The sequence below is a fragment of the Cervus elaphus genome, chromosome 3 (genome assembly GCF_910594005.1).
Source record: "Cervus elaphus chromosome 3, mCerEla1.1, whole genome shotgun sequence".
Lineage (NCBI taxonomy): Eukaryota > Metazoa > Chordata > Mammalia > Artiodactyla > Cervidae > Cervus > Cervus elaphus.
In genome coordinates this window covers 10266856-10510648 of record NC_057817.1, presented here as the reverse complement: position 1 = coordinate 10510648, position 243793 = coordinate 10266856, and the positions used below count along the sequence as shown (strand labels likewise).

At 39.9% G+C, this 243793-nt stretch overlaps 3 protein-coding genes and 2 long non-coding RNA genes across 6 annotated transcripts in view; 1 reads left to right on the top strand and 4 right to left on the bottom strand.

The window, feature by feature from the left end:
- Positions 1–373: 373 nt before the first annotated feature.
- LOC122679526 lies at positions 374–12825 on the bottom strand. Its single transcript, XR_006336430.1, has 3 exons — positions 12710–12825; positions 11865–11867; positions 374–412 (listed from the first exon to the last, which is right to left on the bottom strand). It is a non-coding gene; the product is annotated as an uncharacterized LOC122679526 (long non-coding RNA).
- Positions 12826–24276: 11451 nt separating this feature from the next.
- Positions 24277–33828, bottom strand: LOC122679503. Its single transcript, XR_006336420.1, has 3 exons — positions 33553–33828; positions 33212–33275; positions 24277–25937 (listed from the first exon to the last, which is right to left on the bottom strand). It is a non-coding gene; the product is annotated as an uncharacterized LOC122679503 (long non-coding RNA).
- A 902-nt stretch (positions 33829–34730) lies between these two features.
- Positions 34731–151598, top strand: PAWR (pro-apoptotic WT1 regulator). The gene is made up of 6 exons (XM_043880242.1): positions 34731–35385; positions 112133–112264; positions 124325–124359; positions 141929–142076; positions 144449–144553; positions 146737–151598. The coding sequence occupies exons 1-6, from the start codon at positions 34864–34866 to the stop codon at positions 146821–146823; spliced, it is 1029 nt and encodes a 342-aa protein (XP_043736177.1). The 5' UTR covers positions 34731–34863; the 3' UTR covers positions 146824–151598.
- On the bottom strand, positions 58452–59220 carry LOC122679496 (peptidyl-prolyl cis-trans isomerase-like 3). Its single transcript, XM_043880251.1, has one exon. The coding sequence runs from the start codon at positions 59163–59165 to the stop codon at positions 58680–58682; it is 486 nt and encodes a 161-aa protein (XP_043736186.1). The 5' UTR covers positions 59166–59220; the 3' UTR covers positions 58452–58679.
- Positions 151599–231647: 80049 nt separating the features above from the next.
- The window catches only part of SYT1 (synaptotagmin 1), a 586821-nt gene continuing 574675 nt past the window's right edge, over positions 231648–243793 (bottom strand). For both annotated transcript variants that reach the window (XM_043880212.1, XM_043880222.1), the window contains exons 10-11: positions 241463–241596; positions 231648–234722 (exon numbers count right to left, since the gene is read on the bottom strand). In XM_043880212.1, coding sequence (XP_043736147.1) covers positions 234516–234722; positions 241463–241596 — 341 coding nt within the window. In that variant the 3' untranslated portion in view covers positions 231648–234515. The remainder of the gene's footprint in view (positions 234723–241462; positions 241597–243793) is intronic.

Genomic DNA, 243793 nt, shown 5'->3' with positions numbered 1-243793 from the left:
TTATGGTCAGTTCAGTTCAGTCGCTCAATCTTGTCTGACTCTTGCGACCCCATGGACTGCAGCATGCCAAGCTTCCGTGTCCATCACCAAATCCTGGAGCTTACTCAAACTCATGTCCATCAAGTCAGTGATGCCATCCAACCATCTCATCCTCTGTCGTCCCCTTCTCCTCCCACCTTCAGTCCTTCCCAGCATCAGGGTCTTTTGCAATAAGTCAGCTCTCTGCATCAGGTGGCCAAAGTATTGGAGTTTCAGCTTCAGCATCAGTCCTTCCAATGAATATTCAGGACTGATTTCCTTTGGGATGGACTGGTTGGATCTCCTTGCAGTCCAAGGGACTCTCAAGAGTCTTCTCCAACACCACAGTTCAAAGGCATCAATTCTTCAGCACTCAGCTTTCTTTATAGTCCAACTCTCACATGCATACATGACTACTGGAAAATCCATAGCTTTGACCAGACGAACCTTTGTTGGCAAAGTAATATCTCTGCTTTTTAATATGCTGTCTAGGTTGGTCATAATCCAAGGAGCAAGCATCTTTTAATTTCATGGCTGCAGTCACCATCTGCAGTGATTTTGGAGCCCAAAGAAATAGTCTATCACTGTTTCCACTGTTTCCCTATCTGCCATGAAGTGATGGGACTAGTTGCCATGATCTTAGTTTTCTGAATGTTGTGCTTTAAGCCAACTTTTTCACTCTCCTCTTTCACTTTCATCAAGAGGCTCTCTAGTTCTTCTTCACTTTCTGCCATAAGGGTGCTGTCATCTGCATATCTGAGGTTATTGATATTTCTCCAAGCAATCTTGATTCCAGCTTGTGCTTCCTCCAGCCCAGCATTTCTCATGATGTACTCTGCATATAAGTTAAATAAGCAGGGTGACAATATACAGCTTTGACATACTCCTTTCCCTATTCGGAACCAGTCTGTTGTTCCATGTCCAGTTCTAACTGTTGTTTCTTGACCTGCATACATATTTCTCAGGGGGCAGTTAAGGTGGTCTAGTATTCCCATCTCTTTCAGAATTTTCCACAGTTTCTTGTGATCCACACAGTCAAAAGCTTTGGCATAGTCAATAAAGCAAAAGTAGATATTTTTCTAGAACTCTCTTGCTTTTTTGATGATCCAGCAGATGTTGGCAGTTTGATCTCTGGTTCCTCTGCCTTTTCTAAGTCAAGCTTGAACATCTGGAATTTCGCAGTTCATGTACTGTTAAAGCCTGGTTTGGGAGATTTTGAGCATTACTTTGCTAGGATGTGAGATAAGTGCAATTGTACAGTAGTTTGAACATTCTTTGGCATTGCCTTTCTTCAGGATTGGAATGAAAACTGTCCTTTTCCAGTCCTGTGACCACTGCTGAGTTTCCCAAATTTGCTGGCATATTAAATGCAGCACTTTCACAGCATCAGCTTTTAGGATTTGAAATCCTAAAGTGGAATTTTAGAATTTGGAATTCCATTACCTCCACTAGTTTTGTTGGCAGTGATGCTTCCTAAGGCCCACTTGACTTCACACTCCAGGATGTCTGGCTCTAGGTGAGTGATTCCACCATCGTGGTTATCTGGGTCATGAAGATATTTTTTGTATAGTTTTTCTGTGTGTTCTTGCCACCTCTTCTTAATAGCTTCTGCTTCTGTTAGGTCCATACCATTTCTTTCCTTAATTGAGCCCATCTTTGCATGAAATGATATAATGGTCATCTGAGTTAAATTAGCCCATTCCAGTCCATTTTAATTCACTGATTCCTAAAATGTCGTTGTTCATTCTTGCCATCTCCTGTCTGACCACTGCCAGTTTGCCTTGATTCATGGATCTAACACACCAGGTTCCCATGCAGTATTGTTCTTTATAGCATCGGACTTTACTTCCATCACCAGTCACATCCACAACTGGGTGTTGTTCTTACTTTGGTCTGTCTCTTCATTCTTCCTGGGGTTATTTCTTCACCGATACCCAGTAGCATACTGGGCACCTGCTGACTGGGGAGTTCACCTTTAAGGGTCCTGTCTTTTTGCCTTTTCATACTGTCCATGGGGTTCTCAAGGCAAGAATTCTGAGGTGGTTTGCCATTCCCTTTGCCTTCCCTTTATTATGGTAGCCCATGTAAACTGAGAGAGTAGGATTCGGACTCCAAACTCTGTCTGCTTATAGGGGGCAACAATCGAAACTCTACTCAGCATTTTCTAGCTGTTGCTTTCCTGGACTTTTTTGAGACTATGTTATGTGCAACTCAGAGGTCATCCAAGAATTTGTAAGAAGTTTGTGCACCGATTTTGATAGTCCCATCTTAACGGCTTTAATTTCTAAAATTTTCCCCCTGAATTTCCAACTGGTCTGGCAGCCCCAAATGCTGTCCTCAGATACCTCAAGCCAATAAGGCTGCAGCTAAATTTCTAGTTACTCTCTACTCATTGGGGAATGTCCTTCGGGGTCAATCTGTTGAAACGTGGATGTCACCAAGAGTAGTTCCCTTTTCTCCAGGGCTAAGTCCCCTCCAGTTTGTAACTGCTTTTGGTCATTCCAGTTCTTTTATATATTTTGTCCAAAGCCCATAATTATTGGGGCTTCCCTAGGGATCCAGTGGCTAAGACTCCAAGCTCCCAGTGCAGGGGGCTGAGTTCCATTCCCTGATCACAGAACTAGCTCCCACATGTGGAAATTAAGACCTGACTCAACCAAATAAATAATTTTTTAAGTTCAAAATTATTAGCTGTAGGAAAGCTTCACCCAATATAAGCTACTCTGTCATGACTAGAAACAAAATCTTTATTACTTTTATAATTTAAAACTAAAAAAGGCTTGGGAAAAAAAATGTCTTGAACAAGTGGACCAAAATACATTTTATTTTAGGGAGTAGCTGTAAAAGTAATATTTTTCCTTCTGTTTTCAAATTTTTCTGTAATATGATATTTTTAATTAAACTTATTAAAAATAAAATTTTCATGGAGTGAGAAGCATCCCAGGTAGTAGGCAGTATATAAACTAAAGTAAAAGGTGTGTTTATGTGAAGAACATGAGTCATTCTTTGGTCAGCTGTTGGGTGGGGATGGATTGGTTTTCCAAGGGTGTACTGGAGAAGCTTAAAGAAACCAGGAAACTCTACCCTATTCAAAGGCAATTAGCCTCAATTCATTGTTAAATGCCTGAGTTATAAACCTGTTGGATTACCTTATATAGTAGAAGAATAACTGAACTGAATCTGCCATAGAAAACCTATTTTGTTTAAAATGTCCAAATTAATATTATTTAAAATAATGAATGGGGCTTCTCTGGTGGTTCAGTGATAAAGAATCTGTCAGTGCAGGAAACACAGGAAATGTGAGTTTGATCCCTGGGTTTGGAAGATCCCCTGGAGAAGGAAATGGCAACCCACTCTAGTATTTTTGCCTGGGAAATCTCATGGACAGGGGAGCTTGATGGGCTCCAGTCCATGGGGTTGCAGAAGAGTCTGACATAATTTAGGGGCTGCACAACAACAACAAAATAATGAATAAAGTATACATATATAACTAATATGTATACATTTGGATACACATCAGCAAGGGATATGGAAAATGGAGAAAGTAATTTGTAGAGTGATAAATTTGGGGATGATGATTGTTAAAGGAGTGGATCTTACTGTTCCCACCATGACATACTTAATGGGTGACTTTCACATTCAGGGAATTCCTCGCTGGTGGCCCCTGGCCTGGATAAAACACACTGATGATCATCGGAAATTTCCTTTCAGTCTTCAGTAGGATACTGCCCCTCCTCTTCTCTCCCACTCTGGATAGTGTATTAGAATTCAAGTAACTGAGAACATTATTTTCAAAGAAACTCTGATTCTACTCTAACTTATTAAATAGAAAACATTAATTTATCATTTAATAGATATTTACTGAATGCCTGCCACATGCAATATACCAGTTCTATTTCAACTATTACTGAAAATTATTGATTACACAAATCATGACTGGTTTAGATAAGGCATCTCTGTAAGGCAACAGAGAGACTGAGAGAAACTCTGTTTTAAATAATTTAAGATTCCTGGTGACTCAGACGGTAAAGAATCTGCCTGCAAAAAAAAGAATCTGCCTGCAATGCAGGAAACCCAGGTTCAATCCCTGGGTCGGGAAGATCCCCTGGCAACGGGAATGGCCACCCACTCCAGTATCTTGCCTGGAGAATTCCATGGACAGAACAGCCTCATGGGGTTGCAGAGTCAGACACAACTGAGCAACTAATGCTTTCACATTCACTTTCAATCTCTGCTCAAGCCCTTTCCCCCTATTTTAATAGCACATTTCGTTTGCATCACTTTCTCTTGGCTCTTAGTAGTAACCTTCCTGCCTGGTATAACCTGTGCTTCAATCTTAGTTATGGCATGCAGGATTTTTTCTTGCAGTATGTGGGATCTAGTTCCCTGATCAGGGATTGAACCCATGACCCCTGCATGGTAGCACAGAACCTTAGCCACTGGACTACCAGAGAAGTCCCCAGGCTCATGCTTTAAAGGAGCTAATGTGATACATGTGTTCACTGGAAGGACTGATGCTGAAGTTGGAGCTCCAGTACTTTTGCCACCTAATGCAAAGAGCTGACTCACTGGAAAAGACTGAGGAAAAGATGTATTGGAAAATGCTAGGCAAGATTGAGGGCAGAAGGAGAAGGGGACGAAGGAGGTTGAGATGGTTGGATGTCCACTGACTCAGTGGACATGAGGTTGAGCAAACTCCAAGAGATAGTGAAGGACAGGGAAGCCTGGTGTGCTGCAGTTCATGGGGTCGCAAAGAGTTGCCACGACTTAGCAACTGAACAACAATATAGAAATGAACTCGTTGACAGGATTTCTAGGGGAAAGAAATCGAACGAATCCTTAACTTTCTTCATTATCTCTTCCCACCATGCTTGTATTTGTATCATGAATGTGTGTTTCTTTGTCATCAGGAAGGTAGAAGTGTCTATAGTGTGTCCCCGTGAGGCAGCCTCCTCCCTAATTCAGCAGAGGAAACAATGTGACTGGCATCAAGCGCTGTGCCAGGTTTAATTCTTTGATCCTACTTTGATTTACCCTCTTTACACTCCATCCATGAAAACAAAGTTGCATTCTTAGAACAGGCTTTGGACTTTGCAGGCCTTTGCCCACCGCGTACCTTGTTTCCTAGGCAGCTGTCTCAACGCAGCTAAAATACACCCTTCTCAGGAAGCCTGGTGTCCTTTGGGTTCTCATGGCACCACCTTCTGCCTCTGCCGCAGTAGTTACAATTGACCATGAGTACATCAGTTCCTTCCACCAGACCACAAGTCAGTAACACATTTTTGTCTAAGGCCCTGAAATGAGTCATTCCTTCCCTTTACAGTTGTACAAGTTGAATCCATTCTAGAGGCTATTTTAAGCACGAAAGAACAATGTGTATGATATGCTAGGAGATAAAACCAGCTCAGTGACATAGAGGAAAAAAAGGTATTATTATAACAAAAAGAAGATATTCATTATTATAACAAAAAAGAGATTCATTATTTTAACAAAAGTATTATAGTAATATCTGTTTAGTGAAGCATTTTGTCACTGATGAGATTTAATAAAAAGAAAGATGTAGTGAACACTGTGGAATCACAGAGTTGGGACTGGTCTTTTGGTCAGTCTCTCCTAATCAGGCAAAAGAATCCTTGGGCAAATAGGCTGGGATGTTAGGGAGGTGTAAGTGAAGAGCAAGGGAGATGGGTGCTGGCAGCTTACATCGCAGGTGTGAAAGGCCCTCCCTGTCCTCATGCCTTCAGAGCCTCTGAGCACACGCCCGTGGGCCGCACTGTGTAGCTCACCGCATCTTCCCTTTCCGGATCTGGGGACTGGGACGTTGAAGCCCCGCTCCTCACTTGCACAGATACCTCTTGCCCTGAGATAGAAGCAAGGAGGCTAAGAGGCGAACTTAACCACGCTGATGGCAAGTTCAGTAAGTGCTCAGATTGAGGAAATGCACTCCTGTGTGTCTCCTGCAGCCCTGGCTAGAATGCGTACACAAGGAACAACACTGCACACCACACCTCCCCGTGTTGTCAGACACACCCTGCACTGAGAGGACAGATGAACGACTGAGTGACCAATCAACCAGAATGATATTAGATGCAAATAAAGAGACAGTCCAATGAATCTGAGAAAGCAAAGAACAATGGTGAAGGACTTTCATGTTTTAAATCAGAGAAAACAGACATATTCAGTGACTTAATAACAGAAATATTAAGCAAGATTTCAAATGACAAAGCTATATAAGTAGTCGTACTTAGGTACTATTTCTTACATATAACTAGTACTCAAAGTTTTAAAAAGTTTATTTAAATTTTATACTTCCAGCTTTTTTCAAAAAGGGTTGAACTTGTCCTTTATCAATGTGCCAACCATCTTTTTCCTTTTGCTTCATTCATTAGTAAACTACTGCGTTAAGACTGGATGCCTATAGGCACAACTTGTTAACGTGATGAGCGTGTATGAGTTTTAAATTGTTGAGGAGCCCTCCTATAGACACCGCATCTCAGTAGTGACATTTTACCAGTCATGGCATGTTTATGTTTTGGATTTTGAACAGTAATAACATTCGAAGGGGTAGTGAGTCTTAAATAGAATCCTTTAAGTTTATAGTCTGTGTTTATTTATACATCTTTGGAAATGTTAGTAAGAGCAAGAGTATTTTCTCAAATCTTAGTACCATAATCTCTTTGGATGCCACTGGCTTTTCACGTTTGGTTGATTGAACTCTCAGTCTGCCACTTTGCAGGCAGATTCTTTACCATCTGAGCCACCAAGGAATTCCATTTGGTTGATACTAATCCTAAAAAGGGACTTCCCAGGTGGCACTAGTTGTAAAAAAAAAAAACCCACCTGCCAATGCAAGAGACTTAAGAGCCTCGGGTTCTGCTTTGATCCCTGGGTCGGGAAGCTCCCCTGGAGGAGGGCATGTCAACTCACTCCAGTATTCTTGCTTGGAGAATCCCCATGGACAGAGGAGCCTGGCAGGCTACAGTCCATAGCGTCGCAAAGAGTTGGACACAACTGAAGCAACTTAAGCACGCTCGCATTCCTAAAAGTAGAAATACTCTTTGTAGCCTACATACTTATTATTCCCTTGTTCTTTGAAAAGTTTCATGTGGGCTCTAAAGTAAAAAAATTGTGACCTCAAGTTAAAAGGGAACAAGTGAATTTCGCTATCTTGTAATTACTAGAAGATTTAAAAATATGTATCCCTAGGCACAAAACCTACTTGTTATAATTATGTGTAATAGTAGATTCTTAGGGCATTAAGAATTTTATGTGAGACTTATTAAAAACAGCTCGTGACTTCTTTGCCAGTTCAAGTCTGTGCTGCCAGTGAAACCAAAAGACCATGGGAAAGAATGCTTTGCTGACTGCTTTACTAAATATTGTCTGGTATGTTTAGTCCCAAAGAAAAAAGAAATTAACATTTCTTAATCACCCACTGTATGCCAAACATTATAAGCACCTTAATGTGTGTGTGTGTGTGTGTATGATTTAATCCTCTTAACCATAAGAGGCTGTATGATTCCCACTTTACAGAAGAAGAAAGTGAAGTCGTGAGCTCACGGCATAAGCAACAAAGCCAGGATCTGACCAGTATCTGACTCTATGTCCATTCCATTTCCTGTGACTTCAGGAAGTCTGCGTAAAAGACCTCATGTACTTTCCTTTCAAAATCTATTTTGTTCCTGCATGTCTTCAACATTCAGTCTGAACTGTCTTTACTGCAAAAATTACTTGACATGACTAATGAGTACTACCCATAAACTTCATCTCTGATCCAAGCCCTTGGAAAGGGGCTACATTTACATGTTTTCTTAATCTCTTTTTAAATTGGTGTTGTTAAAATGTACCTCCACTCAATAGTTAAAAACATTCAATTACTAAAATAAATCGGAAACAACAGCATACATTGTCCAGGTTGAAATTTTTGTTCAGCTTTGCACAGGTTGAAATTTTTAAGTGAGCATGTAACTAAGTTTTCTAAAGTTCTCCTGTAGTTAAACTTTTTTCAGCATTTTCTCAGGACTTTTTCACTTTTGCCCATTATGGTACCTCACCTCAGTTCCTTAACTGTTTTTCTCTTCTTTTTCTATCACTGGTTCCATTTTTCTCAATGTCTGCTTTTGCATCCTGCTCTTCTTGAATTTATTCAGATTCCCTCCACCGGCTGGTTAACAATTTCCCTTATACTTGTCTACCAAGTATACTTGCCTACCAAGTATCTTTTGCGTACTTGCGTATTTAGTCATCATTGTCATAATTGTTCTGAAAATAGCTTTGGTAAGTGGGCCGGCCCAGAGGATCAGCAATTTTAAAGTTAATAACACCTTTAGCAAACAAATTATTTTATGATTCACTCCTTCCATGACCCTTCATAAAAGAAGGAAAATTGTTATATGGTGAGAATATAGAAGTGATTAAGCATTTTAAGTTTTCAGTAGTTGTTGCAAGGGATTGGTTTGCTCAAATAATTGCTTTGATGTTAGGAAAGAATTATATCTCTTAAAGTATAAGTTTTCATTGAAAGAAATATAGGCACATTAGAAAACTTAAAAGAGTTAAAACCTTTCTAATAGATTGTGCACTTAATTCTAATTGCAATCCTTATGTCTTTAACATGGTCATAAGTTTTTTTTACACAGAGTAATTAATATTTGATTTAGTAAAAGGTCTGAATTGCCGATTTTGTAAAAAAAAAAAAAAAAAGAATGTTAGTACTTTTAAACCTGGCTGTTAGTTTTGCAGGAAATACTAAGGATCTGTACTAAGTAAAGATTCACTATTCTTAAAAATTAGCTCTAATTAACAAATAGTCTGGGTTTGAAAATAAATAATTTGCTCTGTAAAGAAGAAAGTTTTTAATTAGCAGAAATAAACTTTATAGCTAAACCAAAAATGTCTCTTATTTTATATGTAGAAAAGCGTTTTCACCTAAAACATCATAGAGGTAAAGTGGCTGAGGTAGCTGGCAATGACTTTTAGTACATTAATTAAAATAGCATTAACAAAAGTGGGGACATAAAATGTCTTCTGAAGTATTAGTAATATCTATCTCTTGAACCACTAGGTGGCACCAACAAGCTTTTTCCAAATATGTACACTAGCTGAAGTCTGACACTCCTTGAATTCCACCCACCTAGAAACAATATCCAGTAGTACCATTACCAGCATGTCTATGAATTCAACCCGTCTGTTTAAAGAAAGTTGTATAAAGTTACCTCTCTAGACAACAATAAATGTTACTACTTTAGCAAATTGATTACCTGCTTAAGCTATTTACACCATGATTGGGGGGCGGGGGGGGGCAGTGCTGGACTAAGGGTCCACAGTCCTCGTTCTATTCTCAGCTCCACCACCATCCATCTTAATGTCCTGAATAAGTCACTAAACCTCCAAATCTCTCTGGTTACCAGTCTTCTAGTCCATAAAATGAAAGATTAGGACTAGAAGAATTGTTTTTGAAATGCCTTAAGTAAGAAACACTTCTACAAGATCCTTCAGAATTCTAATATGGAAAATAAATGAAAACAAGCTTGAGTGGGGAGGGAACAGGGGTGGAATGGTTAGGAGAAAGTTCTATAAGAAGCACTTTCTACTCCGCTCCTCAAAGTTTTCCATAATGCCCAACCTGCCGTCCCTATGGTCCAGAAAAAAGATACTTTGGATACCAATGACTTAAAAAATTACTAATATCCCTCCTGTTCTAGAAGCTGATTCCAGGTATGCAGCTCTGTGAAAATTCTTAAAATTTTTTTCTCTTTATTTGCCACTTCAGGATATAGGGCTTCCCCTGTGGCTCAGCTGGTAAAGAGTCCACCTGCAATGTGGGAGACTGGGGTTCCATCCCTGGGTTCGGAAGACCCCCTGGAGAAGGGAAAGGCTACCCACTCCAGTATTCTGGCCTGGAGAATTCCATGGACTGTATAGTCCATGGGGTTGTAAAGACCTGAGAGACTTTTACTTCACCTCACTTCAGGATATAGTGCAGATATCATTTCTTCCATTTTACAGATGAGTAAACTAAAGCTGAGTAATGTCTTCTTAAAAATCACCTACACATAGGACCAGAATCCAGGACTTCTGATCCTTTTTTTTTTTTAATTAAATTTTTTACTTTCAGAAAATTACATATTCACATGCAGTTCTAAAAAACAACGTAGAAATTCTATGTACCATTTACCCAGTTTTCCCCAATAGTAATATTTTATACAATTATAGTACCATTTCACAACCAGGATACTGATATTAATAAAGTTAAGATACAGATCAATTACAACAACACAAGAATCCCTCAATTGAGTAACATGGAAACTTACATTACCATATGTAAAATAGCCAATGGAAATTTTCCACTGACTCAAGGAACTCAAACTGGGGCTCTGTAACAACCTAGAGGGGTGGGATGGGGAGGAAGGTGGGAGGGAGGCTCAAGAGGGGAGGGACATATGTATACCTATGGGTGATTGATGTTAATGCTTAACAGAAACTAACACAATTCCGAAAAGCAATTATCCTTCAATTAAAAAAATTAAAAAAAGAATCCCTGTGTTGTGCTACACACACTTCCCTCCTATGCCTACCCCCTACTTAGCACCCGGGACTACAATTTTATCAACTCAAAAATGATATATAGATGGAATCGTATAGTATATAAACTTTTATGGCTTACATTTACTCTCTTCATACGTCTCTGGAGATTTATCTAGATTGTTCACGTATCAAGAGTTCATAAGTTTTTATTGCTGAAGAGTACTCCATGATGAGTGTACCAGCAACGTATAACTGTTGACCCACTGAAGGACATCTAGGTGGTTTTCAGTTCTGGGCTCTTATAAATAAAGCTGCTATGAGCGTTTGTATACAGGTTTTGTGAGAACATAAGTTTTTATTTCTCTGGGATAAATGCCCAAAAGCACAATTATTGGGCCGTTATGTAGTTGCATGTTTATTTTTTAAAGAAATTGCTAAACTATTTTCCAGAGAATGTGCCATTCTACATTTCTATCAGCAATGTAGGAATGATCCAGTTTTCCCCTGTCCTCACCAGGATTTTCACTACTACTTTTTATTTCAGCCTTTCTGATAGATATTGTAGTAATTTATTACTGTATTCTTAATTCATATTTCCCTACTGGTGCTAATTTTGTTAAACATCTTTTCGTGTGCTTATTTACTATTATTATTTTCATTGAAATGTTGCTATGTCTTTTGCTGATTTTCTAACTGGATATTTTTTAACTGTTAAGTTTTGAGAATTCTTTATGTCTTTTAAACACTAGTCTTTGTCTTTCCATCCTCTTAACAAGATCTTTTGTACAGTAAGTTTTAAAGTTTTGATGAAGTTCATCAGTTTTTCCTTTGATAGATCAGGGTTTTGGTGTCAAGTCTAAGAATGCTTTGTTTCTAGATCTCAAAGATTTTCTCTTATGTTTTTGTCTAAAATTTTTATTTATTTTTTAATTGAAGGATAATTGCTTTACAGAATTATGTTGGTTTCTTGCCTAATATTTTACATTTATGTCCATGATCCAGTTTGATTTAACTTTTTGGGTAAGATCTGAGATTAGGTTGAAATTCTTTTTAAATGAATATCCAGTTGCTCTAGCACCATTTTTTTAAAAGGCTACCTTTCTTCCATTGAATAAGACTTGTACCTTTGTCAAAAATCTGTTGTACGTATTTATGTGGGTCTTTTTCTGGGCTCTCTAATCCATCCCACTGATCTATGTATCTAACTTTCCATCAATACCAGACTGTCTTGATTAAAGAAGCTATATGATAAATCTTGAAATTGAAAATATTGATTCCTCTCACTTCAATCTTTTCCAAAATTGTCTTAACTATTTTACTTCCTTTGTCTTTCTATATGCATTTTAGAGTCATTTTGTTTATATCTACAAAAATCTTACTGGAATTTGGATAACAGTTACATTAACTTTGTTTGTTTTTTTTTTTTAGTTCTACCACTTTATTGCTACCAACCCATCTCCCTCCAGCCTCGTGCACACATGCTCAGTCATTTAGCCCCACGGACTGCAGCCCGCCAGGCTCCTCTGTCCATGGGCTTTTCCAGGCAAGGATACTGGAGTGGTTGCCATTTCCTTCTCCATACATTAACTTTGTTATGTCAAATCAGGGAGTATTGTCATCTTTACCATGTTGATTCTTCCAACCCACAAAAACAGTATATTTCTCCATTTATTTAGATCTTTATTCCTATTTTCACTGGTGTTCATAGAAAACCTAACATGTTTTGTGATATTTACACCTAAGTATTTCATTTTTTTGAGTTATTGTTGTTGTTCAGTTGCTAAGTCATATGCAATTCTTTGCGACCCCATGGGCTGCAGCACACCAGGCTTCCCTGCCCTTCACTATCTCCCAGAGTTTGCTCAAACTCATGTCCATTGAGTCAATGATGCCATCTCATCTTCTGTCACCCCTTTCTCTTCTTGCCCTCAATATTTCCCAGCACTAGGGTCTTTTTCAGTGAGTCAGCTCTTCGTATCAGGTGGTCAAAGTATTGGAGCTTCAGCTTCAGCATAAGTCCTTCCAATGAATATTCAGGGTTGGTTTCCTTTAGGATTGACTGGCTTGATTTCCTTGATGTCTAAGGGACTCTCAAGTCTTCTCCAGCACCACAGTTCAAAAGCATCGATTCTTCAGTGCTCAGCCTCCCCCTTTATGGTTGAACTCACATCTGTATATGCCTCCTGGAAAAACCATAGCTTTGACTAGACGGATCTTTGTTGGCAAAGGGCTGTCTGCTTCTTAATATGCTGTCTAGGTTTGTCATAGCTTTTCTTCCAAGGAGTGAGCATCTTTTAATTTTGTGGCTGCAGTCACCACCCACAGTGATTTTGGAGCCCAAGAAAATAAAGTCTGTTTCTGTTTCTGTTTTTTCCCCTTCTATTTGCCATGGAGTGATTGTAGGGTTATTGTAGCATAATATTATATTTTAATGTTAGTGTCCACATGTTAATTGCTGGTATATAGAAACAGAATCAGCTTTAATATGCTTACTTTGTATTATGTGACCTTGATGAACTCACTGATTTTAAGTTTTTTGTAGATTCTCTAGGATTTCCTATAGACAATTATGTCATTTGCAAATAGAAACAGTTTTATCTCTGCCTTTCTGATCAGTATGCCTTTTATTTCCTTTTCTTGCTATACTGCACTGGCTAGAACCTTCTAGAGCTATGTTGAAGAACAGTGGTGAGAGCAGACATCCTTTCCTTATTCCTGATCTTAGGAGGAAAGCATTATCACTCACCATCAATTTCTGTTTTCTCTTTCCTGTCTTTCTATGGGTTACTTAAACATTTTTTTAAGAATTCCGTTTTTAGCTATGGGTCTTTTTTAATCAAAGAATTTTAAAATTCTTTTTTTAAATTCTTTACCACTAAGCCACGAGGGAGGCCCCCAGTCCAGGATGCATGAGGCAGAAAGAAAACTCAGGGAATTTATCACCATGTCTTTCCTTAGGTTCCAAATTCCTAGCTGGCCTGCCTTCTTTTCTCCACCTTTCAGAGTCTCTTTATGTTTGTTTTACAGAGAATGTGTGGACTGTTTAAGTATACTTAGTGAGAGAAGTAGGGAAAAGTATATCTCCTCCCTCTTGCCAGAAGTAGAAGTCTATCTTATGATCTTTTTATCTAATGCTTTGAGGCAATAATCTCTACCCTGCCATGGAAAATAATAATAGAGGTATCGTAAGTGTGCAATTAGTGTCAAATGCAGAAGAGATTGTTATAACTTAAGGATACCTCATGAATCAAGAAGGACTTGACTTCCCATCCTAATAAGTAAATGCTATTCCTACAATTTTTGAAACATTATCTAATGAAGAGCTCAAAAATGATTTATTGTGCCTTTAGTTTTTACCATGTGCCAGGCACTCTGTTGGTTGTCTTATATGCGATTAATACTCTCAATAATCAAGTGCAGTAAGAATTATTATAGCTATCTATTTTACAGTTAAGGAAAGTGAGACTTAAAGACTTGAAGTAAATAAGCCAGGTCTTGCATTTAAACTGGGCCTGTCTGAAACCAAATACTGAACTTTAACCACCCTGTCATACTGACTCATTCCTTTGAAAGTCAAAACAAATGCCTGTAGAAGGGACCTTCAGGCACCATCTGTCTAGTTCAAACCAAAGCTAAACTGTTGCAGACTGATAGATATTGAAAAATATATGAGTACACAGTCATATTGGAAGCACCAAGTTCAAAGTAAGGTGTGGAGATACAAAACAAGAAATGAACAGAAATGTTTAATATAAAAGTGACGATTTTACTCCTGACTCTGTCACTGGCTTTTGTGTTCCTGTTTCTCTGTGCAAAGATGATGTGGGGAAAACAGGCCCTGTTCTTTAATTGAGTGTGATGTAAGATGTCCTAGCACCATGAATCACAAAACAATGAAATATTTTATGTGGCTTTAAAGCTTTTGAGCCTCAGGGGAAAATACATTCCTGGCCAATGAAGTCTTACGAAATTGTGTATCAATTCTATCTTTTCAAGTTCTATAAAAGTACTTTTTCTATAACCGTTAGTGTTGTCCTTTACATTAATCAAATACATCTCAATGGTATCATCTTTCAGTCCATTCTTTTTCTCTTTGCACAGATGTATTCTGATTAGTGTCTTTCTAAACAAATGCCTCTCACAACAACTTGAAGATTCAGTCTGAGCTGATCTTTTCTCATTTATGTTCTATCAGCTTGTCTCCAAATCTTCTGAGTTGATTTTAGCAAATATGCTTGCTTTTTCTTTCCCACCTTTTAAATTACATCACTTTTAGGAACATTCTGTTTGGAAGAACATTTCCTTAGAATTGAAGCTTATGAATGGCAGCACCACTAGTCAGAGCTAAATGGAGATTTAAGGAAGGTCCCTCCAGATGGATGGCACCACTCTCGCTAGGCTCTGTCAGTCCTGTTGTTGCCTCCTTGCCTCCTCTATTGTAATAAACAACCAAATATACTTTGTCTGGGCTTCCCTGGGGGCTCAGTGGTAAAGAATCCTCCTGCAAATGCAGGAGATGTGGGTTCCATCCCTGGGTTGGGACGGTTCCCTCGAGAAGGAAATAGCAACTACTCCAGCATTCTTGCCTGGGAAATCCCATGAACAGAGGAGCCTGGCAGGCTACAGTCCATGGGGTCGCAAAGAGTCGAAGCTGAACCTGACTGAGTGACTACGCAACATCAACAACAGCAAGCCTTTGTTTACCGGGAGACCTGAGAAAATTTTTGTTTCATTGTATTTTTTTTCACGTTTTGTCATATAGAACTCTACAACTAGACACTGTAATTTTTACGATATATTAAACAGTATTTTTAGTGTTTCTATGTGGTACTCATTTTGAAATTACAACATTGTTTACGCATACAAATTATATGAAACTGAATGCATCCACAGAATTTATATTTTTAAAAATTCTAGCTCACTTTTTAAAAAATTAACCAATGACTATTACAGAATATTCAAGGATAACTTTGTAAAATAAATTACATTTTAACCTTTTTTTTTGAATTGGTTAATTTTAGGAAACTGTAATAATACATGCAGGTCAGTGATACATTCAGGTCAATGTAGTTAATTATTAATAGTAATAGCTAAATTGATTAAGTGCTTCATGAGTTTTCCTTTGAGGATTTTACATAAATAATTTCATTTACTTTTCACAACCACCATATGAATTAGATACATCTTTTGCTCATTTTTCAGTTGAAAAAGATGATACTTAAATAAATTCCAGCAAAGACAAATCCAGATGTTTGACCCCAAAGCCTGATCTTCTCTAGTAAATACACAAAGATACTTAGGAACTCCAAATTCTTATTTGTTCTCACAGAAATGAATGCTAACATTATGGTTTCCTTTCTGGTTGATAGAAATAACATCAGGCATGTAGTAAAAAATTGGTTGCTATGAAAGCACATTTCTAAGCTCATTACACTTTTATTTTATTTAATCTACTCAAAACACCAATGAGGTATAATTATTTTCCCCTTTTACAGGCAAAGAAACTAAGGCAGAAGACAAGACCACACAGTAAGTGGCATATACAGAATTCAATTAAATGAAATCTGACTTTGAAACTCGTATCTTAACAATATGCTATTCAGCCCCTGACGGTTCTAATACAGAAGGGCCATCTTCATTTTGTGAAGTCCTTCAAAGCATTAACATGGCATGTACATATCTTTTATTTTAGAAATACTTGCCCTCAATTTTCCTTTTTGCTGTTAGGTTGAACCATATGAAATTGGTGATATTCAACTATTTACAAAATGGCCAAGTATCCCATACTTTCTCAATATAACTCTTTCCCCTCCCTTGACTTCTTGATAGCCTATACTGTGTCTTAGTATTCAGACTTTTAACTCTGTAGACCATACAAGTAGAATAAGAAATTTGGGACTTGCTTCCCTGTGGTACAGGCCTATTTCTTTCTGACTTTCTACCTTTTGAACACGGCTTTGTACATTTATTGTGATAATTATATTATACCCATCATGATGTTAGTGGTTTAGAAACTAATATCAGTTTTGGAGAAGGACTGGAGAAGGAAATGGGACCTGACTGCAGTATTCTTGGAAAATCCCGTGGACAAAGGAGCTGATTTGGGCTCCAGTCCATGGGATTGCAAAGAGCTGGACACAACTGAGCACCCACGCATGCACCACTCGTACTGTTAGTGGTTTAAAAAATAACGAGCATGTTTTTCCTTGTTATTTGTCTGGGTTTGAAAGATAAAAATAAAGTTGGGAAAAAATTTCAAAGTAAGAGTCTCCTTCCAACACTTTTCAATCAACATGAGCTAAGTACCCACACTTAGTACACATAGGTGCTGGCACTCTATGAGGCACTAGGGTGTAGAAAAAATAAAACATGGGGGAAAAATAATCAACTTGGCCTACAAGAATGTAAAGGAGGGCTTATATATTTAACTCTCAAGTTTTCTTTGGAATTTTCTGGTTTCCAACATCTGTGCTTAGGTGAGAGTTACATATACATAAAAATCTGCCAGGAGCAATTGATCTCTTCCTTTATTGCTACTAACATTGCAAATTACCAATGATGATTTTTTTGTGTGTGAAACTGTGGTTGAGAGTTAAAATAATTTGGTTGTAAATCTGGATTCCTTTTCTTGAGTATGGAGGTGGCTGTCCATAAGGCACTTCAAGTTCTGTGATTGGTTCGTCAGGCGGTTAACAATCCTCCCACCAACGCACAGGACATTGGTTCAACCCTTGGTCCGGGAACATCCCACATGCCGCCGAGAAGCTAAGCTGGGGCGCCACGGCTACCGAGCCCACAGTCTAGAGCCCATGTTCTGCAAGAAGAGGAGCCCGAGAGCAGAGGTGAAGGCCTGGGGCAGCCTTCAATAAACAAACGTTCTTAAAAGTTTGAAAAATGAAGTGAGGCTTCTGAGGAGCCAGATAGACACACACACACAAGGTTCTGTGGTCCTCCAGGTTACTTGGCCTCATAAACACGGGTTCAGGGGACCCTGTAGACACAAGCGGTCCCAAGGTTCCATGGGACCCTGGGACCCTAGACAATACCAGTGGGCTTCACAGTGCAGGCGGAGGAGGGACCATGCCTTCCCTTTCACCTGATCCCCTCTTCTGAGCTAGAGTGATGGATGTTTCATACATTCGCATCTCATGTTACTTTTACTTAAATTTTATGATTATTTTATTTGGGGCTGTGCTGGGCCTTCATTGCTGTGTGGGCTCTCCTCTAGTTGTGGTGTGCGGCTTCTCCTTGCAGTGGCTTCTCTCGCTGCAGAACAGGCTCTATGGCTCACGCGCTTCAGTCGTTGTGGCCCCCAGGCTTAGGAGCACAGGCTCCAGGAATTGGGGCACACAGGCTTAGCTGCTCCATGTGAGATCTTCCAGGACCAGGGATTGAACCCATGTCTCTGGCATCCACTGCAGTGGCAGGCGGATTCTTTACCACTGAGCCACCAGGCAAGCCCTCTTGTTATTTATTAAGGGTGGCTCTTTTTCAGTTGTGTATCATTTACTTATTCATTTGGCAAATATTTGCTAAGAGCCTGCTTGTGTGCCAGGACCAGTACTATGTTTTGAGGACGTAAAATGACTGGAATATGGTTGTTGACCTTGAGGGGCTCACAGTCCCAAAGTACAAATAATTATAAAATAGGATGAAGGCTAAAGCAAGGGACTGGGAGCCAACTGCTACAGAGGAATAAGCACCTAGATCCTCTGAGAATGGGCATCCAAGTCGGAGGAGGTGACATCTGAACTAATTTATGAAGAATAAGTAGGTGTTTTCAAGACAGAAACGGGAGCAGAGGAGCTACTACAGGAGAGAATGAAATTTTTATATGCTCCTTTTGTTTTTATGTATCTGAACCTACTTTAAAAGGAGTCAGAGACGAGATTCCATAGTGTGTTAGGTTATGCTAAGATTGAACTTTATCCTGAAGCAAACTAGAAAACAATGAAGGATTTTAATCTAACAGTATAATCATCAGATATATATTTCGGAATTTATGTTCAACCTTAATGATTAAGGAAGTCATTCAGGCTAGAATAGGTAAGTTTCTAAAATGGAAAACAGGGCAAGAATTTAAGAGACTTGGGAAGTGGAAACTCTAGCTGTTCTAGAAAATAGATGGACACAATTCTATCTGTAGAAAGAAGTCAACATGATCTGCTTCTATGATGTCATAACCAGTCTCCATACTTCTGTAATTCTTCTATAGTGTATTTGCCACGTATCCACAGATCATTTAAAACTGAAATTTCATGTCATTTCCCTGCTCAAAACTCGGCAGTATTTCCCATCACCCTTAGAATAAAATCTGACTTTAACTCAGCTTACCAGGTCCTGTTTGATCAGGGCTGCTTAGCTAGTGACCTGATCTCTTTCTTCTCTTACTCGCCTGAAGTCAGATCTGCCCTTACACTGTACCCTACAACAACATCCATTATTTTCCCACCTCAGGACCTGTCCTTTTTGTTCTCTCTGCCTGGACTGTCCATCCTCCAGATTGCATAGTTTTCTCCCCTCAGTCAAGTCTTTGTCAACTGTCACTGATCCAGTTAGGTGTTGCCTAAACACCTGACCTAAAATAGTCAATGGCCTTTGCTGACCCCATCTTTCCCTTCAGCCTGCACTTATTAATACTACAGCCTGAAATTATAGATTAAATTGTTGATCTCAGTAAAATTGTACAGTAACAAAAGAAGGACTTAATCAGATTCTAAGATCCTTGCCTCAGCAGAATAAATCAGAAGTTGGGCCTCAAGAATCAAAAAAGTTCAGGCTTTCTTCTCCAAAGTGTGCCCTACAAACTCAGCATCTGTGAGTTTGTTAGAAATGCAGGATCTCAGACCAACCTACCCAATTAGAATCTGCACTTTTAACAAGATCCCTAAGTGATTAAAATCTGAGAGGCACTGATCTATAGCATTATTTTTCAAACTGCAGAGTTACAAGTTACAACTAGCAATATTTTAAATGACCAGAGCAGAAGGACAGGGGACAGGTTAGATTAAGAACAAAAAATAGGAGAGTATAAAACATCTAGATCAACTAAGTGTCATCTTAAGAAACTATGTGACATTAACAAACCAAAACAGTTTCTAGATGGGGAGAGTTCGGGTTAACATTTACTAAGAAGGCAAGAAGAATTGAACTTTGTACTTCAAAAGGAGGTTTTGGTTTTATGAGGTGCTGGTCGTATAAGCTGTTTATTTTTATTTCATCAAAGCCTGCAGGTGTTTGCATTCCAATTTGCCATTGATAAAGCCTTACCGGGTAGCTTCTTTTTAAAAAATTAATTTTAAAAGGGGTTATGAATTAATTCTGTGGGAAAATGAAAATTATAAATATTAGTTTTCCTTTGAGATGATATGTCAAACTTTCAAAAGTTAAGGATGATCCATAATATTACAATCTGTTGTATATATTGTTTCTAAGCATTCCCTAAAATATTAAAATTCAGCTAATTTGTGTAAATTGCAAAAGCAGAAACTGTGATGCTTGATGAGTAGTATATTGTATTAGAATTCTTTTTGAGGTATGTTATATGCATAGTAAACTATTATTCAGAAAAAAGCTATATACTTGCATGCATAATTTCACAATGTAAAATATATTTATTACTATAGATTGTGGTCAAAATGCTTAGAAGCTGCTGATCCACAGGTTAGGGAGGAACCTGAGGCAAGACTAAATCCATGCTGGAAAGTGATACTATATTGTGACAATTCAATCAATCAGACCTTCTAAAGAGAGTTTGGAGAATGAAACCAAAGTGGTTGTTTTGACAAATCTTTTTCAGGCTATTAAAATTGTCCTAGTTTCATCTTATCACATGTAGAGCAGTGCTTAAATTATTCAACTCTTTCCTCCCACCACTGCAAACTTGAAAAAAATCAAAGAGACTAAAACCTCTTAAAGTCAGCAATTTGGGGCTTTAGAAATGTCCTTACCTCAACATGCATGCTGTTAATGAATAACAGATTTAGAGGGTTACAGTGCCTTTTGGGTATTTTAAAAGGAAAATGAAAAATAGAATAGCAAAAGATAGAATTAATTTTAGCCATAATAATTGATAAAGACTCAGTACAAATCCAATTGTTAGTAATCCATAAATATAGTTTTATAGTAATATGACATTTTGAAACTATTCATCATTAGCTTTTTGAAAAGCTAATGCATATTTAGGCTAACTAAAGCCTTTGTTTTGTTCCATAGACATTGCAACATATTGCTAATCTAAAACCACACAAGGTGCACTAACTAACACATATTCAACAGATCTTTTTAAACATCTGTTGTATTTAAGGCATCGTAGAAAATAGAGGTGAAAGCCTTTGCACAATCTCAAGGCAGTTTTTCTAGACAGGAAAAGTTGAGTGTTGATATAAGACAAGCAGGGGCAAAATTTCTGTACATTTGGGGAAAAAAATAGCCTCTAAATTAAGGCCAAGTTTTGACTAATTAGAGGTTAATGAGTTACTATACTACCAGGTTATTTGGATCTCATACTCCCTATTCTTTTGTTTGGCAATTTCTTTCTCTTCTGGTATATCCCTTAAAGAGTGAGCAATTTCAGAGCAAGACTCTGAAACTTCAATCAGTTACATTTTCCTCCAGGACATTTTGCTTCTGGATAGAGCCTGTAATCCTTGAAGAGATTCATTTCATACAGTCCTGTATGTATAAAATTGTTAGAATAGTGTTGGGGTAACAAAAAAAGCGTGAAACAAAGAGTGATCAGTGACCACACTGCCTATGGTAGGTACTCCATAAAGACTTGTCAAATGAATGAATAAAAGAATAAATAAAAGTGGAAAAATCTCCAAAATCTATTTTAAAGCCAAGAAAGCAAGATGCAGTAGTAGTTTATTCTTTAGTATTAGTTTATACACACACACACACACACACACACGCATTTGTGTATGTGTGCTGAGTCACTCAGTCATGTCTGACTTTTTGCAACCCCATGGACTGTAGCCCGTCAGGTTCCTCTGTTCATGGAATTCTCCAGGCAGGAATACTGGAGTGGGTAGCCATTCCCTTCTCTAGAGGGTCTTCCAGACCCAGGGATCGAACCTGGGTCTCCTGCATTGCAGGCGGATTCTTTACCATCTGAGCCACTAGGGAAGCCCGTTTGTGTATATACATGTGCATACACTCATCTCTGCAGAGATGTTCTGGAAGGAGATGCAGGAAGCTGTTACCAGAGGTAGTCCCTGTGAGCAGAAGGCAGAACTTTGTGGCTGGCCATGGTAAGTCAAAGGGAACTTGATTTGTCACACATTGCCTTTACAGTTTTTGGATATTACCTCACACATGTATTATGTAGTAAAAAAAAAAAAAGTTTACTTTTAAAAATTGCTGATTTAAAGAACCTCCTGAGGAGAAAGCAGATGCTTCTGAAGGTAACAGAATTAACAGGCAGAGGCTCAAGAAGCAAACAGAGAGAGGTGAGAATTCCAGAGGGAAAGTGGGAAAGGCCTCCTGTGCCTCTGGCCCTGCAGATTCAAGCAGCCCAGCCCTGGGCCTGTGTCCCCTCTAGCCCACATTTGTCTCCACTCCCGACCTTCCGGGAGCAGCCCCTTCTCCATTCCTTGGAGGCACTGACATTTCTGTACCTTTGCATAGTGGTCCCATCTACTGGAGTGCACAATTCCTCTCTTGTCTACTTAAAAAATTTCCCATTCAGTCTTGTTGAAGCCATTTTTCCTCAGTCTGTGCTTGCACAACTTGGCTGTTTTTAATTTTAAAATTTTTATCTGAGTGTAGTTGATTTCCAATGTTGTGTTAGTTTCTGCTGTAGAGCAAAGTGACACATAGACACATATCCACTCTTCTAGAGTCTTTTCTCATACAGGCTTCCCTGGGGGCTCAGGTGGTAAAGAATCCGCCTGCAAGGCAGGAGGCCCAGGTTCAGTCTGTGGGTCGGGAAGATCCCCTGGAGAAGCGAATGGCTACCCACTCCAGTATTCTTGCCTGGAGAATCCCATGGACAGAAGAGCCTAGTGGGCTGCAGTCCATGGGGTCGAAAAGAGTCGGACAGGACTCAGTGACTACCAATATAGGTTATTACAGAGTATTGAGTAGAGTTCCCTGTGTATACAGTAGGTCTGTATTAGTTTCATTTGTTTCATTTTTAAGTTTATTTGGCTAGACCAGGTCCTAGTTGCAGCATGTGTGATCTAGTTCCCTCAAAGTGAAAGAGTTTGTTGCTCAGTCATGTCCGATTCTTCATCATCCAAGAATAATGAAGTAGCCATTCCCTTCTCCAAGGGATCTTCCAGACCCAGGGATCGAACCTGGGTCTCCTGCATTGGGAACATAGAGTCTTAACCACTGGACCACCAGGGAAGTCCCAGTAGGTTATTATTAGTTTTATAACAACCCATTCTTATTTCTATTTAGAACTAAACATCATCATTTTGTTCACAAGTCTTTTTTATTCGGTCTTTTTTGGGATCTCTTTTTGTTTACATGTGTTTCCACACCTGCAGGCTGCTGGAAGGCAGGAGGAGTCATTTGCCTGTGTCCTCTATTACTTAGACAGTAACTTGTATGGAACAAGCCTGATGCATAGTAGGTATAACCTTCAAATATTCACTGCGTGAATGACTGAATATAATCTCCTTCATACAGCTTATATACTGACATTAAAATTAGGAGGAAAAAAAAAAATTAGGAGGAGCAGTTTCTACTGGAAGATCTGTTGAGTGGCCTTAGAAAATACAATGAGTACACTAAAGTTATAGTAGAATGCCCACCAATAAAATTGCCTTAGGGGAATTGAGCTTTTTAAAAAAGTCATTAAATGGATTCTGCAATGATATGCAAATTCACCTGAAAGAGGTCTGACCAATAAAACAGGACCGTAACCAGATTAAAGTCATTAGCATATGCAAAGGAAGAATGTGTCCCTCAGACGCAGGGTTAGCAGCCCCCTTAGCAAACAAGAGTAGGAATGCAAAGGTCCTGTGGAGAGTCATTCTGTTGTCTTCAGTCTGGCAGGACTCTCCCCATTTGTGGAGATAAATGTCTCAGGCTCTCTTAGCAGAGGCCAGTAAACACCCGGATTCCTCTCATTAACCCCTCCTGTTCATTTTTCCATACTTATCAAGTAAGCTTCCAGGCCGGCTTTCACTCCCATGTAGGTCTGCCTTCTTGAATACACACTGTTCACAGTGACCTTAACATTCCTGGATTTCTGACCTTCACATTTTTCATTATAAATTGAGTTATTTGGCTCTTAGAAAATGTAGTCCAGGCAAGTGAGCTACGTTAATGTGACTGTGTGTCCCTGAGACATTGATAAGCTCTTTAAATGCTGGCAAAATCAGGGTTCTAAATCTGCAAAGCTGGAGGATCAAAGGCTATGGCACAAACATCAAGGAATACGTCCCCACCCCAAACTGTGCCCACCTCCCAAGTATAGCTCTGGGAGACAGGCAAATGACTTCCAGGGCAACCTCAGGACAGCCAGCCTGCCAGTGCGCCGTCTGACAAATATTCGTACAGAGAGTACCCGCTGTTTGCCAGGCCCACGGATGCAAGGACAGGGAGGAGAGGGGCTGTGCAGGGGCCCCCACACGTTACGTGGTTTGTCTGGTCCACTTGTTCTCAGCCCTAAAATTTACTGAGTATGAAGCCCTCACATTTTAATAAAATCAAAAGAAATCTTTCATAGGAAAATGTCCAGACACCAAGCTGGTCAAGTTGTTTATTTTATTGAAATTTAATTCCTTTGACATATAAGGATGGACTGTGGAATCAGACAGATCCATGCTGAATATTTGGTTTTATTATGTATTTGCTGTGTGGCACTGGTAAGTTACTTAATCTCTGATGCCTCAATTCTCTGATCTGTGAAAGGGATGTAATATTTAATATTGAAAGGGTTAGACACTGTATATGAATTAATAGCCTGGTGCTTAGCTTGTAGTAAGCAATAAATAACTGCTATAAGTATTATAATGCAAAATGTTATCTTTATTAATTTAAGTTAAACCTAGACATCTGCAAAATAAAAGGCAATCTTAGCTTTACTCAATAGTAAATTCCAGTGAAAGGCTCCTTTGATCTGAATAAGAAGTCATGTTATGTCATCTATGTCATCCATTTAATTTCTATTTCTTTTAATGGCAAAAAGCTCTGAAAATAGTGGCTTAATATAGGTTAAAGTACATACTCCAAGACTATTTAAATTCATGTCTCCTCGTCACCACTGTGAATCAATGGAACCATCTTGGGTGAGGTATACATTATTGAAGCTTTCTGTGAGCCAAAAAGGATGATGAATTCATGTTTTAATTTTAAAGTGATCTAAGCACAAGTAATGTTCAAAAGAATTTTATGGTATTTTGGGGTATTGAAGATTTCTACTTGCAGAGACACTAACAAGACTTTGAGCTTCAAACCACAGGAAGTCCTTCCTCTTCAATGGAAAGTTTACACTGTTGTTTGCTTTCTGTCCTCACTTCCTCACATGACAGCTGAGCTGTAAAAGCTGATGGGGTTTCTTTTAGCAGCATCCATAATGCCCCATGTAGGACCTCGGATCAAAAGATTTATTTAGTGTCATGGTCAAACACACCTATGATATAACAAAACTAGGAATGCACACCTCTCAGTTAAGTTGTTTTTCTCTCTTCTTCTCTATCTCTATTGAGCACATCTACAACTTATGCATGAAGTTCAATCACATACTTTACAATTTGTTTTTTGGAAAGTCAGTGGACTAAGTGTAATAGAGAAGAGTTTCCTCTTCTGATCTCTTTTCTAGTTAAAATTTCTTGAAAAGGCTGCTATCAGGACCAGCAAAGTCTCATTTAGGAACTGGGGGCACAGCCCAATTCCTGCTGATGCTGAGAGCAATGACTCATGCTAGTGCATGGAGTGTCCTGAGCGAAGAAGACCAACCAGGAGTGTCAGTGAGTTCAGGTGCTCCATCTGTACCCAGAAACCAAAATATTCCAGTCACATAACGTTTTCCAGGACAAAGACATTTTTTCACCATTTGGAAAATGACAAGGGTTTGCCAAGTCTCCAAAAGGGGGTCAGAAAAACTGGAATACTTGTTCACTGGCACCAGTGTATGAAAAAAAAGAACAATAATGGAAGATCTGGTTAAAATGAGAGGCATCAGTGGTTTCATCTGGTTGTTTGCCTGTTGAAGGTAAGTGGTTTAAGAATCAGTTGAAGAATCTGTTTCCAGATTTAGATCCATGATTTATTAGATCTTTATTTCCAGATAAGGATCCATGATTCTGAAGGGAAACATGACTTTTGACACTGGCATGACTTCGGTTTTCTTCCTTTGCCTCAAGCCATAGACCATTTCAAATATTTCTAGGGTGCACGGCTTCATTAAAGTTGCTAGAATTTGATGTCTTCTTTTGCTTGGCAAAAAAAGGGGACATTTTAAGTTCATCCTAAGACATGTCAGGCGACATGTCAGGCAAGTTCAATTTTGTTAAAGTTTCAGACTTTTAAAACCACAACTTGTTGCATGAAACTATTTATACTATACAAATTCAAGCATTTTTTCCTTTAAAAATTACTTTAAATTCCAGCATATTTCAAATGTACAAAAGTCCAGAAAATGATATAACAAATAATCTAGGTAGCCCCTACACGGAGATTTAACAAATGTTAATGCACATTTTTCTTAGATCTGTTTCCTTTTTAAAGAAATAAAACATAAGTAACACTAACATTATAGCTCCTATACCTTTTCCTTCCATCGGTGTCAGAAGTATTAATAACTAATAAGCTGAATATTTGCATTTATATTACAAAAGTATGCATCTGTCAACAGTATTGTACTATTGTACCTTTTGGAAATTTATGTGACTAGTGTCATGCTTTATGTATCCGTCTTCTTCTTTTCTGCACTTCACTGCTTGGGGGATCTTAGCTTCCTGACCAGGCACTGGGCAGTGAAAGTGGAATCCTAACCACTGGACCCACTGGACTGCCAGGGAATTCCCTACATATCCATTTGAAACTCGTTTGAGATGATGTTTCTGAAATGATATAAATGTTCCACTGTACTACTAAACTATAATTTATATATCCACTCTCCTGCTAACTACAAGTAACTTTTCCATTTTCTCACTATTTAATTAGTGCTGCAGTGAACACGTATGTCCACGTGTCCCTCTGCTCATGTCTTAGTTTCTATAGGGTACATTCCTAAGAGTGCAACTGCTAGGTTGTCAGGAAATCACATTTTCATCTTGACCAGGTGAGACAGGAAACGCTGTGTTCCTTTCTTTGAACACATCTGACTCCAAATGTGTGCAGGGGTTTCCCACACTAACCAGTTCTCCCACTCTCTGGACACCAACTGGATGCCCTGCAATTCAGGTATAACACTAACTGGCCAGTTTGCACAGAACCCACGGGTTAATGGCTCAGTCCCACAAGAGTGCAACAGGGAAAGAAGATAGCTCTTCCAAGACTTTTGACTGTGAACGTGGACAGAGAGAAAGGACATTGACCAGATTAGATTCTAGAGTCACTGAAATATTTTTCTTTAAGAGGGACAGTAGGAAAAACAATGACCCCCAAGAATTCCAGACCCTAATCCCCAGAACTTGTGAATATATTAAAAAATTATATGGCAAAAAGAGATTCAATGTAAGATGGAGTTAAGATTGCTAGTCAATTGATTTTAAAATAGATTATCCAGGTGGTCCCAATATAGTCTCAAGGATCCTTACAGGTGGAAGAGGGAGGCAGAAGAGAGTCATAGGGAGATTTGACAATGGAAGCAACGCACAGAGAGAAGGGTCATTGCTTGCTTTGAAGACGACCAAGCGCCAAGGAATGTGGGCGGCCTCTAGAGGCTGGAAGGGGCAAGGAAATGGATTCTTCCAGAGAGCGTCCAGAAAGGAATGCAGCCCTGCCGGTTCCTTCATTTTAACTCAGTAAGACCCATTCCCTGTAAGACATCCACAGAACTGTAAGATGGTAAAATCATGTTGTTGAAGATGTCAAGTCTGAGGAGGCTTGTTAGAGCAGTAAGTAGAAAACAAATACAGAGGAGATTAATATAGAGTGCATCTGTATGTTGAAGGGAATTACTTAAAAGAAGAAATTATGCATGAGAGGAGAGTTTAATTGTAGGAGTGAAGCCCTCCAAAGGGGAAAGAGACAGATGGCAGGACTGCCTTTGAAAGGAGCTGAGAACGTCATCTAAAAGTAAGGCGGCACGCAGTAGATCCAGATGGTGGGTAGAGGTGTCTTAGCAAGATGAGAAGCCACACTCAGGTAGATCCTACTGAGTGGGAAGGCAAGTTCATCAACGGAGAGCCAAGGGTGGGATAAGGAGATTTTGGAGGCTTAAGGGACTGATGTTAACTTCTCATTCTGCAGCACAGGAGAACAAACTTACAAGACTATAGGATTGCCAGACAATATGTGCTGCCTGGTCGCCCGGTTGAGGCTACGATCATGCAATGCTTCCCAGGTGGCCCAGTGGTAAAGAATCCACCTGCCATTGCAGGAGACGTGGATTCGATCCGTGGGTCGGGAAGATCCCTTGGAGTAGGAAATGGCAACCCACTCCAGTTTTCTTGCCTGGAGAATCCCATGGACAGAGGAGCCTGGAGGATCATGGTCCACAGGATTGCAAAAGAGTCGGACACCGCTTAGTGACTGAGCAGCACGCATAGGAAGGATGCCACGGTATTCTTAATTAACCTTATTTTGGGTGAGCAGCTGTAGGCACAGAAGAGGTGAATAATGACCAGCTTTAAAATCTAAGCTGAAAAATAAAATTAAATAAAAGAAATAAAATCTAAGCTGAGTAAGGAAGTTAGGACAAGAAAAAGGCATGTCAGATAATGAAAAACTGGCAGGATCAGTAGATTATAAATTGGCTGGAGTGGGGTACCCGAGTAAGTGTACTAAAGGGGTAGGAAGAATGGTTGAAAAATGGATGTTTAAACTGACAATTTGGAGGCGATGACATAACTGTGGGAATGGCTAGCCACAGAAGGGCAAAGAGAAAGTGATATCAGAAGTGAGGAGCTCAAGCATCTGAGAGGCCCGGATACTGGATAATCTCTGTACACGTTATCACTAAGAGCTGACAGAAGTAGGAGAAACAGATAGTCAGCCAGGAGCAGAGGTCCTTAGTAAGTCAGAGTGACTGGGAAGTTGGTTGGTGAAAGCAGCAAGGAGGTTGCTCTTTGTAGGAGGCGGCAAGTATGATGGCATTAAATTCAGTCTGTGGGAAATAGCTCTAATCATCAGAAGTGTAAAATTAGCAGAAGATTCTGCTTTCACTGACATCCAGTCAAAACAGAAGTTTTCTTCTATCAGTTATATATTCCATAATTCAAGGTGTAAAATGAAACATTATTTTATTTCTTGATGCAAATAGTACAAAGAGAATTTATCAGAGGTCCAGCGTTTATGGTGCACAAATCTATGTATTTGTGTACTACAAACAGAGGATACATGTATGAAGCCAGATATTTTATGCATCAACTCATAATAATAAAATCAATCATAAAAATGCAGATAAACAGGATTATAGAAATATGTCAAAGAGTAAACTAGTGAATAATTTAGGTTGTTTTTCTGGATTTTTGTGATGTTTATGGCACTTTTCAATTTGTTAAAAATTTATAATTTTAAAAATTGTTCATTCTAAACATTTATTTTTTTAATCTATTTTTTCTTAAAGAAGGTGCCCTAAGTTTTATAAGCTTCAGACACAACAAAACCTAAATCTTCCCCAAATAGGCCACAAATCTTGCCTAACGTTTAACAGCAGTCGATGGAAAAAGGGAATATTTTCTAGCTATAAAACACATAGTTTTACTACGGTTAAAAAAGTAACAAAGGAAAATTCAACTATTCTTAGTATTAATGTCAGACATTTTTTCCTGGGAACATTATGTCATGTAATTTTCATAAACAGCCTCCAGAAAACAGTACATTTCATAGAGTTCTTCCCAATACTGTCACTCAATAGGGACTTAAGATGTACTTCAATCAGGGTGAGAATAAGAGGCAGAGGTCTCTACTTGTCTAGCCTGATCACAGATCAGATGTGAAAGTATCTAGAAATCTGCAAAATGGATACATTAGACCTCCTGTTAAACATAACAGACTGAACACACTTATCGCTACTACTCCCTCAAGTAACTTCACTAAAATGAAAGTAAAGTGATAAACCAGTAACAACCAAGAAGATGGGAAATGAGAGCAAAATTTTGGAAGATGGAAGATGAAAAACAGACATTAGCAGAGAAGAAAAAGGTGAATTCTAACCACCTTCAAGAGACAAAGTCAGCAAGAAGGATTCCTTTATGTCCTAAAGAAGAAAGCTCAGAAATTAGAGGCAGCAGCATATACTTCAGAAAGGGAAGAAAGAATGGGAATGAAAAAAAAAAGAATTGGCTAAAAATCTACATAAAGGACAATTAGATTCTCGAGTCCTCGCTCTAAGGCCTAATAACAAGGAGGCTGTCTCTCCTGATTGCTGTCTCTCCTGATATTGGTAGAGGATTGGGAAGTTCATGCACTGGAGCTGTCGGAATTACAAATGTACTGAACTTGAACACAACAGGCATTCAAGCATAGGGACTGAGTGAAATCTGCATATTAAGTTTTTTTTTTTTTTTTTTTGCATATTAAGTTTTGAGATTCCCCCAGTCCCTTCTCTTTACTTGGCACTTGAAACAGTTGACAACTAGCATCACAGACAGAAACAGTTTCTTTCTGGGAAGCTGATGTGGCCAGGAGAAAACCCCATAGATGCTGACAATTGACACATGCCTCCACAAAACACCTGGGTCCAAATACCAGCTCCCTAAATTGGGACCATCAGTCAACAAATTCTGCCTTTTGAGAGAAGAGCATCCAGTCAACTTTTCAATGCTTCAGTCTAAAATATGAATGAACAGGGACTTTCCTGGCGGTCCAGTGGTTAAGACTCTGCCCTTCCACTGCAGGGGGCACAGGTTTGATCCCTGGTCAGGGAACTAAGGTCTTGCAGGCCACACAGAGTGGCCAGTAAATAAATAAATAAAATATGAATGAATAGCAGACTGATAAGGTAAAAACAGGAAAATGAAAAATGAAGACTGAAATAATCAAGAGTATGAAAGGGAACATATAGATAAGAGACGCAGTGTAGGACCAGCAGAAGAAAAGTTAAAGGAATTTCCTTAGAAAGAGAAGATAATGAATGTGACACAAGAACAGGGAAATATGGAAGAACACAGAGAGACTAAGAAACAGATCACAGAAAAAATGGTGACAGAAACAGAAAATTCGATAGAAAGTCTGGCAAATAAGAGACGAAATATCCCTGAAAACAGAATAATATGCCAAACAGACAGAAACTAGAAAAGACAAATAGTTACTAGGGAACACTTAGAAATTCAACTATTTAGTAGGGGTTCCAGAAAGAGAATAGAGGAAATGGAAGTGAAGGATTACCAAAGACAATTTCCCAGCTGAAGGCCAGAGGGCAGATTTAGAGGGCCCACTGAGTGCCTAACATATAATGAAAAAAGGTAAACCATGGCAAACCTTTAAGATAATTAAGAAGATGGGTTAGAAGTTCCAAAACTTTGAGAGAGAAAGACAAAGAAATCTGAGTGCCACTGGTCTTCTGGCAACTATAACTCTGGAAACTAGAAGACAATATAGTGATGCCCTCAAAATTATAAAGGAAAATGATTTCCAACCTAGAATTCTAAGCCCCGCCAAACTATTAACCAAGTGTGAAGACAAAAGAAAACCAGTTTTCAACATACACAGTCTCCAAGAATGTGCAATCTGACCTCCAGAGTATACTGAAGGAGTACTCAACTAAAATAAAGGAAAAGAGGACAATATGGAATTCAGGAAACAAGGAGTCTGTATAGGAAATGATTCCCAGGATGTTAGGCAAGTAGAATCCCAGGATAAGCACAGAGCAATGAGCCTTAAAAATCAGTCCAGAGTAGAGTAGGGGGTGGAGAGCTCCAGGAGAGATCCCTCCAAGAAAAGGAGAACCGACAGATCATCTGACATGATTAACTGCATTGAGAGGAAGAAAGTTTGGGGGAAAATTGGGACTGACATATAGAAACTGAACTTGACAAAGTCACAGCTGGGGGTGGAGGCAACTCCTGGTAGGTATCTAGAGGACAGAAGTCAAGGATGCTGCTAAACATCCTGCAATGGATAGGACGACACCCCCAAAGAATTATCCAGTTCCAAATGTCCACAGTGCTGCAGTTGAGAAAACAGGCCTGGAGTCTTTGGGGATTATTTCATCAGAACGCTTGTACAGAAAGATTGATGACATGCAAGCGTGGCAATTTAGAACTGACTCAGCTAAGTATTTGGATGCAATGATGGAAGCAGTCTGGCTGTGAAATATATCTTTGGGAATATTGAGAATGGTAAGGTAAAGACAAAAGATATAATAAACGATAATAATACACAGTGCTTTGCACCTCAATAATTGCTTTCATCCATGATTGCTAGGACACTTTATAGGCTAATAATAACTACTCTGGTACTCACATACTACCTTTTATCTAAGGATCTCAGGCACTTTCACAGCACACTCACAATGTAGGAAGTATTATTATCCCCATTTTGTATGTAAGTAAACAGAGGTACAAAAGTTAAGCAACTTTCCCGAAGTCACACGTCAGTAGCAACCAACATTCCTGACTCAGCACTTGTTAATACTAAGAGAACTGGTCTAAGAGATGCAGTGATAAATTATGTGGCAGAGTGTTATCCTAGGTCATTCAGGATCTATTGTTTTCAAGTTCATAATGTGTATTTAGTATCTTATCTTTTTGGTCTGTATCTCCCCTCACCTTTAGAAACCCAGGCCTCTATTCAATATCCTATTAATAAAAGAGATTTTAAAAAATCCTATTAATAAAAGAGATTACACTTATGGAGTGTTATCCTTGACCAAGCAATGTTCAATTCTTAACTTATATGTTATTACTGGCTTTATAGTAAAGAAAGCTGAGTTTCAGAGAATTTAAAGAACATGCCCAGGATTGCTCAGCGGTTTATATGTTTGAATTCACGTACATTATATCCTCTTTCCATTATATCCTGCAGTCCCTCCAAGAGAAAATCCTCTGGGAAGTTACAAAGCATATTAACATGAACCTGTTTAATGCCCAAACCTCCTCCCTCCTACCCTCCTGCCCTTAAAACTCAGAAAACAGCGCAATGAATCATTAATTGAGGAGTTTCAAGTGGCGCACCCAGGTTGGTACCAGCCAGGCTCAGCCTTTTAAACCGATTCCCGAGGAAGGCCTTTAATTTTTTCAAGGGTTTTCCAGAACTCAATCCGGGTTATCCACATGTTCACTCCCAGCAGACAGACCAAAGAGGAGAACTGGGTGACTTTCCCCTCTGACAAATAAATAGCATGTGAATCACTGTGTCCTGTCCTTATTCCTGGGCAGGCCCACGCTGAGGGCTCACCCACCATGTGCCACCTGGGCAAAACAGGTAGTACTAAGTAGGAAGAAAGATTTACGTTAGGTAAGAATGTGACTCAGTGCTCGCCTACTTTTTACAAAATGGTGACCGGGCATTTGTACACTTGACAGTGATGTGCCCTGGCATTACTCTGATACCCTGAAGTCTGCCTCCTCAGGTCCCTGACGGGGGCAGTTCAGCCTACCTTGATCCCGAAATCTTAGATGATCTTAATCTGAAGATAAGATTTATCGTATGGCACGTTAATCCTATGGAAGAAGAATAGAGACAATCACCGCCCCAGCTCATATCAAATCAGCCTCAAAGCAGCTTTAGGACTTTGGGAGAAAGCTTTGCGGCTACATTCACTATCTGTGAAGAGGAGGTGTAGAGGCAGAGTTAAGAGGAAACTCCAATTTGATTGGGATCGCCGATACAATATATTTTAAAATGAGTTTAACATTTTGTTCCTGCAAGCCTAAGATAATAGTAAAGCCTTGATAATACACTGACAATTGAAGCCCCTCCTTTCAGCGACACTCTCACCTGAGACCACAGACATAGAAGGAGGGGGGAGCTGGGTTTCAGTTCTTCCTACTCTCCTCCTGCCACCCTAGTGCATCTGAAAAGGACGCAGCGACGAGGAAAAGAGAAGCGAGAGTCTTCTCCCATCCTGGCTAGTCAGGCCCTAAATCATCACCAGTTGATTGCCTTTTCCCCTTCAGCCAGCAGCATTGGAGACTTTTCCCTGGAAGAGTATGTCTTGTACTTAAAAGGAAGAGTGGTGGGAGACAGGAGAGGCGGAGAAGAGGAGCGGGCAGAAGGGCGTGCGGGGCCTTTCGCGCTCCAGAGTCGGAGGCGCCGGGAGGCCGGACGCCGCGCGGCTGCGCGCCCAGGAATGCGCGGTCGCCGCGGCGTCCGCGGGGCTGGCGGCGGCGGGCCGGACCCGGCGCCGCGCACCTGAGCGCCGGGGGGCGGGGCGTCGGCGGGCACAGCCCCCCGCCGCGCGCCGCGCCCCTCGCGCGCCGCCTCGGTCCTTTCCGCCCGCGCTTCGGCGTCGCTCGGCTCCGCTCCTTCCCCTCCCTCCCCTCCCTCCCCTCCCCCCTTCCCTCCCTCCCAGCCCGGGAGAACGGCGGGCTCCGGACGGCGAGTTGGCCGTGGCTTCTCGCGCGCGGCCGCTTCGGCTCACCTGGGCGCCCGCTCCCAGCCCTGCTCCTCGTCCCCCCCAAGTCCTCTCAGGTAAGGGGCCTCCGGGGCAGTGCGCGCTCTCCACACCAGCCTGTGCCCCTGGACTCGGTTGGACGGCTGGGTCGGGACCCGTCCCGCCTCCTCCGCGAGTCGGTCAGGGGGCTCGGCGCCTCGCCCCGCGACGGTCAGGGTGTCGGCGGTGGGCAGCCCAGAGCGGAGCGAGGGCTGGAGATGCGACGGGCCGACAGGTGGCGGGTCTGGCTCGGGTCCCCCGCGACCGCCGGGGACGGGGACCCTGCCTCTCTCCTCCCCTCCAGGGGCGGCGACCGTGCGGGCCCAGCCGTGTAGGTGCGTCGGAGAAACTCGGCGGGGTGGCGACTCGGCGACTCCTCGCCTGCGGGGCTGAGTAGGGGCGCTCTCGGGAGGAGGGCCCTGAGGGGCGCTGCCCCGGGGCAGACCCTCGAGCCGGGCGAGGACCTCACGCTTCCCTTCCCCGCCCCCTTTTGTGTTTCCCCTGCAGACCAGCCGGTCCCGGCGGGAGGCGCGGCCGCCCCAGCGCCCCGGGGGTCGTCCCCTCGCCTCCTCCGGGCGGCGGGAAGGAAGAGGCGGCGGCGGCCGGAGTCGGGGCGGGCGGCCTGAGGTGAGAGCCTGGCCGGCCCCGCTGGGAATATGGCGACCGGTGGCTACCGGACCGGCGGCGGCAGCACCACAGACTTCCTGGAGGAGTGGAAGGCGAAGCGCGAGAAGATGCGCGCCAAGCAGAATCCCGCGGGCCCGGCCGCCCCCGCCGGGGGCACCGGCGACGCGGCTGGGAAGCTCCCGCCGGGGGCCCTGGGCACCTCGGCCGCCGCCGCGGCAGCCAACGAGCTCAACAACAACCTCCCGGGCGGCGGCGCCGCCGCCGCCGCACCTGCCGCCCCCGGCCCCGGGGGCGTGAACTGCGCCGTGGGCCCTGCGCCGCTGAGCCGCGCCGCCCCCGCCCCGCGGCGGCCGGAGGACGAGTCCCCCCCAAGCGCCGCCGCCACTTCGGGGGCAGCGCCCGCCCGGGGCGGCGAGGAGGAGCGGGACTGCGCCCCGGAGAAGGGCAAGAGCTCGGGCCCCAGCGCCAGGAAAGGCAAGGGACAGATCGAGAAGAGGAAGCTGCGGGAGAAGCGGCGATCCACCGGCGTGGTCAACATCCCCGCCGCAGAGGTGAGCCGGTCGGGGCCGCGGCCGGACCCTGGAGGGCTGCCGCCTCCAGGTCTCATCTCTCTGGGACCCAGAGCTTTCCCCCTCGAGCCTGCACTTCTTAGCCTTTCTCAGAGTAGGCAGGCGGGGGGGTGATGGAGTTTTACTCTCAACAAACGCTTCCTGGGAAGTTCCCCAACCCAGAGTCGGACACGTGCTTTTCAGGCTTCCTGGCTAAGATCTCAGACACCAGAGCCTTCTTTTCACTGGTGGAAAGATTCCATGGGGCTTCAGAACTTGCCTACCTCGTTTCTGCTTGATCAGTTAGAAAAATTGGTGAATGGTGATGACGACGTACTCTAGTTTCCCAGGTGTCGGTCTTAAGTTATCGGATCGTTTATCTCTTCTTCCCTTTTAGCAGTGTTTATTAGCACCTGTAAAGAAAACTTGGCCTTAGCACTACCCAGACAGCTTTATCTTTCAGTGAACCCAAGAAGTATATCCGCGCGCAAACACACACACACACACACACACACACACACACACACACACACACACACACACACACACACACACACACACACACACACACACACACACACACACACACACACACACACACACACACACACACTTTTTTCCTGAGTGGTATTCTGGACAATAGGAACGCTGTAGCAACCCACAGTTCTTTTGCTCTCTCCTTGTGTTGAAGTATTTGACCCTATGTATTCTGGAAAACATTTGTGGTAGGTTTGGGAATTTTTTTTCGGGGGGGAGTGGTGGTTGATTTTTTCTCTTTTTTGGTATTTTTGAGCAGTCTCAAAAACATTTCTGTGGGCAGCAGCAGCACCTTCCTATTAGATTGCCTGGTGAAACTTTTTTACTTATGGTATAACAGCACTTCTCTCTACTCAACAAAACAATCGTCAACAAGTTTTTAGTTGCTTTAATAGTAACTCACCGGCTTGGGGAAGTGATAAGACAATCATGTTTCACCCGAAGTAGTTGCATCTTTTGCTTATTGGCTATAAGGTTTTAACCTTTTTTTTTTTTTCCCCCCTCCTGGCCTTCTAATGTATTCAACTTTGACACACAGTAAGTAAATAGTAAGAATTCACCAACTTTAATTGTGGTTCAGATAAAAACATCTGCAATAAGTTAGGGTGTGTACCAAACATACCAAATTTTTGAGTCGTAATATGATTTCCATACCTAGAAAATCAGTTTGTCTTTGAAGGGTATATTTTTATGCATGTTTCAGGAAGATTTTTATCAGCCAGCAAAACTGTCCTTTGTGGTTTGCTACTTGCACAAAAGATCTGTTATTCATTAAATTGCTTTAAAAGGAATTCATGAGAGTGGTAATCAAATTTCTAGGGTTTTTTTTAAGTTAAAAATATGAAGATTAAGGGGAAACTGAAGAGAAGGCTTTGGAAAAGTTACATTCCTCAGCGTTATTTTTAAATATAGCTGATGGTCCAAATAAAATAATTTGTCATTTCCAATCTTTTCCTCATTGTTCATTTGACAGGGGTCTTATTTTGGGAGATCTCTTGGCAGATGTTAAGCTTCATTTTTTTGTCTAGCTGCTTGTGCTAAAATTGTTCTTTCTCAATACCTTTTTGTGTTTGTTTTTTTAACAAGGGTAATGTTTACTGGGAGAAATAAGTATGGTGTATCTTGTGAGGTCCTAAGAAACATCCTATGTTAATAGACATGTTTTGGGTAAGGGAATACAGTGCTGAGAATGTAGATGACTCCCCGTTACAATTGAGTCTGATACTCTGGAATGTTTTTCGTTTGGGTGTTGGCAACTCCTAAATTTAATCTTCCTTAAAAACAAACAACCCAGGGTACCATTTTTTTGTCTGTGGAATTTGAACCTTTTTTATTGAATAGGGAATTGAGTACTGCTTTCTTTTTGTGGTAACTATGGCTTTATCTGTTTCATGCTGTAGGACCCAACAAAACATGGTAATGTTTTACCACAGTATCTAATTAACAGGCATATTTCTTGAGTTCCTCCTCCCCATATTTTCAGTTTTTAAAAAAATAAAGTCTTTCAGATTATGTTAATCATGTACCATTCATTTCTATTAGTAGTTTCAACATTGTAAATGCCAGTTGCTGTGGAGTTTCTTGTATAATACAGTTTAACACTACTATTTTAAAAAGTCATATAATTTATGAAATTTTCAGGCATAAAATATAAAAGTATTATAAAATATAAAAAGATCATCAGTCAATATTCAAAAGTAGACTTATATATATATATATCCACACACACACATATATATATGTATATAGTGTTGCATGACTAATCTCTTATTTTCAGGCATTATTCCCAACCAAGTTTATATTAGTAGTTTAGCATGTAACTTGTATGCAAAGAGTCTGTTTTAATGTTCGATAAACATTAAATTTCTTCAAAATATTTATTAAGCATCTGTGTAAAACATTTGTTGTGACTTTCATTAACTTATTTTACTGATTTCAGAGTAACTATAAAATTATCACAAAAGAACCTGACAGCAGATAAAGATGATACAAGCAACTGGAGGATAGCTTTAGTAAGGAAGCAGTTCAGAATCCTAACGTGTAGGTGGTGGGATAACTGCATGCGATGGCTATAATAAATGCAAATATACAGATGCTCATTCCTGAGATAAACTTTAGTTGCTCTTGTTTACTAAGTAAGAGTTTTTTTTTTAAAAACTTTTTCCTAAATTTTTACCTTTTCTTTTTTTTTTTGAGTACTAGCCCGAATTGGATAACTTGAATGTAACATACTTCCTGCTGATATTTTTTATACATTTATTAGATCCGCCACATGTTTATTACATGTCTCTGTTCAAGGCACTATCATAAGCACTCTGGAGAAAACAAGAATAAGGCAGTGTATATTTTCAAGTAGCAAAACTGTAATCTAGGAAGAAGGCATAATTACATGAAACTTAAGTACGTACTGAGTTAACAGTTTAAAAGCCATCTTAACACAGCATGTAACTAATTGTTAATTAAAATTGTTGTATGTTTAAAGGAAAGAGATGATGTTTATACATGTATTCACACATAAAATGCATATATACCTGTTTATATAGTAGTTTAAATGTCAAAGTGCAGTGGTTCTTAGCTGTGGCATCATATCAACACTATGTGAGGAAATTAAAAAATGCTTCCCCTTTGCTGATTATTTGACTTCTCCCTTCTTGACCTCTTACATTTAATGGGTCTGGGATGGATCCCAGGTATTAATATTTTGATAAGCTCCCCATGTGAGTCAGGATTTAGAATTATTGGGTTGCATTCTAGGGATGCAGAAATGAATAGGACACAGGCCTTGCCCACAGAGGGGTTCTTAAGTAATACAGGGAACTGTATTAAGTAGTACAGTGTTAAGTACGGATTCTTTCCTGAGAAGGGTACCTACCTCAAGAGGGTTAGTTGGGGAAGGCTTCCTCGACATTTATACCTACGTTTTCAGAGTGCTTGTGAGGTTATTGCCATTGGGTAGGTGTGCATGAATGGATTAACAGGTGGTTTTCATAGAAAATACAATCTTTCAATAGATAGAGACCTAGTGCTAAGTCGCTTTCAATCGTGAAAACTCTTTGCGACTCCGTGGACTGTGGCCCACCAGGCTCACCTGTCCATGGGATTCTCCAGGCAAGAATACTGGAGTGGGTTGCCATTTTCTTCTCCAGGTGATTTTCCCTATGCAGGGATTGAACCCGAGTCTCTTACCTCTCCTGCATTGGCACGCAGGTTCTTTACGGCTTCCGCCACCTGGGAAGTCTCAGATAGAGGTCAAGTGACACTAAAGTTTGGATTTAAATATAAAAGTTAAAATTTATTGAAACTTAACTGTTTTCATTGTGGTCGGCTAAAGTGTTTTACGTTTTGTCTTAATTAATGCTCACAACAATCCCCAATGGTAGTTATAGTTAGTTTTTATCCCCATTTCCAGAGGAGAAAATGGAGGCTTAGAGAGTTTAAATGACTCAAGATCACATGGGAAGTGAATAAACTGTAGAGTAGTATTTTAAACGTTTTTGAGTTTTTGTGTATGTGTGTGTCTAGGGAAAAAGGAGTTTTTAAGAGTTAATCAATCTTGCATTATTTAGCTTATTTCTTTAGATCTTTTTCAATAACTTTTTGTTAGAGGTTGATCTTAAATGATTTAAACATAAATGGGGAAAACAATGAAAGTATGAAATGGAGAAGAAATTAAGGTCAAATTTGTAGGCTCAAGAGTTTGTTTCTAACCCTGTAGTCTGTAGTTTGCTTAGCAAAATTTTGAACACTGAATCATCAGCAAAATACAAGTCTGCTTTTGGCTAGCAGTCAGAAAGTGTGGATCTTTGATTTTTCTTAAGTAATACCTTGTTTTTCAGTCAAGATGGGGTTATAATACCTACTCCATAGTTTGAAGGAACATTTGATACATAGAAACTCTTCTAAGTGAACACAATTTAAGTCGCAATTATTCAGCATATTTATTGACCATTATATAGGACAAGTTCCACTTTAAGTCTTGTAAATCCAGGTAGCTTAAGAAATGCCTTTTGGTATGCCCATTATATTCTAGACTGTCTACCTTTCAATGTGATGAGTCAGGGAAAGGACTAATAGTGATTCAGAGTTGGAGAAAATTGGACTAGTGAATAGAGTAGATACAGCGTAAATACTGAGATTTCTTAATAAGATTTTAGTCCAAGTCTTTCTAAATGTTTGAACTCATTGATAAATCGAAATTTTAATATTATCAGAATTTTTAGTGAGTTTTCTAAGCTGAGAGACCTTTTTCCATAAAAATAATAATTATGTAATTAAAGCAGATGATGCATATGGTATGTTTATTAAGCACCCAGGCACTGATATAAGTGCCTTACATATACTGGTGCTTTTAATTCTTACTACATCCTATGGGAAAATGGGATAGAAAGGGCCGGTTACTTGCCTGAGGGAAAAAGCAGAGGTAATCTGTCTTCAAAGCCTGGTTCTTAAGAACCATTTTATTATATTTCAGTGTGTTGTATAAGTATATACCCAGTTTAAGAAATACAAAGATTATTTTATAAGAAGCTAATAAATTACTGTAGAATTTGAAAATGACCATGTTAAAAAAGACATATGAAGTGGGACTTTATTGGAAAAATTCAAGAGCAAATAAATACATAAACAGTGGCATTAAAATTCTTATTTAAAATTTTTGTCAAGCTAGTGGCCTTACAAATGCTCTTCATTATCTCTACACTGGTTTACAGTGCATGTGATATGGGTCAGAAAATAATTATGCTCTTTAATAGTAATGCTGATATCTTAGAAGTTTAAAATTACTGGAAATATTAAAGAGTTTGAAATTTTCCAACACTTGTTTTCTTTTCAAAAAGTGAGGTATAATTTACATATCATAAAATTCACCTTTTTAAAGTGTGCATCAGTGGTTTTAGTGTGTTCCCAAAGTTGTGCTCTAAGTGCTTTTACATTTTCATCTTAATTTTTTTATTATGTTCATAGAACCTGTGGTATTTGTGGTAAATTTTAGCTCCCTACTCAGTAAAGTGCAACAGTATTCAAACCAGGAGAAGCCATTAAATTAATATACTATCTGCTTTCCCTGTATTTCACAGAGAAAATGAAATGGTAGAATCTTCTGTTTTTAGTTTCTTAAAACTTAGACCTCTACTACCACTTGTTTTTACTAGAATTTAGTATAAGAGGTACGTAATTTAACTGAAGGTAGTATTTTCAACTTGTTTAAAATTTTACATATCTTTCATGGAGATCTGCAAAGCTCTGCCATCTAAACATTTGGGAACTTTGATTCAGAGTAAACATGGAGTTTTAGGCGATTAAACTTAGTCACTTATTACTTAAGTCAGGGTCCCAAAAGATGTGGCTGTGGGTGGGAGTATCTGTACCATTATCACCTATGTTATTTATTTAAAATGCAGATTTCTGGGATCTACCTCAGGGAAGAGTTACCTGAGACTTCATTTTAACACATGCTCACGTGATTCTTGTACATACTGAAGTTCAAGAAGAACTGACTTAAATGCCCTATACTGGCTTACTGATCTGTGAAATGAAATTGATAGTGATTATTTTATTAATTCATTTAGTAGTCCTGTGAGATAATTCTGAAAATGTTTAAGAATGATTTAATGATAAGTTATAGTTATTATATAGGTATAATACATTGATAACTGGTTATTGATGTCTAATGGAAATTTCTTACTGGGATGTTAAACATTCTTACTTTTTCCACTTAATTAAGAACTTTATAGATATTTTAACAGATGCAACTTGAGATACTTGGAAATTCAAAGTATCTTAAACATTTATGTTACATCATATATTTAGTACAAAATGTTGTGTCTGCCTGGCTTCTTGAAGAAGCCTCGCCTACAGAAAAAACCTCTAATACTTAATGTGTAATTTGAACTTTACGTTCACTCATTTTTCTTTTTTATATTCTTTAAGGGAAAGTGTATGTTTGTAAATGTTTAATAATTAGTTCAAACCCTTGAAACAGGTTTTGTCCATCTTATTAAAATATTCTCAAGTGAAGTCTTTCCCTTTTGTTTACTACTCTTACTTATTTGACCTGTTGGCATCCGTAACTAGCCAGTTGGTTCTTAGCATATTCGCTTATTGCTGAGGCGCTTTCAGTGTAAGTCACGTGTGTTTTTGTTTATAGCTGCTTGCAGACTGGTGTTAAAGGTGAGCATCAGCCATGTGTTACGTTCTACTAGGTTACTCACAAATATACCCAGCTCTGGGTCAGAATGAAGTCAGAAGAACATTTAGCTTTTGAAAACAGTAAAATTATTTACTTAAAGGGTAAAAACATCTCTAGTGAGTTAGAAACTTAGCATGTGAATTGGTTAATAAACTTTTATTCCGTGATAGTCTTCAGACATTTCCTTCACCAGAGTTGTATAGGTTACAGTGTTTTTCAATAATAGTTTTATTTATTTTATAAGTTGAATTTAAAGGAAAAGGGCTGTTGTATTCTGAAAGTACATATTTTTTAGAGTTTTGCTGAAATGAGCAGGTAGGAGAGGACTTCTGTTGTAGATTACAGTTATGTGACAGCTAAATTGTGTTTGCAGACTTCTTTTTTTTTAAACTGTAAGAGACTGACTAAATAAGATAAATAAGAATAATAAAATGTCAGTTTGAAATACAGTTGAAAACAAGTTTTGTAATAAAATTAACTTTAAAAGATACCTTTTAATATTCAACTAATCTGTGGGCATATAAGTGAACCACTTATTTATTTGAGAAATTTTCAGGTTGTATAAAGTATGAAATGATTTTTCTATTTCTTTTGGAATTCTTTGCAGTATATTTTTAGTAGTATTTAAAAAGAATGGAAATCTGAGTTATGAAGAGCAAAATTAACATTCAGAAGATGGTGCTTGAGGAATATGATTAAAAAATATTTTAGCTGACATAGTCAGAGAAGCTGCATTAAGTCTTGAATTCTTGAAAGACTTCTTGATATTCTGTAATGCAAGCAAAAGTTGATCCAAACCAAATTTGTATAAACTTATTTTTTTTTCTCCTGCTGGTAAAAACTGTGTTAAAAAAGTAATGTGTTCATTGTAGTTCTCCTGTGTAAATACAAAAAAAGATAGTGAAACCTATCTTCTCTTATCTTATACATATTAATTGTTTCTAATCTTTTGTCTCCATAAAAAATGGAGCCGCACTATACAGATTTGTATATATTTAGTCTTTGTATATTTTGTATATTTAGTCTTTGCGACTCCATGAATCGCAGCATTCGAGGCCTCCCTGTCCATCACTGACTCCCGGAGTTTACTCAAACTCATGTCCATCGAGTCAGTGATGCCATTCGTCCATCTCATCCTCTGTTGTCCCCTTCTCCTCCTGCCCCCAATCCCTATATTTAGTCTTTCATTATGAGTATTTTTATGGTGTTTCTCTTCAAAAATAAGGATGGATTTTTTAAAAAATTGTGGTAATGACCCACCTGTTGAGAAACCTGTATGTAGGTCAGGAAGCAACAGTTAGAACTGGACATGGAACAACAGACTGGTTCCAAATAGGAAAAGGAGTACGTCAAAGCTGTATATTGTCACCCTGCTTATTTAACTTATATGCAGAGTACATCATGAGAAACACCGGGCTGGAAGAAGCACAAGCTGCAATCAAGATTGCCAGGAGAAATATCAATCACCTCAGATAATGCAGATGACACCACCCTTATGGCAGAGAGTGAAGAAGAACTAAAGAGCCTCTTGATGAAAGTGAAAGAGGAGAGTGAAAGTTGGCTTTAAACTCAACATTCAGAAAACTAAGATCATGGCATCTGGTCCCATCACTTCATGGGAAATAGATGGGGAAACAGTGTCACACTTTATTTTTTTGGGCTCCAAAATCACTGCAGATGGTGATTGCAGCCATGAAATTAAAAGACACTTACTCCTTGGAAGGAAAGTTATGACCAACCTAGATAGCATATTAAAAAGCAGAGACATTTCTTTGCCAACAAAGGTCCGCCTGGTCAAGGCTATGGTTTTTCCAGTAGTCATGTATGGGTGTGAGAGTTGGACTGTGAAGAAAGCTGAGTGCCGAAAAAATTGATGCTTTTGAACTGTGATGTTGGAGAAGACTCTTGAGAGTCCCTTGGACTGCAAGGAGATCCAACCAGTCCATTCTAAAGGAGATCAGTCCTGGGTGTTCATTGGAAGGACTGATGCTGAAGCTGAAACTCCAGTACTTTGGCCACCTCGCGGGAAGAGTTGACTCATTGGAAAAGACCCTGATGCTGGGAGGGACTGGGGGCAGGAGGAGAAGGGGACAACAGAGGATGAGATGGACGAATGGCATCACTGACTCGATGGACATGAGTTTGAGTAAACTCCGGGAGTTGGTGATGGACAGGGAGGCCTCGCATGCTGCGATTCATGGAGTTGCAAAGAGTCGGACACGACTGAGCGACTGAACTGAACCATACATAAGATCTTAAATCATTTTTAATCAGTGCTATTAACTATTAAATACATTCAGATTGTTGTGCAGAATTTACCACTAGCTATCCCCGTAACTCTTTCATTGTATAAAGAGTTATTCATTGTATACTTGTTAAACAATAACTCTCCATTCTACCCTCTCTCCAGCCTCAGACAACCACCAATATACTTCTGCCTTTAGGAATGAATATGTTTGTGTTATTTGATATTAAAATATTTAAGCATTGCTTTATTGGGAAAATACCCTACTGTTAAACAGCTATTTATTTCTTTTCATATATTGTGTCTCCTGAACCATTCAAGAAAAGTGTTTGGGTCATTCAAAGCATCTTATAGGTATGGGCACCTTTAGATAATTGTGAAAGATGCTCAGAGGTTTTTTTTTAATCTCCTCTATTGCCTTTGATTTTGGTGGGAAATTGAGTGGAACTGTAGTAATTACAAGCGCGTGTAAGCTGTAACTCAGCCTTTAAGTTCATAAAATTCAACATGGTATGCAGAAATCATGATTAAAGACCACAGGGTATATGGAAAGATGGAGTTTAGGGGAATAACATTCAAAAACTGTCAGTGACATGTGAAAAGACAGAAACCTTGTAAGGACTAGTGCAATTTTATACATGTTAAATGGTTAAGAAATATAAAAGTACTTGAATTAATATGACACGACTTTGTAAACACGCTGAAGTTTGCTTACAGAAGTGGGTCTCAAAAGGGTTGCGATTTGTGAAGTGATGGAAGAAGGGTCATCTGAAGCTGGATTGAAAGTGTAACACCAGATTCGGATGAGTGTGGCTCATAACACATGCAGTGAACTTAGCTGCGTGGTAAAAGTTTGTGGTGTGTGTATTTTGTGAGTTTCTTTGCAGCTGAGTTGTGTTTTCTCTGCCTGCCTGGTGTTTCTTGCAGTTGCACAGAAGCAGATTTGAAATTTGGGTTATGCTCAACTTGCTCCGTAACATATTAGTTGCTTAGGAGCAAATTGAATTTTTCTAAGCAAGTATGTGGGATGTGTGTGTGCGCAAATTGAATTTTCTAAGCAAGTGTCACAGTATGTGGGTGTGTGGGTGTGTATGCCCATAAATGTACATCATCTGTGTGTCTGTCTATATCTATATGCGTGTGTGTGTGTATGTGAGCTCAGTGTCTGACTCTTTGCAACCCCATGGACTGTAGCCTGCCAGGCTCCTCTGTCCATGGAACTTTCTAGGTAAGACTACTGGAGTGGATCGCTATTTCCTCCTTCAAGAGATCTTCTTGACCCAGGGATCAAACCCATGTCTCTTGCATCTCCTGCATTGGCAGGCAGTTTCTTTACCACTGCACCACTTGGGAAGTGCGTATCTTCTATGCATAACCATGAATCCGATAATCTAATATGTAAAGTCCAAGTAATGAGGTAGAGAAAGATCTAGAACTGAAAATGCTTGTTTAAGAGTTTATACTGATACTGATTGCTAGGACAGAGATAGTAGAAAAGGAAAACAGTGGATGGATTTTAGAGGTTTTTTATTGGCATTTGAAAATTACATAACTGGGTGTTTTGAACTGGAAAAGTCTTTAGAGATCATCTGTTCCATACAAAAAAGTATTAATTGGTATTCCCAGACTACTAAAACTGAAGTTGTCTGTCAGCCTCAGTCTTAACTCCAGCTGAGTGTTGCTGTCTCCTACCTGCCCTTCAGCTCTATCCTGATTACTATTCAGAATCTTGCTGATTTTATTCCTTCTTAAATACTCAACCTCTCTCTCTCATCTTGCCATTAAGGAATGTTCCCTTAATTCTCCTTCACCTTCAGCTTACTTTTCCTTCCTTAATTGCTTAACTTAAAGGCATTGTTTTCACCTGCCAACTCCCATTTAACTGCTCAGTCTCACTACTTTTTAAAAATCCGTTTTGCCAGGTTTGCTTGTAGTCTCATAATTGCGAAACGTGACCACTTCTTTTCTATTTTCATGCACCTGACCTTTCTTTAGCATTTGCCATTGTCACTCCTTTCCCTTGGGGGCTGCAGCACTTTTGGTAGATTCTTTTTCAGTTGGTTTACTTAAAAACATTGGCCAGCCTTCTCTGTGCCTGAGGCACAGCGCTAGCTGATACAGTGAGTCACGTTATCCATTATCACCTGTCTTTAAGGAACTTCTCTCAGGGATTAAAAAAAATACTGTCTTAGTTTAGGCAGCTATCACAAGAGTATCATAGACTGGGTGGTTTATAGACAACAGAAGATTACTTCTCACAGTTGTGGAGGCTGTGAGTCCAAAATCAAGACTGCAGTAGAATCTGTGTTTGGTGAGAGCCTGCTTTCTAGTTCACTTGTCCTCAACGGTGGAAGGGAATGAGAGAGCTCTGGGGTCTCTTTTATCAGAACACTAATCCCATCCATGAGGACTCTAGCCTTGTGACCTAATCGCCTCCCCAAGGCCCCATCTTCTAAAATCACATTGGAGTTGATGATCCCCACCCACATAGGGATGTTGGGGAAGTATACTCACTCAGTCCGTAGCAGATAATTATAAATTTGATGTTATAAAAACTATGATGGAGAAAACAACAAACTACTGAACTAGCTCAGAAAAGGGAGCCACCAGGTATATGGTATTAAGCCCTGTGACTTAACTAATAAAGACTTCCCAAGTGCAGAGGGGACACACTAACATTCTGGATAAAGGATGGCCCAGAACCAGGAGAAAATAGCGTTATATTGTGTGCGAACTGTGTGCCCAACACTGTGCTGGGGGCTTTCTATGCATTATTTCCTCATCTTCGCATTGGCTCACAACATAGATTTTTTAAAAAGAAAAAAAATTTTTTTTCCTCATTTTACGAAATGAGGAAGTTCAGCCTCAGAGAAGTTGTGACTTGCCCAAAGGTTACACTGCAAACTTGGATGTGACGCCACGTTGGTTTAGGTGCCCGTGCTCACGCGTTGGTTGTCATTGCTGGAAAGAGGGAGGGATATGTTCTAATTGAGGAGATTTTGATGTGCAGCGAATTCACGGTGGGAAGTGAATGGAGAACACTCAGTAAGAATGATATGGACCAATTGTGATAGATCTGAATGTCACGCCAGGGAATTCAGACTTTATTCTGCTATTCTTTGTTAGTATTGTTGGCTGGGCATTTCCTTCCTTTGTCCATATCTATTTATACAATAAGTCTGACAGCTTCTGGAATAAGTTTTGCCTGCCTAATTTGCAGTTATTAAGGGAGTTTTCTTGTTCAGAGACAGGTACCTATTCAAGCATGGTAAACAATATAAAATCCTATAAAAATAATATGCATATAATAGAATAATTAAATCCATATTTTCACATGGGTTTAAAAAAATGAGAGGATAGGCTCTAAGCAAAGTTATACCAAGTGACTCTTTATTACAAAAATAATTCTGTACTGAAAATAGATTTGGGGATGCCTTTGGGGAACAGGATGAAGTGAAGATGGATGCTCTGGTGACATTAAATTGTCGGAGTCTGTTCTGAGTGTAATTATAGGACGTTCATAGCTTAATACTGTCCCTTGGTTTAGATTTTTCCTTGCATTTCTTGTAAAAGCAGGTGTTAATTTCCATTCCCAGATTCTTTTTTAGTTCATCTTGGGATATAGATGCTTGGAATACAGGTGCTAAAGGATGGGTATCACTTTGTCTCTTTACTGCTTATTATTCTCTCAGCTCTACAGATGTTCCCTTTCTCCCTTCCTTCTGCCTTCTCTTACTTTGAGGAAGTGCTTCTCTAAATCACATTTTAGGAGTATTTATATTTGATAATTTAAAGATAATATCTTTTTATTGTATACAATTTGAAATTAAACAGCCAAAACAGGATTGTGCAAAGCATCAGCTATAGATTACTATTATCAATTTGACATATATTCTTTCATTTTTATTTTATTTTATTTTTTCATTTTTTTAAATTTTTATTATTTGGGATTATACACTATATACATTTTTACAACTGTTCTTTAAACTTGATATCATAAATATTATTATTCCCTTTTAAGCTTTTTTTTGAAAGCAAAGATGTTAACTGCTGCATATTTTTTGGTTTTATAAATATAATTTCCACTGTCCAATGATAGCTATTTATAGTTTTAATATACAATTCCTGAGGATATTTTTGGACATACACCTAAAATAGACATCGAAATCCAGAAATTTAGTCATTGTACAATATTATAACCTTTTTCTTATCAATATATTTTTTCTTCTTTTTAATTTAATTTATTTTTGGCTGTGCTGGATCTTTGTTGCTGTGGAGGTTTCTCTCTAGTTGTGTTGAGTACAGGCTACTCTTCATATGGTGTGCCGGCTTCTCACCGCGGTTGCTTCTCCTGTTGCAGAGCATGGGCTCTGGGCACCGAGGCTTTAGTAGGTGTGGCACGTGGGCTCTGGAGCACAGGCTCCGTAGTTGTGGTCCACTGGGCTTAGTTGCTCCGAAGCCTCTCTTAGATCATCTTTATATGTCAGTGAATGTGTAACTGTGTTGTGATTCTTAGTGGCTGCAGAATATTTCATAATTTAATGTTCTAGTAAAGCTGCAACACATTTCACTTCCTTGTTAGTACAGATTGTTAGACACTGAACTTGGCCTTTGGGCATTTGTGTTGCTATATCTGTTCTGTTCTTAGCATTGCTAGGATTTGGACAAACTCTTAATTCTGTTTTTTTTCTTGAGAATTTGAAATCTAATATGGAGGAATAAGGTTATATGAGATAATTTTGAAACATTTAAAAAGTGTATAATAAGGTGTTGAATATTGTGCCATCCTGTTAGTATAGAGAAGTGAGAGTTCCCAAAGAGGACTGAATAGTCCAGGAAATTTCATCGGGGGTGTATGAGGTTTGCATTGATCTTGAAGGACTGATTAGAAATGGGCAGATGAAAAGGAGAATCATGTTTCAGACTGAGAGAGGTCAGAGTGGGCTGTGGCAGGAAGGTGGGAATTAGCAGCCCTTGGGATAGAGGCTTTGTTTGTTTGTTTATCGGCTATGCCATGCAGCTTGCAGTATCTTAGTTCTCCAGCCAGCATTAGAACCCAGGACCCGGCAGCAAGAGCACTGAGTTCTAACCATTGGACTACCAGGGAATTCCTGGGATAAAGGGTTTATGTTGGAAAATGTGTCTCAGCTTTCAAACACACAGCAGAAGGGTACAGATACTACAGTTGGTGCTTGGGTGTCACCTTCACAGCTCTACTCTGCAGATCCTCTGAAGCACTGAAGTTTGTTCATAGTAATACTTCTTTTTAAATTACAGGCATACTTCAGATTTTGTTCTAGTTCACCATAATAAACATTGCAGTGAAGCAAATCACATGAATTTTTTGGTTTCTTAGTGCATGTAAAAGTTGTGAGTACACTATAGGAATACTATAGTTTCTTACCATTGTATCTTTAAAAATGTACATACCATACTGTTCAGTCTTTGTTATGCAGCTTTTATATATATAGATAGATAGTTGAATGTGTAATATCGTGTATCTACCATTGCAGTATCATGGGGAATAGTTTACTGCCCTAAAAAACTTCCCTATGCTTCACCTCCTCCTCTTCCCTGGCAACCACTGATCTACCCACTTTCCCTATAGTTTTGCCTAATCTAAATGTCCTAAGATTGGAATCCTGTTATACAGCCTTTTCAGACTGGCTTCTTTGATTTTAGCAACATGCATTTAAGGTTCTAACATTTCATTTTTTAAAATCATAATAATTATATTAATGAACCTAGTCGCCTAAGTTACCTCACGATGATCTGGGATAGTAACCTTCAAAGAGTCTATCTACCCTCAGATGCCAAACAGTTGTTACCAGTACAGAGTTACAGCATAAACAAGGTGATGAATCAATGTTAATCAGACGAACAGTTTTTCAGAAAGAATATGCTAAAGCTCTAGTGGGAATTCCAAAAGAGGAGCGCTAAAAATATTTTGGTTAATGATGGTGTTTTCATAAAATGCGTGCAACTTCATAAGTTGTATATAAAGCCTTGAGAAGGTCCTATTGCTTATTTTTTTTTTCCTATTGCTTATTTGATCGTGTCAATTAGAATATGTTTGTTAAAATATTAATCACATTGCTTTTGCTTTCTAGTCCACATTTGTAACTTTTTATGTGGTTTTTCACCAAATATCTAAACCTGTATTTTCACAGTCTGTCAAAATCTTTGACTTTCCAAAGATCCTCAGAAAGGGATGCTCATTTTTCTTACTTATTCAATGAAGTGTCAGAAGGGTAAACAGTCTAGAGCTTAAGTGCTTCTTTCTGCCTGACTTGATTTCTAGATGACAATATATTTGAATTAAGAAAGTTACTTCCAAAAAAAGAAAGTTACTTCCACCTTCAGTATATAGAATTGAAGACCATGTTAATTCCAGCACTAGTTGGAATCAAGATTGCTGAGAGAGATATCAGTAACCTCAAATATGCAGGTAACACCACTCTTGCAGAAAGGGAAGAGGAGTTAAAGAACCTCATGATGAAGGTGAAAGAGGAGAGTGAAAAGCTGGCTTAAAACTCAACATTCAGAAAACTAAGATCATGGCATCCAGTCCCATCACTTCATGGCAAATAGATGGGGAAAAAATGGAAATAGAGACTTTATTTATTGGGCTCCAAAATCACTGCAGACGGTGACTGCAGCCATGAAATTAAAAGGCACTTGCTCCTTGGAAGATAAAGCTTTGACCAACTTAGACAGCATATTAAAAAGCAGAGACATCACTTTGCCGACACAAGTCCATCTAGTCAAAGCTATGGTTTTTCCAGTAATCATGTGTGGATATGAGAGTTAGACCATAAAGAACGCTGAGCATCGAAGAATTGATGCTTTTGAACTGTGGTGTTGGAGAAGACTCTTAAGATTCTTGGACTGCAAAGAGATCCAACCAGTCAATCCTAAAGGAAATGAACCGTGAATATTCACTGGAAAGGCTGATGTGAAGCTGAAGCTCCAATACTTTGGCCATCTGATGCAAAGAACTGACTCATTTGAAAAGACTCTAATGCTGGCAAAGCTTGAAGGCAGAGGAGAAGGAAACAACAGAGGATGAGATGGTTGGATGGCATCACCAACTCAATGGACATGAGTTTGAGCAAATTCTGGGAGACGGTGAAGGACACGGAGGCCTGGCGTGCTGCAGTCCATGGGGTTGCAGAGTCGGACACGACTGAGAGATTGAACAACAAGGCCTGTGTTTCCAGCTTATGAAATGTATCCAACATTCTTCTCCCAGAGAAGAGATTCAGTCTTGAGTTTGGTGGAATATTTTAGGTGGTAAAATGATTAGAGAAAGGGACTTTAATTACATCCCTCAAATTTTCATTTTGTTGAATCCAAGATTAAAAGGACTTCCCTGATGGTGCAGTGGATAAGAATCTGCCTGCCAGTTCAGGGGACGCGGGTCTGATCCCTGGTTGGGGAAAGTTCTCCGTGTCATAGAGCGGTTAAGCTTGTGCACCACGGCTGCTGAGCCCACATGCCGCACTGCTGCAGTGAGGGGCCCTTCACCGGGACAGAGGGGCCTGCCGCTGCAGTGAGGGGCCCTTCACCGGGACAGAGGGGCCTGCCGCTGCAGTGAGGGGCCCTTCACCGGGACAGAGGGGCCTGCCGCTGCAGTGAGGGGCCCTTCACCGGGACAGAGGGGCCTGCCGCTGCAGTGAGGGGCCCTTCACCGGGACAGAGGGGCCTGCCGCTGCAGTGAGGGGCCCTTCACCGCGACAGAGGGGCCTGCCACTGCAGTGAGGGCCCAGTGCCGCAGCAGCAACAGCAAGTTAGCAAAGAGAATAGCAGAGCAGAAAGAAAGCAGCTTTCAGCTATACCTGGTTCTGAAATAAGTATTTGAATGTGGTGTTTTCCTTTTTAAACCTTACCTTTCATTGATATGCCATTTATTTTAATGTCCTCAACTCTTAGCTCATTGCTTCCTAATGAATAATTAAGACTTTATTGAGAATGAGGTAGATATTTCTGAATAAATGATTTCATTTATAAATTATACTTCCTCCTGGATTCTTCCTCTAAAAATCACAAAATCTTGAAGTTGACTTGAAATTGGAGTTCAGTTGGTGATAGCCCTTTTTTATTGTGAACTACAGTAGGTAATGCTACCCATTCCAGTGAATAGTTGAGGATAACAAATACTAGAAAATACCTGCCAAGAAATTTGTGGGCATAAGAGTCAGTTACAGTAATTGCTGTTATTTTGCAATTTTGTAAATTATTCCCTTTGCATCATTTGTGTCTCAGGAAACCTTTTTTTTTTAATGTCAAGTGGAATTTTTTAGAATGAAACTGCGTTAAAGATATTTTTAGCATTTTATAACCCACTAATTTTTCTATGAAGAGTTTCATTGTTACTGATTGGAATTTTTTGTTCAGGAAAAAAAAATTTGTAGTAGTATCACATAAGATGGGCATGATAATGATAAAATATTTTGCCCATTTAGTTTTATCAAAATAAAACAAATCTAGGGACAGATTTGATAGTTTCATTTGTTGTTGTTTTTCAATAGTCTATTTTTAAGAGCGGTCTTAGGGTCACAATAAACTTGAGTGTGAATTGTGGAGATTGCCCACATATCTCCTCCCCCTCCATGTGCAGAGCTTTCCCCATTATCAACATTCCCTACCAGAGCAATATATTTGTAAGAGCTGATGAACCTACACAGACACCCTAAGTCCATGGTTTACATCCTGGTTCACTCTTGGTGTTGTAAGTTCTGTGGGTTTGGACAAGTGTATAAAGATATATATCTACCGACATAGTACTGTACAGAGTAGTTCCACTGCCCTAAAAATCATCTGTGCTCTGCCCATGCAGATCTGCTCCTAACCCCTGGCAAACACTGATCTTACTCCTGTCTCCATAGTTTGCCTTTTAGTACATCATATAGTAGGTAGTCTTTTCATATTGGCTTCTTTTGCTTAGTAATATGCATTTAAGTTTCTTCCATATCTTTTCATGACTTGATAGCCTATATCTTTTTTAGCACTGAATCATAGTCCATTGTCTGGTTTATTTATCCATTCATCTACTGAAAGATATCTTGGTTGCTTCCGCGTTTTGGCAGTTATGAATAAAGCTGTTATAAACATCCATGTACAGGGTTTTGTGTGGACATAGTTTTCAGCTTCTTTGGATAAATACCAAGAAGCATGATCGATAAATTATATGGTAAGACTATGTTTAGCTTTTTAAGAAACTGTCAAACGTTTATCTTTAACAGTGGCTGTATTATTTCCATCAGCAATGAATAAGTTTCTGTTGCTCTGTATCTTCAACAGCATTTGGGGTTGTTACTGTTCCTGATTTTGGCCATTCTAATACATACGTGATGGTACCTTGTTTTAATTTACATTTCCCTGATGACTCATAATGTGGAGCATCTTTTTATATGCTTGTTTGCCATCTGTGTATCTTTCTGATGAAGTGTCTGTTAACAGGTCTTTGGCCCATTTTTTTTTTTTTTTTCCGCCCATTTTTAAATTGACTTGTTTATTTTGCTGAGCTTTAGAGTTCTTTGTATATTTAGGATAACAGTCCTTTTTCAGACTTGTCTTTTTTTGGCCATGCCACATGGCATGCAAGGCATGCGGGATCTTAGTTCCCTACCAGAGATGGAACCTGTGCTCCCTTCAGTGGAAGCATGGAAGTCTTAACCACTAGACTGCCAGGGAAGTCCTAAGATGTGTCTTTTCTGTTTTCTCTCAAATTGTGATTTGTCTTCTTGTCCTCTTGACAGTGTCTTTTGCAGAGCAGAAAGTTTTAATTTTAATGTCTAGTTCATCAATTATTTCTCTTCATAGATTGTACCTCTGGTGTTGTATCTAAAACATCATCGCCAGGGACTTCCTGGTGGTTCAGTGGTTAAGAATCTGTGCTTCCACTACAGGGGACCCAGGTTTGATCCCTGGTCGGGAAGCTAAGATCGCATGTGCCTGTGGTCAACTAAGCCCAGTTGCCACGGCTAGAGAAGGCCCCACCCACTGCAACTAGAGAGAAAAAGCCCAAGCACTGCAATTAAGATCCACTGCAGCCAAAAATAATTTTAAAAATTAAATTAAAAAAACAGATCATTGCCAGACCCAAGGTCATCTAGATTTTCTTCTATGTGAGTTGTCTTCTATGTGCTTTATAATTTTAAGCTTTGCGTTTAGATTTGTGATCCATTTTGAGTTAATTTTTATGAATGGTATAGGTCTGAATCTTGATTCTTTCTTTTGCACGTGGATGTCCAGTTGTTCCAGACCATTTAATCTTAACTCCTTTGTCAGTTAACTGTATTTATGCGGATCTGTTTCTGGGCTCTCTGTTTCATTTCTCCTGTTGGCCTGTTCTTTCACCAGTGCCACAGTGTCTTGATTATTATCGCTTTATACTGAGTCTTGAAGTTGTATTGTGTCAGTTCTCCAGCTTTGATCTTCTTCAATATTGTGTTGACTACTCTGGGTCTTTGGCCTCTCTATATAAACTTGAGAATCAGTTTGTCAATACCTATGAAAATCACTTGCTGGCCTTTTGATTGTGCTCTCGGTGAATCCATAGATCAGGTTGGAAAGAACTGAAATCTTGACAGTGTTGGATTTTTCTGACCGTGAACACAGAATGTCTGTATTTAGTTCTTCTGGTATCGTTTCATCAGAATCGTTTTCCTCATATAGCTGTTGCACGTATTTCATTAAATTTACCTAAATATTTCATTTTAGGGAGAGCTAATGTAAATATATTTTGTTTTTAATTTCAAATTCCACTTGTTCATTGCTGGTATATAGGAAAATTATTGATTTTGAAAATAATAAGCATATATTCTGCAGCCTTGCTGTAATTGATCATTAGTTCTAGAGATTTTTTGACGATTCTTTCATCTTTCAGTTTTTATACATAGGTGATCATGTCATCTGTGAACAGTATTATTTCTTCCTTCCCAATCTGTATACATTTCACTTCCTTTTCTTACTACATTAACTGGGATGATAGTTTCATTTTTTTAAGTTTAAATTACCTGATTGCCTGGTAATCTTTGAGAATAGTTTTAAAAATAGTAAGATCTCTTTGTAATTTATTAACTTTCCATGCATCTTTCTTTTAGACTTTGGTTACATACTATCAAATATGGAAGCTTTTAAAAAGTTGTTGTTAAAACTGTTTACTTTGTTAAAATAGGGGAAAATAATAACAAATTTGCTTTAGTGCAAAGAATGAAGCAGTATGATTAACAACTTTTATTTCTTTCTTGTTTAAAACAAACACCTATCTTTAGCTTTTTATGCATCTGTGGGTTAAAAATACTGGCATTCTTTTTTTAGAAAGGTAATCCATTAAAAGCAAAGAATAACTGGTATTTAAGGAATAAGTTATACAAAATGTAGTCCACTGGAGAAAGGAATGACAAATCACTTCAGTATTCTTGCCTTGAGAACCCCATGAACAGTGTGAAAAGGCAAAAAGATAGGACACTGAAAGATGAACTCACCAGGTCGGTAGATGCCCAATATGCTACTGGAGGTCAGGTCAGTGGAGAAATAATTCTAGAAAAACATGAAGAGATGGAGCCAAAGCAAAAACAACACCCAGTTGTGGATGTGACTGGTGATAATGCAGGGTCTGATGCTGTAAAGAGCAATACTGCATAGGAACCTGGAATGTTAGGTCCATGAATCAAGGCAAATTGGAAGTGGCCAAACAGTAGATGGCAAGAGTGAATGTTGACATTTTAGGAATCAAAGAACTAAAATGGACTGGAATGGGTGAACTTAACTCAGATGACCATTATATCTACTTCTGTGGGCAAGAATCCCTTAGAAGAAATGGAGTAGCCATCATAGTCAACAAAAGAGTCTGAAATGCAGTACTTGGATGCAATCTCAAAAATGACGGAATGATCTCTGTTGATTTACAAGGCAAGCCATTCAATATCATGGTAATCCAAGTCTGTGCCCCTACCAGTAATGCTGAAGAAGCTGAAGTTGAACGGTTCTATGAAGACCTACAAGACCTTTTAGAACTCGCACCCAAAAAAGATATCCTTTTCATTAGAGGGGACTGGAATGCAAAAGTAGGAAGTCAAGAAACACCTGGAGTAACAGGAAAATTTGGCCTTGGAGTACAGAAGTAGGGCAAAGGCTAATAGTTTTGCCAAGAGAACACACTGGTCATAGCAAACACCCTCTTCCAACAACAAAAGAGAAGACTCTACACATGGACATCACCAGATGGTCAACACTGAAATCAGATTGATTATATTCTTTGCAGCCGAAGATGGAGAAGCTCTATACAGTCAGCAAAAACAAGACTGGGAGCTGACTGTGACTCAGATCATGAACTCCTTATTGCCAGATTCAGACTTAAATTGAAGAAAGTGGGGAAAAGCACTAGACCATTCAGGTATGACCTAAATAAAATCCCTTAATGATTATACAGTGGAAATGAGAAATAGATTTAAGGGACTAGATGTGATAGAGAGCCTTATAAACTATGGACGGAGGTTTGAGACATTGTACAGGAGACAAGGATCAAGCCATCCCCAAGAAAAAGAAATGCAAAAAGGCAAAATGGCTGTCTGAGGAGGCCTTACAAATACCTGTGAACAGAAGAGAAGCGAAAAGCAAAGGAGAAAAGGAAAGATATACCGATTTGAATGCAGAGTTCCAAAGAATAGCAAGGAGAGATAAGAAAGCCTTCTTTCAGTCAAGAAAACAGCAGGTCAGGAAAACAATAGAGTGGGAAAGACTAGAGATCTCTTCAAGAAAATTAGAGATACCAAGGGAACATTTCATGCAAAGATGGGCTCAATAAAGAACAAAAATGGTATGGACCTAACCGAAGCAGAAGGTATTAAGAAGGCATGGCAAGAACATACAGAAGAACTGTACAAAAAAGATCTTCACGACCCAGATAATCACGATGGTGTGATCACTCACCTAGAGCCAGACATCCTGGAATGTGAAGTCAAGTGGGCCTTAGGAAACATCACTACTAACAAAGCTAGTGGATGTGATGGAATTCCAGTTGAGCTATTCCAAATCCTAAAAGATGATGCTGTGAAAGTGCTGCACTCAATATGCCAGCAAATTTGGAAAACTCAGCAGTGACCACAGGACTGGAAAAGGTCAGTTTTCATTCCAGTCCCAAAGAAAGGCAATGCCAAAGAATGCTGAAACTATCGCACAGTTGCACTCATCTCACACGCTAGTAAAGTAATGCTCAAAATTCTCCAAGCCAGGCTTCAGCAATACATGAACCATGAACTTCCAGATGTTCAAGATGGTTTTAGAAAAGGCAGAGGAACCAGAAATCAAGTTGCCAACATCCGCTGGATCATCGAAAAAGCAAGAGAGTTCCAGAAAAACATCTATTTCTGCTTTATTGACTATGCCAAAGCCTTTGACTGTGTAGATCACAGTAAACTGTGGTGGGAAATTCTGAAAGAGATGGGAATACCAGACCACCTGACCTGCCTCTTGAGAAACCTGTATGCGGGTCAGGAAGCAACAGTTAGAACTGGACATGGAACAACAGACTGGTTCCAAATAGGAAAAGGAGTACATCAAGGCTGTATATTGTCACCCTGCTTATTTAACTTATATGCAGAGTACATGATGAGAAACGCTGGGCTGGCGGAAGCACAAGCTGGAATCAAGATTGCTGGGAGAAATATCAATCACACTCAGATATGCAGATGACACCACTCTTATGGCAGAAAGTGTACAAGAACTAAAGCGCCTCTTGATGAAAGTGAAAGAGGAGAGTGAAAAAGTTGGCTTAAAGCTCAGCCTTCAGAAAACTAAGATCATGGCTTCTGGTCCCATCACTTCATGGCAAATAGATGGAGAAACAGTGACTGACTTTATTTTTTTGAGCTCCCAAGTCACTGCAGATGGTGACTGCAGCAATGAAATTAAAAGATGCTTACTCCTTGGAAGGAAAGTTAAGACCAACCTAGATAGCATATTAAAAAACAGAGACATTACTTTGTCAACAAAGGTCCATCTAGTCAAGGCTATGGTTTTTCCAGTGGTCATGTATGGATGTGAGAGTTGGACTATAAAGAAAGCTGAGCACCGAAGAATTGATGCTTTTTTTTTAAACAGGTTTTTTTTTTTTTTAATTAAAGAAATGCATTAGATAATAGTCATAGAATATGCTCTAAAAATAGGACTAAACACTGCTTGGCCCCTCTTGGTACCAGCACCTCACAGAAGATCTTAGTTGTAAACAAGCTGCAATCTTTGACATAATTAAAACTGAGTGAACCATAATAGGTGTGTTCCTTGAATAGTTTGCCAAGTATTTGTCCAGGTCTATTATAGCTAATGAGCAAATGGGTTGGCATGAATAGTTACGTCCTTAATGTGTACATCGTTAAGAGGTCGATATGTCTTCTCATTTACGGGTAATTTCTCCAGTTCATCTAGAGTCTCCAGACCATTTATCACCTTGCCAAATACTGTGTATTTCATGTCCAGATGTGGCTGCTTCCCATAGGTGATGAAAAACTGAGAGCCATTAGTATTTGGGCCATTATTAGCCGTAGATACAACACCTCTAACATTGTGCTTAAGATATTCACTATATTCGTCTCCAAACTTCTTGCCCCAGATACTGTTACCTCCCCTTCCGGTACCTGTTGGATCTCCTGTTTGAACCATGAAACCCTTGATATTTCTATGAAATATGCAGCCATTGTAGTAATTACTGGCACAAAGAGCCAAGAAATTTTCACATGTTTTGGGTGTCCTTTCACAGAAGACTTCTATTTTAATATCACCTACATCTGTATGCAATGTCACCGACATTTTCTTTCTTGATGGTTTCAGGAAGCACTGTTCCTTTCTCAGAGTTTATTGAGAGAAGTTCAAAAACAAGCCTTTAACCACTTCGATTAGCACAGTTGTTGTTAAAACAGCAAAGATGCAATCGTAGGTGCCCCCACGGGTCTGTAGATTCAAAATGCCACCGGAAGTTGAGCAAGAGACCCATTAGAGAGAACGCCCCTTGCCTGTTTGCCCCTTGCCCCCATCCCTGTCTGTAACCCAAATGAGAAGAACTAGGGAGAGAATGTATGATTTGTTCCCCACCAGGAACACTTCTGACCTTGAAAGGGGGCTCTTTCAATAATTACACTAGGACAAGAAGCGTTAATTCTGGACAACCTCTAGAATTGCCTTGGGCTCGAACGTAAAATGGCAGAGTTGATGCTTTTGAACTGTGGTGTTGGAGAAGACTTTTGAGAGTCCCTTGGACTGCAAGGAGATCAACCAGTCCATCTTCAAGGAGATCAGTCCTGAGTGTTCACTGGAAGGACTGATGCTGAAGCTGAAACTCCAATACTTTGACCACCTGATGCGAAGAACTGACTCATTTCAAAAGACCCTGATGCTGGGAAAGATTGAAGGCAGGAGGAGAAAGAGACAACAGAGGATGAGGTGGTTGGATGGCATCACTGACTCAATGGAGATGAGTTTGAGTAAACTCTGGGAGTTGGCGATGGACAGGAAAGCCTGACATGCTGCAGCCCATGGCGTCACAAAGAGTCGGACACGACTGAGCGCCTGAACTGAAGTTATTCAACAGTTTCATTGTAGTTTTCCATTTATTACCTAATTTTTTTTTTAAAGAGCATTTGAGAGTTCAAGTAACAATAGATTATCAAGATAATTGTTAGAGTTGCTTCTTTTGGAGGGCTTGCAAATGAAGCCTAATTTGGGGTGATTATTGGATGGGGAGATGCTATTTAAATATGTTCCTTAGTTCTATGGTTATGATGACTGTATTTCTCAAACCAATAATAACGATATATGACCTGATGACAAGGCAAAGTATTTGAAACCTGGATGATACTGGAAGAATAGACATGACCCTAGGCTATGGTATGGCTTACTCTTGTCATGTGGAGAAAGTTTTGAGGTTTGTGTGATTCATAAATCTATTCTGCAAGTTACTTAAAATTCTGTTAAAATCAGTGCAGGAAACCCTCAGTGTAATATTACTGGTCTTATATCCTTGATCTTTATGTAGCCTCCATTGGATGGGGAATCTTATATATAGCTCAAGCCAATAACTTTTAGGACTAGTCTTTCAGCACCTCTAGGACTGAAGACTTTGAGAGCAAAATGTAAAGGAGACTCATCAAAGTCCATATCTGAAATAGAAAAGGACAGGAGTGAATTTTTAGCGTGCGCCCATTCCTTCCATTCTATGGCTCGGTTTGACCTTTTCTTCATTTCAGGGCCTTGGCCATAGCACACAATTAGAAACATGTGTGTGTAAGCATGTTGGTGTTTGTCTGTGAGACAGTATCCTTCTAGTGAGAAGTCCCTGCGTGCTGTCCTGATCCTTCTCTTTTCATTTGTCCTGTCTATAACCTTCGTTCTTACCAGGTGTTGTTTTGTTTTTGCGTTTTGTTTGATACTCTTGGAGGTGAAGAGTTCAGAAATAAGATGCTGGAATAACCAAAGACATAATGTTCAGGATTACAGGCAGCTTAATGGGAAGAAATACTGGTTATAAGTATGTACCCTGTGTGTAAATATAATACCCAGGTCAATAATTTTCAACTTTGGGCAATCTTATTTCATCTATTTCCCCAAGTTCCCATTATTTTGAGGCAATTGTAGAATCATGCCATTTCATTGTAAACAGTATAAATTTATAAAGATAAGAGTTCTTTAATAATAACCACAATACCACTATTATGTATAAATAATAATTCCTTAGTATCAAATATCCAGTGTTCAGATTTCCATGATTATCTCATGCATGTTTTTTACATTTTGCCCAAATAAGATCTGTAGTTCAATGCAATTGGTTGTTGTGCCTCTTAAATTTCTTTTAATCTTCACATTCTTCCTCTTTTATTCTTTTGCAGTTTATTGTTTGATTAAAGCTGATTGTCCTGTGCTGACTGCATCCACATGGTGGTGTTTAATACAATCCTCTTAATTTGTATTTCCTGTAAACACGTAGATTTTGATTTCAACTAGATGTTTGATCAGATTCATGTTCAGTATTATTTTCTCAAGAATACTTAATAGGTAGTACTTTGTATTCCCAGGAGGATTAAAACCCTGGTCAACTCTTTTTCTGTGATGTTAGCAGGTATTGATGAATTCCCTAGATCATCTGTTCCCCAAGCTTTTTAGTTTCAGGATACCTTTATATTCTTTGTTGTTGTTCAGTCATTCAGTTGTGTCCGACTCTTTGCGACCCCATGGACTGCAGCCAGGCTTCCCTGTCCTTCACTGTCTCCTGGAGCTTGCTCAAACTCATGTCCATTGAGTCAGTGATGCCATCCAACCATATCATCCTCTGTTGCCCCTTTGTACTCCTGGCCTCAATCTTTCCCAGCATCAGGGTCTTTTCCAGTGAGTTGACTCTTTGCTCAGGTGGCCAAAGTATTTATCGGAGCTTCAGATTTAGTATCAATCCTTTCAGTGAATATTCAGGGTTGGTTTCCTTTAGAATTGACTGGTTGGATCTCCTTGATGTCCTCGGGGCTTTCAAGAGTCTTGTCCAACACAACAGTTCAAAAGCATCAATTCTTTGATGGTCAACTTTCTTTATAGTCCAACTCTCACATCCATACACGACTACTGCAAAAGCCACAGCTTTGATGAGACGGACCTTTGTGGGCAAGTTATGTCTCTGCTTTTTAATACACTGTCTAGGTTTGTCACAGCTTTTTTTCCAAGGTGCAAGTGTCTTTTAATTTCATGGCTGCAGTCATCATCCACAGTGATTTTGGAACCCAAGAAAATAAAGTCTCTCACTGTTTCCATTTTTTCCCCTTGTATTTGACTTGAAGTGATGGGATTGTATGCCATGATCTTCATTTTTGGAATGTGAAGTTTTAAGCCAGCTTTTTCACTGAATTTTTATATTCTTAAAAATTATTAAAAACCCTAAGGACATTCGTTTATTGTAAATGTTATTATATCTATTGGTGTTTACCTTATTAGGAAAAAAGCTAAAAAAAATTAGAAATGTCTGTTACTTCTTTAAAAATAACAATAATAAACTCACTGTATGTTTAAATAAACATTTTTCTGAAAACTATTTTCCGAAACAGAAACTTAGTGAGAAGAATGGTCTTATTTTACATATTTGTAAATCTCTTTATTGTCTGGCTTAAAAGAAGACAGCTGGATTCTCATATCTGCTTTATTCTTTAGTCTGTCATGATATTACTTATCATTTAATCTCTAGAAACTTCATGTACACTCATGAGAGTGTGTGTGTGTGTGTGGGGGGGGATGAGTAACATCTTAGTATCATTGTAATAATACTTAGTATCATTGTAATAATATAGTCTAAAGCTGTCATTTTTCTAGTAGTCATGTATGGATGTGAGAGTTGAACCATAAAGAAGGCTGAGTGCCGAAGAGTTAATGTTTTCGAATTGTGGTTCTGGAGAAGACTGGAGAGGCCTCTGTCTGCAATGAGATCAAATCAGTCAATCCTAAAGGAGATCAGCACTGAATATTCATTGGAAGGACTGATGCTGAACCTACACTACTTCGGCCACTTAATGTGAAGAGCTGACTCATTGGAAAGACTCTGATGTTGACAAAGATTGAAGGCAAAAGGAGAAGAGGTCGGCAGAGGACGAGATGGTTAGAGAGCATCACTGACTCAGTGGACGTGAGTTTGAGCCAACTCTGGGAAATTGTGAAAAACAGGGAAGCCTGGCATGCTCTAGTCCATGGGGTCACAAAGAGTGGGACACACCTTAACAACTGAACAACAACAACAGTTATTGTAGAATATTTTTGATTCTGCAGATTCTCTGAAAGGGTTTTGGGGACCCACAGGGGTTCCTTGGACCTTGTTTTGGTGTCTGCTAATTTATCTTCATTTTATTATGGAGTTGCAAAATGGTGATACTCTAATTCTTATTACCTTGGAATTTATTAGTTGGAGTGTTTTATAAAGAATGCCTTTCTTTTATCAACTATTTATTAATAATTACCTTGAGATGTGGTTTGTACAAATAAGGTAGGCTCAATGCGTGGTTCTTTCCCTTTAGAGAGATGGAAGCTTTATTGCATTTGTTTCACCATGTAAGAGAAAGGACCATGAAGCCCCTCTTTGTACTAATTGAAGCCATTGCTTACAGTTAGAATCTTCTAGAAGGAAAGGGTAGCCCTCTGCTAATACATTTGAGTTGCCTTCTTAAATTATTAAGGTGTAGTTTGTATCTTACAGGTTTCTTATTTAGTAGTACATCATATAACATTGTAATCTTTTTAAGAAACTACTAGAAGAAGCTAAAAAGGATTGAAGGCTTCCAGGGTATCTGATGCTTTTAGAAATTGGTGAAGATTAACAAGATAATGTCTGTGAATTGTTTAAAGCTCTTGTATATTGTGAAATATATTACTGTTAACTCCATAGAAGGAAGAATATAGGCTTTATTATGGGATATTAAGTTTTGCTGCAGTTTGATTTTAGAAAACTGAGCTTTCTAATCTAATTCCAGAATTGCTTCCCCAATTTGAGCACTCTTGAAGCAACACTGGGAGTTGTAAGCTGTCATAAATGATAAAATCCAGAAACTGAAACTTGGAATGGAATGAAGTTTGGAGAGAGAAAATATGTGTCAGAGCAGTATAAGCAATAGATTAATTAGGCATAATAAAACTTAATTTCTTAATTCATCTTCCCCACAAATGAAAGGGGAAAGTCATCTTAATTTCTTACTTGTGTATACTTGAGATGAAATGTAGTCAGTTTTCCTGTACTTAACAATTTTTATTTTAGTTGACTTTTGGAATTTTTATGATACAATAGAAATATGCTGAGATGAGTTTATTGAGCCAACCATCTATAGATCTTAAAATATTTGGCAGTTTAAATAGCTATTTAATGTGGACTGGAAGTGAGAACGACGTGAGTTGAAGGATATAAGTTGAAACAAACAGAATAATCTGTCAGCAAAATAAATCTTTTCTAGTAGACTTAATCTCTTGTTGTTTTTGGACCTGGTAAAAATTATTTTAGAGATTAGAATTTAATAGCATAGTTATGGTTAGATGGTATCTGTTTTAGTTTTATTTGTAGACTATAAGAAAAATTTTAAAATATTTATATATTTTGATGACTATACTACCCAAAGCAATCTGTAGATTCAATGCAATCCCTATCAAGCTACCAACGGTATTTTTCACAGAACTAGAACAAATAATTTCACAGTTTGTATGGAAAAACAAAAAACCTCGAATAGCCAAAGCAATCTTGAGAAAGAAGAAAGGAACTGGAGGAATCAACCTGCCTGACTTCAGGCTCTACTACAAAGCCACAGTCATCAAGACAGGATGGTACTGGCACAAAGACAGAGATATAGATCAATGAAACAGAATAGAAAGCCCAGAGATAAATCCACGTACCTATGGACACCTTATCTTTGACAAAGGAGGCAAGGATATACAATGGAAAAAAGACAACCTCTTTAACAAATGGTGCTGGGAAAACTGGTCAACCACTTGTAAAAGAATGAAACTAGAACACTTTCTAACACTCAAAATGGATTAAACTCAAAATGGATTAAAGATCTAACTGTAAGACCAGAAACTATAAAGCTCTAGAGGAGAACATAGGCAAAACACTCTCTGACATAAATCACAGCAGGATCCTCTATGACCCACCTCCCAGAATAATGGAAATAAAAGCAAAAATAAACAAATGGGACCTAATTAAACTTAAAAGCTTTTGCACAACAAAGGAAACTATAAGCAAGGTGAAAAGACAGCCCTCAGATTGGGAGAAAATAATAGCAAATGAAGCAACAGACAAAGGATTAATCTCAAAAATATACAAGCAACTCCTGCAGCTCAATTCCAGAAAAATAAATGACCAAATAAAAAAATGGGCCAAAGATCTAAACAGACATTTCTCCAAAGAAGACATACAGATGGCTAACAAACACATGAAAATGTGCTCAACATCACTCATTATCAGAGAAATGCAAATCAAAACCACAACGAGGTAGCATTACACGCCAGTCAGAACGGCTTAGCTATCCAAAAGTCTACAAGCAATAAATGCTGAGGAGGGTGTGGAGAAAAGGGAACCCTCTTACGCTGTTGGTGGGAATGCAAACTAGTACAGCCACTATGCAGAACAGTGTGGAGATTCCTTAAAAACCTGGAAATAGAACTGCCATATGACCCAGCAATCCCACTCCTGGCATACACGCCAAGGAAACAAGAACTGAAAGAGACATGTGCACCCCAATGTTCATCGCAGCACTGTTTATAATAGCCAGGACATGGAAGCAACCTAGATGCCCATCAGCAGACGAATGGATAAGGAAGCTGTGGTACATATACACCATGGAATATTACTCAGCCATTAAAAAGAATTCATTTGAATCAGTTCTAATGAGATGGATGAAACTGGAGCCCATTATACAGAGTGAAGTAAGCCAGAAAGATAAACACCAATATAGTATACTACCGCATATATATGGAATTTAGAAAGATGGTAATGATAACCCTATATGCAAGACAGAAAAAGAGACACAGATGTATAGAACAGACTTTTGGACTCTATGGGAAAAGGCGAGGGTGGGATGCTCTGAGAGAATAGCATCAAAACATGTATATTATCAAGTGTGAAACTGATCGCCAGTCCAGGTTGGATGCATGAGACAAGTGCTCAGGGCTGGTGCACTGGGAAGACCCAGAGGGATGGGGTGGGGAGGGAGGTGGGAGGGGGGATCGGGATGGGGAACACATGTAAATCCATGGCTGATTCATGTCAATGTATGGCAAAAACCACTACAATATTGTAAAGTAATTAGCCTCCAAGTAATAAAAAATAAAGGGAAAAAAAAATATATATTTTGAATAATATTTGAATAATACTATTTGATAAATATTGAATAATACTTTTATTTATAGAAATTCATTGAAAGAAGTTAACATTTTTTGGGAGAATCATTTGAGTAGCCACCATCATTCCATGGAAAAATACCTGTTTGGAAAAGAAATTAAATCTTTTCATTCTTTTAATAGTTTTTTTCCCTTTATATATTGGGGGTAATATATCAAACCTCTTTATAGTTGAACCTTATAAATGTTGTTGAATTTTGGAAAAATATTTGGTGAACTTGTCCTTCCTTCCTGGAAGTTGAAGAATTTTCTAGTTTTTAACAAAGAATGAAGTGACTGGATGTTCACTACAAAGTTAAAAAAAATTTTGATAAAAGTAGTGATAGATGCATATTTACTATAGTTACACAATTATCAATATATGTTTTGTTTTCTCTTTTTTTATAAAGGAAAAGCTTTGGAACTTTACCAAAAAAAAAAAAAAATGCTTACTTTGGCTTTGAAATACTTTAGTATCACAGTTAGAACTTTGAAATGGTTTGGTATCACATTTAGGACTTTCTTCTTAATGCTGTATTTAAAAGCTTTAAATAACTTTCTGAAAAACAATATATGACCCAAAACAAGCTAATTCCATGGGTTTAAAAACATAAACAAAAATATACTTTCAGGGCATGTTCAAGTAAATACAGATTCAATATAAAAACGTGGTATGATAGTTTGTAGTAACTGATTATATAAAAGTATGACATGACCCTAAAGGGTCAACATTTAGAGAAGACTTAAGGCAGTAAAGAAACTTTTTTGGGTTTAATTTGTTAGACACACACACACACACACACACACACACATTTTTTTTTTTTAATGGAGGGAGGATTTTGTAGAGGTGTAGTGAAAGAATGGGACTTCCCTGGTGACTCAGACAGTAAAGAATCTGCCTAACACATAGTGAAAAAGAAGGATCATTCTGGTCTTCTGGGATCCTAGGTGGCACAATGATAAAGAATTCTCCTGCCAATTGCACCAGGAGGTAGAGGAGACATGGGTTCAATCCTTGAGTTGGACAGATCCCCTGGAGTTGGAAATGGCAACCTGCTCCAGTATTCTTGCCTGGAGAATCCCATGGACAGAGAAGCCTGGAGGGCTGCAGTCCATGGGGTCCAAAAGAGTCAGACGTGCCTGAGCAGCTGAGCATGCACATAGCCTTTCAAGTAATGAAAACGCACTTCAGAAAACCATTTGGGAATTAGTTACAGCCCCAGACCTTGAATTGGTAGTCTCTAGTGACTGACTATTTAAAGGACTGTTTTTAGCTTTGTATAGCTTTTTGAAAATAACCATTTATGAAAAAATAGGTAAATAATCCTGTTAAATTTCTTACTAGGTCTGGTTATTTTTAATAGGTAAGTTTTTATTTAGGATGTAAAATAAACTTCTTTATTATAAGCTGCTACTGCTGAATGTTCGTGTTCTCCCCTAAATTTTTATATTGAAGCCTAGTCCCCAGTGTGCTGGTATTTGAAGGAGGAGTCTTTGGGAGTTGATTGGGTCATGAAGATGGAGGCCTCCTGAATGGGATTAGGGCCCCTATCAAGGAGGTTCTAGTGATTTACCTTGCTCCTTGCACCACTAAGAAGAGCAAAGAGACCTTCATCTGTGAACCAGGAAGTGGCTCTCGACCGAAGAGTCTGCCAGGGCCTTGATCCTAGCCGCAAGACTGTGAGAAATAAATCTGTCTGTAAGTCATCTAGTCTATGGTATTTTGTTTATGGCAGCCCAAAGGTACTAAGATATGAACAGTTATTCTCTTTGATAATTTCATATTTGCCAATACTTAGTACTTCTCCTGGAATGTTTATTTTGCATGTGCTTTGTAGTTGGATTTATTTTTAATTTTTTAAAAAATTTTATTACACCATAAACACATAGCCTAGTTAACTGCTACATATAGTATGACTTTATTTCATTTATAAGTTGCTGTGTCAGAAGTTCACACTAGCCTGTTTAAAACAAATTTATAAAACTTTAGTTGTCAAATAATCACTAAGGGAGATTTAGTAAGTTTAGGATAGTACCCATGAATTTTCATTTTTTAAAGATTCTACCAGATAATTTTGGTGAATGTGGACCATCAACAGTACCTTTGAAAAATTCTGATTTACAGAATCTATTAATAACTTCATGTTATGTGAAATATGTTACTCAGTTTAAATCAGTTTATTTATCTTGGCTTTCAAAAATTACTTTTTAAAAGACTGCTTAGAGTTATTAAACATTTGGTATTTTGCCTGTGAAGGTAGAGTAAGGAAGTTTGTGAAAATGCTGTTTAAACAGTGATGATCACTAATCATAAAGAAATAATGAAAATGATACTGTGTTGTCATTGTAAATAAAAATACCACAACTTATATGAGGGTTTTTACTTGACAAATATTTTAGGTAAGTGCATTTAATTTATTTAACCCTAACCTTAAAAAGATAGGTGAGTGAATCTCCACTTCCCTAATGAGAAATCTGCACTTGATCAGTTTTACACAAGTAATAACTGATGTAACCAAGGTTGAAATCCATGTTTATCTCATCCTGGAATCCATCCTTCTTAATAGTTAGCATTGTTAATAGTTAACAATATTCAATGGTACTCATTAAGAATAATATGAAGAATAAATATTTAAAATTAATAATTCTTAATAATTATCATTACATTAACAAAATTTGTATATTGAGAAAATGATGAGTAGATAGGTATTTGGTAATGTGAATGTTTATGTTCCCTCTCAAATTGCTCCCTTGGTGTTGCCTTGGAACCCCAGTCACTTACTCTGAATTTACCATCTTTTTTCATATGGAATACAAGGACCTGCTAAGATTCTTTTTGGTTTCCTGCCCATTTTTCCTATCTCTCTTATGATTTTAAGTGTTGATTCCACATTTTAGCATTTATCTTCTGTCCTCTATCCTCTGGAAATAGACCTGATGGGAATGAGTGCCATTTTATGAGTTGAAGTTTGCTGATGCATAAATGGACATTACATGATTTGGTGTAAGCCGTTGTGGATTTCTTACTCTGGAATCTGTAAGAGTTGGGTTCTCCCTTTGATCTTAATGTGTGAATGATGCCTTTGTCTTGAAGAAAGGATACAGGGAAGCAAGCTGAACTGAATTCTAGTTCACTTTGATGATGTGGTAGGTCCATGAGTGATGGCCAGAAGAGGAATGTAAGAGGTTAGTGATCCCACGCTGTCTTGATTTACCCAAATGGAGGTGCAGAAGAAAGGGCTAGACACATTAGAGAGATACAGGCTAAAGACTTGAAAGATTTTTTATTTTTCTGTAGCTTTTACCTAGCTTTCCTGATCTTTGATTTGTTAGGATACATCTTAATGTAGTTATTCTAATATCACAGCCTATTTACAGGACTATTGTGAGAATCAAACGAATGTAAAGTATTATCCCTGCAAATGATTTTTATCATTGTTCCTGTCTCAGATGTCTGTATCTTTTAAGCTCTACTGTACTTATTGACTAAGATTTTTCTGTATTTCAGATAACGTTCACTGCATTTCAGCTTCTATTGAAAAGGTTGTTTTTTAGTTTGAGAATATTTTCTAGCATTTTTGCAAGTGGCAACATTTGGGTTTTCGTTTAGGATATTTTTATTTATTTTTACTTTTTATTGCTTTCCCATTTTACTTTGTAAATATGATTAACCAGGCTATAACCCTTCTATAATTCCCTGAATCCTCTCTCCTCTGAGCCCTGCTTAAAGGTATGGCCCTTTTGAATGTAGTATCTTTTTACTGAAGACACATAGGCTTTTCATAGATGCTTACTGAAATAACTTTTTATGGAGATAAGGGAAAGTGATGAAGGGAGGGAGCTTTGGTTTAATGTAACCTGATGCAAATGCGGCATTGAACTTGGTAGTTAACAAGTTTCCTAGTTCTAATAGGGCTTTAAATTTAGGTGTTACTACTACAAGAATTTGGGGGGAGTAAATAAGAAAGCTATCTTCTTATAACTAAAAGTGAAATATTACCTTAAATGTAATAAATTAACTTTGAAGTTACATGTCCATGATAAAATTTCAAATGGTACAGACAACCAGTTACTTTCTTGTGTGCCTTCCAGAGATACTGTCTACTTTTGCCAATAAATATGTATGGATATCCTAAGATTCTTTCTTTCAAGGCTGATGATGAACACTGTCATGAATTTGAAATCGTTTGTTAGTAATTTCCAGGTTAGATATATTATGGCTAAGAGTTTGAAGTATAAGTTCTTAAGGGCAGATTTTTTCCTTAGTTAAGTATATAATATAGTTACTATTTGTATTCTCCAGTTTGTATGATTTCATCTTTTTTCAAAATCCAATAAAATGCTTTTTTACAGTCTTGCTAGAAAGACCGTTCTGGATTTTAGGGGAGAGGTCTGGCCAAGAGAGAAGAGTTTGGAGGTAGTCAGTTTACAGCAGTAGTTTTTGTGTTTTAGCACACATCATCCCCTGGAGGGCTTGTTATACACACAGTGCTGGCGTCCACCCAGCGTCCAATTCAGCAGGTCTGGGTTGGGGTCCCAGAATGGCATTTCTAACTTGCTCCAAAGTGATACTGATGCTACTGTGATTCTGCACTTTGAGCATCAGTGATCTGTTCTGTTTAAACCATGTGAAAGTAGACAGATTGAGTTAGCTTGGGTGTAAAAGAGCTGAAGTTCTGAGAGCTGAGTCCCTTTAATTAATGGAGGCAAGGGGTGGGGTGAGATAGGGTGAGGTGCTGCCAGGTGAAGGAGGAAAGTTCAGGTGGTCAAGTAAATGTGGAAGAAGATCTTTTGTGTTTTATCACTCTTGAAAGTTTCAAAATACACACAGACATGGTAAAGTACTTAAGAAATTCCTAAGAAAAGAATCAGATGTTTTAAAGAATGATTCTGTATGTCTGCCTTGAGGGCAGAAAGAAAGGGTTGCAGTAGGGACTGTTTACCATTTCCTCTAGACCAAGGGAGGTTTGGCAGTTAACAAAAGCAAAGTTGTCTGAATGTATGACAAGGGACATGGTATCAGTACAAAGGGCCTAGCGGTGTTTCCTAATTGTGAAGTCAGTTTGCCTGTGCTTGAATTCAAGCCATGTTTGAGAATCATTGACTGGTCCTTGTATTTGTAATTTTTTCTTTTTTTTAATATAACGTTAGATACAATCAGTTCAGTTCAGTCACTCGGTCACGTCCGACTCTTTGTGACCGCATGGACTGCAGCATGCCAGGCCTCCCTTTCCATCACCAACTCCCGGAGTTTACTCAAACTCATGTCCATTGAGTTGGTGATGCCATCCAACCATCTCATCTTCTGTCGTCCCCTTCTCCTCCTGCCCCCAATCCCTCCCAGCATCAGGGTCTTTTCCAGTGAGTCAACTCTTCACATGAGGTGGCCAAAGTATTGGAGTTTCAGCTTCAGCATCAGTCCTTCCAGTGAATATTCAGGACTGATTTTCTTTTAGGATGGACTGGTTGGATCTCCTTTCAGTCCAAGGGCCTCTCAAGAGTCCTCTCCAACACCACAGTTCAAAAGCATCAGTTCTTCTGTGCTTAGCTTTCTTTATAGTCCAACTCTCACATCCATACGTGACTACTGGAAAAACCGTAGCCTTGACTAGACGGACTTTTGTTGGCAAAGTAATGTCTCTGCTTTTTAATATGCTGTCTAGGTTGGTTAAAACTTTGCTTCTAAGAGTAAGCGTCTTTTAATTTCATGGCTGCAGTCACCATCTGCAGTGATTTTGGAGCCCCCAAAAATAAAGTCTGCCACTGTTAGACACAATAGGTACTCAATACATTATAACTTGCACCAGATAATCTATTTTTGGTTCTGGTTTGTTGATATACCACAGAATATTTTAATTTTGCTAGTATAGAGATTTATACTTTTTGTATTGATTTATTGAATTACTCATCCCCTTTTTGCATTAAGTTTTGCAGTTTTACTCTGATACAGAATAAAAGGAGCGGGAAGAAATAAAGCCCTTCTCTTTTAATAGCTTTAGCAGAATAGGTAAACATGAATGTTAGGTATTTGTAGCCTTCAGGTCAGAGAATCTCTTGTTGGTATCACCATACACTGTTTCCCTGTCTAGAATCACTACCACAGGTGGCTACTGAGCTCCTGAAATGTGACTAGTTGAGATGTGCTGAGAGTTTAAAAGACACACTGGATTTTGAAGACTGAAAAAATGTTAATATTAAATTATTAAACATTATTAAAATATTGAACATATATAATGCTTTATATGAATTATAGAAATAATTTTGAGCTATTGGGTCAAATAAAATATATCAAAATTAATTTTATCTGTTTTACTTTTTTAAATGTGGCTACTTAGAAAATTTAATACTACATGTGTCTTACATTTTGTTTCCATTTGACAGCATCAATATGGGAAGAGGAGGAACACAGTGGAAACATGCAACTTTTATTACTTTGGCATTTGTCAGTGGATGAAAGGGAAAGGAGGCGATAACTAGATAGTGAATTTTACGAAAAGATGAACACATATCTGTTATCTTTAAATTGCTTGGCAATAGCAATTAGTATGTGTATTCAAAAGATGTAGTGGTAGAGACTCTTCTATAAATTTTTTGTTTTCTTTTTTTAATAAGCATTAATTATATAAATGACTTTGGAGAGAGAAAACAGCTGTTTATTAATGTGCCCTTTCCTCAAAGAGGTGAGCCATAGTTTTTAAAAAACTAAGTAGACATTTATACTAATTTACATAGATAAGGCTTGACAGTTTGAAGAAAATGAACATATATTATCTGATTTGATCATGTTGACCTCATTTTTGGTAATTGTAGAAACAGATTTAATGTTAATGCCACTAATAGGTTTATTATACAAACCAGTGGTACTCAAACTGCCACCAAGCAACTCTTGAGTAGGAGAGGACATAGTTTATATCCCAGGTGGTCCGAATTGTACTAGTATAGTTGCCCAGTTCTTTGAGGTCTTCTGTACTATTCAGCAGGATCCCCCTGTGCCTCATTGGTAAAGAATCCGCCTGGCAGTGCAGGAGATGACATGTTTGATCTTTGGGTTGGGACGATCACCTCGAGAAGGAAATGGTAACCCACTCCAGTATTCTTGCCAGGAAAATGCCATGGACAGAGGAGCCTGGCAGGCTGCAGTCCGTGGGGTGACAGGTAGACGCGACAGGGGGAGTGAGCAGGCGTGCATGTGCTGTTCAGCCCCTCCCGCCCGGTCTCTGAGCACAGCGAGCCCTTCCGGGGTAGGTCACGTACGCGCCGTGCCTCTGTGTGCATGGCGGGCATTTCCATGGAGAGTCCATGTGCGCCCCAGTCTCTGAGCGCACTGAGCCCTTCCGGGGTAGGTCACGGACGCGCCATGCCTCTGTGTGCATGGCGGGCATGTCCAGGGAGAGTCAGCAGTACAGCTGTGAGGAGAGTAGAGCTGTATCGGATCAAGTATTCCTTGAAGACCTCTTTTATGAGTTCTGGATATAATATAGGAGAAGATGATGCCTCTGCTTTTTTTTTTTACAGTATTGGAACTATTCTTAATTGGAGGTTAATTCTGTTACACAATGTCTCCCTCTATCCCATCACATATACAAAATTTTTTCCTAAAAATGAGAAGACTAAATACTCTGTTTATAAACTGCAATTTTTAAAAACAAAATTTTAGTTAACACTTTTAGTATAGGTAAAATAACCAAATTCACCAAGTACCTAGCTAGATACAGTAATCACAAATCTGAGGACTTAATCTCTTTTAACTTCAATTTGCTCTCTTATAAAATGGGACTAATTCATCTTGGTGTTGATATATGGGTCAGTAGTCATAATAGCATTGATGATAATGACAGTAGAAGCTACTAGGTTTTATTACTAGACACTCTTCCAAGCCTTGGGTGATTGATATTATTACTCCTATTTTATAAATGAAGAAATTGGCTTTATTTGAAATTCAGATTCATGCACTGTTGTGTTCCTTGAATTTACACATTAATGCCCTTGACCACCATGTTATTTAGCACACAGTTAATGATGTTGTTGGGCTTCCCGACATACTCCTGATAGCTTACAGAATGGTGTCAGATTCGTGATCTTGGAAGAAGATTTAGCTTCCTGACCAGGGACCAGGCTTGGTCACTCAAGAGCTTTTGTGTAGCAGAGTTCTATTAAAGTAAGAAAAGGGACAGAGGAAGCTTCTGACATAGACATCAGAAGGGGGCAGAGAGTGCCCCCTCACTAGTCTTATCAAGGCCTTACACACTTTTACCAGACCCACTCCCACAACGTAAGTCTTAAGATAATGGGATTAGAACTAACAATAGAAAGATCTTACCAGACCCATGGGCTTCCCTGGTGGCTCAAGTGGTGAAGAATCTGCCTGCAATGCAGGAGACCCTGGTTCGATTCCTGGATCAGGAAGATCCGATGGAGAATGGATAGGCTCCCCACTCCAGTATTCTTGAGTTTCCCTTGTGGCTCAGCTGGTATAGAATTTGCTTGCAAAGTGGGAGACCTGGGTTCAATCCCTGGGTTGGGATGATCCCCTGGAGAAGGGAATGGCTACCCACCCCAGTATTCTGGCCTAGAGAATTCCATGGACTGTATAGTCCATGGGGTCACAAAGACTCGGATGCAACTGAGCAACTTTCACTTTAACTATTGTTGTTTGGTCACTAAATTGTCTCTCACTCTGAAACTCCAAAGACTGTAGCCTTCCAGCATACAGAGTACTCATTAAATGGCAATAGGTTAATAAATAAGCACAAAACAAAATGGCTATAACAAAAAACACTGACGGAATAGAAAGAGTGACCGTCAAGCCAGAGGTTAAAAGGCCAAAATATTTGCTCAAGAGAGGTGGAGAAGAGCATGGTAACACACTCCAGTACTCTTGCCTGGAGAATCCCATGGACACAGGAGCCTGGTAGGCTGTAGTCCATGGGGGTGCAAAGAGTCGGACACGACTACAGCGACTTAGCACTCAGGCACACATTCTACTAGGAGATAATGTAGGAAAAACAGAGATTTGAGCCTGGGGATCCATTTGACTCTAAAGGCAAATGATTTCATTACTTGTAGCTTAGTTATGTTGTTCTTTAGTCAGTAAGTCGTGTCCTACTCTTTTGTGACCCCATTAACTGTAGCCTACCAGGCTTCTCTCTCCATGGGATTTCCCAGGAAGAATACTGGGCTAAGTTGTCATCTCCTTCTCCAGAAGATATTCCTGACCCAGCAATTAAGCCCTTGTCTCCTTCATTGGCAGACAGATTATTTACTGAGCCACCTGGGAAGTCCCTAGTTATCTCTAAAATGTGGAAAATAGTTATCTGGGGTGGTTGTGTAAATGTAACTTTTAAGTGTTACTCTCTGACTCATAGATACTTAGTGAGTTTTAGTGATGATGATTAAGATCATAGATATCTAATGGTAGTATATCCATAATGAATTCTCTTCTCCTCTTGAATTTATCACTCTTGCTCTTTAAAAATATCTTTATAATGATGCAACATATTCATTGATTTTTCTTCTTTTACTTCTAACTTTTTTGCTTTTTTGCATTTGTCGAATTTCTATGGCTTGTACTCTCCCTATGAAATTAGATTGATGTCCAGTTATTGCCGTTCTCATTAAGACTTGGGCAGTTCTTTTTGCAAATACTTGTACATTTATATTGTGCTTTTGTTTTCTATGTCTTTATACTTGTATTTCTCTTTTAATCGCCTCTCACCCCATTCACACTACATTCTGTGTTTTTCACAATGGTCTTTAGTCAGTAAACAGTATTTGGAGACTTATTATATATTCAGTATTGTGCTAGGTGATAGAGATACAGTGATGGGTTTAATAGAGTTTTTCCCTGCTTTCCAGGCAACAAGTATTAAGTGATCATGAGTGGGATGAGTGTCACAAAAGGCTAAGAATAAGGCAGTGCATCTTTTTTTTTTTTTTGGCAGTGCATCTTAAAGTGTGGTTTTGGGTCTAACATTATCATCACCTGGGATCTTGTGAAAAATGCAGATTCTTGGGTTTCTCTCCAGACCTGCTGTCTTAGCGAGCTCTCCAGGTAATGCTGGTGGGTGGTAGAGCTCAAAGACTTTGATGCACGCTGTTAGGAAACTGTGTGACACAGCGGAGCATTCCCATCTTCTGAGGTGGTGAGGGTGGTGGTTGTTGTGTGTGCATATGAACGTTATCCCCATGAAGTGTTTTAGCTCTGTTTGCTTTCCTTCCCTCACTTTTCTTTGCGTTTCTCAGCCCCAGCGCTCCTGCTGCTCGTTTTTGTCTGTTATCTTGAGTGGTCCTGTGGTGCTTTCGTGTCTGCTTTCATTCCTGGTTTCTAGCATGGTCAGTTGATCAGGAAAGAACCAGATTCCCGTCAATGCCACACTGAAGTTTACTCTTGGAAAAAAGATTTTATCTGTGCTGTCTTCTGTTTCCTTCATTCATTTCCTCTGACACTCCTGACTAGGGTAAACCAGTCAGAGGCTGCTCATCACAGCTGACTGCGGAACTCCGAGTACTTGTGTTTATAACCCACCTTGTCTGTTGGAGAAGGGAGTGGCAACCCACTCCAATATTCTTGCCTGGAGAATCCCATGGGCAGAGGAGCCTGGTGGGCTACAGTCCATGGGGTCACAAAGAGTTGGACATAACTGAAGCGACTTAGCACCAGGTCTGTGGTAGATTTGCTTTTAATGACTAGCTGCTGCTGCTGCTGCTAAGTCACGTCAGTTGTGTCCGACTCTGCGCGACCCCATAGACGGCAACCCACCAGGCAGTCCTCCATCCATGGGGTTTTCCAGGCAAGAGTACTGGAGTGGGTTGCCACTGCCTTCTCCGAATGGCTAGCTATGTCTCCTAAACTGTTATCGTGGGCCTGGCACTAAACATAATGAGTACTATATTGTCTTCAGCTTTGTTTTTAAACTTTATTTGTTGCATCCATGTCTAATAAAATAGTTGACTAGAAGGAGTGAATCTTGGGACTTTGTAGTCCATTGGCTAAGACTCGGTGTTTCCAGTGTAGGGGGGTCCAAGTTTGATCCCATCAGGAAACTAGATCCCACATGCCACAACTAAGACCTTGTGCAGCCAAATAAATGAAATAAATGAGTATTTAATAATAACATGTGTATGCTCAGTTGTGTCTGACTCTTTGAGACTGTGGACTCTAGCCTACCAGTCTCTCCTCTGTCCATGGAATTCTCCAGGCGAAAATACTGGAGTGAGTAGCCATTCCCTTCTCTAGGGGACCTTCCTGACCCAGGCATTGAACCTATGTCTTGTGCATTGGCACATTAGCAGGTGGATTCTTTACCATTGAGCCACTTGGGAAGCACAATAATAATAATATGTCCCTCCCCCCTCCCCGCCACCATGCACGCCAAAAGAAGAGTGAAGCTTTTGTTTCCAGGCCCACCCCTCGCACCTCCACCTCTCATCTCTCATATAATTTGTAAAACTGCTTCTGGGGAGTATGTAGTCTTTTAAACTCAAATATTCTCTTTTGTTAAATATCGGGGGAAAAAATGAAAATAGGATGAGCCACTGACACCTTACTAAAAATCACAGATAATAATTTTTTAGAACTTCTCATGTTTTGTCTGTATCATTGATAAGTTTTTAATGAATGTCTGGTCTCAAGTTACTATAGCTTATTTCCTTTCTCTTAAATTATATAAGAATATAATTGATGTTATGAATGATTACAGATAGAATGGTCGTATTTTTAAAGTCAGATTTACTGTGAAATTTTTTAACATTTTAGTTTTTTTTAGAATTAGTTGGTCTGGACAATATTGTGAGCTCACGGGCTTTCTCCAGACATTTATTACTATTATGACATGGAGATGAAGCTCCTAAGATGACGTAGAGAGCAAGGCAGGTGTTTTTTGTTTGTTTGTTTTAAATTAAGTCTTTATGGAATTTGTTGCAGTATTGCTTCTGTTGTTAATGTCCTGGTTTCTTGGCCATGGGGCGTATGGGATCTTAGCCCCCCAACCAGGGATCGAACCTGCACCCTCTGCATTGGAAGGCGAAGTGTTAACCACTGGGCCAGCAGAGAAGTCCCAGGGCCAGTGTTTGAAATGTTAGGAGCAAATAAAGCGGGACTTCCTTGGTGGTCCAGTGGCTAAGACTTCATCTCCCAATGCAGGGTGGCCCGGGTTTGATCCCTAGTCAGGGAACTAGATCCCACATGCCCCAACTAAGACATGGCACAGCCAAATAAATAAATAAATAATAAAAAAATAAACAGGCAAATAAAGCTTGCTTCTGTTTGTGAATAATAAGCAGAATTTGGCCTTCTACATTGACCTATTTTACTGAGTATCTAAAATGCTCCTGCTGCAAAGTTTTAGAGATTTTTACCTCGAGCTTAGATTTTTGTAAGTATGTTAATAGTCAAGAGACTTAACAGATTGAATTTAATAAATATTCCAAAATGAAACAAAAACAGTTAAACAATTCTATCTGTGTAAACATTTTAAAGAAGCAATTAAAACATGACTACTTACTGGTATTATTTACTTTGAAGGATGACTAGTTTAGTCTCTTGGAATTTTAATGTTAGATATATAAATCTGCATTTGTTTGGAAGGTAGTTCATTTAATTTAATTTACTAAATTAAATTCTTATGTGTACTGATGTGCATCTGTATATAAACATAAATTTTTATTCTAACATGAGGCAAAAAAATCTTACTCTGCTTGGTTGACTTATAGGGTGAACATAAATAACCCTATTACTCATCAAAAAAGAAAAACTGGAAGAATTTCAAGTATTTAGTTGCCTATTAAATTTAGATGGGAAGATAGACCTTTAAGTTGGACTTCCTCTCATGCTTAATGAGTATATGCATTAATAACTCTTAGCTTGAATCTGAATTAATTTCCTTTAAAGACTCAAGGACAGTTAATTACTGTTGTTTATGTTAAATATAGCATATTAGTTAGGAGGGTGCCAAGGCCAGATGAAAAATAATCTACTAGCATCTGAGATTCATGATTTTTCTTAACTGTATTAACCTTAAATACATTTTTTTACTGTCTTTCTAGTTAAAGAAGCATATTATTTGATCAAGGATGACTGCCTTGGTGTTCTTTCTCCTACCTGTGAGGTACACCAGGCCTACCTCATAATCTTCTTCTCTTTTGTACATTGAACTTTTTTGAGGATTTATCTTACATTTGATGTTATAGATTGCTCTTTCCTTGAAAGACTCCCTGAGAGAAACTTTTTTCTTTGCTTCAGTTATGACTCATTCTCCAAATTTCTCCTCTAATTCTTTGAACACACTCCATAATTTCTTTGCTTTATTACGTATTAAATGTTGGTATTCTTTGTGGTCTCCTAGGCCTTCTGAATCTGTATCTAATTGCTCAGCAATCTCAACCACTCCTGTAGCTCTAGTTTCTGTATGTATGTTGATAATTTAATTTCTTTGTGGAGATAGATTGACATATAATAAACTGCATAAATTTGAAATGTACCATTTGATAAGTTTTGGCATGTATACACTCATGAAACCATTATAACAACCAAGATATTGAACACATCCATCACCCCCAAAAGTTTACCCAAGATCCTTTGTAATTTCTCCCCCATCCAAGTAAACCACTGATCTGCTTTCTGTTAAAATAGATTACTTGGCATTTTCTAGAATTTTATATAAATGTAATCATACAGGGTATACTCTTTAAAATCTGGCTTTGAGACTTCCCTGGTGGTCTGCTGGCAAAGACTATGTGCTCCCAGTGCAAAGGACTCAGGTTCTAATCCTGGTCAGGGAGCTAGACCCTACATGCTGCAACTAGGAGTTCACATTACTGAGTATCCTGCATGCTGCAACTAAGACCTGGCTCAGCCAAATAAATAAATATTAAAGAAAAGATCTGGCTTCATTTAGCATAGTTGTTTGGCTTGTATTAGTTTCCCACTAATCCTTTCAGATGGATTAGCCTTGGGGGTGCATCCTCATGTGCGTGCACTGGTCAGTGTTGTTTAGTTGCTGAATTGTGTCTGTGGACTCTTTTGCAACCTCATGGACTGTAGCCTGCCAGGCTCCTCTGTTCATGGGATTCTCCACACAAGAACACTGGAGTGGGTTGCCATTTCCTTCTCCAGGGGATCTTCCCAATCCAGGCCTCTAACCTGAATTTCCTGCATTGGCAGGTGGGTTCTTTACACTGAAGCACCAGGGAAGCCTCAATGCCTAGCTTAAATCTAGAGAGGAGACCCTTTCAGGTCCCTTGAGATTTTTGTGCCGCTCTTTTCTGTTCAGAACTCTGCTCTGCCTACTCCAGCTACTTTGGCCTTTCTGGACTCCCACATCCACTTCTTCAGTTTAGGGAGATTATGGGTCTCTGCCCAGGTTCTTTCTCACTGTGCTGTACTCTGGAAACTCTCTCTAAGAAGTAATTACAGAGTCACCCTTAGTTTTCCTTCTCTCAGTATGCATTATTGTGTGCTTGTAGTTACTGTCTGAAAACCGTTGTTTCATGCATTTTATCTATGTTGTTGTCTCAGGCAGACGGGTGAATCTGGTCCTTGTTTCTCCAACTTGGCCAGAGTGGATGTCATTTTTGTTAATTGATGAATCTGTATATCCAGTGCCTCTTTTCCTCTCGAGCTTTATACTTGTGTGTCAGTCTGCCTACTAAACATTTCTGCGTTTTTTTCCCTAAAAATACATAGTCTTCTCTGCTAAACCTTGTTGTTCTTGTGTTCCTTAACTTGTGAATAAATAGTACAGCCATCTACCTAGCTTTTCCAGTTTACTGATACTAATATTCTGAATTACATGAATATCTTCCATATTTCCGTGCCCCACCTCCATGTCACATCCATTCATTTACCGCATGTTGTCAACTCTAGTTCGTGGACGGTGCTCAGGTTCATCTACTTCTCTCGTATCCTAAGGACTACTGTACTGTTTCATGCCACTGATACCACTCACTTGGATCACGGTAGTAGCTCCTAATTAATTTATCTGCCCCAGTCTATTCTCCATCTTGTCAGAGCTAGATTTCAAAACACAAATAAATTCATACAATTTTCCTGTTGGAAAAGGATTAGGAAGTCCAAAATTTTTAGTTAGTTCAACACTTTCTCCAGTATCAGAGCTATGTTCAGATTTTGAGTTGCTTTCATACTTCCATTCTGAAGTTTTAAAATATTTGGAAAGTAGTAATACGAAATGAGGTGCAGGGCTTTTGGATGTCAGGCTTTCCGGATCCCTCAGATTTAATCTTACGTGCAAATCACCTGAAACTTTTGTAAAAATGCAGATTTTGTTGAAAGGGAGGGTGAGGTGGGGTGGGGTGCAGCCTGAGATTGTACTTTTTAGCAAGAGTAAATGCATTAGAAAACTAACTGTGATGTTAAGAAATTTTAATGAAAACAAACTTGTACTTCCTTTTATTTCCTTGATTTTTTTCCTGGCTCAGTGCAACTGCAATACTTCACACGCTGAAACTGTTGCAGATTCCTCCACTGTTACTGAGAAGAAAAGAAAGGGCATTTAAATATTGCAGTCCCCAGAACCCAAGTGATAATTCCCTCTCCCAAGGGGTGGTAAAGCAACACCAGAATTAGGCTTTTTGAGGAGCTTTCCATCTTAAGAGTCTTCCTTGGTTGATAGATTTATGGAAAGGAGGAACACATTTTACACAGAGGAACAAGAGGGCTATCTTTTGAGCCATTGTCTTAGAATTATTGCAAAGTTTTGTCTGTTATATTTGACCATAGCCTCTCTTTTTAATATATTGATTATAGGTACTACCTTATTGCTGGTATTCTTGTTATTTTTGGCCATAGTACAACTATTTTGGATTGGCTAGTCCAAGTGTTCCCCCTTGGGGAAGCACACACGTTCTTTGCTGATACTTCAGTGAAATAGTATTTGTAATTAAGATAAAATTTAAATGTAGTCACATTTAACTAAACATATTATTTATACAAATGGAGGGTGCTGCGATTGTGGATAGACTTTCATCCATTATTCTAATCCCTATTTTTCGCCAATAAGGGCATTATTTCCCCGAGTCATAGTACTGGAATATTTCACTGTGATCACAAGCGTCTCCTCGGTTTTCCCTGTCTCTGCTCTTCAAGGACTGTCCGTTTATTTCTGCTAACCTTGTTCTCTCAGGTTTGCAGCAGCTCTTCCACTGCCGTCTGACTACTTAAACTAAGCTGGCGTGACAATTTGACGCTTCCGGAAAGAGTACATACTATTCACTTAGTACTTCTAGAGGACTTACTTGCATTTCTGTGATTTGCCATGCTACGTGTAAGGATCCTTTGGAACAACTTGAGTTTTTAGGCCTAAACTAAAAATTACGAATTAAATTAAGTTGCCTGTTGTCTACAATGAAAATAATTTGTCAAGCTAGCAGTTTAAAAAGTAAACTAGAATTTGAAATTGATGAAATATAGGTGTTTTTTTTTTAATAAATACTGATATGTTCACATGAAAAGTGTTTAAGGAGATTGAAATTGCATCAATTAAAAAAATTATCCTACTTTGTGGTAGAGAACTCTTGTAAGTAGATCAATTTAGAATTTTAAGTGTACAGTTGAAACAGGATTTCCTGCATTTGGAATATTTAATTTAGTCCCATTTTTGCTTAAAGTAGAAATGTGATTTCAAATACTGTGTTGTTGTAGACAGATAACACAATAATGTGTAGAAAATTATCAAAGGATCATTTTAATTGAAATTCTTTGTTATTTTGTGTCTTTGCTAATGATGGAGAAAATAAATTGTGAAAACTCACGATAGAACCTGTTCAGTTCCTCAGAAAAGAAACTCTTTGTCAAATCCTAAATCCAATTCTTTGCTTTTAAGCCAGGTTTCCGTCCCTCACAAACTAATTTAAATCCTCCCAGGAATGCACAGTGTCCCTGCCAAAGGTTTTCTCATGGTGATTGATGAAAAGATTTGCTGCATTCTTTGTAAATACATTTTAGGGACAGGTTAACATAGAGCTTGGAAAATGAAGTAAGTGCACGATGGTCCATATTTTTGTCTTTTTTTATGATTGAACTCTTTCCAAAGGGCTGTTGAAAAGACATTCCCTACAGAATCACAAATCTGAAGTTTTTTTATATAAACAATTAAGAGTGATTCTTTTTGAAAGCCTTTCTTTAATCAGCTCAAATACTCGTATTTGTCAGGTTGTGGTCTGCATTACAAGGTATATTTAGCCAATGAGCATCTCTGTGTTGCTTGGTGTATTAAATACTTAAATAACACTAATGTTCTTCAGAGTTTTTCAGGGTCTTTGCAGATGTGTTTTTATTGCTTTATTGCAAACTATTTTTATCTTTCCTTTTCCTTTTTTTATGGTGGTAAAATACATTATACGTAACATAAACTTTGCCATGTTAACTATCTTAAAATGTGCAGTTCAGTGCATTAAGTATATTTACATTGTCAAACAGCCACTTTTTTATTCATCTTCCCAAACTGAAACTGCATCAAACAGTAACTCCGTATTTTTCCTGCCTGGCTGCCTCCTGCTCCTAACAGCCACCATTCTTTCTCTCCGTGAATCTGAGTACTTGAGGTACCTCACAGAAGTAGATTCATATCTACATATTTGTTCATTACTGGCTTATTTCATTTAGCATAGTGTCTTCAAAGTTTCATCTGTGTTGTAGCATGTGTCAGAATTTCCTTATCAAGGGTGAATAATATTCCACTATACATGTATACGATTTTTTGTTTATCCATTCATGGATCAAATGACACTGAATTGCTTCCTTTTCTTTCATTTTGTGCTGAATTTATTATAGCACAAATTCAAGATACTGATTGTATCAGTCACTTCTAGTGTTTTACAAAAGTGGTTCAGAAATCCACTATAGAAGGGGATCAAGGGATCTAAGCTTCGGGACTGACTCTTCCATGATTTTTCTCCTTGTCACTTGAGGCTTTGTTTCCTGAGTCCAGCCTGGATATGAGAATAGTCTGATGATCCAGCCAGATCTACACTGCAGTACCGTAAGAGACAACTGTGCTCAAAGACTGAGCTGAGATAGGAAAGCCTGAGGGCTGGGATCCAGGATTCAGGCCTGGAAGGGAAAGCTGCAAATGCAAATTATATATGTGCCACGATTTCTGTCACCAGTTCTCTTTTGGTTGTCACTTGCCTTTCTTTGAAATTGTACGTGTTTACATTACAATTACTTACTATTTGTATTTCCCGAATTGCCTGTTCGTGTTTATGGTATATATTCTGTTCATTGCTTAGCAAAAAATCTAAGTGTGAAGAAAGAAAATGACTTTAAACTACAGAAATGTAATAATTTGCTTTATTTTAAAATTTGTATTTATTTCTTGTGATTATGCTTTATTCATTTCTCAGACATCTGGTTTTCTCTGTCCAAGATCATTTACTCTAATATCCAAGTTTCCTAGATTTATTGGTTGCAGATTCATAGCTATAAAATGTATTTGTATTGAATTGTTTCTTCCCATGCCATACTAGCCTCATTCACACTGCTGTCCTGTAATACAGTGATGGGGTGCTATGACGTTAAAGTTTGATTTGGGTCTCACAAGCTATTCTTCTCTGAGAGCACTGGTGAGATATTGTAACTTGCAAGTTGAATGTTTGCATAATCAAAATGGAAAGCATGGAGTATGAAAATCATCTTTTTGTAATCCCAAACCAGAGAACTAACATCTAAGTCTGTTGACTAGTTTAGTTAAATCTTGACTCAGGGTGTGGACTTAGTTCGAAGCACAGTAAAAAAGGAGCAGAATTTGATTATGTTTAAAGTATTAGTTCAACTTTGGGTTTTATGTGAAGGGGTAATTCAGATAATATGATCTCCCGTTGCTCTATGTAACAAGGAGATTTTAAAAGTTAAATTGTGATTGGCTTCCAGTTAGGGAAGAATGCTCATCTAGAGCCAGTGGTATTTACCAACTGCGCCTGTGAAAACATTCCTTTTACCCTCAGATGCTCACTCAGCTTCCTGTTATCCAAGTGACATTATTATAGCCTTTAGTAGTCAGAAGAATTAAAAGCACATTTTAAAAGCATGAATAGCAGAATCTCCCTTCAGTTTTACAGAATTACTGCTTTTTTTTATGATAATGCAAATATCAGAGGATTTCTAAAAACATAGAGAGTTTAACTGCTAAACTATCTGTGACACTTTAAAGACACAGATCATAGAATTACAAAGTATGTGTCAGTTGTTTTTGTTGTTTGATTGAGCTGCTCAGTAACTTCTGACTTCTTTTAATTGAAAGTGTGACCATTTGAGAAGTTTTGGCCGTTTTTTGCTATGTCTTTTCATTGGCTGAATTAGCAATGTAATTAAGTCCTCAGCTATAATAAGATGGGAACTTACCTGGTGGCTCAGATGGTAAAGTGTCTGCCTACAATATGGGAGACCTGGGTTCAATCCCTGGGTCGGGAAGATCCTCTGGAGAAAGAAATGGCAACCCACTCCAGTGCTCTTGCCTGGAAAATGCCATGGACGGAGGAGCCTGGTAGTCTACAATCCATGGGGTCGCAAAGAGTTGGACATGACTGAGCGACTAAACTTATGATAAGATAACATTTGAATATACTTTATCAAATCAAAGTTTTTTATCTGGGTAGGTACAGTACCTCTGTGGAGTACAAAATGGAGTAAATTTAATTTATTGGCCATTTGTTTACCTACTAGTCTTTAGTCATTTACTTTCTGGATTTTTATGCAGATTTCCAAAGGTTAGGAGTGTAGGAATGTAGAAAATTTTAGTACTGGGAATGTAATTGTGAAACTTAGTGGATTAATAAATAATTTTTTCCCCTTATATCACACTTTTTCCCATTCAGCTACCCTTCTTTCCTCCAGCTGGATCCTTAAGTAAATTACTTCTGAGTCTGCCTGCAATGCGGGATATGTGGGTTCGATTCCTGGTTCGGGAAGATCCCCTGGAGAAGGGAGAGGCTACCTACTCCAGTATACTTGCTTGGAGAATTCCATGGACAGAGGAGCCTGCTGGACTACAGCCCATGGGGTCACAAAGAGGTAGACAGGACTGAGTGACTAGCACTTTCTGAGTCTTAGAATTTTAATTTGTAAAAGGGAGCTGTGTAAAGACTTCGCCTGTTGCCTGGCTAACTCAGTGCCTAGTATGTAATAGAAGCTCAATAAATGATAGTTTCAGTGGGGGAAGGAATGGATGGGATGAAGTGAGAGAGTAACATTGAAGTATATACATTGCCAGGTGTAAAATAGCTAGCTAGTGGGGAATTGCCGTGTAACACAGGTAGCTCACCCTGGTACCCTGTGACCTCCTAGATGGGTGTGATTGGTGATTGGGAGGAGGCTCCAGAGGGAGGAGATAGATGTATGCTTATGGCTTATTCACATTTATGGCAGAAACCAACACAACACTGTTAAACAATTACCCTTCAGTTAAAATTTTTTTAAAAATGGTAGTTACTATTAATTAAATTTATAGTTCTCCTCTTTTCTAACTTATCTAAAGTGTGAAAGTTACTCAGTCATGTCCGACTCTTTGTAACCCCGTGGACCCCTGCCAGGCTGCTCTGTCTTTGGAATTCTCCAGGCCAGAATATTGGAGTGGGTAGCCGTTCCCTTCTCCAGGGGTTCTTCCCAATCCAGGGATTGAACCCAGGTCTCCCACATTGCAGGCAGACTTCTTTATCATCTGAGCCACCACGGAAGCCCCTACCTTATGGAAGTGCTTTCTTATTCATCTAATCTGTTTTCCAGTTTTTAGAACTTTAAGCTACTATAGCTCAAAGAATGCTTTTTATCTAGTGTTGTATCTTGGGAAAATGTGTCTGAAAAAGCATCACTTTGTTTTTAACCTATGTCATGTCAGTGTACTTCCAGAAAACTTTTGCTTTGCTTCCTAAAGTGTATCTATTAAAAATATTCTTAGAATCAGAATTGATGGAATCTTTGGAGTTTGAAGTAATTTTCGTTTACCTGGCCTTAACTTTACCATTCAGTTTAGTCATTGTCTCTGCTGTAGTGTGCCTCAAAGTTTAGACATTTACATAACATCTGCTGTTTCTGCGAAGTGGTTAATAGTTACTTAATAGTTTTTAAACTTAGCCTTAGATGAGCAGCAATAGTTTTGAAGCTATAGGTTCTGTAAACTAGCTATATTATTTCTAATGTATATTAAAATAATTATAATTTTGTGACTGTTTAAAATTGTATTGAATTACCTTTTATTAATTGCCTAAAGTTTCCCTGACAAGATGATCATCTAGCCTCTGAATATAATTACCTTTCTTTCTTGTGTCTCTCCCTTTCTATGTAAACTTGAACATCATAAATCTTTTTTTAGTAGTGAAATACGGCTTTTTGGTGAGCAGTGTTGGTCTCTCGGTCGTGTCTGATTCTCTGCGGCCCCCTGGCCCACCAGGCCCCCTGCCCGTGGGATTCTCCAGGCGCGACTGCTGGAGGGGTTGGCATTCCCTCTCCAGGGGAGCTTCCGCAGCGACGGAACCTGCGTCTGCTGCGTTGCAGGCGGGTTCTTCACTTCCTGAGCCACCAGGAAGACAGGAACCATTATAAATACTGCAGACAGCTGTCTGATAAGCCTCAGAGTATGGGGAATATTTAATATACTTTTTCCACTTCAGTATTTTAAGATATCCACTTGGGGAAGGAGACGGGAAATACTGCTCTTTGATATGTAGATTTTTACTGGTTTCAGCAGGATCCCTGCCTCACCTCCACCCTTGACTATTACTAATATTTCAGAGTCAGGTCCTTCTTTGGTTCAGTGTTGTTTAGTTCAGTTGCTTAGTCGTGTCCAACTCTTTGCGACCCCATGGACTGCAGCACACCAGGCTTCACTGTCCATCAGCAACTCCTGGAGCCTGCTCAGACTCACGTCCATCGTGTTGGTGATGCCATCCAACCATCTCATCCTCTGTCATCCCCTTCTCCTCCCACCTTCAATCTTTCCCAACATTAGGGTCTTTTCCAGTGAGCCAGTTCTTTGCATCAGGTGGCCAAAGTATTGGAGTTTCAGCTTCAGCAGTAGTCCTTTCAATGAATATTCAGGACTGATTTCCTTTAGGATGGACTGGTTGGATCTCCTTGCTGTCCGAGGGACTCTCAAGAGTCTTCAATACCACAGTTCAAAAGCGCTAATTCTTTGGTGCTTAGCTTTCTTTATAGTCCAGCTCTCACCTGACTACTGGAAAAACCATAGCTTTGACTAGATGGACCTTTGTTGGCAAAGTAATATCTCTGCTTTTTAATATGCGGTCTAGATTGGGCATAACTTTTCTTCCAAGGAGCAAGCATCTTTTAATTTCATGGCTGCAGTCACCATCTGCAGTGATTTTGGAGCCCAAAGAAATAGTCTATCACTGTTTCCACTGTTTCCCCATCTATTTGCCATGAAGTGATGGGACCAGATGCCATGATCTTAGTTTTCTGAATGTTGAGTTTTAAGCCAAGTTTTTCACTATCCTCTTTCACTTTCATCAAGAGGCTCTTTAGTTCTTCACTTCTGCTGTAAGGGTGGTGTCATCTGCATATCTGAGGTTATTAATATTTCTCCCGGCAATCTTGATTCCAGGTTGTGCTTCCTCCAGCCCAGCGTTTCTCTGCATATAAGTTAAATAAGCAGGGTGACAACATACAGCCTTGACGTGCTTCTTTTCCTATTTGGAACCAGTCTGTTGTTCCATGTCCAGTTGCTTCCTGACCTGCATACAGGTTTCTCAAGAGTCAGGTCAGGTGGTCTTGTATTCCATCTCTTTTAAGAATTTTCCACAGTTTGCTGTGATCCACACAGTCAAAGGCTTTGGCGTAGTCAGTGAAGCAGAAGTAAATATTTTTCTGGGACTCTCTTGCTTTTGCGATGATCCAGCAGATGTTGGCAATTTCATCTCTGGTTCCTCTGCCTTTTCTAAACCCAGCTTGAATATCTGGAAGTTCACGGTTCACATACTGTTGAAGCCTGGCTTGGAGAATTTTGAGTGTTTGTAGAGTAAACCTTTTCCATGGGAATAGGATAGTTGTCTGAAGAGGACAGGGAGTGGAGTGCCCTAACTCCCTCTTATACAGACTTCTCACCATTCCCCCTGGTTTTCACCAGTCCTCTCCCTTGCCTTTAGAGACGTTTGAACTTTCAGTTCCTAAATCTTTTCCCCAATTTCTTGGTATAATTTTTCCTCCCTTTTCTGGTTGAAATGTAGGTTTCAGCTTTCTCTGCTGTGAAATAAGCAGTTCATCTGCTTTTAAAAGCCAAAATTTAGCTGTCATCTCTCTCTTGTCTCAATTTTTGTTGATAGGTGCTAATTTGTTTTTAAACATTTCTCCATTGTCATTTTAGTGGAAGGGAGCTGAGATTAAATATGTATTTCCCAACTATCAACAGAATCTGAATTCCATGAGGAGAGAATTATTTGTCTTGTTTTTGTTTGCTCCATTGCTATTGGCATGTATATGTTTGAGAGAATGATGGATCCATTTGTTTGTATAATAAGTAACATGTTATGAAGTGCTTAATGAGCATAATTTCATTTGAATATTCTTCAGTGTGGTTATAAAAACAAATGACCCTACTTATGGTTGAAAATGTGGGTACTTTGGAGGAAGTGGAACTTGCTTAAAGTTAGTGGTAGCAGATCTTGACTGCTACCCCTTGTTCTTAATTGAGATCCTGAGCTTGGTACAACTGAAAAGCCTTTTGAATTGCTATAACCAGATCAACATTGGGCTTTGTGGGCCTTGAAATTGTACAGAGGAACACTATTGTTGGGATAATGAGTATATTGTTAATTCAGAATATGGTTCTGAAAGTATTATACTTTGGAGAACTTTTGTATAATATTGACATTGTCAATGTTATATTTATTGTTACCACGACCCATGTGAATTTGTTGAAGAAACTGAGTCTTTATCATAAGAACACTATGTAGTTGTTTTCCCAATTGTGGAAAAAAGAAGATGAATTTGTGGCAGCCCAAATGAAGACTTAGCAGTATTTTATCCGAGAGATAGCTGCAGAGGGACTAAACTCTTTAGAGAAGAACTGGACTTCAGTTGAGCAACAGGGAGGGATGGAGAATGTTCTTTAAAAAGGTGAGGACTACTTCAGACATTTGTAGAGAGAGTTCTTAGAGCCTACGTGGTAGCACTTATATACGGTCTTTTGAGGATAATATAGTCACTTAATGTTTCATTAATTTTATTGATAGTCCCCACAGAGAATGTCATCAACTTTGGCCTTTTTTAGGTTTACGTATTATTATATAGGGGGAAATACTTAGGCTACACATACAACCTAGTTCTCTGTGATAATCTAAGGAGGCACCGACTGAGGTCTGCAGCAGATTGTGTCATTGATGATATGTACCCTATTTTAGATTTGTAGGAAAAAAGAAATACCCCCAATTGCAGGGACTTAAAGGAAAGAAAGGATTCCACAATCTTTTAAAGGGTTTTAAGGTTGTTAGAAAGAAGCAACATAAGGCAGGAGGGAGATTTCTAGGTTTTATCCATACAACCCTCTGCTCCCTCTCTTCTTCCCAAATACATAAAACAAGAGGCAAGTTTAAAAAAAAAAGGTTTAGTGACAGTCCCGGTGGCATTTCATTTTTCCTGAAGAAGGTTCCCAAATTTTCTCAGTTCACCACGCCCCTCTGTGCCAGTAATTCCTTCAAAGAAATACCAAATTACACCATTTATTAATAGTTAGTAGTTAGGTCTAAACAGCTTAAGTATTTATGTTCTAACGACTAAATAATGAATATGAATTCCTTTACTTTCTTCTTTGAAGAAAGTTTTTTTTTTTCACTTCAGCCGTGCCACACTGCATGTGGAATCTTAGGTCCCTGACTCGGGATCAAACCCATGGCCCCTCCAGTGGAAGCACAGAGTCCTAAGCACTGGACTCCCAAGGACTTACCCCAAGAAATACTGTAATTTTATTCTTAAGTAGCTAAAAGTTTTTTCTAATGGGATGTGTACACCTTATATTAATACTAGACAACTTCTTAAAACTTAGAATGAAATGAGATGGGAACTTCTCTCATTTCATTTTACACTTATTTTTTGTTTTGGCCATTATTTTCTTCTTTCCCTTTAAAAAATTTTTATTTAGTTACAGAGGCTTAGTTTTGCAAGATAATGAGTATGTATAAAGGAATGCAGTAGGATCTAATTTGAAACTGAACTCCTTTGAGCTAGTGGCTCATGCAGTGTTGCATAGATGGCAAAAAAATAATAAATTTGTTTCCCTTGGAGGAGCTTGTGGGTTTACTGTATCTTAGTGTGCTGTTTGGGGACCATCATCCTTATTTAAGAATTATTAGAGATAGAATGTGTAGACTCAAATTTATTTAAAATCTAACTTTGAATTTGAAACCTGGTTTCAATTTAGACTTCACATAAGTTGTCTTTACTTTAGGTTTCTAGTCTTTAAAGGGAAAATATATTTATAGTCAAAGTAACAAATATACAAAACTTTCTCTCTGCTCACAGACTTTAAAAGTTAATCATTGTTGTAAGTAAAAGTTGTTTTTTTAAACTTTCTGGAAAAGGGCAATATTGAAATACTGGTTGTTTGATAAAGGGAGTAGGAAAGCAGCTAAGGCAAGGGGAAATGGAATCTTTGTTATCTCGCGTCCTATTTAAATCTTTCATGTAAGTCATTTGGTCAACAGTAAATGCGTTCTGAACACTGAAGGAAGGTATGTAAATGAATACTTCATGCTTGTAATTGTTAGGCATATAATTTGATCTGAACTATGTAATGGGAAAGGCATATTATTATCATTCCTTAAAAGACTTTGAAAGTAGGCTACACAAGAGCATTTTTCAGTAAATGTCAGAATTAAGACAAAATGAACTTATCATTTACTATAGACATTTTGTTTTCTGTCTCATTATAAAAGTCTGGTTCATTTCTTCTGACATAATGAGTTCAAGAACTTTGGATCCTTTTAAAATAAACTGAAACTCAATGATATGGGATTTTGGCAATTTAAACCAATCTTAAATTTCAGTTATAAAGAAAAGAAACCACATAATCATATTTGTACTGAAGGAATGCTCTCCTTTCTAAATAATAAGTAACTATTGTTTGTCAACGTTCATTGATTCAGATATGTGAGATTAAGCGTTCTTATCTTAATATTTGTTTTTATACTAAATGGTCTGTATTTATAAAGAAGACATGGACACAAATCAAATAGTAGACCAAAAATGGTCCACCTTAGTTTATGTATCTGTTAGTCAGTCCAGTAGCATTGACAATATTTCTCATATGGTTAAGTTCCCAATGAAACATTTAAATATTGCTTTCTTTCTGATATTCCTAGACAGTTGAAAATATTACATAGCTCTAGCTTCTTTTCACATGTTTTAAAATAATGGTATATTATAGTTTGGTGAAATTTTCTTTCTCAGTGGCACATAAAAATAATGGTATTAGAACCGGCAGTCACTTAATGGCAAATAGATGGCATCACTGCCTCAATGGATGTGAGTTTAAGCAAGCTCCAGGAGTTCGTGAAGGACAGGGAAGCCTTGCATGCTGCAGTCCATGGGGTCACAAAGAGTTGGGCACACTGATCAGAACCGACATGGAGCAACAGACTGGTTCAAAATTGAGCAAGGAGCATGTCAAGGCTGTGTATTGTCAGCCTCCTTATTTAACTTCTGTGCTGCGTACCTCAGGCGAAATACCGGACTGGATGAAGTACAGGCTGGAATCAAGATTGCTGGGAGAAATATCAATAACCTCAGATATGCAGATGACACCACTTGATGACAGAAAGTGAAGAGGAACTAAAGAGCCTCTTAATGAAGGTGAAACAAGAGAGAGAAAAAGCTGCCTTAAAACTCAACATTCAAAAAACTAAGATCACAGGATTTGGTCCCATCACTTCATGGCCAATAAATGGGGAAACGGTGGAAACAGTGACAGGCTTTATTTTCTTGGGCTCCAAAATCATTGTGGATGGTGACCGCAGCCATGAAATTAGAAGACACTTGCTCTTGGAAGAAAAGCTATGACAAACCTAGAGAGCATATTAAAAAACAGAGACGTCACTTTGCTGACAAAGGTCCGTATAGTCAGAGCTATGGTTTTTCCCAGTAGTCATATATAGATGTGAGAGTTGGACCAGAAAGAAGGCCGAGTGCTGAAGAATTGATGCTTTTGAACTGTGGTGTTGGAGAAGACTCTTGAGAGTCCCTGCAAGGAGATCAAACCAGTCTATCCTAAAGGAAATCAGTCTTGAATTTTCATTGGAAGAAATGATGCTGAAGCTGAAGCTCCAATACTTTGGCCACCTGATGTGAAGAGCTAACTCATTGGAAAAGACCCTGCTGCTGGGAAAGATTGAGGCAGGAGGCAAAGCTGGCACCAGAGGATGTGGTGGTGGCGTGGCATCACTGACTCGATGGACGTGAGTTGGAGCAAGCTCTGGGAAGTAGGAGAGCCTGGCGGGCTGCAGCCCGTAGGGTCCCCAAAGTCGAACACAACTGACTGAACAGCAGCAGCAGTGTTTTCAGTCAGTGGCATCTTTAGTTTCAGTGAGATGTTTTTCTGATCATCTGCCCCCCCACCCCCCACCCTAGATTCACCCGATAGCATCTCAGATAAATGAATGTTTATGATTCCTGAAAATGCTCAGGAAAGAGTTGTTACTTATATTCCCTTGGTAAATCATTAGACATTCTTAATCCTATTAGTATACATTGTATAAAACACTTGCTGTATTTGAGATGCTTTTTTATAACAGTGAAAGTAAAGAACAAGCTCAGTCACACAGAATAGTAAATATGGCCTAGTGATTAAGAACCTAGGTTCTACAGCCAAGTTGTCTGTGTTTAAGTAGCAGTTCCTTCACTTGTTAGGTGTGTGACTTGAGGCAAATTGCTTGTGAGTGTATGTGTGCTCAGTCATGTCCAATTCTTTGTGACTCTGGACTGCAGCCTGCCAGGCTCCTCTGCAAGTTGCTTAACTGCTTCCAAATTTGTAAAATAAGGATGATAATAGTTTCTGTCTTATAGGGTTGTCGTGTAGATTAAAAGAGTTATGCTCTGAAAAATACTTCGAACAGCGCCTGGCAATATAGTTGCTATATAAATGTAGTGTTCTTGTCATTTTTTTTTTGAGTTAACACGAATGGTGTTCTCTCTAAAAACATTTTAAAAAATAACAGTTAACTAACTTTGTATAATCAGTATACTTGAGAATTAAGGACACAAATAGAGTTTGTTACCTAATGAAAATTAAAGCAAAGTGAACCTGTTTGTCTAATACGGTAGTTAGACAAAATTTAGTTTAAGTGTTTAGTTCTCTTTTTATTGATACTTTCTTTATCTAGCCACTGCCAATACAGTTGAATTATTTCCCCTAACTTCAGACTCTTAGATGCATGTACACATATACTCACAATTTCTCATCCAAGATTCCTTCCCATCGAACCATTCCAGGTTTGAGTTTCTGTAAGCTGCATTGTTATACTCCCAACTGCTCAGTTCTCTCCTAGTTCCTGTATCTTCGTCACACCCAAGATATGTGTATCCAAAGTGTAAAAGAGCTTGAGAAGTTGGAGTCTGCTGGTCATACGGATTGAGTTGCTTACTTGGCTCATATTATGATTGGAAGCCTGGGGTAAAGGAGAGCGGTACAGCAGCTAGGACTGAGTCCTTGAGTTTTGGGGCCAGGGGATGAGAGAGACATGAAGGATTTAGGGCCAAGGGAGTGCTAAGGAAAGACCCTTTGTGGGTGAGGAGCATGCTACGCTCAAGTAGATTAGTGAGTTTACTTGTGAAGTGGCTCATTCATTTATTAGTATTCAAGTACCTGTAGTATGCCAACCTCTGTATTAAGTGCTGACTTAGAGTCAAGATCAGTTTTAGTTTTTTTACATAGACAAAACTTTGTATTTTTCTGTGAGAGAAACTGTTCTTAAAAATGGAAGTGTATATTAGTATGAATGATTTATATGATAAAATTAGATTGCTTTCAGATTGACTATTTGGGGGATGAAAGGATATGCGTAGGGGACAAGGAAATTTAAACAGAAATGTAAAGCTTCTTGATGGGGCTAGACAAATGCTCCTGAAGGAGAGAGAGGACTGAAAATGAGCTTTATAGACACCACATCAAAAAGCTATGTCATCTCTGTAGGACCTGTACAGAGCTTTAGCTGTGCATGTGGACCCTGTAGCAAAACTATGCCTCTCCACATATTCTTTAGGATCCCTTTTCCTATAACCTTTCCTTATTTAGTTACTTTTTACTAGTACTGACCATTGGTGAAAATTCTGGCCAAAGGAAGCAGAGAAGCTGTTTGGTGGTTTTGTTTCTATAAGCAGAAAAGAGGATTCCAGGATAACTGCTCATTTTCAGAGGATTTGGTGCTATCATTCTTTTTTGTTCAAATATGTATACAAATTATTCTTCATTGTGTTTTCCCAAATATTTCTGAATTCTCATAAAAGCACATTTCATTGGGGAGATATCATGTGTTAGATTGCCTTCTGTCCTATTAAATATAATCTTTTCTCTCCCTGCCGCCCAAAACTTCAACAGGTGGCTTGACTATAGGAGATTCTGGGTGTTTTTATAAATACCCATACTCACAAAAGCTAGTAAGATAACTTATTTTAAAAGTTTCAGGGCTTATGCCTACAGTCCTTTTAGACGTGTTTTAGTTTTGGATCCTCTGAATTTATTAATCACTAGTTTTCATTCTTCAAGAGGAGGAATTTGAAGCTGAGAATGATCCATATTCATTATTAAGAGGAAAGTATTGCTTGTAAATTGCTGAAGAAATGAGTCTTTACTGCATTTACATAGTGTTTCTTTTGGTATTCTGTATACAGCGAGTTTTTGAAAATCCTGTTTCTCTTTAGAATCTATAATGAAATTGACTGTGATTATCAGAAGTTATTTCAATGTGATTACAGATTTTCAAAATGTGTTTTTAAGCAGAAGGAATGTTTTTGAATAAAAGTGAATAAATATGCTCTTAAAATTGTTGAAAAATTTTATAGGACAGTTTTCTTGTTGTTTAGTAGCTAAGTTGAGTCCAACTCTTATGTGACCCTATGGACTGTAGCCCACCTCCTCTGTCCATAGGATTTCGCAGGCAAGAATACTGGTGTGGTTTGCCATTTCCTTCTCCAGAGGATCTTCCCAACCCAGGGATCAAACTCGCATGTCCTGCTTTGATAGGTAGTTTCTTTACCACTGGGCCATCAGGGAAGCCATAGGACAGTCTTTGGAAAGATTGTTGGGGAATTTGCAAGTATATTCATTATGTTCCCATTTTATAGGTGTTACTGACAAGAAGCTGAAAGATCCAGAAATAATACCTGGATGAGGTCTCTGCAGTTTGGAAACCTTGAGACCTAATTAAGTAGGTAGAATTTGCAACATAAAAGGCACCAGTGCTGTATATATATAGTGTATATAATCAAGAACTAGAATGAGTTAAAAATTAAAGAATTGAGAATTTATAATCTGATGTTTTACATTTGAAATATTAGACAAGGTTTCATTTGGTAAATACAAAGCACCTACCATACTTGTGGTTGGATTAACACAGAAGAGAAGGGAGAAAGCAATCCCAGTTGAAACAGCATTGAGCAGAGGCGTCTGTCCTAGTACGTACCTGTGAGGATTAAATGCAATAACCCAAGTAAGGTGTTAAAACAGTGCCTAGCGTGTTGTGAGTGTCTGATGAAAGCTCGCTGGCACTGTTAGCTTGTTCACTTGTGCATCTGCGTGCTCTTTGCCGGGAGCTGTTGTAATGACAATCAAACGTTTACTAAGTTGTAGTGTTGCTTTGTGCATCACTAGGTTTTAGCTTTTTGTATACCTGTTTCCTTTAATCCTTAAAATATATGGGACATAATTCTTGTCATCCCCATTTTAAGATTAAAAAAAACTGAAGCATAGAGTAATTAAGTATATTATTGCCCAAAAATCTAGGAAGTTGAAGAATAATGATCGTATGACTAGCACGCATCATTGGATGTAGCTGAGGAAAGGTTGTGAATACTGGATTGCTTAAACTAGATAATGTGTTCAGTCGCTCAGTCGTGTCCGACATTTTGCAACCCCTCCGTTTGTAGCCCGCCAGACTCCTCTGTCCGTGGTATTTCCCAAGCAAGAATACTGGAATGGCTTGCCATTTCGTCCTCCAGGGTATTTTCCCAACTTAGGGATCGAGCCCGGGTCTGTTGCATCTCTGCATTGGCAGGTGAATTCTTTACTACTGAGCCATCTGGGAATCCCAGTACAGAAATACGGAACCTCTAATAAGCTGTACTGTATTTTTCAGAGTGTATTAAACGGGTGTGCTGTGTGCTGTCGTATCCAGCTCTTTGCAACCCCATGGATTGTACTGCATCCCAGGCTCCTCTGCCCTCAGAATTTTCCAGGCAAGACTATTGGAGCAGGTTGCCATTTCCTACTCCAGGGATTGAACCCATGTCTTTTGCATTGGCAGGTGGATTCTTTACCACTGACACCACCTGGGAAGCCCATGTTAAACAAGCCATGTTCATAAATATGCCACCTGGATCTTTAGCTAATTCCATTTAGACTGAGTATCTCCATCTTTCTACCCTTTGCTAAAACTTGTTTATACACAGCCAATTTACTGCCTAGCTTGGGTTTCAGAATTAAAGTGATTTTTAATAAAAAAAAAAGAGAGAGAGAAATTATGGCATTGACATGAGTGACATTACTTTTAAAATATAAGCATCAATTAAATGTTCAAACTGTGAAAATGTTAGTCGCTTAGTCATTGTCTGATTCTTTGGGACCCCGTGGACTGTAGCCCGCCAGGCTCCTCTGTCCATGGGATTCTCCAGGCAAGAATAGGGGAGTGGGTTGCCATCCCCTTCTCTAGGGGATCTTCCCGACCCAGGGATCGAACTCGGGTCTCCTGCGTTGCAGGCAGATTCTTTACCATCTGAGCCACCAGGATACTCTAAATGTTCAAAGGTATCTCTAAAATAAAAAAACAAAAAAGAAATGTTTAAAGGTTTCACTATTTTTATTTTCATTTAAACTAAGTATGTTGTAAGCTGAAAATCTTATACAATGTGTATATCTAGTGAAAGCTAAATATAGGTATTTTGGGTTGTTTGTTTTCTTTGATTACTCATTGCTTCTCTGGGAATATAATCAATAGCTTTTGAACTACTGAGCTTTAAGAGTGTGATGTTTGTTTTTCCAACCTCAGCACTAAACTTACTAAGAACCATCGTTGATACTTTTAAGATAGAATATATTTTACATATTTGTCTCTCTTTTTTTTTTTTTTGTAGTTCCTTTTGAAGATAGTCTCTCTCCTTATTCTAGTGCCTAGCTTGTTTTCCCTAGCATTGTTTGTGTGACTCATGTTGAGGAATTTTTGTATTGTAAATACAAAAGCCTAGTACTTGGAACTACTAAGCATTAAAACAAATACAGTTATGTTGAGACTTGGGTTGTAGATAATAAAAGAAAGTGTGTAGTATAAAGATTATGGAAAGAATTTACACCTAAAAGTAGTATGATTCTGGAGTCTTTCTTACTAAGTTTGGTAACTTAAAAAAAAAGTTCAGTGGGAGAAAGTCAGATGTTGATAAAAGATGATATTAACAAAGTTGTTATGTTCAAGTATAATTGCACAAATAATAGCCTGTTGGATAAGACTTGCTTCTGAGTTACCTGTTTGAACAGTTAAAGGATATGCGGAGACCCTCCTTACTCATTCCAAAAATTAGACAACTTCCTGAAAGTATTTATGAATTAAGTTTCTATATAAAATTAGACTTGCAGCAGTGATGAGCTTTAAACTAGTAACAGCTGATAATACAGATTGATGCTGTTTTTGACGTCTTAGGGTTTTCCTTCTGAGCGGGACCCTCAGTACTTGTCTGGAGATCCTTTACATGTTTTTAACTCAGTTTCATATTTCCTACAAATACGCATTTTAAACCTTGAAGCCTATACCCCCCTACCTTGTCCTAAACTTTTACCCATGTTTGTCAGCAGATAAGCACAGTTACTTCTCAGAGAAGCTAGAGAACCCTCTGTCGGAACTGTTTCAGTTTTTGTTTGCCGGTATTGTCTGACTTATCTGCATTTGAGCCATCTTGAGAGGCTCCCTTGCAGTTTTACTAGAAAAGGTTTGGCCTTTGACTTCTCCCTTTGTCCCTCCTTTCCTCTTACATTTGCCACAAACATTTTAAGTGCTCAGCACCAAACTTCTCGTCATTTCTTCTCTTTCTAGGTTATCTGTGTGCCAGGATGATACCATGAACTAGGAATCTAGGAGCTGTATTGTTGCTGCTGCTCACTGCTTTTCAGTTCCAGTTCATTCAGATTCCACTGCTGTTTGCTATGTCTGTCCAGTGTTCTTATCTACTTCCATTTCCTCCATTCTAACTCATTGCACAACCCTGTAATGCTCCCATTTTATAAGATCACATGGCTAATTAATGTTGTCTGGTTTTCTCCAAATGATTTATACCTTAATTCACATGTATTGAAATAATTATTCTATCAGGAGAATTTGTTGTCTGAGAATGGCCAGTTTTCAAAATGAATACTGTTGAAGGGAAACTGCTAGAGACAGTGTGTGTGTGTTAGTTGCTCTGTCGTGTCCGACTCTTTGCGACCCCAGGGACTGTAGTCTGCCAGGCTCCCCTGTCCATGGGGTTTCCCAGGCAAGAATACTGGAGTGGGTTGCCATTTCCTTCTCTTGGGGATCTTCCCGACCCAGGGATCGAACCTGGGTCTCCAGCATTGTAGATTCTTTACTGTCTGAGCCACCAGGGAAACCCTTAATCCTATTAATTTTTAATGATAAAAATAATGTGATTTGGGCATTAACATAAATAGATCAGTAGAACATAATAGAAAGCTAAAACATAGCCGTATATAAAAATACAAAGTTGCCATTTTGAATTGGCGGTGCGGAGTTAGGGATTGCTTAGAGCCCCAGAGGGTGAACCTGGAGCTGTTACTCATACAGCCTCCTGCCAGTGCTGCAGCTGTGGGTTGTCCATGTCTGTGACTAGAACACTTGCTTATTAAAAAAAAAAAATTATTAGAATCCAGACTCACTCACTATACAAGAAATTAAATATGAGATGAAAAAGTTTAAAAAATGAGATGGTAAAAATTAAAATATGTGTTTATTAGGTCTTTAAAGTGGGGAAAAACATTTTATTAAGATAAAACCACAGGAAGAAAATCCCAGAAGGGAAACTTAAACAATTAAAAGGTGAGCTAGAACAATAAATTGACAGTATGCTAGACAAGGGTTATCATCTTATTATATGAAGAGCTTTTGGAAATACTAAAGACATGAATAAACCAGTATAAAAATTGAGAGAGGGTATCAGTAAAAAAAAAAAAAAGAAAGTGAAAATATGTAAAGAACTACATAAAGCCAGTAAAAAGAGAACAGAAGTCCATCCTGCTAACTAGGATTCAGTGAAACCATTGTTTTACCCAATACATTCGGCGAGAGTTAAAACAGTCATAACAACACTGTGTTCAGTTGTGTCCGACTCTTTGTGACTCCATGGACTGTAGTCTGCCAGGCTCCTCTGTCCGTGGAATTTTCCAGGCAAGAATACTGAAGTGGGTTGCCATTTTCTACTCCAGTGGGTCTTCCTGACCCAGGGATCAAACCCTTGTCTCTAGCATCTCCAGCATTGGCAGGGGATTCTTTACCACTGGGCCACCTGGGAAGGCCAGTGAGACAACCTTAACGTTCTTGCAGGAAAATTTGGCAGCATGTTTAAAGAGTTATAAAAGTTAGAGATGGGCACAAAAATTTATTTGAAAGGCTATTTAGCTTATATATTCCCACAACATAGATCTGATTAAATAAATCACGCTGTGTTCTTAATCTAATACCATCCTATGCAACTACTGACATTTTTGTGACAATGAAGAGGCGGCTTCCCAGGTGGCTCTAGGGGTGACTGTCCCGCTGCCAGCTCAGGAGACGCCGGTTCGATCCCCGGGTCAGGAAGATCCCTTGGAGGAGGCCACGGCAGCTCACTCCAGTATTCTTCCTGGGAAAATTCCTTGGACAGAGGAGCCTGGCAGGCTATGGTCTGTGGGGTTGCAGAGTTGGACATCGATATGACTAAATCTCAAAACAAGATGCCTACAATTATATGGACTTAAAAAAGGAAAAGTTCTAGTAGGGTGATCTGTATCAAAGTGATGATGGTGGTTTATTTTAAAATAAAAGGTGATTTTTAATTTCTTCTTTTCTCATTTAAAAAGTTTTCTTGTACATTAATTTTGTAATTAGGCAAAAAATCTCTTCTGTTTAAAAAGTAACTATAGTTTTTAAGCTGTTAGGATTATTTGTTGAGTTTGCTGAAAATGAGAGTGCTGCCTCTCTAATCATGAATGTTGTTGCTCTTCAGAGACCTTGACACTGCTGAGCCCTGAGATCTGATGGGATCCCAGCAGGAGGTAGTATGGTTGAATTGTCCTTGGCTGAGTCGTGTCTAATAGTATCAGTGTAGAATTTGTGGGTGGGGAAGGTACTTTAAAATTGTGGAAAATGAAATTCTGTTTTCATTTTCCGTTTTTTACAGTGTTATATTTTCAGGTTCTTTATAATTAAGATTGCTGTTTTTAGTCTAAGGTCTAACCTTGGTGCAAATTCAGCTTTTAAATTCATGAACTCAAAGTACTTACGTTGTATGTTACCAAGTTGTTAGACAGCGTAACTGATTCAGTGTGATAGATGAAATTGGTTGCTAGTTTACAACGTTAATCAGGAGGTTTAATGATTAGTCTTGAAAATTCATACATTTTAATTTACCCCACTTAGTTCCCAAACTTTTTCTAGCTTAAGGCTGTGTGTGTGTGGGTCTCTACGTGGGCACATACTTATTTGTAGAAGTTTAAAATCATTGTATTACAGATACATGGGACCTTTTTCAGCTACCTAATGTAAGAACCACAGTCATTTATTTTGCTTAGTTGTTTTTACATAAGAATGCTTATATTAATTTGATCTTATTTCAGTATTCTTTTTGCTGTGCTGTTAAGTTTCTTTTGTTTAACCATTTCTTGACTCAGGAGCAGAGTGGGAAGGCTAGGAAAAGCTAGGCAGAGGCTGAGTGATGACAGAGTAGTATATGCTAGATAAAGGACTAATGAAGGATGGAAAAAAGTACATTACCAAGAGGGAGGCAGATAAAGCAACAGTGGTGCTGATAGGATTGGCATGGTCTCTCTGAAGAAAATGAGTGGAATCTATCTTTAAACTCTCCTAATATCTTTCATGGACATAGTAACTTTCATTTTGGGGAGCACATGCACTTATAAACCAAATTCATGGTTTATAATTGTGTGATCCCAAATACAGAATTTTCCCCCTCCCCTGGAGCTGTATAGTTATTTCTTTTTTCTAAAAGCTTTGCTTAGATTGCTTAATTGATTTTCTTTAAAATGCAAAGGGGACATCAGCATGCTTTTAGAGCCACATTTGTATGATTTATTGGTACATTGATATAATTAAGCTTACTTGGGTATTTAGTTCTGTTGTAATTATGTGTCTCATTCTGATTCATATGATGAAAATGTACTGCTGTTCCCTAGTGTTAGCATCTTATAGAGAAGTAATTATAATGTGCAAAAATATTCTGAAAAACTAAAACACCTGTAGAATTTGTATGGATTCCTTATATTAAGATCAGATGTGCATAGGTCACAGAGACTGAGGCATTTGGAAAGAAAAATAAGATACTATGTTTTGGGGGAGGGATTCTGAAAATTAAGGGAACTAATATTTTTAAATGGATTTTATGAACTAATGTTTGGAGGTGAATGAATTGTTTGATTCATTTGTAAGACTCCTCACTTATGAAAGGGAACAAATGAGGAAAAGGAATGTGAAGCAGTCTCTAGGTGTTTCAAAAACTAGATAGTAGACCACACAATTTATTCTAATTATGAAAGTGTCAAAACCTGGCTTAGGCATTTATTATATTAAAAATTAGTTTAAATGATTTTTAATGCATATGAAATTTTTAAAAATTGTACTTTTTTTAGTTGAATGTGCATAGTTTCAGAAAAATAATAGCTCTGAGTGATGATTGTTGTGCGTAGGTATACCTTTACTGTCCAAGAATTCTAACTGATGTAAGTAAAATGCTCTGTTGACTATATCTCTTCTCCATATATGCAAGCACGCCGAGTCGCTTCAGTCATGTCAGACACTTGCGACCGAATGGACTGTAACCCACTAGGCTCCTCTGTCCCTGGGATTCTCCAGGCAAGAATACTGGAGTAGGTTGCCATTCCCTCCAGGAGATCCTGCTGACCCAGGGTTCAAACCTGCATCTCTTCTGTCTTCTCCATTGGTCAGCAGGTTCTTTACCATTAGTGTCACCTGGGAAGCCCCTCTCCGTATATTAGAAGCACTTAAAAAGGATACTGTGAAGAAAGAAAAAATAAGTTAATACATATTGTGTTTAAAGTAGGCATATGATATGTTGGTTGCTTTTTTCTGGATTCCTGAATTCTGTGGGAGTCTCCTTTTAAAAATTGGTAGTGAAAAGCTATCATGAAATGGGTCCTCTTTAGTTAATTTGGTCTTTGAACTTACTAAATGTTTGATATCTTAAAAACCTTTTTTTGGACTGATAAAAGTGTGCTTTATTACTGAGTCAAATACCACAAATAGCTTTGCTGCCAGTGACATTTTCCAAAATGTTGAGCAACTTAAATAATATTATTAACAAAAACGAAATCTTATTCTCTGCTTTTAAAGGTTAGTTATCTTCTTGGAAAAAAAATCCCTATGTATTTTAAAATCCTGAAATATCCACCCCCAACACCCTCTTCCCACCCCCATAAAATGTGTCTTCAGTTCAGGTCAGTTTAGTTGCTCAGTCATGTCCGACTCTTTGCGACCCCATGAACTGCAGCACACCAGGCCTCCCTGTCCATCACCAACTCCTGGAGTCCACCCAAACCCATCTCCATTGAGTCGGTGATGCCATCCAACCATGTCATCCTCTGTCATCCCCTTCTCCTCCTGCCTTCAGTCTTTCCCAACATCAGGGTCTTTTCAAATGAGTCAGTTATTTGCATCAGATGGTCAAAGTATTGGAGCTTCAGCTTCAACATCAGTCCTTCCAATGAACAAACCCAGGACTGATTTCCTTTAAGATGGACAGGTTGGATCTCCTTGCAGTCCAAGGGACTCTCAAGAGTCTTCTCCAACACCACAGTTCAAAAACATCAATTCTTTGCCACTCAGCTTTCATTATAATCCAACTCTCACATCCATACATGACTACTGGAGAAACCATAGCCTTGACTAGATGGACCTTTGTTGACAAAGTAATGTCTCTGCTTTCTAATATGCAGTCTAGATTGGTCATAAGTTTGCTTCCAAGGAGTAAGCGTCCTTTAATTTCACGGCTGCAATCACCATCGCAGTGATTTTGGAGCCCAGAAAAATAAAGTCATCCACTGTTTCCACTATTTGCCCATCTATTTGCCATGAAGTGATGGGACCAGATGCCATGATCTTAGTTTTCTGAATGTGGAGCTTTAAGCCAACTTTTTCACTCTCCTCTTTCACTTTCATCAAGAGGCTCTTTAGTTCCTCTTCACTTTCTCCCATAAGGGTGGTGTCATCTGCATATCTGAGGTGATTGATATTTCTCCTGGCAATCTTGATTCCAGCTTGTGCTTTCTCCAGCCCAGCGTTTCTCATGATGTATCTGCATATAAGTTAAATAAGCAGGGTGACAATATACAGCCTTAACGTACTCCTTTTCCTATTTCGAACCAGTATGCTGTTCCATGTCCAGTTCTAACTGTTGATTCCTGACCTACATATAGGTTTACCAGGAGGCAGGTCAGGTGGTCTGGTATTCCCATCTCTTTTAAGAATTTTTTTTTTTTTCTTTTAAGAATTTTCCACAGTTTCTTGTGATCCACACAGTCAAAGGCTTTGGCATAGTCAATAAAGCAGAAATAGATGTTTTTTCTGGAGCTCTCTTGCTTTTTTGATGATCCAGCAGATGTTGTCAATTTGATCTCTGGTTCCTCTGACTTTTCTAAAACCAACTTGAACATCTGGAAGTTCACGGTTCATGTATTGCTGAAGCCTGGCTGGGAGAATCTAGAGCATTACTTTACTACTGCTGCTGCTGCTGCTAAGTCGCTTCAATCGTGTCCGACTGTGCGACCCCATAGACGGCCACCCACCAGGCTCTGCTGTCCGTGGGAGTCTCCAGGCAAGAACACTGGAGTGGGTTGCCAGTTGCTTCTCCAGTGCATGAAAGTGAAGGTACTTTCCTAGCATTTGAGATGAGTGCAATTGTGTGGTAGTTTAAGCATTCTTTGGCAATGCCTTTCTTTGGGATTGAAATGAAAACTGACCTCTTCCAGTCCTGTGGCCACTGCTGAGTTTTCCAAATTTGCTGACATATTGAATGCATCACTTCCACAGCATCATCTTTTAGGATTTGAAATAGCTCAGCTGGAGTTCCATCACCCCCACTAGCTTTGTTCGTATTGATATTTCCTAAGGCCCACTTGACTTCACATTCCAGGATAATCTGACTCTAGGTGAGTGATAACACCATCGTGATTATCTGGGTCATGAAGATAATTTTTGTGTAGTTCTTCTGTGTATTCTTGCCACCTCTCTCAATATCTTTGGCTTCTGTTAGGTCCATACCATTTCTGTCCTTTATTGAGCCCATCTTTTCATGAAATGTTCCCTTGGTGTATCTAATTTTCTTGAAGAGATTTCTAGTCTTTCCTGTTCTATTGTTTTCCTCTGTTGCTTTGCATTGATCACTGAGGAAGGCTTTCTTATCCCTCCTTGCTGTTTTTTGGAACTCTGCATTCAAATGGGTATATCTTTACTTTTTTCCTTTGCTTTTCTCTTCTCTTCTTTTCACAGCTATTTGTAAGGCCTCCTCAGACAGCCATTTTGCTTTTTTGCATTTCTTTTCCATTGGGCTTCCCTGGTGGCTTAGATGGTAAAGCGTCTGTCTGCAATGCTGGAGACCCAGTTTCGATCTCTGGGTCAGGAAGATCCCTTGGAGAAGGAAATGGCAACCCACTCCAGTACTCTTACCTGGAAAATCCCATGGACAGAGGAGCCTACTAGGCTACAGTCCATGGGGTCGCAAAGATTCGGACATGACTGAGCGACTTTACTTACTTACTCCATGGGGGTGGTCTTGATCCCTGTCTCCTGTGCAATGTCATGAACCTCCAACCATAGTTCATCAGGCACTCTGTCTATCAGATCTAGTCCGTTAAATCTATTTCTCATTTCCACTGTGTAATCATAAGGGATTTGATTTAGGTCATACCTGAATGGTCTAGTGGTTTTCCCCACTTTCTTCAATTTAAGTATGAATTTGGCAATAAGGAGTTCATGATCTGAGCCACAGTCTGCTCCCAGTCTTATTTTTGCTGACTGTATAGAGCTTCTCCATCTTTGGCTGCAAAGAATATAATCAGTCTGATTTCGGTGTTGACCATCTGGTGATGTCCATGTGTAGAGTCTTCTCTTGTGTTGTTGGAAGAGGGTGTTTGCTGTGACCAGTGCGTTCTCTTGGCAAAACTCTTATTAGCCTACTTCATTCTGTACTCTTAAGGCCAAATTTGCCTCTTGCTCCAGGTATTTCTTGACTTCCTACTTTTGCACTCCAGCCTCCTATAATGAAAAGGATATCTTTTTTGGGTGTGAGTTCTAAGACGTCTTGTAGGTTTTCATAGAACCGTTCAACTTCAGCTTCTTCAGCGTTACTGGTCGGGGCATCGACTTGGATTACCGTGATACTGAATGGTTTGCCTTGGAAACAAACAGAGATCATTCTGTCATTTTTGAGATCGCATCCATGTACTGCATTTCGGACTCTTTTGTTAACTATGAGGGCTACTCCATTTCGTCTAAGGAACTCCTGCCCACAGTAATAGATATAATGGTCATCTGAGTTAAATTCACCCATTCCAGTCCATCTTAGTTCGCTGATTCCTAGAATGTCAACGTTTACTCTTGCATCTCCTGTTTGACCACTTCCAATTTGCCTTGATTCATGGACCTAACATTCCAGGTTCCTATGCAATATTACTCTTTACAGCTTCGAATCTTTCTTCTATCACGAGTCACACCCACAACTGGGTGGTGTTTTTGCTTTGGCTCCATCCCTTCATTCTTATTTGTCCACTGCTCTCCAGCAGCATATTGGGCACCTACCCACCTGGGGAGTTCATCTTTCAGTGTCCTATCTTTTTGCCTTTTCATACTGTTCATGGGGTTCTCAAGGCAAGAATACTGAAGCGGTTTGCCATTCCCTTCTCCAGTGGACCACATTCTGTCAGACCTCTCCACTATGTCCCGTCTGTCTTGGGTGGCCCCACACGGCATGGCTTAGTTTCATTGAGTTAGACAAGCTGTGTTCCGTCTGATCAGATTGGCTAGTTGTCTGTGATTGTGGTTTCAGTGTATCTGCCCTTTGACGCCCTCTCTCAGCACGTGCCGTCTCACTTGGGTTTCTCTTAGCTTGGACGTGGGGCCTCTCTTCATGGCTGCTTCAGCAAAGCGCAGCCGCTGCTCCTTGCCTCGGGCTTGGGGTAGCTCCTCTCAGCTGCTCCTGCACTGTCGCACAGCTGCTGCTTCTAAAATGTGTTTAGACTCAGGTAATTTTTGGGCTCCATGATCACTGCAGATGGTGACTGCAGCCATGAAATTAAAAAACGATCCTTAGAAGAAAAATTATGACCAACCTTGACAGCATATTAAAAAACAGAGACATTACTTTGTCAACAAAGGTTCCTCTAGTCAAGGCTACGGTTTTTCCAGTAGTCATGTATGAATGTGAGAGTTGGGCGATAAAGAAGGCTGAGCAGCAAAGACTTGATGCCTTTGAACTGTGGTGTTAGAGAAGACTCTTGAGGGTCCCCTGGACTGCAAGGAGATCCAACCAGTCCATCCTAAAGGAAATCAGTCCTGAGCATTCATTGGAAGGACTGATGCTGAAGCTGAAACTCCAAAAGTTTGGCCACCTGATGTGAAGAGCTGACTCATTGGAAAAGACCCTGATGCTGGGAAAGACTGAAGGCAGGAGGAGAATGATGACAGAGGATGAGATGGCTGGATGGCATCACCGACTCAATGGACATGAGTTTGAGTAAACTCCGGGAGTTGGTGATGGACAGGGAAGTCTGGTGTGCTGCAGTCCATGCGGTCACAGGGTCAGATACGGCTGAGTTGACTGAACTGAACTGACTAAATTGTAAATAGATTTTTCTTCTGCATGACTGTTCAGTATTACAGTTTACATTTGGATGGGATGTGAGTTAGTTCTTTCTTAGAGGGACTAATTTTTCGGATGCAAGATATCCATTTCATGCTTCTGATCCATAAACAAGTAATTTTTTTAAATTATCAACATGAGCAGAAATTCCTCCACAAAATTGCCTGCTTCGTAGGATGTGATATTGACTGAATAAGAATCATTGGCCAGAGAAACAGTCAAAGAATAGGGATTCCTTTCACCAGGCCCAAAGGTATGAAAGAACTTCAAAAACAAATAGGTTCAAGGTGAGTGAAACTTACTGGAGAAAGGTCTTTTTCAAGGAGCCAACTAGATTTCATTCTGTAGCTGAGGAAAGCAAAATGTTAATCAGCAGGAATTCCAGAGGACACTAAGGAATGATTTAGAAGGGAGAGGAGGGACAAAGGATTGGGCCAGATTAAGGACTGTACCAGGCAGTATGGAAAGAAGAGTCTGTACTAGTGTTGGGTGAGACCTGGGGAAGTTTGGTCTGCTGTCAGTGACGGAAATAAACATGGAAATGAGACCTGATGGAATTCCTAGAAATCCCTTTAAAATGGAAAAACAAAGGTAGAAATCTTAACATATGCAGAACTACAGAGTAGATGAATATATTTCTGTTTTCCAGCTACAGCAATGGTTAGCTCTTAGCTACTCCATTTGTCCTGTAACTTCCAGTAACTCTGTTCTGTAAGTTGACCTAAGACCCTCACAAACAATATGAAACCAAAGTTCCACTGAAAAGTGCTCACTGATATCTTCTGTTCTTTTTCTTCGTTTGAACTCTGGGTTATGGTGCACTGAATGGATTTCATGTCTGATAAATAGGTTATACGTGGTAGTTGGAAAATTGAGTTTGTGGTTTAAGCTGCTTGGGTTGGAGTTCTGACTGCACCCCTCAACAACTTTGTGTCCTTCAGCTTCTTACTTAATTCTAATCCTCACATTCTTCTTATATAAAGTAGCACACACCTTCTGTGATTTTGGTGAAAATTACCTGTGTTTGAAATACTAGCTGCCAGTGCTTAACAGTGGTCTACATACCTAGATGATATTCAGTTATTAGTAGATGCTATTACTATTTTAAGTGACCAACCTGGAATTTGAATCTTTGTCTCTTGGATTCCAAAATCCAAATTCTTATAATTTTTAAATCTAACATAGAACGCATTTTAAAACCTCCACTAGCATTTCTTTCTTTGTGAAGTGAAAGTGTTAGTTGCTTAGTGTGTCTGACTCTTTGCGAACCCATAAACTGTAACCTGCCAGACTCTTCTATCCGTGGAATTTTCCAGGCAAGAATACTGGAGTGGGTTGCCATTTCCTTCTCCAGGGATCTTCCTGACCCAGGGATTGAACCTGTGTTTCTTGCATCGCCTGCATTGGCAGGTGGGTTCTTTACCACTAGCGCCCCCTGGGAAGCCTCTGTTGACCCCTTGGTACTATTTATTGGGGAATTTCTGTACTCCTTTCTCTTTTCTAGCATCTTTATCATAAGTTTTCATATACTTGAAATGATGAAAATTTGTTTCTAATGCTGAAATCTCTTACTCTTCTTCCCTAGTTTTATCAGATAGCACTTCCAGAGTGATGTTAACATCTGTGTTGATAGTGGACATCAGTGTCTTTTAAGTATGGCTTTGCATTTAAATTTTGTTGTTATTTTGGCCTAAAACATTTATCTGTTGGTTTGAAAAAGTCTTTTTAAAAGTCCTAAGAGAGGTTTTTCTTCTTCTCATCAGTACTAATGTCTTAAACTTTGGTACCCTTTACTAGATTTCTTTTATTGAGTCTGTTTCCTACCTCAGATATATCTTTTTTTTTTTTTTTTTTGCCCCTGCTGCATGGCTTGTGGGATCTTAGTTCCCCAACCAGGGATTGAATGTGGGCCCCAGAAGTGAAAGCACTGTCTTAACCACTGGATCGACAGGGAATTCCCGAATATATCATTTTTCATAGGACCACATTGCCTACTATGTTGTTTAACTAGTCTTTCCACTTTTGGTCCCTGTCCCTATTAGTCAGAACTCGGAATTGCTGGTACAGGTTCCTGCCCCAAATCAGTCTTGATCATGTTTTATTTATATTCCAGGGAATTGTATCAGTAGAACATCTTTCCATGTTATGTAATCAAAAGTGCAGACTTCTAAGGCTATTTATTATCTGTATTTCTTTTTTTTTTTAAATCTGTATTTCTTTGTGAACAGAGCATATGCCTTTCCATTACTCGCCCCTGTCAAGAACTTTAAAGGATCTGAGATCTTAGCCTCTCACAGGCTAACAAGTTAGTTAGCTTCCTGTGGGCTCATGGATCCTGGTAGAAGACACTAGTCTCCTGGGTCAGAGTCAGGAGCAGTTTGTTGCAGCAATAGCGGCAGCCACAATCTTATCACATTTCTTGTACTAGTTACCTAAGCCCTAGTTTCCCCAGGGTGAGGAGATGAGGGCCAGGCGACTCCTGTACACAGTTGCATTATAGGAGGGACCCTGAATGTTTTCTGGAGTCTCAGCCTACTTGTTCTTTAATTCATCCCTTCCGTTCCGTCCCCCAGCTTTCTCTCCATTACATCTCAGACAGATGCTTCTTCCACATCCCCCACGTGGCCCCTGTGTCTGAACGTGCTGCTGACTTTCCGTGTCCCTCTGTGCCGTAAGCGCCAGTGATCCTGGCTTTGCACAGCGGCTTCAGTCTTTCTCTTCTCTGTGTACAGTATGTGGATCCTGTTGTCTTTCCTGCCGTCCTGCCATAGGTGTATCTCAGAGTGCCTGCAGAGATATTATTTATTTTTTTGTCTCTTACAGAACACACAAAGGCACTGTATTGGTTAAGAATGTGTTCAGTTACATGGATTAGATGACCACCATTTCACATTGGGTGTAACGGATAGCGTTTTGTTTTTTGTTTGTGGGTTGTTCCCCGCCATGGACGAAGCCTGGAGGTAGATAATGCAGCTATTGATTCAATTTTTTAAACAGTGCTTTTTCATGCAAGCTTTTCTGTATGCGCTTCCCATCATCTGAAATTCTTTTTCCTGTATTTGCAATTCCAAATTAAACTCATTTTTTAAATTACAGGTTCTACAGAGTCTTTCGTTGAAGACTCACTCTTAAAGTGAAAATACTCATAGGTACTACTAAGGTAGAAAAAGGGCCACTATCATTGAGTTATCTGTGCACATACACACACATGCGTACACATCTTCCATTAGATTCTGCATTCTGTGTCTATGTGGTATATCTTTATTACCCTCCAAAAAGTGCTTTAAGGTACACAGTCCATTTACTTGAAGATAGAGTGATAGAGAGAAAATGAACCCTAGCTTTAAGCAAACCCTGTCACTAGTAGTCAGAGCCTCGAGAAAAGATGTTGACAGGGGTGTGAATGTGGAGATTTGGGTTTTAAGCAGATAATTTAGCTTATAGGAATTAAATGCACCTGTTGTTGAAAGGAACACTTTTATTGTGTAGTTTCTGAATGCTCCATATTTCTACTTGCTATCAAATTTGTCTCCACGTACTATTAAAACATTTTATTAATATTATATAGCAATAAAATGAAAGCTGTTCTTTCTTTCAGTGCTTAGATGAGTATGAAGATGATGAAGCTGGGCAGAAAGAGCGGAAACGAGAAGATGCGATCACACAGCAGAACACAGTACAGAACGAGGCTGTGAGCTTGTTAGACCCAGGAAGTGCTTACCTGCTACAAGTGAGTATTTAGAAATTCTAGAACGTCACTAGCTATTTTAACAATAGTTTTTTTAAGTTACTGTCAGTAATTTTTCCAATTTTAATTGCATCAGCTCCACTGAAGTACTTTAAATGAATTTAACTATGTATTTTCCTTATGTGTAAATACCTTTTGATGTAAGCAGTATTTGGTCCTTAAATCCTGATCAATGAATATTTACTGATTAACCAAGCAGGTCTAAACAGTATTCATTGTGAAAATAACCAGGAAAAGTAATTAGCTTTTTTGCTCTTAAAGAAGTAAGGTTTAGCAGACAGTTCTGTTCTCAGCTGATATTTACTTTAGAATTATATAGCAAGTAGAGTTGAATAACAAGCTTCTACTAAGTGAAATGTTTAAACATAATAAAATGCAATATGTAGTATTGTGAATTGCCAGATACATCAATGTTTCTGTGTAATTATAAAATACTTTTCAAAAGAAAATTTAGGTCAGTTTCAAATTAGCGGTTATCTTGGCTTCTTGTGGCACAGAGAATTGGAAGATGTTGGCATTGGAGTGCCTCAGTTTAAAGCAGATTGCTGTGCAGAATCATTCCATACAAACTGTCATTTGGGAATGATCTGTATATATTTAATCTTAAATTAATTTGACGATATTTTGATATGTTAAACTACCATGTTATCTTTTCAGCATTTGATATTTTTAATCCATTTTATTATGATACCACTTTAAAAGGGGTTTCCAAGCAGTACATACATCTCCCTGTTTTACTGATGAAAAAAGATGAAATATAAGCTTGTCTATTAACTTGCAGGGTTATAATAGAAGGCATTTAGCTGAAAGAGGCAACATATTTTGAAGTGGTTTGGATATGAATGCAAAATTTCTCTTTCCTCTTCTCTTTGAGGCAGATATTGAGGTGGTGAATCATAGAGTAACACAGGTTTGTCTGTTCCCCCGTATCACAGTTGCTACTACTAGGAGAAGTAGTACCCTATTACATTAAACTATCTTTATATCCTTTGTGTATCACAACAAAGTTGAAATGAAACCTGTACATATTCCAGGTGAAGAAATAGGCTTAATTTGTTAGGATAGAGACAGTATAGCATTTTGATTAAGAATCTGGACCTGGTTTCAGTTCTTGGTCATGTCACTTAACATTAGGCAGCAACTTTTGGAAAGAGTGCTGATTTATTTGTGTTGAATGAAGTCCTTACCCTTTTGGAGCTGTGGGGGGCTTAGTGTTTAGCTTATTCTCAGGTTTAAACCCAGATATGGAGACGTGTCAACTGATTTGGTCTCTTGCAGTTTAACTTCTTTCCTGTAGCTTTACTAGTCTCTTCCTAGATCTCCCCTTCATTTCTCTCATTTTTATTTATTTCATTAGCAGTTGGGATGTGACTCACTGGTGATCTTGGTTTTAAGTATCTGTTTTTCAGGCTGTGTGCTTAGGATGAAAGAGAAGCAGAGTCTCCCATGGGTTGCAGATTGCCACATTGAAGTTGGAATGGGAACAAGAACTCTTCTGTCTACATAGTTGGCCTCTCTCTGAGTTACTACCTAAACTCATATATTTTGTTGCTCTAAGATAGGATAGATTTTATTTATAATTCCAACTTCAAAAACAATAAACAGAAAGAAAATATTGGCAATCAAAAAAAATTATTATGTATTTATGGCTGCGCTGGGTCTCCATTGCTGCCTGAGGGCTTCTCTAGTGGGGGCAGGTGGAGGCTCCTCTCGAGCTGCGGTGCTCGGGCTTCTCGCTGTGGAGGCTTCTCTTGATGTAGAGCACTGGCCCAGGGCGCTCAGGTCAGTAGTTGTGAATGGACTTGGTTGTCCTGCAGCATGTGGAATCGTCCTGGACCAGAGATTGAACCCATGTGCCCTGTATTGGCAGGCAGATTCTTAACCACTGGACCACCAAGGAAGTCTTCATTGGTTGTTTTAAGGCTTTCTGTTTTTGAACAGATCAGAGAGAAAGGCTTTGTTTCTTAGCCTTATCTATGTGGTAGCACAGTGGTAAAGAATTCACCTACAGTGCAGGAGACACAAGAGACACAGCTTCCATCCCTGGGTCAGTAAGATCCTCTGGAGGAGGAAATGGCAACCCACTCTAGTGTTCTTACCTGGGAAACCCCGTGGGCAGAAGAGCCTGGCGGGCTGCAGTCCGTGGGGTTGCCAGGAGTCGGACACGACTGAGCACACAGGGCACGTGTGAATCTTAGCCATTCAGTGAAACAAGTTGTTTGAAATGAAGAATGAAATGGGAACATGGATTTGGGGTAACAGTATGCTTTATGAAAGGTTAGAGTATTTTAAGTTTCTGTTTGGCTTTTTTCAAATAATATGGAGTAGTAGTAATAAAATATGAGCCTTTAAAATTTTTTCTTTCATTTTTACCTTTGAGGTTACACATTTTAACCACATTTTTCCTTAGGTAGTCATGCCTAATCCTGTCAGTTTTTAAAGTAATATATTAAATCTCTGACTAAATAATACAGGATCAATGGAAAATGTGAAAAAAAGAAAATGTGAAAGACAGGAAAGTGCCTTTCTTTATATATTTTTGTAAACTCTTTATTAAATTTTCAACATTAGGCTTAATTAATTTAGAAGGAAACATAATGTCACATGCTAAAAAATTCAAAAAGCATAGGAAGGGATAAAATAGTAAAAAGTCTCTCTCAGCTACGTGGTTACCTTCTTTGGAGGCAACTAGTGCTTTCTTTTCCTGTACATTCTTCTCGAGGTCGTCCAGAAACAAGTTTACGTTTCTCTGTGTGTGTGTGTATAATATATATATTCCTAATTTTAGGCACACTCTTGCAGCTTGTTCTTTTCATTTAATATTGTAGAGAGGCTTCTGCGATAGTACATAAAGAGCTTCCTTATTGTCTTTTTTGAAACCACAGAATATTGTTTTATAGATGTAATTTTTCTGACAGTCTTTTGTATATGTGTGTATAAATCAGTAGGATAATTTTTCTGACTTGATGGACATTTAGTTGAAACATGTAAGTTTTTGATGCTACAAACAATGTAGTGGTAAAAAAACCTTTCAATATATAAGAAACTTATAGTCTTTTTATATGTGTGTATAAATCAGTAGGATAAAACCCCCTAGCACTGGAATTTCTGAGTGAAAAGGAATACATGTTTGTAATTTTGATGATATTGCCAAAATTCTCTTTGTAAGTGTTAGAGCATGAACATTTTTTTCATGTTGTTCAAATCTCTTTATATATTATTTTCACTGGCATAGAATTTTCTTTTTTAATGTGAGTAGTAGTTGACACAAATTTCCCATTAATAGGATTCCTCAGTGGTTAAACATTTTTACTATTATGAGTACTACTGAAATTAACATCTATATAAATTAAACTTGTTTTGAATTATTTTCTTTGGCCAGATTACCAGAGATAAACTTATTGGGTCAAAGGTCGTAATAATTAAAAATTATTTATTAGCTATCCCTCATGACTTGCAGGATCTTAGTTCCCCACCAGGGATGGAACCGGTTCTTCCTGCAGTAGAAGCACAAAATCCTAATTGCTGGACCACCAGTGAAAATGGAAGTTGCTCAGTCGTGTCTGACTCTGCAACACCATGGACTATAGTCCGTGGAATTCTCCAGGCCAGAACACTGGAGTGGGTAGCCTTTCCCTTCTCCAGGGGATCTTCCCAACCCAGGGATCAAACCCAGGTCTGTTGCATTGCAGGTGGATTCTTTACCAGCTGAGCCACAAGAGACCACCGGGGAATTCCCCATAAAATGCATGTTTAAGACTAAAAATTTCTCAACATATTGCCTAAATTACTTATGAAGAAAAGTTTATCAGTTTATATAATCAAGAGCATTTTGTGAGAGGGCATTTATGAATTTTATTTTACTTCTTTCTTTGATTCATTTATTGATTTCCCTTTAAAACATTCTCAGCCTAACTGAAAAGTTACAAGTACTGTGTAGAGAATTTTTTTTCCCCTTAAAATGTTTGAGAGTAAGTTGCTAACTTGATGCCTTATTACCCCCAGTACCTCCCTGTGTGTTTTCTACAAAGAAGATCTCCTGCATAACTGCAGCATAGCTCTTCAAAATAGAAAATTAAAATTGACATTGACACATTTTTTTACCATCTAGTTTATTCAGATATCATCAAATTTCACCAGTTGTCCCAATCATATCCTAAATTATAGCAAAAGGGTCTAGTTCAGAATCACATATTCTGTTTAGTTGCTGTATCTCCTTAGTTTCCTTTAGTTTGATACAGTCTTTCCTTAGCTTTCTTAATCTTAGCACCTTTTAAGGTTCAGTTCAGTTCAGTTGCTCAGTCATGTCCAACTCTTTGCAACCCCATGAATCGCCGCATGCCAGCCCTCCCTGTCCATCACCAACTCCCAAACTCTTGTGCATCGAGTCGGTGATGCCATCCAGCCATCTCATCCTCTATTGTCCCCTTCTCCTCCTGCCCCCAATCCCTCCCAGCATCAGGGTCTTTTCCAGTGAGTCAGCTCTTCACATGAGGTGGCCAAACTTTTGGAGTTTCAGCTTCAGCATCAGTCCTTCCAGTGAACACCCAGGACTGATCTCCTTTAGGATGGACTGGTTGGAGCTCCTTGCAGTCCAGGGGACTCTCAAGAGTTTTCTCCAACACCACACATTTCAAAAGCATCAATTTTTCGGCGCTCAGCTTTCTTCACAGTCCAACTCTTACATCCATACATGACCACTGGAAAAACCATAGCCTTGACTAGATGGACCTTTGTTGGAAAAGTAATGTCTCTGCTTTTTAATATGCTGTCTAGGTTGGTCATAACTTTCCTTCCAAGGAATAAGCATCTTTTAATTTCATGGCTGCAATCACCATCTGCAGTGATTTTGGAGCCCCCAAAAATAAAGTCTGACACTGTTTCCCCATCTATTTCCCATGAAGTGATGTGACCAGATGTCATGATCTTAGTTTTCTGAATGTTGAGCTTTAAGCCAACTTTAGTTCCTCTTCACTTTCTGCCATAAGGGTGGTGTCAACTGCCTATCTGAGGTTATTCATATTTCTCCAAGCAATCTTGATTCCAGCTTGTGCTTCTTAAGGTTATGGGTCATTTATTTTTGTCATATGACCTTCAGTTTGGGCTATCTAATATTTACTTCTGATTAGATTCATGCTGTGTGTCTTCAGGAATAGCACAGAATTGATGCTGTGTTCTTCTCAATGTGTAGCCTGTCAGGTGACACATGATTTTAATTTGTTCCAGTGCTGCTGCTGATCACTTTGGTCATGTGATTAAGGTAGTGTTTGCCAGGCTTCCCTGCTGCTTCTTAATAAGTGTTTTGTGGATAAGTTCTCTTAACCACTGAACATGTAGATATCTTTGTCTCCATCAAACTCTCTCTTGTCTGTACCCATTTGTCTGTCATCTATATATATCTGTATCAGTTCACTACTACCTATTTTATTGATGGGTTTTACCTTGTTATACTCTGTATTGGTTTGATTGCCACAAATTTGGAATCTTAAAACAACACAAATTTATCAATTTACAGTGTTTTTAAGTCGGCAGTCTCATTGGACCAGTAAAATTGTGGACCGAAATCAAAGGGTAAACTCAGGACTGCATTCCTTTTTGAATGCTATAGGAGAGAATCCATTTCCTTGCCTCTTCCAGCTCGTAATAGCTACCTGAATTCCTTGTCCCTCTTCCTTCTTCAAAGTCAAAATTGTGACTTTTCTGCTTTGCTCTATCTCCCTCTGACTTTCTGCCTCTTTCTTCCACTTTGAGTGACCATTGTGATTACAGTGGGCCCATTAGATAACCCAGTATAATCTCCCTATTTAAGGTCATTGGTTAGCAAATTTAATTTCCCTTTGCTATGTAACCTAACATGTTCGAAGGTTTTAGAGATTAAGATGTGAACGTCTTTGAGGATCGTTATTATTTTACCTTGTTGTTCAGTTGCTAAGTCATATCTGACTCCTTGCAGCCCCATCAACTGCAGCATGCCAGGCTTCCCTGTCTCACTATTTCCCTGAGTTTGCTCTACCACACCATCAGTGTTCATTTTAATATTCACATTATCCCAGATTTGGCCAGTGGGAGCCCCTTTAACCTTTTGTATCATTTGGTGCATCTCTGTCTTTCTTGGAATACTTCTTTCTTTTCTGGCATAATAATGTATTACAGACTCATCTGGAGCTTTCTTACTCCAGCCTTGAAAGCAGCTGTGTCTCTAAGGAGCCCTCATTCCTTTTATTGAAAATGATATTACGAAGCCAAGATCTGGGCTGTATTTGTGTTCATGTTGTTGAGGTGTCACCGTTCCTAGTGCCTCTCTATGTACAGACCTACTTTGTGTGTCTATATGCACATACATACGTATACATATCTGTTTGCTGCTTACTTAACCTATCTAGCTAGCTACATCTATGTAGATACTGAAACTAATTTATACCAGTATGGCCAATTATAATCTAATATCGCAAGGCTCAGTCTAGTATTTGTAACCCCTTTTTCTGACATTGGGTAACCTGTTTCACATTATTCTTAATATGTTTTCTTATTTATTCAATTCCCCCATATGTAACCTCTCTCCCATTGTCACTCCTGCACACTGATGCCCTCCTCACCGCAGGTGGGTTCCGACGTCACACACTGGCTTTACCTTGTGCATGAACACGCTTCACTTTCTTCAGGCTTGGCCATTCCCTTGTGAGGCTGCAGAGTACCCTCTTTACCCTGCTTGAGTTCTGACTCCTCATAGCAGGTCACTCCCCCTGTGGGTCCCCTGCTCACCCACTTAGCTGCTGCCGGCCCATGACAGGCTGCTTTTCCCTCGGGTCTTTCTTTGCCCTGCGCAGACTGAGCCCTCATGCTGGATTACTCCTCCCTGGGGATGCCTTATCAACCTGATTGGGTTTTGACACACCCACACCAGGCTACCACTCTGGATACTCTCTTCATCCTGTTTATTTGGGCTGTAGCGCATCCCTACAGAGAGCCTCTCCACACCCGACAAGCCTGGGGATTCTCCATGCCAGGCCGCCTCTTCCAGGGAATACCTTCTTTACCCATCTGGGCGAAACCCCCACTTTGGGCCACCCTGCTCCCTGGATGACCATCACGCCCTCCCACTGTTCGGGGCTCTCAGCGTCCCTTCCTGGGGCTCCTTTCTGACCTCCACTCAGGCCTGAGAGCCCGACTGCCCTCTCCGCGTGGCCCGCCTCCGTCATTCTGCTCAGGCTCTGATCTCTCAGGCCAGGCCACGTTCCCCTGCTGTGTGTGCATTCTGTTTGGTTTTCTTATTTTCATTTTTAACTTATTTTTATCAGTTGTACCTTACAGATACTCCATTCTTCATTCATCTTCAACTTTGTATCTTTAGTATCAGTACATTGTGTATACCAGTATAGGTATTATAATTTAGTCCTGGAAGTCAGTTAACGTGGTATACCATAGTTTTACTGAAGGCTCAAATAAATTTGAATAACTTGAGTGTTATTTTACTATATTCTACTGCGCCTGTATTTGTCTGATTTTATTTCACATTTGCTTTTATATTTGTTCATACTTTACAAGCTGTGGTCTCCCATTGCAGCTGTGAAGACAGTGTTAGTGGGGTTTCCTTACTGAGCATTGTAAGCTTGAATGAAGCAGAATGTTTAATTTAAACTTACATAAACCAATTTGCTTTGCCAACATTTTCTAAGCTCTACATAGATCTTTCTCCCTTCCTTTTGTAATATAAACCATCCCATTGCAAGGAAGATTATTTCAGGAAAAGTATATTTTGAATCAGTAGTATAATAGACTTTGGAGTTATTGAAGGTCTAATTACATCGTCTTTGAAACTTTAAAGACCAGTATAGTCTTAACATTTGTATTTTTTATAAGCAGTTTCAGTGATACTGAAAATGTTTTCTTCTCTCCTGCCCCCACGTTTAGACTAAAATTGCCAACTATTTAACAGTTATAGTAATTGTTAAGTTATCACTGTTTGCTCAGAAGTCTTTGTGGTCCTGAAATATAGAGGCTTATAGTTATTTTGTACAGAACTGTGTATTAATATGTAGAAGCATCAAGCATTTTCCTCCTCAAAATTGTAAGGGACTGTTACACTGCACTATAGGTGTTGATTGTTTTTTCCTTCTATCTAACATTTCAGTTTTGTCTTTTTGTCAGGGCATAAAGATGGCTTTAAACACCCATCTGTAAATATCAGTTTTGAATACACGTGAGAAGCAGGCTGCCACCCCTCCCAGTCTCTGCTGACACTAATGTAGTCTCTCTGATTTAAGGAACATTTGGTTGTTAAGCAATGGAATTTGGTTACCAGAGTCACTGTGAAATAACATTTAGCTACAAAATCTACAATCTAATAATAACAGTTTTCAAATCTGGCCAATAAGCAGTAAGCTTAAGAGTGTTGGTCTGCTTTAGAATCTTAACTTAAATATTAGTTATGTAGAAATAGACTTAAATCTGATTGTTTACATATCTGGGACTTGAGCATGGAGTAATTTGGTCCAGGTATGTCTGAGTTTATAATTTTATCAGTTGTACCAGACGAGTTGTACAGAAAATACTGTAAAACTTGAGATATATTTTAAGTGACTGTGTGTGCTCAGTCGCTCAGTTATGTCTGACTCTTTGCAATCCCATGGACTATAGCCCGCCAGGCTCTGCTACCCATGGAATTTTTCCAGGCAAGAATAATGGAATGGATTGCCATTTCCTACTCCAGAGGATCTTGCCGACCCAGGGATTGAACCCACATCTCCTGCATTGGCAGGCGGATTCTTTACCACTGTGCCACCTGGGAAGCGCCTTTTAAGTGACTAGTTGTTTTTTAAAAAGCTGTAAGAAATGTAAAAAATTAGTAACATACAACTTCTTATTATTAATAGTATAGTTCAGTGGAAACTTGTCTAATACTGCGTTTAAGTCATTTATAGGTAGGTCAGTGTAACAGTAGTATCATGCCACTGTAGTGTAGTGTTGCTGAAAACATCCTGCATTTCACATTTCTGTACATACTGAAATTGAAATCTAAATGTGTATTAGTCTCTAGTTCTGCCACGTTAGGGGAAATGCCTACATGAAGCCTCAGAAATACTTTTTGTTGCCAGGTTTCCATACCATTACAGTCAGTGTATCAACGACACACAAATCCGTAAATGCAGCAGAGGCTCTTACTGTTGAGCAGTTATGCTGATTTCATTGCAGTAAGAAGTAGTCTGGATAATCAAGCTGATGTCATTTTTTGAAATATTTCAGTTATAACCAAAAGCAGAGAGGTGTTTATGTTTTGGACCTTACCTTGTCATTAGCATCTTTTCTAATGCATATTTAATTTAGATGGCCATCCTTTAAGGTCTGTGCCTAAAGTTTTAGTTCATATATAATAAGATTAAGGAATAGTATGAAAGAAAACCTTGATAAAATATTAGTTGGAATACTGCTTATAAAACTTAAGGGGAAAAGTTGCATTTAAAATCATTACTTTTGAGTGTGTACACATAACTTTAGTATTTCTTTCTGCTTTATCTAAATAGCCAGGATTAAACATTTTAATCTAGTTACTATGGTTTCAAAAATAGTTTTAAAAAACTATAAAGTGTATTCTTTGTTGTTATTCACTTAGAGATATTATATTTTTATAAACAGGAGCTCTGTTTTACATGTTTGGTGTTAGAGTACAAAGATTCATCCGTCTTATCTTTAGGGTCTCGTAGATTAATGACAGGTAGATAAGGAACTGTTTAAAGTTGACTTGCTAGGCTTTTGTTACTGTCCCTGCTGTGAGATCAGTTGGTGCCCAGAAGAGGGTAAAATGTCTTTGAACCAGCTGTCGGACCAAGACTTCTCCAGGGGTGATCCTATTAAAGGACCAGGCCCACACACATGGGCACTTCTTGTATCGTATCACCTGGTTACTTTTGACAACTTTTTAATTCCAAGGTGATGCTTTTTCTGTAACTGCAGATTACCAGGAAAGTTATATAGGTTGTCAATATATATTTATTGCATACTGTTTATACTGAGGTTTTTGGGGAAAAGGAAATCAAAGGTGAGAGACCCCTGCTATCCCTTTATTGCATTACTTAAAAATGTGATAAAGTCATATTTAAATAAGTGATGTAGGCTGTTGTGGTGTGTGCTATGTGTGCTCAAGTCATGTCCAAGTCTTTGTGACTCCATGGACTGGAGCCCACTAGGCTCCTCTGTCCGTGGAATTTTCCAGGCAAGAGTACTGGAGCGGGATCCCATTTCCTTGTAGGCTGTTGTAATGGGAATTTATTGATTTTGAGAAATTAAGTCAGATTTATTAAAGTTCTGCTCATAAAATTCAGTAAAGATTTTTCCACATTCTAGGTTTTTTAAAAAAACCTTCGCTGTCAATTTTAAATTATTAACCTGTTGTAAAGGAGTTTTGCTAATTGTTTTTGTCACTTCCATCATTTAATCCCCACAACAAGCTGGTAAAGTAGACATTGTTTTTATTCCTATTTGAGAGATGAAGAAACTGAGACTGATGGAGGTTAAGTAACTTACCCACAGTCTCACAGCTGCTGGGCGGCCTGTCTGGTTGGAACTTGAATCTGAATCTTACTCGTAACTGGGTGGTTTTCCGTCTTGTTTTCCCACACTGACACATTCTTTACCGTGCCATGTAGTATTTGCTGTTTTAAGCTGGAACCTGATCATCTGAGGGGCTTCCCTCGTGGCTCGAATGGTGAAGAACCTGCCTGCAATGCAGGAGATCTGGGTTTGATCCCAGTGTCTGGAAGATGCCCTGGAGAAGGGAATGCCTGCCCACTCCAGTATTCTTGCCTGGAAAATTCCATGGACAGAGGAATCTGGCTGGCTGCAGTCCATTGGGTTGCAGAGTCAAAGACTTACTTATTTAAAAATTAAAAAAAAAAATTATAGTTGATTTGTAATCTGTTAATTAAGACTTATCATTTAATTTTGACTGTGTTAGTTGCTCAGTCGTGTCCAACTCTTTGCTACGCCATGCACTGTAGTCCGCCAGGCTCCTCCGTCAGTGGGATTTTCCAGGCAAGAATACTGGAGTGGCTTGCCATTTCCTTCTCCAGGGGATGTTCCTGACCCAGGGATTAAACCTGGGTCTCCTGCATTGCAGGCAGACTCTTTACCATCTCAGCCACCAGGGGAGCCCTAATTTTGACTATGTTATTAAAATGAAACTGACTGCCCTGTTGGTTGCAAGGCAACATGGTTTTCCCATTTCCCTGGTGGCTCAGTGGTAAAGAATCCACCTGCTAAGCAGGGGATGCAGGTTTGATCCCTGGGTGGGGGCGATTCCTTGGAGAAGGAAATGGCAACCCACTCTAGTATGCTTGGCTGGGAAATCCCATGGACAGAGGAGCCTGGTGGGCTGCAGTCCATGGGGTTGTGAAAGAGTCAGACATGACTTAGCGACTAAATAGCAACAACAACAATAGTTTTCTCACCCCAATGCTTAATATTAACTTATAACTATCTTTTTTGGGGGGAGGTCTAGCTTAGAATCAGCATAAAAATATTTTCTCACCTTTTATTTTTAGCTATTTTAAAAAATAAGCATTAATCATTATATGTCTGTGGTGAATTGTACCTTTTTTTTTTTTTTAAACTGAGAGCACATCCATGGCTGATTCATGTCAATGTATGGCAAAAAACACTACAATATTGTAAAGTAATTAGCCTCCAACTAATAAAAATAAATGAAAAAAATAAACGGAGAGCATAGAAAACACTCGAAGGGGGATATGTTGTGTTTTTTAATGCTTGACTTCCAAAAAGGTTCAGATTGGTTGATGAATGATAACCCTTTAAAAATTTTTTTCTAAGCTTTTAAAATGCTTCCAAATTAAAGATATAATTTTTAAACAGTGATTGGTTTTGTCTGAAAAATCAAATGTACAATATTGTTTAATTTGATCAGCAATGTGAATTTTTAAAAGTAATGGTAATTGTTCCAACATTCTCTATCAATTGTTTTATATAACGTGGAATTGTGTGTGCTTTTACACATACCCAAACTGATATGTTGCTATTTTTATTTTACAGGAGCCCTCTAGAACAGTTTCAGGCAGATACAAAAGGTAAGAATCCTTAAGTTATGACTAAGAACATATTGTAGACATAAGTGTAATGTCAGAAACCTTAATTGTCCTCTTAAAAAGAAATGACATTGTAGGTAGACCACAACTTATTCTCATACACTCTGCAGTCTTTGAAAACCGCACACAGCATGGATTTGTGAAGGTTTGATGAACTTAGCAAAAGAAAACTTAGAGTCATTTTCATTTGTGTATTTAAACCCTGAAAAGAAATGCCATAACAAAATGCCATTGACAGGATGGCTAAATAGAAATTTATTTTCTCACAGTTCTGGAGGCTGTAAAATCCAGAATCAGTCAGAGTGCCAGCATGGTCTGGTTCTGATGAGGGTTTTCTTCCTGACTCTCAGAGAACTGCCTACTCACTGTGTCCTCACTGATGGAGAGAGAGTGGGTAATTTGGTCAGATTCTGTGGGTGAAGGCCCTCTTGCCAGTTGCAGACTCACATAACAGCTTGTCACCGTGTCCTCACATAGTGGAAGGGGCTAGAGAGCTCTGTGGCATTAGTGTGCTTATAAAAGTGCATAAGGACTCCAACTTTGTGACCTGGGCCCCTCCCAGAGCCTGACCGCCTAGTACCCTTACATTGGACATTAGGATTTCAGCATAAGAATTTGGAGGGACACAAGCATTCAAACCACAGCAAGTCCATAGCACCACCTATTCACAATTGAATAATGCTTTTTACCAGAATTTGTGTTTAAGTGTATGTGCTCATGTATAGGAGGAAGACCAGAATTAAGTACGAGAACTTGTTTAACAGAGACGCCTGAAGTAGTAGCGTCCTTCCCTGTTGAAGCCATAAAGTTGCAAAAGATGTGGTCATCATGCTTGTGCTAATAATTATAGAATAATGGTAAATCTTATCAAGTCTTATATATAATGTCCAGGGTGCTTTATGGAGATCTCATTCAATTCTTGCAGTTATCTTATAAAGAAGGTACTGTTGGTAAAATATTTACTTTTACTTTGTAGGTGAGGGAAATGAGATAAAGAGGTAGAATCATTTCACTGTGGTTACAAAACTAGTCAGTATGAGCCCAGATTTGAACTCAGGCAACCTGATTCCAGAGCCCACCTGCCTGTGCAAGACAATCTACTTAGATTTATATGTGTAAAACCTCTGTTTTCCTCTGTTTTATGTTAAGTTTAAAATATATGGTTAAAAGTTGTGATTGTTATAGTGTGTATAAGTAAAATATTGATTAAGAAGAGCTGTAATTTTATTACTAAGTTATTTAATAGAAAAGATTTAAATATTTAGTGATAAAACAATGTTTAAGAAGGCTAAGCTAATCAACGACTGAGTAAGTAAATCTGATGTATTTGCCACTGCTGCTGCTTTTTTTTAAATTTCTGAGAAATTTTGATATAAGTATAATGAAACCTGTGGCTCCTTTAAACTTCTAACATGTAAGCGTTGTTTGGTAACTTTTACTTAGCATGACTAGTTTAAACTGGAAAGAATCTTTTTTTGTTTGCTAGCAAGCATTGCCAATCAAAAAGCTTTGATTTGGCCTGTTTGCAGGCCATGTTCTCAAACCAAAATATTTTTATCAGTTTTTGTTTTGGGAAATAAATATGAACTTCAGTAACTTACCACATTTGTTGCACTCATACACATTTAGTTCTTAAGTATTACACTTTAAATTATAATTGACACTTTTCAGATTTGCATTCTTTAGTTAGAGTCATTAGGGAAATAATTTCCTTACAAATCTTCATCAAAAGCTTTATTTACCATTTATCATTTATTTACCATTTATCATTGTGTTAAATCAGGAAGACAATTGATTTCACATGGTGTATGTTTTTATTTTTAAGCTTTTTAGACCATTATTTTACTTGTGACCTGTTCGTACACTTGTTGCTTCTTTTATTTTCATAGCCTAGAACATGTGGTTTGTTACTTTTCAACTCTCAAAGGTTTAGCCATGTTTAATACTAAAAAAACAAACATTTTTTAAAGTTACTAATCATTATTCACAAACTCATTGCAACTCAGACACAAGATAAACAAACAAAATCTAGATCTGAACTTAACAGTGCCTTATCTAGAGGAATTTGTTGTATATCAACAGTTCATTACATTCATTAATCTGTCAAGTTGCAACAAAGACTGGAGAATGTATATTTCTTGGAGAGGGTGTCTGCTGATGAATGGGGATGAAAAAAAGGAGGAATGGGCTAACGGATAGATATTTGGCATTATATGTTAGAAAATATTTTCAGTAAACCAAATAACTTATACATATGGCTAGACAAACTTAAAAAGTCATTAGAGGGTACAAGCCATCCACAAGACCAGTTGGTGTGTTCTTATAAATTATGAATTAAATATTAATTTTTTCTTACAAATATCAAGGATGCATTGAATTTGTTAAGCAGTGACTCTAGTTATGCCCTATTTTATTGAATCAACTCGTTTACCTAGAACATCTCTTAAATATTCACTGAACTCCTTTTTATAAAACATGTTTAATTGGGGCTTCCCTGGTGGTCTAGTGGTTAAGGCTTTGCGCTCCCAGTGCAGGTTCGATCCCTGATCAGGGAACTAGATCCCACATGCCACTGCTAAGAGTTTGTATGCTGCAGCTAAAGATTCCGCATGCCACAGGGGAGATTGAAGATCCCTGTGTGCTGCAGGTAAGACCCGACACAGCCAAAGAAATAAATATTTTTTTTAAAAAAATAACTATGTTTCTATAACTTTGGAAAATTATTTGGAGGTGGGGGTCATAAAGCTTCTGAAACTTAAGGTTTAGGAAGTGTGGACCAGTGGTCATGTATTTATGGGGTTTTTTCCTCCCCAATGTGTGTAATTTTCATAATAGAATGTTTACTTGGTTAAGTTTATAGTGATCTCTTTAAGATAATTTACTGTATTTAACATATCAGAAAAGACCATGTATGATAGCCCCTAATGGAAAAACTTAAATTTATCACAATGAGATAGGGTATATGCTGTAATATATTAATGTAAAGTTACAATACGGACATTAAACTGATGTAGAAAACATTACCTATAAGGATTAATAATTACAGAAAAATTATTACCTATTTATATTAGACGAGTAGAGGGAGAGCATATAACAAAGGGTATGATAATAAAACTGTCTCTTATATAAAGTGTTCTAAACTTGAACTCTGTTGACAAGCTGCTAAATTTCTATGTAAAAGAATATCATGCTTATTTGGGAGAAGAGCTATATTTTTCATCAGATTTTCAAAGGGATCTGCAATCCAAAAAGGTTATGAACTACTAATATTGATATATTGTGGAATTGTGGCTCAGCTGGTAAAGAATCCACCTGCAATACGGGAGACCTGGGTTCGATCCCTGGGTTGGAAAGATCCCCTGGAGAAGGGAAAGGCTCCCACTCTGGTAGTCTGACCTGGAGAATTCATGGACTGTGTAGTTCATGGGGTCGCAAAGAGTTGGACACGACAGAGCGACTTTCACTTTGACTTGCGTAACATCTGTTGTCTGTGGGTTATTGGGGTTACTGGAGAGATTGATCATATTATCTGTTTCCCACAGTGAATATGTATCATAATTTTAATAGAGTCTGAGAAATGATTTTTATATTTAGTTGTTGCTCTATTTATGTGTGTGTATTTAAAGGGAGAGAGAAAACCTACACAGAGGGTAGGGGCTGTTGAGGACAGGGGGACTGGAGTGGTGGAATACAATAAGTTAGTGAAACATATTGAAAATATGAAGACCAGTCTTGTACTTGTTGGTTATTTAAGAATTTTACAATTTATCCAGTACTTTTGAATATTTGATATCCTTTCTAAAAGGAGGATTTTACTCATGAGTCTTGTATTACGTCTAATTGCAAAACTTTAAAATAATCTCATGGTGCTGCCAGTCTTGTCCTCGTGATAGTTTTAGAATAACAGTGTTTTATCTCCCAACACAACACCTTCTACTCTTCCCACAGAAGATATGAAAATTCCCAGAGGGGGAAAATTTTCAGTAAATGGTGGTATTTATCCTTGATAATACTGTTTATTCTTTTTCCTTTTCTGAACATTTTGGTTAATAACTTTGTAGCTAAGGGCAGAGGAGGATTCTTTTTTTTTTTTTTTCAAGGCAGGAGTGTGCTTTATTGGGCTAAATCTTGAGTTCACAGAATCTCTTGTTTTGTCCTAAAGCAGCAGCTGCAGTAACCATGGGTGCTGGCAGAATCTGGAGAGAGGATAGCAAGGGTTCAGCCAGAATAATCCTTGGAAGTTGGGCATCCCAATCGAGTAGCAAAAACAAGGTGGGAGGAGTTGGTGAAGGAGACGATTTCCCAATGGCCACTTACATCTCCTTGGAGATATCCAGCCATTTCACCATCCTCAAAGAGCTTCAGGACATCACTGACCTTTTTGGTGGAGTACTCCATGTATTTCTGCAGCTGGGCAAAATCACTGGGGCTTATTAGGCCCCTCTCCTTGGCCGTCTTTCTTTTTTTAAGGATGAACACAAAGGCAGCTTGGTTGTGGTACTTGTGGGGCTTGGAACTTTGCTTCCAAGGGTAGTTCTTGCATGCGGAGGGCGCGCGGTCAGAGCTCAGAGGAGGATTCTTTTTGGAGTTGTATTAGTTAGAGATTTGTGTTAACATTCCTGAGTAGATCGTTGCAATCTTTTTGGAGTTAATAAAGCAACCTTTTATTCTGGGTATTGTGCACTGTACATATCTAGCCCTGAAAATTGGTCAAAACATTTCTGTTTTTAAAATAAACAGAGCTAAATTTGGCAATAAGAGCTAGTAACACAATTATTCACAATTATGACAAGTATTCTTTACAAACATAATACATAGTGGGGCTAAATCACTGATTTTTTTTTCAGTAATATTCCTTGTTTTGAATTTGTATATGATCATTTGTCTAAAGCCTAATATGAAGGATTTTTTAAATTATTAATAGGTTGAACTTTTTGAAATCTTATTTTAAGCTTATATGTACATCAAGCAAATACAAACATATTAAGGTATATCCACATGTTTAGGTTTTTATTTGTAGTTGTCAGCATTATGGTTTGTATTTGAATAATCATGTGGTTGATGCAGGTGAGTGGACTTTTTTAAGTGAAAAGAGGACTTGAAATTGATTCCAGTTCTCTTTTATATATGCTGCAACTTAGGTGATACCTTACTATTGATTTTCTTTCTACCCCTCTGCTGGTATTTCCCAGTTTTATTTGTAGTTCTTCCTTTCCTGTACTTAACTCTTTCTTTATGTGTTGGTGTTACTCAGCACTTTGTCTTACTCTTTTTGTCTGTTTATTTGTACTAGAAAATTTTTTTCACTCTGATGACTTCAGTTATTGTATATACCTATGCTGATTCCAAATCATTAGCTCCATTCCTATATAATCAACAACTTTTAAATATCTATTTTTAGATATCTTCAGTTCAGTTCAGTTCAGTCGCTCAGTCGTGTACGACTCTTTGCGACCCCATGAATCGCAGCAGGCCAGGCCTCCCTGTCCATCACCAACTCCCAGAGTGCACCCAAAGCCATGTCCATCGAGTCAGTGATGCCATCCAGCCATCTCATCCTCTGTCGTCCCCTTCTCCTCCTGCCCCCAATCCCTCCCAGCATCAGGGTCTTTTCCAACGAGTCAACTCTTCGCAGGAGGTGGCCAAAGTATTGGAGTTTCAGCTTCAATATCAGTTCTTCCAATGAACACCCAGGACTGATCTCCTTTAGGATGGACTGGTTGGATCTGTTAGAAGCATCTTAAACTCAGCATGTTCAGAAGCAAACTTGGTGAAGCTTAGATTTCAGTAGTTGGTATCAAAATCCATTCTTACTCTAGTCAGAAATCTGGACATTGCTTTTGACCCTTCTTTTTTCTTTTTCCCCTCACTACCTCACTTACATTCAATCATTTACAAAAACTTGTTGAATCTACTTACTGTATAGTTCTAGTGCCTACCCACCAATCTAGGATACCATCATCTCTTACATAGATGATTACAATACGTTACACACTGGTCTTCCTGCCTTCAGTTTTGCTTATTTCCAGTCCACTTTGTTAAAATGACTCTCTCACTTTCCCTGCTTTAATGACTTCCTGTGACCTTTACATGAGTCTAAGCTAGTTTCCAAGGCCAGGTGATACTCAAGATAATGCTGGCTGCAGGAGGAAAATATTAGATCTTCTATTTGTATTTACCTTTTAATCTAAAAGACACTAAGACATTTACACTCATCTCTTGATATGTGGGGTATTGGGTCCAGGACTACCAAGGATACCAAAATCTGTGGATGCTCAATTCCCTTATGTAAAATAATGTATTTGTGTATAATCTATGCACATCTTCCTGTATACTTTAAGTCTCTAGAATGCTTATAGTACCTAATACCATGTAAGTGCTATATGAATATAAGTTTTGCATTTTGGAAATTTCTGGAATTCCCTTACTCTGAATATTTTCCATGTGGATTGGTTCAGTTTGTAGATATAGAACCCACAGATTCATAGGACCCAATGATTCTTGGTAACTCACATGTGCTAGTTACTAATTTGTTCTATGTATCAGATGATTATTTGGTACTGGAGGTGTCCTGAAGAAAGTGTATTTTGTTTGATTACCTTCTAAATCTTATACAATACTGTAATTTGAATGGTTAAATGGATTTACAATTTATTATGTAGTTTAATACTCATAAAATCAGTGAGTCTGGTTGGGGGGAAACTTAAGGAGAATATCAAACCAAGTATATAAATGCAAAGGTGATCATGTGGGTTTTTTAGTTGGCAAGATACATAAAATCAGATCTGTTTTTACAAATTAGAAAAAATTATTTTGATGCTTTGGATTTTTAAGTGAAAAATTTAAAAACTCTGTGAGGCATCTCTTTCTGTTGTTATAGCCATTAAAAGTCAAATATGCATGCTCATCTTAGAACTGCATCTTTGAATCTTTATATTTCATGATAAGTTAAAATAAGTTCCTCAGAAGTAAAGACGCATCTTCAAATTATACTTTCATTATAAACATTATAGTCAATTTTTGTGAAAACAAAGAAAACTTACACCATAGTTAAAATGTACACTTAAAATTCTCTTTATCCCTTTATGTTCTATTTTTTGTGATACAGATAATAATATTTTAATAATATATTATAAATCATAGCATTTAATTTACATATACATTTGTATAATAAATTATATATGAATATATATGATCACATATAATATAAATCATATTGCAAAATAGTAGATAATACACATACCAGTGTGTACATAGTAAATAAATTTAGAAAGCATTAGTTGAAATTCTTCTTAAAATAGTTTTCAGTCTCCTGCTTGCTTTTCCAGTGTCATATCTTATCACTCCTATGTTTACATTTCATGCTCTAGCCGTATTGGATTTTTCTGTTTCTCAGTAGACCACATACTCTTTCATATTTGCACATTCTTATTCCTCTTTTAAGTCTGAGTTTAAACATTCTTTTAATGCTGCTCAAAGTGTGGTCCTTGAACTGTTTGTTTCTAACCCATGACAAAGTAAGAATAAAACATAAAAGTAAATATTTACAAGCCTGAATTTCATTTTTACATTGTCATCATCACACCCAAGTGCATAATAAGTGGACTCCTTTATGAACAGGATATCCACTTAATTCAAGTACTGTGGTACATATGTGTGTTTTTTTTTTAACTTTTGCTCTAACTTTTTAGAGCAAAATTGAGGAAAAGTTACACAGACTTCCCATATAAACCTATCCTCACACATGGATAGCCTCGCTCATTAATGTTCCTACAGGGAGGCACATTTGTTACAGTTGATGAACTTACACTGACACATCATAACCAAAGCCCCTAGTTTATGTGGTTCACTCTTGCTGTTGTACCTTCTGTAAATTTGGACGAATGTATAATGACGTGTCTCTGTCACTATGTAAAATGATACTATGGTATCTTCTTGTGCTCCATAGTTGTGCCTTTGCCACAGAGTGATATAACTGAAACTAAACAGTATATAGCCTTCTCAGCTTGGCTTCTTTCACTTAGTAATGTACAATTTAAATTTCCTCCATATCGTTTCATGGTTTAATAGCTTATTTCTTTTTATGTGCTGAATAATATTCTATTTTCTGGATATACCACAGTTTATTTATCCATTTACTTAGGAAAGGGCGATGTGATTGCTCTCAAGTTTGGCAGTTATGAATAAAGCTCTGTAAACATCCATGTGTAGGTTTTTGTGTAGACATATGTTTCAGCTCCTTTAGATTAACACCAAGGAGCGTGAGCCATGGTAAGAGTATGTTTAGTTTTATGAGAAACCACCAAACTGTCTCAGAAGCGGCTGTACCAGCTTACATTCCTGCCAGCAGTGAATAAGAGTTAATGTTGCTCTACGTCCTCACCAGTGCTGATCCTGATTTTAGCCACTTTAATGTGTGTGGAGCAGTATCTGATCTTAATTTGCATTTCCCTGATGACAGATGATATGGGACATCTTCTCATATGCTTATTTGCCATCTGTATATCTTATTTTCTGTGGTGTCTATTAAGTTTTTTGGCTCATTTTTCAGTCTTGTGGTTTGTTATTGTTAAATTGTAGAATTCTCTGTATATTTTGGATAATAGTTCTTTATCAGATATATTTTTGGAAATAGTTTCTTCCAGGCTGGCTTGTCTTGTTCTTTTAACATTGTCTTTCACAGAGCAGAGATTTTTAAAATTTTAATGAAGTTCAGCTATCAATCATGGCTTCCTAGGTGGCTCAGTGGTAAAGAATCTGCCTGCAGTGCAGGAGATGCAGGTTTGATCCCTGGGTCAGGAAGGTCTCCTGGAGAAGGAAGAGGCAAACCACTCCAGTATACTTGCCTTGGAAATCCAATGGATGGAGGAGCCTGATGGACTACAGTCCAAGGGGTTGCAAGAGTCAGATAGGACTTAGTGACTAAACAGCAGCAGCTATCAACCATTTTTCATGGATTGTGCCTTTGATGTTTTACCTAAGAAGTCATCAGCATACCCAGAGTCTTCTACATTTTCTCCTGTGTTAATTGTCTTCTATGAGGTTACGTATTAGCAGTTTTGCATTTTTCATTTAGGTCTTGATCTGTTTTGAGTTAACTTTTGTTACGGGTGTAAGTTCTTTGTTTCATTTTTCATTGCATGCACATGTCCAGTTGTTTTCCATTTGTTGAAAAGACAGTTTTGCTCCATTATATTGCCTGTACTCCTTGTCAGAGTTGTGTTATTGTGGGTTATTTATGTGAGTCTCTTTCTGCTTCTGTTGCTGTTCCATTGCTCTTCGTCTGTTCTTTTACCAGTACTGCACTGTCTTGATTACTGTGGCTTTAAACTAAGTCTTGAAGTTGGGTAGTGTTAGCCCTCCAACTTTGTTAATTAATATTGTTGCCTGTTCTGGATCTGGCCTCTCCATGTAAACTTTAGAATTAGTTTGTCAGTAGCCACAAAATAGCTTGTTAGGGTTTTGATTGGGCTTGCATTGAGCCGAGAGATTGGTGGGAAATCAAAGTTGGGAAGAAGTGGCATGTTACCAACATTGACTCTTCCTGTCCACTAACTGGTTTCTCCATTTACCTAGTTCTTTGGTATCTTTCATCCGTTTTTGTTGTTTTCCTCATATATATGTTATACATTTTGTTAGATTTGTACATAAGTGTCTCATTTTGTAGAGAGCTAATGTAAATGTATTGTTTTAAATTTCAAATCTCACTTGTTCATTGCTACTGTGTAGGAAAGGGATTGACTTTTGTGTATTACGCTTATATCTTGCAGCCTTGCTATGATTACTTATTAGTTTCAGGAATTTTTTTGTGTTGGTTGGTCCTTTCAAATTTTCTCCATAGATGATCTGTGAACAAAGAAAGTTTTATTTCTTCCTTCCCAGTCTGTATACCTTTTATTTCCTTTTCTTGTCTTATTGTATTACCTAGACTTCCAGTAAGATACTGAAAAGGAGTTGGTGAAAGGGGGACATTCTTGCCTTGTTCTTGATCTTAGCAGGAAAGCTTTGAGTGTCTCACCACTAGGTTTGATGTAGGTTTTTTGTGTGTTTTTTTTGGTAGATATTCTTTATCAGGTTTAGGAAATTCCATTCTGTGCTTAGTTTGTACAGTTTTTTTTTTTTTTTATCATATACAGATGTTAGATTTTGTCAAATACTTTTTCTGTGTCTGTGTTACATATGATCCTTCTCTAGCCTGTTACTGAAATAGATTACATAATTGTGTTTTTGTTTTTTTTTTTTAAACAGAACCAGCCTTGAATAAATTCCATTTGATTTTTGGTGTATAATTTTTTCTATATATTCTCAAATTCAATGTGTGAATATTTTGTTGAGGATTTTTGCATCAGTGTTCATGAGAGACCTTAATCTTTAGTTTTTAGTTTTCTTATGATATCTATCTGATTTTGGTATTAGAGTAATGCTGGCCTTATAAATTAAGATGTATTCCTTCTATTTTTACTTCTGAAAGGGATTTTACCAATTCATATAATTTCTTCCTTAGATTTTGGATGGGTTCACTATGGCCTGGTACTTTCTTTCTGTTTTGCAAAGTTATTAATTATTGATTCAATTTCTTTAATACATACCAGCCTATTGAGATTATTTGTTTCTTGTGTGAATTTTGGCCGATTGTAGCTTCCAAGCAATTGATCTGTTTCATCTATGTTATCAAATTTATGGTCAGAGTATTCCTTTATTATTATTTTAATGTCCATGCAATCTTCAGTGATATGCCCTCTTTCATTTCTGATGTTAGTAGTCTGTGTCCTCTCTTTTTCTTAGCTTGGCTAGATGCCTATTGGTTTTGTTGATATTTTTAAAGAAATAGCTTTTGGTTCATTGATTATTCTGTATTGGTTTCTTGTTTTCAGTTTCATTAATTTCTTCCCTAGTTCTTGTTATTCTTTTATTCTGCTTATTTTGGATTTAATATGCTCTTTCTTTCCCAGTTTCCTAAGGTAGGAACTTAAAAGAGTATTGATTTTAGATCTGTCTTTTCTAATACATGCGTTCAGTGGACCCATTTCTGTAAGCACTACTTTCACTGCATTCCACAGATGATAAGTGTAAGTTTTTTTTGTTTTGTTCAAAATACTTTAAAATTTCTCTTGAGATTTCTTCTTTGACGCATGTGTTATTTAGAAATGCATTGTTTAATCTCCATGTTATTCGGGAGTTTTCCAGTTATGTTTCTGTTATTAGGTCTAGTCTAATTCTATTGTGGTCTAAGACCAGGCACAATATGATTTCTATTCTTTTAAATTTGTGACGGTGGGTTTTATGACCCAGAATTTGGCTTATCTTGGTCATCTTGCAAGCTAGAAAAGAATGTATATTCTGCTATGCCTGTGTTAGTTTTATGTTAGTCATTTGTAAACCAAAATGTGTAAGAATTGAAGAAGATGTGAAGATATATTTACCTTAGAAATCTTGTGTTAAATTTAATCAGACATATTCTTGTTCCATAAAGAAAATAATTAAGAAGTAAACATAAAATAAGCGAGTAAAAGCTAAAAATCTTTTTTATTCTTTTCAACTTTTGCTTTTGTTAGTATTATCTAAATCTAGGAAGTAAATTTTACATTCTTTATTTTTAATCTTAATTTACTTATGATAAAACAAACTTTACTAGACTTTTTAAAAGAAAAGATATATCATTTTTTGAATGTGACAGAAGTAGTAAACCAAATTATGATGATGATGAAAGTAATTTCAAAGAGATACAGACCGAAAGAGTTTGTACTTGTTTTGTTGGGAAGTATTATCCCTCCTATAGTGAGTTCAGTTTTTAGCCATTATTGATAGGGAGGTGCTAAAACCACAGTGGGGTTATTTGCAGCGATGTACTGGCTGCTAAAACAATAAAACCACCAAATTTAAGTGGCATTTATATGCACGGCGTTATATTCACAACCACAAATGGCTTATTTGAAAGAAAGACTGACACTGATAACAACCTGACAGAAGCAGATCATCAGGATTTCGTTAGTGTTTTGTGAGTTTCTTTTCCAGTCTGACTTCAGGTTGCTGACATTAAAAAACTAGGTATAACAAGTGAGAGATGTTTGCCGAAAGGTACTGGATGAGTCTGTAGCAAAGTAGATAGTTAATGTAATGCTTCCCAGCTACGCCCATAATTTGTTATATTTAGGGACAGTTTAGGGATACAGTTGTTACAATATGATCAGTACCTTGATTTTGCTGACATAACAGTAATGTGAAGAAAGAAGTTACTTTTTACCTCCTTTGCTGACAAACACAGCTTGCTGTGAAGTATATAAAACTTTGAAGGGTCAAAGATGAGGTTTGCAGGAGTATGTTCTGATTATATAGAGACAGTGACAAGGAAGAAGTGCTGCAAACTTGTGCCAGAGTGTAAATCAGTGTCTGCTTCTTTCATTGACAAGAGTCTTGTTAGGTCAGCTGAACTAAACAGTGTGCTTTAGATCAACGAAATTAACAGTCACTATAAGTGTGAATTACTTAAATGCTAATACATTAAATTTGAGGTTTAAAGAAAATTAAAAGATATTAACTGTTACCTTATGCTGACATATACAGTAATTTTTAGAGGGAAACATTCTGACAAAAATGTTTGACTTTTGGGATGAACACTTCATGTTTTTACAAGCGAAAAACAGGTTTTATAAATCAACTCTACTTCAATCTTCATTCTAATCCCCAAAAAAGGTAATGCCAAAGAATGTTCAAACTACTGCACAATTGTACTCATTTCTTATGCTAGCAAAGTAATGCTCAAAATTTTCCAAGCTGGGCTTCAACAGTATGTGAACCAAGAACTTCCAGGTGATCAAGCTGGATTTAGAAAAGGCAGAGGAACCAGAGATCAAATTGCCAACATCCATTGGATCATAGAAAAAGCAAGAGAATTCCAGAAAAACATCTACTTCTGCTTCATTGACTATGCTAAAGCCTTTGACTGTGTGGATCACAACAAACTGTGGAAAATTCTTTAAAGAGCTGGGAATACCAGGCCATCTTACCTGCCTCCTGAGAAACATATATGCAGGTCAAGAAGCAACAGATATAACCAGACATGGAACAATGGACTGGTTCCAAATTGGGAAAGGAGTACGTCAAGGCTGTATATTGTCACCCTGCTTATTTAAATTATATGCAGAGTACATCATGCAAAATGCTGGGCTGGATGAAGCACAAGCTGGAATGAAGATAGATAGGAGAAATATCAATAACCTCAGAAACGCAGGTGACGCCATCCTTATGACAGAAAGTGAAGAGGAACTAAAGAGCTTCTTGATGAAGGTGAAAGAGGAGAGTGAAAAAGGTGGCCTAAAACTCAACTTTCAAAAACAAAGATCATGGCATCAGGTCCTATCAGTTCATGGCAAATAGATGGGGAAGCAATGGAAACAGTGACAGACTTTTATTTTCTTGGGCTCCAAAATTACTGCAGATGGTGACTGCAGCCATGAAATTAAAAGACACTTGCAAAAAACCTCGAATCGCCAAAGTAATCTTGAGAAAGAAGAATGGAACTGGAGGAATCAACCTGCCTGACTTCAGACTCTACTACAAAGCCACAGTCATCAAGACAGGATGGTACTGGCACAAAGACAGAAATATAGATCAATGGAACAGAATAGAAAGCCCAGAGATAAATCCACGAACCTATGGACACCTTATCTTTGACAAAGGAGGCAAGGATATACAATGGAAAAAAGACAACCTCTTCAAAAAGTGGTGCTGGGAAAACCGGTCAACCACTTGTAAAAGAATGAAACTAGAACACTTTCTGACACCATACACAAAAATAAGCTCAAAATGGATTAAAGATCTAAATGTAAGATCAGAAACTATAAAACTCCTAGAGGAGAACATAGGCAAAACACTCTCCAACATAAATCACAGCAGGATCCTCTATGACCCACCTCCCAGGATATTGGAAATAAAAGCAAAACTAAACAAATGGGACCTAATGAAACTTAAAAGCTTTTGCACTACAAAGGAAACTATAAGTAAGGTGAAAAGACAGCCCTCAGATTGGGAGAAAATAATAGCAAATGAAGAAACAGACAAAGGATTAATCTCAAAAATATACAAGCAACTCCTGCAGCTCAATTCCAGAAAAATAAATGACCCAATCAAAAAATGGGCCAAAGAACTAAACAGACATTTCTCCAAAGAAGACATACAGATGGCTAACAAACACATGAAAATGTGCTCAACATCACTCATTATCAGAGAAATGCAAATCAAAACCACAATGAGGTACTATTACACGCCAGTCAGGATGGCAGCTATCCAAAAGTCTACAAGCAATAAATGCTGGAGAGGGTGTGGAGAAAAGGGAACCCTCTTACACTCTTGGTGGGAATGCACATTAGTACAGCCGCTATGGAGAACAGTGTGGAGATTCCTTAAAAAACTGGAAATAGAACTGCCATATGACCCAGCAATCCCACTTCTGGGCATACACACTGAGGAAACCAGATCTGAAAGAGACACGTGCACCCCAATGTTCATCGCAGCACTGTTTATAATAGCCAGGACATGGAAGCAACCTAGATGCCCATCAGCAGATGAATGGATAAGGAAGCTATGGTACATATACACCATGGAATATTACTCAGCCGTTAAAAAGAATTCATTTGAATCAGTCCTAATGAGATGGATGAAACTGGAGCCCATTATACAGAGTGAAGTAAGCCAGAAAGATGAAGAACATTACAGCATACTAACACATATATATGGAATATAGAAAGATGGTAACGATAACCCTATATACAAAGCAGAAAAAGAGACACAGAAATACAGAACAGACTTTTGGACTCTGTGGGAGAAGGTGAGGGTGGGATGTTTCAAAAGAACAGCATGTATACTATCTATGGTGAAACAGATCACCAGCCCAGGTGGGATGCATGAGACAAGTGCTCGGGCCTGGTGCACTGGGAAGACCCAGAGGAATCGGGTGGAGAGGGAGGTGGGAGGTGGGATCGGGATGGGGAATACGTGTAAATCTATGGCTGATTCATATCAATGTATGACAAAACCCACTGAAATGTTGTGAAGTAATTAGCCTCCAACTAATAAAAAAAAAAAATTAATTAATTAATTAATTTAAAAAAAAAAGACACTTGCTCCTTGGAAGAAAAGCTATGACAAATTTAGACAGCATATTAAAAAGCAGAGACATCACTTTGCCAACAAAAGTCTGTCTAGTCAAAGCTATGGTTTTTCCAGTAGTCATGTATGGATGGGAGAGTTGACCCATAAAGAAGGTTGAGCACCGAAGAATTGATGTTTTTGCACTATGATGCTGGAGAAGACTCTTTGAGAGTCCCTTGGACTGCAAGGAGATCAAACCAGACAATCCTAAAGTAAATCAACCCTGAATATTCATTGGAAAGACTGATGCTGAAGCTGAAGCTCCAGTACTTTGGCCACCTGATGTGAAGAGCTGACTCATTAGAAATACCCTGATGCTGGGAAAGATTGAGGGCAGGAGGAGAAGGAGATGACAGAGGACGAGATGGTTAGATGGCATCGAGTCAGTGATGCCTCGATGGACATGAGTTTGAGCAAACTCTGGGAGTTGGAGAAGGACGGGGAAGTCTGGTGTGCTGCAGTCCATGGGATCGCAAAGAGTTGGACACAACTGACCAACTGAACAACTAGAAATATTTCAATTAAAAAAGAAACTAGTTTGATCCCCAGCCTTTTAAATATGTGTATGAGACTTATTTGTCTGATAGCATCATTCTTTTTTTTTAAAAAATGATCTTAATTAGCCTTTTGTGCAAGAAAGAAATGTCATATATTTTCAGTGTTACATAAAGACAAAAAAAAAGAAAGTTAGAAATTGGAGGGGAAATATTTTTCAAATTGTTATGGTTTGTTCTACAATACATCAGTAAGTAAGTGATGATTTTAGTATTGCACATTTGCAAAATGTTATAATCCATTACCTTACAAATTTGAATAAGATACACTTTGAATTTTATTTTCCATCAAAAGAAAACCCATGCATAGGGTGTTAATGGATCAAAATTCTATTATCTTTCATCAGAAATTGTTTCAGATTTAGCTGTAATTTTGATGGATAAATGATTGGAACTGGCTACCAGTAAAGGATTGAGGACAAACTTTGAAAAGTGTCATTTTCTGCATATTGGGTAAAAGTTAAAAATGAGTATCCTGAGCTTGCTAAAATTGCTTTAAAGTCTCTTCTCTTCTGGTCAATATACATCTGTGAAACTAATTTTTCTATTGTGAATGCTATTAAATCATAGAGGTAGTTTAGATATACTTTACCCCTTGTGATCAGCATTGTCATCAGTCCCTCCTAGAGTAGGTTGATTAGCAAGAATGATTCTAGTCTCCAAGAGTGCGCCCAGGAAGCTCTGCCTCCTGGTGTTGTCACCTTGTGCAGCCCTTCCCCACAGCCCGCACAGGGCTGATGTGATCGTGTCACTTCTGGGGTTAGGTCGCGAGAGGCTGCGGTGCTGTCCTGGCTTTGTGTCATTCTGTCCCTGGGAGCTCTGTCTGTGGTGAACAGTCTGGTAGAGGAGCCCGCATGCTGTGTAGCTGAGGCTTTTGACCAGTAGCCGGTTTGAAACTGAGGCATTTTGCCATCAGTCCTGTGAATGAGCTTACAGCCAAATTCTCCTCCAGTCCAGGCAAGCCTTCAGATGACTGTAGTCCTGACCAATAAGAGAATCTGAATTATAAACACACAGCTAATCTGCTTCCAGATTCCTGACCAACAGAAACTGTCAAATAATTGTGTTGTTTTAAGCCACTAAATTTTGGCATAATTTTTTATGCAGTAATAGATAACTAATGCAAAAAAATAAGAAGCAAGCTTATTTGTTAAAGACTTATATGCTATTAGTTCAGTGTGAATTGGTATTTAATATGAAGAATTGCTATTTCACTGATAACTTTTGGTTAAATAATTAAGAATTACAAAATGACAAAAGTTGCCAGTTGACAGCTGTTTTTTGACAATAATTGCCTATATGCATGCTTCCAATGATGATGACTCATTTTCATGTAATTCTTTTTCTTGTTTAGCCTGTTACTAAAATATAACTTTACGGGTCTGAATCTAATGCAACATTTAGGCTTACGTTTTGTGTGATGTTTTTCACTTTTATCTTTCCAGTTCATTTCTACTTGATCTTACTAAAATATTGGCCCATGATGTAATGGAATTTAAAAATAAAGGGAGACAAAAAGTAGTTCTTCACTACTTTGTACATTTCTACTAGTGTCTTCGTTAGGTCCCCTGTCATAGTTCTCAGAGTACCTTACACTTAACCTTATTTTGATGGTTGTCTTGCTTTATGGTCATTGGTTATGTTCTTGTTACACTGAAAGTTCTATGAAAGTCAGAGTCCATGTCTGTGTTTCCTGTCACACCCCCAGTACTCAAAACAATGTCTGGTACTTAGCAGCTTCTCAGTAGATATTAGTCAAAAGAATTACTTTTTTTGTATTTTTGTTATATTGAAAAACTGAATATGAGGTATCTTTTAAAAAATGTGTATCTTTTTAATTTCCATAGCACAACCACCGCCTCTGAAGAAGATGTCTCAAGTAGATTTCCCCGAACAGATAGAAGTGGATTCAGCAGGTATAACAGGGATGCAAATGCTTCAGGTAATTTGGTCTCAAGTAGCACATTGGAAAAGAAAATTGAAGATCTTGAAAAGGTATGAATTACAAATTATTTAAGACCTATAAAATTAATAAACCATTAGGATTCCTTTTTCACTTTCATAGCAGCTGAGAGAGAAAAATTGAAATCTGTAAAGAAGAGGCAGTACCAGAAAAGGGAAGAAAATGAGGGGCATAATGGGAGATACTGTTAGTGTTAATTGTACTTCGACGTGTAGTCAGACAGCAGCTTTGAGTCACTCTTAATTAGATATTTCCTAGATGCATAGTGGCTGAGCAGTTTCTGATTTCTTAGTACTGTTCTATTCAGTTCTGTTGATGTTAAAACTTTTAGAAATGGAGCCAGTTCTTGAATTGCTTAGTATTTAATGGCTCCTCTCATTCTGCCAAGGGTTATCTTTAATATTATATGTTGAAAACAGTCTTTGCCTTTGAAATGGTTAGAAGTCTATTCTAGCAGTGTGTACTACTGTGTGTTTATTATTATATAAACTATACAGTTTGTAGACTTTCCTCTACGTTCTGAGTTAGAGCCTAGAGCTGCTGTGATGCTTGCAACAATTTTAAGAGTAAACCTGTTTAAGAGTATCTTTGTGGCTCAGACAGTGAAGAATTGGCCTGCAATGAAAGAACCGTGGGTTTCATCCCTGGGTCAGGAATGTCCACCCTGGAGAAGGGAATGGCTACCCACTCCAGTGTTCTTGACTGGAGAATCCCATGGACAGAGGAGCCTGACGGGCCACAGTCCATGGAGTCGTCAAGAGTCGGACACGACTGAGCGACTAACACTTGAGAACATGTCAAATAAATATTGCCATTAATTTATTAACCATGGGTTCTCAAGTTTGTTCTGTAGACATTCAATCCCTAAAATTAATAATGGTGCTGAATTACTTTCTGATTGTTGAAAGCATATCTTGTTGAATTGAAATAATTCCTTATAAGATAAAAGTTGTTTTAAGTAGAGATTGAATTTTATTCTTTTTTATAACATTATGATTATTTTTAGTTCACGTTTGAACTTTAACACTGGTTTCTGTGAGTTTAAGTTGAGCTTAAAAAAATAAATAAATTGAACAGCTTTAAGGGATATATAGTATAATAGTCTTCAAGTCTGTGCACGCTCAGTCGCTCAGCTGTGTCTGACTCTTTGTAACTCTTTGAACTCTGGCCTGCCAGGCTCCTCCATCCTTGGGTTTGTCAGGCAAGAACGCTGCAGTGGGTTGCCATGTACTCCTCCAGGGGATCTTCCTGACCCAGGGATTGAACCTGTGTCTCCTGCACTGCAGGCAGATTCTTTACCTCTGAGACATCTGGGAAGCCTTAATAGTTTTCAAGGGGGTTCATCAAAAAAGGCTTTTAAAATTCACAAAAGTTTGGACTGAGTTGTTGGCAGAAGCTGATCAATGAGACTGTCTGACTGCTTTCCTCTGAGGTCATTAGAGAGAAGCCAAATTCTGGCTGAGACCTTTCCAGTTCAGCTTCACTTTTGCTTCTAAGATGGCTGACCTAGCTTAAAGCCCTGGATTCTAAATAAGATTTCTTTGAAAAAGGTGTTGCATTGTTTCTTTTTGTTTGTTTGTTTTGGCCTCACTGCATGGCTTGGTGGATCTTAATTTCCCCAATCAGGGATCAGACCCACAGCCCCTGCAGTTGGAACCTTAAAGTCTTAACTACTGGATGACTGGGGAAGTCGCTGCATTGTTTAAGTGGAGAAAAAGTTTAAAAGCTAATAATCATTTTCAGCTCCTTCATTTTACCCATTTGTCAATTAACTGGCAGAGCCAAAAGTAAAATGGAGGATCATTATTTTTCTGTTTTCCACAGAGCAATCTCCTTTTTTTAAACTTTGTATTTTGAACAAAAATTTTGAATTTCCTTCAGCAGGGTATTAGTCATTTAATATTAAGAGATTTTATTACTAATGGTGGTGATCAACTAAAGAGCTATAGTCATTGTGCTCAGTTGCTCAGCCATGTCTGACTATTTGCAACCCCATGGACTGTAGCCCACCAGGTTCGTCCGTCCTTGAGATTCTCCAGGCAAGAAGACTGGAGTGGGTTGCCATGCCCTCATCCAGGGGGTCTTCCCAACCCAGGTCTCCTCATTGTAGGCAGATTCTTTACCATCTGAGCCACCAAGGAAGCCCATTTGAGTATTGGTATTTGTTAAAAACTTGGGTAAACATTGATTTAATCGGAAATATATTTTACAACTCCTGTATTCCTCTCATTCCCTGGTTCTTTCTGTGGGATGGGTTCCTCCTTCCCTCCCCAGGTGACTTAAGAAAGTCACTGGAAATCTTCATATATCTAAGATACTTTACCAGATTTAGTGGATGTATACTATTTAAGATTAGAAACAACTTGTTACTTCTCAATTAATACTTTGTAATTTTATGTACCAGGAGGTGGTAAGAGAGAGGCAAGAAAACTTAAGACTTGTGAGATTAATGCAAGATAAAGAGGAAATAATCGGAAAACTCAAAGAAGAAATTGATTTGTTAAATAGAGTGAGTATTCACATATTTCATTTTAATGGTTTTGTTTTTTCCTGTCAATTGGATGAAAATACATAAATATGAAGTAATTTTATTTAATAATTGAACGGAATAGTTCATTCCTTGTTAATGCCTTAGTAATTTGTGGTAGTCAGGACTGTCATTTCATTCCACAAACTGATTTCCTCTGGCCAATTGTCAGTTGTATTTATGTTATTCTTCTGGGGATGAACCAGGGAATGGATTTATTTTGTGTTTTGTTAGAGTCTGGAGGTAAGAGGCAGCCTGGTCAGCGCCACACATAGCGCATACAACAGTACTGGCACAGAGCTGCCTCAAAGAAGAACTGAAGTTGCTCTTTCTTGCCATAAGAAACTCCGTGTGTCTCTGTTTTTGTATTGGTATTTTGACCACTTTTGCCCCCTCCAATTATACATATTCATCCCCAGTTTTAGGTTTAACCTTACTCCAAGTTATCTATTACTACCAGTCATAACACTTTTTCTCTTTCAGCCCTAGTATTTACTTCCTGCTTAGAAGTAGGTATTAATGCTAGGCCATACTTAGGTAATGGTTATGAGAAGCGATTTCATAGTTTTCCTTTTTTGAAGGCTTTACATAAGATGGAGGAAAGAAATATGTTTTAGGGGAAAAAGGAACACATTCTTAATCCAGTCTTAACTCTAATTCTAGAAGCAGAGAAACTAGAAAGCTGCATTATATGCAGACTCATTCTAATACAGCTCCGGGGCATTAATAGTAAGGTGTGCAGGAGGACGCTGAAACTCGGGGTTTAACTTGCTCAAGGTCGTGTGTAGGAATTGCATAGTTATATGCTGAGCCAGTAATTGACCTTCTAGTATTCAGTAGTCTTAATTTTAAGTAAGGTCTTTCATTCTTGTTGACTGCCTTTCATCTTGGTTCAGAACATGGGCATTCCTCTATTGGCTATAGAATGTGATTTAATAAAATCTGCAAATATGTTTGATGTCTGTGATGTATTGGCACTGTCTTAGGCACTGTGTTTATTAAAAAAGCATAAAACACCTATCTTTACAGAGTTTATAACCTAATAATGATATATGAATATTATTTTATCATTTAATGATAAATCTTAGATAGGTCTCAGTTGTAGTACTTTTAGGAATCTCATATCTTTATTAGTGTTTTTTTTGTCCCAACAGATTACTTTCCTAATATCATTTATTTAGTTTGTGAGTAAATACACATTGTGTGTTTGTACTTTTAGAACTTAATTCAAAGACAGTATACTAAATGTATCAGAATGCTGCTGTCTAATAGTATACTTAGAATTCAAATTTATTTCTCCCAAGTTTAGTATTTTGAACTGCAAGGGTAAATCTATAAATGTCTGCTTTTCCAGCCATCAGTAAATAGTCTGCCTTGATTGTGTTTCTTCATACTGAAAATTACAGTGGATTGTCTTTGTATTTATCGAGTGATTGTATTTATGGCACTAGGATTAACATAGGCAACATAGACCTGGAATCTGATAACTTTAAAGCTGGAGGGTAATTACATAGTGGCTTTTGCATTTTTGTAAACTTGAAAACCTTTCTCTTAAACAAATTATCATAGAGAAACCCTAACGTAAATTGAACCAGGTCAACTTGGTAAGCCCCAGATCTCCTTTTCTATGCCTCAGTTACGTCACCTCCCCAGATTCTCACTCCCCAACATGAACACTTGTTAAGATCACCCAAGGTGATGGGAGTCTATATAGAACTTGTGCTTGAATCCTTCTTAATGCCTAATGTGACACACGTTTGCAGTCCGAGGCCCCAGACCTCTTACTGACTGAATATGTATTTAGCCCTCAGTTTGGGGAAGGAGGGATTTGTTTTAACTAAAAACTTGTCATTTATGATTAAAAATTGGAAGGTTCACAACAAACAGTTCTGCTTTCTGACTGCTCTTTAAAACCTGAAAGATCTGACAAGAGCTGGCCTGCATCATCATGATGCTAGTGAGGAGTCTAAGAGTGCATGCTGCCTTTACCTGGGGCGCATATTCCTTCCAAAATTGTTTTCAGAAATCGTCCATGTTTCCAAACTAATTGTTTATATGAATTATCTTTGAATGTGCATTTTGAAGTGTTTTTTTTTTAATCACCTTCAGAATATTTTTAAGCATTTAAAAAGCTTTTATGTTATTTTCCTTTTTGTTTCCTAAAGGACCTAGATGACATAGAAGATGAAAATGAACAACTAAAGCAGGAGAATAAAACTCTTTTGAAGGTTGTTGGGCAGCTAACAAGGTAGAAGATTCAAGGCTCAGTGTGGAAAAATATTTTAAAACTACTGAATGTTATGGTTAATGCTAGGACAATATTCCTATGCTGTAATGCATTAAACTAACTATGTATATTTATTTCTAGAAAACAGTGGGTGTTTCTTTTCAAAATATTTCTTTTTCATTATCATTTTCAAAAAGTATCAACCTTTTACTCCGTGAATAAGTAACATCTTTTAGTTACTAAACTGGTAGGTTAGGCCTCTTTTGGTTTTGTGTGATATTCAAATAATATATGGTTTAAAGTCACAACCATCTGAATATATTGCATGTATGATAGTATGTTTTCTCCCTCAAAGAATATACTTAATCTTTGTTTACATAAATTCAGATACTTTTGGGGGAATTACCTGCAAATGCCTTATTACTGATGTGTGCAACTTTTTATATGTTAATGATATTTCATAAAGGTCTTTGTCTACTGTCACTTTTTTTCTCAGCTTATTCTAAGCAATTTAGAAGAACATAGTCACACTTTTTATAACAGTCATCTTTAAAAAGGAAAGCTTAAAAAAGTCACTTAATATCATGTACTAGTTGGCTAAATATAAAATATGAGAATACTTGAATTGTGCTATATATAGTAAATTAAAATGTACTATTTTGTATTCAGATATTGAAAAAAATTTAAATCACTTTGACTTTGGAAAAACATACAGTTGTAATTTTAATGTATAATTTCTTATGTAGGTACTGCTCTTTTTATTATTATTCCAAGGTTTATAAGTGAACATGGAGTATTTTAAAAATTGTTTATTCATCAAGCCTAGAGAGTATGTATAATCTCAGTGACTGTATAAAAAAAACAATTCATATTTTTAACTACATGTATTAGAATCAAACAAAAATACTTATCCACATTTAAAACCTTTATATTTACAGTAACAAAGCAGTGCATAAACAGAAATAGTACTGAAATACTTTGCTTAATTTCTGACTTGGCAGATAACACTGTGACACAGCTGTTCTCATGTGAGAAAATTATTCCCCTACCTCAAATTTAAGGAATCTTCCTCTTTGGATTTTTAAAAACAATTATTTTGAAGAATTATGAAAATTTTCTCTTTCATTAAATAATAATAGTATTTAGACTTGTTTTATGTTACATTTTCATGTTGAGTAAAGAAATTTTCTCCTTTAAGATACATTAAGAATGGTCTGTCTGATGTTGAATCTCTAATAGTACACCAGTTAATGTATGTAAATAGCTTGAACATAGTAAAATCCATTTTGGGTACCTACCGGCTCTTCACTGGCTAAGTCACTTCATGATTCACTGTTAGAAAATAGGGAGGGAAATTGCAGAGTAAATGGTAAATATCAGATGTTGAATTCTGAAACTCTTTCAATAGCCTGGATTGCACCCTCTCACCTGCCACACTCTCCCACTTCAGAAGTTCAGTTTTGAGTAATCATCAGTCACCTGGGTTGCTTAAAAGGACTTCCTGGGTTACCACTTCTAGGTAGGTTTAGGTTGAGACCTTGGATAGAATAAGCTCAGCATGTGGTGATTCTGATCATAATTTCGATTTGGAAACAGCACCTCGTGCCTCTTTCCTCCCATATCTTCCGTTGGAATAACTGAAATTAACATAATTTTAGCTATCAGCATTATTTCACCCTTTAGTTTATTTAATCATTAACTTGGTCTCTGGGAAACTTCTCATATGTCCATATATATATATATTTTTACCAAAAAGTTCAGTGATAGATTACCAAACTTGATATAGTTGTAGAATTACTGCGTAAGGGCATCCTTTTTGGAGACTGTTCCCAGTGTGGGAGTAGTGGTTTGCTGCCCGCTTGTCAAAGTGGCATGCCAGGCTCAGTCACTGGCTTTGGCTGTCCTCATGTCCCCTTTCTTTACCCTTGAATGTATGGCAGAAATATCAGTATTGCCTTGTTCCCCATCTGTAGTTTGGATATTGTGAAAATGGTGTCAGTATCCAGCCTTAAAATATATTAGTGTACTCATTTTCCAAATAAGAGAAGTATTTTGAATTTTCTGTTTAATCCATTGGGAAGTAAAGAAATATCTCATTTCCCTCTTTAAATTTATACCAGGTATTAATGCTTTTAAAGACAAAACCGTTTTAACATTTTTCCTTTATTTCAGTTTATCAGGAACATTTCCAACAATGATCTTTTACATAGTGGTATGTAGCACAAATGCAGGACGGAGCCTGACAACTTTGGCAAAGCAGTTCATGTGCCGTCCTCCCCTCCATGCTTAAAATGTACACTTATGTCACATACAGGTTTTACACTGAATATTGAAAAGCAAAGTAGGATCTGCTACAGTTTTCCTTTAAATTTTATAAAAAGCATTGAGATTTTTAAAAGGTTACTTAAATGTACACTATCTTAAAATACTTGACTTGTCAATAAAGTGTTAGTATTTGTGAAATTATTAGTCCCATTCAGAAATATTTCTTATATTTCCTGAAAATTTGTGGCATAATAAAGCATATCCAGAGTTCATGTGTTTATGATATTATTTTCCAAACAATAAGTTTATTTTCTTTAGGATAAATATGATTTGCTTCCTTGATTTCTGGCATATATTAACTTGGGAATTAGTAAAGTAATCTGTTTCATCTTTCTAAAATTGTTACTGATTTTGTTGCACTACAGTTACCTTTAGAGAGGAAGAGGAAGGCTTTCTGGTGTGTATTTCTAAGGGAATTTACTAAATGTTGTAAATAGCTTGTCAAACCTGCTCAAGTAGTTTAGCTTCTCATACTTGCTCAAATAGTTTATAACATAGAAAATTAGGCATCAGTAGATACCTGAAGCAGTGTATCTTTTAAAATAACTTTGTAATTCCATTAGAAAGCAGTGTATTCCTAAAGGTGAAAATCCTACCTCAATTACACATGGCTTATATTTTCTGGATTAATCTGGATTTTTATAATTAGAAAGTAAGATGCAAATTTTTAAGTCCACTTATACTTTGTGGAAAACAATGGAAGTCAATGTAGTAGAATGTCCACATGTTCAACGCTGAAAGACACAGTAGGATGGACCTTGGGTTTGATGGTTAATTGGATGTCCTAGACAATATTGATATGTATAATGATGACTATGTATATGTACATCTTATATGTATAAGATGACTCTCTTTCATATTTTTGTAATTCTTTGATCTTGACTCAGTACCGAGTAAGTTCATGCAGTATTGGCACTTATTTAATAACTACTCATAATGTTGTTAATAACCTGTTATAAGATTCAGGCATATGTTTTCATCTTGCAGCACAAAAAAAGAGAAACACACCAGCTTTTCATTGAGGAGAATTTATTAAGTGAGGAGGAACTAGCATTTGGGAATTAGAACTTTAAGATAACATGCTAAAGTCAGTGGTAAATGTTATTATATCTAAACCATTCCTAATATGTAACAATAAACTTTCTTTTGCACTGGAACTGTGCTCTCATAAATAAAGGACTTCCCATTGATTAGGATTGTAACTAGTATTACTTATCTGAGAACTAGTGACACTTTTCTTTTGTTGTTTCAATGAACTGAAGACATAGTACTAGTTAGCAAATATTTTGCTAATCAAATCCATCAACAAAGGCACTTCCCCCCATGCTGTTGGTTTTCTCATTGATGTGTACAACTTGGTCATTTGATTCTCAGTGTAGGCTTGAATCATTGCCCAAGAAAACCTGAGCCCGTGTTGTTTTTTTAGTTTACTTAGCTAGAATCTCACAGCATATTAAGGTCATATCGCCACCCCCACCCCCAAATAATTATGTTTGAATATGTGAAAAAGGTATGGTTGGGGGGCATGTTAAATTTTCATACTTACTCTTTTAGCAAATATTTATTAGTCAATTGGGTATACAATCCTAGATATTACAGAAGTTTCCAAAAAATGGACTTGGACCAGCACTTATATCTAGCAGTGTATAATCTGTGATGGTATATAAGTAGCATAAGCTGGTCTAATCTGAATAGTTCATTCAAAAGTATTCCTTTTATATTAATTATCCAGCCATTGTATTTTAGTTCTGAATAATAGGTACTGTTTAATTTGCTGCAGCATTTACTGAATGGTGGAAAGACCTGAACATACTGGGGAAGTATCTTTCCATGTTTCTTTCAGATAATTATATATTATGTAAAGAACGTTTTAATGCATTTGGAGCAGTAATGAAGTAAAAAGAATTCAATGTATGTCAGATACACCCAACTGTTGATGCTATTCAGATGTGATTTTATGTTAGTTTTTTTGTATACATTATTGATTACTGATTTGTTTTTAGGTATTTAAGTCTAATAAACAGTTCAGATATTGGCAGTCACTTTGGTAATAATGGAATATTAGTGATGATCACTTGATGGACATTTATTACATGCTTGTTTTGTTTCCCCTGATAGATGTATATTACTTCTTTTTTTTCCTGGTGAACTTGTTTCTTGAAAGTTTTGACTATGCTATTCAGGGTGTTTAATGTTATGCTTTTCTTAAGTCTAAGATGTCTGCTGTTACTAGTAAAGACCATATGAAAGCTAAAATTTACTGTTTTGTTGAAAAAATCAGCTAATTCAGGTAATCCAATTATTTGTAGAGAAACATCTGATAATTTATTGATCACTTTAGTATTGTGTAGACAACTCTCATAATTCTCATTGCATAGGTTTTTACTGGGGTAGTCAACATGATAAAGATTCACTTCTAATATGCTTTGCATGTAAAATAACAAATATTCAATAAAAAAGTAAATTTTCATTTAATTTTTAACACTGGTTAATTTTTTCTTCCTTCCTCTACCATCAGTAAAACCCTGACCTTGAGTTTTATTTTCAAAGTTAAAGGACAGTGCTAATATTCTAATTAACTTTTGTGTCTCTTACTGAAACAATATGCAATACTTTAAAATCTTTAGAATATTATTGTAGAAGGAATTGTGTTTTAAAAAACAAAAATACAGTATTAATAAATCTGAATACATTTGTGGTGGGGCTTTTTGAAATAGGAAGTGTACACATAATTGTCTTTGTGTTTTGAAGCTACACAAATAATTTCTTAATCCAAACTTGGATCTATCATCCACTAAGTCAGATGGTGGCCAAAGAATTTCAGGTCCCTTACAGTTAGAAAAGATAAGTACAGGTCTGGGAATGTAAAAATCCAGTCTGTTTTTTTCTAGTAAATGGTTTATAGAACCTTTTGCCTAATGTGTCATTCTTCATACACCTGCCCAGGCTAATCGGTCTTCTTTACTTCTAGAACTGTAGTTTAATCTCAGTAATGTCATACATGTCTAACAAGTGAACAAGCATCTTTCAGTCAGGTTGTTTAGATAATGTCTCAAGTCCTTATGTAAGAATGTACTCTATTAGCAAGTTTATTAAAAGAATTTTGCAAAGTCTCCTATCTGCACTGGAACTGGAGCCCTTTATCTTCATCAAATCCCTTTTTTTTTCCCCCCTCTCCTAGATTCACTCAGTGGGTGCACACAATTCTATGAGTAGCTTTAAACTACCTACATAATTTTTTAATCTCATTCCTCTAGTGTTTTCTTCCCACTTATATAAGAGGTCACATTTTATTCCTGGTCAGCTTCTTGGAAAGAATTATGTAATATTAGACCTTTATGTTAAAGAAATAGAACTAGTTATAATACCCTTTACAATCTCCCTCCCCCTTTTTTGGATGTCTAACCATGTAAAGCTAAAAAGAAAGCAAAATTTATCTCTTAATTCCAGACCAAATGCACAATTCAACTATCACTTTCAAAAAACTGCTGTGACTGAATAAAGATGCTTTGAGAAAGCTACTTGGTGTCAGTTAGTTGAGCGATATGAAAAAAAAATGAATATGACCCAGTTAGGTAGATTTAAATCACTGAAGAAAATTATGCCAATAATTTTCATGTTAACTGTATTCTGTGTTTAAATATGCAAAATTACTCTATAAATTATAGTCAATCCATATATGATCAGCTGCTGTGCATGTTTAGATATACTATGGGACATGAAATTTAGAGTGTTTGTATGACCATATCCAGGGAAGTATTTGTGTTTCTTTAAAATGTAAACTATTATTATTTTCTATGATTAAACAAAGGTAAATGATGTCATCCATGGACATTTTAGCTTTTGAAAGCAAATTTTTAAGAAAAATAGTAGAAAGGTGTCTGATTCTTTTATTATTCTTGTAGTGCAGAAATATAAACAAAGATATCAGTCAGAGGCATAGGAAAGTTCATTTGAAGAACCTGCAAGTCACTTTTGGTAAGAGTACATTCATCTTATACAGTGTTCAGAAAAGTGGGAAAATTATAGCCTTTTGTAGCAGATTGAAAGTTTCATGTATGAATAGTTCAGGACAGTAAACATCACTAACTTGAAGTAAAATTATCCCAGTAATTTTCACATTAACCGTATTTATTATTTGAAGTAAATTGGTTAATCAGTGAAAATTGTAATTGAATGAATGGACATTTCAGAATGCTAATTAATGATCAATAGAAGCCTAAGAGTACCTCTTGTAACTCTTTTGAGAGCAGTATATCTTTAGTTTGATTAAGCAGAGTAACTAAGTTAACAATTTGAACATAACTTTAACTCTAATTTCGTACAGGGCTTCCTGAGTGGCTCAGTGGTAAAGAATCTGCCTGCCATTGCAGGAGTCTTGGGTTCAATCCTTAGGTCAGGAAGATCCCCTGGAAAAGGAAATGGCAACCCACTCCAGTATTCTTGCCTGGAGAATTCCATGGACAGAGGAGCCCTGCAGGCTGCAGTCCATGGGATGGCAAAAGGGTCAGTCACGACCTCTAGTGCCTTAACAATTTCATGTATCATGAAAACATTCAGTAGTTAGTAACTCGGTAGCCACATATGACAGGCATTGTGTTCAGTGCTGTAAGTATTTATTTGATTCCTTAAACTTATGCAAGAAAGAGATTGGGAGATTAATTTGCTCAAGGTGACAAAGCAGTGTTTTATACCTTTTGCTATGACATACTTTTATGACATAATCACTGTCCTATTAAATATTTTCCCAGTGGTTCTCAGAGTCTGGTCCCCACACTGGTATCCTTGGCTTCACTTAGAAGCCTGTTAAAATACAATTCTTGGGCCCCGCCCAACAACAGAATGAGGTGAGGCCCAACAATCTGTTTTAACAAGCCCTTCAAATGATTCTGATGCAGGTCAAAGCTTGCAAATTTGCATTATGCATTTCTATTTTTAAGCAAAGATCTTGGTTGGTCTTTTGTCTTTGGACATTGTCTAAGCAATATAACAAGAACTTGTTTTTTAAAAAAGTGATCTTTTCAGTGTTGCTTATGTTGCAAAAGATTGTATCGGGAAAAGCCTCAGCATGGATACTGGCAGCTTGACATAAACCTATTAGTTTAGTATTATCTCTGGAACTCAAATGAATTCTTAAGTCCAAGAGTCTGTGAAATGAAATCTTTGTTTTCTGTGTTAAGGTCGATCTCTTATTGCCTGAAGCTTTTTGGTATCAGAAATGCATTTCTGTTAAACTTTAAACCTTAATAGGAGCAAATAAATGTATGTTTCATCAGAGTTATGGGTTTGTTTTTGTTTCCTTGCGTGTACAGATCCTGTGGGGTAGTCCATGGGGAGACTGAATTTTCAATTTACTCTCTGTGGACTCAGAAATTGAGTTAGCATTTTCTCCTTAATTGGCCAGTGATGGGAAATCCACAAACTTGCATCTCAATGAGTAAAGAAAATTAAAGTCTATTTGGGTTCGTTGTTTTCTTATATTAAGAGGTAGTTAAAGAATTACTTTTTTTTTTAACTTTCTAAAAGCTCTGGAGCAGGTTTTGATGACAGAATTCTTATGAAGACAGTACAGAGAATACTCGAATAACCCCACACCCGTTTCCCTCTGTTATTAATGTCTGACATTAGTGTGGTGCATTTGTGACAACTAATGAATCATATTGGTGCAGTATCATTTACTGAAGTTGATACTTGGTTCAAATAGTCTCACTTTTTCCCTAATGTCCTTTCTGTCTTCCAGGATCCACTCTACGATAGCACTTGACATTTAGCGCTCATGTCTCCTCCTTACACCCTAAATTCTGACAGTTTCTTAGACTTTCCTTGTTTTGATGACCTCAACAGTTCTGAGGATTACTGGTCAGATATTTTTCATATCTTACTACGGACATTTCAGATATACACAAAAGAAGAGAAATTACTCAATCTTATTTTATCTATGCCCCATTTTTTTCTTCTTTTTTTGCTGAGGTATTTTACAGTTAAATTTCACCTGTAAATACCTGGTATGTGTCTCTAATAGATACGGGCTTAAAAAATAACCACAGTATGATCATACCCAACGCATTTAATGCTCGTTTCTTGACATCATCTGTTTAGTTTGGATTCTCCTGGAAGGCCTGCAAGATATTTAGTGGGGAAAACACCTGTGAGGAAACACGGGGAAGGATCTAGGGAAGGTTGGGAAACCTCGGTATAGTTCAGACTGCAGCGAAGAAGAGAGGGAAGAAGGATGGTTGAGCAGGAAGTCTTCATCCACAGTGAAGTTTGAAGAAAGTTTTAGCAAGTCTTAAAAAGGCCTCCTGCCAAAGATGCCCGTTCATCAGAGCAGTCCTGCGTCTCGCAGGAGTGGGCTCGCCTTTGCGTTCCTGCGGTGCTCCTTTGTTGTCAGGGCGTAGTCCGGAGGAAGCAGGGTCTCAGCTGAACACCGCTGCAGATTCCCATCACAGCCGCTGTCAGTTCATTACCCACCCTACGGTAGGAGAGTGGAGAAGCCCATTTTCATGGCTGTCGCAGCCTGTAATACTTTATGTTCAGATTTCTGCATATACCTCAAAAAACGTTCTTTTACTGTTTATCCAAATAAAGATCCAAATGAGAGTCGTTCATTGCATTTGGTTGCTATGTCTCTTAAGTCTTTTTTAACCTCTAAATTACACACACCTCCCACTTTTGTACCATTTTTCATGTTAAAATTAGACCATTTGTCTTGTAGAATTTCCCACATTTTGGATTTGACTGATTTGTCTTTAGGATGCTGTTAAACTTGTCCCTCTATCCCCTCTGTTATCTGTAAATTGTTAATTAGATGTAGGGACTTTATTAGATTCAATATATACACCTTTTGGGCAGTAATTTTATAGGTACCGTGTACTTCCATTGAATCATATTAGAAGGTACATAATGTCTGGGTTGTCTCATTTTTAATGATGCTAAGACAGATTAACAGATTCAGATGTTACTAGATTTCTCTATTTAAAAATTTCATATCAACCTTTTATGTAATGGTTTTAGCAAACTTTGATAGGTATTGCAGTGATAATTTTCAGATTCTTTCATTCTGTTTACGTAAGTACTGAGAATTCTTTAAAAAGAAACTCTTCCATCAATTACTTGGTTTCCCTAGAATATAAGGAAGCTAAGATCACATCCTTTTCCTTTATTTACCAGTTTTACAGTAATGGACCAGAGCCCAAGCAACCTCCAAAGGTAAGTCATATATTTGTTTTATGTAGTTAAAGTGTTTAGTTCATTGCAGTCTTTTATTATGCCCAGCTTATCTCATATTTGGCCCCCTGGGGGCCCCTTCCAAGTTGGCTTCTGTGTCCTTTTGGTCATGATAGCCTCCTTGTTTTTTCCTGGCATTAGTTGTTCTAGTGTCATCTTGTGCATTTCCTTTTTAGGACCGGGAATTAAAGGCTACCTCTCTTTTGTATTAAAAATTAAAATTAAAGCCTTGATAATCATCTAAATTATCAGATGAAATAAAAACCAGAGAGCGTTTGCAGAGCTCTTAACTGTAAAAGCTGTAAGGACTTTGAAACATTTTCCAACTGGCACTTCTACTGGAAAATTTTTAAATGATGGAAAGCTCCTTGTTTCTTTGCGATTTCTCATTCATTCATTTTCTGTGCAAGTGGTAAGCAGATCTTAGATATCTTGACTTGAAAAAAATTTTAAATCTATTCATGTCTGTTAAGAACCTCAGGACACTACTATAAAAATCAAGTTTTTTTGGTAGTTAAATCCCATTAAAATGGTGTTCAAATTAGAATGCAGCACAGAAGTAATGTCAACATGTATAGGTGTTCATTGAGTTGGATGTGAAATATCAGCTTATATAATAAGGTATGCTAATAAAATCATAATAAAAATGGTACCCAAATCGTGACCCCCCCCCATTTAAATTTGGCCCACTGGGCACATCTGAACGAGGCTCAGTTCTGCAGTGCAAGCCGAGTGGGTTTCGCAGTTGCCGTGCAGCAGTCATGGTGAGGGGGAGGAGGAGTGTTGGGTGACGACTGGACGCAGGTGGTGAAGTTGCCCTGTGGCCGAGCCCCCAGGAGTCCTTCCTCTTTGGAGTAAAGCCTGGCTGCTGGCCGCAGCCACCTAGGGCACCACTTGATAATGAACACTGACAAAACCTATTCCTGCCAGTGTCTCCATCCAGAAAGAAGGACCCTCTCTTTTCTTCCAAAATACGGAAACCAGCTGTTGCCTAGAATTAATTTCTTTCTTTCTTTATGGGAGTGCTCGGTCTCCGTTGCTGCACATGAGCTTTCTCTGGTTGCAGGGAGTGGGGGCTGCTCTTGTGCATGGCCTTCTCAGTGCAGGAGTTTCTGTCGTTGCAGAGAAGTGCAGGCTTTAGAGCACAGGCTCAGTGGTGTGGCGCATGGACTTCGTTGCTTCACAGCACGTGAAATCTTCTCAGACCAGGGATTGAACCAATGTCCTCTGCATCGGTAGGCAGACTCTTTTTTTTTTTTTGGTAGGCAGACTCTTAACCACTGGACCACCAGGGAAGTTCCAGAATTCTTGTATTTTGCATCTTGCATTGGTTCACAAATATTCCTTGTATATTTGTGCTATCTCTGGTTCTGGGCACTCAGTACATCACAGTGAAGGAAAAGACAAATCCTAGCCTACACCAATTTATTTCTCTGTTGTCGCCAAGAGAATGTCGGCACGGGGTGGATGCTTCCTGAATGTCTTTTGGAACTTTCCAAAAGATGAGAATTGAAATTCACTTATCTTTTGACAGAGAGTAACCTTAATACATATCACAGGCTATAGTTTGCATCATAAAAGTCATGCTGATAAGTCTAATGTTGGGGAAAGACAAATTTATTCTCCTAATTTTGAGAAATTAGGGATTTTGAGCATAAATTCATAAATTCATTTAATTTGTTGTACGAGTTTGTCTCCAAATCATATCCTTAATGGCCAATGCTAGTAAGTTCTCAGTGGAGGTCAAGATTCTACATTTTCCAGTACATTCTGATCATCTGAAGCATTTGTAATTATTTACCATTTCTGTGCTTAATTTTATAATGAGTTTCCAAATATGGATCTGTATTCCTGTAGCTCATAAAATTCCCAAAGTCAACCATGATTAAATAAAACTTACTTCTCCATGTGTTTTTCTTTCCTTCAGAGCTCTGCAATTGAGGTGGAGCTAAGTACAGTATACTTTACAAGCTTTTGGTATCTAGTTACTTGAGAAACCTCCTATGGTGAAGTCATCATCCATTTACTTTTTTTTTTCTTTTTTGTGATTGAGTGGTCAGGATACTTTATCCTTTTCCTGTGATATTTGCCTAAAGATTTATTTCTTTTGGGAAGAACCTATGTAGGGGAAGCAGAACCAGTTTTGCAAGGACAAATCAAGGATAAATCGTTGATTCACTTATAAACTTAGGATAGCACTTTCCCTTTTATACTTATATTTTTAAAAACACTCTTAAAATAATTTAAATTGGTAAGAGTTATTTCCCTTTCCCAGGATACTTGAGAAGTTTCTCTTATTTTGTCTGAGACAGGTTTATAACATCTTCCTAACTTTGAAAAGGTGAATATCTCCATGTTGATGGGGGAAATAAGACTAAGAGGAGTGTTTTACCTTGAGATCACATGGTGATATAAGCAGAATCAGATACCTTTCTAGTGCCTGAAAATGGAGGTGACCACGATAAGATTATTCTGCAACACTGGTCTGTCTAGAGAAAGGTCAGAGATTAAATAACACTATAAAGCCATGTTGTTGTTTAGTGGCTAAGTCATGTCCGACTCAGCCACCTCATGGACTGCAGCCCACCAGGCTCCTTTGTCCATGGGATTTCTCAGGCCAAGAATACAGGAGGTGAGTTGCCATTTCCTTCTCCAGGGGATCTTCCTGACCCAGGGATCAAATCCCAGCCTCCTCTTGGTAGGCAGATTCTGTACCATTGAGCCACCTGGGAAGCTTACTATAAAATCACAAGATAGAGGAAATCTTAAAAATTATTTGAGTGGAGGGAGAATGGAAATTAACTTTTCTCCTTATCTCTTGAGAGCATGATTTCAATTCATGTGTCCGAGGTTACTCAGGTAGTTGTGGTATAGCCAGATTCTGAATTTGAGGAGGTCTAACTTGGAAGCCAACCTTCCCAGGTGGTAAAGAACCTGCCTGCCAATGCAGGAAAGGTAAGACACACGGGGTGGATCCTGGGTGGGGAAGGTCCCTTGGAGAAGGAAATGGCAACTCACTCCAGTATTCTTGCCTAGGAAATCCCGTGGACAGAGGAGCCTGGCAGTCAGCAGTCCATGGGGTCAGAGAGTTGGACATGACTGAAGCAACTTAGCATGTGACACGTGAACTTGGAAGCCAGCACTTCATTAGGTGGTGAAGACCTTAGCTGTAACCCTTGGGTGGGAAACCATGGTTCATCAGATGTTGAGTATATTTTGCTAAATAACCCTGACTATGACTGACACCAACCCTCCCTCCCCAATTCCTTCAAACCTGCGTCATATTCTAGCTCCTAAAGATGTCTCTTTAGTCCTTTAAGGGATTAATCTCTTCCTAGTTGTGCACCTCCTGTCTAATTCTTTAGCCATTTGTATGCATTTTGAGAACAGTCTGACTCATGTGAGTGTCCCTATGAACTCCAGGTGATTCTGAGGCAGGGTTGGAGGGATTACCACACTTCAAGAAACACCTCCTTGAATTCAGAATCTGGCTATACCGCTACTCCCTCTGTGACCTCGGACACATTTCTTTATAATCTCCTCATCTACTGCCAGGACAAACTAGTGCCTAATTTGGCTGTCTAATTGTGAAGGTTAAATGAAAATGTGATACAGTGTCTGTTTATGATGGGAGAAGAATGAAAATGAAGTACCTTTTATAGTGTGATTTGTACCAATGAAGAAATTGAAATTATAATGATTATCTTCCCTGAAATTAAGCAAAAAGTAATCAGGAAGCTCTGATGAGTAATAAAACTGCCATCTGGTCTTATATATCTGTTTTGCTAGGGAGACTATCTGTACTCAGAAGTCCAATGGAAGCAAGTCAGAACTCTGCCCTAAAAAAGAATGTTGCACTGTGTTGAGACAAGTGTAACATGATCTTTATAGCCCCTGGAAAACGGACTAGGCACGAAACACTGAAGGAAATCTTGTTTGGAGGCAAACATATTTTAGAAAGAAAGAGCTTCTTGATTTAGTTTACTTGAGAAGCTCAGACTATTATTTCTCAGTTAGCTTTCTCTTCCTTTCAAATCCCCAGGCTCAACCTGGGCCTGTTTCTCTACCAAGAAATCTCTCTGCCTGGACTCCTGAACAAATATATTCCAGAGGAGTATCATTACCCGAGCTGATACGGAAACCAAACACGGTGAATCAGCTTGAATTCAGAAAGGCTGGCGACAAGTCAGTTTCTTTTCTCTACTTCTGCTCTTGTTTTTTCAGTGTACCTGATTACCAGAGACTGGTGTGTCCTGATAGCAGAAAACAGGAAGTACATCAAAGCGAGAGGCTGTTTGTCCTCTGACCTGCCCCTGTGGAACAGCAGCAGTTTCTGTTGACTTGGATATGTGTACTGTTAATATAAGGCGGCAGAGGAGGGCAGTTCAGGTGTCCTACTAGGGCTTTTTTTTTTATTAAGTCACTGAGGCAGAACACGACAGTGGCAACCGAAAGGGCTAGAACATTTTCCCCCCTCCTGAATTGCACAAGTTTGAAAGTAATGTTTGTCTTATGACCTAGAAAAAGGCTCTTAACCGGAATGTGGATGTTTTGTTTTTTCTAGTTTTATGTATGTATTTGAAATCATACAGCATAATTCCTTTTGTTGTGTTTTCTCCTCCGATATTATCTTGGATCTTAACGCTTGACCATTCTTACACCTTACATGTGCATTATCCCTCAAGTAGAAAAGTACGCTGCTCAGCTCAAATGTGTGTATTGTCATAAGAAATTTGTGGAGTATAAAAATGAAAGTTTAATCTCTATTTTAATTAAGTTCAGAAATAGTAGGGATGTTTTTTCTTTCTCCATGAATGATACTGATGAGAAAAATTAAAGCAAGTGAGAGACTCTTTTCAACTAAAGATATTTGGAACTTCAGTTTAAATTGGTGGGGGTTATGAAAGGTAATGGGCTTCCCTGGTGGCTCAGCGGGGAAGAATCTGATTGCAGTGCAGGAGAGGCAGGAGTTCCCTGGGTTGGAAAGATCCCCTGGAGGGGGCATGGCAACCCACTCCAGTATTCTTGCCTGGAGAATCCCATGGACAGAGGAACCTAGCGGGGGTTGCAAAGAGTCAGATATGACTGAAGTGACTTAGCACGCATGCACGCACACATAATACGGTAATATGGATTTAGATAGATGGATTACTTTGAAGGGTTAGTGAAACTTCTTAAGGGTCTAGCATTTTTAAGGAATTAAATAAGATTTAAAAAAAAAACTGAGGTCAAATATGTGTTATTCATACATGGCAAATGCAGAACTATTAGTAGTATTTCCACATATGCCTTGTCTACCTACTTCACACATTTCTTACTAATCTGTTATGGACAGTGTCTATATTTTTCAGTAACTCTTCAGTCAATTTATAAGTTTCTTTGAGTGACTAGATTACCCTTTCTGAAAGATTTTTGTGACTTTTTTACAGTTTTGTCTTGGGACCGAGTTCTGACCAGTATTTTTTCTTTCTCTTTCTGTAGGCCAGCTTTTGCATTTTCTTACCTTAATTTTGTGACTCTAAAATTTTGTTTCATGAAAATAAAATTCTAATACAGATTTCCATTGTAGCCTGCTGAATCCTGGAACTCGTCATATGATTTAAGAAAACTCACTTTCTAAACTGTAGAAAAGAAAATTGTTAACTCTTGTTCAGTCAGGTTTTTTTGGTTTATGGATTTATAGTCTTTGCTCCACATTTACAGCTTTGCTTTATCTGTTTCTTTGCTAAGCATGAATAGAGAAACAGAAAGAAGCAGATCTGGTAAGATTTAGCATGGGAACTGAAAAAAAAACTGATGGTTAAAATAAGGCTTGGCTTGGAGCATTCTGTTGATAGTAAAGAGAGTGTCACCGTTTTATCTTGTTAGCAAACTGTGACCTGTTGATCCTGGCACAGTTAGGATATTGATCAGAGATTTTGTCCTTTGATCCTGCTGCTAAGTTACCGTGTACCTTGTGCAAACCCATCAGTCTAATAGTGTAATAGGGAAAATGCCTACATAATTTTGGATTCATGGTCCAAAGGGATGTCTGTAAGAGGAATTTAAAGAATTAACTGATTGTGATTATGATATTCTAGATACTATATAAGAAACCTCAAAAAAATGTACCTTCTCTCCTAAGATATTGCTGAGCTGAAACTGGTAATGGGCTTTTTTCTCTCGCTCTTCAGAATTTGTGTAACAGTAGCACTAGGTACTATATAAAATATTTTAGAGTTAATGATTTTGTTCTTCATATAAAATTTAAAGAACACTTTTTATACTCATTTTATAGTGTGTAAAACTGTCACAGAGCTTGACTCAGAGGATTAATTAGCTGAATAATGCTGAAATGGAAACTAAAATAGTTTTCCTGATTTCCTGTTCACCAAAATGACATACTCTAAATAGGAGCATTTTTGTTCCATTTATGGGAGTCTGATACACCTATGGTCGGCTGTTACCATGTGTTTAATTTTTTTGTTTTTAATTCAAGTGGGGCGGATGGTATGTTGTTAACCAAAGCCAAAGATTTAGGACTAAGCAGGAATCTTCTGAATCATGTGTTTGTAGCATAACAGAATCCCACTCCCTAAGTACAAACAGCCAAAAGTTTACATTTTAAACTAAGATTGAGGAAAAGTAGAAAAGCACACTGCTGAGAGTCTTACGATTTGGATGCACTACCTACTGATCTTGGATGTGTCATTTCCCCTTCTTTAGCCTCCACTTCTTAATCTACAAAATACACCACAACATAATAATATCTTTCCTGTTTCATGAAAGTGATTTTGAGGATTCAAAATACAATGGAAGTTTGTGACATGAACTGTGACAATGTTAGTGATTTATCACTAGTATAAAAACATATGTAGCTGTTTTATTAGCTCTAATATTGTTAGCAAATGAAATTGACTTTATGTTAGAGGTAAATCTTGACTTCAAAAGATTTTTTTTTTTAAGTAGGTCTAAAATCCTGGAGATGAAAAGAATCCAAAAGTTATTGGTTGCCAGAATTAAAAGGGAAGTTTTTAATTCAGCTTCTAAATTATCAAAAGATAGAAGTAGGTAAAATGTAAAGCTTATGTTCACAGGTTTCACAACATACACAAGGAATACTGAAGGCAGAGGGGAGACGGACTTTAGTGTAGACCTCGACACGAGAAAAGCAGTCTCCTAAAATCCCTTTTACTGTAGTAAAAGTACGAGGTCTAATTGTATAACAGCTGCTCAATAAATATTTGTCCAGTGAGTGAATGAATGAATGATGAGTAAATGTACATAAATGCATCTGCTTCTCCCTTGGCTGCTTCTCCTGTTGAAAGACAGTCTTTTCACCATTGAAATTCCACAAGAAGCATCTTAACCAAGTCATGTGTTTGGGGCAGTCTGTTTCTAGGCTTGTTTGTGTTTTTCACATTCCTTTTTTTTTGGCCTGCAATACTATTCTGTGACCTCTTTCATGAATTCCAGAAGGTCATTCAGTTGGGCCCCAAGGAAGTTAGTAAATTAAACTTGATTTGGAATGAAATACATAGGGTGTGTGGCTTGATTTGGAATCAAATTAGGTCTGGCTAATCTTATTTTGGTTTAATCTATGTGGGAAAGAATAGAAATAGAGGAAAAACAAATAAACAGAAAATAGTGGAAACTATTCTTGTATAACGATAAGCAGTTTCTGTAAGGAATAGTTCCAAGGGTCAAAACCTAAATTATTTTTATTAAAAGTTTGGGGACAAGATTCAGCAATGGAAAGACTAACTTCTCCAGTCTTCATAGTTGGTGTTTACTTTTCTAGTTTTCCCAAGCCAGAATCTCTCAGCTTTTAAAATATGGATACTCCATACAGAAGGCATGCTACTTCATATATTTCATGCTTTTTAATCTTCTGCAGGGCTCTACAAATGGAAAAGCCCAATCTTTGGGAAACCTCAGCTACTAGAGAGGCAAAAAAAGTATCTAGTTAAATCATCCAGACTCAAGTCTTGAGCCTCTGATGCGGTCCATAGGCAAAGAAATGTTGAGAAAGTGCTCTCGATTCTTCCACTGGTAATTTCTTTAAGCTGACCTCCCTTCAGTCATTTCCAGCTTGCAAAAAATTGGATGACTGAAGACAACTTTGGTGCTCAGAGTTCAGGAAATCCCCTTTCAGGGCTGGCTGAGAGCATTTGAATAAAATGGGAAACATCTTCAAGCTACCTGGGAAGAGGGGTCTTTGCAGGAAGGAATAAGTAAAGCCACTGAGAGTGGGAAACCCTTTAGTCTGGAGTTCTGACTGGGGCCAGGAGTCTGAATGGGATTGTTAAATGTTTTTTAGTACTTATTTATTTGGCTGTCCCGGGTCTTAGTGGTGGCATGTAGGATCTTTATTTGGGACATGAGAATTCTTAGTTGTAGCATGTAAACTCCTAGTAGTGTCATGCGGGATCTAGTTCCCTGACCAAGGATTGAACCCAGGTCCCCTATATTGGGAGTGTGGAGTCTTAAGCACTGAATCACCAGGGAAATCTGAATGAGATTGTTTCCTGAAGAAAGTTTCATGTGATTGCCTAGTAAGTTCTTACAAAGGAGAGAATGAAGATTTACCTTTGGAGTTTCTGGAATGTAGTAATATTTGTTCTTGACAATTGAATTTCCCCTCCCATGGAAGTCAATATTTTGTTCCTTTAATAAAGCAAATTAAGTTTTCACTTAAAAAGGGGAAAGAGTCATTATTTAATTTTTCATCTTTTACCTGTGGATCAAAGGGATGAATTAAGGATGACATTAGTGACACATGGGGAGATGATGTGGAATATTTCCCGTGCTTCCTACAGCATTCTAAGTACCCTGTCTCCCACTTGGCTGTCTGCTGTTGTTGAAGGCTTCACTTGCCTGAGTAGAGGGAAATAATAATGGCTTTTCTTTTGTCTAAAGCAGGCAGCTAGACCAAATGGTTTTGTGCAGTTGTTTTAAGAACTCAGATTAATGATTCCAAAGCAGCAAATGAATGAATTATGGCTTTGGTTAGTTTTCCAGGAGCAGATCTAGTTAGTGACAGTCTTCTAAAAGTATAAAGGATTTTTGGCTGCTTCAGCAATACTCTTAAGTATTTTAGAAAATATTTTGTTAGGTAATATTTTGTGTATATATAAAATTATGCACATATATACAATTATACATTCAGTTGTAAAATACATGGGCTTCCCTGATGCCTCAGCTGGCAAAAAATCCACCTGCAATGTGTGAGACCTGGGTTCGATCCCTGGGTTGGGAAGATCCCCTGGAGAAGGGAACAGCTACCCACTCCAGTATCCTGGCCTGGAGAATGCCATGGACTATACAGGGTCACAATGATTTGGACACGACTGAGCAATTTTCACCTTCATACATACACTTGTAAAATACATATTATGCACTATTGATACAGGTTTTAAAATAAGAAAACAAAGATCCAAGTACATACAGGCCAGCCAAAGAAATGATATTTTCTGTACTTTTTTTACTGGAGTACAAAGGTCTTAGCATGAATGCTGTTCCGACAGAAAGGATACCATGATTTCATTTTCTGTTTTAGGAAAGAAGAGATGGTTACCATTTCATTAGTTCAGTTCTGATAGTCCCTGATAACTAGCTTTTTTGTTTTTACAGCTTAGAAATGTAAACTTATTCGCTCAGGCACTGCTGATAATATTTCACTTAAAGTAACTGTTGAAATGGTTAGATTAAATAGGATGCATTCTAATAAATGATCTCTTTAAAGTGTTTATAAAAATATGGAGGGTTACATTCAGATGCCTTAAATCTTTTTTGAAACAAGGGGATGCATGAATAAATAAGATTTTAAAATGCTCACTTTGCTAAAGTTTAAAAGAGCACATCTAGTATAATCACAACTACTCATCATGGCAGAAAGAAGAATTAAACATTTGTCCTTATCTCTGGGTGACAGAATTCTCTTTTTTCATAGTAATATTTTCCAAACTTTGAGCGTATTCTTATAATGGAAAAATCTTTTATTATCTTTATTTTTAATTGAAGGATAATTACTTTATGATGTTGTATTGGTTTCTGCCATACAACTGCGTGAATCAGCTGTAAGTATATGTAGGTATCCCCTCCCTCTTGCGCCTTCCTCCACTCCCCACCCCACCGCCCGCCTCTGGGTTGTCAGGGAGCACCAGGCCGAGCTCCCTGTGTTACGGCTTCCCACCAGCTCTCTATTTTATGTGTCTATGTCAGTGCTACTCTCTCTTCGTCCCACCCTCTCCTCCCCCTGCTGTGGCCACAGATCCAGTCTCTACATCTTGCCCTGCAGATAGGTCCAGCAGTACCATGAAAAGGCTCTTTCATTTTTATGAAAATAACGTGCTTGTTGCTGCAGTTTCCATGATGCCCAGGAGCTTGTTCTCCTTGCATTTGTAGCGTGCTTCTGCCACCTTGTGCTCTCTGCAACCCATTACAGTGATCAAAGAAGGAAGAAAAACTCAGGCAGGTGGGCATTTCCTTGGCGATGCATTTTCATCATGTAGGAGGATGAGAGGGGAACATTCCAGATGCACGAAAGGTACATTGTGTGTGTGAGAGAGAGAGTTTTTAAAGTTTGGGGGGACTGTTTACTAGATGACATCAGCATTAACATTTTATTTTGTGACTAGGACCTGCAGCCTGGCAAAGGAGAAGAGTAAAGACTTTGGTTTCAGTGTTGATAACAGTAAGCTCCTTAATAAGGTTTTAAAACATTTTGACACTTTCTATTCTCCTGTTTTTTAGATGTGTTCCTTTCACTTGTACCTCCAGAGCTCTAGGTAGTTTAGTTTATTGTTAAATGAGCTTCTTTAAATGAAATCGCCTGCCCTGTTTACATGACTGTTTTTCTCTTTTCACATTATCATTCCAGACGACATTCCATTTGTTCAGTGCCTCCAATTATTTATATGGTCTGCTGCCCTGGAGTTATGCTGCGCTCCTGAAACGGGCATCTCACCTGGACCTTTGGCCTTCCTGCTAGAGCGTAAACAAGCCCAATTCCATGACTTGTCTGAGGAGCTCTCAGATCTTTCTTTTTAGGAATTAATTTAAATACATTTGATTTTGAAATGGTATTTAAAGAACCTGGATGCAAATGACTTATCTTTGTCATCTCGGCAAACACCTATTTCTAGGATAGTTGGAAGTGTTTCCTCCTTCACTAATACATTGACAGCAGAAGGCCAAAGGCAGACTTTTATTTACCCTTTAGACTCAATGGTTGCATTGAAGAATTATGACTTTGACTAAAACCACAGTTAAAATCTTAAGAGGGCTTGAAATGTCCAGAAAACAAGTTTATTGAGCATCCATTACAGAGCAGGCCTGGTACAAGGCTTTTTTAATATATATGGTTATTTATGTTGTTGTTTAGTGGCTAAGTTGTGGCCTTTTGTAACCCCATGGACTGTAGAGCACCAGGCTCCTCTGTCCATGGGATTCTCCAGGCAAGAATACTGGAGTGGGTTGCCATTTCCTGCTCTGAGGATCATCCTGACCCAGGGATTGAGCTCACATCTCCTGCATTGGCAGGCAGATTCTTTAGCTCTGAGCCACCAGGGAAAAAAACTGTGAGATACGTCCTTTCTTCCTCCTTCCACACTTAAGGAAACTGAGCTCAGAGATGAGATGACTTACTAAGGATCAGGTAGCTTGAAAATGTCAGAGCAGGAATTGGAACTCAGTGTCCCTGCCTCCAGTTCCATAGCCAATAAAGAGCAGGCTGTGTTTCCAAAGCAGGCAGGCTCTTAGGGTCCTGGTGCTCTGAAAGGGAAAGCATAGCGGCAAGAAGCGGGGTAGGACCTACCAGGAGGCATGCTGGCAACCTCAGCACCACCTCTTCAGGAGACGGCCTCTCACTTCCCGGCCCAGCCCAGCGTACCTTCCAGTTCTCCCGCTATGGTCAGTTCTGACTGACTTCAGAGAAATAACCACCTCACTAATCTCCCAGCCTCTCTAGACTCTCGGTAAAGTCCAGATTCCCCAGCCTGGCCGGTTAGCCCCTCCAACCCCAGACCTCGCTTCTCTCTGCTGGCCACCACAAACGTTGCTTCAGCTCACGGGACAATTCAGTGTTCCCCCCTCAGCATCCGGCTGCCCTCCTGGTCCTAGAGTGTTGCTCATTCTTCCTCCTCTGTCCCTCTTCCTCCTACTTGTCTTTTATGGTCTCTGCTTAAAAGTGCCTTCTTTCAGAAAGCACTCATCAGACGGCCTTGTAAATACTTCATCTTATTGAGATACAATCCACATCCCATAAAACTCACCCTTTTAAAGTGGATGCAGTTCAGATGCAATCATCACCACTATCTAATTTCAGAACATTTTCATCACCCTAGAAAAAGCCCCACACCCATCAAGCCTTTCCCCACTCCCCTCTGACCCCATGCTCTGGCAAGTACTAGTTTAATGTCTGTGTCTATGGATTTCTCTTCCAGGCCTTTCATGTAAATGAAATCTCATAATATTTCTCCTTTGGTGTCTGGCTTCTTCCATTCAGCATAATGTGTTCAAGGTTCATCCATGTAGCATGTAACAGCACTGCATTCCTTTCTATGGCCAAACATTATTCCATTGTATGGAAAAGCGACATTTTGTTTATTCCTTCATCAGTCAGTGAACGTTTGCATTGTTCTCTGTTTTTGGTCATTATGAACAATGCTTCTGTGCATATCTGTGTACAAGTTTTTGTCTGATGATATGTTTCTAATTTTCTTGGATGTGTGCGTAGGAGTGAAATTGCTGGATTGTATGTTGTGTGTGCTCAGTCACGTCAGTCATGTCCGACTCTTTGCGACCCCATGGACTGTCGTCCCCCAGACTCTGTCCATGGGATTCTCCAGGCAAGAATACTGAAGTGGGTTGCCATGCCCTCCTCCAGGGGATCTTCCTGACGCAGGGACCTAACCCATGTCTCTTCCTGTGTCTCCTGCGTTGGCAGGCAGGTGCTTCCCAGAAGCACCACCTGGGAAGCCGTATGGTAACTGTTTTCTGCAGCAGCAATACCGTTTTACAATTCCTGCTGGCAATGTATGAGCGTTCTAATGTCTCCACATCCTTAACTATCGTTTGTTATTTTGTTTTTTATTCTTTCCTTGTGTTTTGTTTTAGAAGGTTACAGTCACCTTTGTGGGTGTGAAGTTATAATTGACTTTTAACTGGCTTTTTTCTCTCATGACTAAACTCTATGAAGGCAAAGACTAGGCTAGATCTTATTCATTATTGTACTCCAGTGCCTAACACACTGAGCCGTTGTCCAATTAATATCTGCAAAATGGGTGAGAAGACCTGAAGCTTAGCTATTTGCTTTGTGTCTATAAATCCAGGAAAGATAGGCACTGGAATGGGAAAAGATGTGCTGGCTGCAAGTGCACACACTCTTACGAGGGTGCTGTAGGGTTTTGATAACCTCACTAAGTAGCTGACTCCATGGCTTTAATAGTCTTACCTGAGAAGCTCCCCACATGGAGAACAGCATGAATGCTCATTTCACCAGCTCAGAATGGGGAAGAACATGCTCAGCTCAGCTCTGCTGGCATTTTAATCTGTGATTCCGGGGAGTCTTTCTATTCCAAACACATTTTCTGAGGGCAAGTGAACATTGCCTAAAGAGAAACCCATTCATTGCAAGCGAAACTGGAGAAGAAAAAGAAGAGAACAAAAGTTCCTTTCCTGGAAACAGACAGACCACATTGAGTATACATTCCAATTAATACAGATGGCAGCTTGGTTGTCATGTTCTGAAAGCACTCTATTTAGCCAAGTTACAGCTGGGATCTCATCTACTGTTTATCCTTTCTGAGCTCTCTGTTTTAACATGTCCTCAAATCTTGGATTTGTAAAGGTGAGCTGGAAGCAAAGAGGTGCTTCTTCCCTCATTTCCTGGGGCGGGCGATGTCCTGTAAGGAAAGTGCCTTTTAAAGAAATGGCCATGATGCCTTCTTGATAATGTTCCTGGGGTGAGTGGGTGGTGAGGGCCACCGGTGCCACCTGCAAAACTGTTGAATCTGGTCTCCACCCTTTGTCAACATTCTGCCTAGTCAGGTTTTGCTCCATGGGGAGTCATCCTGCATAGCATTTTCTTCTTTGTTTTTCTGTACTTTTTTCTCTCTTCACCTGCTGTGATACAGGGGCCCCAACCCTAGGAGCTTCCTCTTGAAATACTTTTAAATTTTGGGAGTAGTTTTCAGCTTCTGTCTTCCCATCAGTACATGTGGATTCCCAGAATTACAAATCCCCACCTGACTCATTTCAATAAACTTTTCCTGTATTTTATTTTTCTCCTCAAAAGCACAGTATGGACTCATGATCCTTTGAGGGAAGAGAATGGGAAAGGAGAAGAAAGACCTTTGGGAAAGTCTTAGGTAAATAGTACTGACCTTGTTTAAAGAGTGTTAATGTTATTATATGGCAGTGAAAACACAAAAGAGAAAAAAAGAAACCAAACAGCAACCTCTGTCCAAATATGGCCCACTTGAACTCTGGACGGTATTTCAGCATTGTAGGAAAATTCCAGCTATCCCTCTGGCTGCAAATGCTTCACCTTATCTGCCTCTGCTGACAGACTGAAGATGAGCTGGATGTTAGGAGGTGTTGGCTGTTTGCAGAAGTGCAGCACCAGTGTTGGGACAGTGATACCCTCGCCCAGGTCCCAGCCCTAACCTGGCTCCTCTAATCCTCCCTGATGTGTCACTCCCCCCACCTTCAATCCGTGGGTTCGCTTGCATGGCTTCTTCAAATGCTAATCTCAGAAGTCAGATAGGAGCCTGTCCCCTGGGCCTCAGAGCACCAGTGGAACTCACAGGAAGGGAAATTCTGCCAAAGAAGCCCAAAGCTTCCAGCAACTTTGCTTTTCTTGGCACCAACTAGGACTGAGTCTACTGGGCCCCAACTCACACTCCCAGAGTCTCCAGCAGAAACATGTCCGTCCCTCCCCCCACCCCATCCCCTCGTTTGCACACATGACTAATCTACTAAATCGCTTCTGACCAGCCTCGCTTTGGAGCAAGCTGATCTCTTGCAACTTAACACGGAGAGCAGAGTTTTGTACAAAAAAGGCTGTGCATAATTGTTTAACCGTTCATTCCTTTGAAAATTCCTTTTGCTCCTGAGGGCAGAGGAATTCCGGAATGCAGGCAGAAATTCAGGAGGACCAACATGCAAGCTGAAAGCTCCGGCTTCTGACCTGTAGGTTCAGCAAGATAGCCCGGAAACTTTGGCCTGGGCAGTTCATGCTGCACTGTGAAGTGCATCTGGATGGATCCACCCCGAGGTTGTTTATTTACAATGAGTGGAAGGAAAAGTTCTGAAACATCCTGTCACAGGATGTGCGGCCCGGCCTGCCCGAACCCCGCCGCCCGAGGAGACCCGGGCCGCTTACCGGATTAGTGACGACACTGCCCCCCAGCGGTGCGTCTGAGGCCTAGGCGAGTCAGCCGCGGGAGTCCTGCAGTTTCCCCGGCAAGTTTCCCCCGGGAAACTCCCGGCGGGTGTGTGGGAAAGGGGGAGGGAGGGAGAGGCGGAAAGCGCGGATTCTTGCCCGCGGGGCTGTCTCTGAGGCTGTAGTTACTGGGCTCCCGAGATTCTCCCCACGGTTCCAGCATGTGATACTAGGGGGAAATCCTGATTAAAGATTCGTGCTAGGGCCCTCGGTTCTCCTCCAGCCTCTGAGGCTTCCCCTGGCCCACGTGCCTTTCCCTAACCAGGCTGAGCGGGAACCGGGTGGTCCAAAGGCTCCCCTAGACCAAACTCCCTCCGTGGCACGCTCCGTGTGTGCGTGTGTGTGTGTAAGGCCTTGCTGTCCTCCCTAATACTCTGGCTGCCCTGTGCTTCCTTCCACCTTCCTCCAGATGAACTGTGGCCCAATTCCTCAGGTGCCTGAGGGCAGGAATGTTTATAGAGCGCTGCCTCGGGCCTGGGGGAATGACAGGAATGCTGAGAATTTCAGGCAGTACTTTTCAGCCCTGGGGAAAGAGAGTTTGGGCCCAGAGGGAGGGGGCGGGGCTTTGGAAACCACCTAAGATCAAAATGGCCTAAGTCTAAGGAACCGGCTCTGAAACCAGAGCCTCCTCCGGGAGCCCTTCTCTGGACCGGGGAACGGTTACCTCTGGGCACGGTGGCGGCGGCGGCGGCCGTCACTCGCTCACTCGTGTCCCACTCTGCCACGCTGTGGACCTAGCCCGCCAGGCTCCTCCGTCCATGGGATTCAAGGATACTGGGGTGGGTTGCCATTTTCTCCTTCAGGGGATCTTCCCGACCCAGGGATCGAACCCCGGTCTCCTGTGTCTCTGGCGTGGCAGACGGATTCTTTACCTGCTGATCCATTCTACCAGCACTATGCCATAGATATGTTAGTTGCATCCAACATAATTGGTAAAGTGAGGCAACGTTGTAGCCATCAGTCCTTCCCTGGTTTGAGCTGTAAAGGACTGTTCTTGGGTTTGCTCCATCCTGGAACTTGCCTTCATTCATGACAGGGAAGAAGGGAGAAAATGGCCAGAGCTTGACTCAGAACTCTCACCAGAGCCCCACTGACTTTCTATTCACACTAACTTTTTTATTTGGTAATTTTTTTTTAATGTCTTGCACTTAACTCACATAATTATGAGAATGACCATCGAACCGTGCACTCAGTCCCTTTTGTAACAATCAGAAGAATCTCACATGGGGAACATGATTTGGTTGGTTGCTTAATGTGAGGCTCCTGTTTCAAATTGTTTATCATCCTAAGGCGTGTCTTGCTCTTGAGAGTTTAAGTTTACCTTCAAACACTGCAGCCACCTCACCCCACCGACCTGCTTCACCTTTGTCCCCAAAAAATCTCCTTGGAAACATGAATGTGTTACTTAGGGTAGGAACATTGCCCCTCACATTCAAGGAGTGCAAACATGAACATGTGTAACCAGTTTTGTGAGACTCTTTCCTTGTGCTAGGGAATAAACATGAAAGAGTCTATCTTTCCCATAATTGCTACTGTGTTCTGTTAAACTCTTCTGGGTTGTAAGCACTTTTATTGGTATCTCTTCAGGGTTATAAGTGCTTTTTTTTTTTTTTAATTTACAATTCAGCAAACATTAAAATTTATCTAAAAATTTATTTAAAAATTCTAATAGAAGTATAGTTGATATATAATATTATGTTATTATATTGTAATAATATATTACATATTATACATTACATTAATTACATTATTACAATATGTTATAATATTACATATACATATTATATGCTATTATAATATATTGTAATATTATGTTATTATATTGCTTTTTAATGGTATTTCAGCCCAATTCCATGATTTGTGTTACTCCCAGCTTATTGAAACAGTGTCACTGAAATCTTAAGACTCAGTCATGTTCATTTTAAACACTAAATTATTTTTACTTTAAAAATAATTTTCTCTTCAAAGGTCTTCTTTCTGTTGCCCACATTGCTAGAAAAACCAGTCACCTTAGCTGCTGACGGGGGCGGGATGGGGGTCTTTGTGCGCTCACACCCCAGTGCTCTTTGCTCTGCTTGCCACCTCTGATGTAGGAACAGACGATGGCAATAGCTCCTCTTAGCAGTCTGCATCCAGAGAGGAGGTCTGGATGCGGCTCTCCTCGCTGTAGACTGCGGCGCCTTCCCGGCCAGCACTGCCTGCCCTTTGCTCGGGTCTGTGTGGAGGAGGCAGAGTGCGCTTCCCTGTGGGGGCGCTTCCCTGTGGGGGCGCATGTGCTGGCTCCTCAGTGCTGGCTCTCCAGGCTTCCCCTGGCCAGGCTCCAGGTGGAGGTCTCTCTCAGGCGCAGTGTGCTCTTTTAGACCACGGTACACAAAGCTGCGTGGGAAAGCGTGATGGCCAAAGCCCAGTCACCTTCTCTGAAGTCTCTCAGAGCCAAGTGGAACCCTTGTCTTCTTGCTGCTCCAAAGAGCCCAGCTCGGCCCACCATCTTGCGCTGCCTGTCAGCTTCAGTGTCTCTCCTGCTCCCCTTTTCCACTCTTGCAAGGCTCAGATGTTGTGCCAGACCAATGATTCGCCAACTGTCAGACCACAGCCCTTCTCCAGTGCTCAATTTAGCAGTTGTGGTGGGAAGTGACATTTCAGCCTTAATCTTATTGTGTGGGGAGCTCAGATTGAATACTAAGTTTCTAAACAGTGAGGGGCAAAGGAAGGGATGGTTCCACTCTGCAGAATGCATTCTTCCCAAGAGGTACCCCCTGTCTCTCTCCCATTCTGTTTCATCAAAGAAGTGGGTCTGCTGGCATGTTGACTGTCTCCAATGCTTTCGAATTGTGCTGGAGAAGACTCTTGAGAGTCCCTTGGACCGCAGGACATCAAACCAGACCATCCTAAAGGGAATCAACCCTGAATATTCATTGGAAGGACTGATGTTGAAGCTCCAATACTTTGGCCACCTGATGCGAAGATCCAACTCAGGGAAAGATTGAGAGCAGAAGGAGAATGACGTGATAGAGGACGAGATGGTTGGATGGCATCATTGGCTCAATGGACATAAGTTTGAGCAATCTCTGGGAGATAGTGAAGGACAGGGAAGCCTGGTGTGCTGCAGTCCATGGGGTCGCAAGGAGTTGGACATAACTGAGTGTCTGAATGCAACAATCCTGCATAAAGGGTTTTGTTTCCTATATCTGTGAGTTCTCAGGACATGGACATGGTGGGGTGGAATTTTGTTCGTCGCTATAGGCCTTCCTCAACAGTTCTTGAGCTTTAGTGGCAACAACTGTGTGTTATACAGTGATACCCTTGTTCTTAGTTCTGGTTTCATACTAGATTCAATTAGTCCAAAGTGGGACCTGAGTCTTAATAGCTAAGGAGAAAAAAAAAAAAAAAAGAAACTAGTGATTTTGGTTTACATGAGAGTTAGAAACTTGACATGACTAGTGGAGGACAAAACAGGATCCTGAAGGGACCACATGTAAAATTAATTCTCAAGTCAGGGAGGGTAGTATAGGAAAAATGTGGTTCTTGAGCTGCAACTGAAAAAAAGCAGGCTTCCTAGCAGAAAGCAGGTTTGAGGGGTGAAGGATTTGGGGGAGGGGGCCTAGAATAACACTAGTTCCCCCCAAATCTTTCTTTCTAATCATTTTGTTTTTCTTACCATCAAATACCCAATCCTACTCTTTGAAAAAGATTTATTGCTCTTGAACGGCTTCTGAGCACCGCTGACTGGGTTACACAAGGCACTGTGTCCAAGGCCTTGCGTTACCATGGTCCTTGCCCTATAACATAGTAGAGAGTAGGAGTAGGAAGAAATTTTTGCAAATAGTTATCAGACAGGGACTTCCCTTGCTACCAATGCAAAGGGTGCAGATTCGATCCCTGATAAAGGAACTAGGATCCCACATTGGTGTGGCAATAAAAACAACAAAGTTCTGTAAAGCAATTATCCTTCAATTAAAAAATAAATTTAAAAATAAATAATAATCATAGATCACCCATTTAAAAAAAATGGTTATCGGACAAACAGCAGCCTCTTTGAAGAGGCTTAGCTCCTGCTTGTGAGAATGATTGCCATTAAATACTTTCTCCTTTGGCACTTAACATACGTCTACTCAGATACCTAGCTTTTTCTTCTTTCTGGACCTTCTTTTTCACCTGCTAAAATTGTAAGCCCACTGCGTAGGTGATTGACCCCAAAGTCCAGAGGAAGAGCGGGAACATCTCTTTTTGTGTCTCTGTTTTAGGAATGAGAAAACGTTCCACTTCTTTCCATGTCTTGGTAACCAAGATTGGCTTGTGTCCATTTTAGACCAGTGACTGGTAAAGGGCATGGGGTTCCTGTAGGTGGATTAGTCTGTTCCTGTGGAGAAGAGTCAGCGTTGGAGAGTCAAGCTCCAAGAGCACTCCACTCTGCTTCTGCCTCTTACAGCACTTCTCACACAATTTTGTAGTATCCTCTTCACTTGTCTGTTTTCCCTAATAGGTCTAGACCTTGTCTTACTGATCTTTTTCTCTTCATATCCTCCTAGAGTTTACAATCTGGTTAGAAATATAATACCCACCTACACATGAACCATACGCACACACAGACACTTTAAGTAGATATATAGTGGCACAGTTTTGTTCTTCAACTTGGGGTACCCTAAAGAAACCAGCATTATAGACGGCCATTATAGCAAAGACTATTGGACATGCATTTCCACCTGCTAGATTGGCAGTAGCTTTTCCAGTCTCTTCAGCTCCCCTGAAGTTCCAATACAGCTAGAGGTGCCTCCAGCTGTATCTTCTGCTAGCTGCATAGTCACGTGATGGTTGGTGAATCCGCCGTAGATGCAGTAATGTTGATGTGGATGTTCATAAAGTCAAAGAACTTCTGAGTAAGTCGTATGGACTATTGTCTGTTTCCTTGAAGGTCTCCCGTGCTGCTCTTCCTTGCTCTGGTTGGGAAGTGCATTACTGGCATTTGAACGGCTTTCCTCAGGGCCCCTGTGGCAGGCTATCTCATTGCCATCAGGGACTTAGGTTTCCTTTGTCCTGCTGCTCTGCCATCCCCAACATGTGCTTCTTTCTATCTTGTGGTGTGCTGGTAAATTAATCCTCAGGAGTGCAGTGGGGCATGGGAGTAGAAAGTCTTGATTTGTAATGTTTGCCTGATTCCTATGTTGAAAATATTCCCACTATGGCCAATTTCAAGCTACCAGTGATTTAATCACTAGTTTGTAGAATTCTTGAATTTTAACAGTCTGCTCTCCTGAGCCTGTGAGCCAGCTCTAGCTGGTTCTTCCTCATGGTCCAGAATGGCTGCCTGATCTCCAGCCATTAGAATGGCTGCCATTCTAATGCAGCCATTACTGCATTTCAACCAGTAGGGAAGAAGAAATCAAAAGGAAGAGCAAACTCCTTTCCCTTTAAGATATCTCCCAGAAGTTGTACACAGCCCTTCCACTTAAATCCCCTTGGACAGAACTTAATCACATGACCATGTCTACTTGGGATATGTATTGTTCTGAATTTCCATGTGCTCAGCTAAAATTTGGGGTTTTGTTACTAAAGAAGAAGAAGGGAATAAATGTGGGGGAAAATTAGCAGTATCTATCACTCATCGTGACACCCAGTTCCACATACATGACTGAGTTAATGAGGAGCCAGAAGTCCACGTTAAAAAGAAGTTCCTTTTCAGAAGGAGAAGAACTGAGTGGATGATAAATAGGTCATTCCAGATAGAGAGGGAATAGCTGCTTATTTTTATATTTTAGGCTGACCAGTGATAATACTCCTCTCTCTTCTGAGTTGGAACTAGTTGAGGGACAGATACATAAGGCGGATGGAGCTAAAGTGTCATCTTTATTACTGATTAAACTGTTTGATGAACAACAATCCTGCAGTAGCAAAGGGTTCACTCACTTCACCCCCAAAATAAACTTACCCACGTAGTCCAAACAGTACTGTCCAGCTCTTTGCCCTGGGCACCTGCCCTTGAATGCTTCCTACAGGAGGTTCCCCCCGCACCCCCCCCCAAAAAAAAAGAGGAGGACAAGAGCCTACACTAAGCATGTACTTTCTTCTCCCAAATTAACCAGACAGATAATTGAGACTGATTGAGGGTTTGGGAGAGAAGTCATGATATGTCCATCCATTACTAAATCATGAGGAATAAGTGTTCCTGTCTACTATTTGTGACCTTTCACACCTGTTGAGGTTTAGCCAGTCATCCCACAGTTGGGTCACATGAAATCTCTCTGAATCCTTACAGCTATCTCTGTTTATTTAAATGAACCCAGATGGTTTCTCTTAAAACAAAACTGTCTGTAACTGAAAAGTGTTGTTAAAAGCCATCTTGTGTGGGTCAGACACTGAATGCTGTGTCTTTTACAAGAAAGATTGTGAGAGTGTATTGGAGCCCATGAAGGGTTTTCATGGAAGTGGTAAAACTTGAACTTGTTCTTAAAGTCTGGGCAGGATTTTGCTAGGTTGAGGGGATGGAAGTGTTTCAGTCATGGGGAATTTCATGGGGGAAATGAGCATAGGGGAATAGATATAGTTTTGTCAAGTCACTGGTGGTGGTGGTGGGAGACATATTACTCAGCCATTAAAAAGAATGATGCCCTTTGCAGCAACATGGCTGGACCTAGAGATGATCATACTACGTGAAATAAGTTCAGAAAGAGCAAGACAAATATCATCTGATATGACTTATGTGAGGGACTAAAAAGTGAATCAAATGAACTTATTTACAAAACAGAAATAGAGACAAAGAAAACTATGGTTACCAAAGGCAATACAGTTGGTGGGAGGAAAAGGAGATAAAGTAGGAGTTTGGGATTAACATATACTCACTACTGTATATAAAATAAGTAACCAACAAGGACCTATTCTATAGCACAGGGAACTATACTCAATACCTTGTAACAGCCTATAATGGAAAAGAATCTCAAATAGAATGTGTGAAATAGAATAAACCGTGAATCTGTTTGCTATACACTTGTGATTAACCCAATATTGTAAATTAAGTATACTTCAATTAAAAAAAAAAAAAGACATGGGTGGTGGTGGGGAACCGTAAGGACTCTAGTTGTGGTACCTTTTGGAGACCAGTGAGAAACCAGGTTAGGAAAAGAGCTTGGGAAAACTCTGACAGAGAAGTAGCTGATGGAGATAGAAGTTTGCAGCTGTTGAAGAAGAACTAAATATAATGTTTTTCCCAGATTATTCTGGAGGAAAAATTACTCTTTGAATTTTTTAGTTGCACAGTTCAACAAATTTCCTTTTTTTGTTTGTTTGTTTCTTTAATCCATTTAAAATAAATAGCCCTGACTAATACATTCCATTTATAGAATAAAGGGAACTGACTCTCAAATTTTTGTGTGCCTGGAAGACTTGTTAACATACAGATTGCTGATGGCACTTACCCACACACTTTCTGATGCAGTAGTGTGGGGAAGGGCTCAGACCTGTCATTTTTATAAGGTCCCTGGTGATGCTGCTGCTGGTGGTCCTGGCAGGACCACAGCTGGATGCTGTGGTGGATCACACTCTGGGAGTCACTGGATGAATGAATGAATGAATGAGACTGAATTCCCTAAGTCATAAAATGAGAGCTTAGATGAGATCATCTCTGAAGTCTTTTTGAGTCTGTGCTTCTTCTAAGCGAGAGGATAACCCATTTATATGTTTTCCCATATAGTAAAAATTTCAGTGTTTACTGAGGTTGCATCTATCCCCTGCTTGTGAACTAATCTTACATTTTACATGTGGGCTTTGCTGGTGGCTCAGACGGTAAAGCATCTGCCTGCAGTGTGGGAGACCCAGGTTCAATCCCTGGGTCGGGAAGATCCCCTGGAGAAGGAAATGGCAACCCACTCCAGCACTCTTGCCTGGGAAATCCCATGGACGGAGGAGCCTGGTGGGCTACAGTCCATGGAGTCAAAAAGAGTCAGGCACAACTGAGCGACTTCACTTCACTTCGTGTCATTGCATAGGCGGAAACCTGAAGGCTTGTGATTGGACTGCAGATGCTTTCTCAAGAGAAAAGACCCTCTGAACATGCGCTTCCCACATTTTCATGACTTCCCACTTTTCTTTCAAGAAAACAAAAAAGGAAAAAAAGGTAGTAGCTACTTCAAATAGCGTCCACACCACTTTCACAGATAAAAAGAGAAGGGGTGAGACTTTTCCTCTAAAGAAAAGTGCATTTGACCCAGTACTTGAAGCTTTGAAGAGCATTTACTCAAACTGTTAAAAACATTCAACCTCAAGAAAACATTTACCTGATTCATAATTGTCCAAACCTGCCAGCTGGATGTCTGGCCCCAGGGGTTCGAGGCTTCCTGGGTCAAACTCAACACAGAACCACGGCAGGCTGATCCCGCCACAGGTGGAGGGACCATTGTCAACATTTGCAGCAGCAGCAGCAAGGCTCTCCCTGCTCCACGCGGCCTGCATGCTGCTGGGGGGGTGAAGGTGGCCGACGACAGCAGTGGGCAGCCAGATGGCAAGCCCCACCGAGACTGGGGGATTTCCAGAGTCCTACCCTGAGTGGTCTTTACATTCGGCCCCACGTCAGGGAGAGGAGGCAGAGAGCTGATGTGTCCAAGACGACTAGATGACGGGAACACGAAGCTCTCAGGAGCAGAGGCAAGATTCTGATGGATCAGCAGGATGATGAATTTTGTTTTTTTTTTCTAGTAAGATGGGTTTTGTGGTTCCAGCAAATGAGGAAGTGGTTACCCTTTTTGCTGAGAACTCTCCCACATGATTTCAGCTGTGGGTGAATTCTCCTGTTATCAGGAATTCTTCCATGATAAGTTAGCAACTGTGGAAAATCTAAAACCCTCGAGTCACTGTCCTGAGCCTGGAGAACCTGATCTTTGACTCAGGTTTTTTTTCAGCAAATGGAAACATGAGGGCGGAGTGGAAGCCAGCCGAGTCTACCCACTTGGTCCTTCTAACTCAGGCAGGACTTGGCAATGCTGACCTCACCACTGGATAGGAGTTTATTTTCTATTTTTTATTTATTTATTTTGAATAGGCTTTTAAATGATCTTTGCACTGTGACTTCCTATTTGGAAGCTAGGCTGACTGATTTTATGCCTAGCTGGCTTTACAGTCAGTTCACAATCCATTCTCCCTTCCTCTTAGTCTTGACTCTCTTAATGTTCTGTCTGATGTTCTATCTCCATCCATTATGTTGTGAATTGCTTTTCGATTAGGCTGTGTGTTACTATTCCTTATATTGTGTACAGTGAATGTCCCTCACTAATATTCTCAGTCCATAGCTATGTTCCAAATCTGATCTCTTGTTTTTGAAAACATAGTATAATTCAAACCTTTGATTCCTACTGGTTCCCTTAGCTCCTGGAGAAAAGTCATCCTGGAAGCTCCTTTGTTGTTCAGTCACTCAGTCGTGTCTGACTCTGTAAACCCATGGACTGCAGCATGTCAGCCTTCCCTGTCCTTCTGTCTCCCAGAGTTTGCTCAACCTCACGTCCATTGAGTCGGTGATTCCATCCAACCGTCTCATCCTGTCGTCTGCTTCTCCTCCTGCCCTCAGTCTTTCCCAGCATCAGGGTCTTTTCCAGTGAGTTGGCTGTTTGCACCAGGTGGCCAAAATATTGGAGCTTCAGTTTCAGCATCAGTCCTTCCAATGAATATTCAGGACTGATTTCCTTTAGGATGGACTGGTTTGATCTCCTTGTTGTCCAAGGGACTCTCAAGAGTCTTCTCTAGCACCACAGTTCGAAAGCATCAATTCTTCTATGCTTAGCCTTCTTTATGGTCCAACTCTCACATCCATAAATGACCACTGGAAAAACCATACCTTTGACTATATGGACCTTTGTTGGAAAAGTGATATCTCTGCCTTTTAATGTTCTGTCTAGATTTGTCATAGCTTTTCTTCCAAGGAAGAAGCATGTTTTAATTTCATGGCTACATTTATGCAGTCTGCAGTGATTTTGAAGCCCAAGAAAATAAAGTCTGTCACTGTTTCCATTGTTTCCCCATCTATTTGCCATGAAGTGATGGGACCAGATGCAATCATCTTAGTTTTTTGAATGTTGAGTTTTAAGCCAGCTTTTTCACTCGCTCTTGCACCTTCATCAAGAGGCTCTTTAGTTCCTCTTTGCTTTCTGCCATAAGGGTGTTGTCACCTAGGGAAGCTCCTGCTGCTGCTAAGTCACTTCAGTCGTGTCTGACTCTGTGTGACCCCATAGACGGCAGCCCACCAGGCTCCCCCGTCCTTGGGATTCTCCAGGCAAGAACACTGGAGTGGGTTGCCATTTCCTCCTCCAATGCATGAAAGTGAAAAGTGAAAGTGAAGTCACCCAGTCATTTCTGACTCTTAGCAACCCCATGGACTGCAGCCTACCAGGCTCCTCAGTCCATGGGATTTTCCAGGCAAGAGTCCTGGAGTGGGTTGTCATTGCCTTCTCCGAAGGGAAGCTCCTAGTAGAGGTTAATTTTAGTGCCAAGGAATTCAGATGTTTTCTTTAGAGGTTGTTAGACAGGGAAAGAATTGAGAGCAAAACAGGGCCAGGAGCATGGGGGAGGGTGGAGATGAAGGGTTTATCTTGAGTTACCTGAGATATACTCTGCCTACTTTCTAATTTCACAAAAGGTTGAAGCCTTCTAATGAATTAGTCCGATGAAAACCCCAGTGTAAAGTGGAGCCTGAATTCCACTCCTTGAAGCTGGAAGAGAGGCAATTGGTATTACATCCATCAATCATAGATTAAAACTTCATCTGAAATGGCTTTAAAATCTTTAGATGCCAAAGTGGTGGCAGCCTTGAAGCTCTTTGAGTGTTGCTGTGTTGCCAGAAACCAGGCTAAGCTTTGATGCTTTGGAGACCCCACGTTGCAGTATATTAAATTCTGTGTGTGTATGTGTGTGCATGCTTTGTCGTTCAGATGTGTCTGACTCTGTGACCCCAGGGACCGTAGCCCGCCGGGCTTCTCTGTCCATGGGATTATCCAGGCAAAAATACTGGAGTGGATTGCCATTTCCTCTTCCAGGTGATCTTCCTGACCCGGGGATTGGACTCAAGTCTCCTGCATCTCCTGCACTGACAGGTGCGTTCTATATTGAGCCACCTGGGAAGCCCCATATTGAATCCTTAAGAAATGTTAACATGTTCCTAGACTTTTCTGAGAGAGATCACCAAGTCCTTTCTGCCCCTTTTCTCCAGAAGCTGGGCTGGCTGGGTATTAATTAGGTCTTGATTTGACATTCTCATAACTACTGGCAGCTTCATGAACAATCTTGTCCCCTAGGCAAGGCTTGAGGGATACCAGTTTGTGAAAAGTATTCTTTTTCTTTTAAGAAAAGTTAGTGCTGCCTCTGCCAGTTTCCATGGCTGCATCTCTGTGCATCTGGATATAGGGAATCATTTGCTTTTTTTAAGTAATTTTATTTGTTTGTTGTGACTGTGATGGGTCGCCGTTGCTGGGAGGGCTTTTCTGTAGTGGCAGCGAGCGGGGGCTTCTCACTGCAGAGGCTTCTCTTGTCGGGGACTGCAGGCTCTAGGGCAGGCGGGCTCAGGAGTTGTGGCGTGTGGGCGTAGTTGTCCCTCAACATGTGGGATCTTCTTGGATCAGAGATGGAACACTTATCTCCTGCACTGGCAGGTGGATTCTTTACCGAGCCACCAGGGAAGCCTGAACATTGTTTGCCTTTAATTGTATCGTTTCCGGGTCTGACCAGAACAAGCTTGGTGTTCTGTACTTGTGGTTTTTATACATGTCACAGTGTCTACTTACGGAGATGTATCCCTTAGAAGAGAACACTGCTGAACAGTTGCAAGCCTGCAATGGAAATAAAAGAGGTGGGAAGATGGGCTAGAATGCAAACAAATTAACCAGTCACTGAGAAGCATGGGATTCATGTTTAAAATGCTTGGAGAGTATGTCACATATACGCGAGCATGCAGCACGCCTCACTGTTCTGCTGTTCTGTGCGTGTTTCGCTTCATTATCCTGCTGGACTGTGCCCTTGCACCACCTGCTCTCCCGGCTTTCTCAGTACTCACCTGGGTGACACACCTTTCCTGTGTTGCCTGCCTTCCCCGTTTTTCCACAGAGTGGAGCTGTAACTGCACCGAGATGAGGCCAGCAAAATTCCAGAGATCAAATGATAATGAGAACGACCACAAGTGTCTGTTTATCAATTGACAGGCGAGGGGAAATAACTCATCAGGTTTCGTTTGAAGATCTCAGGGTGTGGAAATCAGACTTTTAGATCTTAATCCAGTGAGAATGAAAGATGAACCACCTCTCATGTCTGCTCATGACAAGTCATTTCTTTACTCTGGCTACGAATCTCATCCTCAGTGGTCTTAAATATTCCTTTCAAAGAGATAAGTTGTTTGTTTTTCAGATGACAGCACCTCACAGGTGTGCTCAGCCTGGCAGGACGATAGCATCTGGTATGTGGAAAAGAAGATCCTTTCTTGTGTGTGTTATTCAGTAAGCTGGCAAATATTTATTGATGCACAGTTTGTGCCAAGAGATGTTCTTAGTGTTCCCGAGGGTACAGCAGAGAACTGAACAGGTGAGTCTCTGACCTTAAGGAGCTTCCACTTGAGTGGAAGGAGACAGTTAATAAAAGTTTAACCGTGCAAGAAATAAAATAGGGTCACATGTTACAGATTGGCCTAGATTGATCAGAAAAGATCTCTGAGGAGAGACCTCTGAACTGAGGTCTGAATGTTGGGAAGAAACCTACCAACTGACAATTCTGAGGGAGCAGGGGCCGAGCTCAGCGTGTGGATACAAACAAGGTCCCTGCGTGGGGATGTGATGAGGGAGGGAGAAGGCAGGGTGAGGTGGGAGAGAGAGGCAGGGGCTGGGTACCCACGGCCTTAGAGGCCATGATGAGCAGTTGGGAGTTTCTTCATGATGCCATTCGAAGTCACTGAGTGGCACAGGAATGGGATGTGGGCTGACTTAATTGGAATATATAATGTGGATGCTGTGGAGAGGATGGACAAACAGGACAAGTGTGGTGGAGATGGAGACCTGTTCGTGGGCTTACAATAGGAGGGTAGCAGACGGGGAAGGAAGAGGCCAGGTTAGAGATACTTACGTATTGTAGTCAGAGCTATCAGACTGTAGGTGGACTGGCTGTAGGGTATAAGAGAGAAGAATCAGGGAAATGGCAGCCCACTCCAGTATTCTTGCCTGGAGAATCCCATGGACAGAGGAGCCTGGCAGGCCATCGTCCCTGGGGCCACAAAGGGGCTAACCAGCACCACCAGGACGTTTTTCACCGGAGCAGCTAGTGAGTGGTGGTGCTATTGGTTAAAGCTTCTGGTGGTTTTGGGGAGAGAAGAGGATTTGGCAGAGAAACAATTCTCTGCAGAGTTCTTTTCAGATCTGCGTAAAGGACATAGTCATTTTGTGCCAAGCTACTGCTGCTGCTGCTGCTAAGTCACTTCAGTCGTGTCCGACTCTGTGCGACCCCAGGGACGGCAGCCCACCAAGCTCCCCCGTCCCTGGGATTCTCCAGGCAAGAACACTGGAGTGGGTTGCCATTTCCTTCTCCAATGCATGAAAGTGAGAAGTGAAGGTGAAGTCGCTCAGTCATGCCCAACTCTTCGCGACCCCATGGACTGCAGCCTACCAGCCTCCTCCGTCCATGGGATTTTCCAGGCAAGAGCACTGGAATGGGTTGCCATCACCTTCTCCTGTGCCAAGCTACTCCATTGATGTAATGAGAGCTGCATTAATACTTCTAGCCTATAGGGGGCACTTTTACACGATAGTTTGATTCCTAGTACTTCGTGATCTATAATACATGGCCTGGCTGAAGCATTAATATTAGTAACGTGATTTCTTTAGTTAGAAATTTTCCCCCAAGACTAAAATGGTACTAAGGAAGTGAGTTGGAACTGTAATTAATTCTCTAGGCAATAGAGGACTAGGTTACAATTTTATTTTCAGTCAACTGGTTTGCTTAACGGCTCCGGGACTTTTGGAATGTTAAGTGAGTGATTAAAATTAGCCTTGAGGATAAGAAAATAAATACAAATAAATTCCTCACATTCTTGGAGCCAAGAATCCCCACTGAAAAGAGCAACTAGATCTAAAATGCCTGATTTTGTTGGGCTATCAGAGATGATAGATAGATACATACATATATACATAATCTTTTTTCCTATGAATATATATGTTCATATTATATGCCTAGATTCACAGGGAAAGAATGACATTTCTCTTTACCTATCAATCTTCTCCTCCCCTGCCTTCTTCCTGTGAATATGAGACAGCAGGAACAGCCACAATTTTGAATCAAAACAACTGAACGGCATCTTGTAAGAACAATGTTTCATTCTTCTGTCTGTTTCTTCTTTCATTTTTTCAGTCATTTGGTCAGTCAACAAGCATCTACTGTATTCTAAGCACTCTCTTACCCTCTGTGGGTACAGAGACTTAGTCTACTGTTACTTACTATCAATTATTATGAACGCTTTTATAGTTAAAATGAGTGATAGCAACAAGTTTAGTTTGATGGATCCTAGATGGAGAATTTTGAGTCAGATCCTGAGAGCAAGTAGACAGCATATTAAGGAGTTGTCTTGAAGGCAGTGGGAACCACTGAAGCCTTCTACATGTGGAAGAGACTTGATCTAGCTTTGCAGATTAGAAAGATTGCTATAGCAACAGCACAAAGATGAAAAGTAAATGAGTTGGTGTCCCCTCACCTGCTCCCAGACCTTTGCCTTCCCTTCCAGATCACTACGTGTATACAGGCTTGGCACTTTCCACCCTTAATTAGCGTATTCTGTGACCCTTAGGAAAGACAGATACAAAATGTGTGCCTTCTGGAAATTCCCTTAGTAAATGCTTCTAGATCAGAGTAAGAAAACTGCCAAACCAGTTAATATAGTAGCTTTTAAATCTCATAAGTGCTTTATTATATGCTATCACCTGAGTAATTTTCCAATTCAAGGATATTCCAAGGAAAAATGTGCTTGAACTTTTACTTTACCCATCTTTTCTTTTCTTTCCTCTAAGCCCTTTCTTATGAAGTCAAGCAAAGGAAGTAAGCTGGGTGGAGATTATTACCTTTACAACTCAAGATTTGTAGCAAGAGTTCAAGTGAGGTTTCCTCCCATGGCTTAAAGACTCCTGACTCCTTTGCAATTAACTGTATCTGTACTTCGGGGATTCTCTGTTTTGTTTTGTTTCCTTTTCTCCTTTTGATCCTGAAGATTTGGTTTTCTGGAAACATCTTAGAAGCAGCCCAGTGAATTTTCTCTCTGATGGGTTATGTATCTTCCTATTTGTAGGGAATGCAGGTACCGTGACTCAGGGACCAGTAGCCAGGCAGAGAAATGGAAAAGGAGAGAGATAAATGTCCAGTTTCCACTCCACAGTACTTATGTAATATTGTCAGGGAATGAATGAGAGTGAGTTGCTGAGATCATCGAATTCGTCATTCACTTCCTCAGCAGACATCTGTGGAGTACTTCATCCAGCGCCCAGCAATGCCGTATCAGCTCTCATCCTCATGGTTATTTTGGCACAGCCTTGGAGAGGGTTTGGTGCACTCACGAAGAAAAAAAAAATGAGTCCCTTAAAACTTTAAAGTCATTACTGCTTTACTCTGCTAGCTTATTTAAAGATTCATTTATTAACTCACTCAGCAAATATATTTATTTTGATTAATTACTGTAGAAAAGACTATGCTAGATTTCAGGATTCATGAAAAAAAAAAACACAAAGATGCTGCTTTCAAAGAGCAAAGAAGCTCACTGCATTTCAGTGGTTCCCATGGCGTCAATAAGCACATCAGTCGAGTTAAATCCAATATAATAACCAGCAGTGGTTTGGAACACTCATTTGAAATGTCCTGGGGCTGGAATAAATAATGAATCATTATTATGAAGTGCGAGGTCCCTGGGGAGTATGATCTTCGGACTCGCCAGAGATGGGATGAAAGGCGTTTCTGGTCACTGCGGTTGTGCGAGGAGATGGCATCTGTAACAATCCACTCACAGCTCAGGGACCACAACGGGAGACAGTGCTGCCGCCTCTCCGATATCTACTGTATCTTCCCAGGTCTTATTCACTATGCTTTGCATCATCTAAACCCTCCTGACTTTTCCTCTTTGGCTGTAATGAACTTTTTTTTTTTCCTCCAGAAACTGTCGACCACTGTCCCTCTCACAGATTTGCTAACAAATCTCACAAGTTTCAAGACCAGAAATGACAAACCAGTGTGCAAGCAGAGCTGGGGAGAAAAAAAAAAATTCTGGAGTCAAGTGACCATGAGTTCACAATATTTTTGTCTTTGTTAATCTACACAGCATCACAACATCACAACATCCCTGCAGGCTACTGGGATAAAGGAATAAGATCTTAGCTTTTGAAAGTTGGGAGGGGAGATTTAGTATTGAAGGGATCTGTTCTTATTTCAAGTCTGGAGAAACCTAGAGAATTCAAAGAGACCTCACCAAGATAATTAAAAGAAAAATAGGTTGAGGGTAGAAGATAGGGTGGGGAAGAGTGTGGCTTTGAGTAACAGAGGACACGATGGCTTGTGAAGGACGGTTTTCTTTGGAGGCGAGCATGAGTGGAAGGGGAGGCAATGTTGAAGCAGGTCTCCTGTGATTCTTTTTCAACATCTCTGCAAGGGAGGTTTTAGGCTCCCCCAGTATGTACCATTTCCATTACAAAACTAATTGAACTTGAAGTGAGGTGAGTGATCCGGCTTAGAAACATGTTCTTAATAGATGCGCTACAGTCCCAGGAAGAGCACAAGCTTTCTAGCTCCATCCACTTGGAATCCTGACAAGGCTGCCTGGTGGATGTGTGTGATATTGTTTACATTACTTCATTTTCTCATCTGCACAATTGACCTAAAGAAGCCTATGCTGTAATTGAAAGATGAAGTAGGTAACTGTATGGGAAGCACCCACATCAGGTACATGTTAGCTTTTCTACTAAAATGGAAACTATTATTATGACAGAGTTACAGAAGAAGTTTGCAAAATCCTTATTTCCTGAAGATAGTGAAAAACTACACAGATTTTCATGAAATTGCAATATTAGATGTGGTCCTGGAAGAGGGAATTTGAAAACCCTCTGCACATTCCCAACAAATACACTTTGTTTTGTTTTATTTCCTCAGTGCAACATAATGTGGACTTGACATAATTCAAAATATTTACTAGTATATAAAGTAAAATTATACCCCCTCTAATTCTATGCTCAAGGTGATCATCATGAACAGCTTGATGTATACCCTTTCATATTTTTCTCTGGTTATATGAAAAAAAAAAAAACCCACACATACACATATACATATACTTTAAAAAAAATAGAATTATATTGTACACGTATTTTTGCAATTTTTTTTACATAGCAATGTATCATGGACATCTTTCTATGACATCTCATGGGGTTCTATCTAGTTTTTATTTTATTTTTGTTTAAATAGCTGCATAATATTCCCTAGTCTGGATATATCATTATTTGTTCAATCAATCTCCATCTGTTTGACTTTTAGATTGTTGCTTTTTTTTTTTTTTTTGCTGTAACAAATGATCCTGCAATGCACAACTGTGTAAGTTTTATTTCTGTAGGATTTAGTCCTAGAAATATGCATGGCTATGTCAATGCATATTTAATATTGTAATAGGTTAGCTTTTAGAAGACATTATTAGTTTCTGGTTAGGATTTATTTTAACTGACTTTAAACCAATGTGTATGGCTTGCATTACTGAAAAACAGCTTAGAAGAAATGGCCTATTGACCAGTGAGCTAAATGGGACACCAAGTGAATAAAGTTGAAAGTGTTTATTTCTCTTGAACTCTCTGGCAGTTATAAGATTGTCCTCTTCCTAGAACTTGTTTCAGTAATTCTGATCCCCTGGGAACAAAATCACAGCTCTGGGAACTTTGGGATTTGCTGAGGAAGAATGTTCTTAGATGCTTTAAAGCTATGCTGCTGGCTCCAGTTAGATCGTTAGTACCTTTCAGTCAACAGTATCAAAGAGGTAGGGGAGATGCGGTTTGGAGTGTGGACTTTGTTCATATCCCTGAGGACACTGTCAAGATAACCAAGGCAATTTTCTCTTGTACTTGTAACAGTGAAATCAGCTTGGAGAAAACTGGTAGCTTATTGTACTTTAGTGGGAGAAATGTAGCATGCTTAGTTACCAGCTCGTATATACCTGCCGCCTACTTTAGGAGAGGGGGATCTGAGAGCCTCTGTCATTTGCACTGTGTGGAGCAAGAGGAAAACTGGTTGCACTGTAGCTGGGGTCCTGTTTCTTTGCCCTGCTAGCTCCCTTATCTTCTATTTCAAACACTTTCACTGCCAAAACCCTAATCCACGTCTGCACACAGAGAGCGCTGGTGAGCTGCCAGCACAAGGAAGCGCTCTGGGCCCTTAGAACTCTCCCTGGGCTACAAGTGCTTCTACTGACTTTGTGGATTTGTTTCTGAGAAAGAGTCCTCTTTTCTCTCTAGTGGCTCCAGAAGAGGAAATTAATTTCTAGTTTTAATTCATTTTATTCTTTATGTAAATAAAGCTTTTATCAAAATAATGCATGCACATAGTTTAAAAATAAAATAATGCAAAAAGACTTATAATGGAAAATAATTTACCCACTCCTTTCCATGTCAGTTCTGATAGCATTTTTAACTTCTGCTTCTTCTGATGACTGCTTCCATCCCTCTAAACAGAATTCCCACACTGCTCGTTCCTTTCTTTTGTTAAAATCAATTATATACATATATGTATAGCTTCTCAATTATACTTGAGAATTTACTTCACTTACCTTTCCTCTTTCCTCTTTTTTCCTTCTTCCCAGTGCATTTAAATAATCCTTTAAAAATTCTGCAATGGGTTGTCATATTTAGGTTGTTTTCATGTCTAGAAAGAGAAAATCAATTCCAAGTATTGAAGCAGTAAGAAAAATGTATTTTCCCACAATAGAATGTTCCAAAATAGGCTGCCTATAAGGTTAATTAATTTAGATAATGTCTAAAAGAATATGGCAGGTGCCCTGGATAAAGGAAATGGCAACCCACTGCAGTATTCTTGCCTGGAAAATTCCATAGACAGAGGAGCCTGGCAGGCTAGAGTCCATGGAGTCGCAGAGAGTTGGACATGACTGAGCAGGCATGCAAAAGAATGTGAGAGGCTGTTTCCTCCTTAATATCTTTCCCAGAAGCTCAGTGCAGATTTTTCTCTCCTGTAGCTCTGGCTGAAACCAACCACATACTCACCACTATAGGCTGACAAGGGGAGTGCAGTTATCATGATTTAGATCAATCGTGATTTACCCTTGATTTTTCTGAGCACATGATTCCAAAGAATAATGTGGACACATGAATATGATCTGGGCTCTGCTACAAGCAAACAGCAGGGGGAAGGGGAGGCGGCAATGGGTCAGGCACCAGTGACGTCCACTCTAATGACCTTGGTAGCGTTAGTGCATTTATACTTTTAGTTGCTCCTCTGTGGATTCCCCAACCTTTCTCCTCAGCAATCTTCCCTCCCTTTCACTCCCCAGCATTTGTCATCTGTGCTTTTACATCATTTGCTACCGTTCACACACTGCTGTGTATATTTAAAAGAAAAAATCCTCAAGTTTTGTGTGTAGATTGACTGACCAAAAATCAATAACTGATGTTCGCAATATTGCAATATTTAATTCTCTTTGAAAATCAAAATTCTATCTTCCTAGCCTCCTGCTGTGCTGGGTGCGTAACAGGCATTTATATTTGCTGAGTGAATGAATGTGCCCAAGTTATTTACAAATAGATTCTACCTGTAATGTCAAGTCCAGTAGGGTGGAGAGAGGGTGGGGGAAGGGTGAGGAAAGGGACGTAGGAACACACCTAAATTCGGCAACCCACCCGTCTCACATGGGGTTCTGATACGAAGGTGGTTAAAGCTACTATAGAAACAAAATCTTTGGCTTGAAGGAAGTCTCAGCTTGCATATGTAAACTGCAACACTCTATGATTCCTCCTCTCCCCAAGAACTGGAAGAATCTTCCTTCCAAAACAGGGACAGGGCTTGCCTTACTGCCAGCTGGTGGGACTTTGTCCAGTTCTGGACCAGAAATCTGTGTGCAAAATAATTTCCTTTGCTCAGGGCTGGAGAACACACAGCTTTCACACGGGAGATCATACAGGCTTTCAATTAGAATTTACCTCAACAGGCCAGCTCCCTGTGATAAATGACCCACAGGGAAAGACAGATGAAGCCCGGCGCTGGGCAAGCTGTTCTCTGAGAATAACTCTGCTCTCTGGGTATTGTCACTGAGAATTCCTGGTGAGGGGAAATGGATTGTGTCCCAGGGAGAAAAAACACACAGGAGTGAAGATTGCTGTGAGAACTGCGGGTGGGGTGGCTTCAAGGAAGAGTCAATAGCAGACGGATGGAGAGTTAGAAATGTGAGGTTTTACAGAGGAAATCTTTGTAGCTCTAATTAGAAGCGGAATATGGATTCTGCTCAGAAGGCAGCTCTGGAATACTTGCCACTTCATTTCCCTATTCATGCAATTCACATGATTTAGCATATTGGTGGGCAGAAACCCTGGTTACAATGACGCTAATTAGAGTATCTGTGCTTGCACCTAGCGGACCATTTCCCCCCGCTTTGCATCTCAAGTAGTGAATGGAAGAGGGAATTTTAATGATGTCCTATTAAGGCAGCTAAACAGTGCAACAAATAGTTCTCACTTCCTCAGCTGGCATTGTTAAGAAAATAATTTGTTCTAGCAAAATTCTAGGTCCTTAACAATTGAGGGTTATTGTTGGTTCTCAAAGGACCATTGATTCAGATACCTTTTCAGGTGGATGTAGGGGAAAGGTGGAAAATGTTTCTTTGGTTTGCACGGAGGAGAGGAATAATTCTATTCCTCTCATTGACATTCTTTCTCTTTATGATAATTATTTTGGAATAATTTTCTCCCACCATGGGCCAACTTAGAGCAACTGTGGAAACTGAATTACATAGAAGTGGTGAGCCAAAATTCCTGCATCATTAAATTCAGAATCAGATAATAACATGGGTTCTTCTAGCAAGCAGCCATTTAAGCAGCCTGCTGCTGTTTCAAACCAAAAAAGTTTGAACTGACCCTTGAGATTCAGGGCTGTTCAATCTGGATCTTGGAACCATTCTGAAATGGGCACAGCTCTTCCCTGCCCTGCCCCTCTCCTTCATCTTAGGATGAGCCCGTATTAACGCTTAGATGACGAACCTCAACCTGGGCCAACCCTCTTGCCTTTTCTCAGCTCCAGACCTCAGTCTGTGGGTGAGTTGCTGGCTGGAATCTGACTGGACTTAGTGGTGGAGCAGCAGGGCTAGGGTGAATGCTATGGTTCACACCATGGCAGGTTCTCTTCGGTGTAGATTTACCACTTGGAATTGCTGTCTCTCTGCTCTTCGTGTCTGTGTCTTCACTCACCTTTTCCTCCTTTTTGTTGGTAGCCTGGGCCCTCCAGTGTCAAGAAGAGCCCCATCCCACGATGGCGATGGCTCTATCTGCCTGAGACGGGGTGGGGGGGCGGGGCTGGAAGGAGAGCTGGAGAGGTTGCTCACCTGACATGGGTGGTGGGCAGGTAGCTTCTCTGACTCTAACTGATGGCTGAGTCAGCTCTCCTGTTAGGACCCACTGGAAGCTTTAACCTAGTATCTCTTCTGGTTTGCTTTTTGAATCTTTCTCCCTCCACTGGCTTCTTCCTTTAGGACCCACAGATGTGTTTTGATTTCCTTATAATTGGCCAAGTCATAAGATAGGTAGCTCAGTCGGTAAAGAGTCTGCCTGCAATGCAGGAGACCTGGGTTCAATCTGTCAGGTGAGTATATGCTCCTCGGTTCTTTGTCTCGTCACAACAAAGATTTGGAGTGGTGGACATTAAAGCCCCTTGGCGGGTCACAGCTCTCGGAGGACAGACTGTGTTATAGCTCTTAAATAAATCACTGTTACAGCTCAGTGTTACAGCTCTATTTATTTAGATGATAGCAGGAAAATCCATCTTCGAGGTGTGAGGGCACCTCGATCCAAAGACAGGAAGAGAAGAGCTCTCCCCATCGTGTGGGAGAGGGAGAGAGAGAGAGAGAGAGAAGAGGGCTTTGGCTCCTCTTTTTATGTGTTTTTTTTTTTTGTTCCCCTGGGCCTGTCCTATGCAAATTGGGCTTAGGCAGGAGCATTGTTTGTTTTACCTGAGGTTCTCACTCTGGTCCTCGGACCTTCCTTTGTTCTATTTTCGTGGCTTTCCCTTCCAGGTCTTTTAGCCACCGCCATTTTGGACTCCTTTTCCCTCTTCTAACTACCTAACATTCCCCCCTCAAGAGATGGGAGGCCCAATTCTTAGGGAATAGGGGCGTCGAGGTCTCTCTGGCTACTTCCTGCTGAACTGGGACGGCAAGGGGCATTGGGCCTCCCCCTCTTGCTAGTCTCAGGCCTCAGAGTCCTTATAGCGGTGTCCATCTAAGGGTGACTGATGTTTTCCGTGGTTGGCTGTAGTTTTATATCTTTGTTGGACTGGCGCTGCATGTCGTAGCTTGACCTGGGCAGAGACAAGACAGGTTAGACAGTTGACAGTACACGGAGCAATCACTAGCAGCATCAGTGTGGCGTAACAAGGACTAGTAGGGGCGTTAGCCAATTTCAAATTCACATCGCCAGGATGGCTCAAGTCCCTCCTTGTTCAGGGATCAGAAGATCTATCTCCTGTCTGTTTTGGAGTACAATCTTTGCCAAGCTGTGTTGGCTCTTTAGAGCTGTCTTGAGAAATCTTATCCCCAGAGACCAGATTTGGGGGTTGTTTATTAGAAAGGCACTCATTTGTAGTTCTGAATAGGTATCTGAGATCTCCCAGGGGCTCACAGGTGTGTTGAGTGTCCTCTTCTGTTTTCTTCCATGGCTTGAGTAGTGAGTCCAGGAGTCATGTCCTGGCACTTGGACTGCTGTGGGAGTAGAAAGTATTACAGGGTAGGGGCCCTTCCATGTGGGCTGGAGCCGAGCCTTTGGGGACACATCTTTCCAGACTTTAATTAGGACTGGAGTCCCTGGAGCATATAGTGGTGAGTCCTTAGAGTCTTTTGGGTCCTGGTTCATACCCCACAAGTGTATATCCTGTTGGAATTGCCCAATGGCCATGGTATAAGACTGGAGGCTCTGACCCTCTGGATCTAGGAAGTGGTCACTGACATAAACAAAAGGTCTCCCATATAGCATCTCATAAGGACTAAAACCAACCTGTTCCTTACGGGTAATACGGGTACGGAGGAGAGCTATTGGTAAAGCTTCCTTCCATCCCAGGGAGGTCTCTTGGGTTATCTTTTTTATTGCTGATTTTAAGAATTGGTTGGCTGTTTTTACTTTTCCTGAAGACTGAGGCCTCCAGGCACAATGGAGATAATAAGTAATGCCCAATGCTTTAGAGACTCCTTGGGTGATCTTAGAAGTAAATGACATCCCATTGTCACTTTGTAATGACCTGGGCAGACCAAACCTTGGAATGATTTCATGGAGCAGTTTTTTTTTTACCACCTCAGCCTTCTCAGTTCAGGTGGGAAAGCCTTCAATCCATCCTGTGAATGTATCTATCATGACTAATAGGTATTTACCCTTGAGAAACTGGCATCTGGGTGAAGTCCATCTGCCAGTCCTCTCCTGAATAGGCCCCATGTCATTGGACGGGCTGGGCCAGCTGGGGTCTTTGAGTTCCTTGGGGGTTGTTTAATTGGCAACTGGGACAAGAGGAGACCACTTGTCTTATAGTTGTTTGGAAGCCTGTTCCTCTGAAAGACCTTTCTAGTAATCTTTGGAGGGCCTTTTCTCCTAAATGAGTGGTGGCATGTAAGGAGTTAACCAACTTCCATTGGAGGTTCCCAGGCAGAAAAAGGAGTCCCTCCTTTTGGAACGACTCCATATGATCTTCTCGAAAGCCCTCACTCTTAGCTTTAAGAGTCTCACCTTCAGTATATGAAGGAGTTTCTGGCAAGTTAGTCTGTGGAACGAAGGTGGTGACCCCTATCAGGTCATGGTTCTGTAACGCTGCTCTCTTAGCTGCCTGATCAGCTGCTTGGTTCCCTCGTGCCACGTCCATGCTCCCTTTTTGGTGTCCTTTACAGCGGGAGACTGAAGCCTCAGTTGGCAGATGGACTGCCTCCAAGAGCCTGAGGATTTGATCATATTTTATTGGGGACCCTCGGGTGGTCAAGTGGCCTCTTTCTTTCCAAATAGCAGCATGTGCATGTAGCACCAGAAAGGCATACTTGGAGTCAGTATAAATGGCTTTTTTTTTTTTTCCCTTTTCCCAGCTCTAAAGCTCAAGTTAGGGATATGAGCTCAGCTAATTGGGCTGAAGTACCTGGTGGCAGAGGCTTAGCCTCTATGATCTCAAAATTTGAGACTATTGCATATCTGTATCCAGCTCTTCTTTTTCCATCGAAGACAAAGCTGCTTCCGTCAGTGTACCAGATTTCTTCAGGATTGATCAGAGGATCTTCTGACAATCCCTCTCGGGGTTTTGTCCAGTGGTCCAGGGTTTCTAGACAGGAGTGAAAGGGGAGAGAGCCCTCGAGGGTAGGCAGGAGGGTGGCTGGGTTAAGAACCTCACAAGGGGATATAGTGAGGCCTGGATTATCCATCAGTATTACTTGATATCTGAGGATTCTTTGATCAGACATCCATAAATGGCCTCTCCCATTCAAGAGTTGTTTTTCTTGGTGGCTGGTAAAAATAGTTAGTTTGCCCCCAAAGGAGAGTTTTAAAGCATCTTCTATCATGATTGCAATAGCTACAAGATTTTGAAGGCAGGGGGGCCAGCCTTGGGCGGTTAGATCAAGTCTCTTGGATAAGTAAGCTACAGGCTGGGGCGCAGATCCCAACCTTTGAGTTAACACTCCCAAGGCTATTCCCTTTCTTTCATGGACATAAAGTTGGAATTCTTTTTTTGGATCTGGCAACCTCAAGGCAGGTGCCTGAGTTAAGGCCTGTTTTAGTGTAGCCTCTGCCTTTTTTTGAGGAGTTCCCCACATTAGTGGGATTGAATCATCTCGTCCCTTTAAGCTTTTATATAAGGGCTGGGCAATTAGACCATAGTTGGGTATCCAGATTCTACAATACCCAGTTAGCCCCAGGAAAGCTAGCTAATTGTTTTCGAGTCGTAGGGGAGGGCAACTGGAGGATTCCTTGTACCTGATCAGAGGACAGCCTCCTGGACCCATGTGTAATCTGAACTCCCAGGTAAGTGACCTTTGTCTTGACCATCTGTGCCTTGGCACGGGAGACTTTATATCCCCTTTCTGCCAAAAAGTTTAGAGCCTGAATTGCATGTTGTTTGGCACTTTTCTCATTTGGGGAGCAGAGTAGTAGGTCATCTACATATTGTAATATTTTCCCATTAGGTCCCAGGTCCAGATCTAGGAGATCCTGGCTAAGGGCCTGTCCAAACAAGTGGGGGCTATCTCTGAACCCCTGAGGTAATACTGTCTAAGTCATCTGTTGGTGTTTTTCTCCTGGGGCCTCCCACTCAAAGGCAAAAAGATATTGGGATTCTTTAGCCAGTGGTATGCAAACAAAACGCATCTTTGAGATCTGAGACTGTAAACCACTTGGCACTGGGTGGGATTTCTCCCAAGATTACATAGGGATTGGGTACTGTGGGATGGAGGGGGACTACAGCTTCATTAATGATCCGGAGATCTTGAACCATTCGCCAGGTTCCATCCTTTTTCTTTACTGAGAGGATTGGGGTGTTACATGGCAAACTGGTGGGGACCAATAGCCCACAAGCAAGGAATTTATTTATTAAAGGCTGTAGTGAGGGAGGTGGGAGGGGGGATCGGGATGGTGAATACATGTAAATCCATGGCTGATTCATGTCAATGTATGACAAAACCCACTACAATATTGTAAAGTAATTAGCCTCCAACTAATAAAAATAAATGAAAAAAAAAAAAAAAAAATAAAGGCTGTAGTCCCTCCCGAGCCTCTCTTTTGAGAGGATATTGTTTCCGGTTAGGAAACCGAGTGGGATCTCGGAGGACAATGATGACCGGTTCAGCTTGGTGGGTTCGTCCAGGAATCCCCTGATCCCACACCTGGGGGTTAATTTTGTCCTCCCATAGTCTTTGCTCTCTCTCTATTGGAGGTGCAATGGGTTCCTAAGTAGTAACCAGAAGCTGTAGGGCCCTAGGGGCTGAAAAGCTTCCCATCACAAGGGTGGTCCCCAGTTTAGTGAGTATGTCTCTTCCCGTTAAGGGAGTAGGACACTCAGGGACCACCAGAAACTGGTGGGAGAATATCTGTCCATCCCAGCAACAAAGAAGGGCTTGGGTGAATCTTCTAGTAGTTGCTTTTCCTGTAGCACCCAAAATGGTACAGATTTGGGAGAAGAAGGCTCCGGAGTAGGAGATCAAGACAGAGTAGGTAGCCCCTGTGTCAACCAAGAAATTCTCGGACCTACCTGCCACATCCAGCTGCACCCTTGGCTCCAGCCCCGTGATGGTATCTGTGACAGGCGGGCTGGCTGGAGCGGGCCGCTTCAGTCCTCTTGAACCATCGTGAGGGAAGGCTTGGCGCTTCACTTTGAGGCTCTTGGGTCCCGAGGGCAGAGTGCCGCCCAATGTCCCAGTTGATGGCATTTGTGGCAAGCTGTTCTAGGAGACTTGTCAAAGAGTGTTAGGACACTCTTTGGCCCAATGCCCCGCCTGTCTACAGATTAGGCATTTGCCTCGCGCCTTGTCATTCAAGGGCTCGGGGTGTGCCATAGGGCTGCCCTGGAGGGTGGCCAGCATCTGGGCAGGCCTTGTCTCTTTCCTTCTCTCCTTCTCCTGGGCCTTGGCCTCCTTCTCCTGTTCTCTGTTATAAAAGGTACTGGTGGCTGTCTGGATCATCTCACCTAGAGAGGCAGCAGAGTCCTGCTGCTGTAGCTGTTGTAACTTTATCCTGATGTCTGATGCACATTGGGACAGGAATTTGTCCTTTAAAATCACCTGTCCTTCGTAAGAGTCCAAGTCCAAATTGGTAACTTTTGGAGGGCCTCTTTTAGCCTTTCCAGAAAGGCAATGGGGTTCTCATTGGGCTCCTGAGCTATTGCTGAGACCCGGGCATAGCTGATTACTTTCTGCTGGGCTGCTTTCAGTCCTGCCTTTACCCAGATCAGAAAATGATCCCTTTCCCAGATGTGTTCAGGGTCATTATAATTCTGGTTAGGATCGGAGGAGGGGACTGCAGTTTCCCCTACTGGGTATCTATCACTTGACATGTGAAGCCCTGTTGCATACCTCTGGGCTTCCTTTAAGACCCTAGTATGTTCAGGGTCAGATAAAGTTTGACTAAATATGACCATGACGTCCTTTCATGTCAAGTCAAAGGCCAACGTAGTATGTTGGAACGTATCTATGTATTTGCCTGGGTCATCTTTATAGCTTCCCAGGTCTTGTTTGATCTGTCTTAGTTCTAAGAGGGAGAAGTGTTTATGGACTCAGGTTGGTCCGAATTCTCCTCCAGTTTCAACTAAGGGACATACTTGAGCTGGCTTTTGTGGAGGGGGTGCTCCTGGATGTGGGGGCACGCTTGGATACAAGGAAGAAGCACCAGGCAACTCGGGAGCTGTGGGAGGTGAGCCTTCACAGGGGGGTTCCTTCTCTTGGCTGTCCGTTCCTAACACCGTTTGCCTAGTAGGCTCACTTTTAGGGCATACAACAATCCCATACTTAAGACAGAGTTCCTTCATATCTCTCAGTCTGAAGAAAATTTGAACATAGGGGATCTCTGTCCATTTCCCTTGTCTTTTGCAGAATAATTCTAATTGCAGGATGGTATTGTAATTTAAAGTTCCATCCTCGGGCCAGTGTTCCTCGTCCCCCAGTGGATGCCATGGCCACGCAGTGGCACAAAACAATTTTAAACGACTCCTCCTCAGAGTTAGAGGATCAAACAGCTTCCAGTTATCAAGGATGCATCTCAAGGGCATCTGCCGGGAAGTGGATTGGTTATTTCCCATCTGAAAAACAGTCATGTTAGGGAGGAAAAGGAAAAGAAAAAAACTAATAAGCTTTTTGAAGCTTATCCTATCCAGTTCTGTGGCAACCTGAGAGCCAGGCATCCCCGGGTCAGGATGCAGATCTCCAGGCAGGCTGAGGCGTGACAGCCTCCTAGAGATCGAATCCCCGGGCAGGTCGAGGTGTGACAGCCTCCTGAGAATTGGGCCCCTGGGCAGGTCGAGGGGTGACGACCTCCTGGGATCCGTGGGACTGGCGGATCCCCGAGCAGGTTGAGGCGTGACAACCTTTCAAGGACCAGATCCCTAGGCAGGTCAAGGTGTGATGACCTCCTGGGACCCCCGGGCTGGAGTTTGGGCGTCCCCAAGGTCTCCAGCGTAACCAGTGCTGGATAGAATTAAGGGATTGTAACTCATTGCTAGTTTGTCCACTGTGGATGGGAACAGATGCCATGATGTAAGCTCATCCTACCTAGTACTGTCGCAACCTGAGAGCCAGGCATCCCCAGGTCAGGATGCAGATCCCCAGGCAGGCTGAGGCGTGACAGCCTCCTAGAGACTGAATCCCCGGGCAGGTCGAGGCGTGACGGCCTCCCGAGAATTGGGCCCCTGGGCAGGTCGAGGCGTGATGACCTCCTGGGACCCTTGGGACTAGCAGATCCCCGAAAGGTTGAGGCATGACAACCTTTCGAGGACCAGATCCCTAGGCAGGTCAAGGCGTGATGACCTCCTGGGACCCCCGGACTGGAGTTTGGGCGTCCCCAAGGTCTCCAGTGTGACCAGCACTAGGTAGGACTAAGGGGTTGAATATTATATAGTACTTCCCTCCCAAGGCCAGCTATTCTTTTGGTTATCCCTCTAGAAGATTGTAGAGGCAACATTGTGGGCCCAGATGGGGCTGAGGAAAGGAGCATGAAACAGGAAGGAAGGGGGGGTAGAGCACAACCTTTGGAAGAATGACATAACACCAGGGCATAACGTAAACCAATTAAAGTCAATTGGGTCCAACAGGACAAGTCAAATTCGAGCAAACCTTAATCCCCAATCTGTAAGCCAAAAGACACACCCAGAGGTGGCAGAACAGCTCTAAGGCACTGTCAACAGAGGGAGGAGTGGGTGGTTCCCCAATGGCTGGGATGATCCTCCCACTCATTAGCATATGAATTAACCCCGCGCTGGCAAAACTTAGGCCGCATTCGTGACCCAAACCCTTGCCCTCAGCAATGGCCCACATCTGAAGCTTCTCTCTGAATCCTAACAAATCCACCTCCCACTTATCGCTTTGTCTCTCACTGAATTTTTGCAATAAGACCTCAGAGCCTGAGCCGGGCGTCCTGGGTTTTGATCAGGCTCGAGTCCCGGGAGAAAGAGCTGAGGAATGGAGGAAAAAGCAGTGGGAAAACGTGCCAAGGAATCCCCTTCATAGCCTGCTGGAAGATTTGCTAGACATCTGACCGGTGCTCAGTTTCCATTGGCCTGATTCTTGGAACAGAGAGGAGTAGGGACAGAAGAACCCCCACCGGCTTGGGTAACCGCTACTGGGGCCCAGCAGAGAGTGCCTTTGGGACATACCGAAGGGTAGCCTCTCAGAGTCCCTCAATTGCACCCACTGCCGCCTGCCTATTCACTGGGGGTTAAAGGAAACGAGAAACGAGAGATTGTAATTGTTAGGCATGTCCTTCCAGTCATAGGAGCGAGGACCTCCTACCTTAACCGGAGGTCTTCTGGAATCTGAGGCTGAGCCGCGTGGGCTTTCTGCTGAGTTCATTTCTCGCTGCCCCGGTTTCCAGCACGACGGGCCTTCCCCTGAGCTGGGTTCTCTTCACGTTCCTCTTCTACCGTGGGAGCTTCGCTGAGTTGGGCTCCTGCTGCACTTGGCCTCTTCCGCGTGGAGGTTGTTTCAGCCAGGTTAAATCCGAGTCACGGCACCATAGATGTCAGGCGAGTGTATGCTCCTCGGTTCTTTGTCTCGGCACAACAAAGATTTGGAGTGACGGACATTAAAGCCCCTTGGCGGGTCACAGCTCTCGGAGGACAGACCGTGTTATAGCTCTTAAATAAATCACTGTTACAGCTCAGTGTTACAGCTCTATTTATTCAGATGATAGCAGGAAAATCCATCTTTGAGGTGTGAGGGCACTTCGATCCAAAGACAGGAAGAGAAGAGTGCCCCATCGTGTGGGAGAGAGAGAGAGAAGAGGGCTTTGGCTCCTCTTTTTATATGTTTTTTTTGTTCCCCCTGGGCCTGTCCTATGCAAATTGGGCTTAGGCAGGAGCATTGTTTGTTTTACCTGAGGTTCTCACTCCTTCCTGGGACCTTCCTTTGTTCTATTTTCTCGGGCTTTCCCTTCCAGGTCTTTTAGCCACCTCCATTTTGGACTCCTTTTCCCTATTCTAACTACCTAACAAATCCCTGGGTTGGGAAGACCCCCTGGAGAAGGAAATGGCAACCCACTACAGTATTCTTGCCTGGAAAATCCCATGGGCAGAGGAGCCTGGTGGGATACAGTCCATGGGGTCACAAGAGTCGGACATGACTTAGCAACAAAACTACCACCACATAATTGGCCAAACCATGTTTATTGCAGTATATGCATTTATCTCTATCTCTGTCTCCATTTTCTCAATTCAAGACTCCCCAGAGCTATGGCCAACATTGTTGAGTCAAGTCTTCATATTTCATCACCCATATACTCTTTGACCCTTTTAAATCTATCTTCTCCCTGCAATATTTATCTGAAATGGCTTCCTTCAAGTTCACAAGCAACATTTTATATTTAAATATTTTTATTATAGATAATGCCAAACATACTTAAAAGTAGAGATAAGGTTATTTTCATTGAATGCCTCTTGATCTCCTTCTTAGGATACTTCCCTTTATAATCATCACTTATCCCATTCCCATTGTAAAGTAACTAATGATGTTATATCTTTATGTCTATATCTTTAACAGAATGGTATTAAAAAAATACAACTACCATATATCTCACTTAACAAAATGAACCATTCTTTGATATCTTCTGACCCCCAGGTATATATTTAAGTTTTTCTGAACTAATTACCTTTTAATTGCCAATACAAATGAACTTTTGCTTTCATACCTTTGATTTAACAGTCATAGTAGACCATTTTAGAGTGGTAATATTAAACTCTGGGTATAATAATCCCCTTACCTCAATTCCGACTGTCATCACTTTCCCTTTTCTCAAGTGAGGACTGAGAGAATAGCCTAGATAGTCTCTTAGGCTCCTTCCAGTTCAGCTGTGTATCTCAGAGTCTGCAATAGTCCCTCAAGGAAGCCTTCCTTCCCCAGCTGCTTCCACCTCACCAGGTCCCATTCCTATCCAGATGTTCCTTGAGAAAAACAAATAAACAAACAAATATATATATATATATATATATATCTCTTCCCTGAAGAGAGATCTCTATTGGTCTATCTACCTATGTATTCCCATCATTTCTATTCTAGGTTCCTGAATTTGTTATTTGTTTAACTGTCTGTCACTCGTGGACAATGGGCTTCACTGATGGCTCAGATGGTAAAGAATTCACCTGCAATGCAGGAGACCCAGGTTCGATTCCTGGGTTGGGAAGATGCCCTGCATAAGGAAATGACTACCCACTCCAGTATTCTTGCCTGGAGAATTCCATGGACAGAGAAGCCTGGTGGGCTACAGTCCATGGGTTGCAAAGAGTTGGACACAACTGAGCAATTAACACTTCCACCTCCTGGACAATGTCCTCATAGTCATTCTTGTATGTCTAGTGCCTGGTTTAATAGTACTGAACTGTCTAATTCTTAATATTAACATTGCTGTTACTGATACATAGCAGTTATTGATTGCTTACTATGTGTTATGTTGTATGGTAAGTGCTATGCATGCTTTATTTCATTTAATCCTGATAACTCTTTGAATAAATCCCCATCATCATTATTATTACTTTACAAAAGGCAGAGGAACCAGAGATCAAATTGCCAACATCTCTTGGATCATCAAAAAAGCAAGAGAGTTCCAGAAAAACATCTACTTCTGCTTTACTGATTATGCCAAAGGCTTTAACTGTGTGAGTCACAACAAACTGTGGAAAATTCTGAAAGAGATGGGAATACCAGACCACCTTACCTACCTCCTGAGAAATCCTTCTCCTGCAAGAAGAAACAGAACCAAACATGGAACAATGGATTGGTTCCAAATTGGGAAAGGAGTACGTCAAGGCTGTATGTTATTACCCTGCTTATTTAACTCAAATGCAGAGTATATCATGCAAAATGCAGGGCTGGATGAAGCACAAACTGGAATCAAGATTGCTGGGAGAAATATCAATAACCTCAGATATGCAGATGACACCACCCTTATAGCAGAAAAATGAAGAGGAACTAAACAGCTCCTTGATGAAGGTGAAAGAAGAGAGTGAAAAAGCTGGCTTAAAATTCAACATTAAAAAAACCAAGATCGTGGCATCTGGTTCCATCACTTCATGGCAAGTCGATGGGGAAACAGTGGAAACAGCGACAGACTTTATTTTCTTGGGCTCCAAAATCACTGCAGATGGTGACTGCAGCCACGAAGTTAATAGATGCTTGCTCCTTAGAAGAAAAGCTATGACAAACCTAGACAGCGTATTAAAAAGCAGAGACGTTACTTTGCCGACAAAGGTCTGTCTAGTCAAAGCTATGGTTTTTCCAGTAGTCATGTATGGATGTGAGAGTTGGATCATAAAGAAATCTGAGTGCCAAAGAATTGATGCTTTTGAACTGTGGTGTTGGAGAAGACTCTTGGGAGTCCTAGGACAGCAAGGATTCCAGTCAATCCTAAAGGAAATCAGTCCTGAATATTCATTAGTAGGACTAATGCTGAAGCTGAAGTTCCAATACTTTTGGCCACCTGATGCAAAAAAAATGACTCACTGGAAATGACCCTGATGCTGGGAAAGATTTAAGGCAGGAGGAGAAGGGGACAACAGAGGATGAGATGGTTGGATGGCATCACCGACTAGCCCATGATGTCACCAATGGACAAGAGTCTGAGCAAGCTCCAGGAGTTGGTGATGGACAGGGAAGCCTTGTGTGCTGTAGTCCGTGGGATCACCAAGAGTTGGACATGACTGAGCGACTGAACTGAACTGACAAGTGAAGAAGCTGAGGCTTAGTGAGGTCACTGGGCCAAGGTAAGAGAAAGACTGGAACAGAGAGGTTGTATGATGTAGAGTTTAGAGTCCTAAGTATGCTACTCCTTGACTGTGAGATTATGGATGAGCTTTGTTAGATAATGCAGACCTCTGCTTCTCCACTGGCAACATAAGGATTGTGACAAGTCTTTGCCCTACAGAATGGTGATGACTAAATGGGGTGGTGCATTTGAAGCTGCTTGAAAGCTGTTAGGTTTGTGAGAAAATCACACATAATCTTTCAACTATAATTTACTGTTCTCATTTGCAAATAACTGCCTTCCACTCTTTCCCCTAGTCGTGTAATTCACAGAGTTGTAATCATAGCATGCATTCCATTCTGTGACCTACTTTTCCAGTTGTGGACATTATTATGTTGCTATATATTTTTCCTTTTTATCATGAAGTATATCACATACATAGAAGAGTGTATAAAATGCATAAACATAGTTTAAGGAATAATTATAAAATGAAAAGTTGTAATACACAAACTAGATCAAAACATTATCAGCACTTTAGTAATGGCTCTGTGTCCCTCTGTGGTTGTACCTTCTTTTTAATATTTTTTAAGAATGTATTTTATTTATACTTGGCTGTGCTGGGTCTTCGTGGCTGTGCCCTTGCTTTCCCGAGTTGCAGCGAACAAGGGCTGCTCTGCTGTCGTGTCTGAGCGTCTCACTGCCGTGCCTTGTCTTGTTGAGGAGCACAGGGTCCAGGCGTGCAGGCTTCATAGTTGTGGCGTGAAGGCTTAGGTATCCTGAGGCACGTGGGATCTCCCTGGACCAGGGACTGAACCCGTGACCCCTGCACTGGCAGGCAGATTCTTAACCACTGGACCACCAGAGAGGTCCTTGTACCCTCTGTTAAAGGTAATCCTTCTAATCTAAAGGAACCCCTGGCTTAGCTTCGTGTTCACCGTGGTGCTTCTCATTATAGCTTAACGATACAAGCACAAACCTAGCTGTGTAAGGAAAAAGCAATATTGCCACTGTTAGATGAAACATAAAAAATATAACTTGCTCAGAGTCACTGGGTTATAGCCTGGTCTCAGCTTTCCTAACAGTTTTTAAGAGCCCCTTTTTGGGAAGTCGTGGGGCATAGTCACGAGTGAATCCTAGGAAGCAGAGCTTACTACAGTTAGGGCATCTGGCAGGAGTTCAGATGGGCCGGGTACTGGATATCTAGTAGGAATAGGTTGAAGGGGAGAGAATGCTTTGTGTTCTCCACTTTTAAGCTACAATGGCCTACTTCAGACTTTCAGGAAGAGATCAAAGCAAAACACTTCTCTAGGAAGAAATGAGTATTCCAAGCTGATCCAAGCGTCAAGGTGCAGAGAAGAGAAGAGAATCATCAAAGTGAAAGTGAAGTTGGTCAGTCGTGTCTGACTCTGCGACCCCATGGACTGTAGCCTACCAGGCTCCTCTGTTCATGGGATTTTCCAGGCAAGAGTACTGGAGTGGGTTGCCATTGCCTTCTCAAAAGGCTCTTCCTGACCCAGAGATCCAACCTAGGTCTCCCACATTGTAGGCGGACGCTTTACCATCTGAGCCACCAGGGAAGTCCCCAGAGTCACCAATGCATGGTTCAAATAAGCCAAGTGTGTATGGGCAGAGGCTTTAAACCTCAAACTAAAATGATGACAAAAGGCAGGAGGATGTTGCTAATTAATGGTAGCTCTCCACATGTCAGTTTTTTGAATAAGGCTGTTCTAGTTGCTGCTCTATACTTTTTCTGTAACAACGTTCTTGGGATCTTCTTTCACTTTTCTCCTGAGAATTCCTTTTTCTTTCTTTACTTTGGATGTCCTATTTTCTCAAAACCCAAGTTTAACAAAGCAACACACAAAGGATTAATCTCAAAAATATACAAGCAACTCCTGCAGCTCAATTCCAGAAAAATAAATGACCCAATCAAAAAATGGGCCAAAGAACTAAACAGACATTTCTCCAAAGAAGACATACAGATGGCTAACAAACACATGAAAAGATGCTCAACATCACTCATTATCAGAGAAATGCAAATCAAAACTACAATGAGGGACCATTACACGCCAGTCAGGATGGCACCTATCCAAAAGTCTACAAGCAATAAATGCTGAGGAGGGTGTGGAGAAAAGGGAACCCTCTTACACTGTTGGTGGGAATGCAAACTAGTACAGCCACTATGGAGAACAGTGGAGATTTCTTAAAAAACTGGAATTAGAACTGCCATATGACCCAGCAATCCCACTTCTGGGCATACACACCGAGGAAACCAGATCTGAAAGAGACATGTGCACCCCAATGTTCATCACAGCACTGTTTATAATAGCCAGGACATGGAAGCAACCTAGATGCCCATCAGCAGACGAATGGATAAGGAAGCTGTGGTACATATACACCATGGAATATTACTCAGCCATTAAAAAGAATTCATTTGAATCAGTTCTAATGAGATGGATGAAACTGGAGCCCATTATACAGAGTGAAGTAAGCCAGAAAGATAAAGACCAATACAGTATACTAACGCATATATATGGAATTTAGAAAGATGGTAACGATAACCCTATATGCAAAACAGAAAAAGAGACACAGATATACAGAACAGACTTTTAGACTCTGTGGGAGAAGGTGAGGGTGGGATGTTTCGAGAGAACAGCATCAAAACATGAATATTATCTAGGGTGAAATAGATCACCAGCCCAGGCTAGATGCATGAGACAAGTGCTTGGGCCTGGTGCACTGGGAAGACCCAGAGGAATCGGGTAGAGAGGGATGTGGGAGGGGGGATCGGGACGGGGAATACATGTAAATCCATGGCTGATTCATGTCAATGTATGACAAAAACCACTACAATATTGTAAAGTAATTAGCCTCCAACTAATAAAAATAAATGGAAAAAAAAAAGAAAAAACCCAAGTTTTTCTCTTTTTTGGTTTACTTCTTCATTTTGGTAGAACTAATTAGTAGGTTTACTCAATAATGGGTTAGTGGGAGTTTTGTTTTGTTTTGTTTTTGAGAACATGGATGTCTGAAAATGCCTGTATCCCTTCGTCTCACCTGTTTGATAGTCTGGTTGGCCTTTGAAGCCAATTCTCCAATGTCTTCCGTCTACCAGTGTAGCTGCTGAAATGTCCAGAGTGATATGGATTTCTTCTCCTTTCCTGTCCTCTCCTTTTCTCTCTCTCGCTCTCTGAAAACTTATAGAATCTTTTCTTTGCCCCACTGTTTCGAAAGAGTGTGTACAAAAATGTTCACAATAATGTGCCCCATTCTAGTTTATTTTCACCCGCTACTGGGCAGACAGTGGACCTTTTCAAGTTGGCATCTCAATTTTGGGAATGGTCCTTAATTTGTGGATGATTTTCTCCTCTTTGTTTCTATGTTTCTGGAGCTTGTACTACTTAGGCATTGGATTTCCTGGATTTATTCTCTTATTTTTCTTATCTTTTTCTCTTATTCCCCAGATTTTTGTCTTTCTTATGTGTTAGTTAGAGTGCTACCTATAGGACGTTTCCTCAACCCTTCTATCTTTTTTAACTTTTGGTGATCACATTTCTAACTTAACGAGAGCATTTTATGCTGTTCTCTGAAGATCTCTTTTAAAAAATAGCATCCTGTTTTTATTTTATGCCCACAATATCTTATCTGGTTAATAACAAATTGTTCACATGTTTTCTCTTTTTGTGTCGTCTCTGTTTATACTAAGGTCTTTCCCCTAATTTTGTGGTTTGGGTCTCTATATTCTGTGCAGGATTGAGCATGTGTTCATATATTCAAAGTCATTTGTATTTCCTACTGTTATTACTGTCTATCCATCTCTAGTATCTCAAGGTTGACAATCATTAGTATTGGCATGAATGCAGAACTCTTGGTGGAGTATAAATTTATTTATTTATTTTTTCTTGCCTGTTTTTTTTTTTATTCTTGCTTTTTTTTTTTTCTTGAGTATAAATTTATAACAGCTTTTTTTGGAGAGAAAGTAGCAGTGTCTCTCAAAATTTTGAAATGTACATACCCTTTGATCAAGAATTTAGTATCAGATAAAGGTACAAATTAAAGGTACATTGAGAGATTTCTGGTCAAGAAAAAATGAAGGGACAAGATTTAACTTGTTACCATAACTGAAAAGCTGGACAGAACCTACAAAACAATAATTCTAAGACCTTGAATCATAGGCAGCGAGAGATATATTCCTGAGCGAAGGACAATAAACACACAAAACTGCCGCGACTGCACCAGCTTACTCCCTGGGCGCTTTCTAGGCCACAGCCCAGGAAGGGGAACCTGGCAGTCACAGTTAACTGGGGAGACAGAGATCGGAGTTTGCGGAGGCATTTGTTGCCGACATGGCAACGATCTGTGAGTGGAGTTCCCTAGAGAATGGGGCAGAGAGGGGGAGGCAGAGAAGCAGAGGGAGGGAGGGCGCCGCAGGGGCTCTCCTGAGAGTTTGGCCCAGTACTAAGTGTGACGGGGGAGCTCTCTGAGAGCAGGAAAAATGACCACCGGAAGGAGGAAAGCGTTTCCCTGGTGGCTGATGGTTTAAGGCTCTACCTGCCAGCGCAGGGGATGTGGGCTCAACCCCCACTCTGGGGAGATCCCACACTAACCTGAGCGCCACAGCTGCTGGGCCCCGCAAGGCAGCTACTGAAGCCCATGCTCTGCAACAGGCCAGGCCGCTGCGGTGAGACGCCCGGGCCGTGCAGCCGCAGGGGAGACCTTGCCCGCTGCAACGGGGAAAGGCCACGGGCAGCCACGGAGGCCCAGCACCACCACAGTCAAATAAACAAATGAGCCAGTGCGCGAGCGGAAGTCGCCCAGTCCTGTCTGACTCTCGGCGACCCCGTGGACTGTGCAGTCCGTGGAGTTCTCCAGGCCAGAATACTGGAGTGGGTAGCCTTTGCCTTTTCCAGGGGATCTTCCCAACCCAGGGATCAAGCCCGGGGCTCCTGCACTGCAGGCGGATTCTTTACCAACTCAGCTATCAGGGAAGCCCAAATAAATAAATAAATCTTAAAAAAAAATGAAATAGGAATAACAACTGCTGGGATTCAAACAGGCTGGGAATAGTTCGTGTTCCCACAAGCCATAGTGGAAAGATCTCATTATATACACGTTGGATAGAAACCTCCAAAGATTATGATCTTAGTACTGGAACTAAATTAGCTCTTGACTAATGACTGCTCTGGATACAACCTAACAAACCTTAAAAGTAGGTCTTCAAAGTATTCTGCTGACTCTAATAACTTACCTGTGTGTCAGAAAAATATCCAATCTTATTTAAAGGAATACATAGACTCCAGAGATGGTATAACCAGCAGAAAAGGATACTAAAGCATCTAAATAGATACACGCCATATGTTAAAAAAGGTAGAAGAAAGTATGAGTGTGCTGAGGAGAGAAGTGGGAATATAGATATGGATTCCAAAAGGAATTTTTGAAGATGAAAAAATACTGTATCTCAGATAAAAAATAGACCAGGTAGGAGCAACAGCAGATGAGGCAATGGAGAAGACCTGTTCAGTACACTCTAAGGCAGTAACAGAAACCACCCCACAGGAAAGCACAGGAAATGAGAAGACTAAAGAAAAAACTTGAGGAGAGCCTTATGTTCTGTGGGACAGTATTAAGCAGCCTAAACTCTGTGTAATTGGACTTCTAGAAATAAAGGGGAAGGAGAGAGAAAAATATTCAGACGGCTCTGGCCATTACCAGTCATTGGAAGGACTTTGGACAATATCAGAGGGGCTTTTGGTGACCAAGACCCATGCTGGACCAGGTCCAGAGTTGGAGTGCCTTGTGTGTATGACATTGCTATCTCTGGCAGGTCCAGGCACCAGAGAGAAAATTTCAAGGAAGATGCTTCAGAGCACAGGGATCCTTGAGTGGCAAGATACAGGACAGGGTCCCCACTGGCCTCCAGTCTACTGACGTGACTGTATCCACATACTTTTTATCCCAGGGAAAATTGCTGTGGGCCCCCTTTCCCGATATGCCCAGTTGCATCTCTGCTGCTGATGGAATGAGATGTAAATAAGGGTAATGAACTTGTATTGTATTAAATCAGTGAGATTTCAGGGCATGTCTATTACAGTAGCTACACAATAATTACTCAAATTAATCATTCCACTTCCTCCATATTTTAATTACCTTTGAACTTGGATAACCTCCAGAATGGCTAGTATCTTGCTCTGGTCTTTTTTCTCATGTTCTTTTGAGTCTCCTCCACCCACCCACTGCCTGTGCTTTTTATAGTTCAAGAACTTCACAACACTTCTAGTTGGCTCATGGCACTTTGTTCTAGTTTCTTTATATCATTCCTGTCATTTTGGGAATTTGGGGTTAAGAAAGTAATTAAATTTGTGTGCTTAATCTGCCATCTTGAGTCAATCTTCCTCTCATTGTATAAATTTGCATTTTTTGATTCTTTATAAGCCTGAACATTTTCCCATATGTTTGTTTCCTGATTACTTCCTAATTTGTGAATTTGCTGCTCCTGTCCTTTGGTTTTTCTTTATTGTAATATTCATTTATTATTAAGAATTGAGAACTACTGCATTCAAATTTGTTAATTCTAAAATGTGCCCTGTGCGTTTCTGTTTCCCTTTATTTACTCATGTTGGTTCTATTCACTGTCCTCTATCCTCTGCTTGTTTAAATTGGACCCTTTGCAGCATATCTGAAAGACTTCCTGTTCAGTTACGGACCCAGTCTTCAGTTATCATTCCTCTAATAATTTCAGGCATATCTCATTTTATTCTGCTTCACTTTATTGCATTTTACAGATTCTGAGTTTTTTACAAATTAAAGTTTTGTAAGCACTTTGTGTCAAGCGACTCTGTTGGCACCATTTTCCCTATAGCACCTGCTCACGTTGTGCCTTTGTATCACATTCTGCCAATTCTTGCAGTATTTCAAAGCTTTCCAGTATTATTATATTTGTTATGGTGATCTGTGATCAGTGATCTTTGGTGTTGCTATTATAATTTTGGGGGGCAAGGAGTCACACCCATGTAAGGTGGAGAACTTAGTAGATAAATGTTGTATGTATTCTGCTGCCTGGCTGTTCTTCATCTCTCTCCCTTTTCTCAGGACTCCCTGATCCCTGGGACATATTGGTATGGAAACTAGACCACTTAATAACCCTGCACGGGCTTCTAGGGGTTCAAGTGAAAAGCAGAGTCACTTAAAAGAGTCTTTTAAATGACTTTAAAGTCATATCTCTCACTTTAAATCAAAAGCTAGAAGCTTAGCGAGGAAGGCATGTCAAAAGTCAAGACAAGACAAAAGGTAGTTAGAAGTGCCTATTAGTCAAGTTGTGAATGCAAAGGAGAAGTTCTTGAAAGAAATTAAAACTGCTGCCCCACTGAACACACAGATGATAGGAAAGAGAAACAGCCTTATTGATGATCTGGAAAAAGTTGTAGTGGTCTCAATGGAAGATCAAGCCAGCTACAACATTCCCTCATGCCAAAGCCTACTCCAGAGGAAGGTCCCAACTTTCTCCCCTTTTATGGAAGTTGAGAGAAGTTAGGAAACTGTGGAAGTAAAGTTTGAAGCTAGCAGAGGTGGGCTCATAAAGTTTAAGGAAAGAAGCCATTTCTACAACATAGAAGTACAGGCTAAAGCAGCAAGTGCTGATATCCAAGCTGCAGCAAGTTACCCAGAAAATCTAGCTGAGATAATTAACAAAGTTGGCTATGGTGACACTAAACTAGATTTTCAATGTAGAGGATAAATTGAAATGTAGATGATACATTAATGGTACATCAGTGTAAATGATACATTATTGGAAGAAGACGGCATCTAGGACTTTCATAGTTAGAGAGAAGTCAATGCCTGGTTTCAAGGACCAAGGACAGACTGATTTTTGTGTTAGGGGCTGGTGCCTTGAAACTGAAGCCAGTGCTCACTTACCATTCCCCTAATCCAAAGGCTAAGAATTATGCTAAACCTAGTCTATCTGGGCTCTATAAATGGGACAACAAGGCCTGGATGACAGCACACCTATTTACAGCATGGTTTCCGGAATATTTTAAGCCCACTGTTGAGATCTACTGCTCAGAAAAGGAGCTTCTCTTCAAAATATTACTTTTTACTGACAATGCACCTGGTCACCCAAGAGCTCTGATGGAGATGTACAATGAGATTCATGTTATTTTCATGCTGCGAACACAACATTCATTCTGCAGCCTATGGATCAAGGAATAGTTTTAATTTTCAAGTTTTATTGTTTAAGAAATATATTGTGTAAGGCCATAGACAGTGATTCCTCTGACAGGACTGGGCAAAGTAAATTGAAAACCTTCTGGAAAGAAGTCACTATATAGATGCCATTAAGAACATTCATGCTTCACGAGAAGGGGTCAAAATATCAACATCAACAGGGAGTTTGGAAGAAGCTGACCCCAACCCCCGTGGAAGATTTCAGTGGAGAAAGTAACTGCAGGTGTGGTGAAAGCACCAAGGGAACTGGAATTAGAGGTGAAGCCTGGAGATGTGGCTGAGTTGCTGCAATTTCATGATAAGACTTGAATGAATGGGGAGTTGCTTCTTATGGGTGAGCAAAGAAAGTAGTTTCTTGAGATGGAATCTACTCCTGTTGAAGATGCTGTGAAGACTGTTGAAAAGACAATGAATTTAGAATAGTACATAAACTTAGTTGATAAAACAGTGGCAGGGTTTGAGAGGATTAACTCCAATTTTGAAAGAAATTCGACTGGGGGTAAAATGCTTATCAAACAGCATTGATGCTACAGAGAAATAGTTTGTGAAATGAAAGTCACTTGATTCAGCAACTTTTATTGTTGTCTTATTTTGACACAAAATTGCCAAAGCCACCCCAGCCCTCAGCAAGCACCACCCTGGTCAGCCAGCAACCATCAACACTGAGGCAAGACCCTCTTCTAGCAAAAATATTATGACTCACTAAGACCCTAGTGATGATTACCACTTTTAGCAATAAAGTATTTTTATTTTTATTTATTTTTTATTTATTTTTATTAGTTGGAGGCTAATTACTTTACAATATTATAGTGGTTTTTGCCATACATTGACATGAATCAGCCATGGATTTACATGTGTTCCCCATCCCGATCCCCCGCAATAAAGTATTTTTATACTAAGGTATGTACATTGTTTTTCAGACATAGTGCTATAAACACTTCTATGGTGCTATAAAGACTGCGGTATGTTGTAAATATAACTTTAAATATGCCGGGGAACCAAAACTTTCATATGACTTGCTTTATTGTGATATTCACTTTATTATGGTACTTTGGAACTGAACCCATGATATCTCTGAGGTAAGGCTGTATTTGTAATGGGAATATATGTTGTGTACTTATTCTCACCAGACTCCATACTATGCATTTTATGTATGCTATCATATTTAATTCTTTTTTTAGAGTTCTGTGAATTTTTAAAAATGTTTAATTGGAGGATAATTACTTTGCAGGGTTGTGTTGGTTTATGCCATACAACAATGTAAATCAGTCATCAGTCATATTTAATTCTTAAAACAACTTTGCAGTAGTTACAGCTATTAAACCCATTTTACAGATGAGGAAACTGGGGTAGAGACAGGTTAGGTAAATTGCCTAAAGTCGCAAAGGTGAGGTGAGATGGGACAGGGTCTCAAGCCCATTCTGCCTGTTTACAAAGCCCTTAAACAGAACACTGCTGATTCCTTTGAACTCCTGTTGTCCCTTTGGCGGTGTCGCTTGGGTGCAGCATACTTAATTTATGTATAATTATTTATTTTGCCCTATGTATATCCTGAATTTCCTATTTGGTTGTAAACTTTTTATGGTTACCCACTTTTGCCATAGAACTGCTCTTCATATCCTCTGTGTGGATCTCAGTGATAACAAATGATAGGCCTTCAATGAAGTTTGTTAAGTGTATTAACTGTTCAGGATCACATTGGGGTTAGTTAATCACTTAATGGAGATTCTTTTTGCATGTAAATCTGAGAGGCACCTTCTTTGTAATTTATCTCTGATAACTCTTGCCACACATTATCACTCCTCTTTGATATGCCTCTTTTTTTCCCCCATTTATTTTTATTAGTTGGAGGCTAATTACTTTACAATATTGTAGTGGTTTTTGTCATACATTGACATGAATCAACCATGGATTTACATGTGTTCCCCATCCCGATCCCCCCTCCCACCTCCCTCTCTACCCGATCCCTCTGGGTCTTCCCAGTGCACCAGGCCCGAGCACTTGTCTCATGCATCCAGCCTGGGCTGGTGATCTGTTTCACCCTAGATAATATACATGTTTTGATGCTGTTCTCTCGAAACATCCCACCCTCGCCTTCTCCCACAGAGTCCAAAAGTCTGTTCTGTACATCTGTGTCTCTATTTCTGTTTTGCATATAGGGTTATCGTTACCATCTTTCTAAATTCCATATATATGCGTTAGTATACTGTATTGGTCTTTATCTTTCTGGCTTACTTCACTCTGTATAATGGGATCTGATATGCCTCTTTTTATGGCCGTTTATTTAGAAAGTCCTTATGTGACAACAAAAGGACTTCAGCGCTCCATGGAATTCCACTTGTAACTATGAAGAACTAATATGCATGGAAGTTTCCATAAGTGGGCTTGCTTTTCTTGGCCCTTTTTCAATCAGGTGAAACTTCTTAAAGGAGCCTGGATTCTGTCTCATCAATTTTCCTCCCGTAAAAATTTTCAAGTCTCTGTAGTTACCTTTGAAAATTGCAGGGCAATTTGTCATAATGGCAAAGCAGCCTGTCTTCAATAGAACCTCGAAAGTGGCTTGGGTTATTGCCCTTCCATTCTTACAGAGACTAACAGAGTTCAATCATATCTCCCTTCCCAGCCACTGACTGTCTAAAGAAGGGAAAAAAGACTACAGTGCCATCAAGATGATGATAATACTCAGCAATTTGTATTCCCCACGTTTCCCCATGTACTTTAGACCTACCCATTCCACAGCATCTTCAAGGCCAGTTGTGCTGGGAACTGAGATGAAGTCCTATTTTCTCCATTCCCAAAGAACAAAGTAGAATTAAAGATATGTATCTAGATAATGGCATCCCAACAGAAGATAATAATACTTAAGGATATTTATCACTTTTTACAAAGGATGAAATAAAACTCACTACAAAATCTATTTTCATTATTTAAATTATGAATAGAACTATATTTACAAATAGAATTTATAGAAGGCAATTGCTACAGAGTAAAAACTAATGGTTTTGGATTCTTTGATCAATTTTCAGGTTTAGAAAAACTTTTACAGACCCCCTATATATTTATTTCTAATTGCTGACCTACAGAAATTTGCAGTGTAGAGCTTGTGATGGTTATAAATACATATATTTTTATTGATTAATATACAATATACCTATTGCCAAGAAGCGTTTGGGGTGATATACAATAAAGTATAGGAATAATAAGTCTAAAACACAGTCAACTCATTGCAAGATAAAAATGATGGGAAATGTGATTGTAAATGTGACTCGATTATAAAAGGAAACGTGATAGACAATTGCTTGAACAAGAAAGAAGTTTGTTTTTCTGAAATAGAAAGAAGTTCTGGAGCCCAGGGCAGCCCCGTAATGCCTGCAGCAAACCAGGCTGCTTCCCTCTTGCTGCTTCCCTCTCCTTAGACTGGAGATGCCGGCTGCCCCTCACTGTCATGACTGTGTTCCAGGCAGGGAACCGAGACAGAAGCAAAAGGCTATGTGGGCACACCAGCAGAGTTTTCGTGTTTGAAATAGCTTGCCTAGAAGCCATACCTAGTTACTCCTGCTTAGATTTCATTTGCTAAAACTTGGTCACAATATCAGAGGGATGTAGATTCTGTGTGTGTTTGTAGCTGAGAACTTTGCCACATTGGACAAAGGGATTTATCCTGTTTTGTAAGGGTAGAAGGGAAAAATGTATATGAAAATATAACTTGCAATGTTTGTTACACTAACTGATTTTAGTAACTGATTTTAAAAGAGGTATATCTAAAATATATATGTTCAAGTTTTCTAAAAAAATTACACATGAAAATCATGTGTTACTTTAAAATAAAATTTTCTTGTTTTATGTCAATTATACCTCAATAATTTTTTTCTAATGTTGATAAACATTTTTAAAAAAAGGCCTCTGGAAAAAAAAAAAAAAAAGGCCTCTGAGTCAAATTAGTTTGGGACTCCATAATTAAGCAGCAAGAGCCAATAATATAATTGAAATCTGCTTGTAAATCTCCAGGGTGGAGAATAGGATGAAATAATTCCTAAACTTTTTTGGCCCCAAACTCTTTTGTTGGTTTATTTTTAAGACTAGCATTTCTCAATTTGAGAAATGCTGAGTAGAATTTTATCTTGTGACTGACCAAAAGAAATTCTTATCTTCATTGTATCCAAAAACTTTAGTTAAACCTATCCTTAGGGTATTTTTTAATGAAAAGTTTTACCAGAAGGAATTCTAAAGATGTTTTGATAGCAAATTCATTGGCACTCTGCCTCCTTCACATACACCACACACACACACACATACACACACACACACAGAATCTCTTCCTTAAACAACCAGTCATATCAGTTTCTACCTTCCTGTCTGACGTTATTATTAGTTTTTAATGGCACATGGCTCAAGAGCTGTTGGAGAAGACTCTAGGTCTAGAGACATGACTGAGTGAGCTCACACACACAGTTGTCTTTATGGCTACTTCAGCTGTTCTTGAACACAGCCTTTCTGGGAGTTTCTACAAAATGCCCAGGTTGTTCATCATGGTCTCTTTACTCTGACTGGCTGGAGCTCAAATATGTCCTAGGCTCACGTGGGCTTTGGTTGTTGTTCAGCTCACAGCATCCCAGTGGCTGTTCTTTCCCCGAGTATTCTTTTTTTTTTTTTAAATTTTTTTATTAGTTGGAGGCTAATTACTTCACAACATTTCAGTGGGTTTTGTCATACATTGATATGAATCAGCCATAGATTTACACTTATTCCCCATCCCGATCCCCCCTCCCACCTCCCTCTTCACCCGACTCCTCTGGGTCTTCCCAGTGCACCAGGCCCGAGCACTTGTCTCATGCATCCCACCTGGGCTGGTGATCTGTTTCACCATAGATAGTATACATGCTGTTCTTTTGAAACATCCCACCCTCACATTCTCCCACAGAGTTCAAAAGTCTGTTCTGTATTTCTGTGTCTCTTTTTCTGTTTTGCATATAGGGTTATCATTACCATCTTTCTAAATTCCATATATATGTGTTAGTATGCTGTAATGTTCTTTATCTTTCTGGCTTACTTCACTCTGTATAATGGGCTCCAGTTTCATCCATCTCATTAGGACTGATTCAAATGAATTCTTTTTGACAGCTGAGTAATATTCCATGGTGTATATGTACCACAGCTTCCTTATCCATTCATCTGCTGATGGGCATCTAGGTTGCTTCCATGTCCTGGCTATTATAAACAGTGCTGCAATGAACATTGGGGTGCACGTGTCTCTTTCAGATCTGGTTTCCTCAGTGTGTATGCCCAAAAGTGGGATTGCTGGGTCATATGGCAGTTCTATTTCCAGTTTTTTAAGGAATCTCCACACTGTTTTCCATAGTGGCTGTACTAGTTTGCATTCCCACCAACAGTGTAAGAGGGTTCCCTTTTCTCCACACCCTCTCCAGCATTTATTGCTTGTAGTCTTTTGGATAGGTGCCATCCTGACTGGCGTGTAATGGTACCTCATTGTGGTTTTGATTTGCATTTCTCTAATAATGACCGAGTATTCTTTTTGGCCTGGCCTCATGGAGTGTCATCTTGCACACACATAGTTTAGCATTTGGCCCCAAACTCAAGGGGACGCCTATGCAGAAATCTGGAGCTGCTCCTTTGCACATCTTTTTCCCTAGTACCCTGCCCTACAAATTTCAGCTGCCTCAGTAGCTGTGATCTCTGTTTCCTCAGCTCAGCAAGACCCCCATAATTTGTGTGGTGCCCATGTCTTTCCTGGTGGCTCAGATGGTAAAGAATCTGCCTGCAATGCAGGAGAGCCAGGTTCATTTCCTGGGTCAGGAAGATCCCCTGGAGAAGGGAATGGCTACCCACTCCAGTATTCTTGCCTGGAGAATCCCATGGACAGAAGAGCCTGGTGGGCTACAGTCCATGGGGTCACAAAGAGTCAGACAGTACTGAGCAGCTAACACATATGACCCTTCTTTCAGTATCAAAGTTTCTCCAGAAAGAAACCTGGGATGGTTGTGTGGTTCATCTCCTTTCTTTTTTTTTTTATCAGCAAGCTCAGTCCTGTGTATCCTGTTTTTCAATCTATAAAAACAGTCACTTCAAATATTTTCTCTAGTTTTATAATTGTTCATTGGGAGAGGGTTAGTCCACTAGCGTTTACTTTCATTTATTGTTGTTGTTCAGTTGCTAAGTTGTGTCTGACTCTTCCCGATCCAGTGGACTGTAGCACAGACTCATGTCCATTGTGTGAGTGATGTCATCCAACCATCTCATCTCATCCTCTGTCATCTTCTTCTCCTCCTACCTTCAATCTTTCCCAGCATCTTTTCTGTTGAGTTGGCTCTTCGCATCAAGTGGCCTAAATATTGGATTTTCAGCTTCAGCACCAGTCCTTCCAATGAATATTTACGATTGATTTCCTTTAGGATAGACTTGTTTGATCTCCTTGTAATCCAAGGGACTTTCAAGAGTTTTCTCCAATACCACAGCTTTCAACCTTCTTTATGGTCCAACTCTCACATCCATACACAACTACTGGAAAAACCATAGCTTTGACTGTACAGACCTTTGTCGGCAAAGTAACGTCTCTGCTTTTTAATACACTATCTAGGTTTGTCATGGCTTTTTCTTCCAAGGAGCAAGCATCTATTAATTTCATGGCTACGGTCACCATCTGCAGTGATTTTGGAGCCTAAGAAAAAGCCTACCACTGTTTCCATTGTTTCCACATCTGTTTGTCATGAAGTGATGGGGCCAGATGCCATGATCTTCGTTTTTTGAATATTGAGTTTTAAGACAACTTTTTCACTCTCCTCTTTCACCTTCTTCAAGAGACTCTTCAGTTCCTCTTTGCTTTTCTGCCATAAGGGTGGTGTCATTTACATATTTGAGGTTATTGATATTTCTCTCAGCAATCTTGATTCCAGTTTTTGCTACATCCAGCCCAGCACGTTACATGATGTACTCTGCATATAAGTTAAATAAGTAGAGTGACAATATACAGCCTTGCCCTACTCCTTTCCCTATTTGGAACCAGTCGGTTGTCCCATGTCTGGTTCTAGCTGTTGCTTCTTGATCTGCATATGATTTCTCAGGAGGGAGGTAGGGTGATCTAGTGTTCCCATCTCCTTTAAGAATTTAAAAAGTTCTTGGTTCATGTACTGTTGAAGCTTGGCTTGGAGAATTTTGAGCATTACTTTGCTAGCATGTGAGATGAGTGCAACTGTATAGTAGTTTGAACATTCTCTGGCATTGACCTTCTTTGGGATTGGAATAAAAACGGACGTTTTCTGGTCCTGTGGCCACTGCTGAGTTTTCCAAATTTGCTGGCATATTGAGTGCAGCACTTTCACAGCATCATTTTTCAGGATTTGAAATAGCTCAACTGGAATTCCATCACCTCCACTAGCTTTGTTCATAGTGATGCTTCATAAGGCCCACTTGACTTCATATTCTAGAATGTCTGGCTCTAGGTGAGTGATCACATCATTGTGGTTATTTGGGTCATGAAGATCTTTTTTTGTACAGTTCTTCTGTGTATTCTTGCCACCTCTTCTTAATATCTTCTGCTTCTGTTAGGTCCATACCATTTCTGTCCTTTATTGTGCCCATCTTTGCATGAAATGTCCCCTTGGTATCTCTAATTTCTTGAAGAGATCTCTAGTCTTTCCCATTCTGTTATTTTCCTCTATTTCTTTTCATTGTTCACTTAGGAAGGCTTTCTTATATCACTTTGCTGTTCTTTGAAACTCTACACTCAGATGGATATATCTTTCCTTTTCTCCTTTCCCTTTTGCTTCTCTTCTTTTCTCAGCTATTTGTAAGGCCGCCTCAGACAGTCATTTTACCTTTTTGCATTTCTTTTCCTTGGGGATGGTTTTGATCACCACCCCCTGTACAGTGCCTCTTCAGGCACTCTATCAGATCTAATCCCTTGAATCTATTTGTCACTCTCACTGTATAATTGTAATTATGGCCAAAAGCATATGTCTGATATGAATGACTAAGGATATGTTTTCATGTCTTTTCTGTTTTCTACCTCTCAACAATAGAGAATGAAAAAGTCATATACTTTTGAATAAGTAAGCCTTCATTCTTTTCAACAAGGAATGGTCTGGACCTCACCATGTCAATGAGAGGAGGATTTCCTCTCGGGGTTTTCTGGAAAGACAGTTTAACTTTCTGATAAAAGGAGAAAGACACTGAGAGAAGGTTCTTTCTCACTGGCCTGACCTACCTCTACCTCTTGCTTCAGTTTGTGAACACTTGATATCTTCAGTTATGACAGCTATTTTGGATGATGAGACAACCAACCCAAGGACAGAAAGCCAACCCACTGAGGATTGTGAAGAGGAAAGATGAAAAGAGTCTGGGTGCTTAAAAACATTGTTAAGGTGCTAAATCAATCCTTGGACTGCCTCCCTTTGGGCTTCGTGTTAAGCCTTAATGTGTCTTAAATCTCCATTAGTTTCTGTTGTTGTTTTTATTACTTGAATCCAGGACATTCCTACCTGATGTAGAATGAAATATTTTCTTTTCCAACTAATGGAACAGTTATAAGACCGTCTACTTTAAAAAAAAGTCTATTGAAATAGCTACTTTTTCATATACTGAATTCTTACATGTATTTTGGTTTCTTGTAGACTTTTTATTTCATCCCATTTTTGTATCTGTGTAGTATGATGACCATCTAACTTTTCACTGTCTGGTAGGGCAAGAGTTTCTACTGTCCTCAAATGATGAATTATGATATTTCTTTTCAACCTTGGAATACTCTTCTTAGATCCAATTTTCTTGTAATTGATTTAGCAGAGCAGCTGCTGCTTTTTATGTCTTTAAGGGTTATGAGACTGGTAACAATTGGGGAGAAAATGTAGCCATTACCTCAAGGCTTTAGGGAAAGAACATGAAGTTTGTTGGTAGTTTGAAAGTTTCTTTAAAACATGCCAGTGTTGCATACAGACACCAATGTCCCAGTGCAATGTTATTTTCAGAAGAGTATAAAGCAAAGGGAAAATTTACTTCAAAGTTTTGAACAGCTGTTTTCTGTATGGATTGAAAAAAATGCAATTCAGAAGTTGACATCACCATCTCTAAACACATTAGCAAATAGAGAAATGAAGTTGTACAGTAATAAGAAAATATAACGTGCCTTTTCCCATCTTCCTTAAGTGATAGGCAATTAGCCCACTTTCTGAGTCTCCTGATGTGGCAGGAGCCTGAGACAAGCAGGCCCCTTAGTTTGCTAACTGTGGCTGTCAGTAGGGAAGGATGTTTTGCTTGACAGTTGATTAGGGATTAAATGAACTGAAAATATCAGTAATTTTGCTGCTTTTCCATTTATTGTAGCAGCAATTATCTACATTTCCCCCTGTCATCTCTAAAGACTAGATTTAAACAATTATCTAAGTGAGAAAAACTGATTTTGAATGGCAAAAGGGCAACTAGGATTTGAAACCACTAGCTCTTTGAAGAAGGAAATTCTCATCTGAAAACTGGCTGAAGTGGTTGATAAGTCTTAAGAGATGCCTCCAGAGATCTCCTAGAACGAAATAATACAGCTCTGAAAAAAATATTGAATGCACCATTATCTAGCTCATCCTTAACTATTCGGCCTAACATGACTAATTCTGAGTCAGTTAATTTATGCAGTTATTGATCCATATGTATTGAGTACCTACGATCAGGATACAGTCTGTAGGATCGCACAGATTGGACATGATGGGACGACCGAGCACTTACCACTATGTGCCAGGCGCCGTGCCAGGCCCGAGCAAAGCAGGTAAAAGCTCGGTCCCTAAGGGTACATTTCTCTGAGGAGAAACAGCCCGTAGGGACTTGCCTGGTGGTCCAGTGTCTAAGACTCTGCGCTCCAAAGGCGGGGGCCTCGGTTCAATCCCTGGGCAGGGAACTAGATCCACACGCCACAACTAAGAGTTTGAATGCCACAACTAAAGAAACTTAAAAAAAAAAACAAAAAGATCCTTCATGCTACAACAGAGATTGAAGGTCCCGTGTGCTGCAACTGAGACCTGTTGCAGCCAAATAAATAAATAAATATAAAAAAATAAACAACCAATAAACAGATAAATGAGAAAATATCTAGTATGCCAAGCAGTGTTGTTTCATGGGGAGAAATAAGGCGGGTAGGGGGATAGAGGATAAAGGAATGAGGGTGGTGAAAGTCGGTGTGTGACTGAGGACTTGAAATGAGGGGATGAGTGACGGGCTGCCTGGAGAATGACTGCTGAAGTGGAGGGACCAGCAAGTGCAGCAGGTGCCAAGGCCCTGGGGCGGGAGCTCGTTTGCTTGTCTGAGTAGCAGCGGTGTGAGCCGACGGGAGAGTGCTGAGTGGCGAGGTCAGAGCAGTAGCTGTGGTCTGCATCACGCAGGGTCTTGTAAAACCTGGGAAGGAATTCAGTTTTGCTTTCGACTGAGGTGGAAAATCATTGGAGACTTTTAGGATGAAGAATGACATGACCTATGTGTCTTAACATGATAGTTTTGGCTGCTCTATTAAAAATAAACCGAAAGGGAGAAGGATAAAATTATAGGGGCAAGTTACAGGGCTGAGTCAACCATGTAAAAGACAAAGGTGACTTGGACCAGATGGGAGGGTGCTGAGAAGGAGCAGGCATCGGGTCTATTCACAGGTGGAACTGACTGAACTGGCTGATATATTTCATGTGGGTCAGGAAACAACAAGCGTGGTCATTGTTACCTTTGAGGTTTGGGGTCTTACTGAGATGGGGGAAAACTATACCAACAGCAAGGTAGGATAGAGAGTGGGTTTGGTACTGGGCAAGAAAAAGGGTTCAAATAGTCATGTTACATTTGAGTTGCTATTAGGCATCCAAATGAAATATTGAGTAGGCAGTCAGATATATGAGACCAGCATTCAAAGATGAGGTCTGGGCTGGAAATAAAAAGTTTGGAGTCATCATCACATAAACAGCATTAAAGTCATTAGGCAGGATGACAATGGAAAGGGAAGTCTGAGCCCTAAACTTGAGCCACTTTCAAAGTTGTTAGCACTGTTATTGACTTGATTCGTAACTTTTGATGTCTCTTGATCTCTGTATTTCTCAACTTCTAATATCATGTTGTCCAATAAAAATATAATGTGAGCTACAAAAGGGGGCCACATAGGTAACTTAAAATATTTTAGTAGCCATGTGGAGAAAAGTTTAAAAAGTGAAGTTAATAATGTTTACTATTAAAATGAATTATTATAATTGTAATAATATTTATATAGAACAACATGATAGAATGATGACCCCAAGGATGTCCATGATCTCTGAAATGTGAGTATGTTTCTTACATGGCAAAGGGATTTAGCCATGATCAATGTTAAGGATGAGCTTCCCAGGTGATGCTAGTGGTAAAGTATCTGCAGGCAATGCAGGAGACCCGGGTTCAATCCCCGGGTTGGGAAGACACCTTGGCGGAGGGTATGGCAACCCGCTCCAGTAGTCTTGTCTGGAGAATTCCATGGACGGAGCAGCCTGGTAGGCTACAGTCCGTAGGTTCACGAAGAGCTGGACACAGCTGAAGTGACAGCGTGCATGCACCCACGGTTAAGGACATTGCCACGAGGAGAGTGTGTTGAATTATCCAGGTGGGCCCAATTTCATCACACGAGTCCTTCCAAATGGAGAGCTTTGTCTGTGGCTAGAGAGAAGGAGGAAAGGCCGGAGAGGAGATAGGGCTGCATGAAACGGGAGGCCACCAGACAAGGACTGTGGGCAACCGCCTCAGCCGAACGAGACCCCGTTCAGACTTCTGAACTACAGAAACGTAAGATAATAAATTTGTGCCCTTTTGGGCCAATAAGTTTGTAATAATTTGTATGGTGGCTACAGGAAGCAAATGTATTCAACATATACCCCATGATCATTTCTAGGTGAAATCAATGTAAAAAAATTATTATCAAGCTATTTCACATACTTAAAAAAATTATACCTAGTCTTTGATATCTGACACGTATTTTTACATGTGTAGCACATCTCAGCTTGGACTAGCCCTATTTCAAATGCTCAGCAGCCACATGTGGCTTGTGTCTATCATTTGTATGTGGGTCCTGTAACCGGTGAAGCAAGGAAGAGGCAAAACAACTTAGTACAAGGAAGACACATGTGATGGTTAAATTTGTGTGCCGACTTGGCTGGTTCACAATGCTCAGATATTTGATTAAATGTTATTCTGGATATTTCTGTGAAGATATTTTAGGAACAAGATTAACATTTAAATCAGTGGACTTTAAGTAAAGCAGATTACTCTCCATAATGTGAGTGGGCCTCGCCCAATCAGTTGAAGACCTTAATAGAAGAAAAATTGGATCTTCTCTGAGCAAGAACTGTCGCTCTTCCATGAATCTCCACAAATGTGTGAGTGAATTCCTTAAGATCTCTCCCTCTCTTGGTCTCTCTCTATGCGTGTGTGCCTGCCTAGTCACTCAGTCGCTCTTTGCCACACATGGACTGTAGCCCGCCAGGCTCCTCTGTCCATGAGTTTCTCCAGGCCAGAATACTGGAGTGGGTTGCCATTTCCTTCTCCAGGGGATCTTCCCAACCCAGGGATTGAACCTGTGTCTTACGCATTGCAGGAGGACTCTCTACCATCTGAGCTACCAGGGAAGCCCCCTCTATCCCTATATATGTGCATATGCATGTATACGTACATCCATATGTACACACACATATTGTGTTACTTCTGTGTTTCTCTGGAGAACACTGACTTTGCATCTGAGACAAAGGAGACACAACGTGTGTATAAACCCCCTCCTGTCCCTGTGTCCAGAATCCAGAGTTTGGTTTTTTTTTTTTTTTTTAATTATTTATCTATTTGGCTGTACTGGGTCTTCGTTTCTGCTTGTGGGATCTTTAGTTGCAGCCTGTGGGTTCTAGTTCCCAGACTAGGGATAGGACCTGGGGTCCCTGCACTGGGAGCAGGGAGTCTTAGCCACTGGACCACCAGGGAAGTCCCCAGAGTCCAGCATCTTATAGGCTAGTAGTCACTCTGGGGAAAGAAAGATGTGGACTGGGAGGGTGCAGATGGGGCTGGAGGAGAGATGCGGCATCGCCCGGGAGGCAAGAAGCGGGCAGCACGAGGGGACTGGTCTGTGTGGGGACCGACTTTAGAAAGAGAGAGTCTATTCTGTTTCAGGTAAGACAGGGTCAGAGAGGTCTGATGTGCTGTCCTGGGAAGCCTGGTTTCACTTGGGCTGAAGCATTCTGAGTCCTGTCAAGGCCCAAGTGGATGAACCCTGCATCCATTTCCCAGGATTGATGTAATAAAACAGCCCAGATGGGGAGTCTCAAGCAAGACACATTTGTTTTCTCACGGTGCTGGGGGCTGCATGGGAGGTGCTAGCAGGGCTGGCTGCCTCTGAGGTCCCTCTCCTTGGCTTGCGGATGACTGCCCTCCTGCTGCCTCTGCACGTGGTCTTCCCTCGGTGTGTGTGCAGCCCTGGCCTTTCTGCGTCCTAAGCGCCTCTTCTTAGAAGGACATCAGCCAGATTGGAGTAGAGCCCACACTAGTGGCTCCTGGTGATGCGATCGGCTCTTTAAAAGCCCCATCTCCAAGCAGAGTCCCCTTCTGCAGCCTTGTGAGTTGGGGCTTCGACTTGTGAACTTTGAGGGAGACACAGTTCCTTCCTAACGTGACCCCACTTCAGTCTGCCTGAGACTCCCAGCCAAAGGCCTACACTCAGTTCAGGATAAGAATTTGTTGGAAAGTGGTTTTGTTTATTGATTTGGCTGTGCTGGGTCTTCATTGCTGCTTGGGCTATTCTCTAGTTGTGGTGCCTGGGGTCCTCTTGTTGCCGGGCCCATGCTCTGGAGCATTTGGGATGCGGGACGCAGTAGGTGCGGCATGAGGGCTCAGTAGTTGTGGCTTCTGGTTCTGCAGCGCAGGCTGTGGTGGCTCCCAGGGGATCTTCCCAGACCAGGGATTGAACCTATGTCTCCTGTGTTGGTGGGTGGATTCTTTACCACTGAGCCAGCCGTGGTCAGGTATTAAATAAATATGTAGAGATGATCTATCTCTTCCTGAAGAACTCCTGGTGAAGTAAGAGAACCTTTTCGGGGTGAAAAATGCAGGCTTGGGTGATGAGTCCTGGGGGTGAGGGCAGAAGAGGTCAGATGGTTTCTTCCTGGCTGTGGGACGCACGCTGGGATCATCCTGGCTAGAGGCAAAGCCAAAGCTAATGCATCGCTCAACCTATAAATGACTGTCCCGAGCCTGCCTGATTTGAGTCAGCTGAGTCTGAGTTCTGGCTCTCAGAAGCCAGCAGCACAGATTTTAGGGAAATGTCAGAAAATGAGGCAACTGTGACAGTGAGAGGAAATTAGTCAAGGAGCGATTGTCCCGTTCCTTTTTATGATTTATAAATCATCTGACTATCTCACATTTGCTGGAGGAAGCAGTGCTTTAATATTCGGAAATGTGTTCATTTTCCCCTGAATTAAAAAGAAAAAAACTTCAGTATGTTCAAGGAAAGTGGTGTGTCTTTCAGGCATCGTTACTCTAAACAGCATTGTTGTTTGCCTAATGGTCAGAGGCAGTGGGGCTTATGGGTGGCTGGAGGAACACAGGGCTAGGCCTGAGAACCTCCGCTGCACTTCCCAGAGACAGTGCCTGGGGAACCAAATGTGACCTCTCTCTCCTTCCCCTAACTGCCCGAGTGTCTCTACAACCTTCCTTCCCTTTCCACTTCACTCACCAACCTGTTAAGTTTCTGTAATATTAACCAATTCAGGAATCTAAAGTTGTGTCAATATCTTACCGCTCTCCAAAAGAGGCTGCCTAAAATATAGAGCAGAGGACTGTTTTCCCTGGTACTAAGAAGGAAGGTGAATGACTGTTTGCAGGTCATTGAAAGGTCGTGCATATACTTCTGAAATTTCCTTTCTCATGGTGCTTTTGGTCCAAAGGGAAAATGACCAGGCCATGACTTTGTGTCCTCAGCATCCCTTCTCTTTGGGCAGAGGTGAACCAGGACCTAAAGGGCAGATGCCCGTTGTTTTTGTCTGCTCCGTACCCACTTTTCTTCCTTGGTGAGAGCCCTTTGATTTTCCTCTTGAGGACCTATCTCTGCTTCCTCTCTGTGGCTGTTGGGCTGAGCCATGACCTAGGCTTGGCCAAAGTGAACACTGCCTCATGTGGCTACAGTGGTCATCTGAGGGAGGGCACGCTCCCCAGGCAGGTTGATTCAGGTCTGGGAGCTCTAGTGGCGTAATTGTGAAAGTGGCACTCTCTACAAGAATGCTAAGCTGGAAGAACAGACGTTTGAAGGTGGGAGGGGCCGTTGCGGAGACACTGGAACTTGGCAATGAAGTAACAGTGGGAACAGAATTGGATGGGAGTGGGGGGGAAGAAAGAGAATGATGACGTTGTGTGTGGCCCTTGATCCAGCTGTTCCTGAATGGGATCATAACTTGAACTTCCTGATTAGATGAGCCAATAGTTCCTCCCGTCTCTCTTATTGTCTCTATCTCTCTCTCCCTCCCCGGCATCCCTTTCCCTTGCTCTCTTTTTTTCCCTTAGTGCAGCTTAAATTGGGTGTCTTGCAGAGGCAACTCAAACAATCCTGCCTATAAAGGTCGTCAGCTCTTTGCTGCACTCCCCTGCCGGAGGAGGCAGGAAGTGACCGAGGTAAAGCGGATGGGGAGAAGGCAGTGAGCCCTTCCTTTTTACAGTACGAAATCCTTTTTACCTTTGTGTGCGTCCTGGCAAGGGCAAGCCCACTCTGCACAGGGAAAAAGCCCTTGCTGGCAAGATGCTCACTGTCCGAGAAGAAGGATGAGTGTGGGAACTTTGGGGATGCATGTGGTTGGGGACAGGGAGGAAATTGGTATAGCTGAAATGCAGGCTTTACAATGCAGGTAACTCACAGGCAGCCCCAGAACTCAGATCACACAAGTCATCAGCAGGTTTGCACGGTGCCTTTATTACTGCTCCCTCTTGATGGTTCCTCCCGCATAATTATTATTCCGTATGCTTTGGAAATTTTCTTTGTACAGTTAGTATCAGGCTATTTCTCATTTTTACTTTCCTGTTTTTTGTTTTTTTTTTACCTTCTTATTCCAAAGTCACCATCTAACTATTTTACAGTAGAGATTTGTGTGCAGCTTAAATCAATTGCTAAACATCAAAGAGTCCTGTGCATATTAATAGAGTGTTGCAGGGAGCCGGTGACTGCACACAGGGTTGGAATTTTCAGATCTGTAAGAGTCACCTCTGCATAAATGGAGGAAGAGTGTGATTTCTTGCCTCTGTTTCATCAGGTGTGGCTCAGACAGGAACACTCGAATCTTAGGAGAAGGGAACTTGAGTGTTTAGAAAGTCTGTGCAGTTGCTCAAAGGTTTCCTAATGTTATGGACCAAATGTTTCTGTCTCCCCGAAACTCTTATGTTGAAATCCTAATACTTAAGTGATTGTATTAAAATGGTAGGGGACCTTTGGGGTGACTAGGTTACTAGGGTGGAACCTTTATGATTAGGATTGTGCCCTGATAAAAGGGACCCCAGAGAGCTCCCTCATCCCTTCCACTGTGGGAGAATTCAGTAAGAAGACCACCTCTCACCAGACACTGAACCTGTTGGTGCCTTGACTTTGGGCCACCGACTGGTTCTGGTCCGTGGTCCGTTAGGACCTGGGCCACACAGCAGGCTGTGCGTGGCTGGTGAAACTGAAACCATCCTTCCCTTCTCCACCCTGGCCCATGGAAACATTGTCTTCCACAAAACTGGCCCCTGGTGCCGAAAAGGTTGGGGACCACTGGACTGAGACACCTGATGTGTTGGTCCTTTGCTCGCTTTTGCTCCACCCTCATCCCCACCTTTTTGAGCTGGTTGTGCCAAAGGTGGTGGGCGCTAAGACCCAGCAGGCTGTCTCCTGGACTCCTGGCCCAGCTGGCTGGGATGAGGTTCTGCAGGTGGGGGCCCCTGGCTGAGCTGGCAGGGAGGAGAGGGGCGGAGGGAATCCTCCTCCTATTTCCATCTTCTGTTGGCTTTCTCTAGCAAGAGTGAGCCGATACTGGACACCATCTTCTGGCAGCTCTAGGACTTGCACTGCAGAGCCTCTGTGGGTCATAGCCCAGGCAACCTGACCCTGTGGTGTTTCCACGGTGATTCCCACAGGTCCTGGCCCCTCCTCTATAGTTACGGGCTATGTTAACATCTCCATTTTGTGTTTGCAGCCTTAGGGGTGGTGTGATGGGCTCTACTGCGCCCCACCCCCAATTTCTATATTGAAGTCCGAGTGCCCCATTACCTCAGAATGTGTCTGTGTCTGGAGATAGGGTGCTTGAAGAAGTCATGAAGTATAAAGTCATTAGGGTGGACCCTAATTCAACGTGCCCCATGTCCTTATAAGAAGTTAGGACACAGACACACACAGAGGGAAGTCCATTGAAGACGCAGGGATAGGATGCCGCCTACAAGCCAAGGAGAGAGACCTCAGAAGAAGCACCTTGGTCTCAGCCTTCCACCTCTGTAACTGTGAGAAAGGAAACCTGTGTTGATTAAGTCACCAGGTCACGGAATGTGAGCTGCCCCCGGGAGGATGCGTGACCTCAGGTAAGGCAGTCTTCCTGATGGAGGGCAGAGGGACGCGGCTGTGAGCTGTCAGCAGGCAGTGCTTCTAGCAGATTCCACAGGCTGAAGGGGAGTGGCGATGGCCCGCCACGGTGTCCACTAGGATGGAGCTGGGGAGAGTTCTCAGGGACTCAGTACACGTCACAGTGTCTTGAGATAGGGTATTTTTGTAAAAAAAAAAACATATTTATTTGTCTGCCTTGTGTCTTGGTTGAGACGTGAGGGATCTTTGTTGCATGATGCAGGGCTCTGGCTCTCTAGCTGTCGCCCGCAGGCTTGGTTACCCCGAGGCATGTGGTACCTTCAACCTGAGTTGCCTGCATTGCAAGCCAGATTCTTAACCATTGGCCAACCGGGGAAGTCCCTTGGGATAGTATATTTACATGTCTGCCTGACACTGGGACCACGTGAACCTTCTGACATCATTTGTTGTCTCTGCATCACCCAGGAAAAGCACAGTACACAGCGGGCCCCTGATAACTGTTGAATTTAGTGAAGGAGGGATATTTACTTGTTTTACCTAGTAATTGCAGTGGGCAGGGAATTTAATGTGTCATGCTCTCCTTTGAAAATGGGCTTTAAAATATTGTATTTTTATTTCGTCCCATTCTGGAGAGGCTTCTGGGACTTGGGCTCTGGAGTATAAAAGGAGGACAGATTTGGGGCAAAGCAGGGAGCCAGAAGGCGTACCTGGGGAACTGGTGATACGTAGGAGCAGAGAAGCACGTGTTGGGAATGGCACTGGGCGGGAACGGCCAGATGCTCTCTGGGCAGTTTTCCCTCTCCAGCCATTCTGTCTTCATGGGCACAGGGGCTGGCATTCAGGGCAAGCTTTTGTTTAGCTGCCTCTGCTTCCAGCTGGCCCCAAAGTCAGTATGCCATGGACTCCCCACCAGGATAAGGTAAGAAAAAGAGTTGACAGGCGGCAACATCAACAGGAAATAAAACATTTTTATTGAATATCCATGTAATATGTTAAGTCATTGTTAACAACAATCAGAAAACTACTGTGGAATTCACTACACGAAATGAAACAAAATTTAAACCACCTCATCAAAAATGAAGGTAAAATACAGCTAAAGTAGTTGGCTCGCGGGCCACGAGCCATATGGCAGAAGAAAACACCCCAACATTTCTACAAGATACAGAGAAAATCCACACAGAGAAGCACTCAAGCAGGCAGTAAATATACACAAAGGCAACGAGGATCGTTCCAGAGCATCAGATTCTAGTACTTTGCACAGCTTTGTCAGAAGGGTACGTGTGGCTTATTGGAGGATGAGTCTCAGTCTTGAAGCAGGATCGGTCACTGACTTGTGATGGGTGGCGTAGTACCAACTGATTCTATGGTGACAATATCCCATGTCTGGCAGTGTTGCAAGAGAACGCATTAGTCGTGCTTTAACGCAAGAAATGGTGTGTACTTGGCAGCTCGAACCTGCTTGTTTCAAAATGTTTGTTTCGGTGCGAACAACTTAGAGCTGAATATGGTGAACTTAAATGTCAATTTCTGACATTCAAGGAACTTAAAAAAGTCAGTCAACTCCCTCGCTTTGGTAGGGTCTTATCTTTTAAATCGGAAGGAGTCTCATTTGAATCTTTTTAAAGCAGGTGTTTAATCTCACATCAGGACTTGTGCATTTTCTACTGTCTACTTTTTGAAAAAACTGTGGCGCATCCACGGAAGGGGGAGGTGTTATTCTCCCCTCGTCCTTCAAGTCTATCCCAGTCCCAAGGCGTCTGCTACGACTGGGCTGAAAGGCCAAAGGGCTGGCCTCTGCTTTGATGAGGAGAGAACTAGACAGGAATTCTAGTTTTCTCAGGAAAAAGCCAACCCTACGATTGAAGCTTCCCATTAGCCCTTTTTGAATTCTCTTTGAGGTTTTAAGAACCGTGGCACGAAATCCAAAAGCCTGAACGTGAGGCTAATGCTTAGCTTCCTTCCACTTTGTTTTGGGATTTTTGAAGACAGACTTTGCCTTCAGAGCATTCCTACTCTCTCTGGCCTGGGAGGGAGAAGGAACCACAGAGGTTGGTGGGAGAAAAGGCTAGATGCAGTGTGAGATCAGAGGCTGCCCTTGGGCGACGTGGTGGTCTGCTGCAGCGGGGATCATTATGGTATATTGCACAGTGCTTGACAAAACGCTGTGTGGTCCACCTCAGGCTTCGCATCACTCTCATCCTATGCATAGCGTTTCAGTGCTGAGTTGGTCCTTTGTAATGAGAACTGTTTGTGCTACACACACCTTGGGCAGTGCAGTAGGAGGGGATGGCAGTATTGTTACAATATCACTAAGGAATAGATTGAGTGCTACCCACTGAGGAAACTACGTTAGGTGTCTAAGCACACACAGCAGTCACAGTGTACGCAGAGCAGTCCTTTAAGACTCTTATGGAATGACTAGTAGCTTCATAATAGTGCCATTCACTACAGAAGAACAGTGAAAACATTTAAAAACTCCTCCTAAATCAAGCATCTAGTATACATAAGAGGTTGCTTCAGTTTTCTAGAACTTGTTCTTGGTTGTGTTTCACCTTTTTTTTTTTTTAAAGGACAAATTAAAACTTATTTACGTAAAAAGAGCATATAAAAAGATCACTAGCTAGCTGTCTGTTTTGGCTTAATGGAAGTGCATTCAGAACTATGGCTAATTCTTTCCTTCCTCTTTTGATGGGATTACAATACTGTCTGTTTGCCACAAAGTAATTTTGTGTCATAAGCACAGATTGCTGTGTTAAAAATATTCTGCATTCCTTCTAATCCGATATAATAAAATATTTTGTGATGAAGTCTGATGTGCAAACCTTTGGAATCATTGTAGGTGTGACAGCTGGAACAGAATTCACAGGGTGCTCTTTGTTTGTGAAGGTGAGATCGGAGAGCTGCTTTTCTCTTTGAATGGTCAGGCAACATTTCAAAATGCCGACTTCTCCTCTCCTCTGCTTCCTTCCCATCCCTCCCACCCCCAGACAAATGCAGGTGTGTACACACACACACATGCACACACGCGCAACACCATCATGGCGTTACTCTGCAGTAACATGGAGTCACTGACCACTGCTCAGTCGCTTCCTCGAATGTCAGAGTAAGCTCTGACTTGAGCCCTGTAGATATGCGCAGATGGATGCGATTCTGTTTGTGGCTGTAACTCCTGGAGGTCACGCTGGATGCTGCTCAGATCATGCTAATTTGCCTGTGAAGAAGTTCTACAAAATTGGATTCACCCACCGAATTTGTGGTGTAAGTGTATCTTGGTGCTCATATGATTCAATAGAAAGCTCAGGTTTAAGTTATCCTTTAAGATGTCAGTTTCACTGTACTAGTGCCTCACAAGTTGAGATTTTTGCTGGAATGCAGATGATACTCTATTTACCGTATAATATATTATCAGCTCTCCTATATCTCAGTCAATTTACATAGTTTAAAATAGAACATCTTATTAAAAACATCTAGATATACACAGATTAGGAAACGCTTACAACATACAAATACACAAACTAGAAATAAATCTTTAGCATACTGGTATATACAACGGTGTGATACAATAAAGAATTTCCGTCATGCTCTATCTACACATCATATTGCTTAAAAGAAGAGTAGATTTGGAGGGCAGTGGTATGAGGGAGGGCTTTGGGGCTGTCTACGTTTAAATCTGTGCAAATTAAAACAGGGTTTGAAGTACCACTGAATTGTGGTAGGAACGCATGGCTGGAAAGATGAAAGGACCCATATTACTGAGGTATTTACAGATACTGGCTAAAGAGCACTATGTGGGCAAACACAGAAAGGCTTCTTCTCCCTTACTTCTTGACTGCCAGCATGGCATCAACCTCCTCCTCCACTTGCAGGGTGTGCCACTGGGCGATGGGGCGCCGGGGGTTGGCCAGCATGTCCGACCAGTGTCGCAGCTCCGCCCCGGTGCTGTTGTAGCCCACGAACACCTTGCCGATGGCATCGTTCTTGCCAATCTTGTCATAGTCCAAAACAGTTACCACCACTTGCACTTTCTGAGAGAGGACACAAAATAAACATTAATCATCCAGCCCTAGAGATAAAGTCCCACCACCAAGCTTCCTTGAGATCTAAGCAATTGGGAGATAAGAAGCAATCTGCAAGTACCAGGACAAGGCTGAAAATGACTTGGAACATAACCCAGGTCCAGTCCCTCTTGTCATTGTTACATCATCATCATCTTCAGTATCTTCAAAATACGTAATAAATGTTCATTTTGGCACAGTTCTAAGACTTCCATGTGAGCTGCTCAGTTACATTAAAGTGAAAGTGAAAGTGAAAGCAAAGTCGCTCAGTCGTGTCTGACTCTTTGTGACCCCATGGACTGCGGCCTCCCAGGCTCCTCCATCCATGGGACTTTCCAGGCAAGAGTACTGGAATGGGTTGCCATTTCCTTCTCCAGGGGATCTTCCCGACCCAGGGATTGAACCCACACTGTAGGCAGACACTTTGTCTGAGCCACCAGGGAAGTCCAAACATTAGATCCTGTTAACTGCTGTCATACAGATAAGATGCTAAAGCTCAGAGGAGTTAAATCACCTGCCTGAAGGCATATAAGAAATGAGTGGTTTGGTTTCTGGAGTTGATGTTGTAAAACACCATGCCACGCCGCCCATGTCAACTTGTGTTCACTGTTAAATCCATTTGTTTCCATTGTTTTATCAACAAAATTTCTGACATTAGTACTCAGATCTTTGTGTATGTGTGTGTGTGATATGTTTTCAAAGCAATCATATACTACAAACCTATTTCAGGTGGGAAGAGACAGCAGAGTTTTGTTTAAAACTACTGTAGAATTTCAGCTAATCAGTGATTATTGTGAGTATAAAATGTGACAATAGAGTGAAAGTCTTCGATAAGTAGTACTTAACTAAAGATAATTTTTCTCATTCATAAATTATCTCAATAAACACGAAGTAACTGTGTATCCAGCATTGACATCAAGTGGAAATAACCCTTTAGGCTGACAAGATTTACTCCAGTGATTCCATTAGGTTGTGAGGGTTTAGTTTATTTTTTCCAAACTTTAAACTTATTATTTTGTACTGGGGTGTAGCTGATTACCGATGTTGTGGTTGAGTTTCAGGGGAACAGCAAAGGGACTCAGCCACACATATACATGTATCCATGCTCCTCTGGACCCTCCTCCCATCCAGGCTGGCACATGACATTGAGCAGAGTTCCATCTGCTGTACCGTAGGCCCTTGTTGGTTATTCATTTTGAATATGGCTGTATGTTCATGACCTTCCCAAAGTCCCTAACTATCCCTTCCCCCTGGAAACCGTAAGTTTGTTTTCTAAGTCTGTGAGTTTCTTTCTGTTTGGCAAGTTCATTTGTATCATTTCTTTTTAGATTCCACATGGAAGGGATGTCGTATGATATTTCTCTTCTGTCTGACTTACTTTATTCAGCAGGACACTCTCTAGGCCCCTCCATGTTATTGCAAATGGCATTATTTCCTCCTTTTTAAATGGCATTATTTCCTTCTTTTTAATGGCTGAGTAATATTGTGATGGCGTATTTAATGCCTTACTTTTTTTGTTGTTGTTGTTGTTTTGGTTTTTCATGTTCATTTAATGTACCTGGTGAACTTTAAAATATCCATTAATTATACAGTAATTAAACTATAATTTTCACTAAGTGGACTTATATTTCTTGAGAAGTTCTGTTAGTTATCCCTTCCTTAAATGCCTAGCTACCATAAAATTTTAACTAGAAGCCAAGCTTTGAAAAGGAGCAATAAACCATTAATTGTAGGTTATTATGAAGCTGGATTTTAAAGCAGTGTTTATAGAAATGTCCCATCAATACAGCTTCTATACGCTGCTTTATTTCTCCTTCCAGTTCTCATATCTGTGCTTTGTGCACAGGAAATGTGGGTGTGATGTTGAAAATAAAACTGTAATAAAGCAAATTGTAAATAGAAGCAAGAGGAACAAAAAGTTATTTCACCTGCAATGTACTGCCTGAAATTTAGTTGGGAAATTAAGTCATTATTTTCTTTAGCATCATTGGCAGATACTTGAAATCAGTGACATTTGGAATGATTGAGCTAAATTCCTGATCTGATGATTATGAAGATGAAAAAAATAGTTCATGGCCTGAAGCAGTGATGCCAAACTCTTTTCGTATGAAAAGTAAAGTCACTGTGGGTAATTTTGCAAGATTTCCACTTTGAAAGTCATGCATTCCTTTTTGTCTTACTCTGTGGCACACCTGTTATCTCTAACTAAGGTGGAAGTTTGTTTGGGGTAAGTATTTAATACTGTTGAGGACGCATGCCTGCATCAGGAGCGATGGTGAAAGTGGGGTTTGGGAGCTGCCCGAGGTGGCGTCTGGTTCCCTGTAGCCTTGGGTAGACCTTTCTCCCCATCACCGCGCTCCTTTTGTTGGATTAGATCATCCCTTGCATTCCGTTTTCCAGAGGGGTCCCTCTGCCCTGAGAACTCTCCGGGGGGAAGCATCCCTAGGGGAGGGTGTGGACCGGGGGCAGAGCAGTGCCTTACTTTTTTGAACTGGTGAAAGAAAATCTATACCAGTTTGACATGAAAGAAACACTTTACATTTTAGTTCTTTCTAAGTAACTGATTTGCTTAGTCGAAACAGGCAACAGTTCCAATCTAGAAACCAAGGGAAAAGATAAAGGAAAAATTTAGAGAACAGCGGAATTTATAATGTTTGGTGGCCAGAGTCAACAGAAGCAGAAAATGTACTGATGGAAACCAGGGCCAGATGAAGACCCTGCACGGCTGTGGCCCTATACTGCTCTGTCATCTGAGGATTGCATTCTGTATGAACATCCTGAGAGAGGCGCCCACACAAAGCTTCCGATCAGAGAAAAAAATCACTTCTGAAGGTGGAATTGAAAATGTAGAATGCACCACACGGGCAGTAAAGGAAGCTAATTTCCACTTTGCGCAGCCGTGGATTGATTCCATTATCAAGAGCATCACCTATTTATTGGATGGCATTTGGGACCAAGAGCAGCATCATGGTGGTTCTGAGCACTTTTCCCAAGTGAGTTTGTCTGGATGCCATCTCATTGCAGGAAATGGGGGCAGAGACACTTGGGCACATCGTGGGCAAAGGGAACAAGGGTTTTGGAGGTTGGAGTGAATAGTCAGAGTGAGTTTTGGTTGTTTCACCTCGGAACATATTCATTAGTAGCAACCAGGACAAAATACCCTTATGAGGGACTTGTGTTAATATTTCCAGCTGTGTTTGTAGTATATACATTTTTTGGGAGTGGGGGCGGGTGGTTTGCTACGTTTTCATGTGATTTGGGGAATCAGTATATTTTGCTTCTTTCATGTTTCATGTGGATAGAGGCAGAAAGACACTCTTATAACCTCAGGATAAATGAAACCCAAGTCCCTATCACAGCATGTTAAATGCTCATTTTCTCTAGGGAAATGCAAAGCTTAGGTAAGCAGCCTCTTGGGGGAAAAAAGAGAAAAAGGAGCAAATTGACTCAAAGAACAGAGAAGACAGGAAACAGTCAAAGGCGTGCTCATTATTTTCATGCCTCATGGACTCTGTATCAGGCTCTCTCTGTCCTGACAAAATGCTATCTTCTCTGAAAGGCTGCCCCAGAAACCCAGCACACATCTTGTTTCTAATGTGCTTCATTTTTCAATACGTTTGCATTTGCTGAAATTTATAGTTGAAAAGGGACATGTATTTTTTTTAATGTATAGAATTATAGCTCCAAGGAATAGATTTACAATAGGACTTTTTATTTTAATGTCCTGCCTTATATAGTTTTGTGGAATTAAAGCCAAAATGCCAGGAGGTGTTAATTTCCACAGGACTAATGTCTCAGAACTAAAAAAAAATAAAAGAGTTCATCAAGTGAATACTGCAAAATAAATTGTCAGAGAAATTTTGGATGTCTGAATTTGCCAGTGGGTCCAAAGCAGTGAACTCACTGGTTCAGACTAGTAAACAAGGGACTGGGGACAGGGAATCATCTGCGATGTCTTTTACTTCTGGAACAGCTATGGGAAGTAAATAAGCGTGTACAATCTGCTGACTTGTGAAAATATATATAAGAAAGGTTATATAAAAACTGTGAGCTGATGTGAGGATGGTGGGGTTATTGGCAGTTAAAAAAGTGGCCTCTATTATACAATAGTTACCAGCCACAGGCGCTTAGTCGCCTCGGGTGTGTCCGACTCTCTGCGACCCTACGGACCAGGGCCTGCCAGGCTCCTCTGTCCATGGGATTCTCCAGGCAAGAATGCTGGGGTGGGTTGCTGTTTCCTTCTCCACAGGTAGCTGTTTAAACTTAAATAAATTAAAACTGAAGTCCCTCGTTACAGTAGTGGTTAAGGTGGCTGCCACCCTGGACAACACGGGTATTCCCATCCTTACGGAATTCTGCTGGACAACGCTGATTTACATAGTACTTTAACCTTACTGTTAGATCCATTTTCTAATAAAATGTTAATTTGAAAAAAAGATAATATTATAGATATTAAAAAAGATAAAGACCAATACAGTATACTAATGCATATATATGGAATTCAAAAAGATGGTAATGATAACCCTATTTGCAAGACAGAAAAAGAGACACAGATGTACAGAACAGACCTTCGGACTCTGTGGGAGAAGGCGAGGGTGGGATGATCTGAGAGAATAGCATTGAAACAAGTATACTATCAAGGGTGAAACAGATCACCAGCCCAGGTTGGATGCATGAGACAAGTGCTCGGGCCTGGTGCACTGGGAAGACCCAGAGGGATGGGATGGGGAGGGAGATGGGAGGTGGGATCGGGATGGGGAACACATGTAGATCCATGGCTTATTCATGTCAATGTATGGCAAAAACCACTACAATATTGTAAAGTAATTAGCGTCCAACTAATAAAAATAGATGGGAAAAAAAGATAATATTAAAAAAAGGTAATATTATTGTGAATAACAATGATGGCAACCATCTCCTGAGTGTCCGTATGTGCTTAACGCTGTTCCACATGCTTTTACGTGCATAATCTCGCTTTGACATGGGTTCTGTTGTTATTCCTGTTTTACATATGAGCCTCAGTTTCCCTTTTTTGTTTAATTATTTCTTTATTGGCTGTGCTGAGTCCTTGCTGCTGCGTGCTGGGTTTCTCTAGTTTTGGAAACTTGGGCTACTTTCTAGTTGTGGTGCGAGAGCTGCTTACTGCAGGGGCGTCCCTTGTCATGGAGAATGGACTCAAGAGTGTGGCTTCCGTAGCTGCAGCTCACGGGCTTAGCTGCCCTGTGGCATGCAGAATCACCCTGGGCCAGGGATCGAACCAGTGTCCCCTGCATTGGCAGTTGGATTCTTAATCACTGGGCCACGAGGGAAGTCCCCAGTTTCCTTATATGTATATAAAACTGGGGTAATAATGATGCCTCTTTCACAGCATAAGAATTGAATGAGCCTATGCAGGTAAAGTGCATAAGGATGTACTTTGGGCCTAAGTACAAAATAAATATACAATAAATGTAGCTATTAACTTTCTTCATGGAATAAAAGTGTGATTCATTTCTTACAGTACTGTATTTTAAGAATGGGTTAAAGGTAAAAATATGCAACTGAAGACTATTGGCTGACTTTTGTGATTCTGAACCTGTAGGAGGTTCCATGCTGTAGTTTTTAATGCCCACCCTTCATCTTTCCTTCAAGTCATGAGCAAATTTCCATAGGACTGAAAAGATAGACCCACATCAAATATTTTATAAAGTTTAAAAATAGTGTTGCTTTAACCAATTTGACTCTCTGCTACCCATTAAAGCTTAGTAAAAACAGCCTATAATTAGTGGATGTGAACTTTGGGTCCAATAGCCTAACTATGGACTATGAGATAAGAAAACCTAAACATATTTAAGAATTGCTAAGTAATAAGTGAAAGTGAAAGTTACTCAGTTGTGTCTGACACTTTGTGACCCCATGGACTATGCAGTCTATGGAATTCTCTAAACCAGAATACTGGAGTGGGTAGCCTTTGCCTTCTCCAGGGGATCTTCTCAACCCAGGGATCGAACCCAGGTCTCCTGCATTGCAGGCAGATTCTTTACCAGCTGAGCCACAAGGGAAGCCCTCGTAGTGAGGTCATGTGCTATCTTTGTGGCTACATGTAGATCCTATTTTGAACCTATTAACTGCAGGGTCTTTTAATAGAATACTTTCAATCATAGTAAATATTATCTAGCAAATTAAGGTACCATCTTTATAAAAATAACCATCCATTCCAACTCAGAAGCAGGAATCTGAATTTAAACAATCAAAAATACAACTTGGCCTAATTTTTCTACTGGTGAAAGATTAATTATGCTGCATATCTAGCATTAACCAAGATATTTCTTTTGTCACTTTTTAATTTTTTTTTTTTTTTTTGCTACAAAGAGGTGATAATGAGAAATACTGTGGCTTGAGAGTCAATAGTTAAAGCTCATTCTTTCTTGACCTTTCAACTTTTGTGGATGTGCTTTTTGGATTAGCAGAGTTGTTCTGTTGATGTTCTTTTTCCTACTTTATTTCTGCTTGCCAGAATGCCTGCTGCTTTTGCTGATGAAGCAGCGTATCCTATGCTGTATATTTTATCATTTCCCTCTCCATGTAGCTGGAGCATCGGATGTGCGTGGAGTAAGGATGGCAGTCCGAGTGGAGACATGTGCGCTGAGAGTTTACAAGGTCTGTGTGTTTAATTTATGTGGTCTGAAGAAATGAAATCGAATGGGGAGACAAAACATGTTTTACATTACCTGGATTTGCTCAAAGGGTACTTCAAAGCTGAATGACTCATTGTAGTAGGGGTTAAGTGTATTCTTTTTAATTGTTGTCTTTTTCTTCTTCAGCCTCTTGCCATTCTGCATCAGATGAATCTTCACATAAGGATCTGAAAAATAGAAACAAAAACATTAGATCAGAGACACATATTTTAGATTATAATTGAGTTTATAAAAAGTAAGTGTTTCATATAGGAAAGTAATTGTGTAGCATATATTTAGTATTTTAAAAAATTTCAAGTGTTTCTTCTTGAAAGATTTTAGGTAACCTATGGGCCATGTTTTTTTGGTCATGCTATCTCAATGTTTATAGTTGGATTTAGGAGATGAGAGCAGTGGTGTGCTGGTAAACCTCCTTTTTGGGAAAAAAAAGTCTTGACATAGCATTTGCTAATGTCTGTGGTATAAATATTCTCAGCATGGCCAATTTCAAGCTAACTGTTTAACAACTGGCTTAGTAAATTCCTGAAAATTTAGCAGTTGGCAAGCTGGCAGCTCGTAAGCTGTCAAGAAACTGTCTGCAGTATACCACTGCTTGGGAATAAAACTTGACAGAGAGGACAAAGGAGCCGTTTTGTTCTTTCACTTTCACTTTTGTTCTTTCACTTATTCATCGGCTCAAACAATAATAGGCCCTAGGGATATAGCTGTGAACAAACCAGACCATCCCTGTTTTCAGGATAGAACTTCAGCCTTGTAGGAGAAATAGGCAATGAACTTGAAAAGAGATCCATATGAAATTATAACTTGAGAAGAGTGCTCTGGAAGAAAGGAGCAGATAGATGTATGATAGAGACTCCCGGGGTGGTGTGGTGAGCGTAAGGGAGGAGTGGAATCATATGGTTAGATCAGTTAGATCCCTTTCTGCAGAGGGAACGTTGAAAGTGAGATGTGAATACTGACGGGTGAGAAGAGGCTATGTGTCTGAGTGTGTATGCGTGTGTGTGTGAGAGACAGCGATATCCAGGATCTGTGCCAGAACATCTCTAGGTAGAAAAGAGCTTTACAGGTTCAAGGAAAAGCGAATAAGCTGGGAGCACCCCCAAAAGTAATGAGAAAAGGAGCAGGGGAAAGATTCCTTTAGCAGTTTCCCAAGTCTCATTGCTAAGTAAGACAATGGAAGGATAAGATGGTTCTCATTACCAACAGATGAATGACCTCCCTACAGGTTATTAAGAACCAATGCCCAAGTTTGAAGTCTACTGTTTCCTGAAACATTTTTCCATCTGATAGGTAATGCATGTTCATTATAGAAAAATATCAGGGGGCAATGATAAACAGAAAGAGGAAGAAATTTTAAATCATCCATGATTTTACTCCCCTGCCGTGCCTTCCAAAATTTCTTTCCTTTCTTTCAGAACATGAAGAGCTGTAAGAAACTTTATAGATAATCTAGTCTAATGCCCACGTACTTTTAGAAAGTACAGCTACAGACCAGAGAAGGTAGTTTTTATACCCCTCTTCCAATCCTCCAGTAGAACATAACTTCTGAAGGACAGAAAATTTGTCTGCCATATTCACTAATTGAATTTACTAATCAGTGCCCAGAAGTGTTCAATTTTTGTTGAATAACTAAGTGGAACTTCTGTAGGGCCTAATAATCTGGGTCTCCTTCCCATTACCCCAAAGCCCAGATTACTTGAATATGTGTAGTCTGCGGTTTTTGTTTTTAATGTTACATCCAGTCAAGGGGTTTGCAATTAAGATTTTAATCAAAATGAAGAATATCTTTAAAAGCCAGACCAAGAAATGAGAAACCAAGTATTTCAACTAAATAGTTGGTCAGTTAAAAAAGTACACTGTGAATACTTGCAAATGAAGAGGAAAATGAGAAAAGCCTGCTGTTCTCAGGCAATGCTGATTTTTGGTACAGAGACCCGCCTTGCCTACCAAGTTCCCTGTCTTCTCCATCACAGCCCCTTACACTGTATAAAGGTGGTCAAGTCTCCAGGTGCTCCTTGGCACTGACAAAATAGCGAAGTACTAAACACTCCCAAATCAGTGTTTACGGCTCCTGTGTTCACGTGTTGAAACTTCATCAACCTAAGGCACGGGGTTTTGCAAGACAAGCATGGTGACTATATGTTTATTTTCTTAACACAGTAAATGACAAGAAAATTCCTTGTGCCTCTGCCATTTGAGCAAGCAAGTTAAAAACCAAGACCCTTTCAGATTTCAACATGATCTCTGATGTGACCAATGCCTGCAGGAGAACAAGGTGACTCAGAAAAACTGATTAGCTAGGTTCTCACTGACTGAGGGGGCCGGGTAACAGGAAGTTACCTGTAACAGGTAACAGGGGGCTGA

Bases quoted from the DNA above. Each gene is read 5' to 3' on its own strand.
- PAWR (XM_043880242.1), top strand. From the start codon at position 34,864: ATGGCGACCGGTGGCTACCGGACCGGCGGCGGCAGCACCACAGACTTC. The intron at 35,386-112,132 runs GTGAGCCGGTCG...TCTTTCTTTCAG, and splicing joins TCAACATCCCCGCCGCAGAG to TGCTTAGATGAGTATGAAGA. The intron at 124,360-141,928 runs GTAAGAATCCTT...TAATTTCCATAG, and splicing joins GTTTCAGGCAGATACAAAAG to CACAACCACCGCCTCTGAAG.
- LOC122679496 (XM_043880251.1), bottom strand. From the start codon at position 59,165: ATGTCGGTGACATTGCATACAGATGTAGGTGATATTAAAATAGAAGTC.